The sequence below is a fragment of the Lagenorhynchus albirostris genome, chromosome 16 (assembly GCF_949774975.1).
Source record: "Lagenorhynchus albirostris chromosome 16, mLagAlb1.1, whole genome shotgun sequence".
In the NCBI taxonomy this organism is placed as follows: Eukaryota; Metazoa; Chordata; class Mammalia; order Artiodactyla; family Delphinidae; genus Lagenorhynchus; species Lagenorhynchus albirostris.
The window spans coordinates 12,454,868-12,743,225 of record NC_083110.1 but is presented as its reverse complement, the minus strand read 5'-3'; the positions used below and the strand labels follow the sequence as shown (position 1 = coordinate 12,743,225).

General features: G+C 39.3%; 2 protein-coding genes and 1 pseudogene across 8 annotated transcripts; 2 read left to right on the top strand and 1 right to left on the bottom strand.

The window, feature by feature from the left end:
- Positions 1–45,778: 45,778 nt before the first annotated feature.
- Positions 45,779–181,591, top strand: FAM13C (family with sequence similarity 13 member C). 7 transcript variants are annotated; one of them, XM_060126157.1, is made up of 16 exons: positions 45,779–45,920; positions 46,215–46,253; positions 46,783–46,904; positions 52,677–52,733; positions 56,202–56,397; positions 109,074–109,192; positions 127,062–127,119; positions 139,448–139,532; positions 155,390–155,600; positions 156,954–157,092; positions 161,981–162,062; positions 163,473–163,684; positions 173,592–173,687; positions 175,013–175,212; positions 176,752–176,853; positions 180,004–181,591. In XM_060126157.1, exons 5-16 carry the CDS (start codon positions 56,323–56,325, stop codon positions 180,125–180,127), a joined length of 1,503 nt encoding a protein of 500 aa, XP_059982140.1. In that variant the 5' UTR covers positions 45,779–45,920; positions 46,215–46,253; positions 46,783–46,904; positions 52,677–52,733; positions 56,202–56,322; the 3' UTR covers positions 180,128–181,591. The 7 variants fall into 7 exon arrangements, with proteins under 7 accessions (XP_059982140.1, XP_059982143.1, XP_059982144.1 ...); XM_060126160.1 differs by lacking the exon at positions 45,779–45,920 and adding an exon at positions 45,949–46,077; XM_060126161.1 differs by lacking the exons at positions 45,779–45,920; positions 46,783–46,904 and adding an exon at positions 45,949–46,077.
- Positions 181,592–181,948: 357 nt separating this feature from the next.
- On the bottom strand, positions 181,949–273,676 carry PHYHIPL (phytanoyl-CoA 2-hydroxylase interacting protein like). The gene is made up of 5 exons (XM_060126162.1): positions 273,546–273,676; positions 193,868–194,064; positions 191,807–191,981; positions 187,309–187,426; positions 181,949–182,655 (listed from the first exon to the last, which is right to left on the bottom strand). Exons 1-5 carry the CDS (start codon positions 273,649–273,651, stop codon positions 182,121–182,123), a joined length of 1,131 nt encoding a protein of 376 aa, XP_059982145.1. The 5' UTR covers positions 273,652–273,676; the 3' UTR covers positions 181,949–182,120.
- On the top strand, positions 199,009–201,006 carry LOC132507319 (HAUS augmin-like complex subunit 6; annotated as a pseudogene).
- Positions 273,677–288,358: the final 14,682 nt, after the last annotated feature.

The following is a 288,358-nucleotide window of genomic DNA, read 5'->3' as shown; positions in this document are numbered from 1 at the left end:
AGATTTCTTTCTTTTTTAAAACTGAATAATATTGCAGTATATGTTAATACATGCTTACTTTTTTCATACTTTTTATTGAATAAAGATTCTTTGAATTTTATAGTGCTTTACAATTTTCAAAAGTTTCACATGCATGATTTCATATAGTACCATAATAATCCTTATTTTCCCATCCCTTTTTTGCCCCTTTCCTTTCCCTCTCCCCACTGGTAACCACTAGTTTGTTCTCTAAATCTGTGAGTCTGCTTCTTTTATGTTTTATTCAGTAGTTTGTTGTATTTTTTAGATTCCACATAAATAATATCATACAGTATTTGTCATTCTCTGCCTGACTTATTTCACTTAGCACAATGCCCTCCAAGCCCACCCATGTTGCTGCAAATGGCATTATTTCATTCTTTTTTATGGCTGAGCAGTATTCCAGTGTTTGTGTGTGTGCATACCACATCTTCTTTATCCACTCATCTGTTGATGGACATTTAGGTTGCTTCCATACTTTGGCAACTATAAATAATGCTGCTATGGACATGGGGATGCATGTGTCTTTTTGAATTAGTGTTTTTGTTTTTTCCTGATACATACTCAGGAGTGGTATTTCTGGGTCATATGGTAGTTACATTTTTAGCTTTTTTGAGAAACATCCATACTGTTTTTCACAGTGGTTGCACCAATTTACATTTCCATGAACAGTGTACGAGGGTTCCCTTTTCTCCACATCCTTGCCAATATTTGTTATTTGTGTTCTTCTTGATGATAGCCATTCTGACAGGTGTGAGGTGATATCTCATTGTTTTGATTTGAATTTCCCTGATGATTAGTGATGTTGAGCAGCTCTTCTTGTGCCTATTGGCCATTAGTGATGTTGAGCATCTTTTCTTGTGCCTATTGGCCATCTGCATTTCCTCTTTGGAAAAATGTTTATTCAGTTCTTCTCCCCATTTTTAATTAGGCTGTTTGTTTTTTTGATGTTTGGGTTCTATGAGCTGTTTATATGTGTTGGATTTTAATCCCTTCTTGGCCATATTGTTTGCAAATATCTTCTCAGTAGGTTGTATTTTTGTTTTGCTGAAGATTTTTGCTGTGCAAAAGCTTTTAAGTTTAATCATGTCCCCCCACTTTTTTTTTTTTTGCTTTTGTTTCCTTTGCTTTAAGAGACAGATCCAAAAAATATTGGTACAGTTTATGTCAAAGAGTGTTCTGCTCTAGGAATGTTTGTTTTCCTCTAGAAGTTTTATAGTATCTGCTCTTACATTTAGGTCTTTAATTCATTTTGAATTTATTTTTGTATATGTTGTTAGAGAATGTTCTAATTTCATTCTTTTACATGTAGCTGTTCAGTTTTCCCAGTACCACTTGTTTAAATGCATATTTTTTTTGGCCGTGCCACGCAGTTTGTGGAATCTTAGTTCCCCGACCCGGGATCGAACCTGGGCCCTCCGCAGTGAGAGTGAGGACTCCTCACCACTGGACCACCAGAGAACTCCCCCCAGTACTACTTATTGAAGAGACTGTCTTTTCTCCATTGTATATTCTTGCCTCTTTTGTCATAGATTGACCATAAGTATGTGGGTTTATCTCTGGGCTCTCTATTCTGTTCCATTGATCTCGGTGTCTGTTTTTGTGCCAATACCATAATATTTGATTACTGTAGCTTTGTAGTGTAGTCCAAAGTCAGGAAGTGTGATTCCTCCATCTCTGTTCTTCTTTCTCAAGATCATTTTGGCTATTCAGGGTCTTTTGTGTTTCCATATAATTTTTAAAATTATTTGTTCTTGTTCTATGAAAAATACCTTTGCTATTTTGATAGGGATTGCATTGAATCTGTAGATTGCCTTGGATAGTATAGTCATTTTCACAGTGTTGATTCTTCCAATCCAAGAACATTGTATACCTCTCCATCTGTTTGTATCATCTTTAATTTCTTTCATCAGTGTCTTATAGTTTCCTGAGTACAGGTCTTTTACCTCCTTAAGTTTATTCCTAGGTATTTTATTCTTTTTGATGCAATGGTAAATTAGATTGTTTCCTTAATTTCTCTTTCTGATGGTTCATTGTTAGTGTATAGAAATACAACAGATTTATGTATATTAATTTTGTATCCTACAGCTTTATAAAATTCATTGATGAGTGGTGGCATCTTTAGGATTTTCTTTGTATAGTATCATGTCATCTGCAAACACTGACAGTTTTACTTCTTTTCCAATTTGTATTCCTTTTTCTTTTTTTTCTCTGATTGCTGTGGCTAACACTTCCAAAACTATGTTGAATAAAAGTGGCAAATGTAGATATCCTTTTCTTGTTCTTGATCTTAGAGGGAATGCTTTTAGCTTTTCACCACTGAGCATGGTGTTAGTGGTGGATTTGTCATATATGGCTTTTATTATGTTGAGATATGTTCCCTCTATGCCCACTTTCTGGAGAGTTTTTTGATTATAAATAGATGTTGAACTTTATCAAAAGCTTTTTCTGCATCTATTGAGATAATCATATGGTTTATATTCTTCAGCTTGTTAATGTAGTGTATCATATTGATTTGCAGATAGTGAAAAATTTTTGCATCCCTGGGATAAATCCCACTTGATCTCAGTGTTTGATTCTTTGAATATATTGTTGGATTTGATTTGCTACTGTTTTATTGAGAATTTTTGCATTTATGTTCATCAGTGATATTGGCCTGTAATTTTATTTTTTGTATGGTATCTTTGTCTGGTTTTGGTATTGGGTGATGCTGGCCTCATAGAATGAGTTTGGAAGTGTTCCTTCGTCTGCAATTTTTTGGAATAGTTTGAGAAGGATAGGGGATAACTCTTCTGTAAATATTTGGTAGACTTCACCTGAGAAGCCATTTGGTCCTGGACTTTGGTTTGTTGGGAGTTTTAAAATTACTGATTCAGGGCTTCCCTGGTGGCGCAGTGGTTGAGAGTCCGCCTGCCGATGCAGGGGACACGGGTTCGTGCCCTGGTCCGGGAAGATCCCACATGCTGTGGAGCGGCTAGGCGCATGAGCCATGGCCACTGAGCCTGCATGTCCGGAGCCTGTGCTCCGCAACGGGAGAGGCCACAACAGTGAGAGGCCCGCGTACCACAAAAAAAAAAAAAAAAAAAAAAGTACTGATTCAATTTCAGTACTGGTAATTGATCTGTTCATATTTTCTATTTCTTCCTGGTTCACTCTTGGGAGATTGTACCTTTCTAAGAATTTTTCCATTTCTTCTAAGTTGTCCATTTAATTGGTGTATAGTTGTTCGTAGTAGTCTCTTATGATCCTTTATTTTTCTGTGCTGTTGGTTGTAACTTCTCTTTTTCATTTCTAATTTCATTGATTTTTTTTCTTAATGAGTCTGGCTAAAGGTTTATCAATTTTGTTTATATTTTCAAAGAACCAGGTTTTAGTTTCATGGATCTTTTCTGTTGTTTTCTTTGGTCTCCATTTCATCTATTTCTGCTCTGATCTTTATGATTTCTTCTACTAACTTTAGGTTCTGTTTGTTCTTCTTTCTCTAGTTCCTTTAGGTGTAAGGTAGGGTTTTTTGTTGTTGTTGTTGTTTTGTTTTTTTTGCTGTATGTGGGCCTCTCACTGCTGTGGCCTCTCCTGTCACGGAGCACAGGCTCCAGACACGCAGACCCAGCAGCCATGGCCCACGGGCCCAGCTGCTCCGCAGCATGCGGGATCCTCCCAAACTGGTACACGAACCTGCGTCCCGTGCATCGGCAGGCGGAGTCTCAACCACTGCGCCACCAGGGAAGCCCCAGTAGGGTTGTTTATTTGAGATTTTTCTCATTTCCTGAAGTTAGCGTCTATCACTATAAACTTCCCTGTTTGAACTGCTTTTGCCATGTCCCATATATTTTGTATCATCATGTTTTCATTTTCATTTGTCTCTAGGTAGTTCTTTATTTCCACCTTGATTTCTTAAGTGATCCATTGATTGTTTAGTAGCATATTGGTTAGCCTCCATGTGTTTATGATTTTTGCAAATTTTTTCTTGTAGTTGATTTCTAGTCTCATAGCATTGTGGTTGGAAAAGATGCTTGATAAGATTTCAGTTTTCTTAAATTTACCAAGGCTTGTTTTGTGTCCTATGATGTGATCTATCCTTGAGAATATTCCATGTGCACTCAAAAAGAGTGTGTATTCTGATGGAATGCTCCCTATATATAAATTAAGTCCGTCTTGTCTAATTTACCATGAAATGCCAGTGCTTCCTCATTGATTTTCTGTCTGGATGATCTATCCCCTGATGTTAGTGGGGTGTTAAAGTCCCCTACTATTATTGTGTTATTGTCACTTTCTCCTTTGATGTCCATTAATATTTGTCTTATCCTATATCGGGTGCATATATATTTACAGTTGTTATATCTTCTTGGACTGATCCCTTGATCATCTCATGTCCTTCTTTGTCTCTTGTAACATTTTTTATTTAAAGTCTTTTTCCATCCCCTCACTTTCAGTCTGTGTGTGTCTCTAGATCTGAAGTGAGTCTCTTGTAGGTAGAATACATACAGATCTTGTTTCTGTATCCATTCAGCCACTTTATGTCTTTTGGTTGAAGCATTTAGTCTGTTCACATTTAAGGTAATTATTGATATGTATATCTTATTGCCTTTTTAAAATTGTTTTATATTTGTTTTTGTCAGTCTTTTAAAAATCTTCTTTTGTTCTCGTGATTTGGTGACCAACTTTACTGTTATATTTGGATTCCTTTTTCTTTTTTATGTGTATATCTATTATAGATATTTGGTTTGTGGTTACCATGAGGTTTTTGTATAACAGTCTCTCTCTCTCTCTCTCCCTCTCTCCCCCCCCCTCTCTCTCTCTCTCTCTCTCTCTATATATATATGTATATATGTATGTACATATATATATATATATGATTGTTTTAAGTTGTTGATGTCTTCATTTCAAGTGAATTTTTAAAGCCCTGCACTTGTACTCTCCTCCTCTCATGATTACTGTTTTTGATGTCATATTTTACATTTAATTGTTTTGTGTATCCTTTAACTGCTTATTGTGGTTATAGATGATTTTACTACTTTTGTCTTTTAACTTCCCTGCTAGCTTTGTGTTTGGGTGATTTCCTACTGTTACGGTATGTTTGCTTTTTCCAGTCAGCTTCTGCATTTCGTAATTTTTTTGTTTCTAGTTGTGGCCTTTTTTTTTTTTTTTTTTGCCTAGAGAAGTTCCTTTAAGTTTTGTTGTGAAGCTGTTTTGGTGGTGCTGAACTCTTTTATTAACTTTTGCTTATCTGTAAAGCTTTTGATCTCTCCATCAAATCTGAATGAGCGCCTTGCTGGGTAGAGTATTCTTGTTTGTAAGTTTTTCCTTTTCATCACTTTGAATATAAATATCATGCCACTGCCTTTTGGCCTGCAGAGCTTCTGCTGAAACATCAACTGATAGCCTATGTGAGTTCTCTTGTGTGTTATTTGTTGCTTTTCCCTTGCTGCTTTTAATATTTAGTTGTTTGGCCTGAGGCATCCCAGCAGTGGCACATACAGGCTGTTGGGTGGGGACAGGTTTTGGCGCTAATGAGCTAATTGTGCCTGTCATCACTGGCTTCCATGTGGTAGGATGAGTTCCCAAATGTGGCTGCTGCCAGTGTCTTATTTCCTCAGGGTGAGCTACAGCCACCCCCTGCCTCTCCAGGAGACTCTCCAAGACCAGCAGGTAGGTCTGGCCCAGTTTCCTATCAAATTATTGCTTTTGCCCTGGGTCCCAGAGTGTGTGAGATTTTGTGTATGCCCTGTAAGAGTGAAGTTCCTATTTCCTGCAGTCCTTTGGGACTCCTAAAATAAAGCTCCACTGTCCTTCAAAGCCAGATGCTCTGGGGCTCCTCTTCCTGGTGCAGGACCCCTGGGCTGGGGAGCCTGATGTGGGGCTCAGAAGTGTCACTCCTGTGGGAGAACCTCTGTATTATAATTATCCTCCAATTCATGGGTCACCCACCCAGGGGTATGAGATTTAATTATATCATGAATCTACCCCTCCTACCCATCTCATTGTGGTACCTTCATTATATCTTTAGTGGTAGAAGGTATTTTCTGGTATCTTTTGGTTTTTTCATAGATATTGTTCTGCAGATTTGTTCTGCAGATAGTTGTGGTTTTGGTGTGCTCGAGAGTGGAGGTGAGCTCAGTGTCTTTCTACTTCACCATCTTGGCCCAAACCCTCGAAATACATATTTACTTTATCCATTCATTCTTTGATGGACCTCTGGGTTGCTTCAACCTCTTGGCTGTTGTGAATAATGCTGCAGTGAACATGGGTGTGCAAATACCTCTTCAAGATGATGCTTTCAGTTCTTTTGGATACGTACCCAGAAGCAGAATTGCTGGATCATATGGCACGTCTATTTTTAATTTTTTGAGGGACCTTGCTTTTTGCATCTCTTCCATCTGGCTGTTCCTGAGTCATATTCTTTTATAATAAACCACTCATTAGTAAACTAGTTTCCTGAGTTTTAGGAGGCACTCTAGCAAACTGATTGAACCCAAGGAAGGGGTCACTGGAATCGCCAACCTACAGCCGGTCAGTCAGAAGTACAGGTAGAAGCCTAGGCTTGTTCTTGGCACCTGAAGTGAAGGGCAGTTTTGTGGGACTGAACTCTTTATCTGTGGAATCTGATCCTCTCTCCAGGTAGACAGTGCCAGAATTGAGTTTTATTGTAGGACACCCAGCTGGTGCCTGGGGATTGCTTGGTTGTATTGGAAATTACAATTGCACATTGTAATTGATGATTAGAATTATTAAGGAGTTCTTTATATTTTCTGGAGATTAACTCTTTATCAGCTTTGTGATTCACAAATATTTTCTCCCATTGCACTGGTTGCCTTTTCACTCTGATTATTTCCTTTAATGCATAGATGTTTTTAAGTTCAACATAGTTCCATTTGTCTGTTTTTGCTTTTGTTGTGTGTGCTTTTGTAGTCATAGCCAAGAAATAATTGCCAATCCAGGTCATGAAGTTTTTCTCCTGTTTTCTTCTAGAAATTTTATAGTTTTATGTCTTATGTTTAGATACTTAATCCCTTTTGAGTTAATTTTTGTGTATGGTGTAAGGTAAGAATCCAAGTTCATGCTTTGGCATGTGGATATCCTGTTTTCCCAACAGAGAAAAAACGGTTTTTCCCCATTGTGTGATCTTGGCACCCTTGTCTAAAATCTTTCAACCATATACCTAAGGATTTGTCACTGGGTTCTTTATTGTGCTCTGTTGGTCTATATATATGTATTTATGCCAGTACTATACTGTTAATTTCTGTAGCTTTGTAATATGCTTTGAAATAAGGAATTATAAGGCCTCCAGTTTTGTTGTTCTTGTTCAAAATTGCTTTGACTATTGGGGGTGCCTTGATGTACCATATGAATTTTTGGATTTTTTTTTTCTATTTCTGCAAAAAGCACTTCTGGGATTTTGCTAGGTATTGCATTAAACCTGTAGATCACTTTAGAAACCATGGATATTTTACTAACATTAAGCCTTCCTATCCATGTACTTGGAATGTGTTTTCATTTATTTGAGTTTTAGTTAATTTCTTTCAGCAATGTTTTGTCGTTTTCAATGTATATATCTTTTGATTCTTTAAATTTATTCCTAAGTGTTTCATTCTTTTTGATGATATTTTAAATGAGATTGTTTTCTTAGTTTTCTTTTCAGATTGTTCATTGTTAGTGTATAGAAACATAATGGATTTTTGTATGTTGATTTTATATCCTGCAACTTTAGAGAATTTGTTTATTAGCTCTAATAGTTTTTTGGGTGGAATATATAGGGTTATCTATATATAAGATCATGTCCTATGTGAATAGAAATAACTTTATGTTTTCTTTCCAATTTAGATGTCTTTTTTTTTTTTCTTACCTAATGCTTTGGATTGGACTTCTAGTAATATGTTAAATAGAAGTGTCCAGAGAGGGAATCTGCTATAGACTGAATGTTTGTGTCTCCTCAAAATGCATGTGTTGAAACCTAATCCCCAATGTGAGAGTATTTACATTTTGGCCTTTAGGAGGTGATTAGATCATGAGTTCTCCTGAATGGGATTAGTGCCCTTATAAATGAGGCCCTAGAGGGATCCGTCAGCTCTTTTGTTGTGTGAGGATACAGTGAAAAGACTGCCATCTATGAACCAGAAACTGGGCTCTCATGAGACACCGAATTTGCTGGTGCCTTGATCTTAGACTTTCCAGCCTTCAGAACTACGAGAAGTAAATTTTTGTTCTTCATAAGCCACCCAATCTATGGTATTCTGTTATAGCAGCCTGAACACACTAAGACAGCATGTTTGCCTTGTTCCTGATCTTATAGGAAAACCTTTCAGTCTTCCACAATAGAATATAGTGTTAGCTGTGGGTTTTTCATATAGGGTCTTTATTATGTTTAGGTAATTTTCTTTCATTCTTTTTTTTTTAAATCTTGAAATGTTGTTAAGTTTTGTCAGATTCTTTCTCTGCATCTATTCAGATGATCTTGTGGTTTTTATCCTTCATTATGTTAATATGGTATATTACATTGATTGATTGTTGTGTGTTGAACAATCCTTATATCCCAGAAATAAATACTAATTGGTCAAAGTGTATAATCCTTTTAATGTGCTGGTGAATTCTGTTTATTCATACTTTGTTGGGAATTTTTACATCAGTATTCATCAGTGGCATTGGTTTTTAGTTTTTTTTTCATGTAGTATCTTTGTCTGGCTTTAGTATCAGAGTAATGCTGGGCTTATAAAATTAGTTTGGAAGTATTCCCTCATCATCCGTTTTTGGGAAGAGCTTGAAGAGAATTTGTGTTAATTCTCTGTGGTAGAATTCTGCAGAGAAGGCATTTGGACCTGAGGTTTTCTTTGTTGGGAATTTTTTGATTACTGTTTCAATCTCTTTACTGTTTATGGGCTGTTCCAATTTTTTATTTCTTCATGATTACATCTTATTAGGTTGTATGGTGTCATGAATTTGTCCATTTTTTCTAGTTTATTTAATTTATTGTTATACAGTTGTTCATAGTATTTTCTTATTATCCTTTTTATTTCTGTGGCATCAGTTATAATGTCTTCTCTTTCATTTTTAATTTTAGTTATTTGAATCTTCTCTCTCTTTTCCATAGTTAATCTACCTAAGGTTTTGTTAATTGATCTGAAAAGGAATTAGTTTTGTTGATTTTTTTCTGTTTTCTACCTCATTTATTTCTGCTCTGATCTTTATTATTTCCTTCCTTCTGCTAACCTTGGGTTTAGTTTATTCTTTTTCTAGATCCTTGCAATATAAAGTTAGGCTTTTGACTTGAGATCTTTCTTCTTTTTTTAATATAATCATTCACCACTATAAACTTAGCTCTTAGTGCTGCTTTTGCTGCAGCTCTTAAGTTTTAGTATGTCGTGTTTTCATTTGTCTCAAGATACGCTATAATTTCTCGTGTGATTTCTTCTTTGACTCATTGGTTGTTTAATATTGTGTTGTTTAATTTCCATATTTGTAGATTTTTCTATTTTCTTTCTTGTTATTGATTTCTAGTTTCATTCCATTGTGATTGGAAACCTACTTTATATGATTACAATCTTAAATTTGTTAAAACCTGTTTTGTGGCCTAGTGTATGGTCTGTCCTGTAGAATGTTCCATATGTGCTTGAGAAAATGTGTATTCTGCTACTGTGGGTGGAGTGTTCTGTATATGTCTGTTGAGTCTAATTGGTCTATAATGTTCAAGTTGCCTGTTTCCTAATTAGACTTCTGTCTGATTGTTCTATCCATTATTGAAAGTGGGTTACTGAAGTCTACTACTATTATTGTGTTGATGTCTATTTCTCCCTTTGATTCTGTCAGTTTGCTTCATATATTTAGGAGCTCTGATGTTAGGTGCTTTTATATTTATAATTGTTATATCTTCCTGGCAAACTGACCTTTTAATCATTATATAATGTCTTTTATTGTGTCTTGTGGCTATTTTTGAGTTAAAGTCTATTTTATATAAGTATGACCAGTTTTTCTGTCATTTGGTTATCATTTTCTTGGAATTTGTATTTCCATCCTTTCACTTTCAGCCTATGTGTGTCCTGAGATCTAAAGTGAGTCTCTTGTAGGTAACATATAGTTGGGTCTCAGTTTTTTAACCATTCAGTCCATCTATATATTTTGATTGGGGAGTTTAATCCATTTATATATATATATATATATATATATATATATATATATATATATTTTTTTTTTTTTTTTGCAGTACGCAGGCCTCTCACTGCTGTGGCCTCTCCCGTTGCGGAGCACAGGCTCCAGACGCGCAGGCTCAGCAGCCATGGCTCATGGGCCTAGCTGCTCCACGGCATTTGGGATCTTCCCGGACCAGGGCACAGACCTGCGCCCCCTGCATCGGCAGGCAGACCCTCAACCACTGCACCACCAGGGAAGCCCAAATCCATTTATATTTTAAGTAATTATTCATAGGCAAGGACTTACTGTTGCCATTTTGTTAATTGTTTTCTGTATGTCTTGTAGCTATTTTGTTTCTCTTTTTCTCCCTCACTTCCTTCTTTTGTGTTTTGTTGATTTTTTTTGCAGTGACATACTTCTGTACGTATTTTCTTGTATACATACTGTGGAGGTACATATAACATCTTAAAGTTATAACTTTAAGTTTTAAGTGATAAAGTTATAACAGTCTATCCTAAAGTGATCACTTATTTTCAAACACATACAAAACTCTATTCCTTCACATCTCTGCTTCTCTCACTTTATGTTATTGATGTCACAAATTACATCTTTTTTTATTATGAATCCATTAACATAGGTTTATAGTTATTTTTTATGCTTTTGGCTTTTAAATTCTATATCAGAATTGAGTGATTTATGCACCAACATTAAAACCCTGTAGGATTCTATATATGTCTAATACTTGTCTTTAGCAGAGAGCTTTATGTTTTCATATGGCTTAATTTTGTTATGTAGCATCCTTCTGTTTCAAATTGAAGGGCTTCCTTCAGGTGCATGTCTAGTGGTGATGATCTCCCTCACCTTTTATCTTGGAAAGTCTTCATTTCTCTTTCATTTTTGAAGAATGGTTTTGCCTGATACAGTATTATTGGTTCACAGTTGTTTTTTTTCCTCCTAGTATTTTAAATATAATATCCCACTCCCTTCTGGCCTGCAAGACTTCTGCTGAGAAATCTGCTTATAATCTTATAGCAACTCCCTTATATTAATGAGTTACTTTTCTCCTGCTGCATTCAACATTCTCGTTTTGTCTATGACATTTGAAAGTTTGAAAGGCATTTGAAAGTGTTCTGATATACATTTCTTTGGGTTTATCCTAGCTGGAGTGTGTTAGCCTGTTGAATTTGTACATTTCTGTCCTCAAATTTAAGAAGTTTGGGGGTCATTATTTCTACAAATAGACTTTTTTCCCTTTTGTCTCTTTCTTCTCATTATGTGACTCCCGTGATGTGTTTATTGGTCTGCTTGAAGACACCTCATAAGTTTCTTAGGCTCTTTTAACTTTTCTTCATTCTTCTTTCTTTTGCCTCTCTGACTCTAATTACAAAGGACTTCTCTTAATGTTTGCTGATTCCTTCTTCTGCTTGGTTTAGTCTTCTGTTGAAACATTCTAGAGAATTTTTCAGTGCAATGATGGTATTCCTCAGATCTAGAATTTCTGTTTGGTTCTGTTTAACAGCTTTTATCTCTTTGTTAATATACTTATTTTGTTTTTGCACTGTTGTCCCAATTTTGTTTAGTTTTCCATCTGTGTTCTTTTGGCTCATTGAGCATCTTTAAGGTGGTTATTTTTAATTCTTTGTCAGGTAATTCGTTAATCTCTATTTCTTCAGGTTTAGTCTCTGGAGATTCATTTTGATATTCTGGGTGAGCCGTATATCCCTGTTTCTTTGTATGCTTTCTGATATTTGGGCATTTGAAAACACAGCCACTTCTCCCAGTCTTTATGGACTGGTTTCATATGGGAGAAGACCTTCCATCAGCCCAGTTAGAGATTATCTTAAATATGTTCAGGTATATATCCTTTTTGGACTTAAGTGTTTAATTACATCATTTAACAGACTTCCTTTTTTGCTTCCCAAAGAACACCGTGATGGTTAATTTTATGTGTCACCTTGACTAGCCACAGAGTGCATAGTTATATTATGGTATTTCTGAGAGGGTTTTATGGATGAAATTAACATTTAAGTCAGTAGATTGAGTAAAGAAGATTGACTTCTCTATGTGAGTGGGACGCATGCAATCAGCTGAACCCCTAAATAGAACAAAAAGCCTGATCCTCCCCCTAGTAAGAGAGAATTTCTCTGGCCTGACTGCCTTCAAATTTGGACATGGGCTTTTTCCTCCCTTTGGATTCTAACAGAAACATCAGCTTTTCCTGGGTCTCAAGCCTCTCGGCTTTCAGACTGGAATTACACCATCAGCTTATCCTGGGTCACCAGCAGCTCTCCTGGATCTACCCGGTAGATCTTCAGATTTATCAGCCTCAATAATTGTGCAAGCCAATTTCTTATAATAACTATCTTTATATCTATATCTGTATATCTATATATCCAATTACTTCTGTTTCTCAGGAGAACCCCAGTATAAACCTGTAATCTCTGGCTCACCTAGATGTCTGTCTGCAGTATTATAGTCTCTCTGGTGCTGTCATAAGCTATAATGCTCATCTTTGTTCTCAGCAGCCCCCAGCCTGTCATCGAAAGTATATTTCCATTTCCTTCAGCCCTCTAAGTAAGACGATTCAGAAACCAGTCTCTTGGGCATCTCTCCTAAAATCCCGAATGTTTGACTCACTTTTCACTCTCCCCATTTACTCCTGAGGGAGAAGTTGAGAATTGGGAGTTTTTTCATCAATCACACCACATTGTACCAGGGAAGGAAAGGGATATGGTGGACACATGCAGTAAACTTTCCTGTTCACTTTGATGCAGCTCTTCTTGGCTTTGTGTTCACCTGGGGTACTGAAGTCTCTTCACTGGTTCCAGGCAGTCTCAAAAAAGCAATTTGTCTCACATAGTATTGCTAATTGGGTGTCTCCATAGGAAAACAAAGCCTGGGTCTTTCTCTTCTGCCATCTTGCTGATGTCAGAATTGTTTGCATCTCCATAATGACTTTAAGCAGTGTAGCATCTACAGTGTCTCCCATAGAATAAAAAATTACTACATACACAAAGACTATTAAAATGGGATGCATACTCAAGAGGAAAAACAGGTAATTGAATCAGAAATGATACACATGTTGAAATTAGCTTCAGGGTCCTTGAAACAACCATTGTAAACATGTTTAAGAGTATTAAAAAAAAGGCAAACAAATGTAGAGTATCAACTGAAAAATGCAAACAATAAAAAAAGCAAATTAAAATTATAGAAATGAAAAATAAAATAACTGAAATGAAAAATTCAGTAGATGGGTTAACAGCTGAAGAAAAATATCATTGACAAAGACAAGACAATAGAAACTAACCTTTTTTTTTTTTTAAGAGGAGAACCATTGTAATATATGGAAAAATACCAAGAAAACTAACATACAGGTAATTGAGGAAGAGGAAGAGGGGAGAGAGAGGAGAGAGGAAAGAGGAGAGAGGAGAGAGGAAAAAAAACAATCCATAAAAAAATTGATAAATTGGACTTTATCAGCATTTTAAACTTCTGATTTTTGCTATTCCTTGAAAGACTCTTATAGGATAATGAAGTAGCAAGCCATACATTGGGAGGAAATATTTCCATATCATATATCTGAAAATGACTTTATCCAGAATTTTTCTTAATGGGCAAAAGATTTGAACATACACTTCACCTTTGAAGATATAAAGACAGCAGATAAGCACATGAAGGAATATTAACATCATTAGGCATTAAGGAAATGCAAATTAAATCCACAATAAGATACTATTACACTTTCACTAGAATGGCTAAAATTGAAAAGACTGACCATAACAAGTGTTGTTGAAGATGTGGAGAAACTCAAACTCTCACACACTGCTGGTCAGGATGAAAAATGGTAGAAGCACTTTGGAATGCCTTGTGACAACTACCTCATAAATTAAAAGTATATCTACTGTAGGATCCAGCCATTCTATTTGTAAACATTTACCCAAGCATAACACTGAAAACATTTTTTAAACTATAGCTTTCATCTGTTCAAGCCTTATATGTCCCCATGCAGAAATGTGACCTCTGCCCTTACTTCTTTCCACTTTGAGAATTCCCTTGAGCAATTTTGTATCATATATTTTATCATTGAAAAGATAAAATAGACAACTGGCACAAATGAACAGACAAAATAGAATTTGAGATAAAAACTGTTGCTGGGGAACAAAGGAAGACATTTTATAATGGTATATGGGTCAATCCATCAAGAAGGTATAACAATTATAAACATACATGTAACTCACAACAAAGCCTCAAAGTAGAGGAAGTGAAAACGGACAGAATTGAAGGGAGAAAAAGATGAACAGTAACAGTTGGAGACTTCAGTACCCCACTTTCAATAACAGATAGGACAACTAGGCAGAAGATTGACAAGGAAACAGGACACTTGAAAATACTATAAACCTATTAGGCTTAACAGATATCTATAGAGCCCAACAATAGCAGAATACGCATTACTCTTAGGTACATACAAAATATTCTTCAGGATAGGTATGTTACACTATAAAACAAGTGTCAATAAATTTAAAAGGACTAAAATCATATAAAATACATTTTCTGATCACCAAAGAATAATATTAGAAATCTATAACAAAAGGAAATTTTGGAAATTCACAGATATGTGGAAATTAAATAATACACTCCTAAATAACAAATGGGTCAGAAAAGAAATCACAAGAGAATTTAGAAAATACTTTGAGGTGAATGAAAATAAAAACACAACATGCTAAACTTACAGGATGCAGCTAAAACAGTTATTAGAAAGTTATAGTTGTAGACACCTGTATTTAAAAAGAAGAAAGATCTTAAATCAATAATATAATGTACCATCTTAAAAAAAAACTAGAAGAAGAAAAAACTCAACCCAAAACAACATGGAAGAAAAAATAATAAATATTATAGCTGAAATAAAATAGAGACTAGGAAAACAATAGAAAATAGATGAAATCAAAAGTTAGTTCTTTGAAAAGATCGATAGACTCAACAAGCCTTTATTTAGTTAGATTGACAAGGAAAATAAGAGCTAATGCTCAAATTACTAAAGTCAGAAATGACAGTGGGGACATTAATTCTGACTTTATAGAAATAAATCTAGTGATGAAGCTTCCATAAGTTTACTTCTGCCTTGGGCCAGCCAAGCTTAGGTAAGACTTAACGCTGACCCTTTCACAGAGGTGTAATGACTAAAGTATTACAAATCAGTAGACTTTGTGAACAGTGATCCACAAGCCAAATTGAACTAGCAGATGATTTGTAGCTGAATCACTCAGTGCTTTTTAAATTTTTAAATAAGTTAATGATATGTAAAAATCAGGAGATTGCACATTTAAAAATTTCTTACTTCTGTAGAAAAATCTGAAGATTTAGCTGCCTACATTTCAACATGACAGCTATTAGGCACAGCTGAGAAGGACCCTGACCTTCAGAGGAGACATGTATTTCTAGTTGTTCATAGCCTTGTTGTCTTATGCCTGATCGTTTCTTCCATTTACTCAACCTTCCAGCCTTTCTAAGAATTATATTTTCAATCCCTGTTAATAGACCTAGATCCATGACCCTTCAGTCCAATATTCAGTGTATGACAAAAACTCATTTTCTAAATATTAGTCTCAAATGTTAGTTTTAGAGAATATCAAATCCAACCCTTTTTATTCCTCTTGCAGATGTATAAGTAAAGTAAGATACAAGAATATAAAATGCTTTACCGAAGTTCACAAAGCCAGCTAATGACAGAGCTGGAACTAGAACATAGGCATGTCTTCCAATTCTTTTACATTCCACTCTGAAAACTTTACATCTTCCACATCTTTTTGACAACTAAATATTTAAATATTATCTATACTAATTTTTTGAGCTATGAGTTCCATGTTTGTTAACCTCTGTGTGAAAATGCCTTCTCATAACTTGTCTTAATTTTGCTTCTTTGTGAGGATGGTATAAAGAGGTTTGGTTTAAAAAAATCTATATTCACCCTTTCTCTATGACCTCTTTTTAAAAATATGCTTTGGTCATTTCTCCTCCGGCCTTTGTCTTCTTTTCTTTTAAGATTTATTTTTATTTATTTATTTAGGTTGCACTGGGTTTTAGTTGCGGCATGTGAACTCTTAGTTGCGTCATGCATGCGGGATGTAGTTCCCTGACCAGGGGTCAGACCTGGGCCCCCTGCATTGGGGACGTGGAGACTTACCCATGGACCATCAGGGAAGTGCCCAGCCTTTGTCTTTTGAAGAACATTAACCTCTCTTTGGGGCTTGGCTTGGAAGTGTCTAGAGGTCAATCTGCTATAGGTTTCTTTTTTATGCTTTAGGATTACTCAAGGAATATGTTTGCAAGATATCTCCAGCCTACCTGCAAAGACCACCCCACTTAAAGGGAAGCTCCTTATGAGGGCAAAAAGGCTCAGCCCAAGAGCTGCTGACAGTTTCCACATCACCCTCCACTAGGTACACTCTCACGCTCTACCATTTTTTCCAATGATTTTTCTAAACTTCAACTTTTCATTTTCAGACGTTTACACATAATTTCCCTTAATCCCTTTATAGTGATGTTTTTCCATATATATATATATATTTAAAATTTATTTAATTTATTTTATTTTGGGCTGCATTGGGTCCTCGTTGCTGTGCATGGGTTTTTCTCTGGTTGCAGCGAGCAGGGGCCACTCTTCGTTGTGGTGCACGGGCTTCTCATTGCAGTGGCTTCTCTTGTTGTGGAGCACGGGCTCTGGGCGCGCAGGCTCAGTAGTTGTGGCACACAGGCTTAGTTGCTCTGCGGCATGTGGGATCTTCCCAGGCCAGGGCTCGAACCCGTGTCTGCTGCATTGGCAGGCAGATTCTTAACCACTGTGCCACCAGGGAAGCCCTCCATGTATTTTTTACTTTTACTTTTTTATCTCCTAACTCCTGCCCTTAATCTTTAATCTCCTATATTTATATGGGTTTTGTCTAAAATTTTATTTCATGGATTTTTATCCTTTATCTCTTTTGCTTTTAGGTTTTTAGTCTTTAATCTCATTGACCTCTAGCCTTTTATACTTTATTTTAAATGCCATTTATTTTCTTTTATTATTTTTGACTGTTAATCTTTTGCCTTTGTTAGGCTTTTTAGTCTCCCATTTTAATCTGTATTTTATTCCTTTTTCTTTTTCTTTCCCTTCTCAGTGTTATAATGTTACTGTCTTTCTAAACTCCCATTCTTCCTTAATTATTAAAAATTGATCATATATTTTTCCTTAATTAATTTTTAAAATCATGGCTGAAGGAGTGTGATTATAGAGGTAGGAGCCACAGACAAGACCTGTACTAGAAGTGGGGGGAACGGGAAGTTTTCCTTTCTGCCCATGCTGCCTTCACGGGTCTCCTCTTAGTAACATCATTTGCTTCTTTCTCCTGAACGGTTCATCGTTTTTTCTTATGATTACATAAGAGTGTTCAACATTTATTTATTTCAATTTCCTGCAGCAGAGTTATTTTTCTCTGGGGAACTGAATTTTGAAGTTAGCAGTGGTCTTGCAGGGCTCACCTAGAATCAAGGGGAACAAGAAGATTGATTCCCTGTGGAACATAGGGAATATGTTCCATAGGGAATATGGAATACTTCGTCTTTAATGTGTAATTCACCATTTTTGAAAACGTGAACAAAAGGTTTTTAAATTTTAATATCTTCTGAATGCAGTATTACAAGAGAAGTAAATAATTCTAGTTTTTTTCTCTCTTACTTTTGTTTTACCCTTGCTTTCATTCTTTTCTCATCTGTAAAAATGAGTATTATAATTCTAACTCTGTAAGCTTACAGTGAGAATTAAATGAGAAAAATGTATGTAATTATGAATAGCATAACGCATAAACTATAGTAGCTTCTCAGTGGAAATTTCCCTTTCCTTTTCTTCCTAGCCAATTAAAAATCATATTAAATAAATTGCATATATATTGATCAGAAGAATTAATTTTGAAGTTCATAGCTTATAGAAACAACCAAAGCATATGCTTATTATTAAATACAAATAGTCTGTGGATATAAAAGACCTAACAAACACACAGCAATCGATTTTGTTAATAGTTATTTCCTCACTTGGAAATATATTCTTTTACTGATGATTGATATCCTTATTAGGGACTATACCAGACCAGAACAAAATTTTTCTCCCTCCAAGTAACCTTAAGAATCAAAGAACCAGTGTAGGAACATTTTTAAGCATAAGATGCATTACTTTAAATGAAAAATTTCTCAAGGTGGTTCCATGATGCAATGAATAGGGCTTTGGACTTCTAAATGAAAAATCTCTCACAAAATATATCTAAGAACCGATGATGGTGGTGTATATGGTAGCTTAGGAAAAAATTCCAAAGAATTTCCATCCCAGGGCCACCACATTAGAGAACTTCCAGGGTGTGTCATCCACACAGGCTATAACATAAGTGATGCCTCCTGGGCTCATGTGATTCCAGCGACCTGTGTATCTAATTCTGATGTCAGCACCATTTATTGTGCCGGGTTGCCCTCTCTACTTACCATCATCTCAGTATGATTTATTTTTTGCCTGGGAAAAATAAACACAACATTTTAAATATATAGCCTAACTCTCCCAGAGTCTATTACTCACTCTCAGGCCAGGAGCTGAGAGAAATAAGGTGGACCAAAGCTTTAAAACTCTGTTCTGGGGACTTTCTGGTGCCAGTGGTTAAGACTCCATGCTTCCGTGGCAGGGGTCACAGGTTCCATCCCCAGTAGGGGAACTAGGATCCTGTATGCCTTGCAGCACTGCCAAACCTCCCCCCAAGAACCCCATAAACTCTGTTCTGACCTGTTGCCATTCAAAGCCTGTTTAAAACTCTGCCCTGGATGCCTCAATGGAAAGTCTATTCCTTCCCCTTTTATCAGTGATTTATTTGAGCTTAAATAGGTCCATCTTCATTATGTCATAGCAAACGTGGGTCATCCAAGTGCCTGTTTTAAAATAAATGGTGGCCAGTTTAGAGTGACCTGAAAAGAATTTCACATTCTTTTAAGTCAAATTTAAATGTTATTACAATTTTCTTATCACTTAAGAAACCCTCAGGTTTAATAAATGGAAATAGGAAGAACTGAATTTGGGTAGCATCGTTGGCCACTGGGAACAGGTACTGAACGTGTGAAGCTAAGGTCTTGACGACTGCCTGGTCGGAGGGGTTCATTTTCTCAGTTTCACAGATCAAACTCAGAACTCCAAACACTGAGAATCAGAAGCTGCTCACTAATCAGCTGTCATAATTTTATTATCATGAACCAGCAGTGCTCTGCTAGGTAACGAAACTGGCTCTGTAATTACTGCTGAGGAAAAAGAAGGAATTCAGATCAAATATTTTAATACCAAAGATTTTATTTTGGGAGGGTGAGATTTACCCTGACATTTAACTGTGTTATAGTTGACATTTCTATACAGCAAGTTTTAATTCTTCAGTTATATTATATTTTGCAACTGGTTTATTTTGGAGGAGATATCAGAGTGCACAATTTAAATATTTTCTGGGTTTCCTGACAGTTATGTTTTTAATTGCACAGGTGGGTATCTGTTTCTTTAACTGTTTTCCCGGCTAACAATATTTTGGCTCTAATCTGTGGTGTAGAATTTGGGGTCTCAACCACCTTTTCTTGTGTGTACTAAAGAAGAACCAATACAACTTTTTTCCCATTTTATATTGAAGTATATTTGATTTCCAATATTATACTAGTTTCAGGTGAACAGCATAGTGATTCAGTATTTTTGCAGATTATACTTCACTATAGGTTATTACAAGATAATGGCTATAATTCCCTGTGCCATGCAGTGTATCCTGTTTTATACATAGTAGTTTGTGTCTGTTAATACCATACCCTTAATTTGTCCCTTCCCCTTTCCCTCTCTGCTTTGGTACCACAAGTTTGCTTTCTCTGTGAGTCTGTTTAGAGCCATCATGTGATCCAGCAATTCCAATACAACATTTTGAGGGGCTCCTTGGCCAGTGTAAACATCCTCTCTCAGCTCGGAAGTAGAGCAGTACATGCTTGTCAGTCTCCACATTTTTCATTAGAGAAAATTAGCCCCACTCCGTCTCAGTTGGTTGGTAAAATATACGTTTCCACATTTAATCCACGTCTTGACAGCAGGCACCAGACCATCTATTGCTTTGTCTGTCAAGCACTGTTCCCCTATTCTGGAAGTAGCAACCTTCTTTATTAGAAAATTACTGGCCCACCCTGTTATAGAATGAATGTTTGCATCCCCCTCAAATTTATATGTTGAAGCCCTAACCACCCAGTGTGGCTATTTTTGGAGATGGAGGCACTAAGGAAGTAGTTAAGGTTAAATGAAGTCATAGGGTGGGACCTTTAAGATGCAGTAGTTCCCAGTGGTCAGGATCTAGGCCAAAGAAATCGGTCTGAAAGAATGAAGCTAATATTCCTGGAAAAGCAGAGATGAGAGAGGGAGAGGGTATTGCTTGTGGTCAAGGCCTTGATTCCAGTTGTTTTGCAGGCCCGACTGCACCTCTTTCCTTCTGGTAATTTCATGGATGAGCCTGTTAATTCCGTTTAGCCTCAGCTAGTTTAAGTTGGGTCTGTGTCACTTCCAACTTGTAAGTTCTGCCTAATACAGGGAGCATGACTTCCAAGCTTAATGGAACTCAGGACTCATAAACATTTGGCAAAATAAGCACACTGCCTGATGGATATGCAGCACATTCATCCCCCCAAACACTTGCATAAAATTGTGATCCAGCATGATATCAGGAGCAACCCCTTAACACTGTTGTAATTATCTTAAGAATCTTAGGGAAATTGTATGTGACATAGTATCTCTTTTCTTAAGATGAACAAGGTAAGTGGAGGCACTAAGACTGTTTTTGAGGAATAACATCATGCTTTAGTGACAGAGCATAGGATTGAATTTGAAACCCTAGAGTTCAAATGAGGCTCTGGCCCTTAGAAAAGTTGTGAGTTCCTCATGGGTAGGCTTGGAGGGCATTATGCTAAGTGAAATAAGTCAGAGAAAAAAACTGTACAATATCACTTATATGTGGAATCTTAAAAAAATACAAAAAACTAGTGAATATAACAAAAAAGAAGCAGGCTCACAAATATAGAGAACAAACTAACAGTGATCAGTGGGGAAAGGGAAGGGGGAGGGGCAATAGAGGGGGGATTAGGAGGTACAAACTACTGTGTATAACATAAGCTAGAAGGATGTATTATATAACATGAGGAATATAGTCAATATCTTATAGTTGTAAATGGAGTATAACCTTTAAAAACTGTGAATCACTATATTGTATACCTATAACATAATACTGTACATCAACTATACTTAAAAAAGAAAAAAAGTTGTGAGTTCTTATGAAAAGTAAGTACGTTTGTGAAGTAATGATACATAACGTATGCCTACATATCTCACATTGTGGTTATAAGCCAGCGTATGTGCAAAGTGCTTTCTGAATTAGTAACCATAAATCATAAATGTGATTCATTAATTCCAATCTCACTTTTATCACGTGAATTTCAAGGTACCTTGTTCAATCCTTTTCTTCTTGCTGCACTAGAGCTCTGAATATTGCTGCTTGTGGAAATCTGCACCTTGACAAGAGGAGTAGGTTTGGGAAAAAAGTCAAGAATGTTAGCAAGATGGGTCAGCAATTCCACTGGCTGGGCTGATGGAGATCTTTTATCTGCCATCTAGCTCCAAGCCCAGGGCTCTGGGTGCTTTGTGCAGATAAAAACCAAGGTCAGCCAAGGGTTTGAGTGTTCACAACAGAATCATTTAATTTGGCTCATCCAAGGGTTTATTTGGTTATCAGCACGTTGTCTGCTTCCAGTTTAAATCTATTCTGTTCCAACTTTGGATTTCTCCCTTTAGGGTTGTGTGTGTGTGTGTGTGTGTGTGTGTGTGCGCGCGAGTGAGAGAGAGACACAGACAGACAGAGAAGAAAGATTTCAATTTTTTTCCTTCTGATAAGTGTTCATCAAAAATTATGGGATATAGGACTTCCCTGGTGGCGCAGTGGTTGAGAGTCTGCCTGCCGGTGCCGGGGGCATGGGTTCGTGCCCCAGTCCAGGAGGATCCCACATGCCGCGGAGCGGCTGGGCCCGTGAGCCATGGCCACCGAGCCTGCGTGTCCGGAGCCTGTGCTCCGCAACGGGAGAGGCCACAACAGTGAGACGCCTGCGTACAGCAAAAAAAAAAAATTATGGGATATAGAGAAAATATTCATTAAAAAATTTATCCCATAACTCTCCTGTTGTAGAAACAATCACTGCTAGTTGTAAATTTCTTTTCTGTGCATAATATATTTGTATAGTTGAGCTTATATGTATATACAATTTTGCATCCTGGCTTTTTTAAATAGCATAATATCTTGATAATTTCCCAGAGTCATTAAAATTCTTAGCAAATATAACTCATGACTGTTTAATAACTCATAATCTAGGCATACCTTTTATCTTTCATCATTATCCCATTTTTAGATATTTAGGTGAATTCCAAATTTTTGCCCTTACAAATAACATTGTGATGAATTTTTTCGTTAGAGTCAGTACTGGTGCTCTTTATAGAGAACGTCTTGTTTATTTGTGGCACTTCTTTTGCTATATTTGGAGACTGTCCTACTTAAAGACAGGTTAGTTCTGAAGATTGTGTGTAAGTCCACTTGTTTTTACGTCCAAAAAACCCAGCAAAAACTAGTGCTATCTGTTGCCAGTAGGCAAAGACAAGGGACCTTGCTCTGGCTGGTGGTTTTATTTATTTTTGTCTAGGTCTCTAGGCTGAACATTCATGAGCTGGTGAGTTTATGTTCTAATTTCTTAGATATTGAATTTGCTTGTGTGCTATTCACTAGTGCTCCCCAGTTACCCAATTTTGTACCTTATTTTTCTTCAGCTAACATGTTCTGATTGTATACACACAACACATTTACTGCAAAAATATGAAAAACAGTGGAAATTCTGAAGAAGAAAGTTAAAATGATCAGTGACTGTACTACTGCGTTTAAGCTTTTGATATATTTTTATCTCAGTGGGTATTTGTGTGTGTTTGTACTTTGCCCCACATAATCAGACTTGTACTTTATATACGTTGTATTCATGGAAGTCATCCAGGAATGATCAGTCCTGGTGGTATCAGTTTCACATCTGGGTGTGTGAATAACTCTTATTTTCTGTGGACCATCTCTTTGCACTGTGACCTATCACCTTGCCAATCATACGATCGGGTGACAATGATAATGAAATTGGTGCATGAAGTATATTTCGTGGTCCATGAAGAAGGTAGAGGTAAATTGAAACTCCATGTTACATCTACTAACTCTGTGACCTTGGACAAAGTTTAACCCCTCAGAGCCTTTGTTTCTAGGCCTATAAAACAGAATAAATAATAATAGCTACTTTACAGGGTTGACATGTGGATCAAATGGAATAATGGATACGAAAAGCAAAATGTGACCTGTTCAGCCCTGTAGCCCTGTTGGCTAAGAACTAAAGGATTTTTTAAAGTGGAAAAATGGTGGAGCAGCATGTGAAAACAAATATCAGGACACTCTTAGCTACAAAAGCCTTGAATCCAATACTTTCTTCCATTTAGGGGAAGGTTTGAGTTTTGCAATACAGGCTCATCTTTTAGACCTTATCCACTTTCAGCACTGGTTTAGAATCTTATGGAAATTTTACTTTTGAAAGAAACAGCAGCAGAGTTACATAGTATACATTAACTCATTTGTTCATTAACTCGTGTATTCATTAAATAAAATATTATGCATATCTTACTGTGTGTCAGTTACTGTGCAAAACTCTAGGGATACAATGTAAGTAAGGCATAGAAATTGATCTTCAGGAGTACACACAGGTGTAGGAAACAGTTATATAAGCACAGTCTTATGTTCATAGTACTGATGCAAACGACCTTCTGGGGAAACGAAGGTAAGGAAGCAGTCAATTCTGAGTGGCAGTGGTGGGGAGGAGGGCTTGGAAGATCCCCAAAAAAGCGACACTGGAATAAGTCTTATATATACAAAGAATGAAGAGTTGTCCTTCTTCCCTAGGAAAACAACATATGCAAAGGCCAGAGAAGCCATGCTTGGAGAAGAGGGAATAATGGGGAAGCCTAGAACAGAGCAGGTAAAAGAAAATTTTGTAGGAAATGAAGGATTTGGGGTGGATGTCTGGGGTTTGGGGTGGATGTGTTTTTGTCTGCCCAGCAACTCAGTGAACTCTCCTATTCTTAGTTCAAGTCATTTCAATAGAGCTGACCCATCTCCTGCCTCCAGTGACAGTAGATGTGACTTTAAGAACAATTGGGAAAATTAGTTATTTAATAAAAATACCTTGTTAAGATTCACAGCCTTGTGCAATATAAGATTTATGGAGAAAATTAATAAAAGGAACTCCTGGCCTTGACAAAGTTTAGGAAACACTAACCCATATAATAAGAAACATGCCTCCAATGCTAATATTCAATTCAGTATCATCTGAACCAGGACATAGATGCAGTTCTGCCAGCAAACATGAGATATTTTCCTGGTGGAAGAGACAGTATAAAGTCATATTGACTAGATAACTAAAACATTTGCTCTTATGTGAAAGTCTTTAAAAATAATAGGCCAACCAATGGGAACTGTGTTCTCAAAGGTTAAACATTTATTTTGTCAACTGTTTAAATGATTTGGGTTAGACTCGTTATTTTTCCTGCAGTTTGTGTGTCCTGGAGTCAACGTACATTTCTTTAGGCTTTGCTTAATTTGCGGTGGTCAACTGGTGAATATATTATTGGCAGTGTAATAAGTAAGGAAAGAATATATTTTTAGCGAATATTCTTGGGTCGCCTTAGAATGCTGTTGGCTTTCCTACAAACCCTGATTCTACCAACTGTGAAATAGAGACATTGCTAAGCTGTGGGAGACGTTTAGTGTTTTTTTCTGTTTTTTTTTGTTTTTTTTTGTTTTTTACGGTACGCGGGCCTCTCACTGCTGTGGCCCCTCCCGTTGCGGAGCACAAGCTCCGGACGCGCAGGCTCAGCGGCCATGGCTCACGGGCCCAGCCGCTCCGCGGCATGTGGGATCCTCCTGGACCAGGGCACGAACCCATGTCCCCTGCATCGGCAGGTGGACTCTCAACCACTGTGCCACCAGGGAAGCCCCGACCTTTAGTGTTTTGATACCATCTTGGAAGCAAACAAGAGTGAGGAATACTTGATTGCTACAGTCTGCCTTGTCTTCTCTTGTACATTCAAATGTGGAGCCCACCTGCCACCTCACAAGACAGAAAACTGGTGAGTAGAAGCAGCTCCAGTAGTCAGTGGAAGAAAGGAGTTTGAGGTACAGAGTGCCGGCTGGGTGGGAACCCCCGATGGGTTAGAATTAGGAGGAAGAGCATCCAGCCTGGAATGCTTACTTTTCCATTAATAATGAAACTGTTGACGTTATAATTATCTTGACTCTTATCACGGTTATTAATCTTAAGGTTTCTCAGCTGTCTGCTGCTGGAGAAAATAAACCAAGTGGTTCTTTTTGTGTGGGATTGGAGCTAGGTCTTAGTTCAGAGGAACCATTCCTAATGCCATCAATTTGAAGTCTAGTTGAAAGGTTTTCTAGGCATCTCACCCAGCAGCTACATGGAGATAAAAGTGTTTTATCTGGAAGATGTGTGAAGCTAGAAAAAAAATGTATAGGTACAAAGCATACTTTGTTAGAGTTTCAGGTGGGGGAAAGAGATTCTCTGTGATTCCGAGTCACACTATTTTGCCGATTTCTTTTAAAAGAGAAAATGGGACATTCTAGCTTGACACAACTGAGAGGAAATCAGCTTGATCCAGCTGTCTGCAGCATCAGAACTGATTGCAGCTGGCTCACCTCTAATTATAGAATCTCTGTTATTGGTGATGTAAGTGGCCAAATCTGTGGTTTGACTTCTATGATCCCTGGCTTTTGAAAAGCTGGGATTTTGAGATTATGTTTTTCTCTCTGCATAATCAACTAAACAAATTTAAATTAACTCTTGGGGCAAATATAATTAAGGAGCTGCAGATGACATTTTTGTTCCTTTCGCTGACTAGAGTATGCCCTAACTGTGCCTTTGGATGAAACTATTAAATCCTGTTTCCGTGGGATTCAGTCTAGAGCATTCAGCTCTGATGTCCTAAGGTATTTGGAGAGGCCAAGGTCAACATAAGCAATTCTGAGTTTCAGAGAAAGTTTATTTCTCTAACGGTTTGTGTTTAGAGAAGATTTCAACAAAATTATTGCGTCTCAACTTTACTCTGAACCCTTCATTGATCATTTGCCTTTCTTGCTCTCATTCTCTCCATTAATTCTGTTTTTGCAGACTGGTTTAGAGAGAAACAAGTGGTGAGATAAGTTATCAGTGTCAATGTATTCATCTACTCAGGCTGCTATAAAAAAGTAGCATAGACTGGGGGACTTAACAGACATTTATTTCCCACAGTTCTGGAGGCTGAGAAGTCCAAGGTCAATGTGCTGGCTGATTCCTGTTCCTACTGAGAGCCCTATTTCTGGCTTGTGGTTCGTTGTCTTCTTGCTGTGTACTTAAATGGTGGGTAGCTCTCTGGTCTCTTCTTTTTTAAATAATTATTTATTTATTTATTTATTTATTTTTGGTAGTGTTGGGTCTTTGTTGCTGTGCACAGGCTTTCTCTAGTTGCAGTGAGCAGGGGCTACTTTTCGTTGCGGTGCATGGGCTTTTCATTGCGGTGGCTTCTCTTGTTGTGGAGTACGGGCTCTAGGCGCATGGGCTTCAGTAGTTGTGGCACACGGGCTCAGTACTTGTGGCGCATGGGCTTAGTTGCTCCACGGCATGTGGGATCTTCCCAGAACAGGGATCGAACCCGTGTCCCCTGCATTGGCAGGCAGATTCTTAGCCACTGCGCCACCAGGGAAGTCCCTCTGGCCTCTTCTTATAAGGGCACTGATCCCATCATGAGGATCCCACCCTCACGACCTCATCCAAACCTAGTTACTTCCAGAGGCCCCATCTCCAAATACCATCACATTGGGTGTTAGAGCTTCAACGTATGAACTTCAGGGGGCACAAATATTCAGCCCATAATAGTCAGGAAAACCTTGGTTAGTTAGAACTTAACAAACTAACTCTCAACTTGTCACTTTAAGAGGAGACACATCACACTTGACTTGGCTAGAAGGTATCTCAAGTAGCCCTAAGGTGGTCATCCACCCAGCATCAGGTATCATCTTTGTGTTTGGTAGCAAGCCATCATGATTAATGGTGAGAACGTTGCTCAAACACTGAAATATCTTAAGATATGCATCAGTCAAAATACAGTATGTTTTCTAAACACATTCATAAACCCAGACTCATAAACCACAAAGGTTTTCAATTTGTTTTGGAGTGAAAAGATTTTAATTACAAGCAAGCCAGGAATTTTATATACACAATATCCTTCATTCCCTGAATATTTAAGCAAGATATTATCTGGCTATAATAAATAAAAATACCTAACTTCTATTTTGATTTGTCAGATAGATAGTTATTGGACAAATTTAACTGTTCTTTACCTCCACACCAATCTGTTAGTAAGTGATCATCAATCCTAACTCAGAAAACGTCTCTTTTCCTTGATCCGTTAGCAAGCAGAGCCTAAGGTGAGAATTGAAGTGCTGAAACTTTTAGAGGTATAGCTCTGGGGCAGCAAGGCTGAGGAAGAAGACAAGTGGGCCAAAGAAAGATGTGATGCTGTGTGACGTGATATATTTTCATACTGGCTACCATGTCCCAATGAGTCACAAAGAGAATTGGCAAGTCATTCAGGAAGCATGCTCACTTAGCAAGAAGGACCCTCCCGAAGGGCTATGAGGAGGACATGCACCTCAAGGTGGTCCAGACAAGTGGGAAAGGAAGGCAGATTATCCATCTGACACTCTGCTGTTCCCCATTTCCCACTGGTCAGGTTTCACTATGTAGGGACTTAACTCTCCACATTTCTGGATTGTGTCATCAGTCCCCTGGGAAGCAGAGGAAGCCACTGCATGGCATTCATGTCCTAAAAGGCAGGAGTAATTTGCATGAGGGTCATGGGGCCATGGAGGCCTGAGAATTTAACTCATACCTTCCATCTCGGGGAATTTAGTGGAGCAGTGGTGTGGTCCAGGAGATAGCCGTTGCCTTAGAAAGCAGAGGGCAGTCAGCCCATTGGAGTTGGCATACAAGGTTCAACGTGATAGAAAATCCTACTGTCCAATTTGAAACTTTGTAACATGAGAACTTTAGAAAAAGTAAAAATATAGAAGAAAAAGCATGAAAATGATTACTGTTTAGGAAAATAGACTTATTCATAAACAGGATTCTCCATAGAAACAGAGCCAATAGGAGATATCTATATCTACGTCTACATCTATCTATATGTCTGTCTATCAACATACATATAAGTACAGAGATTTATTGTAAAGAATTGGCTTATACAATCACAGAGGCTGGTAAATCCAAAATCTGCAGGTTGTCCAGTGGTGCAGGAGACCTACAGAGAGCTGATGTTTCAGTTCTAGATTGTCAGACAGAAAGAGCCAATGTCACATGGAGTCTGAAGGCAGTCAGCTAGAAAATTCTCTTACCTTCGGGGAGGGTCTTTTTGTTCTATTCAGGCTTTCAACTGACTGGATGAGACCCACCCACATTACTGAGGGCAGTCTGCTTCTCTTACTATTAAAATGTTAATCTAATGGAATGTTAAACTCTAGTGATTTAAATGTTAATCTCATCTAAAAAACACCCTCCAGAAACACTCAGAATAATGTTTGACCAAATATCTGGGCATCCTGTGACCCCATCAAGTTGACCCATAAAATTAACCATCAAAAGTGGTCATCTGTCTTACTGGAAAGTTCTGTGTGAAACAGTAGGAAGATATTAAAGCCAAGCAGTTCTGAATTCAAGCCCAGGCTCTGCCAGTTACTAGCTTTTTGACCCTAGGTAAGTCAATTTATGCCTTTGGGCCTTGGCCTCCTCATCTATAAAATGTGGGGTTAGATGTCTAAGGACTTGATAAGTCCAAAATTTTCTGATTATATAATTCTTGGTACTTACCTACAAAAGCTGTGTTATAAAGAGATTAGAGGCCATAGTCTACCTACAGTTAAAGCCAAACACAAGAAATCTATGTAAACTTGTAAAGCAAGATAAATTTATGTCAGCTAGATGGCAGAACCTACTGATTTACTGAATGGGATGAGAAAGACTGAAAATGGAACCAGATTTGAAAAGGACAACTGTTGGAACATTAAGTGAGATGCAGTTTTCCTCTCCTGTCTTTTGTGACTACACTATAAGACCAATGGCATTTACTTTGCCAATTCTCTTTCTGGGTTCTTGGTGATAATTTTCTTCGCACCTTTCTCTTCTTGTCCCAGTTGTTTTCTGTCCTGTTGCCTTTGTGTGGAAGTGGATGTGTTAGCGCACAGAATCTAGCCCTAAATGTACTGCCAGCTATAAGACAGAATACATCCTCTTAGATAATGATCATCAGGTCTGAGTATATGTAACACTTATAAGGAGATTGTACCGTAGGTGGTATGCATACATGAATAATAATAAGTATTGGTATTAACATGGCAAGTTGGCTCTGTTATCCCAGTCTGAGAGTATGTGAGATTGATAGGTTTCGTAACTTTGCATATAAAATAGTAAACTTGAGAAATAGCAGATATTTGGTCATTTGGGTGCAAAAATTTATTTTTATTTTTTAAAATCCAAATATGCCTTCTTAAGGCAGCTTATTCTGCAACCAGTCAATTTGCCATCCTCTGTGCTGGATACCGTTGGTGCCCAAAGCACATTCTCTAGAAACTCCTCTCCCTGTTCATACATCAGTGGTGCCGAGAGACTTTTCTCTCTGTGGCTAGTTATTTCTAATTGGAACCGAAGTGACAATGTGTGTGGCAGCCGTATTTCACAATGGGGACAGTAAAACAGAGAAAGCCAAACTGGGGGGAGAGGGAAGGGGAGGAAGAAAGGGAGAGGGGGAGGGGAGGGGAGAGAAGGAGAGAGGAGGAGGGGAGAACAGACTCAGCCCTGAGGAGCACAAGCGAGAAATGGCAGAAGAGCACAAGGCAACTGTTAGTTCACGTCCTTGTACCTTGTATCTAAAGTAAAGATGGCGAAGGGAAATTCATTGGTTAGATCCAGCCCGTAGAAACATTTTGTTTGATCTACATAGCTTAAAAAAATAATTTGCAACTGAGAGATTTTATATAAAAGATCCACATTCATAACTTGTTTTTAAAAAAGCGTATGTTCTGGCAACTTTTTTTTTTTTTTTTTTCCGGTATGCAGGCCTCTCGCTGCTGTGGCCTCTCCGGTTGCGGAGCACAGGCTCCAGACACGCAGGCTCAGCGGCCATGGCTCACAGGCCCAGCCGCTCCGCGGCATGTGGGATCTTCCCGGACCGGGGCACAAACCCTCATCCCCTGCATCGGCGGGCGGACTCTCAACCACTGCGCCACCAGGGAAGCCCTGTTCTGGCAACTTTTGACCCACATTCCGTCATGGCAACGATGGAGCGACGGGCTGCAGGTGAGCTGTAGGTAGCTCCTTTAGACAGAACAGGAACTCTGTCCTTCACCGCAGTCACCACCACCCGCAGTGACTCCTTCCCACCTGCTTAACTGGCTTAGGATGGCTGCCTGGCCTCCCTGAGCTTTTGAGTTAAAGACCTTTGTAGGAGTCTCTTCTATGGTCTAATCACCTTTAAATACTTTTCTCTCTAATCTACTCAGCACATCATAGGTGCCAATGACTAACTGTGACTGATGCCTAGAGATATTGCTGGAAACAGGCCTGCTCCAAACATCGAGGGTCCTGGAGCAATACTGGTATTTAAAAGCAGTAAAGCGAGTTAGCAGGCTGTCAAATAAAATCCGTTCTACCCTCCACCTGCGGCACATATATCTTTGTAATAATAAATCAAGAATATCCTTTAAGCTTTCATAGAATTAAATCTGGCAACGTGCCAAAGATGGCTGATTTTTTTTTTTTTTTTTAGAATTATTTTTGCACATGTCTGGTGGTTCTTTGAATGAGATAGTGGGAGCAGTAAAATAAAGACCTACAGAATTTATTAATTGCTTTATATTTATCCCATAAAATTTATTTTCTGCTTTTATTTCAGCAAAACAAATACGTTGTTAAAACAAGATTTTCAAATAATTGTGGTCTATTCTCGGCCATGCCATCTTTGTGAGTTATTGTGGTTCTAGATAGTTTTTTATTAACTTTATTTCAGAGAAACTTTGTGTTCTTAAAGTAGTAGCAAGTGGAATTGTCCAAAAAATGCTCATGAACTTTACATGTACAAGCCATGAATTTACAGATCATGTTTAAACATTGTAATAGAATTGCATGTGGTAAAATATGATCACAGACAATATTATAAAATACTTTAATTTCATTATGTACATCTATTATACTTATTCCTTAATTTTCACCCTATCTTACAGCAATTTTAGATCCACACAGTAAACTAAGGAGTTGCTATCATGCATGTATGTCTTTAGATATGGCAGGGTGTGTGTGTGTGTGTGTGTGTGTGTGTGCGTGCGTGCGTGCGTGCGTGTGTGTGTGTGTGTATTTGAATCATACAGGTTAATCTACCAGAAAAGGGAAAATTTTGTATGGTTCAACCTGATACGTCTTTAAGTTATTTGAATTGTTTCATGTTGTAAAATGGTTCTCAGCTGCCAACACCTCACTAATTTGTGTCTCTTGAACTACGAGTAGGAAAGAAAAGAGGCGAAATGGGTGATCCACCTTAAACCAGACCCCACAGTCTCCTAAATATCCCAACTTTGCCGTCCTCCCTTAAAGAGGGTAGTAAGACTCTGGGACTGTGGTATTCTCCCTTATCAGGTAAGAATAAATTCACCTTTGTCTTATGAAAAGGCTGTTTTGATGATATTTTGGGGGGAGCCAGCATTTGGCAAAAGAAGAATGGCTGAACACTGATAACTGGTGAAGCTGAATATATAACAAACACATATGGTGTTTGTTATACTGGTCTCTCTACTTTTATGTGTGTTGGAAAAGTTAAAAAAAAAATTAGAATGCTTGCATTAAAACCTAGCTGGTCTGCAGGCCAAGAAAAGGAACTGATGAGTGAGTAATGAGAGCTCAAGACAATGTGATACGTAAGGCAGAAAATAGAGCCCTGGTGGCAGCCCCCTGTGGCCCCATCACAGGGTCTCCCTCAGTTTGAGGAGTGAGAACATGAAACTCCCAACCCCATTCTTGACAATGTACAGCGCAGCCAAGCATCCCTGCTCACTCCTGAGTGGTACAAGGCAGACCCCCAGCCAGCCTCCTGTTCTCATGAGCGTGCTCTCTGTCTGTGGTGGTACTCACTCCAGAGCTTGGAGAGTGTGAGGTAAACCCTCTTCCACGGTGTTATTTCTTTTTATTTTTAAATTTTATTGAAGTATAGTTGATTTACAATGTTGTGTTAACTTCTTGTGTACAGCAAAGTGACTCAGTTATACATATATATATTCTTTTTCATGTTCCTTTCCATTATGGTTTATCCCAGGATACTGAATCTAGTTCCCTGTGCTATACAGTAGGACCTTGCTGTCTATGCATCCTATATATAATAGTTTGCCTCTGCTCATCCCAAACTCCCAACCCTTCCCTCCCCCGCCCCCACCCCCCTTGGCAGCCACAGGTCTGTTCTCTATGTCTGCAAGTCTGTTTCTGTTTTGCAGTTATTTCTTACTATAGTAGGAAGAAGGTAGATACATCAGTAAGGGGATTGTTAGCATGTGAAACAGCATAGGAGCCAGGCAGTTGGGAGAATCCCAGGGCCTGACTGGATAGAAATCCAGATACCCCCACTGACTCTTAATATCTGCATGTGCTTTGCCATGTCTTTCCTCACTTCCTTTCATAACTCTCATAATCCTCAGTTTTCTCCTGAGCCTTCTTTATGACCTCCAAGCAGTTCCCTTCCTCCACATCTACTCCCAGACCTTTGGTAATTACCATGGGGATGGGGTGCTGGGAGAGGGAGCTGTCCTCTTACTCCCTTCAGCTTCCTCCCGTAGAAATGACTCCAGGAAGCAACCTACATGCCCATCGACGGAGGAATGGATAAAGAAGATGGGACACATACGTACAATGGAATATTACTCAGCCATCAAAAAGGATGAAATAGGGCCATTTGCAGCAATATGGATGGACCTAGAGATTGTCATACTGAGTGAAGTAAGTAAGACAGAGAAAGACAAAGATATGATAGTGCTTGTATGTGGAATCTAAAAGAATGGTACAAATGAACTTATTTACAAAACAGAAATAGAGTCACAGATGTAGAAAACAAACTTATGATTACCATGGGGGACATGGGGGGAGGGATAAACTGGGAGACTGGGATTGACATGTACACACTACTGTATATGTATAATAAGGACCCTGCTGTATAGCACAGGGAACTCTACTCAATACTCTGTAATGACCTATATGGGAAAAGAATCTAAAAAGAGTGGATATAGGTATATGTATAACTGATTCACTTTGCTGTACAGCAGAAACTAACACAACATTGTAAATCAACTCTACTCTAATAAAAATTAAAAAAAAAAGAAGGCAAAAGGCAAAAAAGAAAAGAAAAAAGAAACAGCTCCAGGAATGGTGGAGTTGTAGGCAGCCAGGCCCACCCACAGAAGCCAGTTTACCCATAATGTAGCAGCAGCTGGAGGAAAACAGTATTGAAACAGTCCCATTCTGTTTCCAAAAATAGAGCCCAATTTTCTGAGTGGATCATTGAGGCTTCCTAGAAGTTAAGTAGCACCCACAAGTCAACATACCAAGTAGTAAGCCAAACAATGTTTAGTAGTATTGTAGTACCATTAGTTCAGATTCTTATCCCCTGGCCAGTCCCTTACCACTTTCATTAAGTGATTTATTGTGTTGATGTGGTCATTGCCTAGATAGAGTTTTAACTTCAAAGTTTTTTTCCCTATATCTATGCAGTTTTTTTTTCTCTTCTTTCTTCTCTATATCCCTTCCCTCTCTTGCTCTCACATTTCCCCTTTCCCCCTCCCTCCCTCCTTCTCCCTCCCTCCGTCGCCCCCTCCCTCTCCCTCCCTCTTTCCCTCCTTCCTCTCCATCTCTTTTTTTCTTTGTTTTCTTCCCTCCCTTCCAAAAGCAGGCCATGCAACTTTTTCACATTTCCCAAGAACGACAAAATTTAAAGCTGGCCAAGTCACTAAAGACTGTCAAATCTAGCTGCTTCGTAACTGAGGATACTGAGGTCTAGGAAAGTTTAGCCACTCACCACCCATGGCTGAGCGTATTCATGGTAGAACAGAGGCAGCTTTCAAGCCCCAGAACTCTCCACCTGTACATTTTTTTGCATTATGCTGCTTTCTAGGCTTTTCAGCTTTCAGCATTTTAGTTATTAAATGAACAGTATCTCTAATGGGTGATAAGCCTTTTTTTTTTTTCTTTTGCAGTACGCGGGCCTCTCACTGTTGTGGCCTCTCCCACTGCGGAGCACAGGCTCCGGACGCGCAGACTCAGCGGCCATGGCTCACGGGCCCAGCCGCTCCGCGGCACGTGGGATCTTCCCGGACCGGGGCACGAACCTGTGTCCCCTGCATCGGCAGGCGAACTCTCAACCACTGCGCCACCAGGGAAGCCCCAGTGATAAGCCTTTTAACATTTATATTTCTTTGTAAGTTGATTCTAGATATTCTATTTTTGCTCACTGGATTGACCATTTCTGGTCAGTTTTGTGGTAGTAATTCATGTCCTCTTGTTCCAGGATTTGATATTTACTGTTGTAGCTGAGAGGCACAGTATCACACATGAATTTTTAATGATTTCTTGAGGAACATTAAGAAGTTAGGTGGTTTCTGTGCAAAGTCCAGTCCAGTGATAACACGCCCAGCAGTGATCTGAGTTGAATCCTGCACTGAGGTATTGATACCAAATATAGATACAGAGCAGCCCTGACTGCTCCAGGGCCCAAGGGAATGCATTCTCTCTGGATGTATGTAAACCACTTGCAAATGACAGGCAGCTCACAAGGTCCATGGAAGGTGGAGCTAAACCCTTGTCTCAAGGAGGTGATAAGGGCAAATTTTATTTTATAACAGTATGTCCTTAGTAATTACAAATAGTTATAGAGTGAGACATTATGCTTTTGGAACTATAAATATCTGCTCTTTTTAGTATTAGCAAAGAGTTTTCCTGCCTAATCTTAGCAATGTATGACTTCTGAGTTATTTTTTTTCCAGTATGATTGGTAGCTGGTACATTTTATTAAGCTTCACTAGCCTACATTTGTGAGCCCACTGGGGAAAGGGCTGGGAGAAGGAGAGAAAAGGCCTAAGAGACAAGGGAGGATATGACTAGAAGGGTTTTCTTTGTTGCTACCGAGCAAAAGAAAATTCAAAATTGCTTCATGTTTGGATTTGACCCAGCTTTTATGTAGCTAGCTAATACTGGCTTCATTAGCAACGTGCTCTAAGCTGGGAGTTCTTAATCTTTTTTCCCTATAAGCCATGCAGGATGCGTGATGGCGGGGTATGGAATTTTCCCATCGTGTGCCAGGGTTATGAGCAGTTCCCAGTGGAAGAGCTGCAACAACTCCACCCCTTAATCGCCACCAAAGAATGCAGCTGGGAATGCGTGGGAGACAGAGTGATGCCGTTAGAGGAAAAAGCATGGATCGGCTCTAATTTATTATTTAGAAATTCAGTTATTCACAGCTGTCAATATTTGACAAATGACTTGCAAGTTGCAACATGCCAGGGTGTTGAAACAACACTGGTGAGGACTGTTGCTTGAATTAGCTAAATTAAGTAGCCAGACATTTTGTTTCTTGGGAATATCAGAAATCTTGTCTCTCTTCTTAATTAATAATTATATCATACCCCATATCATATATATATGATATATCCCCCAAAATTATAGATTAATGGTCCATTGAAATGAGAAGTATAACTATGTACTGTCATGAGTCTAAGGATGAGGAAACCAACAATCAATGTAAATGTCTGTGGCAGATTAAAAATGGATACAAATTCTTGGATGCTCCTCTCATTAGGAGGTGCGTCTATTATCCTGCCCTTGAAGGTGAGCTGACTCATATCTGCTTTGAGCGCTAGAGTATGGCAGAAGTGATGTTATTCCCGTCCAGGGGAAGCCTTTCAGTGGACAGGCACCTTCTACCTTGGTCTCTTGGAGGTCAGCCACCATGTAAAAAGAGATGACCCTGAGACTACAGTGCTGTGGGAAGTTCAAGCCACATGGAGAGGCCCTTAACAAAGAGATGCCATGTGGAGACAGAGGCCGGGAACATAGATCTGTTGGCTGTTGGAGTGAAGGAGCCAGCTTGGAACGTGGTCCTCCCATCCCACCTGCCCCAGCTGACGCCACATGGATCAGAACTGCCCAGCTGAACTCTTTTGGAATTTCTGACCCTCAAAATCATGAACAAAAATAATTTTTTTTAAAAGCCATTAAAACAATAGATAATCAGAACAACCTAGGTTGAGAATTTTAAAGAGATACAGAATATTGTGTTGTGAGCATTGGCATTTATATAAGGAGATTACCAGTGGAAATGTGAGCAGATTTTTTTTTTTTTTTTTCGTGGTACGCGGGCCTCTCACTGCTGTGGCCTCTCCCGTTGCGGAGCACAGGCTCCGGACGCGCAGGCTCAGCGGCCATGGCTCACGGGTCCAGCCGCTCCGCGGCATGTGGGATCCTCCCGGACCGGGGCACGAACCTGTGTCCCCTGCATCCGCAGGCGGACTCTCAACCACTTTGCCACCAGGGAAGCCCTGTGAGCAGATTTATATGGACCAAAGCTCAGAGAACATGTACAAAGAGGATGCTATTGAGACTGAAAAGCGGAGTAGTTAAATGGAACCGTGGGAGGAGAAGGAAAAACTCAGAAATTTCTCTTGGAAAGTGTAGGAGGAATTACGGGGAGAAAAATACACTTTCCCCTTCCTAGAACAAAGGAGGTTTCACTGAGTGGGCCCCAGGTAGCTGAGATGTGTTCTGCTTATGGGTACCCATGGAAGTGTGGGGCTGTCGTTCTTCAACGGGATGACTCATTAAATTGCTATCTGTGTCTGACTAGAGCTTCAGCTATACCACTTTAAAAAAATTTTTTCTTTAATTTTATTTACTTTCTAAAAATTTTTAATTTTTTTAAACATCTTTATCGGAGTATAATTGCTTTACAACTAACAGCTATACCACTCTGCTGGGAGGACGAGGGTGGTGAAGAGGGTGGAACTGCCCCTCCTACCCTGAATCAGTTTACGACTTCAGGCTGCTACCTGGTAACCATGGGGCCCCTACCCTGGTGTCTCTCACCCTAGTAGCACCCCAAATATTGGGCCCAAGCCCTTTTTCTCATTGCTTCTCTGCCCACCTACCCTACTCTGCCCATAAAGTAACATAACTTCAAATATTCTAAGTTTTACTATATTAAATAATTATTTAATACATTTCTCCTGATTTATATAAATGAAAAAATTACAAATTGACTAAAAGTATATTTATTGTATGCTCCAGTTTTGGGGAGGGGTGTACCTACAGCATACTGATTCCATGACACTGGAAGAGAGAGCCAACATAACTTTTGCTAAAAGTATATATTCTAAAAAGATGTGAAAGGTTGGATTTGATTGTATGCAACGTCAGACGAAACAACATAGAATTTCATAGGAATGTATGCAGAGCTGGGACTTGGGTTCCACATACCAGTTGCTCTCCTTTGGAAGGCACAGGTGTGGCTCTGGAGTAGCAGTTGACTCCAACCATCTGGGTCCATGGGGTGATGTAACCACCAGAACCATGCATAGTTATCTTGGGCCACATGCAAAGAGTATAATGTTGAGAGGAGGAGATGCGAATCCCATTTCAGTCTTCACTGAACAAACCATGCCTGGAGTAATAACATGTTCAGGGTAAGTAGGTGCACTTTAAGAGGATATTTTCACAGTTTATCCAGTTCTATACAACCCAGAAAGACACTGAAGGGATTCTAAATCACACCATGTGAAAATGTACTGAAGGAATGGGGAAGATTTGGCCAGGAGACCAGAAGATGGAGTAGATTCATTTTTAGGGGTGTTCATTCACGGTTGAAAGTAACAAGAGGCGGGGGAGGGATCAAGTGGAAAGAAATTATTTTCAAGAATTAGAGGAGTCCAATAAAGGAGTTTGTGGAGTGTAAATTTCTTGTTCCTGAAGGTTTCAAGCAGCAGTTGGGGGATTGCCCTGGTACAAGTTTAGATATTAAAAAAGAATTAGACCAGTTAACTCCTGAGGTTCTTAAGAATCCCATCAATAGGAAGGATGTATTTGATCATCTGAAAATTAATTCAAGCTAAGGTGTTAATAATGAAATGTGTTTTTTCCCAAGAAAATTTTTGTTTTAATAAGGCGTTCTAAATCAATAATTCTACTACCATCTTGTCCCATAGCAAACACTGATGATTGATCGATCCCCTGTTGTCTTTCTGGCTGGACTGGGACCACACCTCAGGAACAAACAAGGTCTTGGGCAACTGGCACCATCAGCTGTGTTGGCATAACAGCATGAAATCTGTTTGTTATTCCTGCAAAGCCAAGGAAGAAAGGTCTGAAACAGGAAAGCCTCATTATCCGAAGGTAACTTGTCTTGGAAAAAGCCCACTTAAGGTGAGTCACTTAAAACAGGAGCTAACATGTCAAAGTAAATAGAAAAAATAAGGGGTGAATAGAGCTTTATCTTGGGGAAAAAAACGGCGGAAGTGAATATTCACTCATTTCATTTCACAAGCGTTTACTGGGTAGCTACCATGGTAGACACCATTTTCAGCCCTGGGGGTACAGTAGTGAATAAGACCCACAAATCTTTGTCTTCAAAGAGCTCCCATTCTAGTGGGGGAGGCAATTATAACACAAATAGACAAACAATTATTACACATCAGGTCCTATGAAGAAAATAAGACAGAATAAAGTGATGGGAGCTGCTAATTTAGGGAGTGTGGTCAGGGACATTTTCCTCAAGGAAGCACATTTGAGCAGATCTGGGGGTGGTGTTCCCAGCAAAGGGAATAGCAAGTGCAAAGGGCCTAGGGAAGGATCAAGTTCACCTGTTGTAATAAGAGCAGGGAGGCCAATATGATTGGAGGGAAGTTCAGAGTTGTCTCAGGCCCGGGGTGCATAGGGCCTGGTAGGTCATGGTAAATAGCAAATATGTTATAAAAATGTTCTTACTTTCCATTATGGATATAATTGTCATAGCTAATTCTTAGAAACAATGAAAAATAAATTATGCCCATTGGAGGGGATTTATATATCATTTTTCTGCAAAAATTTTAATAGCTCAGAATGATCACCTTCACTTGACATTTGACATGTACTACATAATTATTAAAAGGTAACATTTACAAAATTAATTAAGGGCTTCATACATTTTTCTAAGAACCACTCTTAATCCTTTGATATTTAACTCATTCCCTTCGGTATTGACATGTCACCATCCTTGTCAATTTTTTATTCTTGTTACTGCCAAAACCTCGTTTATCACTGGTCTTGAATGTGATTCAGACCAGTCTCCACCATCACTTCCACTGACTTCATGGAATCCTGAATCTTTTACACAAATTAAAACTTTGATTAGCAATCCGTTTACATATCTGCATTTTGTTGTCAGATGAATCAAAGAGAGATTGTCACACAGAGGTGGACTTGCTGTACACTAGCATTCGTTGGAGGGTGGGGGGATGTTTGAATGGAAACCAATATCATAACCAGTACTCCACTGGTTTATATTTTTGGTATCTCAGCTTCGCCTCGCTGGACATCTTTGAATCTTCGGGAGCTCCGAGCGGTCGATCACTCAGATGATGAGGCCTCTTTGGTTGCCACATCAGGTACTGGGGCTGGAGAGGGAAAGGACAAGAGGACAGAGAATTAGGGAGAGTTTCCTTAACGGAACATTATCTTTTCAGGCAGGAGCTCTCTCTTTGCACGGGGAAGCCTGCTCACTCCCAAGGCTGCGGGCAGGAAGCTCCGAGGTGCTGTGTGCCTACCAGCGGGGCAGGCCTCTGCTGACTTCCTGGCATTGTTAGGGTGCTGGCTGCTTGCCGCAGGAGCCTGCAGAAGGGGATTTCTCAAAATGGAATGTTCTTCCAGGGATGTGTGGGTATTTACATCAAAGAAATGTAAAGTGAGCACAGAGCCAGTCTGGAGGGAGCTCATTTCATTTTTAAGAGCAGCCCATCTGCATTTAGTAAAGTTTTCATTTTTATTGTTCTTTAAAAAAAAAAAACCCTATATAAACACTGTGCCATTATGAGAAATAGAAAGAAAATATCATCTTTTAAACCTACTACCCAAGCACAGCAGTTTGTTCATCCTGTTCCAAACTTTGTTTATATATTCTTATTTATTGTAATAATAATAAAAATTGATGACAACATTTATGGACTTTTTTCTGTCATTTTCAGTTACGTCATTTAGTCTCCATTAAAATCCATGAGATAGGTCATTATTACCTCCAATTTTACAGTTGAGAAAACTGAGGCATGGAGTGGTTGTCCAAGTTCAAACTACTAGTAACTGGTGGGTCTTGAACCCTGGCAACTCTAGACATTTCTTTCTTGACCACTATATTATTGCTTTATATTTTGCGTATAGCCAAGTCCATACATTAGAATTAATTTATCTTCAATTATAATAAAGACTATTAAGCCTGAAATTCAGATGTTGATTTTAAGAGTACTGATAGAAAAAGTAAAACATTGAAACTTTTAACATTTAAGTGAATTAACCATATTAAATCTAGCATCTTTATTCCCCCCTTATTCTACTTATATTGTATAAAATAGGGTTGTGCATAAAATATATACTATATATTATATGTGTATACATACATTCATAATTACTCTAAAAACATGATGACAGGGACAGTGTCTGGCTTGTTCATAGCTATGGAATAGTGACAACCATGTGGCATCATTTGTTCAATTAATAATTATACCAGTTAATCTGTTTTGCATTTTTTTTCCCCTGATACACTCTGGAACTTTTTCCTCAAAATTCCCAGTTCAACATGATGTTAATAGATAACATTGAACAAAAAACGGGTCTTCATTGAGTTTCAGAAATGTTGGTTGAAAAACAAAATACTGCCTAATATGCATTGTGAAGTTATAATATACATCCTTTCAAAAACTTATTTCTGATCATGTAACTCTCTTTTTTTCTTTTCTTTTCTTAGACCATCTGGGAGACTAGAATTCCACTGAGGACACTTTGGGAAACACTGATCTACAACTTACTTCTAGAACTCCAGGACTGTAGGTTTTCTGCTTCTCTTTTTAAACTCATCTTGAACTACTATTTAGTCAATTAGTGTTTCCAAAATAACCGGATGTTGTATGATTATTCACCAGTATTTTCCTATTCCAAGTTGAATAATACAAAATATCAGAACAAAACAAAGCCCCAGACACTATAAAGATAAACTTTAAACCTGATTTAAAATGAAAACAAATAATGTTAGAAGAATTGGTTAAAAATAAGAATTAAAATGGTTGAGTTTTTTGCATGCTGAGAAAAACAAGTATTTTTTTTTTCTGGGACATTTTTGTATTTGTTTTAACCATAATCAACTATATCAAAAAATGGTTTCATTGAATGAGAATACTACCTAAAAGCTAATTTTAGTCCATAATATTCATGGAGCTGCTGAAAATCCTTATTTCTTATCTGTGGACATTATTGAATACCTGCACTTATTTTATACAGTTGTTATTTCACGTTATTTTTGAAGGGCCCACATTACTTCATACACTTGTCCAAGTCCTGTTTCAAAGTTGAGAGCATTATATTTTTCCATTCCAAATAGATCACTAGGAATACTTAAATGAGAAAAGTATGATCTTTCTCTGCATTAGAACATTTGGAATCAGCACCATAGACAATGAGTAAAAGAGGTTTCTGAAAACTGGCAACCTTTGAATTTTTAGAGCCAAGAATGCTGAATATAAACTTACCTTTTTTGGTCTCAATAAAACAGAAAGAATAAACCTCGTTTTGTGATTTTTAAATAATGTGTACACATACATAGTGTACATAGAAGAGGCCACGTCTGACACTCCTGAACATAACTCATATGAGGCAGTAGGTGGCTTAGGAATGTATTCACACTATATATTAAATCATTCAAGGGCTGAATACTTCTAAAGTTATTTCAGTCCATAGAGTTCAAATCTGAGACCATATAGACATACCTCATTTTATTGTGCTTCCCTTTATTGCTCTTTGCAGACACTGCGTTTTTTTGTTTTGTTTTGTTTTGTATTTTTGCGGTACGCGGGTCTCTTACTGTTGTGGCCTCTCCCGTTGCGGAGCACAGGCTCCGGACGCGCAGGCTCAGCGGCCATGGCTCACGGGCCCAGCCGCTCCGCGGCATGTGTGATCTTCCCGGACCGGGGCACGAACCCGTGTCCCCTACATCGGCAGGCAGACTCTCAACCACTGCGCCACCAGGGAAGCCCAGACGCTGCGTTTTTTTTTTAACAAATTGAAGGTTTGTGGCAACCCTGTGTCAAGTAAGTCTTTTGGCACCATTTTTCCAACAGTGTTTGTTCATCTTGTGACTCTGTCACATTTTGATAGTTCTTGCAATATATCAGACTTTTTCATTATTATTATATTTGTTATGGTGATCCGTGATTAGTGCTCTTTGATGTTACTATTGTAATTGTTTTGGGGCACCACGAATTGCGCCCATAGAAGATGACGAACTTAATTGATAAATGTTCTGTGTGTTCTGACTGCTCCACCAATTGGCCATTCCCTGTCTCTCTCCCTTTCCTTGGGTCTCCCTATTCCCTGAGACACAACAGCATTGAAATTAGTCCAGCTAATAACTCTACAATTGCCTCCAAGTGTTCAAATGAAAGGAAGAATTGCACATCTCTCACTAGCATCAAAAGCTAGAAATGATTAAACTTAGTGAGGAGGACATGTGAAAGCTATAGGCCTCTTGTGCCAAACAGCCAAGCTGTGAATTCAAAGGCGATGTTCCTGTAGGAGATTAAAACACAGCATCCATTCTTCAGCCCATGAATCGAGGAGTACTTTAGACTTTCAAGCCTTGTTGTCTAAGAAGTAGATCTTGTAAGGCTGTAGCTGCCCTAGGTTGTGATTCCTCTGATGGATCTGGGCGAAGTAAATTGAAAACCTTCTGGAAAGGATTCACCATTCTAGATGCCATTAAGAACATTGGTGATTCATGGGAAGAGGTCAAAATACCAACATTAACAGCAGGTTGGATGAAGTTGATTCCAACCTTCACGGATGACTTTGAGGGGTTCAAGACTTCAGGTGGTGAGTCAGTAACTGAAAATATGGTGGAAATAGCAAGGGAACTAGAATTAGAAGTGAGCCTGAAGATGTGACTGAACTGCTGCAATCTCATGATAAACCTTTAACGAAAGAGTTGCTCTTATGGTTAATAAAGACAGTGGTTTCTTGAGATGTAATCTACTCCTGGTGAAGATGCTGTGAAGATTATTGAAATGGCAGCAAAAGATTTAGAATACCACACACACTTGGTTGAGAAAACAGTGGCAGGGTTTGAGAGGACGGACTCCAATTTGAAGTTCTGTTGTGGGGAAAATGCTATCAAACAGCATTGCATGCTCCAGAGAAATCATTCGTGAATGGAAGCTTAAATTGACGTGGCAGACTTCCTTGTCTTATTTTAAGAAATAACCACAGCCTCCCACCCTTCAGCAACCACCACCCTGACCAGTCAGCAGCCATCAACATCGGGGCAAGACCCTCCCCCCGCCAGCCAAAAGATTACAACCTGCTAAAAGCTCAGGTGATGGTTAGCATTTTTTAGGAATGAAGTATTTTTAAATTAAGATATGTACATTGTTTTTTCAGACATAATGCTATTGCACACTTAGTAGACTACAGTATAGTGTAAACATAACTTTTTTTTTTTTGTGGTACGAGGGTCTGTCACTGTTATGGCCTCTCCCGTTGCGGAGCACAGGCTCTGGACGCGCAGGCTCAGTGGCCATGGCTCATGGGCCCAGCCACTCCGCGGCATGTGGGATCTTCCTGGACCGGGGCACGAACCCGTGTCCCCTGCATCGGCAGGCAGACTGTCAACCACTGCGCCACCAGGGAAGCCCCTAAACATAACTTTTATACATACTGGGAAACCGAAAAATTCGTGTGACGAGCTTTATTGAAACATTTGCTTTATTGTGGTGGTCTGGAAGCAAACCTGTGATATTTCCAGGGAATTCCTGTGTTAGGGTTTTATTCAGCTACTTTTAAAAATATTTAGAGAGAGGAAAGGAAAATTGCAAAGGACCTTAAGGAAACCTGTTGGTCTTTGAAAACTCTATTTTGATTTTTCAGAGTATAACTTTGAAAGTTAAAGATATGACTCTGATACAAATTTAGGGGCATGTCAGAGATCTGTTAACTTTAATAAGGGGATCCATAAGAGGGGATCTGTGAGATGATGATTAATGAGGGGATCTATGAGATGATGATGCTCTTGGTTCCAAGAACGTTTTGAGGATCTGAACGTTTGCAGGCATTTAGAAAGAATGTTAGTATAAGCTTGTTAGGTTAGATGCAAGATTGGTTAAAGCTGCACAACGCAATAAAACCATCAATGCTGAGGTTATCTTTTCCTCTGGACAGATTGGACAAAATGTACCATGTTAACACGTAACTCCACCGTGTCAGGAATCGAACTTACGAGTGAATAGCATGTCAAACACAAGTCCATTTTTTTTTTAGAGAATTAAGCAGTCCTTGGGTGGACCTGTGAAAAATGTCTCGGGACACTGAAAGGTCTCGCTCTTTCCCCTTAGTACCAAGTTTTGAGTAATTTTTCTGATAACCTGAAAATGAAATTTTGAAATTTTTTGCTATCGTTTAACTCACCGTCTGATATAATTTTGACCAAAAACCATCTCAGCTGCTTGTGGGAGTGGAGAAATTAAAAGAAGGGAATGGGGAATCTTCTTAATTGGAAATTCAAAATAAGCATCTTTTCCAGGTGACTGTTCACTCCATATCAGGGTCAACGGGCAGGAGAAATTAATGATAGAAAGAGTTCAGGACAAACATCTCCAGGGTAACGAAGCAAGTAGGGGCTAACAGCCTTCCCCTCCCCCAGCAAGGCTGCCTTTATTTAAAGGCGGTAGTGTGGGTGCATTTGCTCTCTCATCTTTTGTAAAGGTGGTTGGGAGTGGAGCTCGGGCGGGCTGCTCTTGCAGAGGAAACCCCATCTCGCTCACGGTCCCCCCACCCAGTCACCAGCTAATGCCTGGAACAAATTCTTCACCCGCCCTGCGTGGGCTCATTCACAGCTCTGCAGTCCGGGGCTGGGCGCTTCCTCTTTGGGACTGAAATAACAGAGTGCAGACAGATCTGGTGTGATGCAGCTAGCCCTCTTTCAGAGGCTTTTCTTTTTCCTGGGCAATAAACACACACCCACACATCCACACCCCCAAAACAGCAGCTATGTTTCCCTCCCCCTTCTCGTTCCCTTCCAGCTTTTTCTAAACGGTTTCTGAATCTCTGCGAGCCTCCATCCCTAGAGGGAGGTAGCTCTGTAAAACTGGTAGGAGACGTCTGGAAGAAAGCAAGTCGCCCGCGGATTTCAGCACCTAGGCAGAAACAGTCAGGCTTTCCCGGGGGTGGCGGGCACCGGGAGGCCCAGACTAAACTCGGCGCCCGGCTGGCGAGATTGGGGTCGTGAGGTCACGCTCCAGGTGCTCCTCGAGGGGGTCCCGGGGTCCCGGCCCCGCCGCCGTGCCCCGCCCAGCTCTGTCCCCGCAGCCTCGCGGGCTGCCGGGCTTTGTGGTTCGCCCGTGCGGCCGGGCCCCTGCTGGGGGTGTCGTTACGAGCATGTGCAGACAGCAGCCCAAGGTAGAGCGAGTGTGCCGGGGAGCCCTGAGACTTGCCTTGCAATGCCATGTTTGTGTATGTGCTCTAACTCCCGGAGAGCAATCAGGGAGACGGCTCCCCGGCCGGACTTGGCTGATGTTTTCTTGTTTCTGTTTCAGCCTTCAGGATAATTCCTTCAGCAGCACCGCTGTAACAGAGTAAGTGATTTTTGTCACTAAAATAAGATTTGCATGCCTTCTCAGGAAGCAACTATCGGGAAGGTATCCTCTACCGTTTCCAGCCGCTCTGGGTACTAGATGCATTGTCTCCTGTAATCTGGGGTTGTGAAGACCGCGAGATGTGGGGACTGATGGGGCCCAGAAATCTTTACAGGTTGAAATCAGTCTTTTAGCAACTACGGGAGAGTGATTAAAACAAACTGATGGCCTGCGGGAGCTCAGTGCTCCAAAATACGTGTTCTTGGAGTTCAGATTTTTTAAAAAAATAAATCTCTCTGACATGTCAGTAGGAAAGCTTTGTTGTATTTTGCCAACGCTGGTGTCTGTTTTCATGGAGCATGCTGTGTACATTTACGGCAAATAGGAGATGGATGTGAAATGAGTTGGATTCCAGCATGTGATAAATAGGCTAAACTTAGTCTCACCCTCTGCTGTGTACAGACTTTTAAGACACAGTAGAGTAAACTTTTCTTGCATGCCCTTTGTCAATTTTGTCTTCTGCCCTCAGAGATCTGGCTATAGGAGGAATGCGTTATCTAGTCTCATGGTTAAAGCTTTCGATTGGGACGACTAACACCGTTCAAACATGGAATGAAGGAGTGAATATTTTACTCAAGGCCAGCATGCATGGTATTTTTTTATTAGATATTTATAGTTTGTGGTTTTAATTCTTGTCATCCCTTCCTTAATATGTTTTCTAATACTATGTTACATGTATATGTTAAAAATTAACAGGTAGTATATTATGCTAATACTATATGTCACTGATATATAATTTACATATATCCATATATGTATGAAATGTCTATACTTTATTTAGTAGTCTTTCTCTAGGCTAACTCATTATGTTTACTTCCGGGACCTTATGATAGAAGTCACTCTAAACATTTTTTCAGGAAAAAGGGGGTATAAGGTTGTATACTCAACTACATTTAAAAACGCTGCATCAAAAAAAGTTTGATACAGAAGTCCCGGTAACTTGGGAGTTATTTGCTAAAGTTCCCTAAAAGGCAAATAAATTATGTGCGTTTCAAGTCACTGTCACGATGACTTGGTGATGGAGGGCTGCAGGGCTTCCCGGGCCCTCTTGTTTTCCACATTCCTTTGTTTCTCTGTTTGGATGTGCTGCGCTCTCAGTGTTGAGCTTTGGGCTCACTTAAGTTTAGTTACTTTTTTTTTAAAAAAAGGCCCAGGGTTGATTTTAGAAGATCCAATGTAGAATACTCATTGGGACCTGCTGTGTCCCCTTAATGAGATTGCTCGGTAATGGTGCTACAGCTTTGCTTTTCTAAAAGCCTAAGAGTGGGGAGAGATGCAGGCCAAAGCATGCAGGCCAAAGATGAGGCTGTGACTCCCTGGTTCAGGTGCACAGGTATTGCTTTCCTCCTTGTGCTGTGCTTACAGCACCAGATGCTTTCTGGGCCTGAGTCTCAGGACCCCTGTGTGGCTGAATCCCCAGAGTCAGCCATAGGCATCGCAGCTTCAAAATGGAGTCACTTAATTCTAGATTTCACATGGACAGTTTTTTAAAAAATGGCTTTATAGTTAAATGCTGGGGAGAGTCTGGTACCTTGTCTTTGGACACTCCCCAAGGAGTTCTGATTGCATAAGGTCCTGTTGTTGTTTTCACAGAAGTGACAGTGATTTATTTTAAAAGGCACTGAGTGACAATGGGAATGCCATCTGGCTAATCTAAAAACCTGAGGAGAACATTTGAAGCATACCAAATCTTCATAGGTGTAACAGTACAGACGAGGGTCATTTAAAGCTAGTCATCCTCTAATATAGTATTTTCTCCTCCCCTCAGTAATATGAACCGTTTTCTGTGGTTCTCTGGGCATGACCCTAAAGTCAGCAGGACCAGGATGCACTACACTGAGACAAAGAAGTAGCATGTAATCAGTAAATGTTCACGTCTGGTCTCGGCATGCACAGAGGAGGCGCTTGCCTCTCTTATATGTTTTAGATACGAGAAAACGTCCCCTTTCTCCTATCCCCACCTCACTCCTACTTCCTCCTACCCACATGTACTTATCTTTTTTAGTGCCTGAAATTCTACCTAGAGATGATTTTGTTTTTGGATGAAGAACTCTGGTGGCGGCCCTTATTAAAATGGAAATTAAAAAGTCTGTGCCCCTGGGAGGTGGATTCAAATTGTCATTAATACTTTAATATAAATTATGTTAGCAGCTAGTCTAACCTAAGAGGGTTCTGCTTTGCCAGCTGGGGGTCTTATAAGAGTCAAGGTGAAGGGGAATTGGAAGGGACTCAGGGATGTATTTTATGCTTTTCTCAGTTTCTCCCATGCCTTGCCCTGTCTGTGCAGCTCTGGACCAGTTCAATTTCTTTTGCTACCCAAATTCTTCTGAGATCAGAATGGCCTTGGCCTTGGCCTTCTCTTCTGTATCTGCAGCGCCCTTTCATCTGTTATTTTTCCATGGTCATTTCCTCTGTTGCCCTGGCTAACCTGTTATTTGAAATGAAGCCTGCCCAGCAATGAATTCTGCAACAAATTAGTTATCATGCAAAGCAGTAATTCTCAAAACCAACTGATTATCAGTATCAACTGGGGAAGGGAATGGGGGCTTGTGAAAAATCCAGCTTCCCAGGCTTTATTCCCAAGTGGGAACCTAGAAGTGGGTGATTATGTTGGAGTCAGCCCACTTGCTGGTCTGGGTTTTTAAACCTTTAGGTCAGTGTTGAACTGTTCAGAAGCATACTAGTTATGTGGGGAGAGGGCAGAAAGACTCGTATTCCTGGGCTCCACCCCCAGAGAGTTGATCTAGTGGGGCTGCGGGTGGGGATGAGGCTGGAACTTGCTATTTTTTTTTTCCATTTTTTAAATTAATTTATTTTTAAAAATTGAAGTATAGTTGATTTACAGTGTTGTGTTAATTTCTGCTGTACAGCAAAGTGATTCAGTTATACACACACACACACACACACACACACACACACACATACACACACACACACACACATATTCTTTTTTATATTCTTTTCCATTATGGTTTATCCCAGGATATTGCATATAGTGGAACCTGTATTTTAATCAGACACACTTTGAGAAATCCCACAGGATTGCAGGCTATACCCCTGCAACTTTGCCTTCAAGGGACATGGTACTGCAGGGAATAGAAGTCCCCTTCCGGGTACAACTACAGTTTATCTACTCACCAGACTGAGATCTCTCTTCTTATTTACCTCAAGACAAAAAAGAGAACCTCTCATGGGTACTTCTTACTCCACCATTATCCTAAGAAACAAGTCTTTCTCTCTCTTGTGAACCCCTGGGAACGTAGACTGAAGAGACTGTTCAGTGGGCTTAGTGTGGTGGAGCAGAAGTGACACAGGCATCACTGCTTTACGCCTCGGAATCCTGGGAAATTCCTCAGCCCCTGTGTGAAGGTAATTCCTACCTCACACCATTGTCAGGCTTAATTGAGATCATATGAAAGAGAAGGTGAACTATAAAGTACCATCTAACTTTTTCTTGTTTGTGGTTGATAGAGGAAGCAAAAGTCCAAATAGAAGAGTTACGACCCTGAGCATTTCACAAAGAAATGATGGCAAGGACAAATTATCCATGTATTGTCTGGGCAACAACAAATTAAGAACTCTGGGAACTTAGAATCTAGTTGATGAGAACCTCAAAGGAAGTCAGTTAATAGAGGTGTCTTCACATTTTTTACTGTGAACAACAGTAAACACATTTTATGTTGCAATCTAGCACAAATGTATAGATATGGTTTATTTAAACAAGTTTCGTGAAATAACACTTAACCCTCACTGTACTGACATTTTCTATTCTGTTTCTCTACCAATGGTAACAACAAAATGCTGGTAGCTGCTCTCTAATTTCAGGACCTCCTAATAGGTCACAATTTATAGTTTGAAAAAGTTTGTACTAGAAGATGCCTGGTTTTGATAATTTACAAAGAACATCATTAAAGGGTTGGTCTTTAAATTCTTTTATTGGAATAACATGTAGGAAGAGAATCTCATGCCCAAGACCAGTTGGACACTTGATCTGAGTTGATTTTTTTTCCAGGAGTAGGAATATTTGGATATGGGTTCCCAGTGTGGAATCCAGTTTTATAATTGGGCCAGTATTGTGCATTTGTGGGGGGCTCCTGGGCGAGGAATCAAGTAGAACAATCAGAAAGATGTTAATTGAGTAGAGCTTGATGGTCTTCATCAAAGCAAATGGAAATTGAACTAAAAGAGCTTGCATATGTGTGCCACGGAAGCCATAAGGAGATCTGTTTCATCACTATGTCTGCAAGCTAGGAATTGTGTTTTCTTGAGTGATGACTGGAGTTGCTCAGTAGTCCTTAAAATCGGATCAGCTAATTAGGTCTGGCTTCACATTTCAGAAAGCATCTGCAACTTTGTATGTTCTGGTGCCGATTTCTTATTTTTAACTAATTGTACTTTGGGAAGAAAAATTAATAAATCAAATGAGGGGGAGAAAAAATAGTTCTTGCCAAATTCCCAAACAATAGGTATTGTTGAGCTCTAAGGTTGAAACTCTGTTTGAACCCTAGTTCTTTGGAAGCAACAATTCTAGATTTCTGTTCTTCATTGGCTTTTCTACTTAGCTAGGTTGTTTTTATTGGGAAACATTTTTATTCATTATACAGCTCCGATGATCTATTACAGTAAATGCCTCTAATGGAGGAGAACAAGACAACGTTTAGGAATTTAATTGTTGTTTTCCATGAGATGGACAAAGTGGGTTATTGAGAGTCAAAAAAATGGGAAAGCAAGGAAATTGAGTTCATTTTGTTAAGGAGAGCATTTTGTTAAGTCGATGCATTTTTTTTCCCCAGCTGCCAGCAGGTAAAGAGGGTTAGAGTCTGTTAGGTTAGAGCCTTTGTTTAATTCATTACAAAACCATAATTTAAAAGGGATAGTAAGGGAAGAGGACTGAAGCTTTCATCAGTTTGTTTTGTGGGTAAATTATACACCACTGCTGGTAAGGAATATTTTAAATTTCTAAAAGATTTCATGTAGTATAAATACTGTATTATGGTTATATCTATGTATGTAGATATTTATTTATTTATGTCTGCTCATTACATTGGGACTCTGTCAGAGCAGGGTCTAGGTCTTTCTCAACTTCCTGTCCTTTAGCAGGAATGCTACTCAAAGTGTTGTTCACAAATTGTAACTTGTCTGAGACAAGAACAGTACAGAAATAGGGAGTATGCCTTTAATAACTTTTATAGGAATTTGATATTCCTGCGACCTTTTTACCAAATTATCTCTCCACAGTGGACTGGAAATAGAAAACCAACTGGTCAATCGTGAATCCCAAAAAGTTTGAGAAGCACAGCTCCAATGCCTAAGGCAGTACTTGGAAGGCAGCGAGTGCTCAATAAATGCTTGTTCAATTATTCCAGGGAACAGACTTGCTGAGGGGCCCGAGTTAATGATTTGATTCAAGCATTTATTGAGTGTCTACTCTGGGGTAACATTGTAGGCACTGTGGCAGTGTATCTAGAAAAAGAAATGATGGTTATTTCTTTTCATGGAATTAACAACTAATTTAAAAGATCTCAGAGGTACAAAGGAATTACATAACAGTGCTAGGCAAGATCTAGTTGGTTACTAAAACCTCAGAATGAAGAGTAAACCATTCTGTACTAAGGTTAAAATGGGAACATGGCACGTGGGTGAACGTGGCGAGGAAAGTTCACAGAGCTTGTGAGGCTGGAGCAGTGAAGGCTGAGTAGGAGTTGAAGATGGAAAAAAGCATTCCAGGCTGGAGTGGTGTGGGGTGAGGCGGAGTGGGAAGGGCTGAGAATAGGAACGAAGGCTCCCTCATACACTAGAGTGAGAGAATGGTCCTCCTCCAGAGGCACTTAGGCAGCGTGGAACACTGGAGAGTTTTGAATATGGAAGAGCCAAGAATTTTTCACGAGGTTATTTCAGAAATTTTGTGAAAAGGAAGGATGTCAAGAAAGTCTGGAGGCCAATGGAGTGAGCCAAAGGGCAGCTGGTGTGGTTTGGGACTGCCTTGAGGCAGAAGAAATGCCAAGAGGCATGTAGCGGAGTCTCTTTTGAGCCGACAGCAATCCACCAGTGTTGGTGTCAGATGTTCCCTCAAGTGCTGTGAACACTTAGGTTCTTGCTAAGATCTTGTTTGCTTAGGTGATGCAGAGTAGTGGACGAAAAAGGAGTGTTACCTCTGGTTCTAAGCGTTTAAGCTCACGTGACATGACAACATTGGTATCATTACCTGGTAGACGTTGGGGAATTGACGCTGGCTTGAGTGAGAGTGGTAAAGATTGTTCCATTTTTTAGTTTCCTGTGCTAATCGTCAGATAATTTTAGACTGTAGCTGCTTCTGCTGCAGCAGACAGTTGGATCTGATGTGGTTTTATCTCCTCTCTCCAGGTGTGACGAAGACACGGTCTCTCTGCATGAAGATCAGACTGACTGCTCTAGTCTCAGGTAGGACTCACCATTGCTTGGTTCTTAATTATGAAGGACAGAAACCATCTGGATCTGGTATCTTAAGTCTCTTCTTTGAATTCTAATACTTTGTTCTCATGTTCTGTTTCTTCTAATAGATTATCAGCTGTTGAAGGAAGTTTTGTTTTGTCCACTTTTGTATACCCCCCTTAGCACTCAGGACGGTACCTTTTCTATGGAGAATGCTCAGTAAATGCCTATTGAATTCATTGATCAGCACATCTGTTCCCATCATAGACCTTAAGGAAGAGCTTCTAGATTTATTCACCAAACGTGGCATTGAGTGTCTGGATCTTGGTCATCACCGGGTTCATGATATGATGGCAGAACCTTCACGTTAACCATTTCTTCTACATTTGCTTCACTCAAGCACTTTCACATGCATTTTATTATTTAATCTAAACAACTGAAAGGAAGCTGATGTTACCCTCCTCATCCTAGATGGAGAAACTGAGGCTCAGAGGGATTATAGCTCATCCAAGATAACACAGCTGCTATGAGGCAGCATTTGGACACTGGTCTGTGGGACACTTGTTGGATAACAGACATTTGTTGAAGGCCTTTGTTTCATACATTTTTGTGTGCCAGAAACCAGTGGAGATACGGGATGGAGAAATTCAAACCAATCCCTGCTCCCAGGAATTCAGTTCACTGGAGGAGATAGGCCAGAATATAGATGATGATGCTACAGTGCGTTAAGTGCTGTTTTACTAGCGGGAAACAGAGGATTCACTTAGAATGACCAAATAGCCCAGTGAGGTTTCTGGGATGGTTTCCTGAAGAAAACTCCACATGTCAGATGACTCTTTTTTTGGTGGAATATAAGGCCGAAAAACCAAGCAGAGGGAGCAACTTACTGGTAAGCCAACAGAGGGCAGAGAAAATAATTCAACTTGAAGGTATAGCAAGCCGTTCAGGATGGCAGGAACCCTGAGAGCTGAGGATGCCAGAAGTGGTAAGAAATAAAGTTCCAGAGATAAACAAAGACCTGATTACAAAGCGTTTATATACCCTGCTAAGGAGTTTGGAATTTATCCTGGAGGTATTGGGAAGACTAAAAATAACCTTCAGTTTTCTCTTTGCAAATAACCACTGGCCCAAGGCCCCAAGTGAGAGTAGCCCCCATTTATTGGATTGTGGTCTTGAGCCAACTTTCTCTGGTAGGCATTTCACAGAGACCGTACTGCCTCTGTCACGTAGAGATGCCGGCATCTTCTGGATGAGGGTCACAGAGGTGAGCTGGTGTAGCTCCGGCTGCATTTTTAACAAGTAGGAGGATATTTTGGACTCTTGCTCTTTTCAGAACACCGTGCTCGTTCTCAGTTATGACTGATTCCAGTAAGCGGTGACATAAATTACATTACCTATATTCTGTTTTGGGGATTCTGAGGAACCAGTAACAGGTTGGAAATGTATTTCTAAAGATGACTTTTCTGTTTAGGTTTTATATTTGTGTAATGAGAGAAAGATGCTTTTTGCCCCGTTTTTCAAGTCAAGGATGACATTTATAGCTTTTGGGCACCTTGAAAATATGATATGTAAAACAAAATTCAGGTATTATTTTAGGAAGGAGTCTATCAAAAGCGCTGTTTTAGATTTGAAAGTCATTTTTATTCTTGAGTGTGCTAGAATCCTCCTCGAATGAGGAACACTTAGGTTATGGTAGAGGTCGCTGTTGCTTCTTCCGTTGCTCACCCAGGAGCATAGGGTGTGTGGATGAGTAGTATTTGTCACTAGTGAGAGACACTAGTGAGAGTGCATTTCAAATGAACTAGTGTAGTTCCAACTCATGGTGTGATACTGGTTTCCAAACCCATTAGTGACATACAATTTTTTTTTAATTACAGATCTTAAGGGAAAATATTAACCAGTGTCACTGACATTGTTTTGTTGTTTGTTTGTTTGTGTTTTCAGTTACTATCATGAAGAATTATTTCACCCGTTGGGTTTTCCTTTACCAGATACTAAGTTTGTCCTGAGGCTTAAGTTTAACTCTTTCACATCATTTTATTTCCACATCTTGTCCAACGACATGCACCCCGGCCATGCTCCAGACATCCTGGCCCAATGTTTTCTTTGCGCTTATCCCAGAGACTAACTGGAGCGCATCTTCCTGATATCAGCTTAGTGAGTTTAATCTTCTATTTGTAAAAAGGCATCCTGAGCAGTCCACATAGAAGTCTTTCTTTTGCTGTTCTTGTCTCTTGGCTTTATGTATCCTTGAGCCATGAGGAATTGCTTGCTAGCTGACCTTGCCAAAATCTCTTTTATGGGTACTGCTGGTCAGGGCACAGGAGGGAAAAACACCACCTGGGGGAAGTGGCCAGTCCTACAGAATTGCATGATCTAGTAGTGAATGATTGCTAATGGGTTAAGGACAATCATATTGATCGTATAAAGGGAATGCTCCATCTGGCTGTGGTAGTTGCTGAATTCTTAGCAAAATAAGAGAATAAAATGCATCTAGATTTAAGAGGGACAAATGACTTCAAATAAGAGTGTTATTATGTCACTATTTTTGAGGCAATTGAAGGGGCAGGGCGATGCTGTGTTGAATTTGATTGATGTGTGAAAATGAACACTGCCCTCCCAGCGCTGAGTGTGTGGAGGTAACGCCAGCCAGGTCAGTCTTCTCCAGCCGTTCACACCCTCAGGACCCAGATACTGGGATCTTTGGCTTTGCGTTGAGAGGGTTGTTCAGATAGATGGCTTGGCTGGGTAAAACTTGGCTCTTGTCTTAATTCTATTGAGGTAGTATGTATTCTATTCAAATAGACCCCAGTTAGACTTTTAAATGTGTCTGCAAGTTGTAAGGAGATGGTTAGAGACTTGCCAGTGAGGAGGAAGCATCATGCCTTGAACCAAGGACACATGCATGAGAGCCTGGGGACCCACCTGACCACTCCAGGTCTGGGTGAATTAGCCCTTTATTTAATCTCTGGGGTTTAGAGTGTTAATCTATAATGTAGGAATGACAATAGCTAACTGGAATATCTCACATTATTATTGGTGAGAGAAAAACATGACATATGTGAAACTATCTTGAAGTGAAAAATGAAAAACAAGTATGATAGTATGTGCAAAGCTACAACTACAGAAAGTATGTATCCACTAGCAAAGATGGGAAGGGAATGTGGTGTGATCTGAAAAGTGACATTCAGTTCTTCTGAAGCAGCCTACACTAAAAAGTTTGCTAGGTACCGTGTAAATGAGCAGCAGTGAGTGTCACCAGCCTCTCTTTCCCAGGGCAGATTATTAGACTCTTTTTGTTTGTGTTTTCAATTTGAAAGCAGTCACTGTTTATTAACTGACCAGATTACAAAAATAATCATGGTAGATACCTTAGTTCATCCTTCTAATAAGCCTGTTGATCTGGTCTTCCCTGTTGCCAGCATGTCCACCTTCTACAAAATGGGTGCTTTCTAAATTGGGTCTTTCCTGTTCTAGAGATGAAGACGATAAAGAAAATTATCCCGATGCCGGGGCTCCGCTAGAGGAGCTCGTGCCGTCCCGCGAGCCGGTGCAGCATGTAGAGCAGCCCGCGAGGCTGGACGTGCTGCGACCCAGCATGGGCAACTTCAAGTCCCGGAAGCCCAAGTCCATCTTCAAGGCCGAGAACGGGAGGAGCCACGGAGAAAGTCAGGTAGCGGGCCCCACCTCCTCAGACCTTGGCCAAGACGGGTGCTCCTCTGGCGAGAGCGCCATTCCGGTGACGGTGATGGTCTGAGCACGTTATTTTGCAGGCGGAGATAAGCGTGACTTGTCATCGCGCACCTGCGACCTGGGACGCGTGCGTGCGCCCCTCCCGTGGGTTAATAGAGGAGTGCACTGGGCAGGCTGCTCATTTAGCGCCCTTTCAAACTGATATTCTTAAATGCCGGACTTTGACATTGATTTAGGGGAGCTGCTGCGTCCTTCGTGGGGGAGGGTGGAGGAGGATTTCCAATGAGCTTCACTTATCTAGGGTGTGTAACTCTGGTCCCAAACTTGGAGCCTCTTCTCAGCAAATCAGAAGTCCCAGGTTTATACAGAGCCATTCTTCTTAGGTTTCAGTTTAGTGGCTTTGGAAAAACACTCAAGTGTGTATGTGCATGATTGTACGTGTGTGTAGAATCTGGTTCTTTGAGGTAGATAAGTATTTAAATGTATGAATGAAGCATCTTTCCAACTTGATTCAAGTAATACATTTTATACACAATTATTTATTTTACTTTTCTAGTCATAGAGGGATGTATCAAAGAATGTGATTTTTAAAACTCTTAAATACCCCTCAAATAATTTATGGTGCTTTTAAAAGAGATGAAACGAATATAATCCATTTTAATCTTACTATGAGGTTAATGGTCCCAGCATTAAGATACTTGTAATGCACCTAACACAGTTTTGGGGACATAGGTTCTTCATTAATGTGACCTTTGCTTTTTTGTTAGCACCTAACTGTTAACTTTAAAAATAATGTGGGAGGCTCTCAGTGTAATACATTAATTATCTAATAACTTGAAGTCCAGTCCAACTTTGCCAATGGGCACCAGCTGATCTTCCTGCTAAAACAACTTTGGCTGGGCAGTTTATTTGACCTTGTAATTTTCTTATTTGCCTTGTGTTTTTTATCCCATTTCTTTTTTGGCATTGTGACCTCTTACTTTGTCAGTTAATTTTGCAGTGAGATGAAATGCTGTGAGCATTTATGAAGTTCTGTTGTTATTTTCTGAAACTGAGTTGAATTGTAGAGAGAGGTTAAGTGTGAAATATCATTTGAGTTATGATTAACTTGAGACCCTGCCTATTACTGAGTGTACCCAACACTTGTTTGATTAGAGAGTCTGGTGCTGGGGAGGACACAGGTACCCAAAGGGCTGCCTGCAGAGTCTGACTGGGTCTGGAGAGACTCTGACCTTGAATCTCCTACTAAAGGTCACCTGTGACATTGTGGACTTTGGGTGACCAGCCGTCTCTCGTAGAATGCCCTCTTTCTTGTCATCCTTTAGTCTGACCTCAGAGAAATACGCAGTCGGCACTTGTAATAAGGTGCTAATGGGGCATGTGATTTCCAGCATGTTGCTCATGCACAGGAAGATTCCAGGAGAGTGAGATGCTTGCACAGTCTTTGCAGATAATACAGCATTGGAATCCGAGACTGTACGTAAAATTTCCAGTTCATTCCAAACATCCCAGTGTACACAATGAGATTGTTTTCCCCGTAATGACTGAGAGAACTTCGATAATATCATTTTAGGTCTTCCATATTTTGGAGAAATTTGAAACAGATTTCATTCTTCCCATTTTCTTTGGAGAGATATAATTGACAGTGGTTGAGTACTGATCAAGAACTGAGCATCTAGGGCTTCCCTGGTGGCACAGTGGTTGGGAGTCTGCCTGCCGGTGCAGGGGACATGGGTTCGTGTCTCGGTCCGGGAGGATCCCACATGCCGCGGAGCAGCTGGGCCCATGAGCCATGGCCGCTGGGCCTGTGCGTCCGGAGCCTGTGCTCTGCGGCGGGAGAGGCCACAGCGGTGAGAGGCCCGCATACTGCAAAAAACAAAACAAAACAAAACAAAAAAAGAACTGAGCATCTATGAATAATATTATTAATAAAATCAGCTGACACTTACTTAAGCATTTACTGTGCTCCAGGTATGTACCACGTTTATGACAATCCCATGGAATGGTTATTATTATCTTTTTGTACAAATGGGAAAACGAAGGCTCAGAGGGATTACATAACCTCTTAGTCAGATTTGGAAGAACTTGAGTGGAATGTCTTTTACATAAAAGCACAATATTTCTAACAAGAGGTACCCAGAACTTCCAAATATGATTCTGGTGATTTACTTACCCCTTTTTATACAAAACCTTTTATTTCACTCTGGAATTTTTTTCCTTTGGTTATATATTGTTTTGCTAAGCAGTAATTAGTTATTGAGAAAGGATTACTTTGGAGAGAATTTTATAAGTATGTTTTTCTTCTCTGCCTTAAAGCTTTGTGATGTTGGTCACGTAAGCTAGACAAACATTGTTTGAGTGAATGTTAGCTCCACTAGGACTTAGGTTCCTTGAGGTCAGTGAGTCAGTCTTTCTTGTCCACCTTTGGATCTCTGGCACTCAGTCACTCGGTATTATTCAATGAATGACTCAAAACTGTTTTTATATATATATATACACACACACACACACACACACACACACAAACATACATGTTATATATACAATTACATATATAAATTTTTTGTAAAATGGTACATATATATATTTCCGTAAAATGGAAGCATTATATCTTTATTCAGTTATAAAAAGTTACATTTCAAAAGAGCATATAGAGAGATTGGTTCAAGATGGCAGAGTAGAAGGACGTGCTCTCACTCCCTCTTTTGAGAACACTGGAATCACAGCTGCTGAACAGTCATCGACAGGAAGACACTGGAACTCACCAAAAAGATACCCTACATCCAAAGACAAAAGAGAAGCTACAGTGACATGGTAGGAGGGGCACAATCACAATAAAATCAAATCCCGTAACTGCTGGTTGGGTGACTCACAAACTGGAGAACACATACCACAGAAGTCCACCCACTGGAGTGAAGGTTCTGAGCCCCATGTCAGGCTTCGAAACCTGGGGGTCCAGCAACGGGAGGAGGAATTCCTAGAGAATCAGACTTTGAAAGCTAGCGTGATTTGATTGCAGGACATTGACAGGACTGGGGGAAACAGAGACTCCACTCTTGGAGGGCACACACAAAGTAGTGTGCACATTGGGACTCGGGAAGGAGCAGTGACCCCATAGGAGACAGAACCAGACCTACCTGCTAGTTTTGGAGGGTCTTCTGCCAGGGGGGAGGGGGGCGTTGCTGTGCCTCACTGTGAGGACAGGGACATTGCCGGCAGAAGTTCTGGGAAGTACTCCTTGGCATGAGCCCTCCCATAGTCCGTCATTAGCCCCACCAAAGAGCCAGGGTACACTCCAGTGTTGGGTCGCCTCAGACCAAACACCCAACAGGGAGGGAACCCAGCCCCACCCATCAGCAGACAAGCATATTGAAGCTTTACTGAGCTCTGCCCACCAGAGCAACAGCCAGCTCTTCCCACCACCAGTCCCTCCCATCAGGAAACTTGCACAAGCCTCTTAGATAGCCTCATCTACCAGAAGGTAGACAGCAGAAGCAAGAAGAACTATAATCCTGCAGCCTGTGGAACAAAATCCACATTCACAGATAGATAGAGAAGATGAAAAGACAGAGGGCTATGTACCAGATGAAGGAACAAGATAAAACCCCAGAAAAACAACTAAATGAAATGGAGATGGGCAATCTTCCAGAAGAAGAATTCAGAATAATGATAGTGAAGATGATCCAGGACCTTGGAAAAATAATGGAGGCAAAGATCGAGAAGATACAAGAAATGTTTAACAAAGATCTAGAAGAATTAAAGAACAAACAGAGATGAACAATACAATAACTGAAGTGAAAACTACACTAGAAGGAATCAGTAGCGGAATAACAGGCAGAAGAATGGATAAGTGACCTGGAAGACAGAATGGTGGAATTCACTTCTGTGGAACAGAATAAAGAAAAAAGAATGAAAAGAAATGAAGACAGCCTAAGAGACCTCTGGGACAACATTAAATGCAACAACATTTGCGTTATAGGGGTCCCAGAAGAAGACAGAGAGAAAGGACCCAAGAAAATATTTGAAGACATTATAGTTGAAAACTTCCCTAACATGGGAAAGGAAATAGCCACCCAAGTCCAGGAAGTGCAGAGAGTCCCATACAGGATAAACCCAAGGAGAAACACGCCGAGACACATAGTAATCAAATTTGCAAAAATTAAAGACAAAGAAAAATTATTGAAAGCAGCAAGGGAAAAACGACAAATAACATACAAGGGAACGCCCATAAGGTTAACAGCTGATTTCTCAGCAGAAACTCTACAAGTCAGAAGGGTTTGGCAACGATATACTTAAAGTGATGAAAGGGAAGAACCTACAACCAAGATTACTCTACCTGGCAAGTATCTCATTCAGATTCGATGGAGAAATCAAAAGCTTTACAGACAAACAACAGGTAAGAGCATTCAGCACCAGCAAACCAGCTCTACAACAAATGCTAAAGGAACTTCTCTAAGTGGGAAACACAAGAGAAGAAAAGGACCTACGAAAACAAACCCAAAACAATTAAGAAAATGGTCATAGGAACATACATATCGATAATTACCTTGAATGTGAATGGATTAAATGCTCCAACCAAAAGACACAGGCTTACTGAATGGATACAAAAACAAGACCCATATATATGCTGTCTACAACAGACCCACTTCAGACCTAGGGACACATACAAACTGAAAGTGCAGAGATGGGAAAAGATATTCCATGCAAATGGAAATCAAAAGAAAGCTGGTATCGCAATACTCAGATAAAATAGACTTTAAAATAAAGAATGTTGGGCTTCCCTGGTGGCGCAGTGGTTGACAGTCCGCCTGCCAATGCAGGGGACACAGGTTCATGCCCTGGTCCGAGAAGATTCCACATGCCATGGAGCGGCTGGACCCGTGAGCCATGGCCGCTCAGCCTGCATGTCCGGAGCCTGTGCTTCGCAATGGGAGAGGCCACAACAGTGAGAGGCCCGTGTACCGCAAAAAAAAAAAAAAAAATGTTACAAGAGAAAAGGAAGGACACTACATAATGATCAAGGGATCAATCCAAGAAGAAGATATAACAACTATAAATATATATGCACCCAACATAGGAGCACCTCAATATGTAAGGCAACTGCTAACAGCTCTAAAAGAGGAAATTGACAGTAACACAATAATAGCGGGGGACTTTAACACCTCACTTACACCAATGGAGATCATCCAGACAGAAAATTAATAAGGAAACACAAGCTTTAAATGACACAAGACCAGATAGATTTAATTGATATTTATAGGAAATTCCATTCAAAAACATCAGATAACACTTTCTTCTCAAGTGTGCATGGAACATTCTCCAGGATAAATCACATCTTGGGTCACAAATCAAGCCTCAGTAACTTTACGAAAATTGAAATCATATCAAGCGTCTTTTCTGACCACAATGCTATGAGATTAGAAATCAATTACAGGGAAAAATGTAAAAAACACAAACACATGGAGGCTAAACAATACATTACTAAATAACCAAGAAATCACTGAAGAAATCAAAGAGGAAATCAAAAAATACCTAAAGACAAATGACAATGAAAACACGAGGATCCAAAAACTATGCGATGCAGCAAAAGCAGTTCTAAGAGGGAACTTTATAGCTATACAAGCTGACCTCAAGAAACAAGAAAAATCTCAAAAAAACAATCTAACGTTACACCTAAAGGAACTAGAGAAAGAAGAACAAACAAAACCCAAAGTTAGCAGAAGGAAAGAAATCATAAAGATCAAAGCAGAAATAAATGAAATAGAAACAAAGAAAACAACAGCAAAGATCGATAAAACTAAAAGCTGTCTTTGAGAAGATAAACAAAATTGATAAACCATTAGCCAGACTCAACAAGAAAAAAGAGGGAGAGGACTCAAATCAATAAAATTAGAAATGAAAAAGGAGAAGTTACAACAGAAACCGCAGAAATGTAAAGCATCCTAAGAGACTATTACAAGCAACTCTATGCCAATAAAATGGGCAACCTGGAAGAAATGGACAAATTCTTAGAAAGGTATAACCTTCTGAGACTGAATCAGGAAGAAATAGTAAATATGAACAGACCAATCACAAGTAATGAAATTGAAACTGTGATTAAAAATCTTCCAACAAAGAAAAGTCCAGCACCAGATGGCTTCACAGGAGAATTCTGTCAGACATTTAGAGAAGAGCTAACACCCATCCTTCTCAAGCTATTCCAAAAAATTGCAGAGGAAGGAACACTCCCAAACTCATTTTATGAGGCCACCATCACCCTGATACCAAAACCAGACAAAGATACTACAAAAAAAGAAAATTACAGACCAATATCACTGATGAATATAGAGGCAAAAATCCACAGCAAAATATTAGCAAACAGAATCCAACAGCACATTAAAAGGATCATACACCATGATCAAGTGGGATTTATCCCAGGTATGCAAGGATTCTTCAATATATGCAAATCAATCAATGTGATACACCATATTAACAAATTGAAGAGTAAAAACCATATGATCATCTCAATAGATGCAGAAAAAGCTTTTGACAAAATTCCACACCCATTTATGATAAAAACTCTCCAGAAAGTGCATAGAGGGAACCTACCTCAACATCATAAAGGCCATATACAACAAACCCACAGCAAACATCATTCTCCATGGTGAAAAACTGAAAGCATTTCCTCTAAGATCAGGAACAAGACAAGGATGTCCATTCTCACCACTATTATTCAACATAATTTTGGAAGTCCTAGCCATGGCAATCAGAGAAGAAAAAGAAATAAAAGGAATCCAAATTGAAAAGAAGAAGTAAAACTGTCACTGTTTGCAGAAGAAATGATACTATACATAGAGAATCCTAAAGATGCCACCAGAAAACTACTAGAGCTAATCAATGAATTTGGTAAAGTTGCAGGATACAAAATTAATGCACAGAAATCTCTTGCATTCCTATACACTAATGATGGAAAATCTGAAAGAGAAATTTAAGGAAACACTCTCATTTACCATTGCAGCAAAAAGAATAAAATACCTAGGAATAAACCTACCTAGGGAGACAAAAGACCTGTATGCAGAAAACCATAAGACACTGATGAAAGAAATTAAAGATGATACTAGCAGATGGAGAGATATACCATGTTCTTGGATTGGAAAAATCAATATTGTGAAAATGACTATACTACCCAAAGCAATCTACAGATTCATTCCAATCCCTATCAAGTTACCAATGGCATTTTTTACAGGACTAGGACAAAAAATCTTAAAATTTGTATGGAGACAAAAAAGACCACAAATAGCCAATGCAGTCTTGAGGGGAAAAAACGGAGCCTAGGAATCAGACTCCCTGACTTCAGACTATACTATAAAGCTACAGTAATCAAGACAATATGGTATTGGCACAAAATCAGAAATATAGATCAATGGATCAAGGTAGAAAGCCCAGAGATAAACCCACGCTCTGACGGTCAACTAATCTATGACAAAGGAGGCAAGGATATACAGTGGAGAAAAGACAGTTTCTTCAATAAGTGGTGCTGGGAAAACTGGACAGCTACATGGAAAAGAAAGAAATTAGAACACTCTTTAACACCATACACAAAAATAAACTCAAAATGGATTCGAGACCTAAATGTAAGACCATATAAAACTCTTAGAGGAAAACATAGGAAGAACACTCTTTGGCGTAAATCACAGCAAGATCTTTTTTGATCCACCTCCTGGAGTAATGGAAGTAAAACAAAAAATAAACAGATAGGACCTAATGAAACTTCAAAGCTTTTGCACAGCAAAGGAAACCATAAACAAGACGAAAAGACAACCCTCAGAATGGGAGAAAATATTTGCAAACAAATCGTCGGGCAAAGGATTAATCTCCAAAATACATAAGCAGCTCATGCAACTCAATATTAGAAAAACAAACAACCCAATCAAAAAATGGACAGAAGACCTAAATAGACATTTCTCCAAAGAAGACATACAGTAGGCCAAGAAGCACATGAAAAGCTGCTCAACATCACTAATTATTAGAGAAATGCAAATCAAAATATTGTAATTTTGTGAGTTATCACCTCACACCAGTTAGAATGGGCATCATCAGAAAATCTACAAACAACAAATGCTGGAGAGTGTGTGGAGAAAATGGAGCCCTCTTGTACCATTGGTGGGAATGTAAATTGATATAGCCACTATTGAGAACAGTATGGAGGTTCCTTAAAAAAACTAAAAATAGATTTAGCATATGACCCAGCAATCCCACTACTGGGCATATACCCAGAGAAAACCATAATTCAAAAAGACACATGCACCCTAATGTTCATTGCAGCACTATTTACAATAGGTGGGTCATGGAACCAACCTAAATGCCTATCGACAGACAAATGGATAAAGAAGATGTGGTACATATATACAATGGAATATTACTCAGCCATAAAAAGGAACAGAATTGGGTGATTTGTAGAGACGTGGATGCATCTAGAGACAGTCATACAGATTGAAGTAAGTCAGAAAGAGAGAAACAAATATCGTATATTAACGCATATATCTGGAACCTAGAAAATGGTACAGATGAACCGGTTTTCAGGGCAGAAATTGAGATACAGATGTAGAGAACAAACGTATGGACACCAAGGGGGGAAAGCGGCGGGGGGTGGTGGTGGTGGTGTGATGAATTGGGCGATTGGCATTGACATGTATACACTGATGTGTATAAAATTGATGACTAATAAGGACCTGTTGTATAAAAAAGTAAATAAAATATATAAAAAAGAAAAAAGAGCATATAATCATGACTCATACAGATATGAAGTAGACACATATGAAAAATTTCATTTAAATCATGAGTTAATGAGGGAACAAGTAAGATATTACAACCGGTTCAAAAAAGAATGCAAAGTATCGCATATTTATAGTCTGGCAAGGAATGGTGAGATAAATTTTTAGATGCACACAAAATTGGCAAAACTTGGTATATCTGTAGGGTTATAACTACTTTCCTGGGGGCACAGTTTGCATTTCTGTGGAGGGAAATTATTTGCACTGTCATTGGTTTCTACAAGCTAACTGCTATCTGCATAACCTTGTAAATTAGCCTAGTCATAGACAAACAAAAGCTGAGATTATCCAGATGGATGAGCTAGCCAGAACATCCACTAAATTTCAAAGTCTTTTATAATTTTTTCTTATATTCTCTTCCTCCCTCCCTTCCTTCCTCCTTCTTCCTTGTTGTCATAATAATCTCAAAGGGATATTAACCTTGATCACAAGGTAAGACTAGTCTCATTAGGTTTGGCCTTATTATTTACCTAAGTGTAGCAAGAGTGTTCATTTATCATATGTATTCTTACATATGCTTTGCAAAATCTAGAGCCATATGGTTTTGAATAATTACAAAGTTAACATCTCTCTGGAGGTTTTCATAAGGAATCTCAGCTTGGACCTTAAATGCCTCTATTATTTGCACTCTTAAGGCAAATCAAGTTCAAGAAATTCTCTCCACCTTATTTCACCTGCAGTACTTATGCATTTGGATAAATTCCTCTTTTCTTGAAGTCCCCAAAATAACTTCATGTTCCTGGACTGCCAGGGAGTGATGGTCCTTACCGCCTGTAAGGTTGGATCCTGTGAACTAGATAGTAGGGCGGTTATCCTGAAAGTCCTTTGTAGGCATTGGTGCCATAATAAAGCCACATTAGTTCCTCACAGTCGGCCTGTTCTACCTGATCCAAGGAGCATCATTCTCAATATGACATTCTAGGCAAGATGTTAGTTACATAACAGATTTCTCCAGTTATATCCTGGTAAAAAGGAAGACATTATTATTGAATATTTTAAATAACCCAATCACCATTGAAAGTAAGGACATTTGGTATGAGTTTCTGAACTCTGGGGGTCAGTGAGACTCAGATATCATTTTTAAATATTTTATTTCAGTTTATATAAACAATGGTTTTTAAATGTAGGTTCTGTTATCATTCAGGTGTGATGAGACCAACAGAACAGAAGACGACTACCATTTGGAAAGGTTTCTACTTGCAGTTCTTAAGAGGGATGGGGCATGCCATGTCATGCAGGGCCACATGGGGAAGCACCAGGGTTGATCCAGGCGGAAGATGGGGCAAGGAGACAGCATGGGTGGAGACTTTATTGTGTTTTTTATTGGAAAGGTGAGGCAAGGCAGAGTAAGCAGGTTTAAAATTGGCTGGTCTGAATGATTTCAGTGAACTCTGAGGTATGGGGTTCTCACTCGTGGTCTGGTACCTGGCCCTGGGTCATAAGGTAGAGGAGAATTACCTCTTGGAGCATATGAACCAGATAGAGGAGGTGGTTGAGAGTATGGATTCTGGACTGGTTAGTTTGCACATGAAAGGCACACTCTGGGGCAAGTCATTTGTCGTGTTTGCTATCCCTAAGAATTGGTTAGTCCTGGGAGAGACAGTCTGTCCCCAGTCACTGAGGCTGGAAATGCCAGAGCACCAAGAATAAGGAAGATCATCAAAAACCGTTAATACAAGAATCTACTAAACTGTATGGGTAGCAAATCATTGAAGTAGAGAGAAAGGACTTTCTTATAGATCCATAAGAGAGAACATTAAAACAACTATATTCCAGTCAGATAACCACTGTAAAATTTCCCTTATCAGTCCATTCACTATGGACTGTGTAATTAATTCTTGTTCCAGTTGATCTTGGGTTAGCAGTAGCATGAAGTTGTCTGCTTCTTTACTGAAATTCTGCACGTCCTGACTCAGCCCATTGGTGTCATCAGATGCCTATACCCAAGAGTCTGTTCCTTGACCTGTCAATTATTTAAAATATCTGGGCCTTTACCATGGGACTCCTGAGAGTATTCTTTGTTGAAGACACAAACTCTGGCGTGAAGCTGATAGTAGAACCTTCAGGCAAGTATCTGAGGAAAACAAACATCTGTAGATGACAGAAACTGAAAGTGATTTTGGTTAATTTACTACTAGTAATTTTCAAATGTGAAAAGTCTAATGACATTTCATAGTAAAAATGATACATTAATGTGACATGCAAAACACGATAATAAAACCATTCCCTCCAAGTTAGAATGTTTCAAAGGATAATAAATAAGCCTGTTTTTAAAGAACTCAGGGAATTTAGTTCTGGTTTTACAAAAATGGAGGAATATAATTCTTACGGATGAGAAAAACCTTGAAATATAGAATAATAATCCTAAAAGAAGATGCCAAGAATATCAAGTAAAAAATTCATTAAGTCTGGTGTGGGTCTTAGACATCTGCATTGTTATTAAACTGCACAGACAAGTCTGCAGTGCATCCCTAATTGAAAACCACTGGCCTGGATGGTGCTAGATTTAAATGAAAGAAGTAAGGCCGTGGACAAGTCAGTGTTTTAAATAATAACCACAGTTATCACTGATAATATTAGAGTGTTGCTGTCTAATATCATCACACAAAACTCCACAGGACCAGAACAGATACACAAGAGTTTGATAGAACTATGTATTTCATAAGAGTTTTGATCAAAGGGTAAGTGACCCATTAACTACATTTACCATCCACTGTGGTAGAGAGTAGTTCTATTCATAAAGCTGGATTTATTTGGGGAACTTGAGCTTATGCTACAAATCCTGCCTGAGACTTCTTGCCATCATCAAAACACAGTTCTAACTGGTCTGTTATGAGAGCATTATTCCCCAAAAGTACCTGTGAAGAACCGATGGTCACAACTTTTATAACTTAGAAGCAACCCTCTTTGAAGCTGAAGGTTTAGCTAGTGCCATTTCTGGGTTCTGTTGTCACAAAGTTTGTATTCAGGACCCCAGAGTGGATCTTCAGTCTGATCCTAACCATTTTGGGAATGACAGTATGGGCAAGGGAGAAACGGCCAGATAGGAACCATTGAAAGTTTTGATCAGTCTTACCTTCCTGATCAACCCCAAAGTCAGAATCAGAAATTCTACTTATAGAGGGTCAGATTAAATCTAATTTAGAGCAACTTTCCTTTAATCCGTAGAGTAGCAGAATCTGAGGTTTTGTGTGTATGTCTGAATGTGATTCCAGTTTTGTACCTACTGTGAATGATGTAAAAGAGGGGGGCTTTAGGTGTATTTGCTGATCCAATAAAAGTTCAGGAACCAGGAAGGCAAGGCAAGAGTGTCCTCAAAGAAGTTAAGATATTTAATATCTGAACATAATAAAAGCCATTTATGGCAAACCAACACCAACATAGTACTAAACGGTGAATATCTGAAAGCCTTCCCACTGAATTCTGGAATAAGACAAGGATGCCCACTCTAACCACTTCTATTCAACCTAGTTTTAGAAGTTCTAGCCACAACAATCAGACAAGAAAAATAAAATTATCCAAATTGGAAAGGAAGAGGTAAAATTATCTTTATATACAGTTGACATGGTATCTGTATAGAAAACCCTAAAAATGCCACACAAAAACTATTAGCACTGATAAATGAACTCAGCAAGGCAGCAGGATACAAGATTAATATACACAAATCTGTTGCATTTCTTTACACTAGCAGTGAAATATCAGAAAGAGAAAGTAAAAACAAAATCCCATTTAAAATCACATTAAAAAATTATCTAGGAATAAACCTAACCAAGGAGGTAAAAGACTTATATGCTGAGAACTATAAAACATTCATAAAGAAAATCAAAGATGATTCAAGGAAGTGGGAAGATGGAACGATATCCCACGCTCTTGGATTAGAAGAATTAATATTGTTAAAATGGCCACATTACCCATAGCAATCTACAAGTTTAATGTGATCCCTATCAAATCACCTATGACATTTTTCACAGAATGAGAACAACTAATCCTAAAATTTATATGGAACCATTAAAGACCCAGAATTGCCAAAGCAATCCTGAGGAAAAAGAACAAAGCTGGAGGCATAACCCTCCCAGACTTCAGACAGTACCACAAAGGTACAGCAATCAAAATGGGGCAGTATTGGCACAAAAACAGACATATGGATCAATGGAACAGAATAGAGAGCCCATAAATAAACACACACACCTGTGGTCAATTAATCTTCAACAAGGGAGGCAAGAATATACAATGGAGGAAAGGCAGTCTTTTCAGCAAATGGTGTTGGGAAAGCTGGACAGCCCCATGTAAATTAATGAAATTAGAATACTCCCTCACACTATAGATCAATACAAAAATAAACTCAAACTGGCTTAAAGACTTAAATATAAGGCATGACACCATAAAACTCCTAGAAGACAATGTAGGCAAAACATTCTCTGACATAAATCTTAGCAATATTTTCTTAGATCAGTCTCCCAAGACAATAGAAATAAAAGGGAAAGTAAACAAATGGGACCTAATCAAACTTAAAAGCTTTTGCACAACAAAGGAAACCATAAACAAAATGAAAAGACAACCTGTGGACTGGGAGAATATATTTGCAAATGATGCGACCGATGAGGGATTAATTTCCAAAATATATAAAGAGCTCATGAAACTCAATATCAAAAAAACAAACAACCCAATCAAAAAATGGGCAGAAGACCTAAATCGACATTTCTGCAAAGAGGCCATACAGTTGACCAACAGGCACACGAAAATATGCTCAACGTCGCTAATTATTAGAGAAATGCAAATCAAAACTACTATGAGGGGGCTTCCCTGGTGGCGCAGTGGTTGAGAGTCTGCCTGCCGATGCAGGGGATGCGGGTTCGTACCCCAGTCGGGGAAGATCCCACATGCCACGGAGCGGCTGGACCCGTGAGCCATGGCCGCTGAGCCTGCACGTCCAGAACCTGTGCTCCACAACGGGAGAGGCCACAACAGTGAGAGGCCCGCATACGGCAAAAAAAAAACCCAAAAAAACTACTATGAGGTATCACCTCACACCAGTCAGAATGGCCATCATCAAAAAGTCTACAAATAAATAAATGCTGGAGGGTGTTTGGAGAAAAGGGACTCCTCCTACACTGTTGGTGGGAATGTATATTGGTGCAGCCACTATGGAAAACAGTATGGAGGTTCCTTAAAAAACTAAAAATATAGTTACCATATGATCCAGCTATCTCATTCCTGGGCATATATGCAAAAAAGAGAAAAACTCTAATTTAAAAAGATACATGCACCCCAATGTTCATAGCAGCACTATTCACAATAGCCAAGACATGGAAGCAACCTATGTGTCCATCAACACATGAATGGATAAAGATGATGTAGTGTGTGTGTGTGTGTGTGTGTGTGTGTGTGTGTGTATGTATACATGCATATATATACACACACATATATGTAATGAAATATTAGCCATAAAAAAGAATGAAATAATGCCATTTGCAGCAACATGGTTGGACCTAGAGATTATCATACTAAGTGAAGTAAGTCACAGAGACAAATATTATATGATGCGTGGAATCTAAAATGTAATACAAATGAACTTATTTCCAAAGCACAGAGAGACTCACAGACAGAAAACAAACTTATGGAACTTCACTGGTAGTGCAGTGACTAAGAATCCGTCTGCCAATGCAGGGGAAACGGGTTGGAGCCCTGGTCTGGGGAGATCCCACATGCCGTGGAGCAACTAAGCCCATGCGCCACAGCTACTGAGCCTGCACTCTAGAGACTGCAAGCCATAACTACTGAGCCCTCACACCACAACTACTGAAGCCCACACACCTAGAGCCCGTGCTCTGCAACAAGAGAAGCCACCTCAATGAGGAGCCCGCGCACCACGATGAAGAGTAGCCCCTGCTCACCACAGCTAGAGAAAGCCCGTGCGCAGCAGTGGAGACCCAATGCAGCCAGAATTAAATAAATAAATAAATTTATTTAAAAAAAACCGAAAAAACTTACGATTACCAAAGGGGAAGGGGGGAAGGGTAAATTAGGAATATGGGATTAACAGATACATGCTACCATATATAAAATGGATAAACAATAAGGATTTACTATATAGCACAGGGAAGTATATTCAAGATCTTGTAATAACTGATAATGGACAAGAATTGAAAAAAAGAATATATTGATGTATATATATATTTGAATCACTGTGCTGTACATCTGAAACTGACACAGTATTGTGAATCAAGTATACTTCAAGAAAAGAAATAGTTGAGATATTTAGAATAAGGAGAATGTTCATTTGACCAGGATCAGCTGCAGGTTTCCTTTCTGCTTTTGTATTCCTGTCTTCCTGAGAGGGCTTTGTGAAAGAATGGCTTGGATAAGGACCATTTGATGACGTGTCTCCTGAAAGATCAAGTTTTATTGATGCTGATATTAGAGTTTACTGATACGATGAACTTGAAGTTAAAACAAGACTTGTGAATTTGTGCTGACCAGGAACGGTTCATCAAAGTAGAATCCTGTGAACAGTTTGCTATCCTGTGGAATATCATATTAAATAGCAAACACTTTTTCTAGGAAGGAGAACTAATTGAAGGCAGTAGAGTATATATGTTGTAATATTTTGCGAAAAATTACACAAAATGTGGCGAGTGGGTGAAATGGGTGAAGGTTGTCAAAAGATATAAACTTCCAGATATAAGATAAATAAGTCCTGGGAATGTAATGTACAGCATGGTGACTGTAGTGAATAATACTGTGTTGTATATTTGAAAGTTGCTAAGAGATTAGCTCTTAAAAGTTCTCATCACAAGAGAAAAAATATTTGTGACTGTGTGGTGATGAATGTTAACTTGACTTATTTTGATCATTTCACACTATATACATATATCAATTCATTAAGTTATAATGTTATGTCAATTATATTTCTATAAAAAATATGTGTGCCCTATCTCTTGATGAACAATGAGCTCTGGAGGTTTCATCTCTCCCCTTTAGAATATTTAGGTAATTTTTCATCTTGGAAAACTTTGGAATTGATTGACAGTGAGACCCTCACTCCTGCCCCAAAAAGCCCCAACACGTATACTTTTTATTTATCGTGTGTCACCACCAGTCTTGATCAGTCTTTCCTGTTTTGGGTACAGTTTCTACCATTTTCTAGAACTATTTGTCTCACATTAATCTTTTGTATTCACAGTTTCCCGATTACCTAGTAAAAAAATATAGAAACCTACTATTTAATTTTAAAAATCCCTGTTTATTGACATTCCTCTGCTGATTAAATTAACATATGCTAAACAGGAGTTTGGGGTTAACATATACATGCTACTATATACAAAATAGAAAATCAACAAGGACCTACTGTAGAGCATAGGGAACTCTATTCAGTATTCTGTAATAACATAAATAGGAAAAGAATCTGAAAAAGAATAGATATATGTATATATATAACTGATTTCATTTTGCTGTACACCTGAAACTAACAAACAATTGTAAATCAACTATACTCCAAAATAAAGTAAAAATTAAAAAAAATAGGGAGTTCCCTGGCCTTCCAGTGGTTAGGACTCGGCGCTTTCATACCGAGGCCTGGCTTCAATCCCTGGTTGGGGAACTAAGATCCCGCAAGGCGCGTGGCATGGCCAAAAAAAAAAAAAAGGCAAACAAAAATAAATAAGTACAATTTATCAGTATTCCAAAAAAAGTAAAATAAAATGAACATATTCTGGTTTTTAAAAAGGCAATAGATTTTGTATGTTGTAATACTTTGTGAAAAATTAAAATCGCTTCTGTATTGCTATAGTATTAATCCCTAATAACCTGGTTTGGGGATGATTAGATTTGACTAACAGAGCCAACTCTTGTATTGGACCTAGTAAGTGTCCAGAGGGCATTTAGAGTTAGCCCTGGTAGATGGAGTCTAACCATCTTCACTGCCTTCCAGCTGGCATCAGGCTATGCACCAGCCTTCTGTCCTCCCCCTCTGGTGACTATTTTAGCAGAAGACAAAAAGTAGAAGGCTATATAGAGAGTTTTCTGTGTGAGCTGTGTATACTGTGATCGTGCTGCTAGTCCACTTCCTTGGGGAGACCAGCTGTTCGGTCTGGTGTACATCAGCATTAGGTTTCTTCCACTTGGCTCTAGTAGATGTGTTAAGAAGCTGGAAAGGGATCTAGGTCTGATTGTGAAAACTGCATTTTTATCTTTTTGCAGAAATGAAAACCCCCTAAACACTTTTCAGGCAAAATAACCTAACTTTGAAGTACTTACTACATTTCTGTTTTTGGAGAGTATAGCCCTTATTTTTACTGTGTTCGACTCTTAATTAAAAGAAAGACAATAGTTAATTCTGTGTCATTTTTTTACCCAAAAAGGAACTAGGGTTCTGTTTCCAATTGTAAATCCACTTTATGTACATTGTTCTTAATATATTACTGAACCACTGAGCTAGTGCAAATGGTAAAAGCAAGAAAACCGGTACAGCTGATTGACTTTGAGAACCCTGGAAAGCTAAAATGAACTTCAAATAGAATTTCACCTGCTTTTCAGTAAAAGGAAGACGTCTGGGTTCTGTATATGCCTTTGAAGGCTTTTTGCAGTTGTGTCAGAAGCATGAATTCACTGTGATTCTAACAATTGGTCTTAGTTAGATAATTGTTTTGACACATTAGTTAGTGTTGCATTATTTCTCTTGTATGGTTTTGCAGCTCTGGTGTAGAGGTTTTACTTCAGTTCTTGTTGAGGTATGGTTTTTGGGAAGACTTGTTACTGGTCAGGATGAAAGGTGGTCCTCTGGATTTTTTTCCCAGGTTCCCCATCACTCCTCCGAGAGTCAAATGGTTGAGATTCAGGGGGATAGAGTGTTGAGAAATTCAGGGTCCTTGAAAGTGAGCCCATCAGAGTCAATGTTTGGATTTACTTGTTTTTCATGGTGTATCAGATTCTGATTCTCCTCCTTGAAATAACAACCCGCGTATTCTTAGTGATTAAGCTGATGAAGAAAGATATTTTTAGGAAGGAATCTGCAATGTCTGTAATATAACTTGATTACTTTTTTCAAGTAAGCGACTATATTCAGTTTAATACTGAGAAGAAGGAATCTTAAAATTAAGTGATGTGCCTTTTTTGCCTGGGCACTGAATCTCAAAAGTTAAAAATTTTCAGAGGGAATCTGTGTTTACATAACTGGTTTGAGACAAGCTTATGAGCAATGGGACATTTTAAATGTTGGCATTGTAGTGCTCAAGGCCACATCATCTAATTGGTATTCCACTTATGATGGAAGTAACAGAATAATTCCCCTTAAAAACATGAACAAGATGGTATTGATGGTGTTGGTTCTTCTGAGTATAGCAATGGAAGATGGCAAGGAATGATCTCCACTGACACACTGACTATATTGTTTAGCAGAGATGCAGGTGGCTCCCTTATAGGATGGCTCTTAAACTCATTTATCTTCTTCTTCTGCATCCTTTGCATAGGTAAATAAATTCCGGTTTAAAGAATCTCTGATTCCCTTACGTAGTTCCAAAGATGGTTTCTAACATTATACATGTAGCCCTATAAAGTCAGCCCATAGTCAAGACCTATCAACATATAGAAAGGGGAGTAAAGCATCCATGGGATACCATTGTCCCTGTTGACACCTGCTGCCCTTCCATGGCGTTCCAAGACTTGCTCCCTCTACTATGGAGGATTTTCCTTTAATAACTCCCAGAGATAAACAATTGAATGGCAGTATATAGTGTGGTAGTGGAAAGCATGGTCTATAGTTCCTGATGGATATGGGTTCAGATTCCTTCTCAGTCACTTACTTTCTGTGTGGATTTAAGCATCTACTTACTAGCTTGTGTTAGTTTTCCATCTATAAAGCAGAGATGATAATTTGTATTTACTTTAAGAGTTTGTTGAGAAAAGTGATAACCATACAACCTTAACTGTTCAGCAAGTTTCAGGGGGCTAAAAAGAGTATATAGAATGTTTTCTTATAGACTCATTTGGCTGGATATACACTAAAACTTCAATAATTGCATGTCTCCTGAGTTAGGCTAGGCTGGGCTCTGCTGCAATAACAGATAATCCCAAACCTTTGTAGTTTAAACCAACAAAAGTACATTTCTTATATACGTTATATATCCATCATTAGTTACCAGGAAGTGTGTTCATGGCAGTCAATTAAGGACTCAAACTAACCAAACAGTGACAATCTTCAACATTCTGGTTTTGAGTCAGAGAAAAAAGAGAGCTATGGAGGATTCTGGACCAATAATTAGAAGATTTAGGCCTGAAGCCACACGCAGTATTTCCATTCTCTACTAATTGGCCAGAGCTGGTCATGTATTTCCCCTATGACCACAGCTTTGTAACATAGGGACAAGGTAGTCTAAAACTACAATGTGTCCCCAGGGGGAGACTGAAATCCTGGCCAGCAGCACTAATGACTTCCACATCTCCTTTCCAACTAGCATATAACCTAAGGCAAGAAGAAGTTAATTGGTCTTTTTCTCTTCCAGTTCTTCAAAATACTGAGGTATTAATGTTCTTAATGTCAAAGACTGGAAGAAGAAAGAGAGCACTAATTAGGCTACTTCGCCAAAGGAGATACATGACATTATATTACTGTTTTGTACAGGAATTGGAGTTTTAGATAAGCATCCCATATGCTAAACACCTGCTTCATTATTATCAGGAAAAAAAAGTAGGTTTAGTTATTGATTTTTTTCCTCTATTGCCAGTGAAACTTCAGAGTTCATCAACTATCTTTTATTTAGGAATAATTGTGGTTTTAGTCTTGCCAGAAGATGGTACTAACTTTGGGATATGCTAGCTAAACGTGTGGTACTATGGTTAAGAGGCATTTTAAAATTTGATCCCCAAATAATCCTTTGTATAGAAAGTGGATTTGACAATTGGGATCTTGTCAGCTGGGTTTCTCCATACACACAGATATGCAAATTCACATCCTCATGTATTCAGTGGTATTTATCCAAGAGCAGGGTGTTCTATAAGCAAAGAAAACAGCTTAGTGAGGACTTAGCCAGCCTGTTTTGGAGCTTGGAAGCGAAGCTGTTTGAGAAGTCTGGAGAGCAGAAACATAATGAACTGACATTTTAGGGAACTAAGAATTGCCAATCTAAACTTTATCAAACATGGTTAAATATCACTTTGGGACTGAGACATAACATATCAACCTCAAGCCTGCAATTTTAGGCTCCATATTTTGCAAGAGATGTAGTTGCTGGATAGAATATGGGCTACGCTGTTAAATTTGAATTTCAGATACACAGTAATTTTGCAGTGTAAGTATGTCCCACGTAGATATTGCTTTGAACAGGAATGGGAGTTTTGTGCAAGCAAATATCTATATGGGATATACTTATACTACAGTGTTGTTCATTGTTTATCTGAAATTCAAATTTAACTGGACATTATGAGTTTTTATTTACTAATATGGTGACTGTATCAAGAATGAATGGCATGAACATTTAACCTCATTCACCTCCTCTTCCAAGGTAGAAGTAACAGTTGCTCCCATGTGGCCTGAGAGTATCAGGATGAAATTTTTTTTTTTAGCTCGATCCTTCTAAGATAGTTAAAGCAGGCATAGGAAGGGAAGTCAGCATCCTGTCCAGATCTCGAGGCTTATTGCTGTATATATTTTACATCTATAGCTATTTTTCAAATAGCTTGAAACATTCTGGAAAAAGCAGATGATAGAGCCTTAAAACCTGGATAGAAGTGCAAAAAAGTTTGAAAATCTGCCCTCAAAGTCTGCAGACTATCTCACTGGACCCTCCTTGCCGTGAGTAGTAGCTGTCATCAAGTCAATAGAAAGGCTGACTTTGATGAGCCCGTTTCCATGTTAAAATGATGAAAAACAACATAATTGATGTCAGACGCAGACAGAACAATAGTGCTGTGTTTTGAGGATTAACCCTCCTGGAGATAAGCAGAGACAGAGGCTTGCTGCCTTGAATGTTGCTGCTCTAGCCTGAGGCTACTGCCACACACAAGAATGGCTCTTCTATCTCAAGCATCCTTTTGTCCCGTAGTTGGTTGGCTCTGGCACAGGTAACCGGTGGTTTTTGAGTCATGGCACTTTGCCTTCCCACCCAGTTATAAACCCTGCTTAGTTTCCTTACGAATCTTTTTTATTTTTTAAATAGCTGAGTCCTCTGCAGTGTTAACTATTGCCTAATAAGCTGTAGCCACAGTTAGGGGATTTCTTGCAGGAACAGAGATGTTCAACTCTGCATCTTTTGTTCCTTAACACGCAGAACTACAATATGATGATTTGCTTGGCTTGGTGATGTTGCTGTGTGCCAGGGAAATTTCCAGTAGAAAAGGTCATCCCAGTGTTAGATTTTCAGACTTTTCAGCTGTGACTAACATTAAATGACCAAAGGGATACTGTCAAGGTTTAAAAAGCTCTCTTAATCAGTCTGCCAGTGCCGTGGGCGTAAGGGGTTGGCTTTTAGTGTGGTTTAATCCAGAAAACGCCAACTGTATTGAAGTTATGACCTGCCAGATTTAAAGTCCACCAGGGGAAAATTGTTGAATGTTGTGCTTGTGGAGCCATAGAAGGGCACTGCCCCCACCCCGGTGACCTCTTCTCTGTTCTCTCTGCTGTCTTCTCAGTTGTATTGAAATGGACATTTGATTTAGACACCGGGACAGCCTGGTCCAGATACCGCTCCCTCTGAAAGACAAGGGGACTAAAAAAAAGACTGAATTAGTTTACCTCTAAATAAAAAACAGGCAGATACTCATGATTTAAGGCTCCTTTAAAAATTCTATTTATTTGTTTTTTTACTGGTTACTTATAAAGACTTCAACAACTGTAGTCTTTTCTACCTGATGTGAAACAGCAAGGTGGAAATAGAGAACAAATCAAAACATATCACCCTATTAAATCTCTGACTGTCTCACTTCCACCTAACGCTTAAAAAAGAGGATGGGAAGTCAGTGATTGGTTCCCGATGTGATAGAGTTTGGAGGAACCAGGGTCTGGATGTTAGAGCCTTCCCTGGGCCATCTACAGGGCAGGAATCTGGTGAGCTCTGCTATAGCTGATGGCAGTCTTGGGGGTCTCTAGGGTTTAGAGGCAAGTGAGGGACCCAGCAGACAGTTCCCCCCAGAGGAAAGCAGATACTGGGGTGGGCTTGAAGTAGGCATCAGGATGAGAGGGCAGCAGGGAGCTCACGCTAGGAGAGAGACAGGGATCTAACCTCTGGGAGTGGAGATAAAATTCTAATTCAGAAAACAATGGAAGTCTTTGCAGATACTATTTTAAAAGACTTTTAAATCAGAAAATGTAGTAGCTGCAACTGTACTTGAGCATTGTTTTCCTGTCATTGAAAATTCCATTATTTGATTAAAATTTCTGAAATGACACTTCTAGAATTTATTACAGTGTCTGATTGCAGTGCTGTAACTCTGAACACATTTTGTCATAGACTAGGGTACTTTTGAAGTTTGTTTATTTTGGCTTCCTCTTACTTGTGACCTAACTGCTAAAAGCGATTTATCTCAGAGCCTTTTAAAGTTGTATTCTTTAGAAGGAGGTTTTTCCATTGCAAACAGTACTAAAGAGTCTTTAACACACACACAAATGATCCTCTGTCTCTTTCTTTCCTTCCTTTTTTTTTTTTTGGCCGCACAGCGCCACATGGGGGATCTTAGTTCCCTGACTGGGGATTGACCCCATGCCCCCTGCAGTGGAGACACAGAGTCCTAACCACTGGACTACCAGGGAAGTCCCTCTTTATTTCTAAGTGGATGATTTTAATGTCATCTTCTTTAGCCTTAGCGATTTCAGGACCTACATTCTATTTCAAAGATGGCCTTATCTATGCAGACTGACCTGGCCTTTTCTTTCACTTCCCAGGCTGTCGGTTTCAATAATAGTCCCTTCCTGGGCAGCAACATCATCTATCAATTTTGCTTGATTTGCCAAAACAGGCTCAGTAACATGGTGTTTCATCAGTGATGCTGGGCTGAGTATGCCAGAGGGGGCCTCTGTTTCCCCTCTTGTAACTTGAGGAGTGTCATGTGTTGGATACTGTCTCCCCCAAATTCATGTCCACGTGGAACCTTAGGATGTGACCTTATTTGGAAATATGGCAGTTGCAGATGTAATTAAGGTAAGAATTCAGATGAGATCATCATGGATATAGGATGGGACCCTAAAGCCAATGACTGGTGTCCTTCTAAGAAGAGAGGGAGTCGGTGGGGGAAAGAGAGAGCCACACAGGGAAGAGGCCATGGCAAGTTAGAGGCAGAGATTGGAGTGATGCTGCAACAAACCAAAGAACACCAGGAGCCTTCCAGGCCTAGAAAAGGCAAGGAAGGATTCCCCCCTAGAGCCTTTGGAGAGAGCGTGACCCTGCTGACACCATGACTTTGGACTTGTGGCCCCTACAACTGTGAGAGAATAAGTGCTATGTAAAGCCACCAAGTTATGTTACTTTTTATAGCAGCCCTTGGAAACGAACACAAGAGGCTTCGTGAAGTTGGACCGTGTAAGGCTGGCTTCTCTGTGCTCCAGGGGACCTGGCCAGAGCTGGAGGGGATGCCAGTCCATGTGGTTTCGGGGCACCGAGCAGACTGGCAGGGCAGAGACGCAGACATAGAGTGTTACGACTGGGATCCAGTTACTACAGTGGGGTACAGAGTGGCATTTGGAGACAGGAGCAAGGCAGACGGAGTAAAACTTCAGAGCGGCAGCTGCAGCAGGACACATCTGTTGCCGCGTTACCCACACTGACTTTCCTTTTTCCTTTGACAGAGGACAGAGTTGCCCTGGGTCCTACTGGAGCTGAACCTGACAGAGGCCAAGGGGCAGATGGGCCCTTCTAGGGGTAGAGCAAGGGGGCCAAGCAGCTCATCACAAGAAACAGTGGGATAACTGAAGGTTTCTGGATGTACAATCAAGTGTTCACTACCTGCACAGTTGTTTAGCGCTGTGTGTATTCCATGCGTTTTTAGAAGTGGATAGTGGATGAGTTGAAGGCTTTTGTCCTCAGCCCCAGAGTGTTGCTCCCAGGTGTCCTTTTCTTGACAATATCACCACAGCAGCCCTGGTTCAGACCTTCTAGGTCATACTGGAGAGCGGTACTAATTAGGAAAATATTACTTCTATGGTTATGACCATGCACAGCCTTGTCTTTTTAAAAAAATTTATTGAGGAATAATTGACAAATATAACTGTATACATTTAAAGGGTACAGTGTGATGATTTAAAATACATGTACATTGTGGAATGATTGCCAAGGTCAAGAGAACTAATATATCCATCACCTCACATAGTTAAAACTGTGTGTGTGTGTGTGTGTGTGTGTGTATATATGTGTGATGCGAATGCTTACGATCTACTCTCAGCAGCTTTCAAGTTTACAACACTGCATTATTTTTTTAAATTTTATCGAAGTACAGTTGATTTACAATGTTGTGTTAGTTTCTGCTGTACAGCAAAGTGATTCAGTTATACATATATATATTCTTTTTCATATTCTTTTCCATTATAGTTTAGCACAGGATATTGAATATATCAATAGTTCCCTGTGCTATACAGTAGGACTTTGTTGTTTATCCATCTTATATATAATAGTGTACATCTGCTAATCCCAAACTCACAACCCTCCCCCACCCCCTGCCCCACCAGGGCAACTACAAGTCTGTTCTTTATGTCTGTGAGTCTGTTTTGTAGACATGTTCATTTGTGTCATATTTTAGATTCCACATATAAGTGATTTCATGGTATTTGTCTTTCTCTTTCTGACCTACTTCGCTTAGTATAATAATCTCTGGGTCCATCCATGTTGCTGCAAATGGCATTATTTCATTCTTTTTAATGGCTGAGTAATATTCCATTGTATATATATGTACTACATCTTCTTTATCCATTCATCTGTCAGTGGACACTTACATTGTTTCCATGTCTTGGCTATTGTAAATAGTGCTGCTGCGAACATAAGGGTTCATGTATCTTTTCAAATTATAGTTTTGTCTGGGTATATGCCCAGGAGTGGGATTGCTGGATCATATGGTAACTCTAGTTTTTTGAGGAACCTCCATACCGTTTTCTGTAGTGGCTGCACCAACTTACATTCCCTCCAACAGTTTGAGGGTTCCCTTTTCTCCACACCCTCTCCAGCATTTACTATTTGTAGACTTTTTAATGATGGCCACTCTGACCAGTACAACACTATACTATTAGCTATAGTCACCATGGGAACAGCCTGGTCGTGAGTGCTTTATCATAGTAATAAATTTATATTTAATATTTATATGTTATTTAGTATATAATAAACAATATATAAGAATTCACTTAATTCTCATAACAACCCTATGAGGTGCCGGTACTCATTCCTTTTTGCAGAAGAGGAAACTGAGGCACAGAGAAGTTAAGTACCTTGCTCAAGACCTCAAAAATGGAATGAGTAACTGAACGGTATTAATTACTAGGTATTAATTATGGTTGTATTAAAATTGATTTATGTTTTTTATTGATGAGTGGATTAACCACATTTGGGTCCTCAATCTACACAGTAAGTAGGTTACTGCAGATTTTGAATGTGTCCGGGGCCTTGGAGGATAAGACCTGGCTGGGCTCAAGAAAAGGAGGGATCCAGCATTCCTCTAACTTGTTGGGATAAGAAGAATATGTAATTTTTAATAAAGGAATCAATTGCAGAGGGATTTCCTCGTACTTACTGAGGAGTGATGGGAGGGAGATAGAGATACTTCAATGGCATATCTTTGTCGTTAATGACAGGGCCTTTGCCAGGTGAATGCTGTGGTTTGGATGCTGGTTGGTATGTTTCATACGACTTAATCTTTTCAGGCTGTGTGCGAGTGCTTTTCTCTAGGCATGTGATTGGGGCAGTCCTGTTTGGGTGTAGGCATGTGAGCAGAGAGTGGCAAGACAGTCAGCTGCCACTTTGCTGCAACTGGTGTTTTCTGGCTGTGTTGGGGTTCCTGGAACCTTGCCACCTTGGGGAATCTGAGGCATGTTGGTGACCCATCTTTTAGGCTTAGCAGTGGCATCAGAGATGGAGAACTGGCTCCAAAGTAATTAGAAACCAGGTAGAATATATTATCTTCAAGCCTGGCTTGCTTTTAATTAATTAATTAATTTGGCTGCACGGCTTGTGGGATCTTAGTTCCCCTACCAGGGATCGAACCTGGGCCCACAACAGTGAAAGCCCACGTCTTAACCACTGGACTGCCAGGGAATTCCCAAGCCTGGATTTCTTAACATCACAGATGTTGCTGACAGTTTGTACCAGGTGTTGGTTTATTGTCCACCTTGGCTGTGGTTGGGTGGCAAGATGCAGAGCTTTTGACCTTCAGATCAGGCTGTGAACACATGGAGTGATGCAGGACCCTCTCTTTCTTCCTGTAACAGCAGGCATTGAGGGTGCCTCTGCAGGAGAGGCCCCGAACCAGGGTAGTTGTGGGACTACTTTGCTTGAGGGGAATGTGTTATCACTGGGAGAGGGCGACAGGAGCCACAGTGGGGTCTCTATAGTGCACTGGGTGAGAGTGCAGCCTCTGTTGTCATTCTGTGTGTGCTTGGATCCCAGTGAGGCCCCTAGGGTTACCCACAGGTGAAACAACCGCCGATAAGGCTGTTCAAGGATTGAGATAATCCTTGTGAAGTACTTACTGGAATGCCTGGTACATAGTAAAAGCTTAATAAATATTAGCATGTCAGCTGTCAGTAGGGTTCTTATACCTAATACATTGCTGTAATAGAATGAAAAGTTCCTATCCTTTTAGGAAAAGACTGATTGTTCTGTGGCCATGGTTACCGGTAACCATCAGAACCTGTTTTTTTTAAAAAATTAATTAATTTATTTATTTTTGGCTGCGTTGGGTCTTCGTTGCTGTGCGCGGGCTTTCTCTAGTTGCAGCGAGCGGGGGCTACTCTTCGTTGTGGTGTGCAGGCTTCTCATTGCGGTGGCTTCTCTTGTTGCGGATCACGGGCTCTAGGCGGGCGGGCTTCAGTAGTTGTGGCTTGCGGGCTCTAGAGTGCAGGCTCAGTAGTTGTGGCGCACGGGCTTAGTTGCTCTGCGGCATGTGGGATCTTCCCAGACCAGGACTCGAAGCCATGTCCCCTGCGTTGGCAGGAGGATTCTTAACCACTGTGCCACCAGGGAAGCCCCAGAACCTGTTTTTATATTTGTTTCAACTGATCAGTGACAGCAGCTCACCAGCCTGCTAACACACCCAGTTGTAAAGCCAGTCAGCAACGGCTTAACTCAAGTGAGCCGGTCAGCTCCGTTCTCACTCCAGCTTTGCTTTTGCACCTAAAGGTCAGTGGATGCCTTCATATGCCAGCCTCTGGAAGTCTTCCAACCCTCGAACTCAAAGAGTCTCCAAACCCTATATAAGACCAGCCCTCCGTGCATTGTTTAGGGAGAGTGTCTGTTAAAGTGCAGCTCTCCCGTGCTCGGCAAGCTATCAATTTGGCTTTTTGTTCAGATACTGAGTGGAGATCTCTGCCTTCAACAGTCGAGATGTGTGTTATGTGCTAAGGGATCATAAAGATGGGGATATAAGGAAGAGTTCACATGAGGGGTGATTTCTGGTCCAAGTTGTCTGATAGGAGTTAAATAGAGAATAATCACGGAAGGAGGGAGGTCTTCTGACTTGAGGGAACACACCATGAGCGATAATGGCAATTTAAGGGCTGCTACCTAATTTGTCATCCCTGGACTGTAGGGTGTGCAAAGGGTAGGGTGATGGAAACTAGGACTGGAACAGTTTGTAGGGGCTGGATTGTAAGGGCCTTGGATCCCGGCCTAAGCAGTTTTCCTGTTCCTCTCAAACATATTTCTAACTTTCTAAGTCCTAACCACAGAAGAGACTGAACTTTTTCCATAGGAGGGTGTTTCTTTCAAATCTCCCTATAGGGGATATTTGTCATTCTATTTTGGCTTTCCAGCATCTGAACTCTGTTCTTGAGCTTGGAGAATTTCCCACATGAGGGAAAAAAGCAGAATCTTTTTTTCCACTATAGAAGTTAAAAATGCCAGTATTTGCTTTTCCACCCTCCCTCTCAGCTAGGACACGGGCAGAACCTGGGGTGGGAGCTGATACAACAGGAGAAGAGACCTGGGCTGTGTGCTGTGGTCATGGTGGTGGTGCCCATTGCTACCATGTGGGTGAGCATTGCACGCTGCAGAATCCAGCGCCCTTCATTAATCCAGAAATTCACATATTCCCAAAATTTTAGTATTGAAATCAGGGTGATCCTGAAAATCATTGTTGTGATAGAGTTTGACAAGCTGTATTATCTACTTTTTTCCTTAAGAAAATAAAATAATAACATAATGGTCTTAGGGTCAGCAGCATTGGAGATACTCAGTGGTGGCAGAAGTGTCCATGTTGGACCAGTTCTGAGCACAGTTTTGGCCTCATAGCCCCACAAGGCATTCTCCAGGCCTTTGGGTTATTTTCTAAGCTTCCCAAGAAATTTATTCTTTGATTAAATTAGAGTTTGTTTTTATTGTTTGAAGCGAAGAATCCTGACTGGTACATGCAAGTCATCTTAAAAAGTCTTAAGAAGGCTGCAGTTTATTAGTATAATGGTTTTAATGGAAGCAGGGTTTTTTCTCCCCAAATCTTCACTTAAATTTGATGTCCCAAGAAACTATGCCGTGTTAGTAGCTCATCATTCAACCAATATTTCTTGACAACCTCTGTGTGATATTATGGAGAATGAGCTCATAATGGAGCGTTTATTCCAACATGTATCTTGTGGGTTTGCATCTCTCTGGCACGGCACCTAATACCTGTCATTCGTATCCTGGGGGATTTGACCCAGGTTAAGAAGCACAGTGCAGGCAGTGGAGAGCTGGTAGATGCTTTAACGTGAAGAACTGATGTGACCTGATTCGTAGAATTGCTTCTTAGGGGCTTTCTTCAGTTATTCTCATCATCACTCATTTGGTGGAATCCTGTCTCCCTTCAGGGTTTCCTGTATCTTGAAGCTCTGTGGAAACAAATTCGGAGCAGGGATCTATGACTTTTGGGTCTGAGACTCCAGATACCTGTGGAGCTCCAAATGCTTTTGAGTTCACATGTTCTGGATGTTAAGCTCTTTTTTCTTTCCAGGTAATTGCTGGGTTTCCAAATTAAAAACTTTCTCAAGCATGAGTGGTGCTACAATAAGTATTTGGGTCTAACAGATCCTTAGACCTCTCCCAGGTCCACATAAAAGCTTTTTCATGAGTTACTTTTTTTTTTTTTTTTTTTTTTTTTGCGCTACGCGGGCCCCTCACTGTTGTGGCCTCTCCCGTTGCGGAGCACAGGCTCCGGACATGCAGGCTCAGCGGACATGGCTCACGGACCCAGCCGCTCCGCGGCATGTGGGATCTTCCCAGACCGGGCCACAAACCCGTGTCCCCTGCATCGGCAGGCGGACTCTCAACCGCTGCGCCACTAGGGAAGCCCCATGAGTTACTCTTACTTGGAATATTCAGTTCAGTCCATGTGTGTCATCTGATCTTATTGTGTGGAAGGAAACATTCTTCCTAAATAGAGCCCCCCTTTGACGCAAAAACTTTACATATTCTACAGTGGCTAAAAAGTCTGATAAAGGACTTGGAAATAAACAGTTGTAGTTTTATCAGTCTAAGTTCACTGAGAAATTAGACATAGAGGTTGCTTGTGTGGCCTTTGATAAGACAAATCTTGGATTCTAGAGAGTTTGTCTTGGTTTGTACTAACATTGTAGATGGAGATCTTTTAAGAGGGAGCTAATAATTTACACCTTTGTGGGATCCCCTAAAGTCTGGTATGTGGGGTATTACCAAGGAAAGCTAGCATCAAAGACTTGGCATTTTCGACCACTGTTAAAATGGACCAGAAGCCACAACGCAAGTGGATGTTAGGTATTCACAAGATAGCACTATTTTCGATGTGTCTGTTCTCTTTAGCTATCTTAGAATACTTTTGTTGGGATTTATTGTCTTACTGCTGTTATTTTAAATTTGAGTTCGTATAGTACATCATAGTATTTCATTTTCACTTCAGCTTATTTTAATTCCAGTTGTAAAATGCTTTTTAAAATAAGTTTCTGTGAAATTAAAATCCATCCAGGCATTTCTGGTTTCTGAGATAACGTTATTTCTCTTCCTCTTTCCACTGCCTTCTACAGCCTCCCTCAAAAGAAAAAAAAAAAAAAAAAAGCCTAAAACAGAACCATATGTTTCAAAGATGGGAGAGATCTGGTGCTTCCACAAAGTCTTTAAAAGGAGAATGTTCGAATGACATGATTCTCCTTTCTGTTAACTGTCCCACATTTTGTGAGAACAGTTAGACTTCCCTAAAAGTCCTCGGTTCAACAGGATGAAAGACACATATTCCTTGTTAATACAGGAAGGTGCTTAGAGCCTGGTGTTGAAAGCTGTGAAACACCCTTGTCGAATGCTGTGTTTTTGTTCAGCAGTTGGATAGCAGTTCAGTGTTCCATAGGAAGACCTGAAGTTTTCGTTTGTTCAGAATTTGTAAGAAAAATTCTGGGTTGAATTCGACATGACCATCAGCTATGAAAAGCTGTTCAACATAATAATGATGTAGACAGGATTATAGTAATTACAATATTACAACATTATTATAAACATTATAATCATAATGTATAAAACGGATTCTTTTCAAGTACTTAGATGCCCTTATTTTAAGAAACATACTTGATAAGTTGTGCTCATGGATGGGAAAACAATTTGAGAAGTTTACGTGCTGCAAATGCAAGCTGCTGTTAGTGTTTGGCAGTCTCTGATCTATTCAGTGAAAGAGCTGTTCAAGGCACTTCCCTAGGCCAAACTCTCTTAGCCTCATCCCAGTTACAGAAATGAGCACGCAAGCCGTGAGACACTGGCACTGCAGTAAAAGTATTTAGTTCTTTATGTTGCGGAGGGTGGTGTGTGTGTGTGTTTCGATTTCCCAAATCCACAAACGACTGTTCCTCAGCATCAGGCTCTGGTACTTTGTGGACACGTTATGACTGAATGAATGAATCAACAGAATTTTGTACAGTGCTGGAACACTTTGAGAGACTGAAAGAAATGCGAGACACAGACGTCCTCTCTGGGGGTGCTGGCTTACGTTTTAACTCGAGGGACGCAAGCTGAGCACACATCCTGCATAGACTGTGAAACAAGGCTGTACTGGATTAAGCATACAGAGAACGAGAGGAGAGTCCAGAAGGAGAGAGATAGGGCTGCTGATGTGGCCTAAAGTCATCAGAGGACATGGGATTGGAGGAGGACCACCCAGGATCCATGGGCTATGGTATGCATTGTATATTTGTGTACCCCCCAAACGTGTATGTTGGAACCCTAATCTTTAATGTGATGGTATTTGGAGATGGAGCCTGTGGGAGATGGATTGGTGCCCTTGTAAGAAGAGAAAAGAGAGGGCTTGCGTCCTCTCCCTCTGCCATGTGAGCATAGAGCAAGAAGGCATCCATCTGTAAAGCAGGAAGGGGGCCCTCCCTAGGAGCCCAGCTGGCTGACCCCTTGATCTTGGACTTCCCAGCCTCCAGAACGGTGAGAAATAAATCTCTGTTGTTTAAGCCACCTCGTCTATGGTATTCGTGTTATATCTGCCTGAACTAAGACAGGATATAGATGATACTGGAATGAGGCAGACATCCCAGGAATGAGGAAACTGCATTGAGAGGGCAAAGGATATGAGTTGAAAGGTGATCAGGGCACGGAGGGATCTTCTCAGAAGATATTATGTATCTTGTGGTGCTCCTAGGCTTATTGATTTGATCATCTGCTATTACAATAGGAGGTTGGAAATGGGGAGGAATATGCATTGATTGGCAAAAACTAGAACTGTCTTCTCCTTTTTTTCTTTCTCTTCTCCTTCTTTTTTTTTTTTTGTTGTTGTTATTTTCCTGAGTGATGCTCTGTTTTATTTTCCACTATGGTCCCACGGCTAGAACCATCCCTGGCACTGTAGAAAGTATTCATTATGTATTTGAATAAGTAGCTATCAAGAAACCACAGAGTTTAGGCCCCCTTTGCCACCTGCTCATTGAGTATGGAACTTTTTCTGAATTTGAGTAGCCCTAGTTCTCCTGTGCTTGACATGAGTGGGGAAGCTTGAGGAGCTGGGGTCATTTTTGTGATGGTAATTTTGGATTTTTCTCATGGCTGCTCTGGGAACTGAAGACTAATTTGATTCTTGCTAAACTACATAAAATAAACAAGGGAGGTTGTGAAATGGAACACTGAGGGATATTTGAAAGCAAAGAATAACAGACATAGTTTCATCATTTCAGAAAATAACATGGTAGAGTTTCCATATCAACAGGCTGCTCACTTTCTCTGTGAAAAGGGGAATAAAAGGTGACTTTTTTCCTGGGAAGGAAGTATTCTATAGTAAAAAAGAGACATTTAGAGGAGTTTAAATCCCAACTCAGAGGGAGATGATTTAAAATATGCATAAATATTTAATTTATATTAAAATCACAGAAATTATAGTAATCTTTTAAAGTCAAAATGAGGCACTAGCTTAAGTCATAGGCTTAAGAGGCAGTGGGGCGGAGAAGGGAGTGTACACTTTATAAAGGTGCCATCATGTCTTTCACGCCTCTGCCCTGTGGATATGACTGGGTTCTAGTAGGAGGGCTTATGCTTGTGTCACCATAGTTATAGGTGCTGACTCACTGCACCCCTTGTCCCATTTGGTCATAATTTTTAATTCCTTGCTGATGGAAATTGTGTGTCTTTACTAAAACTTAACATACCTAGAATGTAAGAAACAGTGGCATCTATTTTAGAGAACATTATTTATAACATTTTCAAACACAAGTCATATGGTTGGGTGAACTCTTACTAATATTTATTGTTTCTTTTTTTTGCCTTACCCTGATTTCCCACAGAGAGTTAAAATCCTTTAGCATTACAGTGAGATAAGAAAGTAGGGTCAGGCAATAAGCCTCCTTCTCTGCATTTTCTTCCCATTTCTCTTTCTTGGTGTTCTTTGCAGTTTCCTTCCCATCTGCCTGTTTCTTAAAGGTTTGTAAAATGAAATACTGTTATGTTAAATTATAAAAACAATATATACTCATTAAACAATTCAAACAATAGAGTATAAATTAACACATCCCACAAAAAAATAAGTACACAACAGTACACACTGTCAGATACACACACATATTTGGTCATCCCCTCCACCTTTCCCATGAACGCTTACTAGTTTTTTTGTTTTTTGTTTTTTGGGTTTTTTTTGGCTGACCTGCATGGCTTGTGGGATCTTAGTTCCCTGACCAGGGATTGAACCCATGCCCTTGGCAGTGAAAGAGTGGAGTCCGAACCACTGGACCACCAGGGAATTCCCTTCCATGGGGTCTTACTGTATATACTATTTTGCAGCTTAATTTTTTAATTAATTAATTACTTTTTTAACATCTTTATTGGAGTATAATTGCTTTACAATGGTGTGTTAGTTTCTGCTGTATAGCAGAGTGAATCAGCTATACATATACATATATCCCCATATCCCCTCCCTCTTGCGTCTCCCTCCCACCCTCCCTATCCCACCCCTCTAGGTGGTCACAAAGCACCGAGCTGATCTCCCTGTGCCATGCGGCTGCTTCCCACTAGCTATCTAATTTACATTTGGTAGAGTACATATGTCCATGCCACTCTCTCACTTCGTCCCAGCTTACCCTTCCCCCTCCCCATGTCCTCAAGTCCATTCTCTACGTCCGTGTCTTTATTCCTGTCCTGGCCCTAGGTTCTTCAGAACCATTTTTTTTTTTTTAGAATCCATATATGTGTGTTAGCATACAGTATTTGTTTTTCTCTTTCTGACTTACTTCACTCTGTATGACAGACTCTAGGTCCATCCACCTCACTACAGATAACTCAATTTTGTTTCGTTTTATGGCTGAGTAATATTCCATTGTATATATGTGCCACATCTTTATCCATTCATCTATAGATGGACACTTAGACTCTTAGCTTAGTTTTTAATTTAACAATATATCATCAGTCCCGTAAATACTGGTGTTTCTCAGGGTTCTCTTCTAGGTTTTCTCTTCTCTCTCTGCACATACTGAGTGGAATTCTTCCACTTGTAGTTTTAGTCACCTTCATGCTTATTTCCAAACATATATTCCCAGCCCCTGTCTGGCTCTGGGACCCCAGCCCATCTGTTTATCATTGCGCACTTGGATGCTGTACAGGCACGACACCCGACTTTTCCTGAACACCGTTTCTCTTCCTGTTTCCATCTCAGGGAGCAGCGATATTATTCACCCCATTTTCCAAGCTCAAGATTTGGCCTCATCTTCAGTCCATCCTCTTTTTCATTCAACCACATCCTGTCAATCACCAGGCCTATTGTTTCCACTGATTCAATATCTTTTAAACCAATGAGTCTTTCTCCATTCTGACTGCCACCTCTGTAATGCCAAGTGACAGTCATCTCTTACTTGGGGTGCTCTATTGTCTAACTGTCCTCCTTTCTGTGCCTTTCCCTCCTCACCTTCTAATTCACTTGCCCCACAGGTCCCAGATGATCTTTCTCCAGTGCGAATCTAAACACGTCTTACTTATAATATTCAGAGACTTGCCAGTGCCTTCAGAATAAAGCCCGAACTCTCACAGGGCTCATACGATCTGGCCTCTGCCTGTGCCTTGCCCACCGCATTGGTCTCACCTCCCCACCCGTGTGACTCTCACCGCAAACACCGCCAACCGCTCTGAGTTCCTGGAACATGCCAATTTCTAGTTGACACCTGTTTGCTTTGGTACATTCTGCCTCCCTGTTTCTGCTTCATCCTTTAGACCACTTCAGGGATGCTTCTCCCATGAACTGGATTTGGTGTCATTCCCACGTGTTCCCAGAGCGTCTCACACAAACCTGTATCCTATTGTAGCACTGCTCATACTGTACTGTAGTAGCTTGTATGTGGCTGCCACCACCATCGCCACCATTAGACTGCAAGCTCCCTGAGGGCAAGAATGAGGAAGAGCACAGAATGTAGCCCCTGATAGAAGCTGCATATGTGAACGATAAATGAATGTACAGATGACCCTTGAACAACATGGGTTGGGCCACTTATATGCAAATCTTTTTCAAAAAATACAGTACCTCCGTTTTCATTTTACAGGTCTTTAAATGAGCTAATTGTGGGGAAAAGTTTGTGTTGATTAGAGAGCACAATATGTGGAATCAGAAGAACTAGGGTTCAAGTCCTCATTCTATCCAAATGGTTTCAACTTCCCGCCCTTGGGTGAGTCACTTATCAGTTCCTTGGTTTTTGAGTCAGAGATGATAGTACACAGATTTTCGACTGGGGGTGGGAGTAGGGCATCAGGTGCCCCTAACCCCTGTGTTGTTCAAGGGTCCACTGGAGTCAGAAACCCAGGAAGCCCCTAATGCTGAAGACATGGCCTGTCCCTGAATCCTAGGAGGTAGAATGGTCAAGTCAGAAGCTTCACACGCCTTGAGGGATCAGGCGGGTTCAAAGGTCAGCATAAGCACTTTTCAGGGCCTGGGCGTGGCGGTTTGAGATACCAGTGCTACTAGGGAGTAGAACAAAGTAATGGTGACCAGAATCTGCCTTCTGCTTTCCTTCGAGCTTCATCCTGTTTGCGGCCTTCTGTAGACTCAGTGACATGTTACAGTTGGAGTGAGTGGAAGAGTTGGAGGCTTGTACAAGGTCTAACTCCTCAGTGGGGCAGGAGCAGACGTGAGGCTTCCTGGAACGGGGTACTTGGATTTGGGGCAGTCACAACACCCAAGGCGGCTAACCTTGCCTCTCGTGTAGCTGGTTAAACCTGCCACTCCCCGCTGGCTACCACCTGTGTAAACTCATGTTCGGAAGACCTTCATTTCCTATGAACCTCTCTCACTTTGGAGTCCCGTGTCCTTTATCCACATGCTGCAGAGGAACAAAAATCAGTACCACTGAAAACCCAAATGCCTGGAGACCCTCTCTGATACTCTGTTGTATGCTCTCGAGATTTTACACTTGAACACCACCCACCCCAGCTGTTACACGTTGTTAAATGTGACTGCTTTCACGCTGATTTGCATGGGATACTTCTCGGGTCTGCAGTGATCACGTTAATTTGTTTATCAGGACCCATAAAATAGAGGCCGCCCAGGGGCCCAGATCACCTCACCAACCTAAACCTGCCCTTATGGGAAACACCTGTCAAGGAAATTGAGCACAAACCAATCACAGTCCTCTAACTCAGCTTTAGCTAGTTTATCTTACCCTAGAAAATAGGACCCACCAGCCTAATAAGGAGTACCCGTCCGCCTAGCCGAGCATGCGCGCCTTCCACATTGCTGTTTCGAGCACTCTTTGAAACTCACGCTCGCCCAGTATCCTTTGGGAAGAGCGGTCCACTGATTGTGAGGCCCTGGACTTTCCCAGTCCACGGATTGTAGTCCCTTGGATGAAAGATACCACACTCGTTACCAAGTTGCTTTAGTTTGGTCATTGGACAGTGGTGATGAGATGGGACTGGAAGACAGGTGCTGAAGATTCTGGGGACGGCTCCTAGATGCAGATGAAGGTACCAACAGAGCCCTCTTGATTTGCTACCTTTTGGGCCTCTCTGCGGGATCTCCAGGAAGCTTCTCTCAGGTGGAGCTCTGCTGCTTTTGCATTCTGAGCTCTTTGAGTTTGTTTGTCCTACTTTTTCCAGGTGGAAAATTGGGGTGTGAGAGACTCTAGGTTTTCATGGTGAGGCTTTAGGTCTCAGGAACTGTGCACAGGCAGCCAGAAACAGTAAATCTGGTTGAATGAGGGAGGATTATTTCAAGGGAAAATAATAGTTACCCCTCAGTCTAAAGAAAGCAAGATGGAAGCTGTTAGGGAACTCACAAAGCTGCCAGGTAAGCCTCCACAGCATAAACTGCTGGGGGATTTGGGGAAATAAATAAAGAGAAGAAATTCAGGCTTTTTTGACCAAGGGAACATCAAAATCTAAGTAGGCACAAGTCAGCTATTAAAAACCATTAGGGAATCCTCCACTATAAAGAAATCTTTTTGTTTTCAATTGAGGTAAATTTGGTATATAACATGTTAGTTTCAGAGTATAACATCATAATTTGACCTTGACATACACTACAGAGTGATCACTACAGTAAGTCTAGTTTCCATCCATCACCATAAAACTGACCTCCTTCACCATTTCTGCTCACCTCCAACCCCTTTCCCCTCTGATAATCCTTGATCTGTTCTTCGTATTTGAGTTTTGTATGTTTGTTGGTTTGGTTTTTAGCTTCCACACATAAGTAAAATCATGCAGTATTAATCTTTCTCTGCCTGACTCATCTCACTTAGCAAAATACCCTCAAGGTCCATCCATGTTGTTGTAAATGGCATTATTTCATTCTTTTTTATGGCTGAGTAGTATTCCACTGTATATATGTACCACGTCTTCTTTATCCATTCATCTGTCAGTGGATACTTAGGTTGCTCCCATATCTTGGCTATTGTGAATAATGCTACTATGTACATTGGGGTGCATACATCTTTTCAAGTTAGTGTTTTCCTTTTCTTCAGGTAAATACCCAGGAGTGAAATGGTTGGACCTTTAGATAGTTCTGTTTTTAGTTTTTGGGGTAACCTCCATACTGTTGTCTAGAGTGGCTGCACCAATTTATGTTCCCACCCATAGTACACAAAGGTTCCCTTTTTTCCACTTCCTCCTCAACACTTGTTACCTGTCCTTCTAATAATAGCCGTTCTGACAGGTGTGAGATATTATCTTGTTGTTTTTACTTGCATTTCCCTGAGATTTAGTGATGTTGAGCATCTTTTCATGTGCTTGTTGGCCATTTTTATGTCTTCCTTGGAAAAATATCTTCTCAGATCCTCTGCCCACTTTTTAATTGGGTTGTTTTTTTTGTTATTGAGTTGTATGAGTTCTTTATATTTTGGATATTAGCCCCTTATAGATTCATGATTGACAAATACCTTGTCCCATTCAGTAGGTTGCCTTTTTATTTTGTTGGTGGTTTCCTTCACTGTAAAGATGCTTTACAGTGTGATGTAGTCTCATTTGATTACTTTTGCTTTTGCTGCCATTGTCTTTGGAGTAGATCCAAAAAAATACGGCTAAGAGTGATGTCATGAAACTTACATATATGTTTTCTTCTAGGTGTTTGATGGTTTCTGGTCTTACATTCAAGTCTTTAATCAATTTTTAGTTAATTTTTGTGTATGGTGTAAGATAGTGGTCTAGTTTCATTCTTCTGCACATCGCTGTCCAGTTATCCCAGCACCATTTATTCTTTTGCACATGGCTGTCCAGTTTTGCCAAAGGAGACATACTTGTCTCCGTTGTCGTAAATTAATTAACTACATAAGCGTAGGTTTATTTCTTCGCTCTGTTCTGTTCCATTGATCTCTGTGTCCGTTTTTATGCCAATACCATACTGTTTTGATTAGTAAAGATTTGCAATACAGTTTGAAATCAGGGAGCATGATACCACCAGCCTTGTTCTTCTTTCTCAAGATTTCTTTGGATACTTCGTGTCTTTTGTGGTTCCATACAAATTTTAGAATTACTAGTTTTAGTTCTGTGAAAAATGCCATTGAAATTTTGACAGGATTGCATTGAATTTGTAGATTGCTTCAGGTGATGTGGAAAATTTAACACTATTAATTCTTCCAGTCTATCAGCATTGAATATGTTTCCATTTATTTGTGTCTTTTTCAATTTCTTTCATCAGTATCTTATTAATGTACAGGTCTTTCACTTCCTTGGTTAAATTTATTCCTAGGTATTTTATTCTTTTTGATGCAATTTTAATGGGATTGTTTTCTTAATTTATCTAATAGTTTCTTACTAGTGTATAGAAACACAACAGATTTTTTTTTTTTTTTTTGCGGTACGCGGGCCTCTCACTGCTGTGGCCTCTCCCGTTGCGGAGCACAGGCTCCAGATGCGCAGGCCCAGTGGCCATGGGACATGGGCCCAGCCACTCTGCGGCATGTGGGATCCTCCAGGGATGGGGCATGAGCCCGCATCCCCTGCATCGGCAGGCGGACTCCCAACCACTGCGCCACCAGGGAAGCCCACACAACAGAATTTTCTGTATCGATTTTGCATCCTGCACCTTTACTGAATTTGTTTATTAGTTCTATTTCTTTTCAGAGTCTTTAAAAAAAATTTTTTAACATCTTTATTGGAGTATAATTGCTTTAAAATGGTGTGTTAGTTTCTGCTTTATCACAAAGTGAATCAGCTATACATATACATATATCCCCATATCCCCTTCCTCTTGCATCTCCCTCCCATCCTCCATATCCCACCCATCAAGGTGGTCACAAAGCACTGAGCTGATCTCCCTGTGCTATGCGGCTGCTTCCCACTAGCTATCTGTTTTACATTTGGCAGTATATATAAGTCCATGCCACTCTCTCACTTTGTCCCAGCTTACCCTTCCCCCTCCCCGTGTCCTCAAGTCCATTCTCTACGACTGTCTTTATTCCTGTCCTGGCCCTAGGTTCTTCAGAACCACTTTTTTTTTTTTTTTTAGATTGCATATCTATGTGTTAGCATATGGTATTTGTTTTTCTTTTTCTGACTTACTTCACTCTGTATGAAAGACTCTAGATCCATCAACCTCACTACAAAAAACTCAATTTAGTTTCTTTTTATAGCTGAGTAATATTCCATTGTATATATGTGCCACATCTTCTTTATCCATTCATCTGTTGATGGACACTTAGGTTGCTTCCATGTCCTGGCTATTGTAATAGAGCTGCAGTGAACATTGTGGTACATGACTCTTTTTGAATTATGGTTCTTCAGGGAATATGCCCAGTAGTGGGAGTGCTGACTTATATGATAGTTCTATTTTTAGTTTTTTAATGAGCCTCCATACTGTTCTCCATAGTGCCTGTATCAATTTACATTCCCACCAACAGTGCAGGAGGGTTCCCTTTTCTCCACACCCTCTCCAGCATTTATTGTTTGTAGATTTTTTTTTTCTTTTATTTTCTTGCAGTACACGGGCCTCTCACTGTTGTGGCCTCTCCCGTTCTGGAGCACAGGCTCCGGACACGCGGCCTCAGCGGCCATGGCTCACAGGCCCAGCTGCACCACGGCATGTGGGATCTTCCTGGACTGGGACACGAACCCATGTCCCCTGCATCGGCAGGCAGACTCTCAACCACTGCACCACCAGGGAAGCCCCCTTCATTGTACTTTTGATTTGCATTTCTCTAATGATTAATAATTTGAGCATCCTTTCATGTGTTTGTTGGCAATATGTATATCTTCTTTGGAGAAATGTCTGTTTAGGTCTTCTGCCCAGTTTTGGATTGGGTTGTTTGTTTTTTTGATATTGAGCTGCATGAGCTGCTTGTAAATTTTGGAGATTAGTCCTTTGTCAGTTGCTTCATTTGCAAGTATTTTCTCCCATTCTGAGGGTTGTCTTTTGGTCTTGTTTATGGTCTCCTTTGCTGTGCAAAAGCTTTGAAGTTTCATTAGGTCCCATTTGTTTATTTTTGTTTTTATTTCCATTTCTCTAGAATGTGGGTCAAAAAGGATCTTGCTGTGATTTATGTCATAGAGTGTTCTGCCTATATTTTCCTCTAAGAGTTTTGTAGTGCCTGGCCTTACATTAAGGTCTTTAATCCATTTTGAGTTTATTTTTGTATATGGTGTTAGGGAGTGTTCTAATTTCATTCTTTCCAATGTAGCTGTCCAGTTTTCCCAGTACCACTTATTGAAGAGGCTGTCTTTTCTCCATTGTATAATCTCACCACCTTTATCAAAAATAAAGTGACCATATGTGCATGGGTTTATCTCTGGGCTTTCTATCCTGTTCCATTGATCTATATTTCTGTTTTTGTGCCAGTACCATACGGTCTTGATTCCTGTAGCTTTGTAGTATAGTCTGAAGTCTGGGAGCCTGATTCCTCCAGATCCGTTTTTCTTTCTCAAGATTGCTTTGGCTATTCGGGGTCTTTTGTGTTTCCATACAAATTGTGAAATTTTTTGTTCTAGTTCTGTGAAAAATGCCTTTGGTAGTTTGATAGGGATTGCATTGAATCTGTAGATTGCTTTGGGTAGTATAGTCATTTTCACAATGTTGATTCTTCCAATCCAAGAACATGGTATCTCTCTTCATCTGTTTGTATCATCTTTAATTTCTTTCGTCAGTGTCTTATAGTTTTCTGCATTCAGGTGTTTTGTCTCCTTAGGTAGGTTTATTCCTAAGTATTTTATTCTTTTTGTTGCAGTGGTAAATGGGAGTGTTTTCTTAATTTCACTTTCAGGTTTTTCATCATTAGTGTATAGGAATGCAAGAGATTTCTGTGCATTATATTTTGTATCCTGCTACTTTACCAAATTCATTGATTAGCTCTAGTAGTTTTCTGGTAGCGTCCTTAGGATTCTCTGCGTATAGTATCATGTCATCTGCAAACAGTGACACCTTTACTTCTTCTTTTCTGATTTGAATTCCCTTTATTTCCTTTTCTTCTCTGATTGCTGTGACTAAAACTTCCATAACTATGTTGAATAATAGTGGTGAGAGTGGACAACCTTGTCTAGCTTCTGATCTTAGAGGAAACTGTTTCAGTTTTTCACCGTTGAGAACGGTGTTGGGTGTGGGTTTGTCATATATGGCCTTTATTATGTTGAGGAAAGTTCCCTCTATGCCGACTTTCTGGAGGGTTTTTATCATAAATGGGTGTTGAATTTTGTGAAAAGCTTTTTCTGCATTTATTGAGATGATCATATGGTTTTTATCCTTCAAGTTGTTAATATGGTGTATCACATTGATTGATTTGTATATATTGAAGAATCCTTGCATTCCTGGGATAAACCCCACTTGATCTTGGTGTATGATCCTTTTACTGTGACTGTTGGATTCTGTTTGCTAGAATTTTGTTGAGGATTTTTGCATCTATGTTCATCAGTGATATTGGCCTGCAGTTTTCTTTCTTTGTGACATCTTTGTCTGGTTTTGGTATCGGGGTGATGGTGGCCTCGTAGAATGAGTTTGGGAGTGTTCCTCCCTCTCATATATTTTGGAAGAGGTTGAGAAGGATAGGTGTTAGCTCTTCTCTAACTGTTTGATAGAATTCGCCTGTGAAGCCATCTAGTCCTGGGCTTTTGTTTGTTGGAAGATTTTTAATCACAGTTTCAATTTCAGTGCTTGTGATTGGTTTGTTTATATTTTCTGTTTCTTCCTGGTTCAGTCTCAGAAGGTTGTGCTTTTCTAAGAATGTGTCCATTTCTTCCAGGTTGTCCATTTTATTGGCATATAGATGCTTGTAGTAATCTCTCATGATCCTTTGTATTTCTACAGTGTCAGTTGTTACTTCTCCTTTTTCATTTCTAATTCTATTCATTTGAGTCTTCTCCCTTTTTTTATTGATGAGTCTGGCTAATGGTTATCAATTTTGTTTATCTTCTCAAAGAACCAGCTTTTAGTTTTATTAATCTTTGCTATCGTTTCCTTCATTTCTTTTTCATTTATTTCTGATCTGATCTTTATGATTTCTTTCCTTCTGCTAAATTTGGGTTTTTTTTTATTCTTCTTTCTCTGATTGCTTTAGGTGTAAGGTTAGGTTGTTTATTTGAGATGTTTCTTGTTTCTTGAGTTAGGATTGTATTGCTATAAACTTTCCCCTTAGAACTGCTTTTGCTGCATCCCATAGGTTTTGGGCCATCGTGTTTTCATTGTCATTTGTTTGTAGGTATTTTTTGATTTCCTCTTTGATTTCTTCAGTGATCACTTGGTTATTAAATAGTGTATTTTTAGCCTCCATGTGCTTGTATTCTTTACAGCTTTTTTCCTGTAATTGATATCTAGTCTCATAGCATTGTGGTCGGAAAAGATCCTTGACAGGATTTCAATTTTCTTAAATTTACCAAGGCTTGGTTTGTGACCCAAGATATGATCTATCCTGGCGAATGTTCCATGAGCACTTGAGAAGAAAGTGTATTGTGTTGTTTTAGGATGGAATGTCCTATAAATATCAATTAAGTCCATCTTGTTTAATGTATCATTTAAACTTTGTGTTTCCTTATTTATTTTTATTTTGGATGATCTATCCATTAGTGAAAGTGGGGTGTTAAAGTCCCCTACTATGATTGTGTTATTGTCGATTTCCCCTTTTATGGCTGTTAGTATTTGCCTTGTGTACTGAGGTGCTCCTATGTTGGGTGCATAAATATTTATAATTGTTATATCTTCTTCTTGGATTGATCCCTTGATCATTATGTAGTGTCCTTCCTTGTCTGTTGTTAACATTCTTCATTTTAAAGTCTATTTTATCTGATATGAGTGTTGCTACTCCAGCTTTCTTTAATTTCCATTTTCACGGAATATCTTTTTCCATCCCCTCACTTTCAGTCTGTATGTATCCCTAGGTCTGAAATGATCTCTTGTAGATAGCATATATATGGGTCTTGTTTTTGTATCCATTCAGCCAGTCTATGTCTTTTGGTTGGAGCATTTAATCCATTTACATTCAAGGTAATTATCAATATGTATGTTCCTATGACCATTTTCAAAATTGTTTTGGGTTTGTTATTGTAGGTCTTTTCCTTCTCTTGTGTTTCCTGCCTGGAGAAGTTCCTTTAGCATTTATTGTAAAGCTGGTGTGGTGGTGCTGAATTCTCTTAGCTTTTGCTTGTCTGTAAAGGTTTTAATTTCTCTATCAAATCTGAATGAGATCCTTGCTGGGCAGAGTAATCTTGGTTGTAGGGTTTTTCCTTTTCATCACTTTAAATATGTCCTGCCATTCCCTTCTGGCTAGCAGTTTCTGCTGAAAGATCAGCTGTTAACCTTTTGGGGATTCCCTTGTATGTTATTTGTTGTTTTTCCCTTGCTGCTTTTAATATTTTTCTTTGTATTGAATTTTTGATAGTTTGATTAATATGTGTCTTGGCATGTTTCTCCTTGGATTTATCCTGTATGGGTTGCTCTGTGTTTCCTGGACTTGATTGACTATTTCCTTTCCCATATTAGGGAAGCTTTCAACTATAATCTCTTCAAATATTTTTTCAGTCCCTTTCTTTTTCTCTTCTTTTTCTGGGACCCCTATAATTCTAATGTTGGTGCATTTAATGTTGTCCCAGAGGTCTCTAAGACTGTCCTCAATTCTTTTCATTCTTTTTTCTTTATTCTCCTCTGTGGTAGTTTTTTCCACTCCTTTATCTTCCAGGTCACTTATCCGTTTTTCTGCCTCAGTTATTCTGCTATTGATTTCTTCTAGAGAATTTTTAATTTCATTTATTGTGTTGTTCATCATTGTTTGCTCTTTAGTTCTTCTAGGTCTGTCTTAAACATTTCTTGTATTTTCTACATTCTTTTCCAAGGTTTTGGATCATCTTTACTATCATTACTCTGAATTCTTTTTCAGGCAGACTGCCTACTTCCTCTTCATTTGTTTGGTCTAGTGGGTATTTACCTTGGTCCTTTATCTGCTATGTCTGTCTCTGTCTTCTCATTTTGCTTAACTCACTGTGTTTGGGGTCTCCTTTCTCAGGCTGCAGGTTCGTAGTTGCCGTTGTTTTTGGTGTCTGCCCCCAGTGGCTAGGGTTGGTTCAGTAGGTTGCATAGGATTCCTGGTGGAGGGGACTGGTGCCTGTGTTCTGGTGGTTGAGGCTGGATCTTGTCTTTCTGGTGGGCAGGACCACATCCTGTGGTGTGTTGTGGGGTGTCTGTGAGCTTATGATTTTAGGCAGCCTCTCTGCTAATGGGTGGGGTTGTGTTCTTGTCTTGCTAGTTGTTTCTCATAGGGTGACCAGCACTGTGGCTTGCTGGTCGTTGAGTGGAGCTGGGTCTTAACATTGAGATGAGCTTTTGCTGTTTGATATTATGTGGAGCTGGGAGGTCTCTGGTGGACTAATGTCCTGAACTTGGCTCTCCCACCTCAGAGGCACAGGCCTGATACCTGGCCAGAGCACCAAGACCCTGTCAGCCACACGGCTCAGAAGAAAAGGGAGAAAAAAAGAATGAAATAAAATAAAATAAAGTTATTAAAATAAAAAATTTTTAAAATTGTTAAAAATAAAAAAATTTTAAAGTAAGAAACAAAAGAACAAAAGAAGATAGTAACCAAACCAAAAATCAAATCTACCAATGATAACAAGTGCTGACAACCAAGTTAAAAAAAAATAAATGAGAAAAAAATGGACGGACAGAATCCTAGGACAAATGGTAAAAGCAAAACTATACAGACGGAATCACACAAAGAAGCATACACATACACACTCAGAAAGAGAGAAAAAGGAAAAAAAGGAAAAAATATATATAAAAAGAAAGGAACAGAGCAACCATATCAATAAACAAATCTATCAATGATAATAAATTGTAAATACTAAACTAAGATAAACATAAAACCAGAAAAAATTAGATGCTGAAAGCAAACCCCAAGTCTACAGTTGCTCCCAAAGTCCACCGCCTGAATTCTGGGATGATTCATTGTCCATTCAGGTATTCCCCAGATAAAGGGTACATCAAATTGATTGTGGAGATTTCATCTGCTGCTCCTGAGGCTTCTGGGAGAGATTTCCCTTTCTCTTCTTTGTTCGCACAGCTCCTGGGGCTCAGCTTTGGATATGGCCCCTCCTCTGCGTGTAGGTCACCTGAGCGTGTCTGTTCTTTGCTCAGACAGGACGGGGTTAAAGGAGCCACTGATTAGAGGGCTCTGCCTCACTCAGGCCACGGGGACTGGGGGTGGGGTATGGAATGCGGGGTGAGTCTGAGGCGGCAGAGGCCGGCGTGACGTTGCACCAGCCTGAGGTGTGCCGTGTGTTCTCCCGGGGAAGTTGTCCCTGGATCACGGGACCCTGGCAGTGGCAGGCTGCACAGGCTCCGGGGAGGGGAGGTGTAGATAGTGACCTGTGCTCGCACACAGGCTTCTTGGTGGCGGCAGCAGCAGCCTTAGCCTCCCATGCCCGTCTCTGGGGTCCGCGCTGATAGCCGTGGCTCGCACCCGTCTCTGAGGCTCGGCAGACAGGGAAGGAATCCCCTCTCCTCATGAACCCCAAAACAATGGTCTCTTGCCTCTTCGGCAGCTCCAGACGTTCCCCCGGACTCCCTCCCGGCTAGCCGTGGCGCACTAGCCCCCTGCAGGCTGTGTTCACGCCGCCAACCCCAGTCCTCTCCCGGTGCTCTGACCAAAGCCTGAGCCTCAGCTCCCAGCCCCGCCCGTCCCGGCGGGTGAGCAGACAAGCCCCTCGGGCTGGTGAGTGCCGGTCGGCACCGATCCTCTGTGCGGGAATCTCTCCGCTTTGCTCTCCGCACCCCTGTTCCTGGGCTCTCCTCCGCGGCTCTGAAGCTTGCCCCTGCCTCCCCCCACCACCCACCGTCTCCGCCTGCGAAGGGGCTTCTAGTGTGTGGAAACCTTTCCTCCTTCACAGCTCCCTCCCACTGGTGCAGGTCCCATCCCTATTCTTTTGTCTCTTTTTTCTTTTTCCTTTTGCCCTACCCAGGTACGTGGGGAGTTTCTTGCCTTTTGGGAGGTCTGAGGTCTTCTGCCAGCATTCAGTAGGTGTTCTGTAGGAGCTGTTCCACATGTAGATGTATTTCTGATGTATTTGTGGGGAGGAAGGTGAGCTCCACGTCTTACTCCTCTGCCACCTTGAAGGTCTCCCCTTTTTGTAGAGTTTTTAGTGTTTTCTCTGTATCATGTCATCTGCAAATAGTGACAGTTTTACTTCTTCCTTCCGAATTTAGATGACTTTCATTTCTTTTTTTTGCCTAATGGCTCTGGCCAGGACTTCCAATGCCTAAGTCAGCCTGCAGTTACCGGAAGCACCTGTCCAGGAAACCTAAGACACATCAATTACAATCCTCCAACTCATCTTTAGTTCTTTCCCTTACACAAGAAGGTGGGCCCTGCTAGCCTTATAAGGAAATCCCCATCCTGTTAGCCAGTCATGCCCTGCTTCTGTGTTGCCTCTTCTAATGCTCTATAATATTCACTCTTGCCTAAATTCCCTCAGGAACAGTGTTCTGTTGCTTAATAGGTACAGTATTCCCCAAGCCATGATTTGTTTCCTGTTGAGTAAAGGACATCAAGCTAGTTACAAATTGTTTTAGTTTTGTCATTTGACCATAGTAAATTTGGGACGTTGGAACATAGTGGACAGAACTCCCAATTCGGATTTAGGAGGTTGGGATTAGAATCTGGGTTCTCTAGCTCAAGTGGAGCAGTGTGGTCCTATTTCATGCAGTTTTGAATTAAATATTGGATATAAAGTATTAAGTCTCTCAATGCAAACAATTTGAAATAGTGTAATTCTCCCCCCAGATTTATCAAGACTTGCATAATTTCAAAGCTGTTTGGGTCTGTTGAATTATAAGCTGTGTTTATTTTATTGAAATATTTCCACTTTAGCTAGTGAACAGAAATACCCAATATCTTCTGTTATGGGAATGGTCTTAAAATATATAAATCTCAGTTAGATTTTGCAGGGTCTTCAGGAAGGCATCTCTTGTGTAAAAGACAATCTTTCTGTCCTAGGTAAGTCATCTATCTTGTCTTCTCTTTTTTTTTTACATCTTTATTAGAGTATAATTGCTTTACAGTGGTGTGTTAGTTTCTGCTTTATAACAAAGTGAATCAGCTATACGAATACATATATCCCCATATCTCCTCCCTCTTGCGTCTCCCTCCCACCCTCCCTATCCCACCCCTCTAGGTGGTCACAAAGCACCGAGCTGATCTCCCTGTGCTATGCGGCTGCTTCCCACTAGCTATCTACCTTACATTTGGTAGTGTATATATGTCCATGCCTCTCTCTCGCTTCGTCACAGCTTACCCTTCCCCCTCCCCATGTCCTCAAGTCTATTCTCTAGTAGGTCTGTGTCTTTATTCCTGTCTTATCCCTAGGTTCTTCTCTTGATTATTCTTATTCTCACTGTAGAAAACGGGGAGAATAAAATCCACCTCCTAGATTTAAATGAGGAAATATAGGTTAAACGTGCCTCGTTTAGTGTTGGTACAGATCAGGCACTCAGTGAATGTTATTTGGAAAGTGGACAAGACAATATAATTTGAATGTCTGTTTTCTACTAGAAATTCTTACAGTTCTTAAGCAGTAAACTAGGTGATATCTCTGTATTACAGGTAAGGAAATAGGATCAGAGGAGATTCTACTTTGGGGATATGTGTGGACTTTGAACCGACGCCTGCCTTCCTACATGACTTACTTTATTGTGTGTTGAAATAGTGACTAAGGTAGGCAGAAATTATTTTAAAAATGGGACTGATAGGTCTGAAGGAATAGTGATCTACATTCCCTGTTTCTTAAGGTGTCAGAACATTAATAATCAGATGCACATTTTTTAAAAGAAATTTAAATAATCTCTTCCAGGGCTTCCTTTCCCCCAATTGTGAAATGAATGTGATAATAACAAGTAGTTCTTTTAATCAGGGGTGAAAGTCTTTAAAACTCCCAATTATTCAGAAGGACTTTAAGTCACTTTCACAGACATGTGCAGGTTTAAGATAATAGGAACTTTAGGGTGATAGGATAGGGTGTATTTATAACACTTCCTGTTTGCTCTGAGAGCTGAGAATGTGCTCTTCTGAAGTATGGAGATATCAGATGCATTAATCATGTAGTAATTAGAGCTCTTGGGAAGAACACGCTCTGATAAATGCAAGATATTTTTATTAACAATGGAGTGATTAGTTATAAAGCCATTTAATTTAAAACTTAAGCCAGCAGTCGGAGGAAATAACATTTTAAATCAATTTCAGAATAGAATGGTCATAGATAAACCTCAAGTGTGAGAAGATTGAAAAAAGTGACTGTTTTGACTCGCCACATCTTGGAAGGAAGATTTAGAGGATGCATACGTCTTTGAGGCCCAAGGGTAATACTCTGGACATACTAGAGCAGAAGGGCAAAAACTGGAATGAGGATGGAAAATTCGTTCTTCTGGGTCATGGATTTGTACAAATTGGAAAACTTGGAAGGGCCTGAAGCAGTGGACATGCCATTGGATAAAAACTAGATTCTCTCAAGCTCTTTATGAGCCAGCTGAACTCACTAAAATCCCAACAAGGACAAAATACCATATTTCACCATTTCTACTTAGGGACACCTGTTCTTTTCCTTAACTCAGCTGGGGTTTTGACCCTCTGAGCCTGATTCGTAGACAGCTTTGCTCTTGTCGTTGTGTATACTATCCTAGTCTCTGCTCATGGATCAGAATATAATCAAAGTAACATTTGTTTTAGTATGAAATATCTTTCTTCTGAGAAATATCTTTCTTATGAAATATCTCAGATCTTAATCAGTTTGTTTGTTCCTACCTATAAGCAGAAAACCCACAAATCACTTTACTGAGGCTGGGCTTGGGACATGCAGGAGGTAAGGTTGAAGGGTAGAAGAGTATGGTTGGGAGCAGGAAAAGATGTAGGATGACTCCTCTTACAGGTGCCCCATCCAGACTATGCCTGACCAGGTGGCAGGAGGACAAACCTGGAGGAGAAGTTCTTGGCTTCTACTTCCCTTGTTCCATTGGTCAGTTTGGACCTGCCCATTTGACAAGCACATTAACACAGAAGTAGGCAAGTTAGTGTCTGCCCTCTCACACTTCAGTTTCTGTTAGAAACAGATTTTAAAGTTCTTTGGGGCAGGGATGTCTTATTTACTTTTATATAACCCTCTTAACTATCAACATCCTTGGTATGTAGTAAGTGATTGCTTTTTTTATTGAAGTATAGTTGACATTTTATGTTGTATTGGTTTCAGGTGTACAACATAGTGGTTCAACATTTGTATGTATAACACATTGATCACCATGATATGTCTACTAACCATCTGTCACCATACAGAGTTGCCACAATATTGTTGAATATATTCCCTATGTTGTACATAACTTACCTGTGACTTATAACTGGAAGTTTATACCTCTTGAATCCCCTTCACCGATATTGCACGATCTCCCACCCACCTGTCTTCTGGCGATCATCAGTGCTTTTCTCTGTATCCATGTGTCTGTTTCTGTTTTGTTTTGCTTGTTCATTTGTTTTGTTGTTTAGATTCCGTATGTAAGTGAAATCATACAGTATTTGTCCTTCTCTGTCTGACTTATTTCACTTAGTGTAATGCCCTCTAGGTCCATCCATGTTGCTGCAAATGACAAGATTTCATTCTTTTCTTACGACTGGGTAATATTCAGTGTGTTTGTGTGTGTGTGTGTGTGTGTGTGTGTGTGTGTTTATACCATCCTTTTTATCCCTTCTTTTATCGATGGACACTTAGATTGCTTTCATATCTTGGCTATTGTGAATAATGCTGCAGTGAACATAGCGGTGCATGTATCTTTTGAAATTACTATTTTCATTTTCTCTAGATAAATACCCAGAGGTGGAATCACTGGGTTGTAAGGTAGTTTTAATCTTTTGAGAAAACTCCATACTGTTTTCCATAGTGGCTGAACCAATTTACTTTCCCACCAACAGTGCATGAGGGTCCTCTTTTCTCTACATCCTCACCAACATTTATTTGTTGGCTATTATCAAAAAGACATTCTGGCGGGTGTGAGATGATACGTCACTGCGGTTTTGATTTGCGTTTCCCTGATGATTAGTGATGTTGAGCATCTTTTCCTGTGTCTGTTGGCCATCTGTATGTCTTCCTTGGAAAAATGCCTATTCAGGTCCTCTGCCCATTTCTTAATCAGATTTCTTTTTGTTATTGAGTTGTGTGAGTTCTTTGTATATTTTGGATATTAGCCCCTAGTTGGCTACATGATTTGCAAATATCTTTTCCCATTCAGTAGGCTGCCTTTTCATTTTGTTGATCATTTTCTTTACTGTACAAAAGCTTTTTAGTTTGACGTATTGCCATTTATTTATTTTTGCTTTTGTTTATAAAATCTATGGGAATCCAGCAGTGTGTGGCCTGTAACCCTTCTCAACCTCCGTGGGTTCAAAGGATTAGATAAAACACTGTCTTTGGGGGAAAAAAACTACTCTTTCTTAAAAGGGTTAGGTTTTAAAGGAATGGAAATTTCTGGTTTAAATTGTTTAGAAATGAGAAGGGCCGTTTCTTTAGACCTACAAGTAGGGTGGTTTCTAAATACGATGTTTAAAATAATATTATTAGTATAGAAACCTGAAACAAGCATCCCACCACAAAAATAAGTTTGATTTTGTTGAACTCACTTGGGTTACGTCTCCAAGGATTTCCTTAACAGCAGTTTCAGAATACTGAGCTTTGAGGGAGTTTTTGTAAAAGGGCTGTTATCATCATCTGTGGCTCCCATCCACTGTGTGCCTCCAGTTGGTAAGTAGTAAAAGAGCATCTTGTTCAGCAGCCTTGTGAGCTTGGAGTATTATCTCCATCTTACAGACAAGGAAACTGAGGTCCAGATAATGGATGTGATTTGCCTAAGGTCACATACCTAGTATACTTGCAAGCAGTGCTGTCTCACTTGAAAACCATTGTTTGGGGAAAGTTGGCCAGTATTTGAATAGCTGTAGAATTCTTCACAAGCAGCTACTATGTCTAGGGAAGCATTGGATACTAATGGAACCCTTTCACGTGGTGTGTCGTCTTGCCTGAAGCTGGAGGCTTAGAAAAATTAAAGAAAGGATCTTGGTAGTTCTAATTCATTCCTTTTCCTCAGCTCTGCTCCCACTTTCCATTTTGCCCCTCTAATAGGAAGGCGTTCCTGTGATTTTGCTCTAGAATCTTGTGATGGCTACTTGGCAGATAGCCCCACCAAATTATTCTAGTACAATATTTTAGAAAAATGATTTCTGACATGTTGAGACACCTGACATATTGGCACTTGTACTGACTTCAACCCGTACTCCTAAGAGAGGACCTTGGTCTGTATTGTCACCACAGTATACTGCACCGTCAGACCCAACTTCACTGTATCCCATGAATATTTTGACTGCCTGACAGTAGCCATCTGGATTTTCTGAGTTTCTCACTAATTTGGTTTTAGTATTTCATTTATCAGGTAAAGAGGGTCTGTTTTATCCTATGGAAAATTTGTCAGAGCTTTGGCATTGTTCAAATACGGTAGTGGTTCAACTGCTGAACATATAAAAATCTTTCATTTTGGGTTTGTGTGTCCTTGTATTGAATACAGATTCATTTTAGCTTTGGTGTGTTTATGATACTCTCTAGAATTAGCTTCTGGAGTTTTTGTAAATTAATGAGTGGAATTTATCATGGGATAATGGGACCAACGAAGTGATTTCTTCGGATTCAGTGTAGCCAATGACAGGTGTAGGAGAGTGTGTGTGCGTGTGTTTGGGGGGGGAGGGGAGGGGAGGGGAGGAGAGAGTAGCAAGCATACTTGGGATTTGGATTTTATAAAAATGACTTGTTCCTTGGTTTTCAGATTAACTTAAAGTTCTTTCGTATTATAGGAATAATGTATGATTGATTATTGTATAAAAAAATATAGATGAGTACTCAAAAGAAAAAAAAGTAACATCTTAAGTGTTAGTCACTGTTAAGATTTTGGTTTACTTGATGCCAATTTGTGTGTGTGTGTGTGTGTTTGTGTACATTCATACATGTTTGTGCAAAAATGAGCTTATGCTATAAATATTCTAGAAATTGTATTTGCACATCTATTCATTAAATATTCTTCTCTCATATTTTTAATATAAAAATAAATTGTAAATTTTAGGTTCTTATTTTTTCTTTGTTCTGAAATCTTGCAGCAACTGACTGTTAGAAAGAGGCTTTTTAAGTTTTGGATCACTCATGGGCCCCCTTCCCCACAGCCCTTGGTAGCGTGTGTGTTGCATGGCTGCTGCCCTGCCCTGTGATCCACACCCCGCCAGAGGACACTGTGGAACTGATGGCTGCTGACAGTTCATCTACTTTTCCTATTTTTCTTGCAGGAGACAGAGCATGTGGTACCCAGCCAGTCAGAGTGTCGGGGGAGAACAGGAACGCCAGCTCAGGAGAGTCCACAAAACCACACCTTCAGGTGCCAAGAAACCGTGCGAGCTCAACGAAGGTGGGCCCTTTGTTGTCAGAAGTTGCACTGGGCCTTGGGTTCCTTTCCCAGAAACGCTAACACCTGTGCTTGCTACCCCTGCACAAGAGGCAAGGCTTTCTGACTTTCGCTGGCATCCCTTGAAGTCAGAGAAGCTCCTTAAAGGGGGAGAATCATTGAGTCTAAGGGAAATGTACATAACCTACTTTCTCTGCCTGCAGTTTGAAGATAATCGGCCTTAAGGCTCAGAGAGGAGCGGAGACTCTCCTGCCCTGAGAGAGAGAAATGCTGATTTCATTTTGTCCTCTTTCATTCCACGCTAGAGAGGACTGGGTTGTCTTCTGTGATAATGGTAATTGCTGATGACAGTGTAGAAGTCAGGCCAATTGCTTTTCACATATTCTGTCATTTCGCCCTCACCCCTTCCCCGAAGCGGGTACTCCTGGCCCCATTTTATGGAGAAGGAGCCTGAAGCTGAGTTGTCAAGGCCCTTGACTGATATTCTACAAGTAAAAAAGGCTGAGCCAGAATTTTTTTTTTTTTTTTTTTTTTGCGGTACGCGGGCCTCTCACTGCTGTGGGCTCTCCCGTTGCGGAGCACAGGCTCCGGACGCGCAGGCTCAGTGGCCATGGCTCACGGGCACAGCCGCTCCGCGGCATGTGGGATCCTCCCGGACCGGGGCACGAACCCGCGTCCCCTGCATCGGCAGGTGGACTCTCAACCACTGCGCCACCAGGGAAGCCCCCTGAGCCAGAATTTGAACCTACAAATGTCTGATTACAGCATAGCAGCCGTGGCTCCTGTGCTGATCCAGGTGGTGTCTCTAAGCCTTGAAGTGGCCCTGGGGCTGACCCCTCTGGTCTCCCGGAGCTGCTAGAGATGGCCCTGGGTCAGGGCAAGAATGTGGGTGGGAGGCTGTCCGAAGCAAGGTTGGCATGGCATTCGGATGGGAGCCTGGCCTTGCAGCTGTCTATGGAAAGTCTCTTCTGGAAATAAACAGAAGAAAGGATTCAACTGCTAGTTGTGTCAGCTGTCTTTGTAGGATCTTGTGTACAGTGTAATCATAGCTCTCACTCAGTGGAAAGGGAGGGCTATGCTTCTGGGCATGACTTCTCAAAATTTTTTCTAAGGCAGCAGAGTCTAAATGAATCAACGACGACAGACAAGATTGGCTGTGCTATGAAATTGTGCTTTTTAAAACAATTTTGTCAGAGTATCGTTGAGTTACAATGTTGTGTTAGTTTCTGCTGTACAGCAAAGTGAACCAGTTATACATATACATATATCCACTCCTTTTTAGCTTCTTTTCCCATATACATTACAGAGTATTGAGAAGATTCCCTGTGCTCTACAGTAGGTTCTAATTAGTTATCTATTTTATATATAGTGAAATTGTGCTTTAAAATATTCAACGTACTAAATTTAGAATCAGAGCCCCAAAGGGTTGATGGAGACCCCAAAAGTAAGGTGATCCATTATCCAGTTGGATTCTTCAAAACCTTTTCTCACCTCCTCGCTGGTTGCCATCTCTTGTCTGTTTATTCTTACTTGACCTCAGAGCGGGTAAGACTCAGCCCTGTCATTTCTCTGCTAATCGGGACACTCACCTTCCTGTTGGAGGCCTTACTATAGCAAAGCTGTTTTAGGTTGATTAGAATCAATTTAGGCAGTGACCCTGTCTCCCCCACCAGACTAGTGACTGCATCTCTCAGCAAGAATAAGGCCAGCTATATTCCCATGCATATTTCAAAATCATAAAAAAGACAGGAAAAAACACACACAAGAAACAAGACGAAATCCTTCATGCTTGCATATGAAATGTATGGTGCCCTTTGGGCTGGATACTCCACAGAGGCTGATAGGGGAAAATGACATTAGCAATCTACCTTCTCAAAGACGCTCGATGTTTGGTAAACTTAAAACCACTCTATTTCCCATCTGCAGTGGAGAAGGTAAGTGGTAATATTACTGTTATCAGAGGGCAAGTCAGAAATTTAATAGGATTCTGCTCTGGGGATCATTCACATATGACTAGGGAGAGCTAAGTGTATCGAATTAGAAAAGTCCTCATGAGGAAACATACAGAGCAGCAGCTCCTACACTTGGGGGTGGGGAGTTATAGTTCATTCAGATTCTCAGATTTACGGCACTTTTCCTCAGAAAAAAAGAGATACACATACACACAAAAGTTTGTGTAACATTTTAGGCTGTTCCTAGACCTCTTCTGCATGTCAGGAGAAGGAACCAAATACATGGTCACTGGGCAGCCTTCCTCATTGAGTCAGGCTTGTCTTCTCCAAAACAGATCTGGCCTGTCTTCCTCTGTACTTTAGCAGACCTCCATAGGACCCCAAATACCTTGTTGTTCTCTTCTTCTTTTTCCTTTCTAGCCTCCATGTTCTACTTTGACAGGATCTAGCTTTCTGAGCTAGCAGCATTCCAGAATTGCCTGTGCACCAGAGTTGACAGTCACAGCGTGTGGTGTTAAGTTGCAGATCAGGAGTTGTGAGGCCGTTACGTCTGGTATATTAGGTTGAGTATTTAGATCAGGATGGTAACCTTTAAACTACAGTTTTTTTTGTCACAGCCATGGTGGCGTCACCTAGGATCACTCTAATGGAACTTAAAAAGAAAACTCTAAATATTACAGGGATTGTGAAATTTGATGAACTGGTGAAATGAGAGCTGAGGCTAAAAACAACTTTGAGTCAGGTAGCTCACATTCCTGATAACATTGCTCTTCCATTTTAAAACCAGCAAACGGCCAGGTGCAGGCATGTTGTGTCCAATAAGATCTCGATAGAGACATGAGGACTGTAATAGAACACTCCAGACCTAAGTCTGGCTCAAAGTGAGGGAAGAAGCCAGGCTAAATCTTAGCAGGTGTAAAATGCCACCTTCTTGGGGAGGAGGGCTGGGGAGGAGCATGTTCTTATCATAATGAGCACTTTGAGAAAGGAAGGAAAGATCTTTCTACAGCAAGGAGCTGTCAAGGGGTCACATGTGGTTTGGGTGGGAGTCAAAAGGGTACTTCAGAGAATGAATCCATCCTTGTAGAAGTGAGGTTTTGGAGCTGCTTGTGTCGTGGGGTGGTATTGATCTTCTCACACGTGCCAAAGAGAAATAGTTTCATACCTTCAGCTCAGAGAGCATGTTGTTGAGCTCTTCCTAGGGCACGGGACGTTTATCTGTGTGTCTAAATGCGCTTTAGGGAGGTCTGTGAATGGTTTTTCCGAAGTTTGAGTGTCTGTATACTATATTGGTTTTCTGTTGCTACTGTAACAAATGACCACAAACCTGTGACTTAAAACAACACAGATTTATAATCTTATACTTCTGTAGGATAGATGACCAACATGGGTCTCTCTGGGGTGAAATAAAGGTGTCAGCAGGCCTACATTCCTTTCTGGAGGTTCGAGGGGAGAATGGATGTATTTCCTTGTCTTTTCCAGTTTCCCGGTGCTGCGTACATTGCTTCCTTATGGTCTTTTCCTCCATTTTCAAAGCTAGCAGTGTTGCATCTCTTTTAGCATTCTTCCATATGTTTCCTTCTTACCATTACCGAGTCCAGGCTCCTACTGCTTGTCTCATGAGAGGCCGGTACATCGAGAATGAGGTTTTGGGGCAAGGAAGAGTGACTTTATTCGGAAAGCTAGCAGACTGAGAAGAAGGTGGACTCTTGTCCCAAAGAACCATCTTCCTTGCGTTAGAATTCAGGCTTCTTTTGTACTAAAAGGGGAGAAGATGTGGCTGGTTGCTGTACACTTCTTGGTGCCGGAATCCTTTGCTCTTGCAGCTGTCCACGTAGGTCTGATCACAGTGTTCCCATGAACCTCCAACAAGACAAAGGTTATTCTCTGTTCTGCAACTTTTAATCTCTGTATGAATGGAAAAGTGTTAAACCTTTAAAGGTCAGAGCCTTGAGAATGAGCTACCGTGAATATTTCAGGCTATGGGCAACATTTTTTTATTTTTACAAAAGTGCAGAGCCAACATGACTAAGCACAGCCAGCAGAGCACAGGGTTAGAGCTAAAGGAACAGATTCAATATGGGGTCAGGTTTGTCCTTTTCTTACAACCAAGGGCAGGAAAATTGTTCTGATTTTAAGGATTCAACTGATTAGATTGGGTCCACTCAGATAGCCTACTATAATCTCTCCATCTCAAGGTCCTTAGCTTCATCACATCAGCAGAATCCCTTTTGTCATGTAAGGTAACAAGGGGAGGGGGACAAGGAATGAGCACATAGACATCTTCGTGGGCCACATTATTCTGCCTACTACATATGTTTATTTTTCCAGGTAAACGTCTCTAAAGCATTTATCAGAATTTCCTATGCTACCCATGATCCCCCAGAAGGTTTAGACTCACTGTCTTAATCTCTTCCTACCTCCAAGTTTGCTTGCTCTTCTGAATTCCTTCAACAGAGCCAACCTCAGATACTGATGTAGCCCACTCTGCTCTGTTTCTTTGCACCCTTCCTTCTATTTACCAGCTCCCCTCATGTTTCTATTATATTCCTTGGCAGTATAGTGCCCCACATCAGAGATCTCAAACTCAGTGTCCTGCACGTGTATCTAGTGTGGAGGTATATTTGACTGGTAGACTGTTGTAAAAATATTTTGATTCAGTGTTTAAATATTAGAGTCTTTATGGCTTTTTTACATTGTTTTGAAAAATCTGAAAATGGGATAACCCAGGATGTACATTCCTACAAGGCAGCAGATAGCTGGAGTTGAGAAGCAGCTCTCCATTTTTTCACAGCTCCTACCCAGATCTCTTTATTAATTTATGCTTTTGCCTGGCTCCTGTAGGCATTTGATTTAAAATGCCTGCTTCCATCCTTTTCTTCCCAGCAACTGCTCATCCTTAGGACTCTAGCTGCCTGGAGCTAAGCCCTAATAAGGTGATGGCTGCTAATACCTTAATGCCTCTTTCTCCAAGATGATGTGTTTACATTTTTTTTTAACAGATTTATTGGAGTATAATTGCTTTACAATGGTGTGTTAGTTTCTGCTTTATAGCAAAGTGAATCAGCTATACATATACATATACATATACATATACATATACATATATCCGGATGTGTTTACATTTTAATTTGGATTCTCAGTGCATCTGAGTGGTGAGGCTGCATATTACCCTTCTCTGGCATGCTGCCGCGTACCTGGAGCTTTTCAAAACACGGAAAAGTATAGAACTGCATTTAGTTAGAGCCAGAATGAAGCCTTAGTAATCATTAAATACAACCCTCTCATTTTCTAGTTTGACCCCCAGTGAGGCTGTGATTTGGTTAAGCCCTCAGTTCCCTTGTAATAGAACCAAGATAAGCACCATCCGTCTGTTTAGAGCAGTCAGTTCAGTTTGATTGATTTTTATGGCTAACGCCAGTGCCAGTTCTGTAAACGGCTCAGATATGACAAAGGGGAATTTATGAATGTAAGAGAATACAATGAAGTTGGGGATTTCTTACCCAGCTAAGTAAATTTACTTTTGAGAGTGATTAACTCCCTTGTGTTTAAAATACTGTATTAAGATTTATGACAGCATTAAGCCTTTGAGTGTCGTTAAAGACCTCGCCTGTATAAACAGGAGCTATCCTGTAGCAATGTGTTGCTACTAATTAAGTTGGTGGTTACATTTGTGAATTAGAGTTCATTAGCCTCTTCATCCGGAAGTCCCCAGTTAGAGGGGGTTGAAGATTGGGGTATTAGCAAGGATAATGGCCTTTGATGGCTTTGACTATTTTTGTAACATTCCAGATAAAAGAAAAAGCTTTGTCGCTTTATGGAAAGAGGAAGTTTTTGTTGCCAGCAGCTTTTCCATGGGGGATAAATCCTTTCATCTTTTGTTTTTGAGATAGACAACTTGTGTGTGTTTTAATAGCTGCTTGTTTCTTGTTCAAATGTTTTTTGGGAAGTAGGCAGAGTCTAAATGGGCTCTGCTAAAAAGAGAAAGAATGAGTAAGGGAATGAGCAGCCAGAGAGTTTTAATAATAAAGAGCTTAAGATCTGCCTTCTTGGACTGTACCAGAGCAGGAGCTCCGCGTGCTGTCAGCGTGTTCTTCTTGTTAGTGTGCTTTTAGGATTTGTTAAATGGGGGGTAGGGGTATAGTAGAGATAAAAACATGAGTTTGTCTTGACAATATTTTGAGAGTCACTGGTATGCAGTTGGGCAATGAGTGGGTTCTAAAAATAGCTTTCTTTGCTTATACTGCATAGGAAGACAGCCATACAGTGAGGGCTCTTCTCGTCCCCCCATCCTGCCTTCACCCCCATGGGTGCAGAAGCAAGCTGGTGGAATGGAAAAAACATTCAATTTAAGAAATGCAGGGTCTTAAATACCATATGATACCACGTATATGTGGAATCTAAAATATGACACAAATGAACCTATCTACGAAACAGAAACAGACGCACAGACATAGAGAACAGACTTGTGGTTGCCAAAGGGGAGGTTGGTGGGGGGGAGGAATGGATTGGGAGTTTGGGATTAGCAGATGCAAACAATTACATATAGGATGGCTAAACAACAAGGTCCTACTGTATAGCACAGGGAACTATATTCAATATCCTGTGATAAACCATAATGGAAAAGAATATGAAAAAGGATGCATATATATAACTGAATCACTTTGCTGTAGAGGAGAAATTAACACAACATTGTAAATCAACTGTACTTCAATAAAATGAATTACAAAAAAAAAAAAAAGAAATGCAGGGTCTTACCTCATGTCTATCAGGTGACCTTGGTCACGTCACTGAAATCCCTAAGTCCCCTCCCCAAACACAAGTTTGGGTCAGATGATTTCTAAAGCCCCCTCTGGCTCTAACACTGAAAACACTCCACACTCTGGATGTTTAAAGGATTAGACACAGGAAGACTTTAGCTTAATAATACAAGCTCTTGCAGTCACAGATAAAAATAATTCATCCTCCCTGCTGTAGAGCACAAAAAAAGTCCCACACCAAATCCTTAAACTGTTGATTGAAAAAGAGCCCACCCTTGATTATTCTGGGAACGAAGCCCTGTTCTCCTTCTTCTTTTCTTTTTTTCTGAAGGAGTCTGCCCTTGATCACTTGATAAAATGTTAGCTCGTTCGCTGGACAATGTTTAGCATAAAGATAAAAGGGAAACTCATTCTTTCATTAAAAAAAAATAATAAAATAAGTGAAACATGGTTTTATTGGAAAATACAGTAAATTCCAAGCAAATAAAAATTTCTTGTAATTGTACCACTCATATATAACCTCTGTTACCACTGCAGTATATGTTTTTATGTCGTTGCTATTGTTTTAATGTGGGCATAAAAAAGAATGGTGTGTGAAAGGAACTTCATGATTCATTAGGGTTTGAATCTGTTAGAAGTACTGTCTATTTAAAGCAGGCCCCAGAGTATAAAGCTAGACTAGAATGCATTCTGACGATACAGTCTTTATACAGAAGCTAATAGAGTAATGGTTTAATTATCACAAGGCTGCTGAGTTCATTTGTAACTAAGGTGAACAAATTTGATTTTCTATAACAAATACTTTAACATACAATTTTCTATAAGAGACTTGTTTTACAAACTTTGGTGTCATTATAGCCCTGTGTTAGAAATGATATTTCTAGGAGATGGAACGAAAAACTTCGTCCTTAACATCTCAATATCTTGGAAAGCTTCTTGGCCTAATTTGGAATAGATTTAAGAGAGAAATTTCAATAATGATTATAGGAGACAGTGTGTGTTTAAACTTAAATCTAATTTAGAACTTTGACTATAGCTGTTTAAGTGTGCCGTGTTCCTGAGGCCATGGGCTGTTTTTCAGGTTACTCTTCATCTTCCCAATGAGGCAGTGGTTCTGTGATGTATTATCACACACACACACACACACACACACACACACACACACACACACACACACACACACACACACACACACCCCTATATAATGACACACACAGCTCCCACCACCCCCTCTATTTTTTTCCTTTATCAATGCTAGATAAAACATTTTTGATGTAATTTATACATATGTATATATATGAAATATATATATCAGTTTGCTTCATATATGTGAAATCTTAGAGACATATTTCTGTGTAACTTTTTTTGTCCCACTTAAATACTGTATTTTTCAACGTCATAAAATTTTCTAAAATATTCATGGCTGGAAATGTTCTATTCTATGGATATACCATCATTGATTTAACTAATTCCAAATTATTTGATATTTTGGTTAGTTCTACGATTTATATCTGTAGATATTTCTGTAGTAACAATTGTTGAAAAATATTTTTAAGTACATCCATTGTAGTTTCCTTGGTTTGTACTTAAGGGTAATAGCTGTCTAGGTGTAGGATTTGAAGTGGGTAACCCAGCTGAGATTTAGAATGTAAATTTTTCAATTATCTGATCATGGAAGGAGATAGGAATATAATGGATAATTGACACCTCTGAGAGAACTAGATAGAAAGTCACGTGGCTGGATTCCTATATATGGTGGAATCATAGGATAGTGGCTCTGGGTGAAACACTTGAGACAGTCCAGTCCAATCCCCTTCTCCATACTTGAGTACTCTAGATACTTCTATTTCATCTACTAGCCGTCCTCGTTTTCTAGTTCAGATTGTGCTGAGAGCAAGTGCCTGTGACTCTCACATTCCCAGAGGACATTTGGAAGTTCTGCAGGGGTGGAACAATTCTTTGTTGTGTGGGGCTTCCCCATGCATGTCAGGGGCAACCCAATGTCTGTGCCCATCACAAATAACCCTCAATTGCCTAAATGCTCCCTAGTGGGCATACCACCACCCACTTAAGAAATGCCAATCTGCGTGATAGATATTTAAAACCACATTTTGTGGGAGTCTTTACTTACATGGGCGCATGTTCATGATCTAGTGGGGAAAAAAGTAATTACATAACAGTATTACATTGTGATTCTCAGAAAGTCCTCAGACGTATCCCTCTGAAAGTTGGGGGTCACAGTGTTTATCCACACGCTCTCCTCCGTGTTCCGCTGGCTAAGGATTGCCCGCAGCAGAGGTTAACTCTCCCACCCTTTCAGGCTAAGGGATTGAGCTCTGCCTTGAAAAAACCTTGAGGCAGAAAAATGAAGAGACTCGGCAGGTGCTTGAGGCGGATAATGCGAGTGCGCAGAGCTCTCCGTGGAACGGAAGCGTCTGCTGAGATCACTCTGCCCCCTGGGCTGAGCATTGCTTGCCCCAGGAGCAGGTGTCTGATCATTCTGTACTAAGTGAGTGGAAGAGTGCGATGTTGGAAGCAGAGAGCTTTGTGTCCTGCTCAGCAAACCAGGTGGTGCTATCATCATTATTAATGAAAATGCATTATTGGGACGTCTGCTCCTGCTGGGTCTCCTGTCCTAAATATCCTGTCCCAACTCTACCTTCTTACCTCTCCCAGTCCCGATATTGTGGGCCTGACTCACTGCTCAGTTATTCTCCAGGCATTAGTGTGGTTCTGGCTGTTTCTGGGCTCTGTTCCAGCCCACCAAGGAGGGTTGCCTATTCCAGGGTGGCTGGGCTGCCTTGTGTTTCAGGTTGCTCAGAGCGTCTCCAGGGACTTAGCCTTTCCCTCTTCTGGAATGTGTCCCCTGGGAGGCCAGGCCGGAAACACCCAGGTCACTGCCGTACTCCCAGGAGTCCCTCACCTGCGCCCTTCAGCCGTTGGTCTTCTCCCATGTGGTTGCACCTGGGCCTTGAGGATGATGTTTTCCGGTTGGGGATGCCCTGGAGTACTTGTTAATTTCACATTACCAGTCCTGACCTAGTGAGTGTGGGCCCAGGAATCTTTGTTTGTTTTTTTAAATTAATTTTTATTGGAGTATAGTTGCTTTACCATGTGTTAGTTTCTGCTGTACAGCAAAGTGAATCAGCTATTCGTATACACATACCCCCTCTTCTTTGGAGTTCCTTCCCATTTAGGTCACCACAGAGCACTGAGTAGAGTTCCCTGTGCTATACAGTAGGTTCTCATTAGTTATCTATTTCATACATAGTATCAATAGTGTATATATGTCACTCCCAGTCTCCCAGTTCATCCCACACACACCCCTTTACCCCTTGGTGTCCCTATGTTTGTTCTCTACGTCTGTGTCTCTATTTCCGCTTTGCAAATAAGATCATCTGTACCATTTTTCTAGATTCCACATATATGGGTTAATATACAATATTTAGTATTCTCTTTCTAAAAAATTAATTAATTAATTTATGGCTGCGTTGGGTCTTTGTTGCTGTGCGCGGGCTTTCTCTAGTTGCAGCGAGCAGGGGCTACTCTTCATTGCGGTGCGCGGGCTGCTCATTGCAGTGGCTTCTCTTGTCACGGAGCATGGGCTCTATGCGCCGGTGCTTCAGTAGTTGTAGTGCACGGGCTTAGTTGCTCCGCGGCATGTGGGATCTTCCTGGACCAGGGCTTGAACCCGTGTCCCCTGCATTGGCAGGCGGATTCTTAACCACTGCGCCACCAGGGAAGCCCCTGTTTCTCTCTTTCTGACTTCCTTCGCTCTGTATGACAGTCTCTAGGTCCACCCACGTCTCTACAGATGACCCAGTTTCGTTCCTTTTTATGGCTGAATAATAAGGAATCTGTTGTTAATAACACTGGTTGATTCTAGTCTTCAGAGAAGTGCAGTGGGAGGTGGGAGCCAAGCTTGGGTCCCTGCTACTGGGGGGCCTATTCCTGGGGGTCAGCATTCCACCTCCAGCCCCAACACCCTTGTCCGCCTCTGAGAGTTCACTGGTCTGGACAAGGAGCTACGTGGATGGAAAAGTCAGCTCTCGGCGTCTGGTTTTGTTTTCTGTCAGCCGTCTCTTTGAAAGCCATTTTGAACTCTGGGCCTCGGTTTCTTTCTCTTTGGAGTTGGCTGCCCAATACTTGATCTCAGTCGTTTAGCGTAGAAATTTGGTAAAAAGCAGTAAGAGAATGTCTTCAATAGAGTCTACGCTCTGCAGGGAGCGGGGCTTTATATTTGCCGGTATCGAGGGCTGTTACTATTTGTGATAATATTACTGGAATTCCTTGGCATCTTGCCTGTGTCTGCATATAGAGCAATTGTTTGTATATAATGAATATTGTGCTCAGAGGGTTGTCCTCTTGGGATATACCTTTTGTTTTCAGAAGAGTTTCAGGAAGCAACAGTCGTCCAGCCAGCAGGCGGTCATCCGGGTATACATTAGTGTATCCTGTGTTGTTTTCTAATACAGAGGCTCATCCGAGGCGGTGGAATAGCTTGAACTCTTAGGCTGTGAGCCATGGTAGACACGGTTTAGCTTTCAGGCTCTGGTTCTTTATGAAGGACTCTGAAGAGTGTGTTGGATGCTCTGCTTTTACTTGCTGCCCAGATTTTCTAAACGTGGGTTGGAAAGCCACTTGCTCAACTTTAGCAGGTCTCCTCAGGCAAGAAACGCATCTGCTTGTGGGAGTGAGAGTCATGCCATCCTGCCAGCGCTGCTACATGCCACGGGCGGAGGAGGGAGTATGAGTCTTATCCTAATCATTAAACACATTCAGGAATATACCGACAGCAGCCCGTGACCCTGGGACTAATCCTTTCTTAGCAAACATGTGAGTGCCTACTATGTGCCAACTGCCAGGCTTAGCTCTAGAGAGAAAACGTTGCGCAAGACTCATGTGATCCCTGCCCCATAGAGCTTTTGCCATCATGAGAGACAATCAGATAATTAGACAGATACACAATTAGGGACTGACACGTGCTACACGGCAGATGTGAAAGATCAGAATACAGCAAGTCCTATGAAAGGGAGGCCTGATTGGTCTGGTACCTGGTGTCTAGAGGATGCGTGAGTTAATTAGGAGAGAAAGTGGAGAGGGAAGAGTTGTTACGGGCGCAGGGACAGCACGTAGAAGGCCTGAGGCGGAAGGGAGCGTGGAGGAGGAGAATGACGTGAGTTGAGGTTGAAGAAGTGGACAGATGTAACTCCTTCAGGATGTCACAGGATGCTGGAAGAATTTCGATCTGTATTTTAAGTGTGCAGAAGGGTAGCGACAAGGTTGCCGTGTGGGCAGTGGTTTGGAGAAGGTAGAGGAGAAGTAGAGAGACCAGGAAGGTAGCCCAGAAGACAGATGATGGCGACTTGGCCTAAGGTGTGGCGGTGGGAGGAGAGAGGACAGATCTAAACGTGATTTGGGATAAGAAATTGGACTTGGTAATGGCTTGGCTGTTGGACTTGAGAGAGAGGAGAGTGTCAGATAACTCTCTATCTTCCATGAGCAATTGGAGAGGTGGGGAAGCTTTTTACTGAGACAGGGAACATTTTAAGCTGCTAAATTAATTACAGTAAGTTGATATAAATCAAATATCCTATGCTAAAATACTGCTTCTTCACAGATGATCACATCTGGGGTTTGACATTATCTGTAGGCCAAAAAAAGTATCTTAATGCTTTGTTCACTTTGCTGTTTTAAATTCCAGTCCACCTCCCAAGGAAAGGTCACTGCAGGATGAGCCTACAGGCTGCCTCAGCACAGGCTTTGGGGTTCCAGCAACGTGGGAACACCAACAAGTTTCAGAAAAGTTGCACTTCCATGGGCTAGCCACAGTTTTGCAGCCACAGAGTACAGGAAAAAGCTCGTTTAATATCAGCACACAATTATGTTTTATGTTCCTCTGTTAAGAAGTGTTTTGTTCTGAATTATGTCATGGTGGGTGGCCGTCATGGTGGCATTGGTGGTGTTGCTGGTGGTGATGGTCATGGTGATGGTGGTGACAGTGATGGGGTTGTAGTGACAGTGATGGCGTGGTGGTGATGGGGGTGTTGGGGGTGGTGGTGATGGGAGGCATCAGTGCTGAGAGCTCTGAGTCCAGGCTGCAATTTCCTGCTTCCTGGGCATGGGCTAGAGAGCAGGGTCGTATTGGAGTTGGCAGGATTGTAAATGGTTCAAACACTACCTTTAAAGATCTTAAGAAGAAGGGAATTTGAGACACCTAGCTCCTATTCCGGTTCTCCTCTTTTCACTGCTAAACTTCTCTAGTGAGAAGCTTCCGTTTCTGTTTCCTCTTCTGCCATGACCTTTATCTTTTCTGATCCAGTGACCTTTCTATTTCTCTGCTTTCATTCTCATTATCTCCGGATGACTGCGATTTTCTAGCAGCGTGAGCTTGGGCAGTCCTCCTGCACATCCTGTTCTCCTTACCTTGCTTTCTTTTCCTCTGTAATATTTAGCATCTGGTGCACCAGGTTTGTTTCTTTATGGTCTCTCTGCTTCTGTGACAGTGAGGCAGAGACTTGTTTTATTCCCTGCTTTATTCCCAGCACCTGCAATCATACTTGACATAAGTTGCTGTTTAATAAATATTTGTTTATTCATGGATAAAATTATTTAATTGCCTTAACTGTTTCCTATTAGGTCACATGGGCCTAATAATGCTAATCTCATGTGGTTACCATGAGGATTAGATGAAATAATGTAAGTAAAGTGCCTGGCATTTACCTGAAATTGTTAGGCTCTTCTTTTTTTTAAAAGTCTTATTGAAGTATACTGGTTTTTTTTTAACATCTTTATTGGAGTATAACTGCTTCACAATGGTGTGTTAGTTTCTGCTGTATAACAAAGTGAATCAGCTGTACGTATATTTATAATCCCATCTCCCCTCCCTCTTGCGTCTCCCTCACACCCTGCCCATCCCACCCCTCTAGGTGGTCACAAAGCGCCGAGCTGATCTCCCTGTGCTATGCGGCTGCTTCCCACTAGCTATCTGTTTTACGTTTGGTGATGTATATATGTCCATGCCACTCTTTCACTTTGTCCCAGTTTACCCTTCCCCCTCCCCGTGTCCTCAAGTCCATTCTCTATGTCTGTGTCTTTATTCCTGTCCTGCTGAAGTGTAGTTGATTTACAGTGTTGTATTTAATTTCTGCTGTACAGCAAAGTGACTCAGTTAAACATACATTCTTTTTCGTATTTTTTTCCATTATGGTTTATCACAGGATACTGAATATAGTTCCCTGTGCTATACAGTGTAGGACCTTGTTGTTTATCCATCCTATATAAAATAGTTTGCATCTGCTAATCCCAAACTCCCAACCCTTCCCTCCCCCCACCACCTCCCCCTTGGCAACCACAAGTCTGTTCTCTATGTCTGTGAGTCTGTTTCTGTTTCGTAGATAAGTTCATTTGTGTCATATTTTAGGTTCCACATATAAGTGATATCATATGATATTTGTCTTTATCTGGCTTACTTCACTTAGTATGATAATCTCTAGGTCCATCCATAATGCTGCAAATGGCATTATTTCATTCTTTTTAATGGCTGAGTATATTTCTGTTAGGCTCTTCTTGACACTCTTTTTTCTTATAACATCTTTCTCTTCACTATTCAAAGTGCTGTTCTGGTTGCCTTCTTATCTCCTTAGTGATGCATCTGTATTTTCTTCACGGCCCTTTTTTCTTCTGTCCCCTAATTGGCCAATTTCAGAAACCTGCCCAGTGGTCCTGAGTAAGGATGACTCAGCTTTTTATTTCTTCCTGCTTATTCACAAGGCTTCAATTATTACAATTAAATATACCATTAATTATCATTTATAATTCTATTATGGTATTTTTTACATTTGATTATAGAATCCATGTGTTATTTATTTTTTTTGTTTTTTTTTTTAAATTTTATTTATTTATGGCTGTGTTGGGCCTTCGTTTCTGTGCGAGGACTTTCTCTAGTTGCAGCAAGTGGGGGCCACTCTTCATCGCGGTGCGTGGGCCTCTCACTGTCGCGGCCTCTCTTGTTGCAGAGCACAGGCTCCAGACGCGCAGGCTCAGTAGTTGTGGCTCACGGGCCTAGTTGCTCCGTGGCATGTGGGATCTTCCCAGACCAGGGCTCAAACCCATGTACCCTGCATCGGCAGGCAGATTCTCAACCACTGCACCACCAGGGAAGCCCCATGTGTTATTTTTAATACAGCCAACAGTAGTCATAAACATTTTTCATGAACTGTCCTTCACATCCTGAATTATCCTGTGCGGTAGCTGATGTTATCTTCACTTGACAGATGAGGAAACTGAGGCTGAGAGAGGTTAATATCTTGCCAGTGGGTACACACACCTAGTAAGTGGTAGATCAAGAAGTCATTCTTGGGTCTGGGTCCTTCTGTTTCTTCATCTTTTCATCCATCTGAAAGGCATGTAGAGAGCACGTGACATGTGCCAAGCACTGTGCTAGGCTCTGGCCACACAGCAAGTGAAAAACTGATGGAGAACCTGTGACCACTGTGAGTCACTGTTGTTATCTCTGCCCTCACTCTCTGGAACACACCGTCGAGTGCCCCATGCTACCGTGAGCCCGGCTCAGGTATTTTCACTTCCCTGTTTTATCCTCAGTTCAAGCTTCAAATGTCTAAATCACAACTCATGACAGCTGCCTGCTCTCCCCTTCCAAATGACCTATTTTTCTTTCTCCACTGGAAAAACCATCATCTATCATCTTTCTTGTCACACAGGCTCAAAACTTTGGATTAGTTTTCATTACACCATCTCTTTCATTCCATACTTTCAATTCACACCCAACACCTCTTGTTGTTTTTCTCCTTGAAAATGTCTCTTTCGTCTGTCTCTACTTCCCCAGCCCCTCTCCACCATTCTAGTAGCAGCTCCTGTGCGCTCATTCCTTGATTTATGGAAAGAACCTCAAGACTGGGTTTTAATTAGTTTTGTTCTCTGCTTCAGGATCCACTAGACTGTAAGTTTCCTAAAGGTCTAGAGCCTGCTCATTGATTCTTATTTCCCCAGCACTGTACCAGTCACATAGGAGACATTCAGATGGCTATTAAATTAAAGCATCTTTGATGCTTAGACCACAGTTCTTTTTTTTTTTTACATCTTTATTGGGGTATAATTGCTTTACGATGGTGTGTTAGTTTCTGCTTTCTAACAAAGTGAATCAGCTATACATATACATATACCCCCATATCTCCTCCCTCTTGCGTCTCCCGCCCTCCCTCCCTCCCTGTCCCACCCCTCTAGGTGGTCACAAAGCCCCGAGCAGTTCTTACAGTTGATCTGGAGATTTATCTGGAGATGACAAGTAGTTGTCATTGAAGATCACGTGAGTGTGTTACATGTAGCTGTTCTCTGCATTGCAATAATATATACTATATTATTTTAAACAAAGTCTTATTTCTGCTTTCTTCGTTAATGTTTGCTACCATCTATTTGTTTTACCATTTGCTGACATCAGAGCCCTGGAGAAATGTACGGTTGAAAACTGTAAAGTGGTAAATATTCTTTCCATTAGAGAACACAATTCTTTCATTTTTCTGGTGCTACTCTAACTCTATAAAAACACAATTTGAGAACCACTTTAGGTTACAGGGAAATTATGAGCCATTCAGAACTTTAGATGTTACTGGATAGGTCAGGTTACCCCCTCTCCATGAGAGGGTTTCTCCCATTCTGCAGGAAAGAGCTACTTGGTATTTTCTGAAGCCTGGAGTCACTGTGGCCCAGCGCACTCATGGGCAGAGGGTGCGTGTGCCAGCCCTGTCCTCCCCTCGCTGACTGTCTCACCTGGACCATCTCTCCGTGGGCGCGTGGTCGGGGCCCTTAGTCTTCTCTCACACCCAGGAGGGACGTTTGTGCAGACGCGGCCAACGTCAGTGTGACCGTCCCATTCTGTTTTAACATCTCCTCAGTTTCTCATTAGAAGTAAGTTGTTTGCACAGTTAGCAGTACTCATGGACTGAAAGAACTTTTCATGCTTAAGAATACTTTGAAGAAGGTAGGCTCATGGCATTTCTAAATGTGCATCGTTACTTTCAGAAATCATTCATCTTGATGACCATTCAGAGGACATATATACTTTTCTCAGGACTCAAACCAAAGCAGAATAATAACTGTAAATAATTATATCCCCAAATAAGTCTTTTTATAAATGACTTAATACTGACTAAAGCTTTTATTCCTTAAGAGAGCAGGCCTTTTAAAAAGAATAATTATAACTTAATATATTTATTATATAATAGCATGCAAACTGCTGCAGAAAAACTTGAATGTTATGTGGTAGATGCCATTGGACCATAGCATTTGATGAATCATGATTTAGAGCTTAGCATCTGCCAGTAGTAGAGTTTTGTTTTTAACCTAAAAAAATTTATTCAGAGTAGATTTGCCTTTAAGACCTTTTTCTTCTGTTGCAAGCTATAAAATGGCAAAACCTAGCTTTACTGTGTTACCCAGGAATTGCTGTAACTTTTATTTTGTTAGGTAAGTGATAGAATGAAGTTTCCAAAAGCTATCTTCAGTGCACAAATGGTATCTTTCTGTAAGAACTGTATCAGATCACATTTGGTCATAAAAATACTGACTTTGCACTGGGTACTGAGGATTCAGCAGTGTAGAAGATGGACAGAATCACTGATTTCTTGGAGCTTACATTTTAGCATGGAAATGCAAATAAACATCATAACTTTAGGTAGTGACAGCGCTAAGAAGAAAATCTAAGGACAGTGCAGTAGAGAGTGAAGGGGAGGGATAGATTGATTAGAGAGATCCGGAAGGACTCGTTGGGAGGTGACATAGGAGCTGAGCTGATGCCCTGTGCTGGGCAGAGTCAGCTTTGTGAAAACCGGGGGGAAAAGCAAGTGTGAAGATTTGAACAGGGAGCCAGCACTGTGTGTTCAAGAAACTGAAGGCCAGAGAGGCTGGAGGGTAGAGGACAAGGGTGAGAGTGATAGGAGGTGGGACAGGAAGACTGGCAGAGTTCAGACACTGTAATGTGTTGCAGACCGTTATAAGGAGTCTGGATTTTGCTCTTCGGGCAGTGGGACACCACTGAGGGTTTTTAACAGGGGTGTGGTCAGATCTGCAGCTGCCAACTTCATATGTACATTGTTGAAAGGTTTCTTTTAAATGGAAATACTTTTTCTTTGTGTTTTATAGAATAGACCAGAGGGCGGCCGTGTGGCCAAAGGATGAAACTCGGCAGGACCTCAATGAGGTAGGTGCAGTCATTGCTGGTTGTATGAACATGAATTAGCCAATCGTGAAATTTATTATTCTTTTTCCTAGTACTAGGAATTTATTCTGATTAAAACTTTAAATGTTTTTGCTCTTAAGTAAATGTGTTTTCCTTGCACTTCTTTGGAAACGTGTTTCTCCTTGCTCTGGAGCAAATACATTTAAAATATAATTTGCAAGACTGCTCATTATGTCTTGGAAGTAAACCAAGTCCAGCAGTCATTTCATTACACTTCTTTCAACTTTGCTTCAGGATTATATAACCATGGCTGTGACAGTTACATTTGTAAAATTTTCTCTTAGTTTTATGTTATCTTCCTAACCCCTGCTTTTTCTAATGCCCTTTGCAGTCTCAAATATGATCATGCTTACCATTTTTCCATGGAGTGTGATATAGTTTGGTATTTGCAAAATGGTCCTCTGGTATGCTTTGAGACATTGAAGCCACATTTTCCAATGCAGATGGTTTCCCACTGAACTGGACATCACAACGTTAATAAGCTTGTTCTAGATTTTCTTTGAAATATATAATTTAATTCCCCCATTGGAAATCAGTATAATGTAATTAGGATCCCTGTTGTCGTGAATGCCTTAGCTTAAGACACTGGTTTGGAATACTCTAGTTTCTCTTGCCCTCATTGTATAATTAAGGAGCAGTGGGTGGTATGTCTGACTAATAAGATCATGACAAAAAGAATGAAAAGACTTGACGTTCAGACGCCAGGAAGAGAAATGATGGGCTTCGGGCAAATTTTTCATCATTTGATGCCCTCTCTCCTCCGCCTCCAAAAATATGACAGCTAACTGAACTTAGGTGATTTTCCTTTTTCTTTTTTACTGTAGAACTTGGCATAAATGAGTAGCCAAAGGTAAACCAGGTGCCTAATTAAACCCAGTTAAATAAGTTACTGAAGTTGTGGAAAATGTCCTAAAGCGAACAACCCAGAACCCTGCTTGTTATTCCTTTGTGCATTGGAGACAGCCTTCAGATTCCACAATCTTGCCTGTGGTAAAAAGAGTGAAAAAAGGTTTGAGAGAAAAAAGGCAAGAGCCTGAATCCGTGAGCACAGCTGTTTGCCCCACTGGGAATAAGCAAAATGCTGGTTGTAAAGAAGCACTGACTTGTTTTGACATAAGTGACTAGAAAAATGAGGTGATTGTAAGAGTCAAGTAGTGATAGGTTTCAAGTATTTGGGAGAAACTCTGATGTGTGAGCTGCAACCCCGTGAGAATGTGAAGATGACTTGAGCATTCTCAAATTACAGTTGCATAACGCTCTCTTTGAAAATCTGCTTTTCTGTATTCCTTCATGCTATTGTACTTGCAAATTACATGAAATGTGCTAGTTCACTGCTCTGGGATTGCATGGGTGCAGGAGTGCTGATTGGAGACAGGTCTCCGAAAGAGCAGTCAGCAGCATATTGTAAGTATGCGCTCTTCCATGAAAAACTGGTGATGCTCATCCGGACTGGTTGATAACAGTATGTGCTCAAGTGGAATTGTTCCAATCGGGATAAATCAGATGTGCAGATCACGTTGTGGCTAAGATTGGGGGGCTGGAGGAAACCTTAGGAAAGCTTGAACAGGGGCAGCTCACGGTCCAAGGCCATGGAGGGAGGGTTGACTCATTCAGACTCATTGATGGAGACGTCATATAGAGTGGGAACATAATTAAACTCGGTCTTGCCTAGCATTTCGCAAACTTAAGAGAACACCAAACTCTTTCATGGAATAACCCCATAATAACATTGCTTTAGGCAACAGACTCCTATGGAATAAAGGTGGGAAATACTACCTTAATATTTTTAATGCAAATAGAAAATACATATAGAAAAGTGCACATATCGTAAGTGTATGGCTGGATGAATTCTCACAAAGTGTGTAACCAGCATCAAGAAACACAACATTATTAGCATCCAGGCACCCTTATTTAATTCCTTCCAGTCACTCTTCCCCTATAAGGATAACTGTTCTTTGGACTTAAGTAGATTTGTTTTGTCTCTTTTTGAATTTCTTATAAATGGGCTGTATGTACTCTTTTGTGTCTGGTTTCATTTACTCAGTATTATGTTTATGAGATTCATACATGTTTGGCACGTAGTTTTAGCTTTCACTCTCCTTGCTGTAACCCATTGTATGGTTGTTTCTAGTTTTTGACTCATGATCAGTTGCTACTAATTGTACTTTTTAAAAATGAACTCTCTTTCAGTCTCTCTGTACAGCTGATTTTTTATAGGAGTATTCCTTCCATCTCCAAGTGGATATGTAAGGTAGAATTTTTTGTTATGTTACCTATCTTCATTGCTCTTTGCCCCTTTTATTTATTTATTTAATTTTTATTTATTTATTTATTTTTGGCTGCGTTAGGTCTTTGTTGCTGCGCGCGGCCTTTCTCTAGTTGCGACGGGGTTGGGGGGGCTACTCTGTTGTGGTGTGCGGGCTTCTCTTGTTGTGGAGCACAAGCTCCAGGCACGTGGGCTCAGCAGTTGCGGTGCATGGGCTCAGTAGTTGTGGCCCACGGGCTTAATTGCTCCACGGCCTGTGGGATCCTCCCAGACCAGGGCTCGAACCCTTGTTCCCTGCATTGGCAGGTGGATTCTAAACCCCTGCGCCACCAGGGAAGCCCCTGTCCCTTTTATTTATACACCACAGCCTCCAACACACAGCCTTCTAGTTCTTTAAAAAGAACCCACTAGTTCCATATCTGCTCTCTTCCTTCCATTCCAACTTGCAAGTCTAAAGTAAAAAAGGAGTTTCTTGAGCATTGTAAGAAGCATGGTCCGCAAATACTTTCCAGATGTTTCTATGGACCCTAATGTTGTAATTGTCGATTGTAGCAATTTTAAGATGTTACATATGTGCTTTATATTTTCTCCAAATTTCACATCTCGTATTTCACATCTACTTTTTAAACGTCTTAATTCCACTTGCTCTGTCACAGATAGATGGGGCTCAGCTATATTTGATCCCAGAGCTGGTGCTTGACCCGAGCTCTCCTGTATGTAGTAAGGTGATACATGATGTGACATGGCTACCTATGAGCATCTGTCTCTGGGTGTGTTCCCAGTACTTTCCCAGTGAACTGAAAAACTCATTTCTTATTTCTACTGGGTGTGAGTATACATCTGATTCCTGCCAGCCTCACTTTTCTTCTGCCAGTCTCCAGCTCCTAGTTTTTGACCTTGGTTCTCTTGATAGGACTTGCCTCTCTGTTCCATGAGTTTTGGTGTCTCTGGGAGTATACTGTAGGAGTTGGTTTCTGAAAACCTGATTAAGTGTCCATTCTGGCGTTGAGCTGAACTTTCACACTCTGCCTCTGTAAGACATCAGGAGATTTTATTTGTTGGGGTCCCCTGGATCCTGGTTGGAAAATATCTGCCTCTGTAAAACATCAGAAGATATTATTTGTTGGGGTGTCATAGATCCTGATTGGAAAATATTCTAGACTTGAGATCGTCAATGTCTAATCCACCTTGATCCTTGGTTTTAGTCATTTCCCTGTGTCCATGTAATCAATAAGCAATCAGTAGTTCAAAAAGTTGCTTGAAGGATAAAATGAGAAAAAATATCGTTTTCCCTCTCCACATCCTAGTAGATCGCATTCCTGGCTTCAGTTTCATTTAAGTAAAATAAGAGATGTATGAAGAAAATGAACGGGTCTCCCCTTCCCTGAGAAAACATGCCATATTGGGTCCTCCTCCTCCTTTTTCCAACTCCCAGACTGCATATCATAAAGCAGCCCATCAACTTCTTGTAGTTTTTCATTTGTGAGATTGAGGCAGGTTTTGAATTGGGTTAACTCTAGGACTGCTTTCAGTTTTCACACTCACTGATTCCACCTTTTTTTGTTTTTCTTCATTTTCCCAGCCCTTGTAGAATTTAGTCATAGGTTCCCATGACGGATGGAATGAGGCAAATTGAGGCCCTTTTTGAGTGTATGTGCACATGTCTACGTGTGGGTCTCCATGTGAAGGATTTGATTGTCTTTTTATTACCATCCATAGTTTAGCATATAGATACGTTTTGGCGTCAAGCCATAGCAGACCTCCAGATGGTACTTACTGTTTGGTTTGAGATGTGTTTCTCCCTCAAAATTGTTTTAATTTTGAGAAAATGGTCTAGCAGGAGGCTTATTCAGGCCCTTGATACTCCTGAGTTGGCTGAATGGTATTTCTTTCTGTAGGAATAGGCAGCTGTCTTTTTCTATTGAAATGCAAACCCAGTCTATAGGGATGGGCCTTAGATCAGAATTGACTGATAATTTTTTTTCCAGTATCTGGGTTTTTTTCCTTGTGACTGAAAGTCAATTCAAGCTGGCTTTCATAAATAACAGGATTTTATTGATTCAAACGCCTGAAACTTTAGGATCAGGATAGGCTTCACAAATGGCTAGTTCCAGGGATTAATACTGACCTTATCTTTGGGTTGACCAACCCTCTCTAGGGACACACTGTTCTTACAGCTAGTAATTCCGGTGTATATTAGTTTTCTATTACTGTGAAACAAATTCCCAAAAGCTTAACAGCTTCAAACATCCATTTATTAGCTCACAGTTGTGTAGGTCATAAATTTGAGTAGACTCCATTGGATTCTCTGCTCAAGGTCTCACAAAAATGAAAACAAGGCATTGGCTGTGATAGACTCTTATCTGGAGGTTCCGGAGAAGAGTCCATGTCCAAGCTCATTCAGGTCATTGCCTGAATTTACTTCCTTGAGGTTGTAGGACTGTAGACCCCATTTCCTTGTTGGTCAGCATCTGGGGGATAGCTCTCAGCTTCTAGACACTGCCTGCGTTCCCTCTCACATGGGCCCCTTCACCTTTGAGCCAGCAGCACCAAATCCTTCTGTGCTCCAGATCTCTGTGATGTTGTATTCTGCCAGCTGGAAGAAACACTCTGCTTTTAAAAGGCTCACCTGATTGGGTCAGGCCCATCCAAGCAATCTCTGTATCCTTGGTCACCTGAGTTAGGACTTTAATTATATCTGCAAAATCTCTTCTTAGCAGCATCTAAATTCGTGTTTGATTGAGTAACCAGGGTACAGGAATCTTGGGGGCCATCTTTAAGATTCTGCCTATCACACAGGAGAAATGGAGTCCTTTCTAGATCCATAAAGTTCCATACTTGAGTCTCATGTATCTGGCTTGTGACTTGTAGCCCATTCTTGAACCAATCACTATGACCTTGGGAAACTATTGAAGTCCATTCCATGAGTTGAAAATGAGACACATTCTATTTTTCGAAAATCCACATCTTATCATGTAGGAAAGCTCAGAGTCCTGTTTTAGAACGTGAGTTTATAGAACTATATTATTCTCTCCCAAACATCTTGTTTTTATTGTTTATTTAATAAAGTAAACATATTGAGGATATCACAAACAGGTAAAACTAAGTACACGACTCCCTCTTCCTAGGTTGAAATCTAATCATCTGGCTGGAAGGAAATTTGGTTTGGGTTATCATGTGTGGTGGCAAGATTGCCCTTGTTTAAGAAAGAAGTGCCGCTATTATCAGAATAAGACCTGGATCCTCTTGTCAGCAGAGGACTACTTGAAGTGAATAGCTTGTTCTCTTACATTGAATCTCTCCATTGGGTAGTGCAGGACAGTGAGGGCTGACCATCCTGAGGAAGCTGGGATGGGCTGAGCCGAGGTGCACTGGTCCTCAGTTAGACTTGGCTGCAAAGCATACTGGGACATAAGCAACACAGGCCCCACAGGGATTAGCCAAATGCCCAGTGTCCCTAGGGATGGGGTGAATTTGGCGTTTTTTTGTAGCCATCACCATTGGAGGAAGTCCCACTTCTTTTGGCAAGAACACCCAGAGGACGGCAGCAGCAGTTCAGGAGGTAACACTGCCTTGCTTCCGAGCACCCCATACTTTATACTTCCTGATGTGGAGGTCCTGCTTCAGGGGGTACCAGGGCTGGAGGCCAGTGAGGCTGTCAGAAGGCTGGAGGTCGGGGAAAAGCTATTGTTCCTGGGACAGGTAGCGCTAAACAGGCAACCAAGGCAGCATTTAGGGTGGGTCAAGTCCCTAGGGAATAGGGCAGTATTTCTCAAAGTGTGGACCTTGGACCTCCTGCGTCTAAGTGACCCTGCCCCAGGCCACAGAATCCGTGTCTGTCCCTGCCTGGGAGCGTATGTCTTTAACAAACTCCTCAGTGATTCGTAAGCATTTTAAAATTTCTGAACCAGGGCAGCAAGGAGGCTTGAAATTGGATACTCAGAAAGGCCTCCCAAGTACTGCCTAAAGGGTCCAGGCAAACAACACTAATATTCAATGCAGGATTTTTATGGTTGGCCCCTGTTCTACTCATTGTGCTAGGTGCAGCCGTGAACAATGGCAGTATGCTTCCAGCCCTTCTGGAGCTGGAAGGAGCCAGTAAACAAGTAGAGAAATAAATAAAATTCTATATTATAGTGAGTGTTGGGAAGGAAAAAATCAAGATGCTAAAAGAGAAATTGGGGGCCCTCTTTGGATGAGGTAATCAGAACTGGCTTAAGATGTGATGGAAATTTGACTGTGAAGCAACTACAGCTGAATTCAAGGCCTGGGGAGGTAGGGGCAGGGAGTAGATGGAAAGGAGGGGTGGGGTGCGTGCGTGTGCGTGTGTGTGTGTGTGCACGTGTGTGCATGTGTGTGTTGGGGTGGAGCCTACACAGGACACAGGAAAGCTCAGGGAAGAGAGTGGTAACTAGAAATGGGGTTGTTTGGGACCCTGTTGTATCCTCTGTTTTGAGCAGATTTCCAGTTTGATTTTGCCACAGAGAATCTATGTACAGTTCTTGGATAGATAGAGGGATGGGAGAGGGTCACGAAACCGCTTCACAGAAATTAAAAGTAAGCCGTCTCTCCTCTGCAACTGGTGAATTGCAGACAAAGGCATCCTAAAATAGTATTCCACCATCCAGGCTGTGTGGGTGTTCTCCATTCCAGCCAACTAAAGTGGGACCCAGTAATTGTAGAGGAGAGAAAATGAGTAGAGTATTTTCTAAAACAAGTCGCATATTTTCCATTATGTAAAAGAGAAAAATTAGCTTGTAGAAAACCACACCTCGGTTTCACGGATGTCTCTCTGGTTTCTTTGATGACCAGATGGGAGAACTGGGGAAGCAGAGGTAGGCATTGTTCTTTAGAGGATCCATCAGCCTTTGTTCAGTTTTCCTGCAGATTGTAGAGACCCATTCAGGGAGACTTTGGATGTAAACCTGGAAAAGCCAGCTGGCAGGCTGGCCTCAAGGGAGGGGCTGGGGGCAGCCTGCCAGGGACCAGGAGCCCCCCCCACCCCGCAGCCCCCGAGCAAGAGAAGGGCCGGAGGTAGCACTGGGACCACAGGGGTTGGCTGCCCTTCATTTTTCTGTAGGGGTAAAGCTCATTCCTGCATAAAAGGTCACCAAGTCAGTCAAGGTTGGAGAGTGAAACAGCTGCTTATTCACTCTGCGGGCTTGTGGTGACTTTCCTCCATCACCCTATGACAGTGTAGTAGCCATCTCCCCACCAGACTGGAGCCCCGCGAGAGGAAGGGGCTGACATCAGTCTCATGCTCCAGAGCCCAGTGTATCTCTTTGTGCGTTGAGAGCTGCCGGAGCCTGGGAGCAGCACGTGTGCTGGTACAGCTGCTGGGGGCATGACCCTCACGTGTGTGATGCAAGCAGTGCTCCAGCCTTCTGAGAGGAGGCTCTGTGGGGCTCAGCCCTGATGGGACAGGCTGGATTCCTCCTGTTGCCCACTGGAAGGACATGTATGTGACAGTGGCATAGATTGCTCATAGGCAAAGCCTCCAGCTTCCCCTGTTGTGCGTCCTCTGGTCACCAGGCTCCATCCCACACGGGGCATCCAAGCCTCCACTCTCTGTCCCTGTGCTGAGGAACAGCAGGTGGTCCTCAGGGAAGGGGTCAGTGAGGGTTGGGGAGGGACATAGCTGATGACAGTCGGTGAGCAGAGTTTCTTCCATTCTGCCTCCTCAATTCCAGCAGTTTATGTTTTCCCTTCTCCTTGGATGTCTTCTTGTCCCTCGAGACCTTCATCTCCTCTCTCCTGTTCCATTTGCCACTCTGCTCTCCCCCATTCCTTTAAGCTTCCTCCTACCTGGTGTCTGAGAGAGGAGCAAACCAGCCGTGCAAAAGGATCTCCTTCGACGCTCGGAGCATCGGTTCGGTTTCAGTATGAGTACAAGTGAGGGAGGAGGAGGGCGGGAAGCCGGGTGAGAACCCCCTGTGACTACTCCCAGTGGTAACTGGGTCTCAGCATTACACCCCACTCTCTGGGGGAGGAGAGAGTCCTCTGAACGTGACCTGACGAGCTCCTCTGCAGTGAGATTCTTTGCTGTTGATTTGTGTTGTGTGAACACTTGCTTCAGTTCCACAAACACCTTCCAAGCATCCACTCTGTCAGGTTCTGTGCACCAGCCTCAGTACACGGACATGTTTGCTTTTCTTTCCTGGAAAGTTGGAAGGGAACTTTCAAGTCACGTAGTCTCAGGTTCTTCCTGGGCAGATGCAGAGTGAGGCCCTGGGGGTAGAGTGATGAGTCAAGGTCAAGAGATGCTATGGGGTCTGGCCTCCCACACCACCAGCCCTCTGCCCAGCAGCCCCTGGGGTTTGGAGATGAACGTAATAACCACGGAGTCCAGTGCTTGAGTGTTTCCCACGTGCTGATGCTGTGCAAAGTGCTCTCTGTGCCTTCCCTTGTTTAACTCTTCGAGCAGGTGCCACTGTCGCTGTCATTATTGCCGCTTTTTATGCATGAGGAAACTAAGGCTTAGAATAGCCAAGATTCTTGCCCCAAGTTAGCTGCACAGTATGTAGCAGAGATGGCCTCTGGTTTGGTGAGATGGCCTCTGGTTTGGTGTGAAGGCCAAGTCCTCCTCTGCTTTGTAGAATCTACAAGAGCACGTAGAGTTTACAGGAGGCGGCTGGTTCCACGTCCTCCCTCTAAATGTAGAGAAGGACTGGTTTTCTTTCTTTTTTACTTTTTGTTTTTTAAAATTGTGGTAAAATAGATATAACATAAAATTTAACGTTTTAACCATTTTAAAGTATACAGTTCGGTGGCATTAAGCACATTCACACGGTTGTGCAAGCATCACCGTCGGCTCCAGAACTTTATCTATCTTCCCAGCCTCACACTCTGCACCCTTTAAACGCTAACTCCCTTTCCTTCCCCACCAGCCCCTGGCAGCCACCATACTACTTGCCATCTCTATGAATTTTACTGCTCTAGATACTTGTCCTTTTGTGACTGGCTTATTTCACTTAGCATAATATCCTCAAGGTCCATTCGTGTCGTAGCGTGTGTTCAAATTTTCTTCCTCTTTAAGGCTAATTAACATTCCACTGTATGTATCTATCACATTTTATTTATCAGTTCATCTGCGGATGGACACTTGGGTTGCTTCCAACTTGTATTAATCTGCTGATACCCTGTTAGGACTGCCGTTAACAAAAAGATACCAGAGACTCGGTGGCTGAAACAGCATTTATTATCTCGCAGTTCTGGAGGTAAGAAGTCCAAGATTAAGGTGCCGGCAAAATTGGTTTCTCCTGAAGCCTCCTCCTTGGCTTGCAGATGGCTGCCTTTTCACTGTGTCCTCACATGGCATTTCCTCTGTGTATGTGCATCCCTGGTGTCTCTCTCTCTCTATAAGGGCACTGGTCATATTGGATTAGGGCCTCACCCTTATGACCTTATTTTACCTTGATTGCATCTTAAAAGCCCTGTCTCCAAATATAGTTACATTGTGGGTTAGGGCTTCAATATATGAACTTGGGGGAGACAGTTCAGTCCATAATACATTTCTTGGTTATTGTGAACAATGTTGCTGTGAACATGGGTATACAAATATCTGTTAGAGTCACTGCTTTCAGTTCTTTCAGTGGGTTTGCTGGATCATACAGTAGTTCTGTTTTCAGAATTACCATATTTGAGGAACTACCTATTTTTAGAAACACCTGTTTGTGGAACCACCATTCTGTTTGCTGTTGCAGCTGTACCGTCTGACATTCTCACGGCATTATTTCTTAATTTTCAGAGTAGTTTTGCTCTTTTTGAGAGGTCACTCCAATATCCAAAGTCCTTCAGTTGGAAGCTTGCCTGGAATCATTCTTTTTGCTTCCCAGATGCTTGGGTACTAAATCTTTCCAGAACCTTGGTGCCCTTGCTCCTTCTGTACCACCTGTCAGTAGCCTTGGGCTCTTGCTTCCACACTTAGCTTCTGGGAAGACATCCCAGAGAGGAAGAAGAAGCTATAAAAAAAAATGGCCTGGTGTCAGGCAGATGCTTCATCCAAGCTGTGGGCTCCCAGGCAGCAGCCCCTGAGCACAGGGAGGTTTGTACTAGGTCTTGCTCCAACTCTGAGCTGAGCAGAGGAGGAGTCCTGAGCCTGCGAGGGACCTGCCGCTTTCAGACTGGCCAAGAGACAACAGATTTAAGACATTCCTCAGTGAGCAGCTGTTTTTTAAAACTTTTTACTTATTTTTTTAAACATCTTTATTGGAGTATAATTGCTTTACAATGGTGTGTTAGTTTCTGCTTTATAACAAAGTGAATCAGCTATACATATATCCCCATCTCTCCTCCCTCTTGTGTCTCCCTCCCTCCCTCCCACCCTCCCTATCCCACCCCTCTAGGTGGTCACAAAGCACCGAGCTGATCTCTCTGTGATGTGCGGCTGCTTCCCACTAGCTGTCTATTTTACGTTTGGTAGTGTATATATGTCCATGCCACTCTCTCGCTTCGTCCCAGCTTACCCTTCCCCCTCCCCATATCTTCAAGTCCATTCTCTAGTTGGTCTGCATCTTTATTCCCATCTTGTTCCTAGGTTCTTCTGACCATTTTTTTTTCTTTTTCTTTCTTTTTTTTTTAGATTCCATATATATGTGTTAGCATACGGTATTTGTTTTTCTCTTCTTAGTGAGCAGCTTTTAAAACACCGCTGTGGGTTCGTATGTACTCACATCAACAGTATGATGAGGGTATGTGTGCGGGGAGGGGTTGGGATGGGAGGAGGTGCGGGGCGTGGGTGTGTATGTGAGGTAAGGTGTGAGGGTGTCAGGGCACAAGGGGTGGGGTAGGGTGTGAGAGTGGGAGATGGGAATGAGGGTGCATCTGGGGCTGTGTGTGTGTGTGATAGGGCGTGAGGGTATGTGTGGGCCATGGTCTGGGGGTGTGTGTCTGGGGTGGGATGTAGTGGTGGTTATGAGGGTGTGTGGGGAATAGGTTATATGAAGGCGGGCTGTCAGCAGGTGCTTGGGTGCGTGTGTGCGCATGTGTGTGTTGCAGGGTCAGAGCGGGGAAAAGGACACACGACTCCACTCCGGGTAGCCCCCCGTCCCCCACCAGGAGCTCTGGGGCCTGCAGAGCTGCCCTGTTGCAGGGGACTGGGGCCCAGCCAGGGACTCGGCATGACTCACTTTGACCTGGTTGGGGGAATGAATTTGCCGGGGCGTCTGCATCACAGCAGCATACGCATACGTGCGTCAGTCTGTCTGACTTTGCTCGTATTAAGAACCGCTGGAGGAATTTAAAATGAGAAAGGAAGAGGGGGAGTGGGGAGTTTGTGCTGGCAGTGATGAACGGTAAACTGCTTCTCCCTCAGTGGCTGGGTCAGACTAAGGGACCAAGGTCATCTCCCTCCATCCCTCTACTCTGTTCTTGGTAAAAGGCAGCTGTATCCATTCCATGTGAGAAAAGTAACTTCAGAAGATACACGTACAGACACACACACACACACACACACACACAGACACCCCTACACACCTACAGGCACGCACACACCCCACATGCAGATGCACATAAGGGAGCCCCGAAGCACCTCCCAGCTGCCAGGCGGCCTCTGCAGCAGTCACTGTGTGCACTGCGGCTTTTATGAATGGTAGCCTGGGAGGGGCCTAATGTCATTCGCTCCTGATGTCAGCACAATGAATGAAACACTTGCAAAGCGTAAAGGCTCAACCACTGGGGAAGCAGATACCTTCTCAGACTGGTTCTCCGGGTGCAGTGTCTCTTGCTGACGAAATCATCAGTCCCGTGTGTCACAGATAATCAATATACGTTAGGATTGATATGAAGCAGAAACAGAGACTGCCTGTGGAAGAGCGCGCCTCTGATGCCGGCACAGCCAGCCCTGCCTGAAGCAGCTGAGGCCGAGACCCCCTTCCTGCCAGGCGCCGGAGAAAGAGCTGCAGACCCAGCGTTGCTTCAGGATCTGACTGAGCCAGCCCGATGTTCTGCTTTTGCTGGCAGAATCCCTTGCTGAAGCTCCAAGCCCTGGAAACTGATCTGTGCTCTGCCTTTTTGACACACCAGGAAGAAGCCGCTCAGGTGCACGGAGTCAAGGATCCAGCCCCGGCGTCCGGCCAGAGCGCCCCTGCTGAGTGGGCAGATGCCACAGGTAAGAGCCTGGGCTCGAGGGGGCGGGCTCCCCGTCTGTACTGTCACGGTAGTTCTACGTCTTGCTGCTTCCTCCTAAACCTGGCCCCGTGGGAAACAGTGCCTGGTGCACCGGGGGGCTGAGTGGGGGCGGGGGCAGGAGGCATGAAGATGTGCTGGAATCCACATCTCCCTCTCTAGCTGGGGGCCAAGGGTCAGACTTCCAGAGATGGTGTCAGGTGAAAAGCACCCGTAATACCTGGTCTTCGTTTTCCTATTTGGTCTCCTGTGACACACAAGCGGCATGTTTATATGTCACTGGATTTAGATCATCTGTGCTGTCTTGAGACTCAGCTCATGATATTTTTGAGGGATTAGGGGAGTTTCAACATTGCTGCTTCGTTTCTTCTGTTAACTGCTTGTAAGATGATCCGTCACCCCAGGGAAGGTGGAGGTGAGTGACACAGCTCCTTCCAACGCTATATTGTCTTTTTCTGTCTCATTTTTTTAGCATTAATTTCTGTGTTGAAAAGTCTCAAACTTGGGTCTCATTTGGCTGTTAGTTTCTCTAGTTTTAATCTCGGGGATAGTAGGTTGGCTAGCAAGCAGAATGCAAATCAATGCTCCCAGGAAGACTTTGATGGGAAAGAAGTACTAAATTTATATGGGCAGAAACGAGAGCACAGCTTATCTTTTCTAACATCAGTGGGTCAGAGGTTTGCACACTGGTTTCTGAGTGGATGGTAGAAATAGGCTTAGGTGAGCTTGCTCCAGGAGTTGAAGGAAGAGATTTACAAAGGTAATCTGTATCCATACCATTAGCAATAATGCATTGAAGATATTACTGTTTAAAACAGACCCACATGGTCTAAGTAGGCAAAACAGCCATCTCCAGTGTTTGAATATGTATTAATAACAGTGGCTAATAATAGCTAGTAATAGTAGCTACTATTATTATGGAAGACTTTCTGTGATCCAGGCACTGTTCTAAGCACTTCATAGCTATTAATTTAAATCGTTAAACCTGTGAAATAATACTATTCATAGTAAGGACACTGAGGCCTAGTGTGGCCCTCCTGGTAAGTGGTAAATTACTTCCCTGTGGATGCAGGTAGCCAGTTGGCTGTCCTTGTTGCCTGGTGAGCTCCTCTGCTCTGTTGGCCATTGTGTTTGGATGAGATGCAAGTACAATCAGGTAGGAGCCAGTGTCAAGCCAGTTAGGGATTGGAGTCAGATTATTAGACAATGCCCTTCTTCTTCTACCAACCCCATATTCCACACCCTGTAAACAGCATACAAAACACATAGAGAAGTCCCAAGCCAAATACAAATTAACTTTTGAATTATATGATGCTTTGTATAACTTCACAAGTATCTGGCAAAGACTGTTTAATAAAATATTTGCTGCCTGTTGGATATGGAGATGCATATATAGATATATACACACACATATACATATATGTGTATTTATACATATTTTAACATGACTTTTATGTGTATGTGTCTTATTTTTTCCAAAGGTCAATAATAGTTTTACGTTTTCTCATTCTGGATGGACGGGATTTTGAATAAACTTATTAACACATTCTTTATAAAATAGAAATATGTACTAAGTTTATGTAGGGATCACCCACACAAAAGAACCATCAATATATTCCATGTTAGGTGTCAAATGGCAGAAATGGGCAAAGGGCTCTTTATAGAGGAGGCCTGTAGGCTGGATGCTGGATTTTCCAAAATGTAGGTGAATCTGAGATACGCCAGAGTCCTTCCAAGAGAGTTTATGAAAAAGAGAGGTTTCCACTCTGGGGTGTGTTTGTGTGTGTGTGTGTGTGTGCGTGTGTGTGTACGCACGCGCACAAGTGCACACGTGCACTAGGCAAAAACAGCTCCTGCAAGTTTTCAAAGATAAAACCTATCCTGATGTTTTTGGCCTTTGCAGAGCTCATGAATAGGAGTCTCGTTTAGCTAAACTGACTGCATGGGAATTGATGCAGGGAAAGTGAAGAAGTCCCAGCCCCGATTTTGGACCTTGGAATGCTTTATTTCGCCCATGTTTCACTGTAATTTTATTAAAAAAATATACCTTTGACACAATCTATAAACCACCTACTCTAGATGTTTTCAGGGACCTAAGGAGTTTCTTCATTTGGCAGGAATATTGCCAAAGTGATAAGCATTTCAAAGAGGCTTTCACAGTTCAATTTATGGGATAGTGTGGTCTCATTGTCTTCCAAGACACACTCTTCTAGGAAGGCCCTGCATTTTCTAGTCCACGTGTCACTCAGAAGGGAGAAATTTATGCTCATATTAGATCAGCTGTTCTTAACTCAGGGCCTGTGAATGGATTTCTTGAGTGATGTTTGAACACCTGGAAACTATAGTTTTGTGTGTGTGTGTGTGTGTGTGCGTAAAGCCCTGATAATAGTGTGATTGCATGGATTAGCACAGATGTCGTAAGTCTGTAAAAAGTTACAGTAACTTAAAAAAATTCTTTTTCTCTTAAAGTCTAGAATCTAGCCCTGGGCCTTAGATGTCTATAAATATTGGATTATTAATTGTTGATGTGAATATTTGGTATAAGAAGGACAAAATCCAACAAGGGATTTTTACAGGAATATCTGGGTATAATGTGCTACTAATTAACCATTCAGAGCAAACATTCAGAAATATAACTTGTGATTTAAGTAGGTTTCAACCTTACTTTCGACTTGATTTAAGGCATGACTTAAGTAGTTTAACTTTTCTTTAAACATCAAGGTTAGATTTTTAATTTTTTAATTTATTTTAATTTTTATTTTTTTGGGCCGTGCCACACGGCTTACGGGATCTTAGGTCCCCAGCCAGGGATTGAATCCAGGCCCTCGGCAGTGGAAGCGCCAAGTCCCTAACCACTGGACCACCAGGGAAGTCCCTGAAGTTGTTTAACTTTTGCAGGGGGCATCTGAAATGCTGGTCTGAGCAAAGTACCGTATTCTCTATGTCTTGAGATCAAATATTGTGTTTTAACTTGAGTTTACAGGATACAAAGATTAGTCTCACCTAGTAAAATACCTGAGATGCTCCCTTGTTCTAGAAATCCAATTACAAACTGCACTTGCAGCAAGAGCAGGTTTTGTGGCACCCCGAAGGGACACTGTGTTCTAGAGAGCGTTCCTGAACCTGCCCGCACATCACAATTAACAGCAAGCTTTTCTACCTGGGGATTTTCGGTCCTCATCTCTAGACCATCTAGGGTTGGAAGTCCTGGAGTCTTTATATTTCGTAAACATTCTTGAGTATTGGGAGCCACTATTTAAGTGGACAGTGTCTTGAATTAAGAGAGAAAGAAGGCCAGGTTCTCTTAGGTTTTCTTTGACTCAGTTTCATCAATGGAAAGAGCTCACAGACCACATGGACTTATACCTTAGGGTCTGTGACCAGTTGGCTCAGTCCATTCACTTCAGGAGAAAGGTGCTCAAGCTAGAGCTCGAGGTGGGCGGGCTGGGGACAGGGACAGATCTGAGGGATGTAGAGGGCTTTAGAGAAAAGCGACACAGAAGGTACCAGCTGCAAGGCAGCTTTGGGACTGTACAGAGGGTAACCAACTGCCCCAGTTTTAGCACTAAAAATTCCACATGCTGGGAAGTCCTCAATTTCAGGCAATCCAGGACAGCTGGTCACCCTACCTCTAGGTTGCAAACCGCATAATGCGAGATGGAAACCCACATGATAGTGAGGCTCAAATTCCTCTAACTGAATCAGCAGCCCTCTCTTACAGCTGAAGCAAATGTTTCCACCAGACATTAGTAAGCATCTATTCTGGTGGTGTTGATGGGAAAATGGAATGAGGATTGTCTTTTCACCAGATTGTCATTTTCAACGTATGTACAAGGACCATTTGACGTTGCTCCCCATGACTAAGCATAGTAACCCCTGTTCTGTCTGAGCACAGGTGATGGAATTTTTAACAAAAGCTGTCACTGGAGATAACTGAAGACTTATTACTGTAAGTAAAAATTCTAAAGCAATACCTAATTAATTATTTTATTATAAAATCTTGACTTTCACATTGAACTTTCCATTTGGGTAAAAGCCTTGTTGCTAACGTTGCTTGAAAGCACTAATGTATCTAGGTACAGTCTGTAATTATTCCCATAAAGAATACTGTATGGTCTGTAGGTCTCTTCCTAAGGTTGAAGTTGAAATGGGGCAGACTCGAAGAGAGCCTGACCTTCTCTGTCGTATTTTAAGACACTGTCTACCTGACCAGATGTTCCCAATTACTTGGCAGTGCTTACTAAACGTACAGATGTCTGGGCTCCCCACCCTAAGATGCAAAATTAAAATGTAGAGATGAGGCCTGAAACTTTCCACGTTTGAAAAGCTCCCCTTGATGATTCTGATGTTCAGGGAGATTCAGGAACACTTTGTAGAACTCAGTACCCTCCAAGGGCTCCACGAAAGGGGTTTTTGCTGCAGGTGCAGTTTATAATTGGGTTTCAGGAACAGGGAGCATCTCAGGTCTCCTACTAGGTGGGTCTGAACATCCACATAATGTTTCATCCTATCTGGCAGCAGCCCCAGACAGTCTTTTAAAGTCAGTAAGAGGGAGTCTACATTACCTCAGCGTGAGAAGTACCCAGATTCCAAATGTCTTTCAGAAACTTTATACATTGAGTTTGTGTGTGTGTATTTCTAAATCCTTCTTGAACCTTTTTATGTTTTTAGTATATAGCACTGGTTGCTTTAACTAGAAAATGGCTATCACTGTAGAAAGTAGTACTTCATCTTCTTGTCCTAAACTAGTTCCTTTAAAACAGCAGTCAGTGGTTTTCAACCTGGGTGTTTTTGTTTGTTTGTTTGTTGTTTTTGTTTTTTTGCCCCCTTCGGGATATTTGGCAATATCTGGAGACATTATTTTCTTGTCACAGCTGGAGTGTGAGTGCTACTGGCATCTAGTGGGTAGAGTCCAAGGGTGCTGGTAAACACCCTGCAATGTACAAGACACCCCTTGCCCCAACACTGCCGCAACAAATTGTTATCTGGTGCAAAATGTCAAGAGTGCCAAAGTTTAGAAACTGTGCTTTAAAGGTCTTTAAATGAATAATATCAACCTTAGCTAACAGTAACCTCTTCATTTGCACCAGGCATTGTTGCATGAATTTTCTTACTTTATGGCCATAACCACCCTAGGAGGAAGGTGCCATTATTATCCCCAGATGAAAGGGAGGAAATGAACTGAGGGAGTTAATGTAACTTGTGGGCGGTCCCACAGTACTGAGTGGTGGGGGGTTGGGAGGAAAGGGGAGGAGTTGGGGGAGTTTCCTCAATCAGACTCTGTGGTCTAAGTGTTTCACATGATATCATTTGCCATCCTGTCTAAATGTGAAGTCCACATGATTCTCATATTCTAGAATCTGAAATTAAGCCCAAAGACATGCCCTCTGTATAACTAATAGGTTTTAAAGTCATTTTAAAAATCCATCCCTGACTTTGTTTTGTTAGACTGGAGGCATCTAGATTTGTAGTTGGTTAACCTATTGCAGCCCCTCTGTTCCTATAGTCATTTCAGCTCCTCTGATCTTAACCATCTCTAGGCCCCTGTGCCTTTCTTGATGTGTATTTCCCTGACCTGCATAGTGTTTTCCAGATGGAGTCGAGTAGTAGAATTTTGTTTGTAAATATGGGCATAGGTCCTATACTTTTGCAAAATGATACTATTGGGGGAAACTGGGCAAAGCGTACATGCGATCTATTGTTTCTCACAACTACATGTGAAACTACAGTGATCTCAATAAAAGATGAATTAATACCTAAAATATATGGGCAGCGGGAGTGTTTCATAAACTAGTTACAAAGTAATTATGCTTGTTGGATTGCTTTCCATACTCTTCCTAGAAATGTACACTGTCTTCTAGACCTTTTTGTCATATCAATATAGTCTATAAGAGCTCCCAAAATCCCATTTCCCATAAAACTAATAGTCCAGTGCTTCTTGTGTGTTAAGTGTAGAAGGCTTAGTGTTGTCCAGCGGAAGAGCCTGCTGGCCCACAGTGAAGGGCACCTGCCGCCGTGGAGCCGCCTCATGGTTTGTGAGCCGCTTCTGTGGTTGCTTTGCATTTTACTCTTCGAAAAATACTAACGTCATCCACAAACTTAGACTTGGGACTCTATTTCCACTTCAGGGTTATTTCTGAAATGTGAAATAAGGTTAAGCCAGGATCCGTCTGCAAGGATTAGTACTGACACATCTGTCATCAGGATACTAATTCAGCTCTTTCTTTGGGGCATATTATTAAGTGAATTTTTTATCCATTACAAAACATTTAGCCCAGTCGTCATTTGGTTTTGTTTTTAAATAACTCTTGGTACGAACACCATGCCATTGACTTCTTGAAAGCCCAAATAAATTATATTCATTGGCTCTGCTTTGTTCAGAAACATAGCTCTTTGTAGAACCTGATGCGCTCATTGGGTGATCTTGTACAGGTTATTTGACCCCTCTGCCACAGTTTCCTTTTCTTTAAAAAGGGAAAAAGGATAGTATCTACTTTTTAGGGTTGTTGTGAGGATGACATAGCATAATACCTATCAAGGTCTTAACACATCACCTGTGGTAAATGCTCAGTAAATGTCAGCCATCATTATTTTAAAAGCTGGGCATTCAGAGCTTATATGCCTTTCCTCCAGTTAATAACGCTTGCATTTGTCTTTAAATGTCTATTCTATCATAATTTCTAATGACTTTCAAGGTGTGGAAATGACATTTAGTACTGTTTATTCCCTAGGTGCTCTCTAGAGTCCTGCATTTGATTGACATTACACTAGTTCTCTTAAGCAAAAGGTATTTATAACAGTGATAATCTACAATGCTGATGGTGGAGTAACTACCTCTTATTAAAGGTGAAACTACATTTGTTACCATAAAATGTATCCTGTGCTAAACCTATGACATAACTTGGCTGGAAAAGATCTTTACTGTTAATAATTTTTCTCTGATGCTTGTATCGCCTTCTTCATAGTTTCTGAAAGAGGGAGCTTCACATTAACCCCTTGTTTTCCAAATAGAGCATTTTAAAAAATGATTTCAAAATTCATAGATGACAGTATAATTCTCTGATGCCATTTCTATAACTGCCTTATAAGGAAGGAAAAATTTAGTCCTATGACCTAAACCACCAGGTGATTATTAAATTTTTTTTTTAATTCAGTTGTTAAGACAGGCCGAGGACCGTGGTGTATGTATTGTCCTATTTGTCTTCGCCACACATTTTACAAAGGATTCTGAGTGTGAAGAGGCTCATCTGGCCAAGGACCTAATAGCTGTTAGTAAGTGGCATCTTGGACCAAGCCCAGGGCTCTGACTCCATAGCCCAGGCTGTTAACCAGTGGGCTTATAGACATGTTCGTTTTTTAATTAATAGATTTTATTTTTAAGAGGTTTTAGGTTTATAGAAAATCAAGCATACAGTACAGAGAGTTCTCATATGTGCACATAATTTCTCGTATATTACAGTCATTTAAATACCTTTCTTTCTGGTTATTCTTTCATGCTTATGAAGGAGAGTCTAGAAGTGATCCGACAGTTTGCCTAGATGCTCAGTGTCTGACACTGCTCTGAACAGCCCCCAGACCCAAAGTGGACAACCTCTTCTGACTCTTCCAGGAACCTAGAATTATACTTTTCCACGTCTCTATGTGGAACTGCGGGTCCAACTTTTTCTGATTAATTTTTCCTTACTGACATTGAACGAGCCTGTGAAGATACGGCCTGCAGCAAAGGTTGGAATTTCTTTCCGTAGTCTTCCTGTTTGCTTTGTATATAAGTTCCCTTTTGCTTTTCAAAGCACGTCTGCTCGTAAATGAAAAGCCTCTTTTGAAAATAGCCCTTGTTACCTTCCCAGCAGATTTTTCTCAGCTTTCCCGCTGAGGTGATCAGTTGCACAGGAATCAACTAGAAGACACGGAAAGTTGTTTGGGCTGAGAAATGATCACATCCCGGCACCCAGCCTTCTCTCTGTACCGGCAGGGTGCTTCTGAGTCTTGGGCACTATCATGGGTGATATTTGCTCTTTCTTCCCCTTCCCCACCCTCACAGCCTAGCTGAGCACTCCGCTCCACTTTTGTGACACAGGGAGGGGAAAAGATGTTTTCAGAGATGAGACACCATCGGCCATTTATTTCCCTTGGTTATTTCTCAGTGGTTCTTCGACAGTGTGCATACAGGCAGAGAAGTTAAGTCTTGAATAATCAGAGGAAAGTGCAGACATTCATGTAGTCACTCAGTAGATTTGTCTAGAAGATCATTTCTTCTTTTCTCCCCAAGGGGTGCATTTGGTTTGGTGCTGTGTAGAAACTGCTTCCAAAACGATGAACGATCCCTGCCTCATATGTGCTCCTCCAGAACAATGCAAAGAATAGACTTCTTCCCTTTCCCCATACAACAGAGATCTGGCGACCTGACCCTGTCCTCAGTGTGGCTCACACTACTGTAGCCCACAGCACGGTTCTGAGTTCTGGTAGAAGTCACTAACGCGTAAAGACCTCAGTCTGCCTCGGGCTAGAGGTTTGCTTCCGCCGCCTGTTTCCTGAGAACGAGCTCAGCCTTTGTCACCCTGCCTTCTCACCCACCCTCACCATCGTGGTGTCTGTGTTTTTCTTCTTCTTCCCCCACAGCTTTCCGGCTCCTCGTCTTTCTCACCCACTACCTTGCCGCGTTGTCTTCCTCTGTCTCCATTCAGTCTAGAGGTCTCTACACCCTCCTTTTCCCTTGGCACTGTACTTTGCTAAGCCAGTTTCCATGTGAAATGAAAGCTTATTTAAGATAGTTATTAAATTTCATCTAGACACTTAAATTTATTGAATATCACTATAATACGGAAAATTTGGGTGAGTTCAAATCGTTTACACCTCCCAAAATGAAACTGTGATCTTCCTTTGCTTGGGCCTTCGTTGATACTACCTTTTTTAAACTGGAGGTCATTTATTCCTTATTTCTACCATTGAGACAGTGAAAATACTTAAAAAGAACTGCAAAAGTCTCTTTATCAGAGTGCATAGACGTTATTATTGGACTTCTAAAATAATCAGTGACAGTGTACCCTGAAGATTTATGTATTTATGTATTTCTGTGATTTAAATGTTACGTTTACTTGGCAAAAAGCATTGCATATGTTAGAAATAATAGCAGTGACTCAAGAAAACAACATTCCAAAATTGTCTTTCCATAATTCTCTAGGGAACAGGAATGATAGTATTAAGTTTGTCTTAAGAACTACTCAAAAACCTAAAGCCTGGATCTCTATTTACTGATGGAAATTTAAATAGAAGATTGTAGTCAAACATGCAGAGGCAAGGAATAAGTTTAGATCTGAGCTGAGGCTGCTTGATCCATGTAGCTTTCTGGTTTTCGGGAAGGATTTTGGAATTTCTCATTGCCCAGCTAACCCAGTGCTCTAATCTACCGGTTGTTCATTTTAATTGAAATCAGTACATTGGCTCCTTCAAAACAAAAATGGCGCTCACCGTCTCAGCCCCTACTCCGGAAGGGGCGTTTAAATAGGGCAGTGTATGATGAGGTCAGACCCAGTTAGATTATGTCTCTTGAGCTGCACACCTACACGTATATAGGGGCTATTGGGCATCTCCACCTGGATGACCAAAAGTGCCTCTTAACTCAGTGCATCCAGAACTGAACTCATTTCCCCCTTCGGCTCCCCTCTTTAATTCCCTAACTAGGTCAAAGATACCACCATAAATATAAACGACAACAGCTGTCATTTATTGATGAGTTATTATTATGCCCTGTCCCCCAGGCACTATATGAAGCCCTTGAGATTCCTTATCTTTTTAAAATCCTTCCGGCAATTTGTTTATACTGATGTCATTTTCACTGAAACAGATGGGAGAACTGAGATTGAATAATGGGTCCCAGGTCACACCTCTGACAAAATTGGGACGTGAATCCAGGTGTTTCTGAAACTATAGCCCATGCTTTTTATTCCTGATGTCAGACTGCCTCTTGGGATCTGCAGGCTGCTTGCCATGGAGCCAACCCCTGTTTGCACGGTGACAAAGTCCTCACCCCTCTAGCTCACTGATGTTTTGGTGGTCCTCCACAGAAGCGGGCACATAGCCGCCTGCTTGGAGTGCCAGTCTTGTCCCACTCGGTGGCTCGGCCTCATCTACCAGAAATCCGTCTTCATCTGCTCTCATTCCTACCCACCCATCCTAACCTCAGAGATACTGCTTTCCTCTCGGTGGTCTCTGAGCAAGCAGGCCCATCTGTTTCCCCAGGCTTAGTTACTGGGATGACGTCAGGCTACCTGTATTCTCTCTCTTGTGAACTATTAGTGCCTTAGGTTAAATTCAACTTAAATTCAACACACCTACAACTAAATCCGTTGTGTATCCATCAGCTGTTTCTGAGCTGTTTTTCGGTTTTATCTTGGTGGCCCTTTTTGTGTGAGGCTGGCCGAGGGCTCTGATGCTTGAGCCTCATTAAAATCATGTACATGTTTCTGACTCATTTAGTTTTTAATACCGTCAAAGGCATGGTGTGGTAATACCATCCAAGGCATGATGTTTGGCATTTTGGAATGTACCTGAATGCTGCCTATGGGTCCACCATGATGGGTAAACCCAAAAGTGCAAATTAACAAACCCACAAGCCTGTGGCTAATTTGTGACTCATCTCAGCAGTCCATCTCAAATGGTTGCAGATAGAGATTTATTTAAACTTTAAATCACTTTTAATTTACTTTTTAATTAAATTTTTTTATTGAAGTATAGTTGATTCACATTTGAATCACTTAAAAATTCACATTAGAAAAATGTTCTTTAAAATCTGACTGATTCATTTAACAGCTGTAATACAGCATCTGTTCCTGCCTGGGGTTGCACCCAGATCAGAAGTGGGCTCTGGCCTTCACACCTGATGATAATGACTTCTCTAAGCTGTGGTCCCTATTGCTCAGTGAGTGGCCTGCTAGAAATACTCTCTGGCCTCCAAGGTCGGAGATGTGGAGTCTTCTACCACGGGCATTGGTCAAACCCTCCCTGACTGGAGCTCACGTAGTCATACCACCTTCCCTCCTGAAATTAAAACGCAGATCACATTACTCCCAGCCTCCTGTGGTTATTATGAAGATTAAATACTTGGCAAAAACTCTTATTACAAGCTTGAGGACATAGTGACTCACTGCATAAGTATTAGATATGATTATTATTCTTACTTATTTATAAATAACTGGTAGGAGGTACAATATGTTGAGAGTGTATTGGTTCTCATTTCCCACGTTAACCCCATAAGGACTCCTAGTGGAGTTGGTGGTCAGTAAGAGAAGATAATATTCAACTTCCTTATGTTGATATTAATAATTGTTAAAATGATGGTTCTCATGGTTACCGATTTAGCAGTTTCTGCGCCTTATCTCAATGTTTCGCCAAATATACTCTACAGAGGATGCATGGGTGAACGTTGTTTTAATAGGAATTTATTTTAATGTGTATTAGTTGTAGAAATGTAACTAGCACATCAAATTTATGACTTCTTGGCCATTATTGCCTAAGATGAAGCTGACATTTGGGAAAACTGTAGGTTGAAATTAAGATTGTATTTAATATATAATCTTATATATATTATAAGGGGGGAGAGATAAATTAGGAATTTGGGAGTAACATAAACACACTACTATATACAAAACAGATAAACAACAAGGACCTACTGTATAGCACGGGGGACTATACTCAATATTTTGTAATAACCTGTATGGGAAAAGAATCTGAAAAAGAATAATTGAATCACTGCTGTACACCTAAAACTAACACAACATTGTAAATCAGCTATACTTCAATAAAAAAGAACTAAAACAAAGAAATTAAGATTATATATATATACACATAAACACATATATACACACATACATATATACATGTATATTAAAAATAGGTTTATGTGGATATGGCAAAAATTTGTAGGGGATACAGTTTTCCTATTTCATCCTCCCTTAGTCTTGAGAGGTAGGGAGAGGCCTCCCTTAGTCTTATTCTCCCCATTTTACAGATGAAGAAACTGGGGTTTAAAAAGGCCCATTTTTGCTCAAGTGCCTCTTAACAGGTGGTGGACCTGAGATTCAAATTCACAATCTTTGTTCTCTCTTGTTCTGCCCGTGGGGTTGTTTCTCACTTCTCTTCCGAGGAATGCATTTTTTTCCCCCAAATTTTTATATTAACTTTTATTGGTTTTTTCTTCCTATACAATTAAGACATTCATCACAGAAATTGTAGAAAATACAAAGAAGGATAAAAGAAAACCATTTTTTTTATTGTGGTAAGAACACTTAACATGAGATGTACATTCCTAACAACTTTTTACGTGTATAATACAATACTGCTAACTAAAGGCATGAGGTTGTACAGCAGATCTCCTTTGACTTTCCTGTCACAGCCCTGTCAGGTGGTCCAAACAAGGACACAGAGAGAGGTCAGTGAACTTGCTGGAGCCCCACAAGAAAGTATGAGCACCCCGAGCCCTGGCTCCCAGGCCCTCCCTCTAAAGCATAGTGCATCACAGCATGGGCTCTGGCAAGTTGCGCCTTTCTTGGAAGAAAAAGCAGTGTGCTCCCAGGGTCCCATCAGAAGCCACCCGAGTTTAATATTGCCATAAGCTTCTCCCTGTTGGGGAGCAGGGTCTGTAAGTGGTGGCCTGGGCTCTGTTCCGAGGATGGCAGCAACGCTGGTTGGCTCTGAATCTACCCTGGTCTCTTCTGAGCAAAGATCTCAATAATCGTGTCTACACAAATGCGCACACATAGGCATGCACCCACTGATTTAATTAAGCCACTTCTCGACTCAAACGGTTAGTTTAGACAAAGAGCTCAGGCATTACCAGATTACCAGGGTTTTTTTAACTTTTTTTTTTTTTTTTTTTTTTGCGGTACGCAGGCCTCTCATTGTTGTGGGCTCTCCCGTTGCGGAGCACAGACTTCAGACGCACAGGCTCAGCGGCCATGGCTCACAGGCCTAGCCGCTCCGTGGCATGTGGGATCTTCCCAGACCGGGGCACGAACCCGTGTCCGCTGCATCGGCAGGCAGACTCCCAACCACTGCGCCACCAGGGAAGCCCTAACACTTTTATTGGAGTATAGTTGCTTTACAATGGTGTGTTAGTTTCTGCTTTATAACAAAGTGAATCAGCTATACATATATCCCCATATCCCCTCCCTCTTGCGTCTCCCTCCCACTCTCCCTATCCCACCCCTCTAGGTGGTCACAAAGTACTGAGGTGATCTCCCTGTGCTATGCGGCTGCTTCCCACTAGCTATCTGTTTTACATTTGGTAGTGTATATATGTCAATGCCACTCTCTCACTTAGTCCCAGCTTACCCTTCCCCCTCCCCATGTCCTCAAGTCCATTCTCTATGTCTGCATCTTTATTCCTGTCCTGCCCCTTGGTTTTCCATAACCATTTTTCTTTTCTTTTTTTTCTTTTAGATTCCATAGCTATGTGTTAGCATACGGTATCTGTTTTTCTCTTTCTGACTTGCTTCACTCTGTATGACAGACTCTAGGTCCATCCACCTCGCTACAAATAACTCAATTTCGTTTCTTTTTATGGCTGAGTAATATTCCATTGTATATATGTGCCACATCTTCTTTATCCATTCATCTGTCGATGGACACTTTGGTTGACTGTCACTTTTCAGCTGGTCACTTTGGGATCTTTCAGGCTCGCTGCTTCCTTTCGTGGTGAATTGGGGGGAAGAAAGGTCAGGATGTTAGGCAGCACTGGTTTTTTGAGTGCCCACAAAAAGCAGATGCCGTGTAAATGGAGGTTTGCAGTTACTATTGCAATGGCGTTCATAGTGGCGTGTGATTCTGTGAAGTCATATCTTAGGTCTCTGTGGGTTTCCGAAGCTAAGCTCTTACATCCACATTAGTCATATGGCTAGGAACCCAAGTGCCCGCATTTTGTCATTATAAGACAGCACCAAGAGAAAATTAAAAGGATTAAGTTAAAGTTAAAATTAAAAGGAAAATTAAAAGGATTTAATTTTGACCCTGGCACCACAGATGAGCTGAAGAGAAGGACTCCAGTCTTTACAATTTCAACAAAAATGTGCTGGTCCCAGGTGCTTGTTAAAGATCTTTTTCTTTCCCATCATTATTACCAAAAGATGCTGCCCAGAAAAGGGTAACATGAATGAAATACATTTCTTCTTAGAGTCTAATGGTTTAAGAAAAGGGTTTGGTGAGGGACTCAGACACTTCCTGGTGGGTGTTGAAGGTCATTGTTAGTATATGCTGTCGTTTACTGGTTAGGAACTATCATTCGTGTTTCTTCTTAGGGCTCCCGCCACATGGCAGCGTTTTCTGGCTAAATTATTCTTAGCCAGGGTGTTGCCTGTGGCGAGCTGTGTCGGGCACACCAGCACACTTGCCTGTGGGCCTGGGCTTTGGCATTCATCTGGCTCCAGCTTTCCCCAGTCTTCACCCCATCCGCTTCTGACCAGCCTCCGCTGCTGACAGAGGTGCTGTCGATCGGCTTCAAAGGCCCGATGGGAGGCACTGTCCACCCTCCCAGTCTACAGCGCAAAAGGGGAGAAGCCAACTGAAAACACACAAGGACCTAATCAGAGCTTTGATGTTACGCAAAGGAAATTGCATTTCAAGCTCTAGACAGCTCGAGCCATTCTAAACCTGATTAAGATTCATCCAGTACCAAATTGTGATAAATGTTATTTTGGAAAAGTGGATTGTCAGTATTTTCAGATTCATTTCTTCACCCAGAAAATCTGTGTGTTCTCCTCTTTCTTTAGGGTAGTCAGAATAAGAGAAAGCCTTGGGTCGTCCTCACTTGTTTGCTGGGCAAAATTGAGACGGTTTTGGCTGTTCCTTGAGTAGCTCTGTACAGCACGCCAGGATGGAGGGACTGTCACTCTGGCCACCGTCAGTCAGCGCCCCGACGTTTCTCATTCCCCTGCCCTCACCTCTGTAGCACAGGGGTGCCCACTTTCTGGACTGACCTGGTTGGGGAGCCAGTGAGCTCATATAAAAGGGGAACGATCACAGTGAGAATTCAGGCAGACAGCTGCCAGGCTGGGGAGAGGGTTTAGAGCAGGTTTTGTTGTTGGTTTTTGTTTTTGTCCCAAATAAAATGCTACATAAAATTTTGGAGAAGAAATAGAATCTTTCCTAATCCCACCATGCTTTGTAGTTGCTATGTAGCTTCTTTGATCTTTTAGTGCATTTATTTGTAGACATAAATGTACGCTGCTTATAGCAAATGGAATCATTACTGTTCTGCATTGAAATGTGTGGTTTTCAGTTAGTATATTCAGAGCATCACTCCATATTGATGTTGAGTTCTCCATCATTTTTAATGAGTGCTGAGTAATTTTCTATCTGGGGACTCCTCACCCCTCTCTTCCTCCTTTGTTTTCTCTTCTCTTTTCCTCCCTACACCCTCCTCTCCCTTCCTTCACTGGCAATTCTGTTATAACTATTCTCCCTCATAATCTATCATCTTTTTCTCCAGTTCCATGTAATTGTTTTCTTTTTTTCACTCTAACATGTTGTTAGATACTCTCTGACATATGCAAATAATATGAAATAAAGAGAGGATTTTTGTAGTTTTGGACCATGCTGACTTCTGTAGCTCAGACCGAAACAATCTCTGTTTCCATCTTTTGGTGTGTGTTGGCTTTGTAATATTTTCTGTCCAGATTCCGTGAGAACGAACATGACAGAATATTGAAAGGCTTTCATATCCCCAGAAGGAAGAAATGACAAAGAGGCAAGACATTATAATGAATGTTTATAATCTTTGTTTAAGAACATGACAGTCTCAAGCCCTCTGTCACTTCTAAGTCTCGATGATTTATCTTGTTTCCTCAGACCCTGTGCCGGTGCACAAAGATGTGCAGAGTGAGGCGGACAGTGCACCAGAAGACCTCCAGCCTGTTGAGACTAGCAGGCTGCTCTATCACATCACTGATGGTGACAACCCGCTTCTGTCACCACGATGCTCCATCTTTAGCCAAAGCCAGAGATTCAACTTAGACCCTGAATCAGCCCCTTCTCCACCCAGCACTCAGCAGTTTATGATGTAAGAAAACCTTGTTTTGTTCTTGTCTTCATTTCATGCGGTTTTTTAAAATACTATTTACAGTACAACCCAGTACTTTTATAAATTCAGTGAAGTGTGTGTCTAAAATAGAGCAAACATGCCTACCAAAAGCAGCTGCAAGCCCTGAACAATAAATGGCAAAAAATCAGAGTACTTTCTAGTTAAGAATGCTGTTTCAGGCCTTCCTGAATCAGGAGGAGATGGTCTCGAGACACAGGCTGCCCTGCGGCTCCCATGTCTGAACATTTTTGGTGAAATGACCAGAATCCTAAGTCTGTGTACATGCAAGTACCAGGAATTTTCGATGAGCTCGTAAGTATTCTTTCCATGTCCAGCAGTGGCCTCGATGGATGGATTGTAGCAATGCTTGTGAGTCGTACATCTCAATTTCTTCTTAGATTCTAGAAAAGTGGTAGCTTACAGTAGCTCCCCTAGACAAAAAAAAAATGTGAAACTATGTGTTCTTTTTTTTTAAGTTGTGTAAGTAGTTTTGATGCGTAGCTAAAATGAGTCTCCCTTGACCAAAAATACGTGCAGGGAATTCCTAGTTTCTCCTTAATAACTCCTGCTGTTACTCATGAGTTTATCTAGACCAGGGTTCATGGACTGTCTACTGGTGGACTTGAAGGATTTAGTGCATTATTACTATTGTAAATTGTGTCAGGTGAGAAGGTCGACACGTTTTCTGGAGAGGGGGTCCATTCCTTTGATTAGATTCACAAAGGCTCTGTCATAGAAAGAAGAGTTAACTACTCTTCTAAATCTTCCTTGAAATTGTTTTTAGGTGGGGCTCATGCAACTAATTGAGGATAATGGTACAATAGGGCTCTCTCATTAGTCTGAAATTGGTATCCTCCAAGCTTTAGGAAATACATTTCCTAGACTAATATTCTGACGTTTGTAGACTAAAGTCCCTGATGACATTTGCCCATAATGGAGTTCTGTGATCAGGGATCTCCAGTAATGAGCAGATGCTACCATAGTAGACTCATCAAATAATGAGCTGGCCTCCGGACTTCTCTGATAATCTAGGAAGCTTGGTTTGTAGACCAGCAGCAGTGTTTACTGGAAGACCATTTTTAAAAAATTTATATCATTAAAAATTTTTTTTATTGGAGTATAGTTGATTTATAATGTTGTATTAGTATGTGCTGTACAGCAAAGTGAATCAGTTTTACATCTATCCACTCTTTTTCACATTCTTTTTCTCATATAGGCCATTACAGAGTATTGAGTAGAGTTCCCTGTGCTATACAGTAAGTCCTTATTAGTTACCTCTTTTGTATATAGTACTGTTTTTGATGATTCTTTCCCTCTCTGGAATCATTGCAGGCCCCGAAGTTCTTCTCGGTGCAGCTGTGGTGATGGCAAAGAGCCACAGACCATTACCCAGCTCACCAAGCACATCCAGAGCCTGAAGCGGAAAATTCGGAAATTTGAAGAAAAATTTGAACAAGAAAAGAAATACCGGGTAAGGACCCTGTGGTTTGAAATGAGTGGATTGTGTCAGAAATGCATGGGCTTTTCTGTCCTTCCTTTTTGAGTACATCTCTGTGCCAAGGGACAGCTCAGTTTCCATTGGCCAACCCAGGACCTATCATAAATTAAGTTTCCATCCTGGGTCTGTCTTGTTCTCACATGCTGTTAGCTGATCTCTACTAAGATAATTCCTAGTAGCAAATTACAACTCTAATTTCTAAACTGATTTGATTATTGATCGTTCCTTTTTTTTTTTTTCCGAGGAACCTTCCTATCATTAGTGTTCCTAGGACTAAAATTTGGAAAGCTTTTGAATTATGGTCTTATTTTTTCTTTAGCCTTTTCTCATTTGTATTTGATAAGAACCTATTAAAGACTCAAAAGACAGAATCTCTCATTGTGGAACAGAATGAGGGAGAGTTGTCTTTGACAATAAAGTACTTTCTGGTTGATGGGTGAGGACCTATCACGTGACATCTATTCAGGCCACTCTTATTAAGAACAAACCCTGATCCCATCCTTTCCTGTCAGAGAGACAGCAGCCTTCTTGCTGGTACTGCAGTGTTACAATCATGAACCTTTCCTTTTCTTACTTAAGAAACAATAGAGTCAGAGGTAAGTGTCCTGATGGCCAATGCTAGTTTTATTTATTGTCTCTAATGGTGACCGTGGCATAGAGAAGAATCATATCCATGTAGAATTGCACAAAGATACTGGGTCTTTGGCAGAGGGTCCAGAGCAGCTTGTTATTAAAATAAATGAGACCAGGGAATGTCTCAAACATCTTAAAATATTTAAAGGCTCAGTAAGCTCTTGGTCCAGAGGCAATCTGCATGCAGGTCCCTGTAGTGTGGGTAAGTTCTGGGGAGGGAGGTGAGAGTAGGTAATATTCCACTCTCCTGTTCTTCCTGTCCTGTGTTGCCCACAGTGACTTCAAATTTACTAAAAGAGGGGTTTTATGGAGGGAGTTTTAGCTTTGCTAAAAATGGAAGAAAAATCAGATTGGCTTTCAAGACAACCTTAAGGTGTTGAAGATTCTTCTCTTCCTTGAGGGTCAGGCAGTCACAACTACTTATTGTCTTTTATAGAGTAGGAGGGTGCTCTACACATTGTGAGTACAGGCCTTTATTTTACAGATAAGGAGACGGAGGCCCAGCAAAGACTTATAACCTTTTTAAGGTGGTTGTGTTCTATCAGCTCAGGCTTGGGGTGGTTAAAGATGAGTAGTTTTTGCAATGGAGAAGTACAAGTAAAATTCATTAAGTGTCCACTGCAAGTTGAAAGCTCCAGATAGCCTGAGAGAAGTTGATTTTCCTTACTTGCTGCTGGAGTTTTATTGGATCTGTGATGCCCTCGTATTGGAATCTGTAGAGAAACAGGGGCTCCATCCCCAGGGCCTATTAATATTTCTTATCTGGCAGTTCTTGAATCAGACTGATCTGGATTTGAATCTGCACAGCCACTTAGGAGCTCTGTGACTTTGGACTTGTTACTTTATCTTTCTGAGTCTCAGTTTGTCCATCTGTAAAGTGGAGTTAATATTAGTAGTGCCTTTTAAGTTTGTGAGTATTAAAGGAGGGAGTGCATATATAATGCTTTTTACAGTTTTGGCACAAAGGAAGTAAGTGGTCTTAGATATTATTAACTTTTTGGTCTGTTTGAGTGATATTTGAATAGGCTATCCCATGGCAACCTCTGCCTTGTCAAAAAATAAAGGAAAATTATAGACATTAATTTTCCATTGGATTTTTCTACCTGCAGCTGCAGACCCTGGATTACTTTTCTCAACTGTAACAGCCACCCAGCAGCTGAGTATCTTAGAAAAGAATTTCTCCTGGCACCTCCTGCCTTTGTCTGGAGAAGCTTGAGGGCCAGAGTAGACACGTGCCCGCACACTTAAACATGCAGATGGATGAATTTGGGAGCAGTAAAGGAAGAAGGCTTCATGGTCACTGCTTCTGTGTGTATGAAAGTCTTTGAAGTAATCAGAACCTTCCACGTCTCAGGAAACAGGGCTTCCCCTCACCCTTCCTGTCTGGGTGCCAGGCTGTGGTTAGAGGTTTGACATGTTAATGGGCTTTAATTGGTTGCTGTGTGTATGGCTTTCCTTCCCGGCAACCCGACGACGGGGTTAATAGCACCCGCTGCTAATTTTTGAATCCGAGCTGCTGGGCCTCCATGCTAGTCTGATGCCCTGGTATAATATACATCTTTCCTTCTCTATTGAATGCAACCATTTCACTTCATATCCAGAACTGTGTTTATTCCCTACAGTTGATTTTACATTTAACTATTGTTAGACTCATGGACTTAGAAAAGGCTGTTTCAGCCAGATGTTCACTTTCAGTAGAATTACAGAATCTTAGAATTAGAAGGGATCAGTTAGTCTTCTCTTATTTGACCATTGAAGAAACTGAGGCCCAGAGAAGGGAAGTAACCTTTCCAGGTTCATACAGCAAAGAATTGATGTAGCCAAGACAGCAACATAGGTCCTTTCATTCCTGATCCATAAATCTTTCTAAAGTGTCTTTTGAATCATCTTTGGCAGACCACAGATCTGGTCCAGTCGTACCCTCAGTTATGTGACTCATGAGCTCCATTTTAATTACACTGAACGAAATCTACACTGTGTAATTTTGGGGTGTATGGTCCTTGGGGCCTATTAAACTGAAAGAGTTCAGATGTTAGAAGGCTTGAAGATCCACAGCTCGTATATAAAAACCTTCCATATGATCTGAGAGCTGCCGTCCTTGTGAGCTTGATTTAACCTCTTTTGAAAGCTCGCCCAAGAGCAGGGAAATACAAAATTCATTTCAGAAAATGATCTCAGGCTTTAAAACATTTTGTCAGAAAATTCAGCCTTCAATTTCTGTTAAGTCCTGTTTGCAGTAGTGAAAGCTTCTCTGATGGTCCTTGGCTTAGGGTCTTAGGTTTTCATTTTTGTTTTTAACAGTGTTTCAGAAGATTGCATTAACTGTGTGGAACATATCCAGTGAAAAAGATGTGTTCCAGAGAACAAGATGTGTTTTCAGATCAGAGTGAAGAATTCTGTGAGGATTTCGAGAAATCACATGTAAAACATTGACTGTTCATATAACCAGACTGTTACCCAAAGCCAAAGTACTAAACGTTATATCAGGGAAGTAGTCCAGTGCATCATTCTAGCAGACCACGGGTAGGACCAGGCACAGCAGTTTGGAGGTGTGCCCTCTGTGTCACTGTCCATGGTCCTGAAACCAGGGCTTCCCTACTGGAAACCAGAGTCTCCCTTCTGGGCTCCCCTAGGGGAAAAATCACTGTCATTTCCCCGCAGTGTTATTTTCCATCTTGATTTTAAACTGTATGGTTTTTATATCACTACAGAAGTGACAGAACCATGTCTTGTGTTTCACAATTAAAACATCTAATCCCATGTACATTTGATGATCCTCTTACACAAGCACTGTTTTTTCCTTCGAACTTGAGAGGAGCACACTCCTCTCCCTGTGTCTCTCTCTCACCAACATCTTGCTGATGTTATATGGATTTAATGGATTCTTAAACATGGCAGAGCCACTAGACTTGTCACTAACATTGTACACGTTTCTGGCTACTATTACAGTGTTTGTGATGTCTTCTTGAGCGTGCTTATATAGCTCTTTGTATATCCCCAATTCAAAGTAACCACTAATCTTCTTGAGCCTCCATTTAAGTTACCAGGGTGGCCTCAACTTGTTTAAGAAAGTTTCCTACTGACCTGTGGGGCTGGAGGCTAGGTATGTTTGGCTATTCTTCTCTCCCAGTTTCTCTTTCTGTAGAAAATTTACTTTTAGGCTCTGAAAAGAAATCCAGAAATTAAGGTGAATGATTTGTATGAACGGAGTCATATCCTTCTAAAAGTAAAACTGTATTCTTATTGCCACATCCAAGTGCGATTAGCTACTAGGTAGGACATACATACCCCTACGTGTATGTTTGTTAGTGAAGACTTACTCACCATTCCTTTGAAGGTCTGGTAGTTAACACTACTACTACTACTGCTATCACCTCTGCCAGTAATAATAACAATAATAATATTTTTAATTCTAGCTAACACCTCTACAGTGTTTAGCATGTGCCTGGAACTCTTTTCAGTGTTTTACGTATATTCACTAATTCATCCCTCACAGCAACCGTATGAGGGAGATGGTATTATAATCCTCATTTGGTAGATGAAACTGAGGCATGGAGAGGCTAAATAATTTGCCCAAGTCCATACTCATATAGTTAATTTCTACTTTAATGCTAGCCCAGTAGAATACTGAGTCTGTAAACAGGGAGAGCAGTGAAATCTGGGTATCCCCCTTACATACTGATTTCTCAGACTATTGTCAGGTTTTAGAGATCCTGGGGTCTCCTTTCTTCAGCTTGGAGGATATGACTGATAGGAGCTAAAGCTTCCAGTTTATCAGTGTTCCCCAGGCAGGTTTTGGTCATAAGTCATGAGCAGAGGCAAGGGAGGAAGCGCTGGTTTGTATCAGTAGAGCCATCTACATTGATACAAAGAATGACCTGGCAATGGGGTGTTGGGTATGGGTAGCCCACAAGGTGATTGAGGGTTAGACTGTAGGGGGCACTGACATAGTTAGGACTATGTAAAAAATGCTGGGTGACCAGGTGTGTTTAGAAACAGTGTCCATGGCAAGGATGAAAGAGTGGAGGAGGTCAAGAATGTTCACTGTTTTTCAGAGGCAACTCCATCAACTGGAGGTATCACGCCTGAATCTCTCTCCCAGCTTTATATGTTGCTGAACTACCTTCGTGTGCCTTAGCTGTTTAAAATTTTGTTTTTCCTTTTCTCTCTTTCTTCGCTCCCTCCCTCCCTTTACCTCCTTCCATCCCCATTTTTCCCTCCCTTGCAGCCTTCACATGGTGACAAGACATCTAATCCTGAAGTCCTGAAATGGATGAATGATTTGGCTAAAGGTCGTAAACAGCTCAAAGGTAAATGCCAGCCAAGGGTCTCCTTTCTCAGGAAGGAAGCAGATAAAATCGTGATAATGTGCTCCAAGGAGTTCTTGATTCTCTTCCACCTGTGCCCTCTTTAAGCTTGTCTCCTGCCTAGATCAGAGGCCCCATCTTGAAATAAAGCGTCCTGGGTCCCCTTCATTGTTTGATCCCATTTAATACATCTCCTTGTGAAGAGACTGAGGAACTCCAGACTCCCAGGTGGAATGATTCACTTCAGTGCCAGGAACATTTCAACATGTGGAGTATTCATTTCCCTGGGTTATTGGTTTCTTGTCTGTTGGAAACAGAAGAGGCCTGAGCAGTCATTTATGTCACACACCCCACTGCACAGATGACGACATTTATGTCGAGAGAGGGGAAGGTGACGTAGCTGGGAGGTGGTGACCTAGGAGTAGAACTTGGTTCTCCTTCTTCCTAATCCAGTGTTCTTCTTTCTCTGTCTCTGTGAAGATGTTGGTGTGAGTATTAATTAACTCTAAAATCTATCTTAAGGGATGATGGTTATTTACCAATAAAAATTTATTTTCTTCCTCTCTCTACACTTTTTATTTCAATACTTAGAGACATGGGAGTTTTTCCAGATTTCTAGAAGGATGGTGATAAAGAACTGAAAGGAATATTAATTCAGTGGTATTGAAGTGTAGTGATGTAGCAGGTTTATAATATATGCGGTGTTTAAACACCACGCCAGAGCCTAACTAAAAAACAAACAACAAACAGAGAAGATGAGCTATGTATGTAATTGAGAAATCAATATAAATGGCCTCATTCAAACGAACAGTCCCCTAGCGTATTCTGAAATCTAATTTCTTGATAAGTCCCAGGTGGCCTTTTTATTTTTAATTACGTAGGTTTATATAAAGTCACATTGCAATAATGGTGATTTCTGGATTTTAAATACTGGCATTAGACAAAATTGTGAAATCTGTCAAGTTGGGGCTGGCATTCCCATGTCCCCTTCCCCACCCCTCCTGTGTATCCTCAGACGTCTGCACTCTGTAATGCCTTCCAGAAGTACTTGCATTTCTGCAGGGGCTCTTAATGGCTGCACAACTTTCAAAACCCAAGTAAATGAATCTTTGAGTATAGAATCTCGGGCGTCATGATAGATAACAGGTGAAAACTTTGGGGCCAGGTACCACTGGTCTTCCTCCAGGAATCCTCCTTGGGAATCTAGACCACTGAGTTACTCCCACGGATGATGCTCCACCTCCATGAGATCCCAGCCTCAGGAGCCCTCTGTTTTCACATCTGGGGAACCATCATCGGCACTGTTCATTTCCACTCACTTGGCATCAGGGAAGGAATTCCTGAAAGGCTCTCTGCTCTTATTAGGGCCAATGAGTCCTCCCTGCTCCTGGTAACTCATGGCATCTCTCTTAGAACTAAAGCTGAAGCTGTCAGAAGAACAAGGGAGTGCTCCCAAAGGCCCACCGAGAAATCCATCCTGCGAGCAGCCCGCAGTCCCCCGAGAGAATGGGAAGCCGGAAGCTGTGGGCCCTGAGCCAGGCTCCTCTGGAGAGGAGACTCCAGATGCTGTGCTGACATGCGTGAAGGAGAAGAGAGAGCAGCTTCCTTCTCAGGAGGTTTCTAAGGTACCTCGCCAACCTTCACAGGGCCCCACCACTCCACATGGTGCCACTGAGAATCGTGATTTTGACCAATTTGTAAGAGCACTTTGGTACCACATAAATATCTTTAGGAGACTGGCTCTGAACTTTCAGTCAGATGAGTTCCTAGTGGCTTATTAGCTATGACCTAGGGCATTGCCATTCTGGAGGTTACAGTGTCGCATGCTGGTGGGAGACGCATGGTAAAGACACTAGGGCATTTCATATTCCTTTCTCCCCAACTTCCCCCGATAAGTTAGCAAATGAACCCAAGACTAGGATTACAGTCTTATTTTACTGTATGTTTTATTAAGAAATAATAAAGCGGGGATGAGGTATAAATAGTAAGGAAAGTGGTTTAGTATTTTATATGATAAGAATAGAGACGTAGGGTTTCTTGAGGAATGTTAGGTGAGATGTCTAAAGACTTCAGCTTAGACATCTTGGTTTTGAAATCTTTGTGAGATACCCAGATAGAGTTGTCAATTATGCATTTGGATATGGGCGCCTGGAGCTCAAAGAAAAGATTATATTTTACAAAAATGATGATGAAAGCAATTAGTATTTAGTACTTACCTGGTTAATCCCTCCTCCTGCATATCTGTGCTTAACATTTTACTTACGCCAAGGAACCTTCCTTGTAGTCCTTCCTGTCTGAACTCTGAGTGATGTGGTTGCCTTTCATTTCTTGAATAATCTGTAGCTACCTTAACATAGCTCTAACTATGCTCTGTGCCATTTTCTGTCTCTCATTATAGTACTTGAAACTTCTTGAGTAGAGTTTAGGCTGTTTATTGCTCATGATCCTTAGTGTCTGTACAAAGTAAGTATTGAATAAATGTTGGCAGAGTGAATGGATATATGAAAGAACAAACTAGCATGTTTGACTTTGAAATGAAGTCTTCTTGAGGAGAATGCTGGCTTCACCTGTTCTATTGTACATTATCTAGTCTTGATCATAAGGTGGCAACATTTACCAAATCCCAAAAGGCTTACCATATGCCCCCGGACTAGTCCTTTACACGTGATCTACAAGTAGAAATGGGTCCTTGGCTACCTCTGTCTTTATGAAATACCTTTAAACTTAAAAATAACCAATATATGTTGTGACTAGTGGTTTTCATCCACTCAGCCAACCTGTCCCCTCCTCCCACCCCCAAATATTCTAGACTTTGTGGTAGTCAGTGGATAACTAACTTCTCTCTCTCTCTCTCTCTCTCTCTCTCTCTCTCTCTCTCTCTGTGTGTGTGTGTGTGTGTATAAACACACACACATAGTCAGGCACATCTGTGGTTTTCCATCCTTCAGTGCTTCTGATGGTCTTTCCTGTATTTTATAGTTACTTTGACCACGTCTATAAAAGCAGCTTGGTCAACACCCAAGTCCTAATTCTGTGTTCTACTCAGTTGACTAAGGAGTGAGGGATGAGTTGGGACTGGTATAATAAGCTTAGAGCAGGACTCAGTCCTTGAACAAGACACTTTCTAATCATACACACTTGGCAAGTGAACTAATTCTCTGATATTCAACTTCCTCATCTATCAAATACAGATAATACCTATTTATATAATTATTGTGACAATAAAAGGAGATGCCTGGTGACCAGTGGGCAATCATTCATTTGCAAAAAGATTTGAGTGCCTACGATGTGTTGTGAACTAAGATCCATGCTGGATATAAAAAATAAACAAGATAGAGAAGTGATGTGGGTGACCGCCTTCACGGAGCTCGTGTTTTTCTGGGAGTTGGGATACAACAAGAAATAACTCAATAGACAAAATCATTAAAATTTTGTATAAGTACTGTGCAAAGAAACAAATGATATGATAGAAAATAATGAGTATGGATGGTTTCTATTTTATATAGGGTGATTAGGAAGGCCAATAAGATGACATTTAATGCAGAAGAATCAGCAGGCGAAGAGAGCAGCAAAGAGCCTTCTAGATGGAACTGCAAGTATGAAGGCCTTTGAAGGGAGAGCTTGTTTGTAGCTGGAGTTCTCAGGTCTGAGGGCTGGAGCACAGGATGGCATGTGATGAAGTCAGAAAAGATAGATCAGGGCACATAACACAGGACCTTTTAGGCCACTGAGAGGATTGGGAAGCTGTTGAATGGTTGTAAGTGTGAAAGTGACATGGTGTGATTTACACTTTAAAGATCTTTTTGATTGCTGTATGGAGAATTAATCATAGGGGAAAAGAGTGGAAAAGGGAAGATGAAATGGGTGGCTTGGGCTAGTATGGTAGCCTTGGAGATGGAAAGAAGTAGACACATTCAAAGTATATTTTGGATATAGAATCAAAAGGATGTGCTGAATCGTTGGATGGTAGGGAGTGAAGGAAAGGAAGATGGATCCATTTACTGAGATGGGGAAAAACTAGAGGAGAAGCAGACTGAGGGTGAGAGTGAAAACTCAGGAGGTCTGTTTTGGACATGTTTGTTTTAAGATCTTTCAGGAATAGGGTGACCGACCATCCCGGGTTTCCCTAGACTTTCTAACTTTAGCACTGAAAATTCCATGGCCCACCAGAAGCCTCAGTCCTGGGAAAAGTGGGATGGTCGATCACCCTCCTGAGGTATTCACGTCAAATAAAAACATGTAAGTGAAAATCTGAAGGTCAGAGAAAAACTCTGAGTTCTTTAGAAGTCATCTTTATTTAAACGGAAATTTATTTCTGTTATTTTAAAAGAAATAGCCATTAAACTGCTTAGTGTCAGAAGCCCCTTCAAATAAACCTATCTCTGCAGTAGGCTAAAGTGAGGCCCTTTAAATGGAGAGCATCTGCAGTAGAACACGTACGTCTCAGTATCTAAAGCTGCAGTATTGTTCCTGGGAGAGCTTAACACAGCCGACCATGAAGTGGCTAGGCAACTATTAGGTGGTTCCTAAGGGGGGGTCCAGAAGCCACAGAAGAAGCAAAGGGAGGATTGAAAATTTCCACAATAGTATTATTCCTGGCTCCTCAGTGAGCTTATTCACATCTGAGATGATCTCATTAGGTCCCAATTCTTTAAACTCAAATTGATGGATGATTTTCATCTGGAGTCTTTGTTCTACTGCTTAAAATGCATTAAATATTAAGCTTCCAAGATGAAGTTATTCCTTTTCTAGAGAGACCTTCGTTATGACTCCTCTTGAAATTTTTGCATTTAGTGTTTAGTCAGAGCTCATTGCCTTGTCAGTTCAGACACTGCTACCGAGTAATCTTCTTCCTCCACCATCTATGGATGATTTTTGGAGATAATCACTTTTCGGTCACAGGGCATCCGTTGAGCACTGGAAATGAATGAATCAACCCTAGGTCTGATTGTGGTGCTTATTTATGTCCTTTTCTTTTGAAAATCCTGAATTGGTACTGGCATATATCCCCTTTTTATTGTCCTTTCCAAGAACTGTAGGTGGAGTCAGGTGCACAGCACAGATTACCAACTGGGTGAGTATTGGCAGTTACTTCTTCTGGCCCTTCATTAACTGCAGCATCTTTGAGGAGAAAAGCAGATTTTTTTTAAAACATCTTTTTTGGAATATAATTGCTTTACAGTGATGTGTTAGTTTCTGCTTTGTAACAAAGTGAATCAGCTATACATATACATATATCCCCATATCCCCTCCCTCTTGCGTCTCCCTCCCACCCTCCCTATCCCACCCTTCTAGGTGGTCACAAAGCACGGAGCTTATCTCCCTGTGCTATGCAGCTGCTTCCCACTAGCTATCTGTTTTACAATTTGGAAGTATATGTAAGTCAATGCCACTCTCACTTCATCCCAGCTTACCCTTCCCCCTCCCCATGTCCTCAAGTCCATTCTCTACGTCTGTGTCTTTATTCCTGTCCTGCCCCTAGATTCTTCAAAACGATTTGTTTGTTTTAGATTCCATATACGTGTGTTAGCATATGGCATTTTTCTCTTTCTCACTTACTTCACTCTGTATGACAGTCTCTAGGTCCATCCACCTCACTACAAATAACTCAATTACATTTCTCTTTATGGCTGAGTAATATTCCATTGTATATATGTGCCACATCCTCTTTATTCATTCATCTGTCAATGGACACTTAGCTTGCTTCCATGTCCTGGATATTGTAAACAGAGCTGCAGTGAACATTGTGGTACATGACTCTTTTTGAATTATGGTTTTCTCAGGGGATATGTCCAGTAGTGGGATTGCTGGGTTGTATGGTAGTCCTATTTTTAAGTTTTTTAAGGAACCTCCATACTGCTTTTCATTTCTAATTCTATTGATTGGAATCTTCTCCCTTTTTTTCTTGATGAATCTGGCTAATGGTTTATCAATTTTGTTTATCTTCTCAAAGAACCAGCTTTTAGTTTTATTGATATTTGCTATCATTTCCTTCATTTCTTTTTCATTTATTTCTGATTGATCTGATCTTTATGATTTCTTTCCTTCTGCTAACTTTGGGTGTTTTTTGTTCTTCTTTCTCTAATTGCTTTAGGCGTAAGGTTAGGCTGTTCGAGATGTTTCTTGAGGTGGGATTGTATTGCTATAAACTTCCCTCTTAGTACTGCTTTTGCTGCATCCCATAGGTTTTGGGTCATTGTGTAGAAAAGCAGATTTTTAAAAAACATAATAATTCATTTTATTTTTTTAAATCAAGTAAAAATTTGATAACTGATTAGTGAGTAGTTGTGCATTGGAGAGAGGGAAGACTTACAGGTAAAATGCACCAAAAGGAAGAGCCCGTCAAGTTCTTCTACTTACCTTTTTAACAAAAATTTAATTTTCTGAATAGGTAATACTTTCTCACATAGTTCAAAAAATATAAAAGGTTACACATTAAAAAGACTCCTTCCCACCCCATCTGCCAGCTCCAGTTCTGAGGTCTCCCACTCTAAGCAGGTGTAACTATTGCTATGAATGTTTTAGGTGTCCCTTTGGAGTTTCTATGTGAAGCATATACAAGAAAGCATCAATACACATTCTTAATTTGCCCCTTTTGAAAAAACGTAGCAGGCTACATAATTATGTATCCATTTTTCACTTTGCATATTCTAGATAGCTTTTTATATCAAGACATAGAGTGCTTCTCAATTTTTTTATCTTTAAAATTTATGCTTTGATAGCACCATGGTATTCCTTTATTAGTAATTTACAACATTGATAGTAACCTCAAATCAACTAGTTTGATAGCTTAAATAACATTTAGTATGCCTGACTCTGTGCCAGGGACATTTACATAAGATAATTAAAAATCCTCATTCTGCATATTAAGAATTTGCACATTAAGAATCTAAGGTTCAGAGATTCCATAATTTTCCAAATTAAAAATAGTGTGTAATTCTTGAAGCCAGTTATCGGAACTCATGACCTCCGTTTTCAAGGCCAACATTAATTGGCAGTATGCTTAGAAATCTGAATTGACCAAGCCATTCTCTTTGGCAGTTGCTTTGTATGATTATGTTCATTATTGACTTCCCATGTTGTTGGACTGACTGGTTAGTTCAAGCTCTCAGACTTGTTCCACATATACTTTCTCCCTCAGTGAGGGGCTGGGGAGACTTAGACACAGGGAAAGTTTGGCAAGACCTGAGTCCCTAAAGCTAAAGAGTAATAGATTCTCGTCACTCACTGTCCAGAGAGGAGAATGTCAGTTTTACCTCCCTCTCAAGGAGAGAGCTTGTTTATGCTGACGGTTCGACTGATTTTTATGTTTCCGTGGTTTACTGTGAAAGAATACATGGGACCAGTGCCATGGGGAGAACGGATAACAAGCATGGTGGTAAAAGCACTTAAGCTGTGGCAGTTTTTTCCCCAGACAACTTTCTGACCAGGGCTTAGAAAGAAATAACACTTGGGCTGACCACTCAGCAGCAGTTCTGCTTGGAAAGCCAGCTTGTTTGGGGGGTACCATTCCAGATCTTGATAATTCGAGTAACCTACTGGATAGGGGGCCAGGAGTTTTTCATGACGGAATTGTCAAGCTATCAACAAAGTATATCAAATTTTGTTCTATGAACAGTCCCTTCTTGCTCAACCTCCTTTAAGTTACATTTCTTCTGATGCCATATAAAATGGAGGAGCAGGAAGTAGGGATAATTAGCTTTGGGGTTTACCTCCTTATATTCATCTTTAAAATCTGACAACCCATTCATGTGCTGGATATCTCTCTCTGGCTCTTTCAGGTTATTCAACACAGTCGTCGTTTTCTCCATTTAAATAAAAATCATGTTAGATACTACTAACATACCATAGTCAGCCACCAATATGCAGAATTAGGGAGGGAGGATGCACTTCAGAAACAGAGCCATTGAATTAAGAGGAGAGAATGGTCTGATTCTTAGTAGAAAGTGGCCGAGGAACAGCAAAGTCTAATGTATTTCTGCCCCTTAGATTTGAGGTACCTATCCTGCAGAGCCTACGTCTTGACTCATTTTCCACCATGAAGATTGACACTGCAGGCCTCATAATAGCTGGTGTCCATAGGCCCCTGAGTAGAAGACAGCTCCTGGCACATAATCTCACCACTAACCCTTCTTCTTCAGGCAGCATGCCTTCCTGTGCACATATATTTGAGAATAAGCACTTATGGCATTGAAGTCCTGTACTTACGGCCATTGAACCCTCACATCTGTCTTTGGGGATTACTTTAATAATGATCCTAAAAGTAAAATCATAGAATCATGAGAGTGAAAGATGAGTGCCGTACATTGTACCTGTACCCCGACTTTTATCTAGCATCTGTGGAAGGAACTTTTCTATAATGGCATTCATCATTCTAACTTGCTTTTTGGTCACTCTTTTCTTTTTCTAAGACTAAATTTAGCTTTGCTAGAATCCAGAAAATATAGTAAAAATAAATAAAACCAAAAAAATCAAACTGTAATAGAGATGCCAATAATAGTTAAATGCATCATTTTCTGAAGAGCTTTCTATGGAAAATAAGTCCCAATAAGATACTGAATAAAAAACATTATTTCAGTATTTTCTGAACTTAGAGATTTATTTTTCTTTGTCACCTATTAAAATCCCATGGAATATATGAAATAATTTTTTATTTTCTGTGTAAAAATGTGTCATGACTAAGAAAATGTTTAAGGAATGATTGAGCTAGAAAATGAAAGGCTCTTGGGGTTACTTAACCAATACTTAAAATGCTCTACAGAGAGAGGTGGTCTTTCTACTGAAAGAAAAGACCTCTAAAAATTATACTACTTTTGCATATAAAGCTGGGTTGTTAGATGGGTAGTAGGAAAGGGGATACATTGGGTACTGTGAGAACTTGAAGAAATATGTGATATAATTTATTTGGGCAGACAAAACTGAAACACAGAAAACAGTTAAGGCCCAGACAGTGAGACACAGAGAAGTTCAGAGAAAAGGAAGATCAATATGGGCCAGACACTTAGGTTGCTTCCATCTCCTGGCTATTGTAAATAGAGCTGCAATGAACATTTTGGTACACGACTCTTTTTGAATTATGGTTTTCTCAGGGTATATGCCCAGTAGTGGGATTGCTGGGTCGTATAGTAGTTCTATTTGTAGTTTTTTAAGGAACCTCCATACTGTTTTCCATAGTGGCTGTATCAATTTACATTCCCACCAGCAGTGCAAGTGTTCCCTTTTCTCCACACCCTCTCCAGCATTTATTGTTTCTAGATTTTTTGATGATGGCCACTCTGACTGGTGTGAGATGATATCTCATTGTAGTTTTGATTTGCATTTCTCTAATGATTAATGATGTTGAGCATTCTTTCATGTGTTTGTTGGTAATCTGGATATGTTCTTTGGAGAAATGTCTATTTAGGTCTTCTGCTCATTTTTGGATTGGGTTGTTTGTTTTTTTGTTATTGAGCTGCATGACCTGCCTGTAAATTTTGGAGATTAATCCTTTGTCAGTTGCTTCATTTGCAAATATTTTCTCCCATTCTGAGAGTTGTCTTTTGGTCTTGTTTATGGTTTCCTTTGCTGTGAAAAAGCTTTGAAGTTTCATTAGGTCCCATTTGTTTATTTTTGTTTTTATCTCCGTTTCTCTAGGAGGTGGGTCAAAAGGATCTTGCTGTGATTTATGGCATAGAGTGTCCTGCCTGTGTTTTACTCTAAGAGTTTGATAGTTTCTGGCCTTACATTTAGGTCTTTAATCCATTTTGAGCTTATTTTTGTGTATGGTGTTAGGGAGTGTTCTAATCTCATACTTTTACATGTACCTGTCCAGTTTTCCCAGCACCACTTATTGAAGAGGCTGTCTTTTCTCCACTGTATATTCCTGCCTCCTTTATCAAAGATAAGGTGACCATATGTGCGTGGGTTTACCTCTGGGCTCTCTACCCTGTTCCATTGATCTCTATTTGTTTTTGTGCCAGTACCATACTGTCTTGATGACTGTAGGTTTGTAAACAAAATTGAGTGATTTGTAGTGAGGTGGGTGGACCTAGAGTCTGTCACACAGAGTGAAGTCAGTCAGAAAGAGAAAAACAAATACCATATGCTAACACATATATATGGAATCTAAGAAAAAAAAAATAGGTCATGAAGAACCTAGGGGCTAAGACGGGAATAAAGACACAGACCTACACAGAGAATGGACTTGAGGATACAGGGAGGGGAAAGGGTAAGCTGTGACAAAGTGAGAGCGTGGCATGGACATATATACACTACCAAACGTAAAATAGATAGCTAGTGGGAAGCAGCCGCATAGCACAGGGAGAGCAGCTCGGTGCTTTGTGACCACCTAGAGGGGTGGGATAGGGAGGGTGGGAGGGAGGGAGACACAAGAGGGAAGAGATATAGGAACATATGTATATGTATAACTGATTCACTTTGTCATAAAGCAGAAACTAACACACCATTGTAAAGCAATTATACTCCAATAAAGATGTTAAAAAAAAAAAGGGTCAGAATGTTTCTCAACTGGGATGGGGTAAGGTAGCATGAGAATAACTAGAAAGTTTAAAAAATACACCTGCTTGAGTCATTTTCTTTTCCTTCAGGATTCTCAGAGGGGATCTGGAAGGCAGAGTCAGATAGGACACTTGGGCAATTATGCTATGTGCTATTTCTACCATTTCCTTCCCACTACCTGCTGAGTGAGAACCATTGGACTAGAATGAAAAGGAGGTTGTTTGTGGTAAATATGTAGAAAACTTAATGCAGGACACACATCAGGGAGGAAAATGAAGGCAAGCAGAGGAGTTTGGTCATTTTGGCTGGAGAGGTAGATAGGTTGGGATAGGTAGGTAGGTAGATGATTAATAGATAAGTAGGAAACTGTTTAAAATTTTATGTACTTTGTGACATGTTAAAAATGGTGCTTAGGGATGAGTCAAAGAGCAGCAGGGTAATAGAATACATCAGTAAACAAGAGGTTATGAAGTTTTTTGGTTGGAAGGAACTTTTTAACTCCAACTTCCTTGTTGTATAGGTAGGAAATTGAGAATTCAGAGAGGTTAACTCTTTTATCCAAAATATTTAGTTTATGTCAGATTTATCCAGTAAGCTAGCATATAATCCAAGTATGTAGTGATGAAGACCTGGACAAGGCTGGTGTCTGTAGATATAAAAGATCTTGAAAGTCAGATAAAATACATGTTTCAGAAGAAAAATCAATAGCTCTTGGATCACCCATTGGTTTTTTAAGAATGAGGAAGTAATTAAAAAACAGGGTCCTTACCATTTAAACATTGAGGAGTCCTTCAGTAAGCTTTAAAAACGTATTTCTAAACTTGGACCTATCCTTTAAGAAACTTTCCTAGAAGAAAATTGGCGTGTGCTTCACACAGTGTCTTATAAATGACTTACCTTTTTAAGATTACTGTTGCATTTTAGTATTGTAATCCTTTAGAGGCTTCAAAACTTTTTTTTTTTTGGCCTGCTAAAAACATTGATGTGTTTTCATTCTTGTTCGAGAAAGGAACAATAATTATTCATGTTTTCCAGGTAACTAAGCAAGACAAGAACCTCATAAAGCCTCTTTATGACAGATACAGAATTATCAAGCAAATCTTGTCCACGCCTTCCCTTATTCCAACAATTGTAAGTCGGGATGTTTGCATTAACTAGAAATCTGTCCTTGTGCTTTGTACTGATGTTTAGTTAGGGAGGCAGCACCATGAGCGTTATAAAGGAGCCTTCTTTGCAAGATATGCTGCTAACAAGGCCAGTTGTTTTTTCACAAAGTAGAAATGTGGTCTCCCTCAACTCCAGTACTATACTTAACAGTGGCTGATAATTAAAACTATTGTGAAACAGGAATAGATAGCAATTCTATCTTTGAAGCCAGTTATTACACTTGCTTTCATTGCTTGGGTGAGGAGAACAACTGATGGATTTTAGTTTGGCATTACCTAATTTACAACAACACAGCTAGACAGAACAGAGCTGTTCTAGTCTATGTGTTGTTAATTCTTCTCCTTTAATAATAAAATTGATAGTATGTTCCTTGATATAATGCAGCATTTGTTTTTGGTACCATTTGACCATCTCTGTGCAAGATATAAGTAGATTTATTTCAATAGAAAATATGAATACTGAGACTGAGTTAGACTACTTTTAATAAAGAATGATTTATGGGAATACAGAACTTGAAAAGCACCACACATCCTACTCCATCAATATTAGAACAGTCACTTGCTCAAGATATCAATATTAAAAGAAATATTAACAAATTCAAATTTAAGTATACTTTAGTACATTTATATTTCCACAACTCTAAAGACAAAGACAATAGTGATTCATACTCTTTGAAATTTTCCAATTAAGGAAGCATAATTTAAAATGGGGTATGATTTTCAGATTTCCTTGCAAGAAAATCTTTTGGTTGTGATAAGCATTACCTGAACAGGTTAAGCAGTAACTCGATTTTGTTTTGGCCTTCATCGAGCTCTTCCCTGAATTTGTCAATTATCTGAGTATTCTCTGTATCTGAAAGTGGCCCACACCAGGACCTGATTTGGGGTATTACTGGATGACAAAAGAAGTCTATGGTCCATCTCATCCTAACCCATATAACTGTTAAGAAGCTGGGGCCCAGAAGGCCTGGGTGAAAGGGAAGAATTACTAGGCAATGCAGCCCAGATCGGAACATATCCTAGACGTCTGTGCCTGCTTTGGCCCAGCAGAGAGATCTGAGCTTGGTGAGCATTTTAGCCCAGGATGGGTGCTTCTTTGCTCATTAACTTCTGCAAGTTTTTGATGCAACTGAGCAAGAGTTCCTCTTGGTTGCTTTCTTCTTGGTTCCCAGTAGGCACAGGGATCATCTACTGTTTTCATTGTGTTTATTTATGGTTCCCCTTCCTGGTTTTGCCTCCTCAAGAGGCACTTAGCATTTTGTAACTTTATTTAATTCTTCCTATGATAAGCAGGAGGAAGAAGACTCTGATGAAGACTGTCCACAGGGAAGCCAACAACTTTCTTTGCCAAACCCAGCATCCCACCTTCCTATTGGCGACCACCTCACCTACTCTAATGAGATTGAGCCTGTTAGGCTCCTGCTACCAGATGAAAAGAAAGAAATCAAACAACCAGCTCTCTCCATGTCCAATTTACATGAGGCCACCATGTGAGTGTGACTCCTCAGTGTGGAGTCTCCTTTAACTCCTTCTGGTCTGGGGGACATTATATGTTCGTACACACAAAATGCAGAAGAGCTATTACACGCTCTAAAAAATGCTATCCAGCAGGAAGCATAATCTGGTTATCCTTTTAACAGGAAAACTGAGACGACAAAGCCATGAGGAACCAAGGCTCCCAATAAGGTCCCAAGGATGTCATAAATGCTAATGGTCCATTTGCTACACTTGCACATCTTTTCAGCAGGGTCTGGCACCAATGTAATGCTTGGCAGTGTGTAAAGCAGAGTTGGCCTTTGAAAATGCTGGACCAAAAGGAATTGGGATCCTGTGCTGGGTCAGCAGTTGTCAGGGCCTTTATCTTAGTCTATTCTATTTAGATAAAATAGTTTCTCCAGACTGGGACTTAAGTAAATGAGCTGACCTTTTTCTCCTCATGGCCACTCAGTCAGGAGCCATTTGGATTTTCATTAGTAGTAGTATTGTTGTTATTATCATTATTCAGTAGCTGACACTCCTCTTGATCATTTGGCCTTCTTTGGTTTGTATATTACAGGCCAGATCATGAGATTTTCTTTAACATGTATAATAGTGTGGTGAGTATATGCCCCAAGATAGGGATGGAGTCCCCATAAATATGAGGCAAGACCAAGCACTAGGTTGCAAGCTGAGATTTTACTGTGCATATATCAGCTGGTACCCCAGTTTCAGCCCAGAGAAGAGTGACCTGTTTGGAAGCAGAACATCAGTCCTTCCTTCTTCCCTCCCCTTCCTCCTCTTTCCCTCCCTCCCTGGCTCCCTCTCTCCTTTTCTTCTTCCCTCCTTTTCTTCTCTTTTTTTCTTGGTTGGTTGGCTGGCTGGCTGGCTGTTCTAAAGCAGCTGTTCTTAACTTCTTGGGGGGTGTTGGACTTTTTTGAAAGCAATGGAATTTTTTACTTTTTAGAAAATGCCCATATATCATTTCAGGGAGTTCACAAACTTTCTGGAACCAGACACAAGTTCCCCAGATAAAAATTCCTGCTCTGAAGTATATGACTTTTCTCTCTTGTCTTAGAATGAAGTGAGTAGAATCTGTGACATAAGTATAGCTTTCTCTGGGTCTTTGTTTCATTCCTAAGGGTTTTGCCATTCCCCCTATACTCTAGGTTAAGGGTAGAATTTTCTTTCAAATCTCTCCCTTTTGTGCCTCTTATGTTTAGTCTATCACCAAATACTGATGAGTATTCCTCCAAAATGTCTGTCTCTCCCTCATGTATTCATGTGGCCTTTACCCTCACCACTTATTATAATGGACTCAGTCTGCTTGCCTCCTGTCTGCCCTTTCCATTTTCCTAGGACATTATTTTCATCAAGTAATGTTCTCAGCGATGTGCTCCCCTATGGTCACGCTCTACATGTGTCATATTTATTCAAAAGACACACTTTTAGGCAGAACACTTCTGTATCATAATATGCTTTTGCTAAATCGGTAACTCTGCTCATGATGAGCTCTCAGTTATGCCAGAGCGTATATATTTTACCTGATACAGGCCTGTACTTCTTGACCATCTCCGAGAAACTAGGGCTGACAAGAAGAGACTTCGGAAAGCCTTAAGAGAATTTGAGGAACAGTTTTTTAAACAAACAGGAAGGTAAGTGTGGGCAGAGATATTTTTTAAGCTAATATTTCCTAGAGAACTGCTGTTAAGAGTGAGCTGTAATTTTTTCAGGAACAGTGACTTTATATAAGACATAAATAATTTCCAAAGTGACTTAGACCCAGGATTTGTCTAATGCAACATTTGGGTAGTATCATTATTGGGTATGTTTTATGGGAGGCTGTAACTATCAAGTATGAGACAGCAAAGCTTTAAAAAATAAAAGATGAACTTCCCAAATCCCTAACTTTGCATAATAAATCTCATTACAATTGAATGTACCTAAACCTTTAAAAAAAACTTAGTATTTAATGTTTCAGCCCATATAACTTCTTTGTTCTTGGTTACTTAGTTCTACAGGTTACTCCCTACTTTATTAAATAATTCTTCATTTGCTTTAAATATATTCTTTAAGCTTCAGGATCTGCCCTTAATTATTTTATTTCAGGATTTGGTCAAGAGTTCATTCCTATTCTTTCTATCCCTTAAATAAATGTTTAGCTATATCCTCTCTTTCTGTGTCAACCCAGTCTCACTATGCACTCCATTAGTTTCTTCTAAATTTTGGTGTATTGTGAACAAAATTATATATTTGCATATATATAAAACCATGAGAAAAGGATTATTAATCTAGTTCTGGAAGAGAGAGAGACAAGCCAATTAGCTATCCTGAGCCTGTTTCCACAGTTGGAAGAGGAAATAATTAGAGTTCCTGGGATAACTTTGGGAAGCTATAGTTGTCGTGTGGGACGTCAGTCTTTAAAAAAATTTTAAAGGGTGTAACTTTGCCAAAGTCACGGAGTTATTAGGGTGGCAGAGGTAGGAGTCTGTGATACACTGGCTCCTCAGTATTCTTCTCCATCTAGGTATCTGCCTTTCTTGAATCGCTTTGATTTCAGCAGCCTGAGGGCTGCCCTGATGGAGAAGAGACTGTTTTCTAAAAGCATCCTGAAAGTTTGGTCTACTCACCTCTTAGTAACTTTCTATTTCAGTCCTCCAGGGCTGTTCACTAGGACTGGACCTCTCAAACATTTTGCATTTAGCAAGTACAGATGTAACCCACCTAGTTTTCTAGTGGAATCTTCAAGTTGACTGTTATAAGTCCAAGTTACTTACCTTTCTGCTGATGTTATCTAGTGAGAAATGTTACACAGTTGTTAAATTTAGAATATAAAACATAATTTCTTGTTTTCTTTTTCCATTTCCATTTTTTCCTTTACAAAATTTCCATACAACTTTTACATTTTTTTTAACCTATCTGAACCCAGAAATTTAAAGAGTTTGAGAACTTCCCAGTATGTTAACTAGTCCTGCCAAATGGGTCTGCAATGGCACTTGGCATGCCTTTGATATACAGGGAAGTTAGTTATGTGTATAGCATTCTAATGCACCAGTGAGTCCTAAACTCACTTCAGATATGCCTAATACTTGATTGAGGTTATATGCCCTCTTGTGGTAATACACTTAAACTAAATGCAGAAGTAGTGCTATATTACAAGTAAAATCAAATGGTTGAATGGCTAGGAAATATGGATCTTGTTTTCCTAAAATATTTCATTGGGAAGGGTTAACTGTACATAGCTAAAATAACCAGGCAAATGGATTACTAAAAATTTTAAGGTACTATAAGTGTTCTTGGTAATATTCATCATGTGAGAAGCATAATTATCTAGATATGACATTAACAGTTATGAGCCAGGAACTGTGCTAAACACTTCAGTATGTTTTATATAATGAGAAAACTGCTTAAGGAAATACTTAGCAAAAATTTTCACTCTGGCCAATGAACTCTTGTTTATTAGCTAAAATGGAGTATGAAGGACCAGGGACAATTGCATAATGGCTTATACTATTTCCCTATAAATTAGAACATCTCTTCACTTAGATATGTTTACACAAATTAAGGTGGTATTTAGACACCCAGTTGATAAGTTTGGCTCAGAATATTGAAGGGAGGCAAAGCAATTATGTTAAATAATTGAGACAGCATTTAAGAGGAACCGTGTCCAAAGATTTGTGTGCTGTTCTGAGTTCTGAACTAGAAATTTCAGGGCAGTAAATGTAGTGTTAAAACATAAGTAGGTAACTGCATTCATAGGGAATCTTTATAGATTAGCTGTTCTTTTATTTGGAAGTAATATAAATGTATCTTTATCAGTACTGGGAAAGGAGAAGGGGTGTAGGTAAAATATTAAGTGTTTTCAGCCATACTAATATGGGAGAGTATCTGTATTTATATTCAGTGGCAATTGTGGTGACCTCACCTGTGTACCCACCCCTTGTATTTCAAAGTCATGGTTGGAAATATTTTAAAAGCAGTTGGCCATCTTTATTAACAAAGGAGGAAAGACCCTCCTGAGATCCTGAAGTAACTACTTTCCTTTAGAAAACATATCCTGGCGATGTATTTTTCTGGGAAGGCAATGGTTTTAACTCCAGATGCTATCCAATTATTCTTCAAAATAAGTGTCAAGAACATCTGGTAGTTAGAAGTCATATGTATAAAAATATGTGCATCATCATATGCCTAGTCCTAGTACAAATAGTGTGCAAAGAGAACCACTGAAATTTAGACTCAAATTCCTTAAAAAAACTTCTCAGTGATTCTTCTACTATACATTAGCAGAGTTAGGTATTATAATTACAGGAAAACTTAGAAATATTTCGTGTTTGTAAGGTTAACTACTTAGTTTCTTCTCCTATTACCATAAATTTATAAGTTATTTCTGTTAATGTAATTTCTGTTGTATCTTTAGGTTAATATTTTAAAATGCAACTATCACTGTAAGGGCTGAACATTCTACACAGGCATGGATCATGGGAGAATGACTAGATAAGAACGCCTGGAGGGTTCTGGTTTTTATTTCCCTCGAAACTTTTCACTTGCCCCAACATTATATGTTTATGCGCTGGATATATTTGCAAAACACTTAAAATATTTAACTTCTCAGAGTACTGTTACATTGAAACCTAGTAACATGTGGAAGAGGGAGTGAATGAAGGTAAAAGGGAAGGGAAAAAAAGACATGATGAAAAAATCAAGTGGAAACTGCTACCCTGTACTTTTCTCATGTAAGAGTTAGAAAAGGATTTTTAATGACTTGGTTCATTATTAACTAATGGACGGTATTTTCTTTTTTGCAGAAGTCCACAAAAGGAAGATAGGATACCAATGGCAGATGAGTACTATGAATACAAGCATATAAAAGCCAAACTGAGACTATTAGAGGTCCTCATCAGCAAGCAAGATGTGGCCAAAACTATTTGAGGTTCAGGAAATGTTTGTGATCACTTTGACCCAAGATAAGTCAAGTTTATTTTCCTCTGCCGTTCTTGCTAAGTAGTTATGACAAATGAAAATTGAAGCACTTTAGTGTATTAGCTGTTTTTAAGAATGGATGGCAAGTGTAATTATAAATGAGTAGAAGGGATTAAAAAGGGAGGAGATACAACAAGGAACAGTATAATTGGAAAATAAAATTCAGTCTTCTCCAGGCCAGGGAGAAAATGCACAGTCAATATAATTATTTCAGAAAACATCTATTTTATCAAATCTAAATAACACAAAGCATCCACCTGTTAAATGGGCTACTGGTTAAGAAAGTCTACTTAGTGTCCAAAGATTGCTTATATTGACATATGGAAAAGAGCATAATTTTAAAAAATCAGTAAGAGGAAGAAAAGAAACTTTATTTTATGTAGGAAGGAATACAGCTAGTAAGAATGTAATTTATTTGAAACTTCTAATAGATTTTTAAGTGATTAAAAAAAAATCTACTACCTTGTTCCTTAAATCTGCTAGGCTTTCAGCACCCTAAAATATACGAGAATGTGTCACTGATAATTTTTTATTTCTATATAAAAATAGCACATTATTTTATCTGTTACTTAAAATTTTACATTTCTGATTACCAAAGTTCATTCTGATAGCATGTACTTTGTGAATTATCTTTGTCTATATAACAGATGTTTATATTAAAATAAAATATTATATTAAAATTTGAAAATAGGTATTTTGGATAGATGTGTCTGTAGTATATAATCTAATGTGATCATAGTTATGATTGCTGATCTTTGTTTACTATAAGATTATATAACTATTTTTCCATTGGAAATTTTTTTTTTTAATGTTCCAAGATCTATACTTTGTGAAGTCAAAAAACTTTCCCATGAACTATATAGTTGTTCTCCATCTGTATAAAATGAAAGGTTTAGAAATTGTTGCTATGACACCTTGGGAAAGAAGCCAGGATATTTTATTTGCTTCATCCACTTTAGCGTGTGCAGTTTTGTACTAAATCAATCACCTGTTTATTACTTTTGCTTTTGTAAAAATAAGTAAGAGGTCCACATTTTCTCTTGTACCAACCATGTTTATATTTCTCTTTTCTGTAATGTTTAAGCATGGTGTTGAACACATTCACACTTTCACATAGTTTGGATGGGAAGAATATTGACTATTTCTGAAGCAGACTATTTCAGAGGCTTATTGTTTTCTCTGTATTTACCTGATATTTTATAAATCAGAATAATGTCCTTCATAAATTTGTTTAATTAAAGTCATCTACTTGTAACAGAACAGATACACAACTATTTGAGGTTTACAAACTACATCTTTGATAAGGGAAATGGTTTCGTGACATGTATACAATTGCTATTAAAATGTAACTCTATATATTCTATAAGATTGTAAATATTTTATACAATACAAATAAAATATTTTTCTATTATATTTATTATGTTGAAACACAGTAGTTGTTTCCTGTTAGCTAATATAAATAACATAAATAACACTGTCAAACAACAAGTTGGAAGTGCTGACAATTCTAGGCTTCAAGATTTAATTCATGCTGCAATTACACCCTTTCATGCGGTTTGGAATAATCCCAATATTTGCTCAGTAGATTAAAATGAGTGCATATTTAAACACCATTTATAAGCCATTATTTTCCATTACTCTGTATTTTGCTAAAGCAGTTTATATAATTGGTTATGTTTGGCATAAAGGAAAAATTAAAACATTGCAGCATCTAGGCAACAGAGTGTCAGAAGGACAACTTAGGATATTTCAGCATTGAAAGGAGGGGGAAGGGTAGGGAATAGGAAACACTAAAACAGCTCTGAATGAAATTTGATAAGTGGCAGTTTGCTTTTGGTGAGAGCGGCATGTGCATGCTTCAGTGGAAGACATCTGGTGATGAAAATGGACAACAGAGGATCAGTGCTCCTAAGGGAAGAAAGGGGACTAAGAAAAGTGGGCATTAACGTCCAACACTAATATTACAGGTTTTGCAGCTGGGATCTTTCTTTGCATTTGCAGTAGATAAACTCATAAGCTGATGACCAGTGATTTCTGCCACAGTGCCTAGAGAAAGATCCACAGGGTCAGTGTAAATGACTTCTAAAATGACATCCTGGGCATGGTGGTAAACCAGCATCCCATCTTCTTCTCTGCAGGTCAAAAATTTATTATCCTTGGAATTTAGTTGAGGAAGGCGCTGCTTACAAAATTCATCTCCTGGTGATCCCACAGGGGCAATGACAAGAATCACATAATGATAAGCAGTGTACATACAGTAGAAGTCCCCAAAGTATAAGTTAGTATTGGGGTTAAAAAGTTTTTCTGCTGTAATCTCAAACCTGTATCTTCCATAAGGTGAATCCTGGGGTGGCTTCCCAGTATTGAATTCAGTGCTGCAGCTGAAGAAGATGCCTTCTAATTTTCCACTGATAGGAGAGCCATGGCTACCACTGTTATCCTTGACAGAGGGCTGCATAGCATTCCCATGATGTTCTCTGCAACAGAAAATAAATGGTCACTGCTTGGTATGACAGTGGTAAAGCTACTGATTTACAGAGTTTAATGGTGATAGGCATAAAGGTCTACTGTCTACTATTAAAAGCCTGAGTGCTCATCCATCCTACCATCAGATCAAGGAGAATGCATTGTTTAACATTTCCTATAGAAGGCTAAATTCTAGCCTTGACTCTAAGGTAAGGATGCTCTGCTACAAACCTCAGAGGTCTTTTACATAATAAATTTCCTGACCAGGAAAACCAAAGTGAAATTAGAAATCTTATGGCTGAAACCACATCCATTATATGCCTACTGGATTTTAGAAGTGGCCTGGTGAAGAGAAAACTGGATTAACAATACTGGTTAAATATGTTGAATGTTTCTTTAAAGTATGCCAGAATTTAGATCTAAAATGAATGTTGTCCATGTACATTGGTACAAAAGCATCTTGTTTCTTTTTTTGCTTTAGTTTTTTTTTTTTACCCAGACACAGTTTACTAATCAGGCCCTCTTGCCTACATTTTCCTTACAACAGAGCTGGTTATCTCCCTTTACCCCACTCAGATCTATTCTCTACCCTTTTCACCTTCCACTGTGGGCTAGGACTGTATCATCCAGTTCTTCCTGTTCCTTGGTCCCTTCCATTTCAGTTATACCAATGGGAGGCACAGTAAGAAAAACGGAAGGGTATCCCATGCTCTTGGAGTGGAAGAATTAATATTGTTAAAATGGCCATACTATTCAAAGCCATCTACAGATTTAATGTGATCCCTATCAAATTACCCATGACATTTTTCACAGAACTGGAACAAATAATCCTAAAATTTATATGGAACCATAAAAGACCCAGAATTGCCAAAGCAATCCTGAGGAAAAAGAACAAAGCTGGAGGCATAACTCTCCCACACTTCAGACAATACTACAAAGTTACAGTAATCAGAACAGCATGGTATTGGCACAAGAACAGACATATGGATCAATGGAAGAGAACAAGAGATCCCAGAAATAAACCCACACACCTACGGTCAATTAATCTTTGACACAGGAAGCAAGAATACATAATGGAGAAAAGAGTTTCTTCAGCAAGTGGCATTGGGAAAGCTTGACAGGCTCATGTGAATCAATGAAGTTAGAACACTGCCTCACACCATACACAAAAATAAATGCAAACTGGCTTAAAGACTTAAATATAAGACAGGACACCATAAAACTCCTAGAAGAGATCATAGGCAAAACATTTTGTGATGTAAATTGTACCAATGCTTTCCTATGTCAGTCTCCCAAGGCAATAGAAATAAAAGCAAAGATAAACAAATGGGACCTAATCAAACTTATAAGCTTTTGCACAGCAAAGGAAATCAAAAACAAAATGAAAAGACAACCTACAGACTGGGAAACAAATATTTGCAAACAATGTGACTGACAAGGGCTTAATTTCCAAAATATACAAACATCTCATACAACTCAACAATAAAGAACAAACAACCCAATAAAAAAAAATAGGCAGAAGATCTAAATAGACATTTCTCCAAAGAAGCATACAGATGGCCAATAGGCACATGAACATATGCTCAATGTCACTAATTATCAGAGAAATGCAAATCAAAACTACAATGAGATATCACCTCACACCAGTCAGAATGGCCATCATCAAAATGTCTACAAACAATAAATGGTGGTGAGGGTGTGGAGAAAAGGGAACCCTTCTACTCTGTTGGTGGGAATGTAAATTGGTACAGCCACTATGGAGAACAGTATGGAGGTTCCTTAAAAAACTAAAAATAGAGTTAGCATATGATCCAGCAATCCCACTTCTGGGCATATAACTGGAAAAGATGAAAAAAATATTTTACACCTGAAGACAGGAAGCCACAATGAGTCAGTTGGAGGGGCGCTTCCGTGGTATAATCAAATCCCATACCCTTTGGGTGAGAGACCCACAAATTGGAAAATAATTATATCCCAAAGGTTCTCCCACAGTAGTGATAGTTCTGAGCCCCAGGTCAGGCTTCATAGCCTGAGGGTCTGGCATCGGAAGGAGGAGCCTCGAGAGCATTTGGCTTTGAAGGCCAGCAGGGCTTGAGCGCAGGAGCTCCACAGGACTGGGGGAAATAGAAACTGCACTCTTGGAGGGTGCACACAAGATTTCCCGTACACTGGGACCCAGAACAAAGCAGTGACTCCACAGGAGCCTGGGCTAGACCACCCTGTGTGTTGTGGAGGGTCTCCTGGGGAGGTGTGGGTTGGCTGCGGTGCAGAGGAGGGGCAAGGAGACTGGAGGTGGAGGCCCCATAAAATATTGATTGGCACGAGCTCTCTGAGAGGTGGCCATTTGGGCACTGAGACCTGGCTCCACCCAACAGCCTGCAGGCTCCAGTGCTGGGATGCCTCAGGCCAAACAACCAGCAAAGGGAGAACACAGCCCCAACCATCAGCAGACAGGCTGCCTAAAGTTGTACTGAGCTCACAGCCACTTTAAACACACCCCTTGACATGGCCCTGTCAACCAGAGGGACAACACACAGTCCCACACACCAGTGGGCAGGCAGCAGTCCCTCCCTCCAGGAAACCTGCACAAGCCCCTGACCCAAACTCACCCACAAGGGTGCAAACACCAGAAGTAAGAGAAACTACGATCCTGCAGCCTGCGGAAAGGAGACCGCAAACACAGAAAAAGACAAAACGAGATGGCAGAGGAGTATATTCCAGATGAAGGAACAAGATAAAAACCCAGAAGAACAAGTAAGTGAAGTGGAGTTAGGCAATCTTCCCCCAAAATAATTCAAAGATGATCCAAGATCTTAGAAAAAGAATGGAGGCACAGATCGAGAAGACACAAGAAATGTTTAACAAGTCCTAGAAGATTTAAAGAAAATCAAGATCCACTGATGCTAATATGGCTTCAGTTAATAGAGCTTTTTAAAAAAGCAATGTTGAAAAACTGTACCCATGCCTTGGCAAGTATATATTTTATATATATATGTATATATACTGCATCAAAATATAACTCACATGAATTTTACAACTATCATAGAAAATCCAACAAAGGTAAATTTCCTTGTTAGTAAATACATCTTTTATACTAGTATATTGGAATCAATCATACAATAATTTTTTTCCATTTTCCATGCTCCCCGTCTTTATCTTTTTTCTTCTTGGAAGAATTTTTGAAGACAGATGGAGCAAATTCTAGAGTATCTAAGGTCCTGAAAACAGGTCAATTCCCACCCAAAGGACAGAGAAAAATCAGAGAAATAGTGACCTCCAGTGGCCACCTAAAATAGACACTGGCAATGTTCCGGGAATCTAAACCTAGTACCAAACATGTATTTATTTATTCTATTGATGTATTATTTACTGTTAAACAAAATAGCAACTGTGGATCTTTTTTATTTCTAATTTTATGCTTAACAAATATAAAGAAGTACCTTTTTTGTTAAGTCATATATGGTCATTCCCATTCAACAGTTGACAAGTATAATAATTTGTGTTCTATCTCTCAGCTCATATTCACTTAATTTAGTGAATGGCATCTACTATGAATTATATAGATTGAAGGGTAAATAATTTGCCAGCAAACAGAATTATGGACTGAACTTTATAGGATATTCAGACATAAGGCAGGAATAGTTTTCACGATCAAAATATGTCAAAATACATGATATTGCAAACTACTTAATTTGAAGAACACATGCCTAAATTCACCTTTCTCTCTGATTCTCTTTGCATGTTCCACAGCTTGGAGTTTATTTAGATCTGTAACCATGATCTTGATTTAAGAAAAACTGGAGAGTTATGAAACAAAAAAACCACAACAGAACTTCCTAATTTTTTTTCACATAAAATCATGTCAAGAATACTTTAGAGTTTACAAAGTGAGATCAAGGCTTTTAAAATGACAAATTATAGGGATTGCTGTGTAAAAGTTTTAGAACCTATATCAATTTAAAAGCTTCAGTCTCACTTTAAAACACACACCTGCCTATTTACTCTCTTGAAATTTTCTTCTACAAATATGAAAGGGCTGTAAGTATTAAAACTACTTGTGACATGGAATTCTTTTGAATTCTTGGAAACTGCTTTCAGGGACAAACATAGGATATCTTAGAAATACTACTGAACACTAGAATTCAAAGGTAAACAAAGGAGATTTTCCTCATGAATAATTAACCCAAGATAATGGCTGAGAGATTTCTACGTAGGCAGAAGCCCGAAAATCCCACCTGATTCACCGTGTTTCATGAACCAGTCACCCTTTTATTCTCTCATTTTCAGTGACCCACAGGAAGAGGAGAAAATTTAGTAGTTGGTATGAGACAGAAGGCACTGAGTTATTGGGAATTGGAGGAGTGTGTATCTGTACAAGACATGCTCACCAATCTTAACCCTGGAGGTTTATGATCTTCCACTCAAATAGACAGGAACTGGTATTACAAGTGATCATGGAAAGGAATCTAAGTGAAGTGGAAAAAAATCCCATGATCTGATTTTTTCTACTTAATTTTTCTGGGAAATAAAGTCATAGTATAATTATTTTGAGAAGAAAATTAAAAATTGCTATTTCACAGAAGCAGACTCAAGAGAAACCTGAGCCTAGAATTTGGAATGGCACTTAGTAAAGCAAATCAGTATATATATGTTTGGATTCTTACCGAATATAGTCAAAATATTCTTTGTGCTGGTTACGATAAAAAACAGAAAATTTAAGCATCCGTCCTGCAATCACTTCGGCCTTCTCCAACAGTTGTGTTAGATGAACTTTTGAATAGTCTGAAAAAAACAAAAAGTCTGTTATTAAAAATACATTATCAAAAGTATCAACTACATGCTTAATAAATTGTAGATTATTAAAATTTACTTTTAGGAAATTCATCTTAGTGAATAGGAAACTGCACTTAAAAAAGAAAACATTCATTGTCTTTGGCACATTTTTTCTTTCTACAAAAATATTTTTGTTATAGTTTATGGTTGCTTTTATGAATACCCTTGCATTTTTTTCACTCGTTGAAATTAAAGATCCTGAAACCAAAATGTTAAATAAGGAATACAGACTCTGCATAACCCTAGTAATGTCTATCAGCACCATAGTAGCCTTTCTTCAATCAGCTGATGAATCAAATAAAAGAAACTTGTAACCTGCAAGCAATAGCAAATAGAATTTAAAGGAGTAATAATAATAATGTTCATTTAATTTACTCCCTAAATCTGTGAGGTTGGCAAGGTAGATTAAGTATGACCATTTTATTGATGCAGAGATTGAGGCTTGTCACAGTTTAATGATTTGCCAAATGTTCATAAAGCTAGTAACTTAGAGACTAGGTCTCTGGCTCCTAGTTGGTAGTTTCTGAGTACATAAGACTCATGAAAGTTTAAAGCATCTCTCAAAGTAATCTGATCTTTTCCCAACTTTTTGTTTTGAAAACTGAGGACTGTTGCCAAACTCCTGTACTAGAATCTAAGCAAAAATTTTGGTCTATAAAGATTTTAAGACTTTTCAAACAAAAGCAACCTAGTTGAACTACTCATGGCAGCATAGTTTGTTTACTGACTGCTTCAGTGGCTCAGCAAATTTATTTAGATCAGAACATGATGTACAAGGCATGATGCAAAATTAAATGATCAGGTTAAAAGATAAAAAAATTATTCTTCTTTCTCTCAAAGAATTCACAGTCTAAGGGAAGAAATAAATATATAGACAACTATGACTTATTATGGGGTTTCATCTCTGTCATGGATTAGCCTAGAAGTAGTCAGTGGCATTCTGTTTTATCTCCAATACTTTGCACAGTGCACAGCATACAATATGTGCTCAATAAATTTTGAGTGAATTAGATGTCTAGATTAAAAGACAATATATATAAAATAGCTTTCTCAAAATTTACGCAATGTTATTGATAAAGCTTAGGTGAAACAGGGCTCTGAATTATTTTAATAAACTGAAACAAGCTTTGAACAGCCTAAGTTCCCCTTAGATTTTACTCATAAAAATAAAAATGCAATATAATTTATAGAAAAATATTGTGGAACATTTAAAATAAGCTGGCATTTTCCTTATTATTTACCCCATAAATTCCTTAGAAGAATTATGGGATGTATTTGAATAAAAGAGCAATAGGGGATCAATCTAAAGGAAAGAAGACAAAAAGGTTTTTCTTTATATACATAGAAATAAAACATGTACTCATGTAGTTATATAGATTATAGAAAAGAGTGAATGTGTGCATCTAGATAGATGGATATTTCTGAACTGAAAATGCCAAAGGTCTTCCTTAAGGTAAAGAAAAAATACTATTTCATGCCTTTCCCTAATGTCAAATGGGGTTTTAGCAGGTAAATAGTAGCTCTTTTTTTAAAAAATGAACAAATACTATGATGCTGTTTGGTGCTGTCCTATGGAAAATAGCATGTATTAAAATAATGTCAAAAGATACCATGTCTTTTACTGTGTCTACCTCTCTGGTAGGATGCAATAAAAGTAAATAGAAAGATGTGAAACATAAGGTAGATTCCAAGGAGGAATTTTAATTCAGGAAAAAAGTTGAGGGGATATATTAATTCTAATGTGACACACCAAATACAGGTAAACATGAGAATTCTTTACACACTATTAATACAGCATTGAAATCTTTATTTAATTACTGATTACTGGACTATGATATATACCATATTTCATCTATTATAAAATGTATTTTTTTCACATTTTAGCATCTCTGGCATGAGTGTGACAATAAATGTGATAAGAAAACAGTTTCAGTTTAATTGGCAGTTTAATGTTTTCTTAGCAGTACCTAAAATGGTGGATCTTATAATCAATGACATCTTAGGAAGAAATATAGTACCAGAGAGAGACACTTTTCCTTGCTCTAATACACTGAGATCCTTAGCAATAAAGAATGTTGCAATCCTTAGCAACTTCCTCATAGAATAAACAAAAGGGGTTTGAAGATAAATTAATGTTTTCTTAGCAATACATAAAATGGTGGATCTTATAATCAATGACATCTTAGGAAGAAATATAGTACCAGAGAGATACTATTTTCCTTGCTCTAATACACTGAGATCCTTAGCAATAAAGAATGTTGCAATCCTTACCAACTTCCTCATAGAATAAACAAAAGGGGTTTGAAGATAAATTAATGTTTTCTTAGGAATACATAAAATGGTGGATCTTATAATCAATGACATCTTAGGAAGAAATATAGTACCAGAGAGATACTATTTTCCTTGCTCTAATACACTGAGATCCTTAGCAATAAAGAATGTTGCAATCCTCAGCAACTTCCTCATAGAATAAACAAAAGGGGTTTGAAGATAAATTTGAAGTTAACTTAAAATTAAACTCTCATCCGTTCTACATATCCACATGAGAAGTTTTATACTGAGTTTGAAATTAAGAAGAAAACAGAAGATTTTGAGATAAAGCAGTAGCTAAGCACATCCTGAGTCTGAAATAAATCTAATGTGAGGCTATGGGAAAAAAAATAGCTGATTTATCTGAAGGATGCCTCAGCTGGGGAAAGTTGCTAGGCAACCTGCAATAGGTGAGGCAAACTGTTTTTATGACTTTTTCTACAAGCCTCTCTCTCTAAGAGACAAAAAGAGTGGGTGACAGATGTGTTCAGGTAGAGATATTTTTGTGTCCCTTCACCACCTATTTAAGTGCTCGATAAATATTTGTTTCTTGATTGAATGAATTTAAAAAATAGATAAATGCATAAGATGAATGGTAACATTTACAACCCAGTGGGCTATTAAGGTACAGTTCAAGATCAAAGGGGATGGGCTTTCTACATCAGATATCCCAATCCCAAATGGCCATGAGGTCCTTTCTTTTTTTTTAACATCTTTATTGGAGTATAACTGCTTTACAATGGTGTGTTAGTTTCTGCTTTATAACAAAGTGAATCAGTTATACATATGTTCCCATATCTCTTCCCTCTTGTGTCTCCCTCCCTCCCACCCTCCCTATCCCACCCCTCTAGGTGGTCACAAAGCACCGAGCTGATCTCCCTGTGCTATGTGGCTGCTTCCCACTAGCTATCTATTTTACTTTTGTTAGTGTATATATGTCCATGCCACTCTCTCACTTCATCCCAGCTTACCCTTCCCCTTCACCGTGTCCTCAAGTCTATTCTCTACGTCTGCATCTTTATTCCTGATCTGCCCCTAGGTTCTTCAGAAGCATTTTTTTTTTTTTTAGATTCCATATATATATGTGTTAGCATACAGTATTTGTTTTTCTCTTTCTGACTTACTTAACTCTGTATGACAGACTCTAGGTCCATCCACCTCCCTACAAATAATTCAATTTTGTTTCTTTTTATGGCTGAGTAATACTCCATTGTATATATGTGCCACATCTTCTTTATCCATTCATCTGTCGCTGGACACTTAGGTTGATTCCATGTCCTGGCTACTGTAAACAGAGCTGCAATGAACACTGTGGTACATGACTCTTTTTGAATTATGGCTTTCTCCGGGTATATGCCCAGTAGTGGGATTGCTGGGTCATATGGTAGTTCTATTTTTAGTTTTTTAAGGAACCTATGCAGTACTTTCTAATGAAGCAAAGACACACACACACACACTCTCTCTCTCTCTCTCTCTCTCACACACACACACACACACACACACACACACACACACACACGACACTAGTTTAGAGATAGATTATCAGCATTCAAGTCAAAAATCCAGTAACATATCTGCTAGGTAAAGTCATCGCAATCTGCCTCCATTCCCTTAAATTAGAGAATGATGTTCCTGGTTTTTTTCTTTCAAGACTGTGAAAGTAAGAAATGAAAAAAAAAAGAGGAAGGAAAAAGCTCTCTCTCTCTCAAAATGAATCGCAAAATATGCTGAGTATATTTTTATACTGCATCAATTTTTATTTGCAAAGCCTTTACTTTGAAAAATCAGACTGTGCATGTAGCACAGAAGTAATTTAATGCCATTACCCAGTTTTTGCTGAGAACCTCCACTCCTTCTAATCAATTTGTTCTGTCACATGATGCTACTGGCAATGCAAAAATGACCAATGCAATACATATCACTTCATAATTATAAAAAAGAATGTATTTTCTATAATTAGTTTTCCAGGAACTATTAAATAAGGTGTTTTTTTTCTGTATTTATACCCAGTTCTCTTACCTGCTGTGCAGAATTCTATAATTTCACTCCATTCAGACACAACATAATCACCATCAACTTGTTTTGAGGCGGTCTGCACTGCTACTGTATACTCAGTTCTTGGGCTCAAAAACCAGTGTCCACGGACAGTCATCGGCAAGGGAACAGCTTTTGCCACCAGTTTTGTTGGAACATCCTAAGCAAGGAAGAAAGAAAAGTAGAAAGAAAGGAAGGGAGGGAGGAAGGAAATGAATTAATTTAGTAGTATAACTTGAATCAGTTGTAAACAATGTGGAGTAACTTATTAAATTCCTGGCTGATGACACAAGTTTCCTTTTTAAAGATATTTAGCAATTACTATGTTCAAATCTCTTATTCTTCAGATGTACAAATTAAGGCCCAATTTGATCAAGAGACATGCCAAGATCATACAGCTAAGCTAATGACATAAATGTACTTGGATTTGTTTTCTTGATTTCTAGTATAATGTTATTCTCTGTACACTCCTTAATAATGCTCCTTAAAATGCAATATTCTAATACTAAATGATAAAACAATACAAAAAACAGAAACATGAAATAAAAATTCAACAGATTTAGCATTTTAAAATATATTTGTTTAATATATACTATGCAATAATTTTATCAGAGTAGCCCATTACTAAATATTTTATATGTCAAGGGACAGAATGTTTTTTAAATAAATATTTTTAAATGATTCTGTTTTACATACAAATGAGGTAACACTTGCTTTACTTGTATTCAAGTATGGAGCCTATGTGTCACAGAAAAGTTTAGGTATTTTTAAACAATGATTAATAAGGTAAATAAACCTGCTAGTTGAGTATTCATTATATTTCCAAAGATTAAGTATGGAATGAAGAAAGGGGGTCAAATCTTGACTCCTCACCATTTAATACTAAATATTTCAAAGCTAATTTAAGAAAGCAAATGTCAGCAAAGAGGATATCCAACACTAGAAGGAATAATTAAAATTGGAACATGGGAAAATAATGACATCAATCTTGTTCTCTCTGTCACACTTATCTGTGTGTATAAGCCTCACTTACCATTAGTATGTGTAATTGCACATCTAGTAAAATGCATAATTTCCAGATAAGACAATTCTTCCAAAAGATTTGCCAAGTTAAAATTTATTATCAGTATTAAAATAAGATCAGTTTCATATCAGTGAAAATACTGAAACATAAGAAAGAATTCTTAAGCCAGATTACTGTTATCCTCTCGACAGCTACATCTGAAGGAATGTATGTATCAGAAAAGATATGTGATAAGCAGACAGGTAAGAGAATAAATATCAGAGAATTGTTACATGTCTAAAACACCTAAAGGTTAATTTTTATTCTCAAACCATAAAATAAAATTGACCACATAAAGCAATTTTCAGCCCTTAGGTATTTTAACAAATATCCTACAGTCTATAAGCTGCCATGACATTCTTCATTTGGCAGTTATAGGGAAAAACGTGTGCTTCAGTGGAAAACTGTGAATTGACTACAGCACACTCTTCTGGCTATCTTCTGATTTTGTGGAATCTATTTTACAACTCTGTAATTTGTAGACTACTGATAACAATTCAGTTATTCTTGTCTAAGTACATGTAAGTGAATTTTGCCCAGTGGAAGTAAAATCCTCCTTGCCTGCCCTTGCTCTTCCCCCACCCCATACCAGTTTTGCCTCCACTTAAACATTTATTTCAATATCCTGATCCATAAAAATGTCTTTTTCTGGATCATCCTTTGAATTGGCTGTAATACCTCATCAGTTACCTCATTAATGTGTTAAAGAAAATCTTTAACACATGTTAATTTTTATGTCTGCATGAGAGTCAAGATTTCAGCTTTCCCAGAAAAAAATGTATTTTACCCATATATTTGGCATTTCATTTTCTTACACAATTCCTTGAAGGAATAGGGCTTTTAAATGACATATAATTTTTATTCTTCCCAATGTCAAATATATCATATTAGTAATTAACAGAACCTTATTCCTTCTTTCAAAATGTCCTCATACTTAGAAAGCTTTAAGATACAAATGAATACAAGGATATTTAGAATTTTACCTTGTGTTTAAATTTATTGGAGTTCTTGTTCTCTTTCTTATTGAGGTCAATGAAATAGTGTGTAATACGGTCTTTTGATTTTGAATCCATTTCCCATGAAATCTTGAATGAGTCACACGTAATGTTGCTTATTTTGATGTTATGTGGTACGGGAAGTTCTTCCATCTCTGCTATGCCACTGTCTTGTGATTTGTTTCCTGCAAGAAAACAATGCACAGATAATTTCCAACTAATGGATTTTTTCTAGTTTGCAAGACCATTAGCTGTGTACCTGTTTCTGAACTCACCTAATTACTAAATTTGAGATTTCATTTTGTTCATGAAGTAATTTGAGTGTTAATGATAGTAAAACTATCACTACAAGATCATATTACCAACAAAATGCATAAATGAATTAGTCCTTACCACCTCTACGTTTTCAATTCCTTTTCCAATTTCTGCGTTCACAGAAATAAAAACAATAACACTGGTGATCCATCTTTCTAATCTATGAAAGATTAGCCTTACATGGTAGGTTCTGCTGAAAGGCCCCAAGCGACCATTTTTCTTACATGACCAATCGATTCTGCTCTAAAGTAATAATACTAGGTGTTTTAAGCCAGATGAAATCAGAAATGTTGATAATGAAATGAAACAATCCAGTCAAATAAAGGCAAAGTTTCTTTTAAAAAAAATATGAGGTATCAGTGAGTCAATAAAAATTACTCTCCCTTCCCCCTTTTGGAAATTTATATATAGAAATAGCATGTAATGTTTATGCTACGTACATGAATAATATCAAAGACCATTCTCTTAACAGTTACTATGTGAAGGATTACTCTAGGAATCTTTTTACCTGTTGTATCTTCCTAAATTTAATTTTGAATGCTGAAACAATAGATAAGGTTAAAAGAAAGAAAATGACTGCCATGTTGATTGATATCATTAAAATCTTGAAGAACGCATCTGACGTCTAATTACTTTACAGACTATGTCCTACATTTCCAATTAGAGAAAATGTTATCACTTTGGCTAATATTATAGAGCAGAATATGATGGATGACAGGACAAAAAGAGAAAATATAGACTTGCCAAGTTTGTTTCATATGTAGGAAAGACATACTGAGTGAAATTTTACTCCACTTCTCCTTCCTATGTTCCCTTCCCCCAAGCCAACATAAAATTCAGTGCCCAAGAAAAAAAAGTGTAATTGTTATTTATGTTATAAAAGTTGTAGGTCATAAATCAGCTACATAATTTGTTCCTTAAAAGAATAAACAGGGACTTCCCTGGTGGCACAGTAGTTAAGAATCCGCCTGCCAATGCAGGGGACATGGGTTCGATCCCTGGTTCGGGAAGACCCCACATGCTGCGGAGCAACTAAGCCTGTGTGCCACAACTACTGAGCTTGCACTCTAGAGCCCCTGAGCCACAACTGCTGAGCCTGCGTGCCATAACTACTGAAGCCCACGCACCTGGAGCCCGTGCTCCGCAACAAGAGAAGCCACCGCAGTGAGAAGCCCGCACACCGCAATGAACAGTAGCCCCTGATCGCCACAACTAGAGAAAGCCCGCGTGCAGCAATGAAGACTCAACAGAGCCAAAAATAAATAAATAAAAAGAATAAACAAATCTTGATCGACAATAACTGAAAGGAACAACAATCAATGTAGCAACACCTTCCACTTCCATATTAGCTTGTGCTCTCTGCCCCCATACTCCCATCTCAATTACTGATATAAATCTTTTGATATTCCCAGTCTTATTAAATCATTCACCTATGTTCTCTCATCCCAAGCTGTGTTGTGGCCAGAGGAACCCGATGACAGTCAAAGACTAATTTCAAAATAACTGAAGTTCTTTATTGTCATTTCTTGAACAATACTTTTAAAAATCCTTCTTTCTTCTCTCATGTACTCCCTCACACCCAGGCTTTCCCAGATCCCCACTCCATAAAACTCCCAGAAAAATTACTCCCTCACCCTTTTTTCCCTCCCCACCTGCCCTCGTAGAATCTCAAAATTGCTTCCTGCTAAAGCCTTTCAGAAGTCAAGTGTAGGGAAGAAACAAAGTGGAATCTCTTTAGTGGCCTTGGGAAAGGGAAAGGCAATAAATATACAAACAGTAATTTTTGTTCTATTTATAAAAGCTCACATTTTAACCTATTATTCTGACTGCAGTTATCTTTAAAATGTAAGCAACGTTAAATGAAAAACTTTCTGGACTAATAGCAGAAATTTCTGTACAAATTATATGCATTATGAGGAGGAATCAAGATGCCTGAGGAGTAGGATGTGGAGCTCACCTCCTTCCACAAACACATCCGAAACACATCTTCAAGTGGAACAATTTGCACAGAACATCTACTGAACACTGGCAGAAGACCTCAGACTTCCGAAAGGGCAAGAAAACCTCCACATAAGGACAAAAGAAAAAAAAAAGAAAAAGGAGTTGGGATGGGACCTGTGCCCCAGGGAGGGAGTTGTGAAGGAGGAAAGGTTCTCACACCCTAGGAAGTCCCCTCACCGGCAGGGAGATCAGCCTGGACGAGGGGGAGCGTCAGAGCCTCTGAGGAGAGTGCAGCAACCAGTTTGCGGAAGGCAAAATGGAGTGACCTACTGCCACCCGGTGCTCCCTAGCCTGAGATGCTCATCCACTGGTATGGGTGGGGGCTGCGTGCTGAAGCTTGGGCTTCAGAGGTCAAACCCAGGGAGAGGAACAGCGTTGCCTGTGGGGAGACAGCCTGAAGAGGCTGGACTGTGGCAACTGAGGGTGTATTTGGAAGAACCTGGGCATGCCAGAGGGGCAGGTCACCATTACTGGGGGGTGCACGAGGACAGGGTGGGACTGCCATAGGAGCTTCTTTCCCTGTGTGCATGCTCTCAGGCAACAGAACACCAACTATATGAGCTTTTGGGGTGGGCATGAGCTGCTACCGGCATCGTGGGCTCCAGAAGTGGGCGTGGGCTGCTACCAAAACTAGGGGACCTGTGCGCAGGCGCCAATTGCTGTCCCCACTGTCCTGGGGGTGAGTGGGCCCTGCCGCAGCTAGGAGACCTGGGAACAGAAGCTAGTTGCTGCCCCTGCCGTATGGGGAGCACGCACGGGGGGTGAGCAGGCATCAATCACTGTCCCTGCTGTCCTGGGAATGCGTGGGCCATAGCCACCACTGGGAGACCCAGGAGCAGGTGCCCATTGATGCCCCTGCTGTCCTGGGGGCACATAGCCAGTGCTGCCACTGAGAGACCCATGGTTGGGGGCGGACCACTGCCCCTGCCATACCAGGAGAGCATGCAAGGGCCGCTGCACCTATGCATCCCATATCAAGGGGATAATGGCCAGTACACACTGACGAAAGAGGCAGAAAGCATCCAAACTAAAAGTAGCCCCTCAATTCTGGACAAGATGGTGGAGTAGAAGAACTTGAGCTCACTTCCTCTTACAAAAACACCAAAATCACAACTAACTGCTGAACGACCATCAACTAAAAAGACTGGAACCTACCAAAAAAAAATTTTACACCCAAAGACAAAGAAGAAGCCACAACGAGTCGGTAGAAGGGGCGCTTCCGTGATATAAACAAATCCCATACCCTTTGGGTGAGAGACCCACAAATTGGAAAATAATTATATCCCAGAGGTTCTCCCACAGTAGTGATAGTTCTGAGCCCCAGGTCAGGCTTCATAGCCTGAGGGTCTGGCACCAGAAGGAGGAGCCTCGAGAGCATTTGGCTTTGAAGGCCAGCAGGGCTTGAGCGCAGGAGCTCCACAGGACTGGGGGAAATAGAAACTGCACTCTTGGAGGGTGCACACAAGATTTCCCGTACACTGGGACCCAGAACAAAGCAGTGACTCCACAGGAGCCTGGGCTAGACCACCCTGTGTGTTGTGGAGGGTCTCCTGGGGAGGTGTGGGTTGGCTGCGGTGCAGAGGAGGGGCAAGGAGACTGGAGGTGGAGGCCCCATAAAATATTGATTGGCACGAGCTCTCCGAGAGGTGGCCATTTGGGCACTGAGACCTGGCTCCACCCAACAGCCTGCAGGCTCCAGTGCTGGGATGCCTCAGGCCAAACAACCAGCAAAGGGAGAACACAGCCCCAACCATCAGCAGACAGGCTGCCTAAAGTTGTACTGAGCTCACAGCCACTTTAAACACACCCCTTGACATGGCCCTGTCAACCAGAGGGACAACACACAGTCCCACACACCAGTGGGCAGGCAGCAGTCCCTCCCTCCAGGAAACCTGCACAAGCCCCTGACCCAAACTCACCCACAAGGGTGCAAACACCAGAAGTAAGAGAAACTACGATCCTGCAGCCTGCGGAAAGGAGACCGCAAACACAGAAAAGTCAGACAAAACGAGACGGCAGAGGAGTATATTCCAGATGAAGGAACAAGATAAAAACCCAGAAGAACAAGTAAGTGAAGTGGAGTTAGGCAATCTTCCCCCAAAATAATTCAGAGTAAAGATGATCCAAGATCTTAGAAAAAGAATGGAGGCACAGATCGAGAAGACACAAGAAATGTTTAACAAGTCTTAGAAGATTTAAAGAACAAACACTGAAGAACAATACAATAACTGGAATGAAAAATACACTAGAAGGAATCTATAGTGGAATAAATGAGGCAGAAGAATGGGTAAGTGAGCAGTATCAGAGACCTCTTGGGCAGCATTAAATGCAATAAATTCACATTATACGGGTCCCAGAAGGAAAAGAGAAAGGTCCAAGAAATTATTTGAAGAGATTATAGCCAAAAACTTCCCTAATGTGGGAGAGGAAACATTCAGTCTCGAACGCATAGAGTCCCATGCAGGATAAACCCAAGTAGCAACAGGCCAAGACACATGTTAATCAAATTGACAAAAATTAAAGACAAAGAAAAAATATTAAAAGCAACGAGAAAGCACAAATAATACAAGGGGTGGTGACTTCGCTTTGGCCGCTGTGCAGTACTACCGTTAGAAGCTCTAATTCCCTGAGACTTTAGAGTCTCAGGCCACTTGAGGCATGTGAGGCGAAATGGTTCTGGGCAAGAGGATCAGGTGGTGGCAATGGAGGGGCCACCGCCATCTCAGGATACCTGTAGGGAAAAAGCCTGAGGGGCCCTCTCAGTCGTTGGAGACTGCGCTTTCTTCCTTTGCCGGGCCCTGCCTACCGCGAAGATGAGTTCGGCCTGGGTCACTTCTTTCGAGAAGGAGCATATCTGGATGTATTTGCAGGCACTCAGCTTCAAGCCGGGCTCGGTGAGTATAGCCGGTGGAAAGATCGTGTCGCACACGCACCTCGGAGTGAACACGTTTGACAAGTTGAACAGTGATGCCTTTCAGATAGCTTCTTATTTTTTGTTTCAAACCCTTGCCCAGTCTCTCACTAAAGAAGTTTTCAAACTTTGTTGGCCTCCATTTGACCAAAAATGTGATACTGAATTCTGAAAACTTTGCTGTGAATGGTTAAAAAAGATTTCTGCTGAATGTGGAAGTAGCTTTCTTCAAGTTGTTGGTTCACTATTTCTTTCTCCTGGTGGTCCTAAATTTATTCATCTGATGTATCACTTTGCAAGTTTTGTTGCAATAAATTATATAAAAACCCATTCTAAAAATTCTTCTATACATTTTAGAGATATTTAACGTAAAGCCACAAGATTTGTGCAAGTGCATTGCCAGATGCCATGTAGCACATAACAGAGTTTTACAAATTTTGCAAAGAGAAGATTGTTACCCGAAAATGCACAACTGTCAGTTAAACAAATACGAAATTTGAGATCAGAATGTATAGGACAGCAAAACCAAATTAAAAAAATGGAACCCTATGATGACCAAATTAATATACAAGAGAAAATTCAAAAGGTTCGGTCTTTCGGGCTTCAGTGAATGAAACACTCACGGCTTTGGAAAAAGAGAAGTTGTTAGTTCAGTCCTTACAACCAATATACTTTAGATGGAACTAATGTTGCTATCAATATTCCAAGGCTCTTACTTGACAAAATTGAGAAACAAATGTGTCAGCTGCACATAGGAAATGTTTAAGAGGCTGGAAAATTGAATCTCTTAACAGTTATTCAGTTATTAAATGAAATCTTGAAAGTAATGAAATATGAACATTGTCAGGCTAACCAAGCAAGACTGGCAATAGACCTTCACTTCCTTGAAAAAGAGACCAAATTTCAGAGAGAAAGGCTCATTTGCCTGAAGAGAAAGTTGTTTCAGATTGCCTCAAGTGTGTGCTTCAGAAACCTGTGCTGACCAGTTGCATAGGTGAACCAACAAAACAAAATCTGTCAGATTTGTTAAATAAGGACATAATTTGTAAGCAAGATTTCGAATGTACAGCTTTACAGAACAAGCTTTTAGAAACTAGCCAAATAGAGACATTCTCCCCTGCTGTAGGCAATAGGAGAAATGTCATAGGTAGCAGTGAAGAAGAGTATATTAAAATATCAGACCACTCGAAAGCTTCTTACAAAGATCTTTCCATGCATAAAAGTATGTTATGGAATTCTTTTCAGATATCAAGTGGAATTAGTTCCAGTTTTAAAGGTAGTGATTTTGGCATATTACATGAAACTCTTCCAAAAGAAGTTGGTCACTTAAGTCTTAATAGCTCCAGTAGTACAGAGGCCAATTTTAAACTGGAACCAAATAGTCCTATGCACAGTGGCATTTTCCCAGAAGGTGTTGTGGGAGGAAGACAGAATACTCCAGAATCAGACTTTAATTTACAGGCTACTTGCAGTGGATATGAAGCTCTGAAGAAATCTCTGTCCAAGCAAAGGGAAGAAATTTGCCTCTCTAATCCTGAAACACTTGAAAGACACAAACCAGAATTGAGCCTTACTTCCCAATACATGCAAACTGATGATATGCTTAACTTTTTGGGCACTCATGATTTGCACATTGACTATACAAAACCATCTTCATGCATGTCCCTTGGTGAAAGAAAACAGTGCTCTTTCACCACTAATTAGGTTTTCTCCAGTGGAACAAAGATTGAGAACCACAATACCATGTAGTCTTGGAGAACTTCTACCTAATTTAACAGTCAATTTTGCTGAAGAAGAAATCTTGAATAAGAGTCTTGATGCAAAAGAATCTCCATCTGACTTGAAAGATGAAGCAGTAGCCCAGTCAATTTAACTACGATGAACTTAAGTTGAAGCAATGTCACAGGATAAAAACTGATTTGTAATTTAAATACACATTGGAAGTGTAACTGTTTTTCAAGGTCTAAAAAAGTCCTAAATAATGCTTTTTAGCCCTCTCTACTGATTTTAGGTAAGGAGAGTATGTTTGGATTTTCTCTCTCTGTATAGATATGGGGTTGAAATGTGAAGTATTTGGAAAGCAAACAAGTTATGAGAAGCCATTTTGGTTTCTTGCATAATCTTGTAAGCATGAAGTAAATGGCAAAGTATTAGGTTAACTAATTCATTATGTTCTAATTTCAGATAATTAACATAAGGATGAGTAGTTTTTGATGTGTCTTATTAAGTGGATAACTTAATAGCCATTGGATATACTGAGCTTTTTAGGGAAATAAACAACTTTTATTGTTTCTTTTTAGAACATTCTGGTACTAAACAAAAAAAGTGAGGAAAGTAATGCTTTGGGGTATATAATCAAAATGACAATATTTAAGTTTGGGAAAGCTCTAAAGAGGCTTAATGATTATTCAGGTAGGTTGATCCTGAAAAATGATGTTTGATGGAATAAAGTGCATGTGATGATAGTGAAGACTGGAGCAGGATGAATTTAGAAAAAAGGAAAAAGGTGGAAGATGACTAGAAACTTTTGAGGGACACTAACTATAAATCCATTCAGTGGGTTGTATAGCAGTTTTATATTTAGTCTAATTTAGACTTTGAGAATTTAACTCTAGTTTTTTTTTTAACAGAAAAAATGTAAATTAAAAAATTAGTCTGTGTTTGTTTTTTTTTTTGGAGGGCCACTGTTTTGGGGGAAGGGAGCTCATTTTTTCTTTAATTTTTTAATTTAAAAAATTTTTGGTTGGAGTATGGTTGCTTTGCAATGTTGTGTTGGTTTCTGCTGCACAGTGAAGTGAACCTGCCATAATCATACACACATCCCCTCCCTCTTGGGCCTCCCTCCCTCCCACCCCCCATCCCTCCCAACTGGGCCATCACAGAGTGCTGAGCTGAGCTCCCTGTGCTATATAGCAGGTTAAGGGAGCTAATTTTTAAATTTTTTTTAAAATAGTGATCTTGGGGTCTTATTTATTTATTTTTATTTAATTTATTTTTGGCTGTGTTGGGTCTTCGTTTCTGTGCGAGGGCTTTCTCTAGTTATGGCAAGCGGGGGCCACTCTTCATCGCAGGCCTCTCACTATCGCGGCCTCTCTTGTTGCGGAGCACAGGCTCCAGATGCGCAGGCTCAGTATTTGTGGCTCATGGGCCTAGTTGCTCCGCGGCATGTGGGATCTTCCCAGACCAGGGCTCGAACCCATGTCCCCTGCATTAGCAGGCAGATTCTCAACCACTGCGCCACCAGGGAAGCCCAAGGGAGCTAATTTTGATAGTTACTTTCCTCCTCAAAAACCATCAGGTCCCCACTGCCTACAGAACAGCTTCAAATTTACTTGAGAAAATTGAATTTGGGGTTAAATAACTTGTTCAGTGTTACACAGCTAAGTCAGTGGTGAAGCTAGGATTTGACCCTATTTTCCTTCCTTAATATACCAACAAGACCTCCTAGAAGTAACTAAAGGGCCAGGATGTAGGATATGGCTGCAAGAGTGGGCCTTCTGTACTCTAAATGGGAGTCAGATGTGAGGCCTCTTGTACAGTGTCCTGCCCCATGTAGTGAGACCCCCCTGGCCAAGAAACGGGCTTGTCTTTAGCATCCAAGTGAATACATGCCATTGCCCTCTGTGAACCAGGAGGTTAAGCACACTCTGGAAGGGTGGTAGCACCTACAGCACCCCTGTGTCTAGCCTCAATTCTTAACCATCACAGCCTTGTCCAATTTGCCAAGAAACTGGCAAAAAGAGGAGAAAAGTTTTAGGGAAGAGTTCTGGAAGTGGATGGGCTTAATAGTTCATCTTCTCTCACTCATTTTGGCTTACTTTCTCTCTGTTGCTTGTTTGATCCAAGTTTGAAGGCCAGTCTTTTTTTTGTGTGAGAAAAGACAGAAGAAAACCACAAATAACTACCTTCTTTGCAGTGGAAAAGAAAGAGAAAGAGAAAAGCTTCTCCTAAGGTGCCATATTCTTTTATTAGTTAATAGAACAAATAGGGACTCTGTAAGTCTACTGGGAAACTATCCTTTAGTCTTAAGAAACCTAGTATCGGTAAATCCAAAATTAACACGTTAAGGAGAAGGTAGAACTATCATATTAGCATCTACAAAGTGCCAGAACTATTCCTGGATACTTAATAATACATATCATTTAATTCTTACACCTCTGTAAGACAGTGATATTGTACCTATATTACAGGTAATGATACCAAAGCTAGGGAGCTTAAATGACTTGTCTAAGATGGACTCGAGGAATTACCTGGGATACATCTTAAAAAAACGTATATTCTGTAGGTCTAAAATGAGGATTAGAAATCTGCATTTTAAATAGCTTCCCTGGTAATTCTTTGGCTCAATAAAAAGCTTGAGAGCCACTGCTAGGAGATACAGATTCACATTTAGCCCTGGGGTATCTTCAAGAAGCTAGGTACACTATTACATACATACTGCTTTAGAGATTTTAGCTCTCTGATGAGGAAGCTGAAGTTCACCCATAAGTGTGGGCCCTGAATTATTGAGAATCAAATGATCAAAATATCTTTGGATATTAATGGATTTACAAAAAACCACACTGCTGTTAAGTGAGTCATACCTGTGATAGGCTGAGAGGAAGGGAAGAAAAAAGACCTACAAAAACAATCCCAAAACAATTAACAAAATGGCAATAAGATCATACAAATCGATAATTGCCTTAAAGGTAAATGGATTATTAGGCTCCAACCAAAAGACACAGACTGGCTGAATAGATTTTAAAAAAACAAGACTTGTATATATACTGTCTACAAGAGACCCACTTCAGACCTAGGGACACATACAGACTGAAAGTGAGGGGATGGAAAAAGGTATTCTATGAAAATGGAAATCAAAGAAAGCCGGAGTAGCAATACTCATATCAGACAAAATAGACTTTAAAATAAAGACTGTTACAAGAGACAAGGAAGCACACTACATAATGATCAAGGGATCAATCTAGAAAGAAAATGATACAATTGTAAATATATATGCACCCAACACAGGAGCACCTCTATATGTAAGGCAAATGCTAATGGCCATAAAAGGGGAAATCCACAGTAACACAATAATACTGGGGGACTTTAACGCCCCACTTACAACAGTGGACAGATCATCCAAACAGAAAATTAATAAGGAAACACAAGCCTTAAATGACACATTAGACCAGACAGAGTTAATTGATATTTATAGGATATTCCATCCAAAAGCAGCAGATTACACTTTCTTCTCAAATGCACATGGAATATTCTCCAGGATAGATCACATCTTGGGTCCCAAATCAAGGCTCAATAAATTTAAGAAAATTGAAATCATTTCAAGCATGTTTTCTGACCACAACACTATGAGAGTAGAAATCAATTACAGAAAATAAAATGTAAAAAACACAAACACCTGGAGACTAAACAATATGTTACTAAACAACCAATGGATCACTGAAGAAATCAAAGAAATCAAAGAAATCAAAAAAAAAATACCTAGAGACAAATGACAATGAAAACACAATGATCCAAAACCTATGTGACACACCAAAAGCAGTACTAAAAGGGAAGTTTATAGCAATATAATCTTACCTCAAGAAACAAGAAAAATCTCATATCATTGAAACTAAAAGCTGGTTCTTTGAGAAGATAAAAAAAATTGATAAGCCTTTAGCCAGACTCATCAAGAAAAAAAGCGAGAGGGATCAAATCAACAAAATTAGAATAGAAAAAGGATAAGTTACAACGGACACCACAGAAATACAAAGGATCATAAGAGACTACTACAACTATACGCCAATAAAATGGACAACCTAGAAGAAATGGACACATTCTTAGAAACGTACAACCTTCCAAGACTGAACCAGGAAGAAATAGAAAATATGAACGGACCAATCACAAGTTCTGAAATTGAAACTGTGATTAAAAATCCAACAAACAAAAGTCCAGGACCAGATAACTTCACAGGCAAATTCTATCAACCATTACAGAAGAGTTAACACCTACTCTTCTGAAACTCTTCCAAAAAACTGCAGAGAAAGGAACACTCCCAACCTCATTCTACGAGGCCACCATCACCCTGATACCAAAACCAGACAAAGATACCACAAAAAAAGAAAATTAAAGGCCAATATCACAGATGAACACAGACGCAAAAATCCTCAACAAAATACTAGCAAACTGAATCCAACAATGCATTAAAAGGATCATACACCATTTTCAAGTGGGATTTATCCCAGGAATGCAAGGATTTTTCAATATCCACAAAAATCAGTGTGATATATCACATCAACAAACTGAAGAATAAAAATCATATAATTATCTCAATAGATGCAGAAAATACTTTTGACAAAATTCAACACCCGATTATGATAAAAGCTCCCCAGAACGTGGGCACAGAGGGAACATACCTCAACATAATAAAGGCCATATATGACAAACGCACAGCAAACATCACTGTCAATGGTGAAAAACTGAAAGCATTTCCTTTAAGATCAGGAATGAGACAAGGATGTCCACTCTTGTCACTATTATTCAACATAGTTTGGAAATCCTAGCCATGGCAATGAGAGAAGAAAAAGAAATAAAAGGAATCCAAATGGGAAAGGAAGAAGTAAAACTGTCACTGTTTGCAGATGACCTGATACTATGCATAGTAAATCCTAAAGATGCTACCAGAAAACTACTAGAGCTTATCAATGAATTTGGTAAAGTTGCAGGATACAAAATTAATACACAGAAATCTCTTGCATTCCTATACACTAACAATGAAAGATCAGAAAGGGAAATCAAGGAAACAATCCCATTTACCATCACATCAAAAAGAATAAAATACCTAGGAATAAACCTATCCAAGGAGGCAAAAGACCTGTACTCAGAAAACTATAAGATATTGATGAAAGAAACTGAAGATGACACAAATAGATGGAGAGATATACCATGTTCTTGGATTGGAAGAATCAATATTGTGAAAATGACTATACTACCCAAAGCAATCTACAGATTCAATGCAATCCCTATCAGATTAACAATGGCATTTTTCACAGAACTAGAACAAAAAAATTTTTTAATTTGTATGGAAACATAAAAGACCCCAAATAGCCAAAGCAATCTTGAGAAAGAAAAACGGAGCTGGAGGAATCAGGCTCCCTGATTTGAAACTATACTACAAAGCTACAGTCACCAAAATAGTATGGTACAAACACAGAAATACAGATCAATGGAACAGGATAGGAAGCCCAGAGATAAACCCACGCACCTATCGTCACCTAATTTATGACAAAGGAGGCAAGAATATACAATGAAGAAAAGACAACCTCTTCAATAAGTGGTGCTGGGAAAACTGGACAGCTACATGTAAATGAATGAAATTAGAACACTCCCTGACACCTTACACAAACATAAACTCAAAATGGATTAAAGACCCAAATGTAAGGCTGGATACTATAAAACCCTTAGAGGAAAACATAGGCAGAACACTCTATGACATAAATTGCAGCAATATCTTTTTTGACCCACCTCCTAGAGTAATGAAAGTAAAAACAAAGATAAACAAATGCAACCTAATTAAACTGAAAATCTTTTACACAGCAAAGGAAACCATAAGCAAAATGAAAAGACAACCCTCAGAATGGAAGAAAATATTTGCAAATGAAGCAACTGACAAGGGATTAATTTCCAAATTATACAAACAGCTTATGCAGCTCAATATCAAAAAAACAAACAACCCAATCAAAACAACAACCAAAAAAAGACATACAGATGGCCAAGAGGCACATAAAAAGATGCTCAACAACACTAATTATCAGAGAAATGCAAATCAAAACTATAATGTTGTATCACCTCACACCAGTCAGAATGGCCATCATCAAAAAGTATATAAACAATAAATGCTGGAGAGGGTGTGAAGAAAAGGGAACCCTTCTACACTTTGGGTGAGAATGTAAATTGGTACAGCCACTATGGAGAACAGTATGGAGGTTCCTTAAGAAACTAAAAATAGAGGGACTTCCCTGGTGGTCCTGTGGTAAGACTCCGCACTCCCAACGCAGGGGGCCCAGGTTCAATCTCTGGTCAGGGAACTAGATCCCACATGCCGCAGCTAAGAGTTCACATGCCACAACTAAAGATTCTGCATGCCGCAATTAAAAAAACAAAGAAAAAAACCCAAAAAAGATCCCGCACGCCACAACAAAGATCCTGCACATTGCAACAAATATCCCGTGTGCTGCAACTAAGACCCCATGCAGCCAAATAAATAAATAAAATAAAGATTTAAAAAAAACCCTAAGGCTTCCCTGGTGGCGCAGTGGTTGAGAATATGCCTGCTAATGCAGGGGACACGGGTTCGAGCCCTGGTCTGGGAGGATCCCACATGCTGCGGAGCAGCTAGGCCCGTAAGCCACAACTACTGAGCCTGCACATCTGGAGCCTGTGCTCCGCAACAAGAGAGGCCACGATAGTGAGAGGCCCGCACGCCGCGATGAAGAGTGGCCCCTGCTTGCCACAACTAGAGAAAGCCCTAGCACATAAGTGGAGACCCAACACAGCCAAAACAAAAACAAAAACAAAACCTAAAAATAGAGCTACCATTTGATCTAGCAATCCCACTCCTGGGCATATATCCGGAGAAAATCATGCTTCGAAAAGATAAATGCACCCCAATGTTCATTGCAACATTATTTACAATAGCCAAGACATGGAAGCAACCTAAATGTCCACTGACAGAGGAATGACTAAAGAAGATATGGTACATACATTCAACGGAATATTACTCAGAAATAAAAAAGAATGAAATAATTCCATTTGCAGCAACATGGATGAACCTAGAGATTACCATACTATGTGAAGTAAGTCAGAGAAAGACAAATATCATATGATATCACTTATACATGGAAACTAATTCAAAAAATGATACAAATGAGCTTATTTACAAAAGAGAGACTCACAGACTTAGAAAACAAACTTATGGTTACCAAAGGAGAAAGGTGGTAGGGAGGCATATGTTTGGAGGTTGTGATTAACATTTACACACTACTATGGATAAAATAGATAATGAACAAGGACCTACTGCATAGCACAGGGAACTCTACTCAAATATTCTGAAATAGCCTATATGGGAAAAGAATCTGAAAAAGAATCGATATATGTATATGTATAACTGACTCACTTAGCTCTATCCCTGAAACTAACATAACATTGTAAATCAACTATACTCCAATATAAAATAAAAATTAAATTTAAAAAAGGAATCGTATGCATTATGACTGTCTACATAATTTCAAACAACAGTGAAAAAAATGTTTTTTAAGAAAAAAATAAAGCTATTTAGCATTTGACCCAATTTAATGACAATACTTCAATATACTGACAGTAACTAAAATACTATATTTTGCCATTTAAACTTCCAGCATGTTATCTTTTCAACCTTAAAGTTATAAACAATTATTTTCTAGAATACTTTGTTTTATATGGTTTCTCTTCCACTTATTAAAACTTGATTAAAATTTTGTTACCTTTATTGAAAGGAGAAAACTTTTGCTCATATCATATTTTGCTATTCAGAACAATATAAAGCTCAAACCTATAAAGGATATGCTATACCAAGAACCCTCATTTTCAAGCTACTTATCATAATCCCAGTTCTTTACAAACCTACTTAGCCTCTATGCAGCTTTCTTACTTGGGAAGAAAAAGATAAGAATTTAATTTAATAATTCCTACCAGTTTACATGTAACTTGCTTCCTACTCATGCTGTGTAAATCAATTTTTAACTGAGATTTTGAGATAAGTGACAGAAGACAATGATTCTGTCTTTAAAACCGGTGAAACAACAGTGATCCACATGTTGTTAATATTCAATAACCAGCCAATACTATCTTAGATCTATACGATCAAGTGTACTTCCAAATGCAGCTTCCCTTTTTTAGTAAGACTTCATCTTAAAGGTAATTCTAGCTACATTTCTCTGCTTTACACACCAAATAATTCTAATAACTCTGGCTGTGCTGCTCACTGGTAATACTGAATGGAGAACAAATAAGTGGCACTTTCTATCCATCCAAAAGATGAAAACTGCTTTTTCAGAACAAACATTTCAAAAGCACTTTTCCAACAACAGCAATTATTAAAATGTAAACTGAAAACATAGCCAAATTATACTGATATATTTTATATGTTCGGCTCTTCTCTCAATGAACTTAAGTTGTCTTGCAAAAAATGATCAGATATTAAAAAAAAGATTTATTGAAATATAATTCATATACCATACAGCCATTCGTTTTAAGTGTACAAGTCAATGGCTTTTAGTAGATTCAGAATTGTGCATCCGCCCCACAATCAATCACAGAACATCTTTTTTTTTTTAATAGCAGAATAAACCCTACACACCTTAGTTATCACTCTCCAAGCCCAACCTCTCCATGTCCCCTCTTCCCTCAACTACTAATCAGTTTCCTGTCTCTGGATTTGCCTATACTGGGTATTTCATTTAAATGGTATCATGTAGTAAGTAGTCCTTTGTGACTGGCTTCTTTCACTTAGCATAATATTTTCAAGGTTCATCCATGTTGTAAAAAGACTTTATTCCTTTTTATTGCTGAATAATATCTCATTGTATGGATATACCAGCTTTTGTTTATTTACTTGTCAGCTGATGGACATTTGATTTGTTACTACTTTTTGGCTATCATATATAGTGTTACTATGAACATTCATGTACAAGTTTTTTTTTAATAAATTTATCTATTTATCTATCTATCTATTTTTGGCTGCATTGGGTCTTCGTTGCTGTGTGGACTTTCCCTAGTTGTGGCATGCAGGGACTACTCTTCATTGCAGTGCACGGGCTTCTCATTGCGGTGGCTCCTCTTGTTGCAGAGCACGGGCTCTAGGCATGCAGGCTTCAGTAGTTGTGGTACATGGGCTCAGTAGTTGTGGCACATGGGCTTAGTTGCTCTGCGGCGTGTGGGATCTTCCCAACCAGGGCTCAAACCCATGTCCCCTGCATTGCTTAACCACTGTGCAACCAGGGAAGTCCTCATGTACAAGTTTTTGTGTGAACGTATATTTTCTCTTCTCTTGAGTGTATGCCTAGGAGTTGAACTGTTGGTTCATAAAGGTAACTTTGTTTAACTCGGTAAGGAATGGCCAAACTGTTTTTCAAAGCGGCTACGCCATTTTACAATCCCACCAGCAGTGTACATGGGTTCCAATTTCTCCACATCCTCATCCACACTTCTTACTATCTAACTTGTACTTTTGGTGTCATATCTAAGAGACCATTGCCTAATTCAAGGTCACGAAGATTTACACCTAAATTTTCTTCACCTAAATTTTCTTCTAAGAGTTTTACAGTTGTAACACTTACATTTAAGTTTTGGATCCATACTCAGTTAATTTTTATACATGGTGTACAGTAGGGGTCCAAGTTCATTCTTTTTCATGTGGATATGCAGTGATCTCAGCACCGTTTATTTTAAAAGATTATTTTTTCCTCATTTAATTGCTTTGGCACTATTGTCAAAAATCACTTGGCTATTGTATGATTTATTTCTAGACTCTCAATTCTATTCCATTACCACATTGTCTTGAATACTGTAGTAGCATTGTAGTATATCTTGAAATTGAGTAGTGTGAGTCCTCTAATTTTCTTCTTTTTCAAGATTATTTTGGCTATTCTGGGCCTCTTGACTTTCTACGTGAATTTTAGGATCAACTTTTCAATTTCTGCAAAGAAGTTAGGTGAAACTTTGATAGAGTCTAAAGGAACTTAAAAGGATCTAGACTCACTAAAACCTTTTAAGTGTACAAAAGGATAATAAACCCACTTTGCATCTACCTTTAGTATCACATACTACAATCTATGCATATAAAACCAGTGTTAGTGCAGCATTATGAATTTATATATATCGCTAGAATACTATATATTCAATATATTCCATAAATTATCCATTTTATAAAAAAGAGATTCTTCAAGTTTGCATATTTTTCCTTTTCCCTCTCAAGAATTAGAAAAGTTACTCTAAACAAACATTATGCATTATAATCCTTACTCCTTCATTTTAGGGTCATGTTCAGAATAGAAATCTTGCAACATAATCTTTTTGTTTCATTATATACATGTATGCACATTCATTTGTTTGAATATATAATACACACATACGTAATACTTTTTCTTTTTGATAGCTTTGGACAGAGATTTAAATTATTTACCTATCAAAGTCCTTAGCTAAATTCCTTACAACTTGAGATGTCTTTATCTTTTTGAAAGATATATAAAAGAAAAAAGTTACTTGGTTATCAAGATTACCTCGTGAAGTATATCGCCAATTTGATTAATCCAAAAATGCAGTTTTACCTTGAATAAAGATTAAAAATTTCACCCACCTAATAAACAGATGTACTCGGACAAACATTGCAACAGAACATGTTTCTATTTATTGAGGACCTCTATGTTTTTAGCAAGAATTTTACACCATTGTCCCGTGGCCGCCCTAGTTTTGTAAAAATGAGTAATTTTTCTTCCTCATATTATCTTCTCTAGAGTGCTATAATAGAAGCCAATCTAAAATCTTAGTTACAGTAGATAAAAGGGCATAAGTGACTCAGTTTGAATAAAGTAAGAGTGTTTTAAAAAGTTAATAAATGTAGTTACTTTTAAAAATAAGTGTTGGGCTGTTCTTCTAAGAAAAAAATTGCAGGTGTTAGGTTCACTTCCCTTAAAAACAGCAATTAGGAGCAATTTCCTCATACCTTATCTTTTTTTCCTTCCTAAAGTTTTAGTGATGAAAAATCAGCTAACATAGTACAAAAAGGAAGACATTTTATAATTTTATAATTAAAATTATATATGTATATATGTTTAAATAATTATATATGTTAATAATTTTCATTATAAAAATAAGAGATACAGTCTGCTAGGGTAAAAATACATTTCTCTTCATAAAAACAACTTTAAAATGTTGCAATACTTTTAAAGTCATGAAAGAAAAACTCATTAAGATAGTAATAAAACTCAAAATAGTAACCACAACAAAACCTGAAACTGTTCTCTGCTTTATTCACAATAAACTCCCAAAATAAAAATAGTTAGTGGTAACACTGAATATTGTTGGAACTCTTAGGAAAAAACACAAAGAAGAAAATAAAAATCATTTGTAATTCTCTATACTATTAACATACTATAGAATATTGTTTTGTAACTTGTTTTTCACTTACTATATTATGAACAATTTCCTATGGCTACATACCATTCTAATCTTGTGTATTCTATTCTACCAATCAGTCATCCTAACACTGGACATGTAGACTGATTGTTTCCAGTGTTTTCCTGTAATAACACTCAGTTAACACTATTCTATGTAAATTTTTGTGCCTATCTATGATTATTTATTTTTGGATAAATCCCACAAACTTCAAATGTTGAATCACATTAGGTTTCATCAATTTGTATTCGCAACTACAGTTTTTCAGTGCCTATTTTTTGCACCTTTATCAGTTCCATTTACTACTATTTACAATGTCCACGTGTTTTTGATGGGCAAAAATTGGAATCTTTATCTTAAAAAAACAAAAAATGAGACTTTACTTAACCTGTACACCTTACACAAAAATTAGCTCAAATTGATTAAAAAACTTAAATGTAAAACATAAAAACCACAGAAGTGCCCTTCTACCATTGTTTTAGCTAATTTCTCCTTTTTACTTTCTATATCTTGATGTCACATTGTGTGTGTGTGTGTGTGTGTGTATGTGTGTTTGTGTGTAATTATAGCTTCATTGGGCATTACAGCCTTTTTAATTAAAAATGACCATTTTCATCTTAATAAGTGTAATACATTAATTATACTCTGAAATAATTTATATCCTGTTTTATTTCAATTTGCGTGTGTATGAAAATTTTTGCTCTTTCCTGCATTTTATTTTTCACTTTCAATCTTTTTGGCTAAATTTGTTTTAGGTGTATCTTTTGTTTAGGTGTATCTGTTTCTGACCTCCATATATATACTATCTTCTATTTTCATTTTTGACATTCCCTTTACATTCTCAGCAAAAAATTCTAAGTGTTTCCTCCATATCTCTGATTTATTTTCTTCACTGTGCCTTCCATTCTTTGCTAATGGAATTTTAGTTGGTATAGCATTATTAATTTTCTTCTATTCTCTCCTGTTCACAATTAGGTCTCTTTATATATTGGTTTATTATCTAATTTTTCATTTCTTTGTTTTATTAAATCTAATTTTGAATTTTACTGAGAATATATAAATCAGAATCTATAAAAGTTACATGGTTTTACTACAGAAAATCTTTCTCATAAATGCTATTCTGCTTCTTATTGCTAAAATTTTCTCCACCTATTTCTTTGTAGAATCTTTTCATAGCTAGGTCTCATTTTAACTTTTCTGTGTATTTATCCTTGAAAAAGAACACATCTTTAGGTTTGGCATAGGACAGATCTCCTCACTTGCTGTAAGAGAACACTATCAAAATTTTGCTCTTAGATCTTAATCTGAAGGGGCAATTGTATGTTTATTTTTCTGGTTAAGTAATTCTGAAGTCTGTGTGAAGGGGAGAAGAACCAGAGACATGGATAATTCGAGGACAGAAACTTCATCTTAGATTATTTTCTTGGTTTTGGCTAACCAATTAGCAGGGGCAGGTTTGCCACCTCTAGCATTCTGTGTGGTCTGTTTCCTCCAGTTACAATATGTAGCTATTTGGATTTTGGATTCTTTTTATTAAATTGCTGGTTCTCACATTAGAAAAGTGTCTTACTACTTTAGGGATATGCCTCATTACCCACCAGGTGGTACTGGTGGATAACTTCACTTTCTGTGGCCCCTGGCACACCTGCTTTCAAGAACTACTGATCCACAGCAACAAGAGAAAATTCAAGTGGAGTTGTGCTCCCTATCCATCCCTCTATCCACCAAATCAGAGGGTTCTAGAACAGGTCCCTTCTAAGAGCTTCTCCACTATTTTTCCTGCAATACCACATGGTTTTCTGAGGAAAAGGAGTCAAAATTATAAGCTCCTTTCTACAATGGGGATTTCATGTGTAAATTATGTAACAGAGACACCCCAGTGAGTGGAATGCCGATGGAAGTTTCCCATAATGTTTAGTATTAAAGACATTTTTCCTCTATTTTAATTTTTCCTTATTCATTTTGGCCAAGGTCTTGTAGACAAGATTACTTTGATATTTATGCTCAAAATGACCATCTTACTGAGATTCTTTAATTCACTTAAAAAGTAGTAACTTCTCATCCTTTTTGTCTTTTTAACTTAAATTCTTTGTGGCAGCATTCTCCAGACTACCCTTATGCAATTTATTATAATATTATCAGATAAAAGTAAACAGTAGAGCTATATTTACATGTTTGTAGAATTATACACTCTTCTTTCTGAGACTGGCCTTGGAGATCCAGTCAATAGTTCTCAAATGTTTTCATTCAACAGATTAGCAAAATTTCATCCAAAACTAAGAGAATTGTTTTTATTTTGTGAAGAGTAAAAACAAAACTGTAGTTTATTACAATCACAATTATAATAAAATTACATTTTAACATCAAATGTCAAAATACCTGATCTCAGAATAAAAAGTCTTCTAAAATTGAATAAGTTAACTTTATGAAGAACTGACTAAATTTTCTATATTTTCTCATTTAACAGAAGACTAATGAAAACTTCTCTATGGCTTGGTACTAGTTCTAAGGACTGATATTTGAAAACCATTTGATACATAGTTCAATTTCCCTTCTTTGTAGATAAATAAACTAGGGCTTAGGGAAACTAAATGATGTGGCTACAGTTAAAGACTGGGTAATTAAATGAACAAAAAAATGTAAATCCATGTTTTTTGCTTTTTTTTTTTAATCCAAGTCGATGGACTTTTTTCATTACATTATGTTGTCTTTCCCAGTTTAGTTTCTTGCTGGTTTTCTATTTTGAACATTGTGTGTTATATATGTGATCAGGGAAGTGTGGGCAAAGATGCCAGTGGTAAGATCAACTAAATTATTTGGGTACTCTAGAAGCTGTTTTGCATGAAGCCTAAACGATGGTCACAGCCCTTAACATCCTTGCAATCTAACTGAACAGCTTAATGGTAATTCATACTGAACTCGTCTAATTTCACATGGTACTGTTTCTCTGACTCTTTCACTGAATTCATTAATTTAAGTCTGGAATTAAATTGAATGAGTTTATAATAAAAATGTATATTAGTCTATACCTTTACTAATTTTGACCCCTCAGCCCCCACCCAGGGGATATTTGGCAATGTCTGGAGGTATTTTTGATCAGTACAACATGGGGAGGGTGCTGTTGGCATCTGGTGAGTTTACATTGTGAAGCTTCATCAGTCTATGACATAAAATATCTAATCAATTCAGTCAGTTAAGTTAGAAACCTCAAATAAGTCAATTGCTTAATGTTAATGTATATATCCTTTGGAAAATATACTAAACAGTTAACAATTTAACTGATGTTTTTGGTATCACTGAACTCATTATTATTTTTTAATATATTATTGTTTTACTATAAATTATTTAGTGGTAGCCCATCTACCTGAATATGTGTTTTTCAGATTTAAGATAAATTACAATTCTGGATATCCAACTTCCAGAATTAAAGGAATCTAGGAACTGAGGATAAATGTTCCTTAGTTATTAAAATAGACAGAAGATAAGATGCAGGACAGAAGGCAAGGATTATACTACACTACAAAAGAGAGGTAAGAATAGACTTGCATATTGAGGCAGCATTCAAAAGAGGACAAAGGGGAAGAGCCAAGAATGAATTTCAGGACTGATCCAGGAAGGGAAATGTGAAACAGGACACAGTTAAAAAAAGAAATAGAACCCATGAGCAATCTCAGAGGTGGGCCAAAAGCAATTCAATTTTTTTAAGTCTCATTTTCAATAAGGTAAACTGCATTTGTTTGTATATCTCTGAATATTTATCACAAATTACGCACCTCCATTTTGCTAATACTCAAATTAATTTCCTATGTTGATGGGTATATCTCACATAAATAAGTATACAACTATTAATTACAGATTGGTTAAGATCGTTTATACTAGTTAGACAGACAAGGGTTTGAGTTCTAGCTATGCCACAAGGAATTGTCTGATCTTGTGTAAATATTATAACTTGCTAAGCCTCCATTTTCTCAGAGGGTCAATGAGTATTAAATGAGGCAATGTAGACATACAAAACATTTAATATAGTATCTAGCATGTAGTAGACAATAAATGTTGGGTAACTGAACATTACTTTGATAGAAAAAGCAATACTAAGTGACTCTATCCTTTAGTCTAATTAATGCATAACTTTTCTAATTCACTCCAGAATGTCAGTCTTGAATGATTATCCCTTCAAGTCTTGAATGATTATTTTCTTTCGAAATACTTTAAATATGCCGACATTCATTAGTGTCCAGATATATGCAAGTATTTTTGAATAAATACATATATGCTGAAAAAGGCTATAATTTCCTAATCTTGATGTGATATTTGAGTATAAATAATCTCTAAATTACCTCATGCTTCCCACTCAAATATACTCTTAACCATTTTTTAAAACCAAATCACTGTAGATCACATCTAATTTCCTGTTTTTAAAGTGTTATTTAATCTTATAGCTTGCCACCCTGCTTGCAGTATTCTTTCTTTCCACAGGCCTCTAGTTTTTATTTTTTCACAGTATATCACTTTTTATTAACTTCTTTTCTATGCACTTAATCCTTAAACCTCTCTTTCTGAATTATTTCTCTTAGATTAATGCTTATAGCACATCTTAATTATCTGTACAATTTTCATTATTTCATATCCAAATCATTAATAAAGATTTTTTGAAAGCATATTTCCCAATAACCATAGTATCCAAATAGCATTTCACCCCAATTTTGGATCTTAAATCTCTTTTCTGTGATTATCGTTCCTGGGGTTGTTTTAAATCCATGTAACAGCACTTCTTTATTAAGGGAATTCCAGTTCACTTTTCAAGAAACTTTTATGAGGTACTATTTTATTCTTCACCAATAATGAAACTGCATTTGCTGAACCAGCTGCAGGGCTATTGAAACCTCTTGATACCAATACTTTTTCACAGCTTCTCATTACTCTAGAGGTTAGGAGTTACAAATGGAGGACACAAAAATTCAACTGTCACAATATTAGGAAAACTATTGTACAGGGAACACTGGCACCTGAATATTAATGAAAACTTTTCCTCTTTGTAAAGGCAATCTATGTGGTCAAAAGCAGGGGAATATGACCACCCTGGAACCTCAGACTCTGAAGTCCAAGTCACCAATATTCAAAAGAATCTGAATGTAGTTTAATTACAATGCTCATGGACTTTACAAAGTTTTGATCTTTTGTGTAAAACCAAGAAAACCGGTTGATCTCTGTGGTGCTGACCCTTCACAGATAGCACTGGATACTCCAGTTCACAGCAGAAACACAAGATGCTGGCTTTCACTGACATAAGAAGCAGCACAAGATTAATGTTTCACACTATTTGTGGGCTTATCTCTTTTGGCCATATCCAGTGTTAAATTCCAAATTAAATTGTCTAATCAGTTTTATAATGGATGTGATCCCTGCCACTAAAGTTGAACTGTAACACTAGTAAATGAGTAGTAAATGAAAAAGTGAAACTAATTCGGTATCTATTGTACAGTTAAATTACTCAAAATATATATACATGGTCTAAAAATAGTAAATAAAATACCAATGATTTCTTTTGTCATTTCTTATAAAAGCCAAAATGGCAATGAGAAAATGAGTGCACTTTGTTAAACAAGTTTTAAAGATAAGATAAATTTGTTTTTTACTACTCAAACGTTAAAAGTATTCAGAGAGTAAAACTGAAATAAACCTTGGCAAATGATTATGTGATAAAACAAATCTGTAACAAAAGAAACAATTTTATATGATTGAAAAGAAAAACACTAGATTACAACTGTAGACATCAAGGGTCTAGCCTAGGTTCTCCCAATAACTAGGCAAATCAAGGTATAAAAGGATTTTTGGTTAACTAAAATAGACTATATTTAAATAGAGCATTCAATCAAAATCTTTTAGTAATAGAAACATTTACTGAACACATACCTGCTATGCAGTGTTCTGAATATATTTTTTAATCCTCATAAAATTTATGAATTAGTAATTATTATTATCATCATCCCATTTTAACAGATGAGGAAACTGAGATAAAAAGAGTTTACAGGATTTGCACAAGGTCAAATAACTGATGTAGAAGCCAAAATTTCAACCCAGGAGGCAGGCATTAAATTGTAGTCTCTGAACCACTGTAACTACAGCTGCCTTCTGATAGTTGCTCTAGAATTATCTGTATTGTTTTGGGTAAATCACCTAACCTTCATTGTTTCCTCATTTGTAAAATAAGAGAACTGATCTGCAATAGACTCTCTCTAAAGTCACTTACAACTCCACACTTAGCTATCACAATGTTTCTCAAGTGCAATTTTAAGCTTCTTGTATGTATTATTAGTTAATAGTATTTTCCATTACCTCATGACCAAATTAAATATCTTTATATCCAGGAACTTAATTCTTTTCTGATATTTCCTTGCCATAGGGCAACTAATTGGGACACCATGGTGTAGTGCAGTAGGAATAGAGAAGCTTAGTAATCTAGTCAAAGCTCTCTTACTGACAACGACCTTTGTTAGCTAAGTCACTTAACTTCTCTCGAACTCAAGTTCCTCTTTAAGTTGAAGGGACTTGTCAGTGTGTTCCATTATTTTTAGAGGTATTATATTGTTGTTCTTGATTTAAAAAATCTTAAATGACAAAAACCAGAACTGATCAACTTTAATTTACTTAAAAGTTGACCATTTCTGCCTAACTTTTTGCCATTTTATAGTATTAAATACTCTACAAGGACAACCAGGGGCCGATAAAATAGGCAAGAGGCATATCAATTTATTTTGTTAGTTATTAGCAATTCGGCATAAAAATGGTGTGAAAAGAGGCAGAATCTACATTAAACTTAAGATCTGAACTGCTTTTGCTGCTCCTTTTGCCAAGACTACAGAACAAACACAACTTGTTTGCATAATCCTATTCTCTGCTTTTTTCAATTTACCTGGCCCTTTGTTATTTTTATATGAATTCAGTAAGGCCTGTGTTTTGTGCTTAATATCATGTAGTATACTAGAAACTCAGAGGAAGATATGCATTTGAAGTGGAATTATTGCATGAAATAATCCTTTCTTAGGGAAATAGATACTGTCCATTATGGATGCCAACTAAGAGTTCTTCCCTCCTTCCCCTTCTCTAACAATGACCCTTGTTCCCCCTGTGTATTAATAATCTTGAAAAATTATCAACCTGTAAGCAAATTCATTTAATTGACATACATGAAGGTACTTCCATGTAGTAAAATAATGAGCATCAATGATCAAGTCTAAAACTTCCAGCAAAATAGTGGTCACAATTCATATCAAAGTGAAAATAAATTAATAACTTTACATATAAATGGATCCAATTAGCATTATGTTGTGACTTATAAAAGCAATTATGGATAGAACAGTTTGGGGTATAAAATAAGCCTGCTGCATGAAACTATGTGGAGAGACTAGTTAGTGAGCCAGATTTTAATTTACTTATTCCCACCTAGGTAACTAAAAGCACTTTTATTGTAGGAAACCTATACATGGATACTTCAGTTTTACATATCACACTTCAGAATATAAATATAAAACTATCTAAAAAATACCTACATATGCAAGGCATTAAGCTATTAACACTATAATTTATTCATAACTCTATTTGGCTTTCTACTTTTTATAATTTTTTAAATAGTACTTTCTTATTTATTTATGAATACATGCAGGAAACAGTCCCAACATGATAAAGGGATATCAAAAAGTCTCTTAAAATACTTAGAATATAATTTTTCTGTATGTGGTCAACACCAGCTAGTTTCAAGCAAGCTTACATAGTATGATAATTCCACAGCTTCCCTGCCCCCTCCCACCAAAATACTGCATACAAAATCTGTACTTCTACATTGTAATGAGATGCTTTATCGTAAGGTTAATGAAGCTTAATATTCAGGGCCCCTCATTCACATGGTCCTCTTACATGGCCCAATACATAATATTTTATTTATAATTATGTATTTTTTCTAAAGAGGGTCTTCCAAATTATAAATATAACATTGAAGTGACACAATATTTAGATCCACTCCTCCAGAGTAGGATTAAATGTTTTTTGAATGAATCTAGCCAATTTTTAACCTATTCTTTTTTTCATTTTAAAATAAAATACACCTTTATACAACTGTATACAAGGTGTATACTTTAATACACTTTTATATAAGGTATACATGATTATTTGATACACATATACATAGTGAAATGATAATTACAGTCAAGCTAATTAACATAAAATCTCATAGTTACCTTTTTTTTTTAATGGTGAAACACCTGAAATCTTCTCTTAGCAAATTTCCAGTACTTGATATAGTATTGTTAACTATAGTCATCATGCTCTACATTAGATCTCTAGATTCATTCATCCTACATAACAGTAACTTTTTACTCTTTGACCAGTATCTCTCCATTTCCCTTACCTTCCTGCCCCTGGTAACCATCATTCCTTCTACTCTCTGCTTCTATGTATTCAATTTGTTTAGATTCCACATATAAGTGAGATCATATACAAATATTTCTCAACTTACAATGGGATTATGTACTGATAAATCCATTGTAAACTGAAAATGTTGTAAACCGAAAACGCATTTAATATGCCTAACCTATCGGACATCATAGCTTAGCCACCTTAAACATGCTCAGAACAATTAGCCTACAGCTGGGAAAAATCACCTAACAGAAGGCCAATTTTATAATAAAGTGTTGAATATCTCATGTAACTTACTGAGTACTATACTGAAAGTGAAAAACAGAATGGTTTTAAGTGTAGGGAGCTGTGGCTCACTACTACTGCCCAACATCGTAAGAGTGTATAGTAATGCATATTGGTAGCCCAGGAAATGACTGAAATTCAAAATTTGAAGTACAGCTTCTACTGAATGCATATTGCTTTTGCACCATCATAATGTAAAAAAAAAGAAAAAAAATCCTAAATTGAACCACTGAAAGTTGGAGACAATCTGTAGTTATTTTCTTTATGTGTCTGGCTTATTTCACTTAGCATAATGTCCTTCAAGTTCATCAATGTTGTTGCAAATGACAAGATCTCCTCCTTTAATGCTAACATTCCATTGTTTATATGTATAGCACAATTATTTTATCCATTTATTCATTGACAGACACTTAGGTTGTGTCCATAACATAGCTACTGTGAGTAAGGCTGCAATAAATATGGGAATATGGATACCTCTTTGAGGCACTGATTTCATTTCCTCTGGGTATATATCCAAGAGAAGAATTGCTGGATCATACAGTATCAAGAGCAATCAGACAAGAAAAAATAAAATGCATCCAAATCAGAAAGAATGAAGTAAAGTTACCTCTGTTTACAAATGACAAAATCCTATATGGAGAAAATCCTAAAGGAGCAACAAAAAAATGGTTCAAACTAATAAATGAATTTAGTATAGTTATAGCACATAAAAATCAACATACAAAAATCAGATGCATTTCTTTACACCAATAATGACCTATCTGAAAAGAAAAGCAAAAAAATAATCTCATTTATAATACCGTCGAAAAGAATAAAATACTTAGGAATAATCTTTTTTTTTTTTTTTTTGCGGTTTGCGGGCCTCTCACTGTTGTGGCCTCTCCCGTTGCGGAGCACAGGCTCCGGACGCGCAGGCTCAGCGGCCATGGCTCACGGGCCCAGCCGCTCCGCGGCATGTGGGATCTTCCCAGACCGGGGCACGAACCCGTGTCCCCTGCATCGGCAGGCGGACCCTCAACCACTGCGCCACCAGGGAAGCTCCTTAGGAATAATCTTAACCAAGGAAGTGAAATATCTGTACGCTGAAGACTATAAAACACTGACGAAAGAAACTGAAGAAGACACAAATAGAAAGATATACTGTATTCAAGAATTAAAAGAACTAATATTGCTAAAATGTACACACTACCAAAAACAATACACAAATTCAAAATAATCCCTATCAAATTTCCATTGGTAGTTTTCACAGTAAAGAAAAAGCAATCCTAAAATTCATCCGGAACAACAAAAGACCCCAAATAGCCAAAACAATCCTGAGAAAAAAGAACAGGGTTGGAGGAATCACACTTCCTGATTTCAAGTTATATCACAAAGCTTGAGCAATCAAAACAGTATGGTAATGGCATCAAAACAGACACACAGGCTTCCCTGGGGGCGCAGTGGTTGAGGGTCAGCCTGCTGATGCAGGGGACATGGGTTCGTGCCCTGGTCCGGGAAGATCCCACATGCCATGGAGCGGCCAGGCCCATGAGCCATGGCCGCTGAGCCTGCGCGTCCGGAGCCTGTGCTCCACAACGGGAGAGGCCACAACAGTGAGAGGCCCACGTACCACAAAACAAACAAACAAAAAAACAGACACATAGACCAACAGAGCAGAACAGAGAGCCCAGGAATAAACCCAAGCATATACAGCCAACTAATTTTCCACAAGGGCATGAAGAATACACAATGAGGAAAGGGTAGTCTCTTTAACAAATGGTGCTGGGAAAACTGAATGTCCACATGCAAAAGAAAGAAACTGGACCCTTATCTTAAATCATACAAAAAAATCAACTCAAAATGGAGTAAAGACTTACACATAAGACCTGAAGCCATAAAACTCTTAGAAGGAAACACAGGGAAAAAGCTCCTTGACACTGGCCTTGGCAATTATTTTTGAATATGACACCAAACGCTCAGGTAACAAAAGCAAAAATAAACAAGTGGAACTATATTCAATGAAAAAGCTTCTGAACAACAAAGAAAACTCAAAATGAAAAGGCAACCTACAGATAGGGAGGAAATATTTGCAAACCATGTATCTGATAAGGGGTTAATATTCAAAACACATAAGGAACTCATAATAGCAAAACAAACAAAATCCCCAAAACAAACAAATAAAAAAATCTAAGTAATTCCATTAAAAATGAGCAAAGGACCTGAATAGACATTTTTCCAAAGAAGACACACTTAATGGACAGGTAGAGGAAAAGGTGCTCAATTATCACTAATCATCAGGGAAATGGAAATCAAAACCACAATGAGATATTATCTCACACCTGTTAGGACGGTTACTATGAAAAAGTAAAAAGATAAGTGTTAGGATATAAAGAAAAGGGAATCCTTCTAAACTGTTGGTGGGAATATAAATTGGTACAGCCATTATGGAAAACAGTATGAAGGTTCCTCAAAAAATATAACCTATTCTTCAAAGTTGATCTTACACCACATCTCTGAAAGTCTATCCTGATGACTCCAGGATCTACAAAAGGCTTCTCTCAGAACTCTTATAGAACTTTCTGTTGTAACTGTGTAGTCCACAGATTTTTCTAGGCTACTCTATTTCTCTATTATATGGGCTTTGAAATCAGACAAGACTTTGATATCTCTGTCACTTCTAGTTCTGTGATTTTGGGGATATTAAATTATTTGTCCTCAAGTGATTCACCTTGAAAATGGGGAGAATAATACTACATCATGAGAGGAATTTACCAGGAAACTAATGAAACTTAAGCTTCTAGGGCCCTTTACTTGTTCTTGTTTCTGGTACTTCATTTTACACCCATAATTTCATATTGCTTTTTCTCAAATAAGACACCTAAACTTGTATAAACTTCAATCACCATGAAATCTGGATCCATTCCTGTCTAGAGTAAAAAAAAAAAAATATATATATATATAGGGCTTCCCTGGTGGCGCAGTGGTTGAGAGTCCTCCTGCCGATGCAGGGGACACACGTTCGTGTCCCGGTCCGGGAAGATCCCACATGCCGCGGAGCGGCTGGGCCCGTGAGCCATGGCTGCTGAGCCTGCGCATCCGGAGCATGTGCTCCACAACGGGAGAGGCCACAACAGTGAGACACACGCATACCGCAAAAAGAAAATAAATTAATTAAAAAAAAGAAAAAATATATATATATAAATATGCAAACCCAACATGTTCAAAAACAAGGATAGCTAGTTGAGCAAAAATTCTTAGCTCAGGGACTTGGATGACTCAGAGCATTGGCAGTGGAGTGGCACTCTTGGTTTAGATTTCAATAAAACTTATGTTAATGTTAGAAAATTACTCTCAATTTTTATACACCAGGTCCTTATTAGTCATGAATTTAATACACATCAGTGTATACATGTCAATCCCAATCGCCCAATGCATCACACCACCACACCCACCACCCCACACCTTTCCCCCCTTGGTGTCCATACGTTTGTTCTCTACAACTGTGTCTCAATTTCTGCCCTGCAAAGTGGTTCATCTGTACCATTTCTCTAGGTTCCACATATATGCGTTAATATACGATATTTGTTTTTCTCTTTCTGACTTACTTCACTCTGTATGACAGTCTCTAGATCCACCCACGTCTCAACAAACGACCCAATTTCGTTCGATTTTATGGCTGAGTAATATTCCATTGTATATATGTACCACACCTTCTTTATCCATTCTTCTGTCGATGGGCATTTAGGTTGATTCCATGACCTGGCTATTGTAAATAGTGCTGCAATGAACATTGGGGTGCAAGTGTCTTTTTGAATTGTGGTTTTCTCTGGGCATATGCCCAGTAGTGGGATTGCTGGATCATATGGTAATTCTATTTTTAGTTTTTTAAGGAACCTCCATACTGTTCTCTATAGTGGCTGTGTCGATTTACATTCCCACCAACAGTGCAAGAGGGTTCCCTTTTCTCCACACCCTCTCCAGCATTTGTTGTTTGTAGATTTTCTCATGATGCCCATACTAACTAGCGTGAGGTGATACCTCATTGTAGTTTTGATTTGCATTTCTCTAATAATTAGTGATGTTGAGCAGCTTTTCATGTGCTTCTTGGCCATCTGTATGTCTTCTTTGGAGAAATGTCTATTTAGGTCTTCTGCCCATTTTTGGACTGGGTTGTTTGTTTCTTTAATATTGAGCTGCATGAGCTGTTTATATACTATGGATATTAATCCTTTGTCCACGGATTCATTTGCAAATATTTTCTCCCATTCTGAGGGTTGTCTTTTCGTCTTGTTTATGGTTTCCTTTGCTGTGCAAAAGCTTTGAAGTTTCACTAGGTCCCGTTTGTTTATTTTTGTTTTTATTTCCATTACTCTAGGAGGTGGATCAAAAAAGATCTTGCTGTGATTTATGTCAAAGAGTGTTCTTCCTATGTTTTCCTCTAAGAGTTTTAGAGTGTCTGGTCTTACATTCAGGTCTCAAATCCATTTTGAGTTTATTTTTGTGTATGGTGTTAGGGAGTGTTCTAATTTCATTCTTTTACATGTAGCTGTCCAGTTTTCCCAGCACCACTTATTGAATAGACTGTCTTTTCTCCATTGTATAGCCTTGCCTCCTTTGTCATAGATTAGTTACCCACAGGTGTGTGGGTTTACCTCTGGGCTTTCTATCTTGTTCCACTGATCTATATTTCTGTTTTTGTGCCAGTACTATATTGTCTTGATCACTGTAGCTTTGTAGTATAGTCTTAAGTCAGGGAGTCTGATTCCTCCAGCTCTGTTTTTTCCCCTCAAGACTGCTTTGGCTATTATGGGTCTTTTGTGTCTCTATACAAATTTTAAGATTTTTTTGTCCCAGTTCTGTAAAAAACACCGTGGGTAATTTGATAGGGATTGCATTGAATCTGTAGATTGCTTTGGGTAGTATAGTCATTTTCACAATACTGATTCTTCCAATCCAAGAAAATGGTATATGTCTGCAACTGTTGGTATCATCTTTAATTTCTTTCATCAGTGTCTTACAGTTTTCTGCATACAGGTCTTTTGTCTCCCTAGGTAGGTTTATTGCTAGGTAGTTTATTTTTTTTTGTTGCAATGGTAAATGGGAGTGATTCCTTAATTTCTCTTTCAGAATTTTCATCATTAGTGTGTAGGAATGCAAGATATTTCTGTGTATTAATTTTGTATCTGGCAACTTTACCAAATTCATTGATTACCTCTAGTAGTTTTCTGGTGGCATCTTTAGGATTCTCTATATATAGTATCATGTCATCTGCAAACAGTGACAGTTTTACTTCTACTTTTCCAATATCTATTCCTTTTATTTCTTCTCTGATTGCCGTGGCTAGGACTTCCAAAACTATGTTGAATAATAGTGGTAAGAGTGGACATCCTTGTCTTGTTCCTGATCTTAGAGGAAACTCTTTCAGTTTTACACCATTGAGAATGATGTTTGCTGTGGGTTTGTTGTATATGGCCTTTATTATGTTAAGGTAGGTTCCCTCTATGCCCACTTTCTGGAGAGTTTTTATCATAAATGGGTGTTGAATTTTGTCAAAAGCTTTTTCTGCATCTATTGATATGATCATATGGTTTTTATTCTTCAATTTGTTAATATGGTGTATCACATTGATTGATTTGTGTATACTGAAGAATCCTTGCATCCCTGGGATAAATCCCACTTAATCATGGTGTATGATCCTTTTAATGTGTTGTTGGATTCTGTTTGCTAGTATTTTGTTGAGGATTCTTGCATCTATATTCATAGGTGATATTGGTCTGTAATTTTCTTTTTTTGTGTTACCTTTGTCTGGTTTTGGTATCAGGGTGATGGTGGCCTCATACAATGAGTATGGGAGTGTTCCTTCCTCTGCAGTTTTTTGGAAGAGTTTGAGAAGGATGTTAGCTCTTCTCTAAATGTTTGATAGAATTCACCTGTGAAGATATCTGGTCCTGGACATTTGTTTGTTGGAAGATTTTTAATCACAGTTTCAATTTCATTACTTGTGATTGCTCTGTTCATATCTTCTATTTCTTCTTGATTCAGTCTTGGAAGGTTATACCTTTCTAAGAATTTGTCCATTTCTTCCAGGTTGTCCATTTTACTGGCATAGAGTTTCTTGTAATAGTCTCTTAGGATGCTTTGTATTTCTGCGGTGTCTCTTGTAACTTCTTTTTCATTGCTAATTTTATTGATTTGAGTCCTCTCCTGCTTTTTCTTCATGAGTGTGGCTAATGGTTTATCAATTTTGTTTATCTTCTCAAACACCTGGTTTTAGTTTTATTGGTCTTTGCTATTGTTTTCTTTGTTTCTATTTCACTTATTTCTGCTCTGATCTTTATGATTTCTTTCCTTCTGCTAACTTTGGGTTTTTTTTATTCTTCTTTCTCTAGTTCCTTTAGGTGTAAGGTTAGATTATTTATTTGAGATTTTTCTTGTTTCTTGAGGTAGGCTTGTATAGCTATAAACTTCCCTCTTAGAACTGCTTTTGCTGCATCCCATAGGCTTTGGATTTTCGTGTTTTCATTGTCATTTGTCTCTAGGTATTTTTTGACTTTGTCTCTAGGTATTTTTTGACTTTGATTTCTTCAGTGATCTCTTGGTTACTTAGTAACGTAGTGTTTAGCTTCCATGTGTTTGTGTTTTTTACGTTTTTTCCTCTGTAATTCATTTCTAATCTCATAGCGTTGTGGTCAGAAATGATGCTTGATGATTTCAATTTTCTTAAATTTACTGAGGCTTGATTTTTGACCCAGGATGTGATCTATCCTGGAGAATGATCCGTGGACACTTGAGAGGAAAGTGTAATCTGTTGTTTTTGGATGGAATGTCCCATAAATATCAATTAAATCTATCTGGTCTATTGCATCATTTAAAGCTTCTGTTTTCTTATTTATTTTCATTTTGGATAACCTGTCCATTGGTGTAAGTGAGGTGTTAAAGTTCCCCACTATTATTGTGTTACTGTTGATTTCCTCTTTTACAGCTGTTAGCAGTTGCCTTATGTATTGAGGTGCTCCTTTGTTGGGTGCATATATATTTATAATTGTTATATCTTCTTCTTAGATTGATCCCTTGATCATTATGTAGTATCCTTCCTTTTCTCTTATAACATTCTTTAAGTCTACTTTATCTGATATGAGTATTGCTACTCCAGATTTCTTTTGATTTCCATTTGCATGGAATATCTTTTTCCATCCCCTCACTTTCAGTCTGTATGTGTCCCTAGGTCTGAAGTGGGTCTCTTGTAGACGGCATATATATGGGTCTTGTTTTGTATCCATTCAGCAAGCCTGTGTCTTTTGGTTGGAGCATTTAATCCATTCACGTTTAAGGCAATTATCGATATGTATGTTCCTATGACCATTTTCTTAATTGTTCTGGGTTTGTTTTTGTAGGTCCTTTTCTTCTCTTGTGTTCCCCACTTAGAAAAATTCCTTTAGCATTTGTTGTAGAGCTGGTTTGGTGGTGCTGAATTCTCTTAGCTTTTGCTTCTCTGTAAAGTTTTTGATTTCTCCATCGAATCTGAATGAGATACTTGCCAGGTAGAGTAATCTTGGTTGTAGGTTCTTCCGTTTCACCATTTTAAGTATATCATTGCCAAACCCTTCTGGCTTGTAGAGTTTCTGCTCAGAAATCAGCTGTTAACCTTATGGGAGTTCCCTTATATATTATTTGTTGTTTTTCCCTTGCTGCTTTCAATAACTTTTCTTTGTCTTTAATTTTTGCCAATTTGATTACTATGTGTCTCGGCGTGTTTCTCCTTGGGTTTATCCTGTATGGGTCTCACTGCACTTCCTGGACTTGGGTGGCTATTTTCCATGTTAGGGAAGTTTTCGACTATAATCTGTTCAAACATTTTCTCGGGTCCTTTCTCTCTCTCTTCTCCTTCTGGGACCTCTATAATGTGAATGTTGTTGTGTTTAATGTTGTCCCAGAGGTCTCTTAGGCTGTCTTCATTTCTTTTCATTCTTTTTTCTTTATTCTGTTCTGCAGCAGTGAATTCCACCATTCTGTCTTGCAGGTCACTTATCTGTTCTTCTGCCTAAGTTATTCTGCTATTGATTCCTTCTAGTGTAGTTTTCATTTCAGTTATTTTATTGTTCATCTCTGTTTGTTTGTTCTTTAATTCTTCTAGATCTTTGTTAAACATTTCTTGTGTCTTCTCGATCTTTGCCTCCATTCTTTTTTCGAGGTCCTGGATCATCTTCACTATCACTATTCTGAATTATTTTTCTGGAAGGTTGCCTATCTCCACTTCATTTAGTTGTTTTTCTGGGGCTTTATCTTGTTCCTTCATATGGTACATAGCCCTCTGCCTTTTCATCGTGTCTTATTTTTCTGTGAATGTGTTTTTTGTTCCACAGGCTGCAGGACTGTAGGTCTTCTTGCTTCTCAGAAAATTTTATTCTTTACACAGCCAACTAGAACGTAACACTGAGTGAAGATAAAATAAATGTCTGATCTAAATCAAGGTCATAAAGGATTATGCTGGCACCATACCTGAATCTCTTTCTTCTGCTAAATATCCTTAAAAAGAACTGTTTCTCAAATAAAGGTAAGAATGATGGAATGCTATTACATCCATTTAGTAGGAAGTGTTATACATTCAGTTTTCCCAACATTTTTGGTTATGAATCATTGTACATTAAAATTATCCAAATTTCATTTTTAAAAGTGAATAATGATTTATAAGATGTAATTTGTTATGCACCATATTTTTAGATATTTTCTCCACATCTGCCCCTTCATTGCGATGCAAAATAACTTTATGCAAAAATATTTAAAAATGCAAAATACATTAAGAAACGACGAACATCACAGGTATCACTATGCACAGAAACAGCTAAAACATTTCCAAAGCAAATATTTCTTTTAACTACAAATACCACAACTGTGTTTTATAGAGAAGATAGATGAGGAAATTTTATAAAGAAAATTTATGAGGAAAAAAGATGTATTTTTTTCAGCATTAGAAATTCCATAATTGAAAAATTGAAAAAAATATACATAATAGTGATTGGCAAATTACTTATTCATTTTCTTTTACTCCAGTTTTCACCAGTAAGTATGCTTGTAAACACTAGAGAAGCTACTGCATCATAAAGTGTTTTCCTTTAAAACTGAGACTCTATCTGTATTCAGAGCACTGTTATAAAACTGATCAGCACAATGAAATTTATCTTCCTAAAAAAAACCAAAAATGGACCATTTTCCCTTCTCACTTCAAATTCCCTTTGTACTTGAAGGCTAAAAAGTATTTGGTTGCAAAATAAATATTGGAGAAAATGTGTTTTTGTAAAAGGTGGTCTAGTATACTATTACTTGTCATCTCAAGAATATGAAAAGGCAGTTCTAAGGGTAAAAGGATTAAAAGATGAATCAATGACAGGCCAGAAGTGCGTGGCACGATATATTTAAAGTGATGAAAGGGAAAAACCTACAACCAACACTACTCTACTCAGCAAGGCTCTCATTCAGATTTGATGTAGAAATCAAAAGCTTTACAGACAAGAAAAATTTAAGAGAATTCGGCACTACCAAACCAGCTTTACAACAAAGGCTAAAGGAACTTCTCTAGGCTGAAAAGAAAAGGCCGCAACTAGAAACAAGAATATTAAGAATGGGAAAGCTCACCAGTAAAGGCAAACATACAGTAAAGGTAGGAAATAATCCACACACAAATATGATATCAAAACCAGCAGTGATGAGGAGAGTACAAATGCAGGATATTGGAAATGCATTTGAAATTAGGAGATTAGCAAGTTTAAACAATCCTGTATATATAAGACTGCAATATCCAAACCTCATGGTAACAGCAAACCAAAAATCTACAATAGATACACAAAAATAGAAAGGAATCCAAACACAACACTGAAGATAGTCATCAAATCACAAGAGCAGAAAACAAAAGAGGAAGGAAGAAAAAGACCTATGAAAACAATCCCAAAACAATTAACAAAATGGCAATAAGAAAATACATATCAATAATTACTTTAAATGTAAATGGATTAAATGCTCCAACCAACAGATAGACTGGCTGAATGGATATAAAAACAGGACCCATATATATGCTGTCTAAAGAGACCCACTTGAGATCTAGGGACACATACAGACTGAAAGTGAAGGGATGGAAAAAAGTATTCCATGCAAATGGAAATTAAAAGAAAGCTAGAGTAGCAATAGTCATATCAGACAAAATAGACCTTAAAACAAAGAATGTTACAAGAGACAAAGAAGGACACTCCATAATGATCACGGGATCAATCCAAGAAGCAGATGTAACAATTGTAAATATATATGCAACTAATATAGGAGCACCTCAATATGTAAGGCAAATACTAACAGCCATTAAAGGAAAAATCAACAGTAACACAATAATAGTGGGGGATTTAACACCCCACTTTCATTAGTGGACAGATCATCCAGATAGAAAATCAAAAAGGAAACACAAGCCTTAAATGACACATTAGACCAAATGAACTTAAGTGATATTTATAGAGCATTCCATATGAAAGCAACAGGATACACTTTTTTCTCAACTGCATATGGGACATCCTCCAGGATAGATCACATGCTGGGCCATAAAGCGAGCCTTGATAAATTTAAGAAAATTGAAATTATATCAAGCATCTTTTCTGACCACAATGCTATGAGATTAGAAATCAATTACAAGAAGAAAGCTGTAAAGAACAGAAACATATGGAGGCTAAACAATATGCTACTAAACAAACAACCAAAGGATCAATGAAGAAATCAAAGAGGAAATCAAAAAATACCTAGAGACAAATGACAACAAAAACACGATAATCCAAAACCTATGGGATGCACCATAACAGAGTTTATAGCAATACAGTCTTACCTCAGGAAACAAGAAATATCCCCAATAAACAGCCTAAACTTAAACCTAAACCAACTAGAGAAAGAAGAACAAAGAAAATCCAAAGTTAGCAGAAGGAAAGAAATCATAAACATCAGAGTAGAAATAAGTGAAATAGAGACAAAGAAAACAATGGAAAAGATCAATGAAACTAAAAGTTTGTTCTTTGAAAAGATAAACAAAAATGACAAACCTTTAGCCAGACTCATCAAGGAAAAAAAGGGAGAGGGCTCAAATCAATAAAATTAGAAATGAAAAAGGAGAAGTTACAACGGACACCACAGAAATACAAAGGATCATAAGAGACTACTACAAGCAACTATATGCCAATAAAATAGACAACCTAGAAGAAATAAACAAATTCTGAGAAAGGTACAAACTTCCAAGACTGAAACAGGAAGAAATAGAAAATATGAACGGACCAATTACAAGTACTGAAATTGAAACTGGGATTAAAAAAATCCCAACAAACAAAAGTCTGGGACCAGATGACTTCACAGGCAAGTTCTATCAAACATTTAGAGAACAGTTAACACCTATCCTTCACAAACTCTTCCAAAAAACTGCAGAGGAAGGAATATTCCCTAAGTAATTCTATGAGGCCACCATAACCCTGATACCAAAACCAGACAAAGATAACACAAAAAAAGAAAATTACAGGTCAATATCACTGATGAACACAGACACAAAATCCTCAACAAAATACTAGCAAACAGAATCCAACAATACATTAAAAGGATCATACACTATGATCAAGTCGGATTTATCCCAGGGATGCAAGGATTCTTCAGTATCCACAAATCAATCAGTGTGATATACCAGAGTAACAAACTGAAGAATAAAAGCGATATGATCATCTCAATAGATGCAGAAAAAACTTTTGAGAAAACCCAATATCCATTTATGATAAAAACTCTCCAGAAAGTCTGCATAGAGGGAACCTACCTCAACATAATAAAGGCCATATATGACAAACCCACAGCTAAAATTATACCCAATGGTGAAAAGCTGAAAGCATTTCCTCTAAGATCAGGAATGAGACAAGGATGTCCACTCTTGCCACTTTTATTCAATATAGTTTTGGAAGTCCTAGCCACGGCAATCAGAGAAGAAAAAGAAATAAAAGGCATACAAATGGGAAAAGAAGAAGTAAAAATGTCACTCTTTGCAGATGACATACTATACATAGAAAATCCTAAAGATGCCACCAGAAAACAACTAGAGCTTATCAATGAATCTGGTAAAGTTGCAGGACACAAAATTAATACACAGAAATCTCTGGCATTCCTATACACTAACAATGAAAGATAAGAAAGAGAAATTAAGGAAACAATCCATTTACGATCACATCAAAAAAAAAAATACCTAGGAATAAACCTACCTAAGGAGGCCAAAGACTTGTACTCTGAAAGTCAGGCTCCTTGACTTCAGACTATATTACAAAGCTATAGTCATCAAAACAGTATGGTACTGGCACAAAAACAGAAATATAGATCAATGGACCAGGAAAGAAAGCCCAGAAATAAACCTACGCACCTATGGTCAATTAATCTACAACAAAGGAGGCAAGACTATACAATGGAGAAAAGACAGTTTCTTCAGTAAGTGGTGCTGGGAAAACTGGACAGCTACATTTAAAGAATGAAATTAGAACACTCCATAACACCAGACACAAAAAATAAATACATACTGGATTAAAGACCTATCAATAAATCTAAGGCTGGATACTATAAAACTCGTAGAGAAAAACATAGGCAGAACAGTTTTTGACATAAATCGCAGCAGTATCTTTTTCAATCCACCTCCTAGAGTAATGAAAATAAAAATAAACAAATGGACTTAATTAAACTGAAAAGCTTTTGCACAGCAAAGGAAACCATAAACAAAACGAAGACAACCCTCAGAATGGGAGAAAATATTTGCAAACGGAGCCACCAACATGGGATTAATCTCCAAAATATACAAACAGCTCATGCAGCTCAATATCAAAGAAACAAACCAATTGAAAAATGGGCAGAAGTCCTAAATAGACATTTCTCCAAAGAAGACAGAGTAGGCCAAAGATGGCCAAGAGGCACACGGCAAGATGCTCAACATCACTAATTATTAGAGCAATGCAAATCAAAACTACAATGAGATATCGCCTCACACCAGTCAGAACGGCCATCATCAAAAAGTCTACAAACAATAAATGTTGGAGAAGGTGTGGAGAAAAGGGAACCTTCCTACACTGTTGGTGGGAACATAAATTGGTACAACCACTATGGAGAATAGTATGCAGGTCCTTACAAAACTAAACATAGAACTACCGTATGACCCAGCAATCCCACTCCTGGGCATATATCTAGAGAGAACCATACTTCGAAAAGATACATTCACCTGAATGTTCACTGCAGCACTATTTACAATAGCCAAGACATGGAAGCAACCAAAATGTCCATTGACAGAGGAATGGATAAAGATGTGGTACATATACACAATGGAGTATTACTCAGCCATAAAAAAGAATGAAATAATGCCATCTGCAGCAACATGGATGGATCTAGAGATTATCATACTAAGTGAAGTCAGACAGAGAAAGACAAATATCATATCACTTATATGTGGAATCAAAAAAATGATACAAGTGAATTTATTTACAAAGCAGAAACAGACTCACAGACTTAGAAAACAAACTTATGCTTACCAAAGGGGAAAGATGGGGATGGGGAGGGATAAATTAGGAGCTTGGGATTAACATATACACATTACTATAAATAAAATAATCAACAAGGACGTACTGTATAGCACAGGGAACTCTACTCAATACTCAGCAATATCCTCTATGGGAAAACAATCTGAAAAAGAATAGATATAACTAAATCACATGGCTGTGCACCTGAAACTGACACAACATTGTAAATCAAATATACTCCAATATAAAATAAAATTAAAAAAAACATGATTCAGGGCTTCCCTGGTGGCGCAGTGGTTGAGAGTCCGCCTGCCGATGCTAGGGGACACGGGTTCATGCCCTGGTCCGGGAAAATCCCACATGCCGCGGAGCAGCTAGGCCCGTGAGCCATGGCCGCTGAGCCTGCGCGTCCGGAGCCTGTGCTCCGCAACGGGAGAGGCCACAACAGTGAGAGGCCCACGTACCGCAAAAAAAACCAACCAAACAAACAAAAAAAACCATGATTCAATGAGACACTAGAGTTCATTCTTTCAAGGAGCTTACATTACAATCTAGTAGACACATATGTATGCATATATATGTACATAAGTGTTTGTGTGTTTATTTATAAATATATATGTCAATTTTTAAAGCTCTTACTCCTATATACCCTTTCAGATAGTGATCTATTTCATTGTTTCCCTTCATAACCAAACTTCTCTGAACTGCCAAAATATGCTATCTCCATTTCTGCACCATCTATTCACTTTTAAACCCAGTTAGATCTAGTTTCTGCCTCTACCAGCTCAGACAAGTCCTCTTGTCATGTTGCCAATAAACTACATGGTAGCAAATCCAATGGAGACTCCCCCGGACTTTTCCTCTCAACAGCATTTAACACAGTTGACCATTTGCTGCTTCTTAAAACATGCTCTTAGTTTTTCTCCTTTTTCACTACTCCTTCATATTCTCCAGACCTTTGTGCCTAACCAGAAGTTAGTGTTTCTCAGGGATCTACACTAATGCTGTCCAACAGAACTTTCTGCAATGATGAAAATGTTTTTATATGTGCTGTTTAGTATGGTTGCTACCAACTACATGTGACCGTTGAGCACTTGGAATGTGGCTACAGTTGATGAAGAAATACACGAAGTTTGATGTAATTTTAATTAATTTAAATTTGAAGAGCCATTTGACCCTAATGGCTACTACACTGGACAACACAGCTCTAAAGAATGCCTGCTTTTCTTTCCTCTCCTTAAAACCGATCTATCATCTGTTTGCTTATAATTTCCAAATTTATATCTCAAAATCTAAAGTGTATTTAAACCTCCACTTGGATATCACACAGACATCTAAAATTTAAAATATCTGAAACAGAACTCTTGATTTTCCTTCTCAGACTTACGCTCCAACCCAGTATTCTCCCATTTTAGTAAACGGCATCAGCATCTATCCAGATACTCTATCTAGAAATTTTATACTTCAACAACTAATAAAGGTTAACTAATCTTTTTTCAATTCTTTAAAAATCTAAGCTCCTTTCTCCCTGAAGGCCGATTCTCCTGTCTTATAATGCTTTACCTCCAGTTATTTAAAAGCTACTTCTCATTCTTCAGGTCTCTTATCTAAACTAAGTTTGTCCCCATAGTACTGATACTCTCCATAAGCTCTTTATTTATTTTCTTCACGGCACTTCCATAATTTGTATTTGTCTATTTTTATCTTTAATCTGTTTTTCCAACTTGATCATAAGATATGAATGCAAGGATCATGTCCATCTTGTTACCAATATTTTCACAGTGTTAAAATAAATATTTATTGAATACATGACTACTTAAGTAAAGGAATCCATCCATTCCTCAAATTCAGAAATAGGACATTATTTTTATGGTTCTAAAATACCACTTTATTAATTGACAAAGGAAATTTTAATTATTAATCATTTGATTCCCAAACGTTCATAATAAATTTTCCAAAATTTTTCTTGTACTACTCATGTGGTAACCTATTAGAAGGTAATGCTCACTTCTGTAGATCCAATAAAGAAGTTAATAAGTATACTTTAAAACACACATATGACACTACAATGTTTTTCTATCACATTATATGGGTAAATCCTGCCAACCTCAACCCCAAGTAACATGCTTTTTCAGGCAGACAATAACAATGAGTAAGAATTTATCTCTCCAAATGATTTTTAATGATTTTATCATGCTGAAAACAAAGAATGCACAATATGCAAAAAAAGATAGCCCTCAATTCCCCTCCCCAGCAACAACCGTTATTAACAGTTTTTCTGTGTACTCTTCCAGAATATTCTACACACATAGCCTTGTTATCTGCCCTTTCCAGGTCTGGAATCAACCATTTTTTCTAGGATCCCTAGAGGTTTTTCATGGAAAATGACACTTTAAGAGCATAATCTGGGCACTAAGGATGTTCATTCCTATTGGATTGATTTTTGTTTCTAGGATTTTTCATTTGACAGAGCTAGAAAATAATTGTTTTATTCTTAAAGAGACAAGTTATTATGAGTTCTACTAATACTTCTAATTCAAGTTCAGTACTACAGGGTTTTAATTTAACCCTTCCATCTTATATTCATATTTCCTTTCTCCCATGCCTGGTTCTCAAGGGGACCAGGATGATAAAATTAGAATACTGCTTATTTACTCATTTTTTAAAAATCCCACAATCCACACATAACAGTCTGAGAATAACAATACTAACACTACTATGAACTATATGATTTCTGTAAATAATTGTTAAAGTTTCTTTTTTCAGTTCTTTTTTCTGTAGGGTATATGTCACTTAGGGAGGTGCATTCTAACAACTGTGTTTTTAAATCACTTGGAATACTTCCTCTCTGTGTGATTATGCCACCAATTGGATACATTTTGAGGTTCAAATTGATTTACTTTATTTTAAATTTTAGGGCTCTTTTTGTTTTTGTTTTTACTGTAGTAAAAGGTATCTTTCTTACGATTTCTTGGCTTTGTGTCATTCCTGAGTATCTTCTTCATTCCAAGAATATATATTTAAAAATATTCATTCATGCTTTTTTCCTTGTACTTTTATGATTTTATTCTCTACACGTTTAAAACTTTGATCTATATGGAATTACGGTAGAGGAGGAATCCATTTTATTTATTTTTTTGTCCAAATGGCTATCTAGTTTATTTTATTGAATAATCCATATTTTTCCTCATAGATTAGAGATATCACCATTTATTAGGAGTCCAGACTCACAGCAAGAGTTTCTAGTGGCAGGATAGTTAGTGACAATGGCTAAGAGTATCTATTGGCAATGGCACTAGTAGTAGTACCTAAAGTTGACTATTGCTGTGGCAGAATCTTAGCTGTGTTGCATCCTTTGTTTTCTGCCCAACCTAGATCCTCTGGATTTAACACTGATTAAGAGCCACTTGAATTTTGTCTAATATATTGTGGGGGTTTTTTGTTTTGTTTATTTTTTGTTTTGTTCTTTTTTTTTTGCGGTACGCGGGGCTCTCACTGCTGTGGCCTCTCCCATTGCGGAGCACAGGCTGCGGACGCGCAGGCCCAGCGGCCATGGCTCACGGGCCTAGCTGCTCCGCGGCATCTTGCCGGACTGGGGCACGAACCCGCGTCCCCTGCATCGGCAGGCAGACTCTCAACCACTGCACCACCAGGGAAGCCCTGTGTGTTTTGTTTTTTAATCGAAGTAGTTTTGGCTGTATGCAGCCAAGAAGCCTAACTTACGCAATATGATTTTTCTCCCATAGGTCAATGGTGAATATTCCCAAAACTCTAGCCTATGGGTCTCTGCTCTACATTCTGTAGCTGAAACTCATGTCCGTAATTATAATTACCAGAATTTTCACTACTATCTTTAGTAATTGACTCTTAACATGTATCACTAACCATAAGCTCATATCACCTCGTTTTATATATATATATATATATATATATATATTCATTTCAGAGGGTAAATATACCTACAGTTGGTTATCTTAACATTTGAAACTACCTTTTAAATATTATTTTTCTAGAAATATTCTGAAGCTTTAAAAGATAGCATGGGGGGCTTCCCTGGTGGCGCAGTGGTTGAGAATCTGCCTGCCAATGCAGGGGACACGGGTTCAAGCCCTGGTCTGGGAAGATCCCACATGCTGCGGAGCAACTGGGCCCGTGAGCCACAACTGCTAAGCCTGCGCGTCTGGAGCCTGTGCTCCGCAACAACAGAGGCCGTGATAGTAAGAGGCCTGCGCACCGCGATGAAGAGTGGCCCCCGCTTGCCACAACTAGAGAAAGCCCTCACACAGAAACGAAGACCCAACACAGCCAAAAATAAATAAATTAAAAAAAAAAAAAAGATAGCATGGGGTGTTGAAGGCAAAGCAAGCATCATGATACGGTTAGAAAAAGAAGAAATGGCAGGAAATAAGGCTGGTTTAGGAGACAAGGGTAAAATCACAGAGTATTTTTAATGTTACAGAGTTAATATTTAAAAATATAGACAATAAGCAACCAGTGAATAATTTTGAGTAGTAAATGAAATGATTAGATTTCTGTTAGAAAAATCCCTCTGGCAGCACGGAAGGAAGTGCACAAGATATGAGATTACTTTTTTTTTCCTTCTTTTTCTTTTCTTAACAAAGCCCTTTTATCCAAATAGATATAGGGCCTTACTACACATTCTAAATAGTCTTCTACAAATTATTAACCAAAAGCTATAATTTAGAACCATATACACAAGTATGGATTCCAATTAATTTATAAAATTATTTGAGTTGACAGATAATATGAATTACAAGATTGTTTACCAAGTGTCATCTTGAAAATGATAGACAACAAATATGGTCTCTAATCAAATAAAATCATTAATGGAATTATCATTTATCATTAATTTTTTACTATGATGCACAACTTGATAAGCAGATAAAATCTTCATTTAGAAAATTATTACACTATTTGGAGTACATACAGGTTATGTATCAAATAATCTTAAGTGTTACGTTGAGATGACTAATTAATTATATGAGAGCCCATAAACTACAGGGTCCATAGCTACTTAGGGATACACTCACAGTTTGGGTTTACTATTATGGAAACAATAATATAAGACCTTTCTTTAAAAAGGAAAATATGAAATCAGAAATACAAGTTTCACTTTAAGAAAGGGATCAGCTTTTATTTAAAGACAAACTATAAACAAAATCAGTTGACCTTAAAAAGTACTTTGGTTTATTCAGATGCTGTGCTGTAAGGTGGATAAATTTATATTTAATGAGCTAAATAAAAAACCTATTTGTGATATTCTTAAGGTACATTTACGCTATGCCCTATTCTTTAAGTAAACTGTCTCTACTGTGTTAGCCTATGGTTCCCAGAGAAAACGACTCTTTTGCTGTACTGTTTTACTAAAGAAGCCCATCTTTATCTATTTGAAATGTTAACTACTATGTTAATGAATTATGTCATACTTCCCAAAATTTTGACAAATTGTAAAACATGACTCACACAGGAGACAAACTACACTTACGGTTAGTCACTTAAAATGTAAGAACTTAACCATGAACTAACAGGTGCTTTTATCCTTTTCTTTCCACTTTGAATTTAGTTCTCCAAAAACTACTAAAAAATAAATAAAACAGAAACCCAGAGCAGCTTATAGTTACTTACTAGTAGCTTTTACAATTTTCTATCCCCTTATGCAGTATACAAGTTTGACTCAGATAAATGTGTTTCTGAATGTTTCTAAACCTAAACATAATGTGGAGTTACATTCAACAGGCTTGGTTGGTCCACTGGATTTTCAGAATTAGCCAATTTTTATGCAGAATTTTCATGTATCTACTGTAAAAACAGAGACTCAGATTAAGAATGGATTACACTGTTGACAGTAAGTACGCAGAGACCCAGAGATTAGACAGATCTTTGAAGTGGAGATGGCAATCACTGGGAGATTCTAAGCAGCAGGAAGGGAGAGGTAATCCAGACTATCAGAGAAATTTGGCAGTCTACAAATGGTCAAAGTCCCATTCAATAAGCAAAGCATGACACAGAATAAGAGGAAGTAATCTAATAGTAGGCAACAGGAAGAGTACAGGTGATGAGGCTGTTGCACCAGGGAGGTTTAACAGAAAGTTGCCGAATTCGACCTTTAAGGAATCATGAAATCTTGGTATTCAAAACAGCACTTTAGGCTGGAACTAGGATAATGTGCAAGAAAACAAAGCATAGATTCATTTATAGATGAAAACACAGGGATTCAACTGCTAGAGACAGACATAAGAAGGGCTCGAGAGAGGTCAAAGCAAGAGCTTAACGACTGCAACCAACGTACCAAGACAAAGTAATGTGAAGAACGAGTGGATACTAAGTTCATAAAATCCTGACCGTGAGCTCCTCACCGTATCTGTTCTTAAACATAGAACTGTTACCAGTAACTGGGGAAGGGCTAAACTTAAATGTGGTATTAAGGAACTCAAGTTGTGAAATCCAGAAGAATTATCAGGCTAAAGCCTATAGTTTAATACTAATAATTCAAATCCCATTGTTGTAGCTGTCACTCCAGAAATCAAGCCTTAAACATGACTGCTTCCTCTGCCTGAAAAAAATTAGCTGAAGCAGAATCAAGGACACAGGCTGCCCATGGAACTCTGCAATTCTCCAGCATACTGGCAACTAGAATGTCAGGTCATTCTTCTGGCAGGGGATATGATGATAAATACATGATAAGAACATTCATAAATATGCTCTCTCTGGTGAGATGACAAAATAGGTGACTATATTAAGGACTTTAAAAAATAAAATGAAAACAATATTAATAATGTGAGCAACTGAGATATCTTACGTTTGGTGAGAAGAGAGCAATGTCATAATTACAAAAAATCAGGGAAAATTGTGGAAAATAGATGGATCAACTACTTCCCTTTTGGTCCCACGGCCAACACTTGCATAATCTCACATTCATGAGAAACATCCATCTAGCATGTCACATGGACAAAATAGAGCTGCTGCACCAAGATAACATGAGTAAAATGTCCACAAGGAACTGGGACATCTCATAGTCTAACTTTAAGTACAATGACTATATTCTTTTAACAACTTTATGAGACTCCTTTCTACTGATCCTGAGTGCCTGGCACTAATAAATATTTGTTGAGTGAATAATAAATGCATGAGGACTTCCCTGGTGGCACAGTGGTTAAGAATCCGCCTACCAATGAAGGGGACATGGGTTCGAGCCCTGGTTCAGGAAGATCTCACATGCTGCAGAGCAACTAAGCCCATGTACCACAACTACTAAGCCTGTGCTCTAGAGCCTGCAAACCACAACTACTGAGCCCGTGCTCCGCAACAAACAGAAGCCACTGCAATGAGAAGCCCGTGCACCTCAATGAAGAGGAGCCCCTGCTCGCCACAACTAGAGAAAGCCCACACGCAGCGATGAAGACCCAACGCAGCCATAAATAAATAAATAAATAAAAATAAATGCATGAATGAGGAATATGAAAACATGAATATACGACTAAAGCATACTGGAGATGGCACTCCCTACCAAGGCTGGCAGTACTTAATATGTTAAGAAAAAGATTTCAGATTAAAAACCAATAAAAAGTCACACAGAAGATATTTACTCAAAAGGGAAAGAAATCTACATTAAGTGAGAAGCTGGGCCTCCAGTTCCCCCAGATGACATGGGAACGGAACCAAATTAAATTTGTACTAACCCAGGGACTTTAAAATTAATGAAACTCTTCATCCTTCTCCTTCTTTTTTAAATAAATGAATTCTCATTTGACTGACAGGGGAAATATAAAGCCTCATAAAAAAGGGATCTGTTAAAAGTCATCATACCTAGACTCACTATATAATAAAATATGACTTTTAACATTATAACTACTTAGACTATTTAGAATGGTTATGAACTGGCCTGTCAAAAAATACCATGTACCCTAATAGTTACATACAATTTAAATAGCAGCAGTTAGTTATGAATTTTCATATTTCAGGTTTAACTTAAGGTCTGGTCTCCCAGCAAGTTAGAACTTTTAAAATTTAATATTTGGATATACTGAAAGCATATTTTGTGACTTGTTTTACCTTCTTTTGATAGGTCTTTTTATAAAGTAGATCAGAAACTTGGTTTATTTGCATAAACCCTATCAACATTCTATAAACACTACACATTCTATAGCTATATAAAGACTTCTCATGGAATTTGACCTTGACGTAGATTTCTATAACAATGAAACCGTTTAGCCCTCTTTTGCTCCCTTTCCAGTCACGGGAAAGGAATTCTTCTCCATGCAGCCAACTGATCAATTTATCATAATCTATGGTCTCTTAAGTAATCACTAGTCTGTCAAATTTGAGATGCGTACTGCAGTTTATGTTAGTGACTTCTAATCTGTGAACTACAATATGTACATAGTGGTGTAAACTGCAAAATAAAATCATATTAATAAAACAGTTTGAAAAAAATGTCTGAAGTATACCTATTATTGATTTTATTTTGTGGGATGATATATTGGTTAAGAGCATAGGAATTAGATAAAACCGATACAAATCCTGACTCTGCTATTTACTAGCTATACAACATTAGAAAGGTTGCTTAACTTTAGTAGTCCTTGATTTTCACATCTAAAAAATGGAAGTTTGAATTAGATAATTTTTAAGGTATTCTCTAAGCTCTAAAATTCTGTTTCATTAATTCTAGTTATAAATTTAATACTACTTAAGCATTCAATTCACCAAAATGGTATAAAAGTGAAGTAATATCATTCAGAACAGGGAAACACACACACACACACACACACACACACACACACACACACACCCCTAAATTAGCTAAGTCATTTAGCAATAACTTAGTTTTAATTATCTGAACAATTGTTTAAATTCTTCTCTTAACCATTCATTTGAAGATAATGTTACTCTCATTCTTTAAATCCTTCCTTGGATAACCTTGTGATATAGTTATTAATATGGGATAACTATCTCAATTGGCCCTTCAGGATCTGGTATATTGTCCTCTCTGGCCTAAGCTCTGCTAACTCCCATTCTCACCCTCAATAGTCACTATTAAGCCTCTGTTGGAGTGATTTCTCATACCTGGCCTAGTACTGCCTATCTTATTTCTCTCTCTCCCTATCAACATCTCCACGAATTTTTTGCCTTCCTAATCTCTACTCATCCTTCAAGTTACTTTACTCTCCTGACCCTCACCCAACAAGTCACCTAGGAGACCTTCCTACCTATTTCTCTGTTAGATGAATAAAGAATAAATGATAAACCTTTAATCTTCAAATAAGATTTCACATACATTTTTAAGTAAAAACCAAAGGCCCAGATTTATCTCCAATATTTTCAATTTATAATTTTCATAAATTATTAAGTTTTTCAGTTTAATTTCAACTTTCATTATTCAAAGGCTAAAACTGGAATGGGAAAGGCTTTATGACATCCTGATTCCTCAAAATCATTTTATCATAGCCAGATTAGTTCAAGGGAGATCTGGCATCTACAAAAATGAGAAGGCAAGTATCATACAGATCCAATTCCAACTCTTCTTCCTATGCTCACTCTTCCTTAGTGTTTCATCCCACAAGAGGGCACAAATGCAAATCAAGCCTCAGGTACAACCCTGAGTACTTAGCAACAAAAACACACAAATGCAACTGTATTTGACCTTATAAGATAAAATAAAAAGTAATTAATACAAGTAAGAGGAGCACAAAATAATTTTGGCAATAGAATAAATGATAATTAAAATAGGGGTAACTGTGTTTTAAGACTGAATTTAAAGGAAAGCAGCCTCTTGAATATGGGGATCCAACATGTACAATCCCACAGAAGTAGGAAGTAAAGCCTTAAGCAAAAGACAATAAATCTGGTAGCACAGCCAGAATAGAAGATGACATTGGTAAATTGTGGGACAAGAGTGAAAGTAGGGAATGCTGGCCTGGCAGTGTGGTACAATGACTTGTACATGGTAAAGCAGCTCACTTCGAACTTGGCAAAATTTTGGAAGAAAACACATGGAATGTAGGGGGAAAAACAGTACAGGTGACTAGTCAGCTAGGTGAGCTTGGTGAAAAATGGGGTGACATGTGCCCAAACCAAATAACCCTAAAAGAGGGAAGGTTGAAATAGCCTTCATGAAACTCTGCAAGTGTTTTGCAGTTCAATTAAAGTTTGTTAACAGGGAAGACAGATACTGAAAACCTCTTGCCAAAAAAAAGATTACTTTTAGACCAAGAATAAGATGTGATTGGAAGAAAGACTAGTGACATTAGATCATCAAGGAGGCTTTCAAAGTTATTCAGTTATAAAGTTATGAAAGATAAAATCAGATTAGGCCAATGAAGAGAAATAACGCAAGGGATATTATCTTAAGATTTTATATTAAAAATGTCTCTAAATATCAATGCCTTGGTAGTTGGGGAGGATAATGAGAACATCTGGAAAAGAGAACTATTAATGGGAGTAGTGGATAGCAAGATGTTTCTAAATTTGTTGTGGTGTTTTAGTTCCTTGATGAGCACCTAAACTTTGATTTCAAACACATAACTAATGTTTTTTTTTTTTTTAAACCCAGGGAATTCATCATACAGCATCATGTTAAAAAAACACATTTAAAGTTCCGGTTCAAGATGGTGATATAGGAGGATCCTAGGCTCACCTCCACCCATAAACAGACCAAACTTGCAGGTAATATAGAACAACTTCCTCTGGAAAAAACCTAAAAGCTGTCTGAGTGACTCCTGTGCATTGGATGAATGAAGGAAGTCTCTCATCAAAGTTGGTAGGAGAGTCTGGGACACAAGTTTGCCATGAAATCCATCCCTGTTGCAGTGACCAACAATCAGGAGGGAACTTAGAACCCAGAGCTTCTCCCTGAGCAGTAAAGGGTTTGAACCCTAACTGAGCACCCCAACTTATAAATCTTGCACCTGAGAGATGAGCCCCAAAGCATCTAGCTTTGAAAACCAACAGGGCTTGCATCCAAAAGACTGTAATGACTTGAGAAATGGCTCTTAAAGGGCTCAAGTGTTCAGACTCATCCACCCCAGGGCTCAGAGCAAGTGGCAGCCACTAGAGAAGCACCCAGACTTCACGTGAATGACACCAATTTGCTAGTCATAAAGCTCTGGCCTGAGCTATAGATGCAGGCATCTAATTTACCACACGTCTAGGGGCCTGCCGGCTGGGGGTCACCATCTTCACACTCTACCTCAGCTTTGCTCTCTGGGCGCCATCTTTTTTTTCTTAAGCTATGCTTTTTTTCTTTTTCTTTTTCCTGTTGGCACCATCTATATGCTCTCCTTTTGTCTCATTCCAGGCAGCAAGTGTTATCTTTGTGCTCTGTCTAGCCAGCAGGTACCCTCTATCCTGGTGGGTGCCATCTATATACCCTCCCTCTGCCTCATTCCAGTCAGTGGGTGCCATCTTCACACCCTCCCTCTGTTGTGCTCCAGACCATGAGTATCTCCCTGAGGTGAGCTTTTACACAATTCTGGTGCCCCAGTTTTTGCAGCTGCCACCCAGTGGAAGCTCCTTGATGATCTGGCTCTGGTGGCCAAGGGGCTTTGTGTTCTTGGGTCCTATGGGATTGTTCCAATAAGAGAGACAGTTCTTGGCAGGCCACTACTCCCAGGGTACTGCGCAGACAGTTGACTGAAACACACTCCAGTCTTTCTGTGAAAGATGCTTATTTGTCCTAGGGCTTTGACCTAAGGGGCAGGCTTCAGGACTGGCACACAACAGGGACCTACGGAGGTGTTCACAGGGAACAAAAGCCAATGGATGCCATCTTTGCAGTCTCCCTCTACCTTCGTACACATCACCAATATGTCCTAGAAAGGAGGTTATACACTCATCTGGAGCCCCAACTTTTGTGACTGCCACTGAGGTCACACGTCCAGATCACCTGGTTCTGGGGGCCAGTGGGGTTTACACTAGTGGTCCCACAGGACTGTATATATTTGCATACTCTAAAAGCTGCTTTTTGAGGGTCTGGCTTCCAAATCAGCCTGAATCTAGGTGCTGACTGAAATCCTCCCCTTTGGGACACTGACAGGTCTTGGCACACTCTCAACTACTGGAAGCCGTTAAAAATAAATTAGTCTACTTGAACAATCACAAAGATTTGAGAAACAACCAAGAGCTAGGGCATGGTTGGATGACAGCGTTCATCTCCCGCATGAGACCACTCCCACGAGACTGGAAGAGGCAGCTGTTTAATCTAATGCTTAAAAGCCAACACAGACAGTCAAGCAAATTGAAGAAACACAGGGATATGCTCGAAATAAAGTAACTAGATAAAACATTAAAAAACCTTAATGAAACAAAGATAAGTAATTTATCTGATGAAGAGTTCAAAGTAATAATCATAAAAATGCGAAATAAACGTGGAAAAAGAATAGATAAATGTAGTGAGAACTTCAACAAAGAGAGATAATGTAAGATAGTACCAAATAGAAGTCATAGAGGTGAAGCATACAATGGCTGAACTGAAAAATACACTAGAGGGGTTCAAAAGCAGACCAGATGAAACAAAGAAAGGATCAGTGAACTCAAGGACAGGACAGTGGAACTCACCCAATCAGGGCAGAAAAAAAAGAATGAAAAAAAAGTGAAGCTAGCTTAAAAACCCATCTATATGCTGCCTACTAGAGACTCACTTCAGATGTAAGGACACACACAGACTGAAAGTTAAGGAATGGAAAAAAGATGTTCCATGCAAATGGAAACAAAAAAAGCTGAAGTAGTTACAGTTATGTCAGACAAAATAAACTTTAAAACAAAGACTATATTAAGAGACAAAGAAGAGTGTTACAAAATGATAGAAGGGTCAACCCAACAAGAAGATATAACATTTGTAAATATTTATGCACCCAACATAGGAACATCTAGATATATAAAGCAAATATTAACAGACCTAAAGGGAGAAATAGATTGCAATACAATAATTGTAGGGGACTTTAATACCCCACTTATATCAATGAATAGATCATCCAAACAGAAAAGTAATAAGGAAGCATCAGCCTTAAATGACACCTTCTACCAGATAGATGTAACAGATATACACAGAACATTCCAACCAAACCAAAAGCAACAGAATACACATTCTTCTCAAGTGTACATGTAACATTCTCTAGGACAGAATATATGTTAGCCCATAAAACAAATCTTCATAAATTTAAAAAGACTGAAATCATAATCAAGCATCTCCTACCACAATGGTATGAAACCAGAAAACAATTAGAAGAAGAAAAATGAAAAATTCAAATATGTGGAGATAAAACAACATGCTACTGAATAGCTAATGGGTCAAAGAAGAAATCAAAAGAGAAAGTAGGGCTTCCCTGGTGGCGCAGTGGTTGAGAATCCACCTGCCAATGCAGAGGACATGGGTTCAAGCCCTGGTCCAGGAAGATCCCACATGCTGCGGAGCAAGTAAGCCCATGCACCACTCCTACTGAGCCTGTGCTCTAGAGCCCATGAGTCACAACTACTGAGCCCGCGTGCTGCAACTACTAAAGCCTGCATGCCACGACTACTGAAGCCCGTGTGCCTACAGCCCATGCTCCACAACAAGAGAAGCCACCACAATGAGAAGCCTGTGCACCACAATGAAGAGTAGCCCCTGCTCGCCGCAATTAGTGAAAGTCCCTGCTCAGCAATAAAGACCCAAAATAGTCAAAAATAAATAAATAAAATAAATAAATTTATTAAAAAAAAGAGAAAGTCAAAAGTACCTTGAGAGTAATGAATATGGAAATACAGGATGCCAAAACTTACAGATTCAGCAAAAGCAATTCTAAGGTGGAAGTTCATAGCAATAACTACCTATATCAATAAACAAGAAACATTTCAAATAAACATCCTAACTTCACATCTCAAGGAACTAGAAAAGGAACAATAAATTAAGTCAAAAGTTATGATGAAAGGAAATAAAGATCAGAGCAGAAATGAAGTAGAGACTAAAAAGACAGAAAAGATTAATGAAACTAAGCTGGTTATTTGAAAAGATAAACAGAACTGACAAAACTTTAGCTAGACTCACCAAGAAAAAAAGAGAACACAAATAAATAAAATCGAAATGAAAGAGGTGACATTACAGTGGATCCCACAAAAATACAAAGGATAGTAAGTGACTACTGTAAACAATTATATGCCAATAAATTTGAAAACTTAGAAAAAATGGGTAAATTCCTAGGAACATACAATCTACCAAGACTGAATCATGAGAGATAGGAAATCTGAACAGACTGATTACTAGTAAGAAGATTGAATAAGTAATAAAAAACCTCTCAGAAAACAAAAGTCCAGGACCAGATGGGTCCACTGGTGGATTCTACCAAACATTCAAAGAATTAATAACAGTCCTTCTCAAATTTCTCCAAAGAATAGGAGAGAACACTTCCAAACTCATTTTACAAAGCCAGCATTACCCTGATACCAAAACCAGACAAGGATGCCACAAGAAAAGATAATTACAGGCCACAAGAAAAGATAATTACAGACCAGTATCACTGATGAACATAGATACAAAAATCATCAGCAAAATAATTTTAAACCAAATTCAACAATACATTAAAAGAATCATGTACCATTCAAGGATGTATCAACATTCACAAATCAATATAACATACCACATTAACAAAATTAAGGATAAAAATCGTATGATCATATTAATAGATGTACCAAAAGTGTTTGACAAAATTCAACATCCATTTATGACAAAAACTCTCCACAAAGTGCATATAGAGGAAATGCACCTCAAAAATAATAAAGCCATATATAATAAGTCCACAGCTAGCATCATACTCAATGGTGAAATCCTGAAAGCTTTATCTCTAAGGTCAGGAATAAGACAAGGATGCCCACTCTTGCCACTTTTATTCAACATAGTATTGGAAATCCTTGCCTGAGAAACTAGGCAAGAAAAAGAAATAAAAGGCATCTAAATTGTAATGGAACAAGGAAAGCTATCACTATTTGCAGATGACATGATATTATATATAGAAAACACCAAAAAACTGTTAGAATAAACGAATTCACTAAAGTTGCAGGATGCGAAGTCAATATACAGAAAGCTGTTGCATTTCTATACATTAATAACACACTATCAGAAAGAGGAATTAAGAAAACAATCCCCTTTACAACTGCATCAAAAAGAATAAAATGCCTAGAAATAAATCTAACCAAGGAAGTGAAAGATCTGTACACTGAAAGCTATAAAATGTTAATGAAAGAAATTTAAGACACCTTTTATTTCTTTCTCTGGTCTGATTGCCATGGCTAGGACTTCCAATACTATGTTGTATACAAGTGGGAATCCTCTTCTTCCAGATTTTAGCAGGAAGGCTTTCAGCTTTTCACCTTTTAGTATTATGTTGGCTGTGAGTTTGTCATAAATAACTTTTATTATGTTGAGATATGTTACTCCTATACCCACTTGGGTAAGAGTTTCTATCATGAATGGATGTTGAATTTTATCAAATGCTTTTTCTACATCTCTTGAGATGATCATGTGTTTTTTGTCTTTTGTTGATACGGTGTATCACATTGATTGATTTACATATGTTGAACCATCCATGTGACTCTGGGATGAATCCAACTTGATGTGATGTATGATCTTTGTTACATGTTGTTGGACTCAGTTTGCTAATATTTTGTTGAGAATTTTTGCATCTATATTCAGATATTGGCCTGTAATTTTCTTTTTTGGAGGTGTCTTTGGTTTTGGTATCAGGGTAATGGTGGCTTCACAGAATGAATTTGGGAGTGTTCCCTCCTCTTCAATATTTTGGAAGAGTTTGGGAAGAATCAGTTTAAGTTCTTCTTTGTATGTTTGGTAGAATTCCCCAGTGAAGCCACAACCCCCCCCCCCCCCAAGAATTGCTAAAGCAATCCTGAGGAAAAAGAACAAAGCTGGAGGCATAACTCTCCCACACTTCAGATAATACTACAAAGCTACAGTAAACAAAACAGTGTGATATTGACACAAAAACAGACATATGGATCAGTGGAACAGAACAGAGAGCCCAGAAATAAACTCATACGCCTATGGTCAATTAATCTTCACAAAGGAGGCAAGAATATGCGATGGAGAAAAGACAGTATCTTCAGCAAGTGGTGTTGGGAAAGCTGGAGAGCTGTACGTAAATCAATGAAGTTAGAGCACACTCTCACACCTTACACAAAAATAAACTCAAAAGGCTTAAAGACTTAAATATAATACATGACACCATAAAACTCCTAGAAGGGAACATAAGCAAATATTCTCTGACATAAATTGTACCAATATTTTCGTAGGTCAGTCTATCAAGGCCATAGAAATAAAAGCAAAAATAAACAAATGGGACTTAATCAAAGTAACAAGCTTTTGCACAGCAAAGGAAACCATAAACAAAACAAAAAGACAACCTATGGACTGGGAGAAAATACCTGCAAATAATGCAACTAACAAGGGCTTAATTTTCAAAATATACAAACAGCTCATACAACTCAGTAATAAAAAAACCAAACAACCAATCAAAAAATGGGCAGGGGCTTCCCTGGTGGCACAGTGGTTGAGAGTCCGCCTGCCGATGCAGGGGACACGGGTTCGTGCCCCGGTCCGGGAAGATCCCACATGCTGCGGAGCGGCTGGGCCCGTAAGCCATGGCCGCTGAGCCTGCGCGTCTGGAGCCTGTGCTCTGCAACGGGAGAGGCCACAACAGTGAGAGGCCTGTGTACTGCAAAAAAAAAAAAAAAATGGGCAGAAGACCTAAGTAGACATTTCTTCAAACAAGACGTACAGATGGCCAACAGGCACATAAAAAGATGCTCAACATCACTAATTATTAGAGAAATGCAAATCAAAACTACAACGAGGTATCACTCACACCAGTCAGAATGGCCATCATGAAAAAGTCGACACACAATAAATGCTGGAGACTGTGCAGAGAAAAGGGAACTCTTCTCACACTGTTGGTGGGAATGTAGTGGTGCAGCCACTAGGGAAAACAACATGGAGGTTCCTCAAAAAACTAAAAATACAGTTGCCATATGATCCAGTAATCACACTCCTGGGCATGTATCTGGACAAAACTCTAATCTGAAAAGATATATGCACCCCTACGTTCATAGCAGCACTACTTACAATAGCCGGGACATGGAAACCACGTAAATGTCCATCAAAAGGTAAGTGGATAAAGAAAATATGGTATATTTACACTATGGAATATTACTCAGACATAAAAAAAGAATGAAATAATGCCATTAGCAGCAACATGGATGGACCTAGAGATTATCACACTAAGTGAAGTAAGTCAGAAAAGGAAAGACAAATACTGTAAGGCCAACTGGCCTGAGGCAGGGGAACGCAATTAGACTAACAGATTGCATCAGACCGAAACTTTCCGGACCACCCAGTTACAGAAACTGACCTGGAGACTTTCCGGACCACCCAGTTCCAGGAACTGACCTGGGGACTTTCCACCCGGCCCAGCCTTCCCGCCTTTCGAGGGGCGGGACTAACGGTCCCAAGACTGATGCAACCGGCACCGGATATTGCCACGATACCCGAAGAGACCACCAAATAAAGAATAACCTGCACCCTCCCGGATTCACCATACCCCTTTCCCTTCTTCCCCTATAAATTCTGCCCAAACCCTCGCCCGGGCGTGACTTCTCTGGCCCCTTTCTCTCGGACCAGTGAACCTCGCCCGGGAGCGTTCCCAAATAAAGCTTGTTTAAAAGCTCTCCCCCGTTTCTTGGTGCCATTCCTTACATTTGGTGCCGAAACCCGGGAAGGGTACCAAGCCCCGCGGGTTACCGTGCGGGCCGCTCCTCCCCTCCCCCGGGAGACAACCAGGGGACCTCTACTCATCCACCCGATCTGGCAGAAAACGGGTTAAGTCCCTCTCCATTGTTCCCTCCGACCCTCAGAGTCCCTGCCCACCGGACTCCCTGTCCTTAATCACGGCCGCGTCAGGGACTCCTCCATCCTCTCTCCGGGCCTCGGGCAACTGTGGAGACGTCCCAATTGCCTGACCGCTCTCCGGACGCCGGGCCTTGGGTGATTGTGGAGACGTCCCAATCGCCTGACCGCCCTCCGACCTGCCGTGAATTGAAGACTGAGACCAGGGACGCCTCTCTCCCTCTCGATTCACTCAGGGACAGACTGGGGTCATGGGAACCTCACAATCGAAACCAGATCCTAAGACGCCCCTGGGGTGTCTCCTAGCCAATTTTACAGCCCTCGGGTTCTCCCAACATCTCCGTCGCCGACGGCTTATTTTCTATTCCACTGTGGCCTGGCCACAATATCCTCTAGACAATCAATCCAAATGGCCTTCTGAAGGGACTTTCGATTTTAACATCCTCAGTGATCTAGATAATTACTGCCGCAGGACGGGCAAATGGTCTGAGGTCCCCTATGTCCAGGCCTTCTGGTATTTACGCTCCCGTCCTTCCCTCTGCGTCGATTGTTCCACTTCCCAGATCCTTCTTGCCAAACAGACATCTCCTACATCCAAGCCCCTAATTTCCTTTGACGATGACTCCTCTCCACTAGCCGACCCACCCGAATCTCTCGCCTCTCCCCGCTCCAGAGCTCCTCTCCAACCTCCACCCTACCCTGAAGCGGTCCCTCCTCTTCCCGAACCCGCTCCGGCCCCTCCAACCGCTCCCCCGCCTCCCTCAATGGTTTCTCCTCCCACGCCCCTTGCTTCGCCAATTAGTGCCCATACACGCTCTCACGATTCCCAAGATCCAAATCTCCTCTGCCCTCTGAGGGAGGTAGCAGGAGCGGAAGGATTAGTTAGAGTTCATATTCCCTTTTCCCTCCAAGATCTCTCTCAAATAGAAAAGCGATTAGGCTCCTTTTCTGCTGACTCCTCCCGCTACATCAAAGAATTTCGCTACCTCTCTCAAGCTTACGATCTAACCTGGCACGATATCTTTGTGATCCTATCAGCTACTCTGACCCCTGAAGAGAGGGAAAGAATTCAAACTGCTGCCCGAAACCATGCAGATCAGATTCACCTTACCGACAACTCCATGCCTGTCGGAGCGACTGCCGTACCTGGCACCGATCCAGGCTGGACTTATCAGGATGGCCAAGATGGCCGTCGTAAACGCGACCTCATGATCCAATGCCTCCTGGCTGGCATGCAGGCTGCCGCTCATAAGGTAGTCCATTTTGAAAAACTAAAAGAGATAACCCAAGAACCTAACGAAAATCCAGCTATCTTTCTCAGTCGCCTTACAGAGGCCTTAACTCTCTACACCCAGCTGGATCCCGACACCCTGGCAGGGGCAACGGTCCTAGCCACCCATTTTATTACCCAGTCAGCCCCGGACATCCAAAAGAAATTAAAACGGGCAGAAGACGGCCCTCAAACCCCTATTCGAGATCTGGTAAAGATGGCCTTTAAAGTCTATAATGGCCGTGAGGATTTGGCAGAATCCAGCCGACAGGCTCGGATGCATCAAAAGGTGGCCCTCCAAACCCAAGCTCTTGTAGCCGCCCTAAGGCCGGCCATCTCCCATGGATCACAGCATCCACGGGGTCCGCAAAAGGCAACCCCGCCAGGGGCCTGCTTCAAATGCGGAAAAGAAGGCCACTGGGCTCGCCAATGTCCCAATCCCCTACCTCCTTCTAAGCCCTGTCCCAGCTGCGGGCTAACGGGCCACTGGAAGAGTGACTGCCCTATGACTGGCCCTCCCTCAGCGTCTCCACGCGGGGGGCAGGCCGACCAAACGGCATTACCACTCGAACTGCTGGGATTGGCTGACGACTGATGGCGCCCGGACTCGAAGACCCCCAACACCCTCGCCGAGCCCAGGGTAACGCTACAGGTAGCGGGTAAGTCCATCTCATTTCTGGTGTGCACGGGGGCTACCTATTCGGTCCTGCCTACCTATTCTGGGCCAGTTTCTCCTCCCCAGATCTCGGTCATGGGTATTGATGGCAAACCATCCTTCTCACTCCAGACTGGCCCACTCCCATGTCATATCGAAGGACTCCCTTTTACTCATTCCTTCTTAGTCATACCATCCTGCCCAGTTCCCTTGCTAGGCCGAGATGTCCTTTTCCACTTAGGGGCCTCCCTCCATCTAGTTAGACTTGACCCTAAGGTCCCCTCCTCCCAACTCCTGCTTCTTCTCGGTCTGTCTCTAGAACTCTCCCCCTCCTATTCCCCTCTTCCAGCCACACCGAACCCAATCAATCCCCAAATCTGGGATACTTCTAAGCCCATAACAGCAACACACCATTCCCCCGCCCTCATCCGCCTAAAGGACCCCTCCAAATTTCCATCAAGACCCCAATTTCCCAGCTCTGAGACTCATCTTAGAGGCCTACAACCTATTATCACCAGACTCCTAAACCAGGGACTCCTTATCCCCACTGACTATCCCTGCAACACCCTCATCCTGCCTGTCCGCAAGGCCTCTGGAGATTATCGCCTGGTCCAGGACCTCCGACTAATCAATGAGGCCGTAATTCCTCTCCACCCAGTAATACCAAACCCATACACCTTGCTCTCCCATATCCCCCGATCCACAACCAACTTTACGGTTCTGGATCTCAAAGATGCCTTTTTCACTATCCCCCTACATCCCGACTCCTATTTCCTCTTCGCCTTTACCCAGACGGATCCGGATACTCATACTTCCAGTCAGCTCACCTGGACAGTTCTTCCCCAGGGCTTCCGCGACAGTCCTCACCTCTTCGGTCAGGCGCTGGCACGGGACCCCACTTCCCGCTCCCTTACCCCCAGCACACTCCTTCAATATGTAGATGACCTCCTCCTCTGTAGCCCGTCTCTCAGCCTCTCAAGACAACACACTGCAGCTCTCCTTAATTACCTTGGCTCTCGCGGTTATCGGGTCTCCCCAACCAAGGCTGTTATCTGTATCTTCTGTAACCTACCTGGGGCTCTACCTTACCCCTACCACAAAAAGTCTAACAGCCGATCGCACCCGGATTATCCGTGAACTCCAGCCTCCAGAAACAGCAGAACAAATTCTCTCCTTTTTGGGCCTTATAGGATTTTTCCCTAACTTTGTTCTCCTCGCTAAACCCTGATATCTAGCCGCTAAAGAAACCCCTCAAGGACCCCTCACCTCTCCTTCCGCCGTTCGACAGGCCTTTCTCACCCTCCGTAACGTTCTGATATCTTCTCCTCCCCTTTCTCTGCCCAACCCAAACCAACCTTTTCACCTTTTTGTGGATGAATGGGCCGGAATAGCCACTGGACTCCTTGCCCAGCCTGTAGGGCCTTCCTACCGCCCTGTGGCTAACCTCTCCAAACAGCTAGACCCAACCATTCGGGGATGGCAACCATGCCTTCGGGCCCCAGCAGCAGCAGCCAAACTGACCAAACAAACACTCAAACTGACTTTGGCCCACCCACGAACCGTGTTTTCCTCCCACCGGCTGGTTGACCTCCTAGGCCACAAGTCCCTCTCCCTCCTGGGCCCCTCCCGCATCCAGGAGTTCCACCTACTATTCATTGAAAACCCAGCTGTTTCTCTTGATCTCTCCCCTCACCTGACTGAACCCGGCTTCCCTCCTGCCTATCTCTGGCACCAGGGGTTTTCCATCCCATTCCTGCCCTCATGTCATAGAAGCCTTCAAATCACCGAGAGAGGGACTCTTTGACACCCCTCTTTCAAACCCGGACCGCACCCTCCTCGTAGATGGCAGCTCAATACTCGGTGCTGACAGACGCTGACGGGCAGCCTATGCAGTGGTAACTATCTCACCTATTATCGAGGCTAATAGCCTCCCAGAAGGGACAACCTCTCAAAGGGCTGAACTGATAGCACTAACGCGGGCCCTCGACCTCTCTAAGGGCCAAAGGGCCATCTTTCTCCCTATGGTCGCAGGCATTTCCCTCACCTCCTCTCTTGTTGCTGCGGGCATCGGGGGAGGAGCCCTAACACACAGTGTACCTAGAACAGAAACTCCAGCTAGCCATTGAGGCTTCTGCCACCTCCATCACCTCCCTCCAGCGCCAGATCACCTCAGTAGGCGAGTTGCCCTCCAAAATCGACGAGCCCTGGATCTCCTGACGGCCGACAAAGGAGGTACCTGCCTCTTCCTACGGGAGGAATGCTGCTATTACATCAATGAAACAGGACTCGTTTAAGACAACGTAAACGCCCTCCATCGCTTAAGAGCAGAACTCCAACGCAAACACCAACAGTCCGCCTCCCCGATTGGTGGCGATCCACCCTCTATACCTGGCTAACACCAATCTTAGGCCCCTTAATTCTCATCTGTATCTTGTTCATGCTTGCTCCCTGCTTTCTTAGGTTCCTTCGCAGGCGCATGGAGGAAGTCTTTCGGGTGGCCACAAACTAAATGCTCCTCGGCCCTTACACCTTGCTTCCTACAGAACCCCCCACTGGTCTCCCTTAAGCCTCGGACCTCTGGTCGCCCGACTCCCCTTTCAACGCCCCCATTCAGCAAGAAGTAGCCATATATCAGAACGCCGCCCCATTACACCAAAGATGTCGGGATGTAAGGCCAACTGGCCCGAGGCAGGGGAATGCAATCAGACTCACAGGTTGCATCAGACCGAAACTTTCCAGACCACCCAGTTCCAGGAACTGACCTGGGGACTTTCCACCCGGCCCAGCCTTCCCACCTTTCGAGGGGCGGGACTAACAGTCCCAAGACTGATGCAACCGGCACCGGATATTGCCACGATACCCGAAGAGACCACCAAATAAGGAATAACCTGCGCCCTCCTGGATTCACCACACCCCTTTCCCTTCTTGCCCTTTCCCTTCTTCCCCTATAAATTCTGCCCAAACCCTCACCCGGGCGCGACTTCTCTGGCCCCTTTCTCTCGGACCAGTGAACCTCGCCTGGGAGCATTCCCAAATAAAGCTTGTTTAAGCTCTCCCCCGTTTCTTGGTGCCGTTCCTTACAAATACCATATGGTATCACTTATATGTGGAATCTACAATATGACACAAATAAACTTATCTGTGAAACAGAAACAGACTCACACATATAGAGAACAGACTTGTGGTTGCCAAGGGGGAGAGTGGGTGGGAGGAATGATGGATTGGGCATTTGGGATTAACAGATGCAAAATATTATATACAGAATGGATAAACAACAAGGTCCTACTGTATAGCACAGGGAACTATATTCAATAAAACAATGATAAAGAATATTAGAAAGAATATATGTATATACATATACATATATATATAAAACTGAAGCACTTTGCGGTATACCAGAAACTAACACAACACTGTAAATCAACTATACTTCAATAAAATAAATTAAAACAAAACAAAAAAGAAATCTAAGACAATAAAAATAAAGGTAATCTATATTCATAGATTGAAATAATTAACTTTGTTAAAAGGTTCACACTACCCAAAGCAATCTGCAGATTCAATGCATTCCCTATGAAAATATCAATGGCATTTTTCACAGAAATAGAAAAAAAACAGTCCTAAAATTTACATGGAACCACAAAAGAATTTGAGTAACCAAAGCAATCTTGAGAAAGAACAACAAAGCTGGAAGCATAATGCTCCCTGATTTCAAACCATATAACAAAGCTATAGAGATCAAAACAGTATGATATTGAGCATAATAAGACACAGATCAATCGAACAGCATACAGAGCCCAGAAATAAACACATGCATATACTGTCAATTAATTTATGACAAAGGGGCCAACAATATACAATCAGAAAAAGACAGTGTCTTCCATAAATGCTGTTGGCAAAATGGACAGCCTAAACTACTATCTTTAACCATACATAAAAATTAACTCAGAATGGATTAATGACTTGAATGTAAGACCTGAAACCCTAACACTTTACAAGAAAACATAGGCTGTAAGCACCTTGAGAGCCATCTTGACAAGGATTTTTTTGATTTGGTAATGGAGGCAAAAATAAATAAGCAGGACTACATCAAACTAAAAAGCTTCTGGGAATTCCTTGGTGGTCCAGTGGTTAGGACTCCACGCTTTCACTGCCAAGGGCCTGGGTTCAATCCCTGGTCGGGGAGCTAAGATCCCACAAGCCATGCAGAGCATCCAAAAATAAATAAATAAATAAATAAACAAAAGCTTCTTCACAGCAAAGAAAACTATCAACAAAATGAAAAACACACCTGTACTGAATGGGAGATAAAACCTGCAAATCATATATTTGATAAGGTATCTGATAAAATGTATAAAAAACTCACAAAGTTCAATAGCAGAACAATAAACAATACCAATTAAAAATGGGCAGAGAGTCTCAATAGGCATTTTTCTAAAGACATACAAATAACCAAGAGATACATGAAAAGATACTCAATATTACAATTCATCAGGGAAATGCAAATCAAAACCATAATGAGATATTGCCTCACATCTGTCAGAATGGTCATTATCAAAAAGACAAGAAATAACACAGGTTTGTGAGGATGTGGAGAAAAGGGAGCTCTTGGGCACTGTTTGTAGGAATGCAAATTGGTGTAACCACTATGGAAACAGTACTGAGACTCCTCAAAAATTAAAAATAGAAGTACCATATGATCCAGCAATTCCATTTCTGAGAATTTATCTGAAGAAAACAAAACCACTAATTCAAAGAGATAATGCATCACCATGTTCATTGCAGCATTATTTACAATATTCAACACATGGAAACAACCTAAATGTCCATCAATGGATGAGTGGATAAAGAAAATGTGTGTACACACAGACACACGGTAGAATATTATTCAGCCATAAAAAAATGAAATCTTGCCATTTGCATCAACATAGATGGATTATGAGGGCATTATGCTTAGTGAAGTAGATCTGATAGAAAACAACAAATACTACATCTCACTTTTATGTGGAATCTAAAAATACAAAAACAAAAAGCAAACAAACAAAAAACTGACTGTAGTTAATACTCTCTTGCATATTTGAAAGTAGCTAGATCAGGACTTCCAAGGTGGGCCAGTGGTAAAGAATCCGTCTTACAATGCAGGGATGCAGGTTCAATCCCTGGTCAGGGAACTAAGATCCCACATGCTGCCAGGCAACTAAGCCTGTGTGCCACAACTACTGAGCTTGTGCTCCTCAACTAGAGAGCCTGCATGCCACAAACTACAGAGCCCACGCACTCTGGAACCCAGGCGACACAACTACAGAGCCCACGCACCCTGGAGCCCACAGGCCACAACTAGAGAGAAAAGAAAAAAAAAAACAACCCGTACGCCATAACTAGAGAGAAGCCCACGCACCGCAACAAAGAGCCCGCGCCACAATGAAAGATCCCGCATGCCTCAGTGAAGATCCCACATGCTGCAACTAAGACCAGATGCAGTAAAAAATAAATATAATAAATAATATGATAAAATCTAAAAAGCAAAAGAAAGTAGCTAGATCTTGAAAGTTCTCATCACGAGAAAAAAATTATAACTAAGTATGGTGATGGATGTTAACTGGACTTATTTTGTGATCATTTTCCAATATATACAAATATTAAATCATTACATTGTATTCCTGAAACTAATATAATGTTATGTCAACTATACCTCTATAAAATACATTTAAGGGATGTTTTTGATGGTAAAGAATACTTAATTATGTTATGTAATCTTAATATCCACCTTTGAACATTGAGTGGATTTATACAGATATACCTTGCTATATAAAGCAAGATGTGTAAAAACAGAATATAATAAAAATTCACTCTTAAAACTGTTTTTGATCCCGTACTCCTATACAAAAAAGCGCTGAGAGTGTACTCATAAGTGCAGGTATTTCTTCATAAATTATACACAAATACTACTGTACGAAATATACAGTCATCCCTTGGTATCTGAAGGAGACTCATTCCAGGACCCACTGCAGATACCAAAATCCACAGATGCTGAAGTCCCAGAGTCAGCCCTCTGTATCCGAGGTTTCACATCTGGGATTCAACCAACTGTGGATGGTATAGAACTGTAGTATTCATTGAAAAAAATCTGTGTATAAGTGGACCTGTGTAGTTCAAACCTGAGTTGTTCAAGGGTGAACCGTATTACAAACATTAAAGATTAAGGACAAAATAGAAATTTAAAATAATAAAATACATATTTAAAAATTTTTATTACTAAAGTATATGAGTATTGTGTTATTTTGATAATCTGTTTTAATATTTTGTGACATAGCAATTCAAATGACAACCTCTAAACTTGACTTATTTTTTACCTGTTTTGAGGGCTGTCACATTTGCAAAAGATATCACACAAGAATGGGTACATCAGAATGGAGAAAGTGCATCAGTAGGTGCCTTACTAAATATTAATATTTTTTTTATTTCTCAATTCCATACACCAATCATATAAAGCCACCCCAGGCACATACAGTATAGATGACAGTTGGATATACCAAGTACTAATCTATATAAGTAAAATTAATCGAACTTATTTTTTCTTATATTAGATAAGATAAAAATAAATATTACTAGAACTTCTATTACTTTCTTCCATGGCCCAATTAATTATATGACCTCTAGCGTTCATACACAATATACCCATAGCATTTACACAACACTCTTGAAAGTCCTTACATTGTAGAAACAAACCATATAACTTTCCCATAAAAAGTAGCAGAGTATAACAGAAAAATGGAAGTAAGCCATTTGCAGACTCTTAATGATAATACAGGACTGTGAAAGTCATTTTAAAAGCAACTAAAGTAAATTTTGACACCATAATAAATTATGATACCTTATACTGTTAGTATAATAACATTAGTCAATGCAAAAATTTTACAAAACTACTTTTCAATTTAACAAAAACTATTCTGGGTAAAAATCCCTCTTCTCCTTTCTGCTTTCTTACATCATCACACTTCGCTTTCTTAGGAGTCATTTTTTAGTTAAAAACAATGTTTTTGACATTTCACAAGAGTTCTGTGTGCTCAAAGAAAAAAATTAAAGAAATGTTGATAGAAATGCTGGGCAAAAAACTTTGCAAACTCATAGGTAAATGATACAAATGCAGCATTCTAGAGTGTTTTTGAAATTTAACTATCAGCACAGTAACAATTTAGCTATCTTTGACATGGTCTATAAATAGATGAAGATAAAAATGTTATATCTTTGTATTTCCAATGTCTACTATTTACTTTCCCTCATAAAAATTTCAGAAATAATTTAAGAAAGCATAGTTTAAGACAATTTAGTTGGTATTACATCTCACTGCCATTTTGCCCTTCTGTCAAATTTTTCAGAAGGAAACAGAACACTAGAGAAACGGCAGCAAGCACTATTGTGGTTGATAAATGTGTTTTGTAAGTTTAGATTTCATATTTTGGATTTTCTTAAAGGACAGCATATCTGCATTTTAAAGTGTAATGAATATAAGTAAGTACACACACATACATTTTGTTTGTGCTAAATATCATCATGCATGTATCCAGGAAAATACAATTAATTTTTTTCATTAAAATATTAATACATCATAATGAAACTAAGTGGTCTTTGTATGTCAAAAAGTTTAAATAGTAATATATTAATACTAAAAGCAAAAAAACTGGTAAAAATATTTTTCAAATTACTGTGAAATCAGTGAAGAAAAAGTTCAGTGACTACTGACCTATATGAAGCTTTTAGAAATATTTGTGAAGCTCTTAAAAATATTTATATAAATGAAGATATACTTCTATAATACATAGTGCAGAATAAAAATTCTGGTAGAAGTGGCTAGATTGTATTTGAAACATTTTTCATTATTTCAACCTCAAATTTTATTACTGTAAATTTTATGATTACGACTTGAATAAAGCTTTTAGCAAAACAAATAGTGCAAACAGCAAATTCCAGAATCACTGCCTTTTTAGTCATTAGGCTTTCCTGTTTTTATTTTTCTTTAATCACTAAAAATAACAACCAAAAAAGCATAGCAATCTCCAGGGAAATTAATATTGGACATACTGAACTGTACTAAAATATGTAAAAATAGGCTCAAATACGCAACCTTAGCACAGCTCGAAAAAGTTATACAAAAACTATATGTATTAAAATGGTAGGTTTACCTAAACTCATACCAAAAAATCTGCAAAGAACAAAAATTAAGTGAAAAAAGACAATGTCTTATTTAGGCTAGCATTCAATACATACCACAGCAAACATTAAATTTAGTAGGTTCGAAGTCAAAAGAAAATCTTGGAAATACAGGTTCAGTATGAAAGTTTTAGAAATAGCTTTGGTGAAGATTTTAGTTTCTGCAGGCTCAAGTGTTTACTTTATGCACTGTAGACTGTTGTCAAGGAGGGAAAAATGAGTCCAGTGTATTTCCACAGTAAGCACAGAAAATCATATACTTAACTCTCTTTCCAGTGGACATAAGGGAGAGAAATCTATCAAGTATAGAGCTTAGGTCAATTGTATTTCCTCCATGTTAACTGCCCCAAATAACTACTCCCAAGCCAAATTTAATTATATAAAAGTAATTAATTTTCAAACGCTCCTTTTAGACACCACAAAAAAGGACACCAACATTTGAATTTATTCATTCTAATGAGCAGTTCAACAATTTGGCATGAGTCTAAAAGACTGACTAGAAGATGAAGGAAAAAACACTTGATAAAGGAGCAATAGAAAACAGCTGGAAAAGGACTACCAAATTCCATCTTTATCCTCAAACGCACTCCCTATGAGACATAGATAGATACTTCTAACAGCCTCCTGGATGTCTCCATCTAGGTATTCCACAAATATCTGAAACCTAGCTTGTCCAGAAAAGACTTTAATAGCTTGTTAACAAGGCTTCGCCTTCACATTCACTCCAACCAACAATTACTACTTTATTTACTGGCATCAAAATGTACCCAATCTCCCAATCTAGAAAATTTAGCCATCAACAACAACTCCTTTTTCACGTCTCACACTTCCAATTTAATCACAAAGTCAACAGATTTCTACTTCAAAAATGTTATTCAATTCCACCCCCAATTTTTATCTTCTTTTTCTTAACAATCCTATTATCTGTAACTGCCCTGTAAGTAGTTAGACTCCTGAGCTCAGTATCCCAGTTCATTCCTCAAATGAGTATATTTATTAAAACAAAATATGCAATATCTCTTCCTTACCTAAGAACTTCTTTGGTCGTGCTACCTACTGCAGTGGTTCTCCAAGTGTGGTCTCCGAATCACCAACATCAGCATCACCTGGAAACTTGTTAGAAATGCAAATTCTTGGGCTCCACCCCAGAACTAAAGGATCAGAAACTCTAGGGGGTGGGGCGGAGCAATCTGTTTTAAGAAGCGCTCTTGGTGATAAATGTTGAGATCCCATTGTTTAAGTTGGTTCTGACAAATTATTTATTTTTAACACAAAGGTGATTAAGATGTTCAGCAAGCATTATCATTTAACTTTCTTCTTAATTTTAGAACTATTTTGAAAACTGAATACAAATAGCATATATTAAATTGTGCTGTATCATGTGATTTGGGTTAAAGATCAAAATAAAATTTGCCTGCTACTTCAGTGCACGAAATGGCACAATGTATAAAAAGGTTACGGCTCTGATCATGTTTCATGTTTGTTTTTTTAATTCAAATCAGCAAGTATATACTCAAGTAAAACTTTGCAAACATTATGTGTTTGCATGCAGTATTCAATTAGTTGCAGGCAAGGCTCAGGTGCATCTCTTTGTCCCTTCAGCTCAACAGGACAAATTAAATAGAAGGGCTTATTATGAATTTTGTGTACTTCTTGATGTCTGTGATAAAGTTATTCTAAGTTTGGGTTATAGTTACACTTTTTTCCAGTATAGGTTATGAAATAATTACCTATAAAACTAGAAATGGATCCCTAGTTAAAAGCAGGAATGTTGAATAAATGTTAACATGGATGTATTGAGACTGATTTGGCTCAAGACGTCTCAAAGTCTTACTACTAATTAGTAACAGCTGATCTTTCAGCTAACATTTGGGAGCTCTCACCAAAGCTAAAACATGATGCCAAATTTCAATGACAGTCATCTGGTCAGTAGAATTTACATTGTAGTGATAAATTTTAAATGATAAATTTTCATTGGGTTTCATACGTCAAGGTTTGCAAACAAAGATACCATCTGCTTTCCAAAAGTTTGCTTTATGTCACTTCACTTTTACGAAATATCTGCACTAGTACCTGTTTTTGCCAACCAAAAAAAATCCAAAGAGGATTTTTCCCTTCTACAAAAAGAGGCAAAAAGCAAAGAATAGCTTTCAGCGTTTGTTTTGCAGGGAGCCATTATTGAGGCAGTGTGCACCCCAAACCAGGAGAGCTGCACCGCCAAGTTCCCTCCCTGGGAACTACACTCTGAATCTCAGCATCAAGCCTCCAGAGCTCTGAACTGTGTCTGTGAGCATCTGTGCTTTATCTGGATTTATGTTGTGCATCATTAGCAAGATGTGTCCTAAGGTAACTGCTTCTTCACTTTACACCATTTTGGCTTACTAAAGCTTTCAGAAGAAAGCTCTACTTTTGGATATCGAGAGGAACCTGTAATGATACGGTCTTTGACAAGTTCCATAATTTTGAAAAAAGTGTGCCTGAAGTTATTGTAAATCTAGGAATTAAAATAAAATGCGCTCAGAACAAAGTCACCATATTACCCATGAACAACAGCATATATGACTGGAGAAAAATCTTATTAAATCCTGCATGACAGTGTAACAAATATGTTAAATTAGTAAACTTATCAAAAAACTGAAATATTTGTACATGTCTAAAAATGCAGAGAATACAATATATTCATCACATATGCTTGATTAATTCAAATACTGAAATTATATAAAATCTTTTCAATTTAACGGCATTAGAATGAATGTGGCAGATCTCTCCACTTACTTTTGTAGAAGTTTCTCAAATAGGTCAATTCAAGGATGCTAAAACAACACACAATGGACAAGACAATTTTAATGTCTACATCAGGTTTTTACACATCATCAACTAAACTGTCAGAATTGTTGAGACAACTCTATTAAGGGAAGCAGGTAAAATTTTTAAAATCTCAGGAGTGGTAGCTCCTATAAAAGCTGTTGTCAGCTTTCATTAGGTAGCAACTGTTTACTAATAAGGACTGGATATTAAGATACTTCAAAATAACTTTGCCTCATCACATACAGACTATCATTTAAATTGAAGGATTTTTCTCCTTTTTTTTTTCTGAAGTTAGCTGTAATGTTACAGATAGAAAATTTCAAAATTCATTTTTTTTCACACCAAACTTAGGTAGGTGTCCTGAAGCAAGGTATAAATATTTCAAAAGAAATACTTTATTTATTCATTAAAAATCCCTTTTATAAATCTTTCAAATGTAAATAATAGGCACACTAATATGATTATATAGCTTTGTAACAAGTTGAAAAACTCAAACTGACAAAACAGTCACAAACGTTACCAAGCTTATAAATGCAGATAAAGTATCAGTAATGAAACTGATCCTTACAGTTAAGAGTCATCATCCAAGTAAATTAAATTAAGCTGTTCTGAAATTTTAAGAGATCAGTGCAAAAATATGAGCATTTAAAAATGTTGTCAATGAATATCTTAGAATATTATAAGATACATTATTTTTGCACTGAACAATGAAAAAATGAACTGATGGATGAATCAATTCTATCACTTCCCTCCAAAAGGATTTATTCAATTGGGACTTAATTTGATTCATTTTGGGGGAAAAAAATCTTACTATTTCTCTAAAGTCTGAATCAATTTATTTTAAGAGTATCCTGAGAAGGCAAAATAAGTTTTAAAAAAAAATTACCATTTGCCACTACTTATCTGTATGAACCAGAATTTCCTAGGGACAATGCAATAAAAATAAAATTCAGAAATAAAGTGGATGCTGAGGCTGATATTAAATAACAATTTTCAAGTATAACCGCTAATTTTGATTTCTCACTTAATCGACTTAATTTGAAAAATGATGCATGTTTGAAATTCCAGGATAAATGTATACTTATAAAATGCTACTTTTACTTGTTAGAGTTTTGTAAAATGTGGTATTTTTGTTTTAAAAGGTTTTCTACAAATTAGAAAATTTGAAATCTACTAATAAGATTTCAAACTAGATAAATCCAAACTATAGATCATGGCATAATCTAGCTAGCCCTATCTAGCGTTTAGTTTATTTTCTCACAAGTAACACTTCTTTCCTTCAGCAATACTAAATGCTGTGTATTCCTAGGACATACATGGTGTTATACCTTTATATACGCACTTACCCTGCCGGAAATGCCCTTATCTTGCTTCTAGAAATTTTTTACTTTACTTTTAATACCCAGAAAAAATGTTGCTTCTCTCTGTGAAGCCATCTGAGAGACTCAGGACAGAATTACCCACTTTTTCTTCTCTACTCTTATTTATTTTTTAACATCTTTATTGGAGTATAATTGCTTTACAGTGGGGTGTTAGTTTCTGCTTTATAACAAAGTAAATCACTTATACATCTACATGTGTCCCCATATCTCTTCCCTCTTGCATCTCCCTCCCTCTCACCCTCCCTATCCCACCCCTCTAGGTGGTCACAAAGCACAGAGCTGATCTCCCTGTGCTATGCGGCTGCTTCCTACTAGCTATCTATTTTACGTTTGGTAGTGTATATATGTCCATGCCACTCTCTCACTTTCTCCCAGCTTACCCTTCCCTCTCCCCGTATCCTCAAGTCCATTCTCTATAGGTAAGCATCTTTATTCCCATCTTGCCCCTAGGTCCTTCTGACCAATTTTTTTTTCTTTTTAGATTCCATATATATGTGTTAGCATACAGTATTTGTTTTTCTCTTTCTGACTTACTTCACTCTGTATGACAGTCTCAAGGTCCATCCACCTCACTACAAATAACTCAGTTTCGTTCCTTTTTATGGCTGAGTAATATTCCATTGTATATATGTACCACACCTTCTTTATCCATTCATCTGTTGATGGACACTTAGGTTGCTTCCATGTCCTGGCTATTGTAAATAGAGCTGCAATGAACATTGTGGTACATGACTCTTTTTGAATTATGGTTTTCTCAGGGTATATGCCCAGTAGTGGGATTGCTGGGTCGTATGGTAGTTCTATTTTTAGTTTTTTAAGGAACCTCCATACTGTTCTCCATAGTGGCTGTATCAATTTACATTCCCACCAACAGTGCAAGAGGGTTCCCTTTTCTCCACACCCTCTCCAGCATTTATTGTTTCTAGATTTTTTAATGCTGGCCATTCTGACTGGTGTGTTATCTCATTGTAGTTCTTTTTTTTTTTTTTTTGCAGTACTCAGGCCTCTCACTGTTGTGGTCTCTCCTGTTGCAGAGCACAGGCTCTGGACACGCAGGCTCAGCGGCCATGGCTCACGGGCCCAGCCGCTCCGCGGCATGTGGGATCTTCCCAGACCGGGGCACGAACCCACGTCCCCTGCATCGGCAGGCAGACTCTCAACCACTGCACCACCAGGAAAGCCCCGTCACTTTTCATTTTGCTTGAAAATTCAATCAGTCACAAATTATTGGTAATTATTTTTAGATTTTTCTTATACCATTGCCACTCACTATCCTCCCATAGATAACAGGCTGAGGCTGCCTACTTTTCCTTGTTGAGACTCTTCAAATCTTCTAATACATTTCTGCTAGAAGTCCTCCCCCAATACTAATTTTACTTGTCAAATGTATGTGTATAAAATACAGTCTTCTTAATAAGACAGTTTAACTATTGTCTAGTAATAATAAAATACTTTAAACAGTTAAAAATGGGCAAATGCTTTACAGTAGTAAAGATAGAATTTCAATAATTTATAAATAATAAAAAGATTCTTTATAGAGAAAGTTAAAAGAAATGTAAAACAAATCCAAGAAAGAGGCAAATCCTATAAGGAGAACTTAAATTATACATTTAAGGGCAGAGAAGGAAAACCAAAAACTAGAAGGATCATGCTTACTGCAGTAACTGATGCAGCCACTGTTATTACCGTAGCCCAGGATAAAACATAAACGTCATCATGAAACTCTACTCACATAAGTTAAGGGAAAAATCAAGCTTAGGCCTAAAGAGAGGGAAACATCAGCAGCATTTTTTTTTTTTTTTTTAAAGTGACTTGGAAGTTGCCTAGATAGTGTTCTATAGAGTGAATTTCTAACTGGCTTACTTACCTAGGCAAGAATGTTACCACTTACAACGTATTGGTCATTCTACCACTGGAGGGAGCCTGGTCACATATCCTTTGATGTGACTTTTACTCTAAAAACTTCCTGGTCTCCTCTGGGAATGAATCAGAACCTCTACCAAGAATATAAATTCGTTTAACATAATGTGATGGTTTTCAAGCTTTTTGCTTGTTTCTTTTAGTTTTTCTTTTCTTTTTGTTTTGTTTCATACTCACTAATGAAAATTTACAGCATCTCTATAGTCAAATCAGGGTCAAAGAAATGAACCCGGAGGTCACATGTGTTGGTATAGATCTATACTTAGAAAAAAATCATAAAGAAAACAACTGATAAATCAAGAACAGAGAAGGGCTCTGATGCAAATACCTACCAAAGCAGGTATCAAGGTCACAAGGTACATGAAAAACAGCAAACAGTAGGTTCAAAATAGAAGCTGAAAATAGCTTTTAGGATTAATGCTGAGAAGGATATTACTGATGTGATAGAAAAATATAAGCAAAGGATAGAGTACTGTAACTGTGATTTTACTGTTCTTTTCAAATTCAGAATTTACAGTTTCCATTGACTACTCATGAAGTTGAAGTGACATAAGAAGGATTTACTATCTAAACAAAACACAACTGAAATTTTAAAAAAGATCTAAACATTGGCCAAAAAATAAGAATTAAAAAGCAGTTCAACTCAAGAAGGTATGTGAAGAATAACAGTCCATTAAAAATAATTATTATTCTCTATTTTGTTTCAAGAACTGTGAGAAATGGTATATAATACTTTACTGAATATCTCAGCAATCCTACAGGACTGACATTATTATACCCATATTACCTGAGAAAGCTTGAGGCTAAAAAATGGTTAAGTAATTTGCCTAAGATAACATATCTATCAAGAGTAAATATTGTATGAGAGGTCTGATTCTAAAATGGTATTACCACCATGCTATTTGCATGTCAGTGAGACTGAGTAATGCCTACCTTACATTTTTGTACTACGAAAGGTAATAATTAAGGCTATTTGTCCTAGATGTCTGCTTTAGAAAATATCTCCAAGAATTATCTAATAGAGCGTTGTTACTAAGCACTCCTGTATTACCATTTGTTTCCAAAATTAAAATTTGTTTAATTCACACATCAATAAGCATAAAGAAGAACGTCTCAACTGATTTATAATTTAAACAAATATGATAGAGTCCAAATTCAAAGGAATTTATCTTTTAAAATATGTTAAAAAAGAGAAGACCTTTTCCCTTTTCTTCCGCAAACTACTGGTAGACAAAGACAGGGAAATGTCAGCTTCTGCCTGTGCAATTCCTTTAAAATGTGTTCCCTTGCTGACTAGCATCATACACTCCACAAACCGTATCTAGGCAGTCATAAAATGCCCGAATCATGGAAATAATACTTATTAAAGCTAGAAAGCATTGGGGGTGGATTCAATGCTATACAGCAAATTAACTTTGTATTTTCTTCTTTACTATTATAACAAGAGTTCAGGGAGCTTGGATGCATATAAAGCAACATAAAGATAAATCTTTCCTTCTCGGCAAGGAAATAAAGCTTCAATATGTATATGCATGATGAGAAAAGATGAAGAGAAGTAACGTAGAATTCTATGTGTGGGGTCAGAGCTGTTTTGTCGTGTCACAGGTCAGTGAGGGTCTGAAGTATCTATGTGAAGAAACAAACTGGAAATAAGTTCCCATATTACTAGTGCTTCCCAATGACAAATTAATGCTTTTTTCTTGGATTTTTTTTGAAAAGCCACAATTAAAGTACATCATATACGCAACTTGAGGCTACTTCAGCACAGCAGAGGCGAATAACAGAAACACTCTTTTACTTACAACAGAGATTATAGAAACTACTAGATTTACAGCAGATCTTCAGAGGTTTCCTAATAGAAGTTGATCCAGAATCCTCATGTTGAACTACAAGTAACATCTAGGCAGGGCCATGTATTAGCAACCAAAGCACACATGCCTAGGATAAAAGCACACATGAGATAATGTGTGTGTATAAGAACCCTCTTGCTTAATTAAAAAATCCAATTATATAACCACTTGGACTCTATTCCATATTCTTCAGAGACTATTAAATATTTTGAGGAACGATGAGAAAAAGAAGCATTGTGAATTGTTGCTAATAATGTAAATAGATTGTAAGAAAAAAGGCAAGTGACAGAAAAAAAAAACATAAAAGAGGAGATCCAGGGAAGCATAAGACATACAGTTATGTTTACCAGCAGCTACAGATCTTAGTTGATGCAATATGCAAAACATTATAAAATTAAAAATGTCTATCAGTGGAGAAGGTAAAAGGAAATGTTTATTAAACAATCATATGATACCTTCTCTTATTATACTTTATTCCACTTCTAAGGAATTAATATTGCTCTAATTTTTCCCATCATCGGATTAATATTAGGGTAAAATAAAGTAAGTAAAGAGCAAACAAATCTATTTCTATAATAAAATTATGAAAGTATAGCACTTATTATGTACTTAAGCACATAATAGATCTACCACATACTAATTTTTCTATGTTATATATTTTCAACAGTAAAATAATGAGACCTGAGAGGGAGTGAAAGTAAGGGAGTGAAGGAAGCAAATGCATCTAGCTGAAAATTTCTCAATATAAAATTATGATAAATAAGATCTGGTTGAAAAATTTAATGCAGCATTTAAAAATTGTTCTGTAAAAATAACCATATCACCTTCTCTAAATTATTCCTATGACACCAACTTAACATTTTTGGATTTGACATAGAGTCACAAAATGAAAAGTTAGGCATTTAACAACATCTTTACACTAGTTATTTTCAAATTTTACACATCTTTTAATAGAAGAGTTAGCCCTCTGTATTTGTTGGCATAAGCTATTTTATAAAATGAAACCCTATTTAATTAATCTGTGTTGACTCAGAACTCTGCAAATAACTATTAATTTTCATAGATACTGCCTAGTGCCAATACCCCCGCCATTAAATGTTACGTAATTTGCTCATTTTGCAAGGATTAGTAATGTGAACTAAAACAACTAAAAAATATTACCAAAATAAAATAACTTCTACTCTAGGAGGAGAGACCATGGTAAATGCAGCACATTAATTTTTGTACTCTGCATTATTAACTCTGTAAAGGTCATTTTTAAAACTTTATTTTTCTTAGTATCTTTGAAACAGGTGGTAAATGCAATTTTAAGTATTGATTACTGGCTTCTGAGGAGCAACCATGAATTGCCCATTTCCAATAACTACAGTAATGAGCTTTTGATAAATCACTGAAGTAAATGAAAATAAAATCTGCCTTTATTTTATTAGATTCTGGTTTTCTGTCAAACCAGTCTAGGAAAATAAAAATATTTACAGTGATAACATTACAGAAAGTCATTTCACAAAAGTATAAACAAACCCATAGGACTACAGGACTTCCTATGTGCTATGTTAAAAATAATCTGTATAGTCTAATAATGTAACCTTATATATGGAATACCAAAACAATGAATCTTTTTAATGCCATAAATATGTGCACTTAATACTATGGTGACCAAAATAATTTAAGGATAAAGAAAATATAAGCAGCTTTTGCAAGAATATTTATTATCCATACTACACCTGTTTCAGAATTATTTAAAGAGACTCTGGCTTCAAAGAGCAATTAATCAAAGACCCACTGTCCTAAATTTGTTATTAAACGGAAACTCGGTGTTCAGTTGACCTAAACCGTACTGTATAGCAACGCTTAACCAAGTTATTACTACTTAAATGGACTGGAAACAAAACCTCTGCTCTCTACTTGGATTACATACTGATCAATTTTATGACCTTATTGTGAGTATATATCTACATAACCTTGGCTAAAACACCATTGTAAAATCATCGTCTCTATATACAGTTAAACATTAATTTCATGTATAGCCAAAACTGTTCAGGATCATCTTGACAACACATAAATTGTTTTTCCTTTGTCACATGTATAATTTTTACAATTATTACGCCAATCAGTACGAATCAGATGAGTTCTTTACAAATGAAGTTTTTTTCCGCATTACTGAAATAGCACTGACTCTCCAACTAATACAGAAGCAGTGTGACTACCCGTGCTGCACGTAGTACCGGTTTCTCTCTTTAACGCTCAGACCGACGTTTAATCAATGTCCTTCTTCAGGAGACTGCCAACTTTAACAACAGAATACGCGGTATAATATCAAGACACAATGGCGAGTACTCGCCCCGTATTCTGAATCACGGCAGATGTACGAGGCCACTTCCTTCACAGATTTTTGACAGTTTCTGAATCACAGCCCCAAACGGCGAAGCTGGTGGCTGTCCGTGGTGCTGAAACGCACTCTTTTTCTGCCCCCTCACTGAAAAAACTGTCACCCCCATCCCATTTTGAGAGGATAAAAAGACTTTTAAATGTAGATGTTCGAAAAAGGAACTGTTAAGTTTCTGGTCAGAGACCGCTAACTAGTGTGTGTGCGGGGAGAGGCGGCGGGGCGAGCAGGCTGGAAACCCCTGAGGGCATCTCCCCATCGACGCCGGGAGACCCAGGACTGCGGGACTGCGGCAAAGATCAAAAGCGCCGCGTCCCGGGCGGGAGCCGCGGGCGGGAACGGCGCCCTCCCGAGGGCAGCCCTCGGCCGGGGCCAGGCGGGCGAGGCCGGCGAGGGGCGCCGAGGCCGGGGACGACGGCGACTCTCCCCGCCAACGCGCGAGCCCCGGGGTGCTTTTGTTTTTGGGGTCTGAGGGGCGGGAGGGGTGGACGAAGGGGAGCCCCCACCGACATTCATTTGCACAGGTGGGACAACAAAAGACCCTGCCGCCCGGGCGGGCAGGGGCGGCTGAGCCAGAGCGGCCGCGGTGCCTGGCCGTGGGCTCGACCCCCCCTCCTCACCGTCCCGGCCACTCTTACCGTCCCGGTCGCACAGCTGAATGGCCTCCAGGCTGAGGTTTTTGATCACCTCCTCACAGGGGCTGGTGGGGCTGCTAAGGGCATGATCCAGGCGCGGCACCTCCATTTTTCCAACCCCCTTCTCACGTCCGTCTGCTTCGTATCCAGGCTCTCTCCGCGGACCGTGTGAGAGAGAAGGGCGGGAAAGGGAAAGGGAGTGGCGGAGGAAGGGAGGAGGCCTGGGACGCGGCACCGAGGGGCCGAGGCGACGGCAGTGGCGAGAGCTCCACTGAGCGAGCGGCTCTGAGAAGCCGAGACAGACCTGGCGCGAGAGCGGGAGGCGGCGCGCTCCCGGCGGGAAGAGGACGCGACGCGCGGGGAACGTGAGGGAGAAGGCACGGGGCGCGCACGCGCGCGAGAGGACGCGCCCACCTGCTGGCGCGCGGCGCTCCCTGCCCCCCAACCCCTCGGCCTTCCGTGCGTACGCGGCCCGGGGGGCCCTCGCGCCTCGGCGCCAGCAACCCGGCGCGTGAGGCGTCGGACGGCTGAGCGCGCCGGAACGGCGGGCGTCGCGGGGCGTGGCGGAGGCGCTCGCCTGTCCCTCTCTGCTGGTGAGGGCGGTTCGGCGTTCCTTCCCTCCTCACAGTGTTAGTCGGAACGAGGTTGGCACTGCGGCGTCTGCACGAGGAGGTGAGAGTGAGCAGTTTGTTTGTTTTATCAAGGATTGGAAGAATGAGGGTCCAGACCCTTTTATGTAGGGTTTTGGAGCCAGCGGGCTGCCTTCGCCCCCTCAAGGTCCCGGGCTACTCGCAGCCCAGACTTAACGTGTTCCGCCAGCCATTCCTCAGAAACAGCTGCGTCTGTGTGAGAAACGAGCGGATTAACTGAGGAGTGGCATGGTTTAGGGACAGGATTTTGGTCGTCCCGAAGGAGGGGCAAACAGGGGAATTCAGACCTGCCAGGAAAGTGAGGGAATGAGGAGATGCCCGCCAGCCTGCTGGAAAGGCAGCAGACGTGCTTCGGGGGCCCCAGCTCCCCACCCCAAACTTCTCAGTCTAGCTTCATTCATTCATCCATTTATTCACCCAACAAATAAGTAATAAGCGCTTACTCTGTGCCAGGCTTTGTTCTGGGCGCCAGTGAAGGTGGAAGACGGTGCCCTCAAGGATATGGAAGGAACCTTTTCCACGTGGAAAATGTGCTTCCTTAAGTTATCCTAAACTTGTCTGCCCATTTTTTTTTAAATGTCACTTAAGATTTAGCAATAAATCATTCAGTGGAGGTGCAAATGATTTTTAAAAAGAAAACAGAGGTCACAGCCTGTTGATCTCTGTTGCCATTTGCATCTTTGGAATAGTTTTTAATTTCGTAGCTATCTGGGGATCAAAAGTAGTGGCCTCTCCCCTTTTGAGTGTGGATTCCCATTTGAAATTAAAGTTTCTTTTCACTGATTTCCCAACTTCAAACCTAAATGTTAACTAGTAGAGTAACAATTTACATAAAGATTGCTGTATGCTACCCTTTCTAGTCACATCCATTTAGCCATGACAGAACTAAATCTAGTTAATTGAAGCCTAATAAAACAGATGAACCAGCTTAGGGTAAAACAAGCCTGTGAGACAATTTGGCACGACTGTAAGTTGTTAAAAATCTGTGGAAGATAACTGGGTCTCTTAAAGGGAAATGTCCTCATTATGAACAGGTATTAACGAAGATGGATCTCCTTCGTGTAGTTTGAGAGAACTTTTGTGTCAAGTGAGGAGTGTCCCCAAGGAGACGATAAATTTTTACTTGTCAAGAAATATGACAAGATGGGGCTTATTAGTGAATTTCCTGTGTTCCAAAGACGAACACAGTTTCAACTGGAAATTGATGTTGTCAGCCCAACCACAGTGGGTTCATCTTTCAGAGTGGTGGTAAATTTACAAATCTTAAAAGGAACTGTGTAAGATAGATTACCAATTTATTGATGTACAGATGAGACATATAATTCATGCATATAATTAAAATTATAACTTATACAGATATTTAGGAAGCACCTGCTGTGTCCAAGGACAATCCACTAGATGTTGGAAATTTTGAGTTCATATCTATGAGCAAAGATAGACATTGAAAAAGTAAAATGATGAGTGTAATGGGGAAGAGGAAGTATGGGAGCTTGGGGAAGTGCACACAGGGACCCCACCATAGTTTGGTTAGTTAGGAAAGCCTCTAAAAGGATTTTATGTTAAAGGAACGGGAAATGTGTGAAAGGCTTTAAAAAGGAACTTACCATGATCAGATTTTTTTACCATTACACAGAAAATTTGTGTAATGAGAAAGGGGGTAATATTTTGAGAAATAGCAATGTGATTTTCTGGGCATAAGACCTCTTCAATCCCAAGCACCTTTCTGCTGAGGATTTAGATTATTACATAAGAAAATGAAAACTCTTTTCTTCTCTTACCTAAGTTGCAGTGGGAGGAATTGTAATCCCCATACACTTACATTTAATTGTTAGCTTGAGGTGTCCACTATTACAGTCAAGATCCTACCAATCATTCAAGCTCGAACTCAAATGGTACATTCTCTGTAAAGATTATTCCCACTGCCAAAAATCTTTTTGTTTTATTTACATGGGGCTTTATATTTACCTACAGACATAGTCACACTATGATTTATAAGTTATTATTATACATGAAAAATCAGGCTCAAATTTGAAAAGGATCTTAAATATATCCTAATTCAATCCCTTATCCAGTGTTGAAGCCCTTGACAAGAAGTTGTTTACCTTTGAATAAATGGTAAATTAAAATCCTAATGAAGTAATCTAAAGTCTTACTCATTCTGAGCCCAAACATGCCTACTGTAAGGTCAGTACAAAGGCCTTAATTTTCCCCTCTGTCGATCATACACAATAATGATAATCCTGCTTCCTTCTGCACACATATATTCAATTCTCTGGGTAAATGCTGCTAGTTCTTTCAAACATTTCTGATATCACATTGCTTTGAGTCCCTCTCTCACTCTGGACACTGTCCTCTGGATAGCTCTAATTTTTGTAAGAGTTCATAGGTGAACACACTAGGGGTAGAAATATAATAATATGTAATACAAATATTATAAATTATATTACAAATATATGTAGGGGAATACACAGTAGTCTATCACTGTCTTTGCTCTATATGTCAGACGTGTTGTAACACAGCCCAGGAACACATTAGCTTCTCTGACAGTGTTATCACTCTGCTTACACGTCCTGAGCTTACAGTCACATAAAACCTATCCTTCTTCCCTGAACATTTCTTAATTCCCCCCTTGACGTTGTAAGTTTTGAGTACATATTATAGTATTTGCATAGAGAAGATACTCAGTACAGTTTGCTAAATTATTTGATTGAAGTTCATTCAGTACTTTTAATGTGTTTAATTATAATTGTTGCAACTAGCCTAGGATTTTCTCAAACCCAAAGAAGAAGTAGGTTACAAAAGTCCTTTAGGTAAATTTTTAAGTGCAGAGGTCATGCTTATAGGACCCACAGCTGTAGGCACAACCCAGTTTTTTTATTATTAGGCAGAAGGCAAAGCGTGAGAACCAAAACCATAGGTAGAAGCAAACTCCAAAAAATGCATAGTAAATGGAGTGTTTTTTCTTTATCTCATAACATTACCGTAACTTTTCCTAAGCTCTTATTATAAATGGTAGCATGAAAGAAAACTCATGATTGATAGAGACAAACTTGAAAGCAACTCAGATACTCTAAATTCTTTAATTTGATTCAAGTTGAGTAGAGTCTGGACTTGTGAAGATCAAATGAGATAATGCATATGAAAGTGTTGTGTGAGCTGTGAGGCACTTCAGAAAGTTAGGATGTTGTTATTACTGGGCACTAAGAATGCCATTACGAAAAGATTTCTGGGCTTCCCTGGTGGCGCAGTGGTTGAGAGTCCGCCTGCCGATGCAGGGGACTCAGGTTCGTGCCCCGGTCCGGGAAGATCCCACATGCCGCGGAGCGGCTGGGCCCGTGAGCTATGGCCGCTGAGCCTGCGCGTCCGGAGCCTGTGCTTCGCAATGGGAGAGGCCACAACAGTGAGAGGCCCACGTACCGCAAAAAAAAAAAAAAAAAAAAAAAAAAAGAAAAGAAAAGATTTCTTGTCAATTTTACAGTACAAATTTCTGGATATATTTTAATAGCTATTTCAAAACATTAAGAACTTCCATATTTAGAATATCTTTATGATTCAGTGTGTTGGAGCCCTTAAAAATTATGCCTCATTTTGTTTGCTTTGGGTTTTATCTCAGTGATAGATTTTTGCCAAACCCATAAGCAAATATTCAACATTGAATCTCTGGCCCGGTATTTGATTTCTACACTCCTAATTCTGTATCACCAAACACCAATGGGAGAAGGTAGAGAACTATAATGACTTGATCCATTATAAATCCATGCTGTCAAAATTCAACTTGCTTAACAATTCAATGGCTATTGCAGACCACTTCTCTTTGAAATCCCCCAGCTCTACTCTCACTTTCAAAGGATGATGTCTCTGTCTCTCTTTCCTGGAAAAAAAAAAGGAAGGCAGAGTGAAGTTTCTCTTTTGTTCTTACCTTTAGGTCAGTAGGTCCTGGTAAAACTTGCTACTTTGCCTTCCTTCATCTGTGCTCTCCAGTCAGTGCCTGTGTATTGCAGAATATAGTTAACTCCCTATTTTTACCCCCTCCAGCTGTTTTGGTCTTTTTCTTTTCTCTGATTCTCTTTTTTGTTTTTAAACATTACCAAGTCTCCTTGATTTTTTTTCTTGATTAAACATCATTTTATTTTAAATTAAGGTTTAACAGATAAATTATTTCTGAATGGTCACAACTAAATCCCTTGCTAGTATGTTAGCATTATACATAAACATAAAATACACCCTTGCCAGAAACACTTCAACGTTTAAAACTAGGTACCATGAAGCACTGACACAGTATGCTGGATTATAACTGAATTTTGATTCCCACAACACACTTCAGGTCAGTTCACTCTGCATTGCTCTCCAGGGCTGAATGGAAGGGGACATACCACACAAGGGTCAGTGGAAAGGATGGAAATGTTTCATCTTCAGCGCTGGCCCTAATGCTCATCAGATCTTATAAATCCCAAGATAAACGTGGAAGAACATCAAACTCATCTAGGGGAGCTGCTCTTTCCCAAGGTTTCAGTTCCAAAAGCTTCTTCCTCAGATGGAAAGTAACGAAGGCAGGGTTTCTTTTTAGAACTCAGTTAATATTTCAATATGTTTTCTGCTAGCATCTCATAGATATGTGTGCATAAATATATGCACATTTATAAATACACACACACACACAAATTTGCTCCACTATCTAATGTCATCTAATGTCACCTTGCTTTATTTTTCTCAAACAAATAAAGCCTAGCTCTGGGTATGTGTTTACTAACAGTATTTGTTTCAAATCTCCTGGATTTAAAAAATTATCGTACTTGAACCAACCAGTTACTATACAAGTTTTAAATTTTCTTAGGTAAATAAGGATCCCATTATAAATTGTGAAGTGTCAAAGTGTTATTCATTGCTTTTATTTCCTTTTAATCCTCATACAGTTTAACACCCATCTCTACCACTCTGATTCTTACTCTTCAAAATCATCTTTGGATTTCGTGAGATTTTTCTTTTTTTTTTTTCTGCAAGATTTTTCACATCACCAAGTATAAAGGCCTTTTATCATCTGCATCCTCTTTGATATTTCAGCAGTTTACTTCTGAACTTCTTTAGCACTGAACTCTTTTGGATCTCTTCCTTCACATGTGCTTAATGTTTATCTAGCTTCTAAGCTACCCTCTTGAGTGTAGGTGTTTGTTAAAGTTCAGCCTCTGACATTATGTTCTTCCCTGTTTAAAGCCATTTCCTCTGAGAATGCATGCATTCCCATGAATTTTAATGTCTTCTTAATGTTTAAATTCTCACCTTTAACGTCAGATCTGTATCTCAAGTTCCCAACTATAAACGAAAGCCATTGCCCTATTTCCAGTTAATGAGCATTTTTATTTACATTCCCATAACCATTTCTAATTGATCTGTTCATCCCAAAAACTGATTACCTTTTCTGATTTCTTCCATTATAATCACTGGCAACAGTATCCTTTTAGTCACCCAGTGTTACCCATTTTTCTGATTTTCTCTTTTCCTCTTTAAATGAAACTATCCTGCAAATAATTAAAATTTTGCAATAGTTCTTGGATGTGTGATTCTTTTCTGAATTATAAATACTGCTAACACATTAAGTTCTCATCATTTTGACCAGATTTCTTGAAATTACCATGTGAATAGTCTTACTACCTCCCTTCTTCAATCATGCTGCTACTAAGATTGGCCCGCTAAAGCACTTTATTGATCAGAACTTGCTTGATAAATTACAGTGGCTACTTATTTTTGTTCTGCAGTTACTGAAGATTTTTAGGCAGTTATATGACAATTGCAAAGCAATGTTGTAAGAAGATTAATCTGTCCATGTTTCGTGGGATAAACGTAATGGAGGAAGACAGGCGTTTAGGAGATTATTATAGTCCAGGCAAAAAACATAATGTATTATAGACTAAGACATTAGAAATGGGAATGTAAAGGAAGCAATGGATTTGAGAGAGTGGTGTTATACTGTTGTTTTCTGAGGTTATTTTTAAAAATCACCAAAGGAGAGGTCCTTCAATATTTTGACACTTTAAAAGATTAAATTGTTCACTCATATTATTGATGGCTATATACTATAAATATTAATATTATAGTACAGCTTCCTATAGCAAATGAAGCAAGAAAAATGTATTGAACATAAACCCAAGTCAGTGCACATTATTGAGCGCCGTTAGATTTTCTGGGATGATACAAAGACACTGCCCGTGTCAACATTTCCCCTTACACCATGTTATTGCTGTTATCCTATAATACAGATAAATGGAGTTGCTTCTAGCTAATTTTAGCAAGAGTAGGTGGCATCATAAAAATTAGCGCAGCAGCTATTCACAGGAGGGGCTTCAACTAGAAAGTGGCAATAGTGAGGCCATGGAGACAGATAGCTATCACCTTCTGCTCTTCCTAATCCCCATCATTCAGACACATAAATGAGGCTATTTATTGTCCCAATATGTGTTCATATTCATTGTATAATATTCATAAAGGTGTTAAATGCTTCAAAGATTGGAATATTTGTTTTACCATTTCCTTGTTTGAAACTTCTCCACAATAGCTAAGCCAAATTGTATGTGATTATGCCTTGCAGCTAGAAAACTATTTCCTTTTGAAGTAGTCTGTTGTATCTAGAGAGAGCTCCAGAGTCAGCATTGTATGGAATCCAAAACTTCCTCCACTGTCAGTGTTTCCCCACTTATCTTGAAGACACAGAGAACAGTTAATTCTTCTTCACATGACAGCCGTATGTGTATAATGCAAAACATGGTCGTCTCTTCTGATTCGTCTTTTCTCTAGTCTGAATCTTCTCATATTGCAGCTTGACTCAAAGCATATTGAGTCCTTGATTTCCTCTGAATATGCTCTAAAGTTGTATATTTCATTCTGAAAATACAATGTCCAGGACTAAACACAATATAATGGAGGATGTCTGATTACAATAGAGCAACTTATCTGAACTGTTTAATTATAAATAAGTACATAAATTGCCAGTGCATTCACATTAAAAATGTTATTTGATTATTATTTGACAGTGTATGTCTATTCATATTTGGAAAGTCCTTCACAGTAACTTTCATTTATTATTCCTCACAGCAACTTTCTTGAACTTTTGTTTTTAAAGCTGAAAGAAATGCCTACTGTCATTTTTACAAATCACAGACGATATTAAAGCTAATTATGCATAACAGATAAAAATGGGATAACTACTGCAATATGGTTGTATTTTGTGTAGTCTCTTGATTACTCTGTGGTCCTTAAGACCTTTAAATGACACAGTATGTCATGAAATTTGATAATAAGATTTTCTGTTTATGATAAGTGTCGTATAACCACACAGTATCTGTGGATTCACACATTTTGTGGGACAGATCATGGGCTAATCTTCCATGGTGTGGAAGGTATTGACAGTTCTTGAAATGCGATAAAGAAGCGTTATTTCAGATATTCACAGGAAAAACCTGACAGCCTTATAAAGATTTAGTGGATACTGTTATAATGATAAGGGAGAATATTTCTTTGGTCTCTTATGTGATGCTTATTTATTACAGTGTAGTCTGACAGTGCATTTACTTTTTCCTCCACAAAAATGTTGCTCAACTAAACTAGTAGTTTGACTGTTTAAGATATCACAAAACTAGGGAATAAAGGGAATAATCAAACATAGCCGAGAGAGAGACTAAGTCTACAGAGACACTACATAGATAGTAAGCCTACTGAAAAGGTCTTAATACTCCCAGGAACCAGACTGATACAAATACAAAGTTAAAGTCTAAGCCATCACCTGGCAAAATTGAGCTTTTAAGAGACTAGGCGCATTTAGTTTTATTCTTGCCACACACTACATTTTGTTGCCCTGGTTTCTATTACATATTATTTCACTGTTTTACACCCATGCATCAATCACTCTTTCTAGATCTTTTTCTTTCTTTCTTTCTTTTATATCATAGAAACTAAATATCCCTAGTGGTATGGGGGCAGGGGGGAGGAAAAGAAGACAAAACAAAACAGATATGATACTTAATAGGACCATGGTAGGCCCTCAGTAGTCAGCTCCTCTATTTCTCTTTCTTAAGGATGTCTTTATAGGTGGCCCAAACAACTGTTTACTTCAGGAAATATATTAATATATATTCAGTCAAACTAATTTGTATGGTGTCATATGAACAAATCACATATCTAATTTGTTTTATAGCTTTAAAATACTTTTTTGAACATCTTTTTGAAACTGTGCTAGAGTTTCTTAAGACAGCTCATAATGACTTTGTCTCATGTCTTCATAAGAGGCTGAGAATCTCTAGTAGTAAATGGTACAAATGATATTTTTACTGGTCTCATTCACCTTATGGATGAGCAGAAAAACCCTTATGGGTCAAAACCTATGATTGATTTTTTTCTTCTGCCACCTCACAGGAAGACTTAATTTGGATATATTAAGTTTCTTTTTCAAGGCACTTTTCTTTCTCACTACTAAGGCTTCAGTGCCTTTATCAAGATAATGGCCTCTGAATGATTTGAAAGGGTAAACTTGTGGAATTGTTTTTATAGCTGAGTTATAAGATAATTTAGCTTTCAGGTTTCATCCTTGACCCCTTGACTATATCTATCTGTTCTTTATCCTTTAGTTTCTCAGACTACAAAGAAGACAGCTAAAGTTAAATCAGTTAAACACTTTTTTTGTTTGTTTTTGTTTTTTGTTTTGGATGGTAGTGGCCTGTGGATACTGAGTAGAAGGAGAATGTTTGCCAGGTCATTGACTTATAGACTAGAATCAACAAAAGTAAACTCCATTGGTTTGATTAATGCAATTAACAAAGATTTTTAGTACTTCCTATGTAGGGTACTAAGAACTAGGACACAGAGTATAAGACTTTCTTCTGAGATTGAATTTACTCATGAGAAGGTAACAGTCTCCTGCTATTGAAGAGACCTCAAATTCACACAAATAATTTGCTTTTCATGATATAGTATATGCTCTAACCAATTTTTGGTCAGAAAGAAAGACATTAATAGTTTTCTGGTATGCCAGTGTATAGCCTAAAATATATATAAAATATGACACTTCATCCTAATTCACTCTTCTTTCATTTTCCATACTGTTGGTTTGTTTTATAGTGGTAATAATTGATCTGTACTTGAATTCTGTGTAGCAAGCATGTGCTTTATAATACTGATTTAGAGGAGAAGGGCATATGGAGAAGGAGAGAAGATACAGAAAAACCTTAAAATTTTTATCAAGATATTTGTAAGTATTGATGTTTCACCTTTTTACACAAAAAAGTAGAGCTTAGAATAAGGCAAAATGTGGCAAATGCTGTAGGAGGGGAAGAAATTGTGTGCTGTGGAAGCAGAAAGAAGGAAGAAATTAATTTCAGCTAGGGGAAATCTATGTGAATAAAATGCTTGTCCTGAGTGCCATTAAGTACAATAAACTAAAGTGCCATCAGGTTGCTTCTCTAGGCTCTGTGTTGTACTCAGAGTGCTGCTGAGTCAACCGTTTAATCTGTAGAGGTATCCACAGAAGCATTCATCTTATCCCCAAAACATTTTTTTATTTTTTATAGATATATCAGGAAAAAACAGTTTGATTAAATGGCCCATTGTCGACATACCTGATATGTTCTTTCAGGTTGGGTCCTTCTAATGAGTAGGGAGGATGAGCGCTCTATGTGCAGAGGCCATTTAACAATGATGAATAATGCAGGCAGTTATACAGACAACTTTAATCTCATTTAATGTAATGAAAGTACTTGTATATAACATAAAATACCTCCATACTATTATAAAGGCTTATATTTAAAGTCTTTATTTTCTTGTTTCACCTATAAGGATTACATTACATTACATTATAAGATTGGTCTGGCAGTGCTATTCTTTGAAAATCTGGGCTTCTGAATATTGACTCTGGTTGATTCTGAGTGATCACCTATGATACCATAAGTTTTAATTTTTAAATTAAAATTATCAGATATTGTTTTCTTACGATATATTTTGTGACTATTATAATAAAAGTGTCTGAGGCTATTTAATCTCCTATAAATATAAATATGATTTATATTTCTCTTAACTAAAATATAAGAATAAATGTATATTCTATAATTTAGATAAACATATATCTATATATAATTCTATATACCACATAAGAGTATATATTTATATTAATTAAAACCATAGCAGTTTCCATGTTTATAACCTCAATAATTCTGTTCTCTGCCCATGTCTTCAAATAAAGCCTAGAGAAACAAATAGGACCTGTTTTATAGACGCTACCTAATAGTGCCACAGCACATGACTTCCAAACAGATTTATAAATAGCATCACTAGTCTATATTTTGCTCTAACTACAAGCAGTGTTTAATAAAATAATTTTAGAGGATATAAATTTTCAACTGCCAATTTTTACCTCAGTGAGTTTTTCATTGAGATATGCATGTCTTTGTCTTACGTGTGAAATTTCCAACTATCTATTCTATATATTTAAGCTCCACACTTAGAAAATGTAAAAGTCTTTTTTATCTCAGCTCAGTACATTATAAAATCATCTTTTATAATAATTCATATTCTGTTACCAGGACCATTCATTCTTCTCTTTTCCCATTATGTCTTCTGGGCTTTTGCCAAGTATATACCATCAAGAGGTAACAGTTCACACTTTCTCTTTGACCCCAGTGTGAAGTTACATTTATGAAAAGATAAAAATACATGGAAATATTTCTAATACGTCTAAGATTTTTTTCCTAGTTAAAATATATCTAAAGTAAGAATAAATAATAAGCACACATAGATCTATTCTGTATACTATAATTTCAGGGTTATGAGATTATAAAGTGACACAGATATCACATGTTTTCACAAAGTCTTTATTATATATACTTCTGTATATATTAATATACATGACCATCAAAGCTGAAGTGGGAGGTCCTTGTCTTTACCCTGAGTCTGAGCTGCTGATGCCCTCCTCAGACTGTGTCTACACATTCCTAAACTATGGTGGTGTAACACAGAGAACTAAAGAAATATTGAGAACTAAAGAAATATTGAGGAATAAAGAAATATCTTTAAAAATGACAACTAATATGATTAAAGTTTCAGAGTTAATTGATTGTTTTTTTAAATTTAATTTTATTTTATATTGGGGTATAGTTGATTTGCAATGTATTAGTTTCAGGTGTACAGCAAAGTGATTCAGTTATAAATATACATATATCCATTCTTTTTCAGATTCTTTTCCCATATAGGTTATTACAGAACATTGAGTTCACTGCGTTATACAGTAGGTCCTCGTTGTTTATTTTGTATACAGTAGTGTGTATATGTTAATCCTAAACTACTAATTTATCCCTACCCCCCACCTTTCCCTTCTGGTAACCATAAGTTTTTTCAAAGTCTGTGAGTCTGTTTCTGTTTTGTAAATAAGTTCATTGTATTTGTATCATATTTTTAGATTCCACATATGAGTTATGTGATATTTGGCTTTATCTGACATACTTCACTTAGTATGATAATCTCATCCATGTTGCTGCAAATGGCATTATTTCATTCTTTGTTTATGGCTGAGTAATATCCCATTGTATATGTACATCTTCTTTATCCATTCCTCTGTCAATGGACATTTAGGTTGCTTCCATATCCTGGCTATTGTAAATAATGCTGCAGTGAAAGTTGGGGTGCATGTATCTTTTCTAAGTAAGGTTTTCTCTGGATATATGCCTAGAAGTGGGATTGCTGGATCACATGGTAGTTCTATTTTTAGTTTTTTAAGGAACCTCTATATGGTTCTCCATAGTGGCTGTACCAATTTACATTCCCTCCAACAGTGTAGGAGGGTTCCCTTTTCTCCGCACCCTCTCCAGCATTTGTTGTTCATAGACTTTTTGATGATGGCCATTCTGACCAGTGTGAGGTGATACCTCATTGTAGTTTTGGTTTGCAATTCTCTGATAATCAGTGATGTTGAACATCTTTTCATGTGTCTTTTGGCCATCTGTATGTCTTCCCTGGAGAAATGTTTATTTAGGTCTTCTGCCCATGTTTTGATTGGGTTGTTCTTTTTTTTTTTTGATATTGAGATGCTTGTATATTTTGGAGATTAATCCCTTGTCAGTCACTTCATTTGCAAATATTTTCTCCCATTCTGTGGGTTGTCTTTACGTTTTGTTTATGGTTTCCTTTGCTGTGCAAAAGCTTTTAAGTTTAATTAAGTCCCATTTGTTTATTTTTATTTTCATTACTCTAGGAGTTGGATCAAAAAAGATATTGCTGTGATTTATGTCGAAGAGTGTTCTGCCTGTGTTTTCCTCTAAGTTTTATAGTATCTGGTCTTACATTTAGGTCTTTAATCCATTCTGAGGTTATTTTTGTGTGTGGTGTTAGAGAATGTTCTAGTTTGAGTCGTTTTTTAAAACTGACTTGAATGAAAATTGTTTGGGTATCATAATGCACACAACATTTTTTCAGAATTTATAGGTACTATTCTAAATACTTTATATGTATTTATTCTTTTAATACTCATAACAACCCTTGAAGTGAATACTATTTTTATCCTCATTTTACAGATGAAGAAAATGAACACAGAGGTTAAATACTTGCTCAGAGTCCCAAAGCTTGAATCTGAACTGAGATAGTTTGGCTTCAGGCATAATTTAAAAAAAAATTTTTATTGGGGTGTAGTTGCTTTACAGTATTGTGTTAGTTTATACTGTACAGCGAAGTGAATCAGCTATACGTATACATATATCCTCTCTTTTTTGGATTTCCTTCTCATTCAGGTCACCACAGAGCACTGAGTAGAGTTCCCTGTGCTATACAATAGGTTCTCATTAGTTCTCATTAGATACTGTCTATTTTATACATAGTATCAATAGTGTATGTATGTCAATCCCAATCTCTCAATGCATCCCACCCCCTGCCTTTCCCCTTGGTATTCATACATTTGTGCTCTATGTCTGTGTCTCTGTTTCTGCTTTGTAAATAAGATTGTCTATACCAACTTTTTCAGATTCCACATATGTGCGTTAATATACGATATTTGTTTTTCTCTTTCTGACTTACTTTACTCTGTATGACAGTCTCTAGGTCCATCCATGTCTCTACAAATGACCCAAAATATTCCATTGTATATATGTACCACATCTTCTTTATCCATTCCTCTGTTGATGGACATTTAGGTTGCTTCCATGTCTTGGCTGTTGTAAATAGTGCTGCAGTGAACATTGGGGTGCATGTGTCTTTTTGAATTATGATTTTCTCTGGGTATATCAGGCATAATTTTTATCTTTATATTCAAAAAAGGGAAGAGAAGAAAAGATACACACACATACAGGCAGAGAAAGAGAAAGAAAGGGAGGAAGAGAGAATATGTATATGTGCTCAAACTCAGTGTTTTCATTTCTTAATAAGAAAGAAATACTGGGTACAGTTTCATAACTTCCTACCATAGTTAAAATTTTCATAGAGAAAGAAGACTCACGTCACACTTTCCTTACCCACTGAGGAAAGAAAAACACTAATAATAGTCATTTTCAACTCTTTTCAGTATTATTTAATGTTTTGAATTGTGGCCTGTTGGCAATTTTCTTCTCTTTTCTTTCCCCTTCTCTTTCTCCCTTCCCCCTCTTCCTTCCTTCCTTCCTTGATGATGACAGTGATGGTATACTGGAAACTTGGGGAATGGCTAAAAGGCTAGAAAAGTTTTCATTTCCTGCCTCCCCAGCCTCATCAGGCACAGTTTTGTGAAACAGTTTTACTTGTATTTGAAATAGAATGAATTTTTGTTTTGTTTATGAAGAAAGACACACCTGTGTGCAAAGCCTTGAGTAATAGAAGGAACTCCACATATGATCTGTGATTCTAAGTCAGTCTAAATTACTATTTCAACTGTCTTCAGACAAAATTAATAGATTCTGTAACCTAATGCTGCCCCTGGGATTATCTACAGCAGATTTGCTGAAAACACAGAATGAATGAGAATTAAAATACCCTTAAAAATAGCAAATTGGAATCTTTAGACTCATAAGTGATTTCTTTGATGATGTTTACTTAATTACTGTTGTTACCCTACCTTTTCAAGGAATGATGAGCCATCTATCTTTAGAACTATCTTAACCTATCTGCATACATAAAAGGTAACTAAGGAAAAGAAAACATAACAGCAACCTGATAATAATACATATATAA

Excerpts from the sequence above, each read along its gene's own strand:
- FAM13C (XM_060126154.1), top strand. The coding sequence starts at position 46,192 with ATGTTTTCTTGTTTCTGTTTCAGCCTTCAGGATAATTCCTTCAGCAGC. Across the intron at positions 52,734-56,201 it reads ACTGACTGCTCTAGTCTCAG|AGATGAAGACGATAAAGAAA; the intron begins GTAGGACTCACC and ends TTCCTGTTCTAG. Across the intron at positions 162,063-163,472 it reads AGGTCGTAAACAGCTCAAAG|AACTAAAGCTGAAGCTGTCA; the intron begins GTAAATGCCAGC and ends CATCTCTCTTAG.
- PHYHIPL (XM_060126162.1), bottom strand. The coding sequence starts at position 273,651 with ATGGAGGTGCCGCGCCTGGATCATGCCCTTAGCAGCCCCACCAGCCCC. Across the intron at positions 187,427-191,806 it reads TATAGAATTCTGCACAGCAG|ACTATTCAAAAGTTCATCTA; the intron begins GTAAGAGAACTG and ends TGTTTTTTTCAG. Across the intron at positions 182,656-187,308 it reads GAATATTTTGACTATATTCG|AGAACATCATGGGAATGCTA; the intron begins GTAAGAATCCAA and ends TTTCTGTTGCAG.